The 228,489-nt window shown below is 33.2% G+C and overlaps 8 protein-coding genes across 17 annotated transcripts; 5 read left to right on the forward strand and 3 right to left on the reverse strand.

Moving 5' to 3' along the window:
* The first annotated feature begins 7,891 nt into the window (after positions 1-7,891).
* Positions 7,892-129,685, forward strand: Rgk3 (Rad, Gem/Kir family member 3). Of its 6 annotated transcripts, none has more exons than XR_011395838.1 (11): positions 7,892-8,591; positions 47,791-48,412; positions 71,959-72,115; positions 92,035-92,145; positions 108,126-108,407; positions 110,534-110,622; positions 118,222-118,402; positions 119,547-119,680; positions 121,341-121,496; positions 123,243-127,016; positions 127,077-129,685. XR_011395838.1 is itself a non-coding variant. In XM_070107700.1 (11 exons), exons 3-11 carry the CDS (start codon positions 48,191-48,193, stop codon positions 123,390-123,392), a joined length of 1,482 nt encoding a protein of 493 aa, XP_069963801.1. In that variant the 5' UTR covers positions 7,892-8,591; positions 8,666-8,808; positions 47,791-48,190; the 3' UTR covers positions 123,393-129,685. The 6 variants fall into 6 exon arrangements, 5 of the variants coding, with proteins under 5 accessions (XP_069963801.1, XP_069963802.1, XP_069963800.1 ...); XM_070107700.1 differs by adding an exon at positions 8,666-8,808 and having other exon boundaries at positions 123,243-129,685; XM_070107701.1 differs by adding an exon at positions 25,412-25,449 and having other exon boundaries at positions 123,243-129,685.
* Positions 129,686-133,513: 3,828 nt separating this feature from the next.
* On the forward strand, positions 133,514-134,283 carry LOC106619369 (uncharacterized). The gene is made up of 2 exons (XM_014237426.3): positions 133,514-133,689; positions 133,795-134,283. Exons 1-2 carry the CDS (start codon positions 133,675-133,677, stop codon positions 134,185-134,187), a joined length of 408 nt encoding a protein of 135 aa, XP_014092901.3. The 5' UTR covers positions 133,514-133,674; the 3' UTR covers positions 134,188-134,283.
* Positions 134,284-135,989: 1,706 nt separating this feature from the next.
* Positions 135,990-138,635, forward strand: key (NF-kappa-B essential modulator kenny). Of its 4 annotated transcripts, none has more exons than XM_014237436.3 (8): positions 135,990-136,095; positions 136,396-136,889; positions 137,040-137,127; positions 137,191-137,309; positions 137,376-137,552; positions 137,619-137,771; positions 137,882-138,268; positions 138,322-138,635. In XM_014237436.3, exons 2-8 carry the CDS (start codon positions 136,413-136,415, stop codon positions 138,469-138,471), a joined length of 1,551 nt encoding a protein of 516 aa, XP_014092911.2. In that variant the 5' UTR covers positions 135,990-136,095; positions 136,396-136,412; the 3' UTR covers positions 138,472-138,635. The 4 variants fall into 4 exon arrangements, with proteins under 4 accessions (XP_014092911.2, XP_036228392.2, XP_069963786.1 ...); XM_036372499.2 differs by having other exon boundaries at positions 138,337-138,635; XM_070107685.1 differs by having other exon boundaries at positions 136,019-136,095; positions 136,405-136,889.
* Positions 138,636-138,675: 40 nt separating this feature from the next.
* LOC106619375 (uncharacterized) lies at positions 138,676-141,255 on the reverse strand. The gene is made up of 6 exons (XM_014237435.3): positions 141,007-141,255; positions 140,180-140,918; positions 139,959-140,122; positions 139,790-139,899; positions 139,001-139,460; positions 138,676-138,940 (listed from the first exon to the last, which is right to left on the reverse strand). Exons 1-6 carry the CDS (start codon positions 141,026-141,028, stop codon positions 138,852-138,854), a joined length of 1,584 nt encoding a protein of 527 aa, XP_014092910.3. The 5' UTR covers positions 141,029-141,255; the 3' UTR covers positions 138,676-138,851.
* A 1,444-nt stretch (positions 141,256-142,699) lies between these two features.
* LOC106619372 (kelch-like protein 17) lies at positions 142,700-197,026 on the forward strand. The gene is given in 8 exon segments (XM_070107633.1): positions 142,700-143,120; positions 174,922-175,466; positions 181,726-181,918; positions 191,320-191,416; positions 191,744-191,980; positions 193,455-193,561; positions 193,658-194,646; positions 194,721-197,026. Coding segments are annotated over 7 exon segments (2,337 nt in total). The 5' UTR covers positions 142,700-143,120; positions 174,922-175,440; the 3' UTR covers positions 195,409-197,026.
* A 1,402-nt stretch (positions 197,027-198,428) lies between these two features.
* Positions 198,429-201,248, reverse strand: Phb2 (prohibitin 2). 2 transcript variants are annotated; one of them, XM_014237428.3, is made up of 6 exons: positions 201,101-201,248; positions 200,886-201,032; positions 200,171-200,517; positions 199,791-200,102; positions 199,621-199,720; positions 198,429-198,780 (listed from the first exon to the last, which is right to left on the reverse strand). In XM_014237428.3, exons 2-6 carry the CDS (start codon positions 201,016-201,018, stop codon positions 198,683-198,685), a joined length of 990 nt encoding a protein of 329 aa, XP_014092903.1. In that variant the 5' UTR covers positions 201,019-201,032; positions 201,101-201,248; the 3' UTR covers positions 198,429-198,682. The 2 variants fall into 2 exon arrangements, with proteins under 2 accessions (XP_014092903.1, XP_036228394.1); XM_036372501.2 differs by lacking the exon at positions 198,429-198,780 and adding an exon at positions 199,002-199,099.
* A 367-nt stretch (positions 201,249-201,615) lies between these two features.
* Positions 201,616-204,851, forward strand: LOC106619374 (zinc finger and SCAN domain-containing protein 12). The gene is made up of 3 exons (XM_014237432.3): positions 201,616-201,886; positions 201,978-202,842; positions 203,382-204,851. The coding sequence occupies exons 1-3, from the start codon at positions 201,775-201,777 to the stop codon at positions 204,013-204,015; spliced, it is 1,611 nt and encodes a 536-aa protein (XP_014092907.2). The 5' UTR covers positions 201,616-201,774; the 3' UTR covers positions 204,016-204,851.
* On the reverse strand, positions 204,669-216,294 carry LOC106619373 (spatacsin). Its single transcript, XM_014237431.3, has 8 exons — positions 214,980-216,294; positions 213,874-214,911; positions 213,324-213,812; positions 211,528-212,728; positions 210,932-211,254; positions 209,613-210,781; positions 207,704-207,865; positions 204,669-205,217 (listed from the first exon to the last, which is right to left on the reverse strand). Exons 1-8 carry the CDS (start codon positions 216,021-216,023, stop codon positions 204,998-205,000), a joined length of 5,646 nt encoding a protein of 1,881 aa, XP_014092906.3. The 5' UTR covers positions 216,024-216,294; the 3' UTR covers positions 204,669-204,997.
* Positions 216,295-228,489: the final 12,195 nt, after the last annotated feature.

A 228,489-nucleotide genomic window follows, 5' to 3' on the forward strand; every position in this document is an offset into this window, starting at 1 on the left:
ATTAGTAGAATCGTGTCAATGCCAGACTCGTACCAAAAGAACTGAACCGTTTGCAAAAACGACGTCGAGAAGAGATTGAAAAAAATGCTTGACAACGTCGCTGAGAACTCTTCATTCATCAAACGTTTCATTATTGGTGACGAGTCTTGGGTTTATGAATATGTCATCGAAATTGTTCTACATTCAAGCGAATGGCGCTTCAAAAATGTGTCGAAACCGAAAAAACTAAAATTCACAGAAGGCACGGAAGGCGCGGAAGTCCAACCCAGCGGAGATTTAGATGAAAAGTATGAAAAATTGTATTAAACTTTGGCATACTCAAAATAAGCCTATTTTGAAGGCGGTATAGAGATTTGTAATAAATTACTTCAAAATGTAATTTTTTTTTTGTCAGTGCGGCTTAAATTTCACGAAATGATGTAAATTGTTTTAATTGCGTATTCGTTACAAGAGAACCAATATCAAACATAGCGAGTAAGCAAGTTGCGAATCGAGGGTGCTCATGCTTATTATCTTTTAGTATTAAAAAAAACGCATGTTTCACGACAATTTATTTTGCTCTCTATTTCTTCTTTGGTTTAACGAAACAAAACTTTAACCGAGTAACAGCGTTCGTTTGTTGCGACTTAACGAAATAAATCGTAGAATATTATTTTTTCATTCAACACTTAAAAAAGCATCAATCACTGCTAGTTGCGAAGCTATTTGTGTATCGAAATGTGTTTCACACATTTTATGACTTATTTAAAATATATACATAAACAAAGCTAAGCGGTCACATGCCAACCACATAGCCGAAGCTGAAAATGGGTCAGTTATTTTTACATGAATTATTCATATGATTAAGACGCAAATAAAGAGTGACCGGGAAAGCCACCCTGACCATATGCCGCTTATAGAAAGTAGTGTACGTATGTATGTATATATATATAGATATATATAAATATATAATATATGGCGCCTAGTGAGCATTTTTTCACTTTTCGCCGAACATTTTTCCAGTTCATTTCCAAAACGTGCGCCTCTACGTGACAACAATGAATCATTATGAGGTAAATTTAGGGCAAGTTGATCAAGTAGCACATCGTAGCGGTTTTGTTTTGTTTTAGTGTAGGGCGAGACAACAACAAAATGTGGTAATAATAATAATAACAATAAATTTGGCAAAAGGGGTTGGAAAAAAGGAAAAATATTGTACTACTATGAAAATGGAGAAAATGTGAGGAAAATTATGAAAGCTGAGAATATCTCAACTTTTTGTTTTTGTTTCTTTTTTTCGTATTACATATTGTTTACATTAGAATATGCAAGTATGTGTTTGGGCATATAAAGACCTACATATTTTGTCAACTTGTTGTACTGACTCGGCACACGTCAGTCGACAGGCAATCAATGACTGATGTTTTGGGAGCGAAAAGAATAATGAATAATTATGTGTAAACAATGCGAAAAATTAGACAAACAATATTCATACTTACAAAAGTGTGTGTGTGTGTGTATCAGTTTTTGGATTATTTCCGCAATTCATTAATTTTTACGCACACCTACAGCCATATATTTGCATGTGTGTGTGTGCGTGTGTGTATGTCACTCAGCTCATTCACGCGCAGCTTGTTTTGGTTCACAGCGGTTCAAACGCCTAAATGTTGGGGAAACATTTTATTTATGTGCTAAATGTGAACGTACGCTGCTCTGTATATAAATCGGCTGTTAACCTCGTGCTTTTTGTTGCTGCTTTTTGAGGTGGTTTGAAAAATGTAATGCAGGAGTAACACGCTTTTCGGCAATTTTGCTGTTATTGCTGTAATTTTATTTATTAAAAAAAATTTTTTTGTAGTAGCACTTTATATAAAGCGAACCTATCAGATATGATAGTATATATATGTACGTATATATGTATGCAAATTGCTGAGTGATAATAGAAACGCCTTTTAAATAGAAGTTAGCCGCCTGATTGTGACATTTACCACAATCGCATGTTAACAACAAATAATCATGTAGGTGAAGAATAAATGTGTTACTATGTTATGAACTTCAAGCAAGGGTGAACTAAATGCATAATTATGGTATTATTATGAATAAACAAGAAAAACTTTAACTTTGTTTGCAGCGAAGCCACCAAAGACACCATTAAAAAAAAAAAATTTTCAAACAAGAACACGATTTTGGTCGTTCAGTTTGTATGGCAGCTATATGTTATAGTGGACCGATCTACACAATCTCTTCGAAGATTGTATCATTGTCTTGGAAAAATTTTAAAAAGATATATGGTATCAAAGTTATCCCTTCAAGGACTTGATTTTAATCGGCCAATTTGGATCGCAGGTACATGCTATTGTCCTCCGATTTGAAAGAGATTTGTAGGAGATTGCAACATTGCTTTGGACAATAATCCATGCCAAATATCATGAAGATAATTTGTCAAGTAAAAATGGTTTCCTTACAAAGCCTTGATTTTGAGCAATCAGTTTTAATGGAAGCTATATGACATAGTGGTCCGATATGGGCAGTCACTTGAGGAGGGTATGATGTGTGTAAAATTTTAGCGTAATATCTCAAACACTGAGGGACTGTATATACAAATTTACTATACACTGTTCAGAGTATACAAATAAAAAAATATAAAACTAATCAAAATTAAATTATTAAAAAAAAAAAAAATTAAAACCAAAAGAAAATTTGAATTAGCTATAGAAAAAATTTTCATTTCAGCTAAAGTTATTGCATTTAGCGCGTAGACGAACACGTTGCCTGTTGCTATTTTTGTTAGCAACTCAACGATGCCGTCAGCAGTCACACCCATTTAGGCAGCTCAAAATATATACGTGTATAAAAATATAAAATAAAAATAAAAATAAAAACCAAAAATAAAAATAGGAAGGTATTAGAGATGAAACGAAAGATTTTGAAATCAGAAAAAATAAAAGCAATATATTCGTACACATAAATTTATATTTACACACAGGCACTATATATTTATATGTATGTTAATATGGGCATATATAAAAAAATGTATCTGTGAAATCTTTTCAGAAAAAAAAAGAATATCTAATAAATAGCGCAACAAAATTTTTCCGAATTATGAAAATTTCGAAATGTTTTCGAAATACGCTCGTAGCGTTACATGAGGTCAAGCAAACGAAGCATGTGATTGGGAATTGCGAAAAACAGAGAAGCAGAAAAACGAAGATGTGCAACTATATACAAGTATATACATACATATACTCGTTATATATATAAAGATGGTATAAAAAATATATACTTAGGCAATATTTTCAATTTGATTTAAAACAATAGAATTCGCGCTAATTTTAATACTAAAGAAGGGCACCGCTGATACTTGCGAGTTATTAGAAACGAAAATCATTAAATTATTTTAATTTTGGCTAAATTTTAAATTGCTTATTTATTGGCAAGAAAAAGTTTCTAGGAAATATTGCATCAAATCCGAACTAACAAAACTTTTCATCTGCTGGCATCGATTCGACAAAACGCGAAGCGCGACGAAACGAACAAACCACTGGTATAAATCAAACTTATAGCCTTATCTAAATGACATTTTTTGGCAATGTATGTGGATAAGTAGGTAACCTACAATTTTTACAAATCAGCATTCAGTTTTGGAAAAAATAAACTATAAATTTAAATTTTTAAAAACTCATTCGCAACACGACCTTATGGAAATAAAAACACTCAGTTTTAAAACAAATCTGGTCGTCTGCAACATTTAGAAATGTTAAAAATCGCCAATAATCATATTCAGTTGAACTGCGCCCAAAACTAATAAACTGTAAATGTTTAGAATGCTACTTTTCCAAATACAAATTTCCGATAGATGTCACTCCGATTTTTAGTAATAACCTGCCGCTACCTATTGCTTTTAAGCTTAACGGCGACAATCTTCGGATTTACGACACGCATTCAGCCTGAGCCATTCGCAATAAGATTGAGTAATTTTCATGACAAAATTGTATTTTTAATTTCAAACTATCGGTATTATTAAAGTTGGTAAGCTTCCAGTTTGACATACTAATTAACTTTTTTAAAAAGGTGGTAACTCTTTTATAGAAAATTTTCAGCGCTAAAATTTCTAAAATACCTTTTGATTGGTACATACCACATATTGAAATATTTAGTGTATATTATATACTTTTTTGTTTAATTTTTTTAGAGTAGCAGCTCTGGTTTGTTGATTTTTTGTATTGTTATATATATTTTCAAATAACTCTCAATCAATATCAGACAAGCTACTCTTTTAAAACCTCGCCAAATTTTACAAATGCACTCTCTTAGATACATACATTTATGATTGGCAAAATCTGTGTTATTTTGCCACACACGACTTTTTACACAGTATGATCTCTGTTTGGTTTTAATCTCGAATATATCAGCCAAAAAGTGCGATATCGTAATAAAATATGAACTTTTTTTTAAAATAAACAATATATATGTATTTTATATACTATATTTAACAAAGATATCGAATATAAATTAATAAGCTACTTTGGAATCTTTCCCACCACGATTTAAATTCAAAACCGCGATTAACCAAAAATCCACGAAAACCCACCAATGTGTTCATCACCATAAATTTAATTGCTTTTTTATCTAAAGCAACTTCTTTTTTCATTTCTTGGATTCGTAAACCTTGAGTGCCTTGTCCTTAAAGATTTGCACGAACTTCAAATCAAGCAAACATTATAAAATTCAATGAAAAACAAAAAAAAAATGCTGAAGTAAGGATTCACATTGTGGTTAGAGACAAGGCAATAACCACATACATTCGCATATATAAAAGAAACACACACACTGTAACAGCGAAAAGCAGTTGCATGTGCAAAACTGACAAAACGCCTTCAACCGCGAAAACGTCACTGACTCGATGCCGTCGGCAAGCGCCAATGCCAGGCGAGAGCGCGACGGAACGACAACAAAATGACAAGGGCTAGGACATAGAAATATGCACACACACATACTTAGATAATGTATATGCACATATGTATGTACCATATATGTGAGGGCAAAAACACGATGCTAGTTGAAATAAAGCCGGTAATAAAAAAGTCGATCGAACAGAAGTAATGACGTCATTATTTTATGAAATACATACATATAAATATGGACATATGTTTATAGCAACATTGAAAGGTTGCACAAGCGAGCAGCGGGAATTTTTCAAATCAGCGCCAACAAATACAACAACGTGAAAGAAGAACAAAGCGAAATTGTGCAAACATAAAAGAACCTTCAACTACCGCCACACATCCATACATAAACAATCATACGGTGTTTAGTAGTGGCAAAATATGTGATAGTGCCTTTGAAATGTAATAATACATACATGTATGTATAAAAATATACATTTATGTGTCTATAAAAGAGCAAGTTATATATGTAAGGCATATATTAGATATCTGTATACATACATAAATATAATATACAAGTACAAGCCCTTCAGCAATTCAACGGAGCTTATTTGTGACGTCACTTCAAAAAGTGCAGTGAGTGCTTGTAGGTGAGAGCGCGGCAACTTCAAACTTACTACGAAGAGCAGTTATCTTACTTACTACCATTTGTATGACCTGATTTCAGAGAGAGTTGTGTAGAAATTCGGAAAGTACGAATGTATTAAATGTAAATATTGAACAATAGAGAGAGAGAGAGAGAGAAGGAGCACAATTATAGCACATGGCCGGTTCTAGGCGAATCTAACGACTAACGAGGTGTGTAAGCTGTTTAGAATTGCATTTAATAATATATACATTTTTTTTTAAAGATAATGATTGACAAACATTTATAATAAAATGGTGCTTAACAGTTTTTTTTCACATTGTACTATATATGTACATATGTCAATCAGTTGAGGGCCCGTTGAAAGCATGAAAATTAAGAAAACAAACTATTTAAAAAAAATATTATTTTTTTAACTTTCAATGCCGAAAATTAAAAAAATAAGGGGGCAACCCTGCTTAAATATAGTTCATTGCTCTATGTATTAAAAACCCGCTTGAAAGCATAATAATTGAGAAACTAAATTATTTTTAAAAAATATTATGTTTAAAACTTTTAATGACAAAATTTTTTAAAAATAAGGTGGCAACCCTGCTGGAACATTTTTAATTAGTGTTTATAATTATACCAAAGCGTTCAAGCAAATTGTTTCTTACATTAAAATTACTATAAATTGGGAAAACTTCGTTTTTTTCCATAATAAGGTGGCAACTATATTTGCTGATTTTAAAACTTTTTCTGCAGTTATTGTATCATATAACCATAGAATACAATATTAGCAAAATTCTTTTAAAATTAAAAATTAATATTATTCGAAAATTATATTTTAAGATATGGTTAGGAAAATATTTCTATTAACATAAAAGCTTCCTTTAAAGCTTTCAACTAATAGCCAAAATAAAAATAAAATCTTTACTTCATTAAATTATTTAAAAAAAGTTTAACGTGGGGCAATATTGTCAAAAAAAACTTTAACAGAAATCTTTCTGCAAATTATTTGATTTGATACCATTGATCTTGCATTTCAACTTCATACAAAATTCAACAAATTATTATTTTTTAAAAAAGGTGGTAACTTCAAAAGTTCATAATTGCACGATTTTAACAGCCTTTTATCCTTTTAAATTTGTTGAAGTAAAAATTTTAGATAGGTGGTAACTCTATAAAAATACTTTTTAACGTAAACCTTCGTGAACCTTCCTGACACCCATATTTTGCGATAATTTTATATTATAATTTTATTACATAAAAATCTCAGTTATTCCTACGAATTTCTTTTTTATTTTACTTATGATTTCTATTTCTTACAATCCTATTATAAGTTTATATTTCATAACGCGAGGCCATCCATAATTCCAGTTTATAAGCATACTTTCTCTGTGGTCCTATTATCTTTCGATTCTAAACTAAATTTTGCTACACCATGGCTTTATATTTTATGCCCTATTGTATTATCTTGACCTTAACTTCCTTACACTTTCCTTGTTAACTTCATATTGCTATCTTAGTTAACCCCTTTTTCTATTTTTCTATTATTTCAATTCCATTTTCTTTTAACCTAACTATTCAGACAATATTTAAATCAATATACTTTGGAATTTTACTGTAATATTTTGAGTGAGTAATAAAAGAGGATATCCCAAACGATATTAACTTTTTTCTAACTTTATTTCTTGTATCAATTCCGCGCCTCAAAATATTAACTACAACACTTGGGCCCAATATTTATAACGCCCGAGAGCGAATATACGCTTTGAAAAGCTCACGCTGAGAGTCGGCAAATAAGTATATTGGCACGTCGCACAAGAAAGTTGCTGACGAAGCTATGAGTACACGATATGTTTACGAGAAGGAGCTCGTATCGTGCGGGCATTGGCCTCGTGAGCGTGCTGCCAACGTCGCTGTCGCTGCGAAACGCAAATGCAGTCTACAAATGCTTACAAAGTGCAGTGAAAAAGGAAAACAAACAAAAAAAAAATAAAAAAAAAAAACAGTTGGTAGAGAAATAGGGAAAAGGGGAGATGCATTATGAATATAAAGATTGCGGAGAGAGAGAGAGAGCGGTGGAGGAAATTAAATACAACCGCGAAAAGCACAGTCGACTGGCCACGCAGGAAGCATACCTCCAACGGGAATGCATTTGCGGGATTTAATTTTTGATGCCATCTTTCGCATTGCAGTCGAGTGCACAAATTCCGAAGTATTTAAATACAGAAGCGCGAGCCAAAATACACACACACACGCATACACAACCAAAATGCCGGCTATGCGACGCAGCTGCTTGGCACAAAGCCCACTGCGGCAGCGACTGCGGCAGCGCGTCGACGACAGACAGCGGGAGGCAAAGACCACAAGTAGCTGCTTTCGACTAACGGAACATTCATTTCGGAAAATTCAGTTCATAGCCGACACACAACGCGTGCAGACGACAAACGAAGCTAACGGGAAATATAAAGAATATATTTATTTTTTTGGCGAAAAGGCAAATTGTCGCTGTGTTGAGACCAGAGTGTCGAAATACATGAGTGTGTGTGTACAAGTATAGGTGTTATTCTAATTATAATATGTGAATATTGAGCAAAGGAAAGTGTGGAAAAAATACAACAGCAACAAAATAGTAGAGCACCGGTGTCTATTTTCGTAGTAATAATTTTTTCAAATTTACGCAAAAAGAAAAGAGAAGCAAAAAATTTTCGACTAACGCAGTAGAAAAGCAACAACAATAAGCACACCAGCACGCAAAAACGATTATTGAAACATTGTAACGGTAAGCGGAAATTGCACGGCACTCAACGGACGTTTGTTTTGGCCGTTAACGGTTTATATTTTGCGAACGTGAGTTTAGTCGTTAGAAAGCGCATTCGCCGGCGCCCAATTGTGGTTGATGTGCAGTGAATTTAGCAGCACCAGCACACACACATTCACCGTTAAATAGTTGCAAAAAATTTTAAAGCGCGGCAGCAAATGCTCCAAAACTACGACAAACACAAAGTTGTTGTTGCTAAAGGTGGCAAACGCTTTATTTATTTTTTTATCAATTTTGCGCGTAAAAGTGTAAGCAGTCGTACGTGAGCCGAAAAGTAAGTGTTTGTTGCAGCATAAACAAAAATGTGGCAGCCATAAAATTGAAATTGTTTTTTTTTTTTTTTTGTAGAGATTCTATAAAAAATTGCAAAAATACGTCTGTGGCATCAAAAATAGCATGCTAATGGCACGCTGTTGAACACAATAAACAATTAAGTGCCGCTACTAAACCGTAATAAATTGCAGCAATGAAAAGCGCTTTGTAAAATTGCTGTAAGAAAATCATAAAAGTTTAGTCATTTGAAATTTTAAGAATCGATATTAATGAAATGCATTTTTCAACTCGGTTTTGACAAATATATGTATGTAAAGCTGTTGAGTTGAGAAATAATAAGGTATAATATTTTTTTTATTATTCAAATAATATAAATTCAAACCTTTTAAAAAGTTTTTATTATTTATTTTTAAATCGAAAATAAATTATCAGAAAGCAAGACTATGGATTTTAGAATTAAAAATAAGTAATATTAATTGGCATTTCATTGCAACCAAGTTCATGAGTATATTGCCGTTAACTTTAGGTTTCAAAATCGAGATAACGAAAAATTCATAATCATAAAAAATATGTTTTCCCGCAGGTATCTTCTGTTGGTAGGCAATATTAAATTTAAAAGTTTATTTTTGACTTTAGAAAGTATTGACAGTTATCTTCCAAATGGAACGTCTCGAAAAGAAACGATAAAACTGTATTTCTAATTATTAGAAATCCAAGTATCTGCTAAATTTTTTGTTAAATTTTCACAAACGCAATAAGTTGTTTAGTTTCGAAACTCCTATGCAAAAGCACGAAATTTGACTCACTTTTCGAAATTTAGACTAATTTTCAAATATTTTTATAAAATTTGGTTTCAAAGTCGATGACGTTCCTTTTGATTTTCATTTTAAACAAACATTTCTATAAACCAACCACTCAATGAATAAAATATTTTTCTTCTCTTGGAAAATATGTACTCGTAGGTTCTAAGGTTAGCTATCTTCTGCCTTTTGGTATATCTAAATTTTTCGCAATTAGATAGTATATCGAAACTCTTGTTTCTAAATCTAAGCAATATTGAGTTTGTAATCAACAATTTTTGGTCGTTCTGACTCTTTCTTGTCTGGAGCACTTTTAAAAGACTTTTCTCAGCTCAGCGTTCATTGTTTGAGTTAGAAACTAAAAATGTATATATGTAAATATATAAAAAATATGTATATGTAAATATATGGTGCAACTAGACAGCTAACTGTTAGAAGTCTAAATACACACGGCTATTTAAAAAAACAAAAAATAAAACTCAAAAATACATATATCTATACAAGTATATATGTAACTCTTATAGAGCATAGAAACAAAATCTGGATAAATCGAGAACAAATAAAATCTTGTTGGATAAATGCTGGTTTTTGAGAAGTTCGGATTTTTAAAGTAACTCAAAATCGTTTCTTTTACAAACGTGTAAATTTGGAGGTTAGATAAGCTTTAGCACAGCCATTTAAAACAGAAACTGAAAGATATATGGTGGAAATAATGTAAACAGATGGAAACAGGTTTTGCACATGAGTGTATGATACATATATGTATATGATTACTTTCCTTAATAAGTAGTATTAGAACATGTAAAACAAAGCCCATTTTTATGATTATTTTTTTATAAAACAGTGGAAATCTATGTTTAAAATCTAATGGTACATTATAGTGTGACATTTTCAGAGTACTCTGTTAATTTGTATAGAGAAATATTAAAAAAATACGGCAATGGCAGCAATTACTTTGGAGCGTCTCGGAAAAAAATTGAATTGCGATGCCCCTCATAGTTCCGTACTGGATCAGCTGAAAGAAAAAACCAAATAGTTTTGAGGTTTAAACCCTTACTTCCCTCTTAAAATAATCACTGTTTTTGATCAAATTAGTTTATAAAATAGCTTAAATATAAATACACATTTCAGTAATTTCCGTGTAAGCAATGATTTGATCACTGATTTATTTGTGAAATTATAATTTCCTAATTATAAAGACTGACTATTGTATGCTTAGTTTCAACCAAAAAATGTGTTGCCACATCAAGTGTATTATTTTGAATTACGGGACTCTCATATAATCCATACCAAATGTGTTAAATATTTTTAAATAATTATAATAATAAGTTATATGAAAATAAGGTCAAAAGGGAATCAAGTGGAATTAGTCAAAACCTTTCAAAAACAAATGAGCATTAAAACGAAAAATTTTGTTTACATTTGTGGCTTTTCAGAACAAATTAAAATATCGTTATTTTTTGCTTCTTTTTACTTAAAATAAAAATATATTACGAATCCGTTGCATGTTAAAGTATTTGGCAAGTTCTAATAATTTTAATGATTTATGTATTTCTGGAGTTAACAATAAATTATATCAGAAAAATTTGTGGTTTCCCAAATGTTTATGAAATATTTGATGTATTTCACTCATAACAAAATTTAATACATTATTAAACAGCTGTTTTGTTTGAGGCCGCCATACACGAGCGTTATGTTTATGTGTATTACAGTATTTAGTATATGATTTACTACATTGGAATTATAAGCACTGAGAGTACAGTTTAATTATTACCACAAAATACTCCAAAGTGATTCCAAACAGCATTCAATCAATAATAAATGGAGAATTTCAATGCAGAAGTTGCAGTTTAAAATTGGCATTGTTGTGTTTGGTTATAAACAAGTAAATTTGAATATACATGCAAAGCTTCACCACAAATACATATGTATGTACATATGCATATGGTACATATGTGAGTTGAACAAATTGAACTGAAAATTTAAGTGCATGCAACAATTGGTTTCCACGCACACACTACCATACATCTTTCTACACACACACACACTTCTACACAAAATCTCTTCTACCATACAACGTACAGAGTAGCGCTCAAACGCAGACTACATAAAACAAAGTCATATAAAACACGCATTACGTATACGCAGCGTACAACGGCATAAACCATATATTACGAGTATGTACTACAACTATTATTAGTATTGCAAAAGTTTCATTGTTTTATTATTTTTTATTCATTTTTGTGTTTCCTTCGAAAAGTTCATTGCGCCAGAGCCACAAGTCGGCGCTCGAAACATAAATGTGGTTGAACCGCAAGCCATTTGCACGCACATATGAAAATAAACAAGCAAGCAAAACACAATTAAAGGGTGTCACACGAGCTCTATAAACTAGAATGTTTAACATAACTCAGTGGCTTTCGTGCGCCCGGATAATTATGTTGTTAGTCAACATCTTTTTGTGGCTTTGGCAGACTCTAAGAGCCACAATAATAACAAATATAATAAAAAACAATAACTTTGTGTGGCAACACAAACTAGCAAAAACAATAAAAAAAACAACAACAAAAAAGGGCGTTTATTGTAGCAGCAAAGGCGTGCTTGGTGGCTTAATAAAAGGTTTGTGGCCTCACATATACATTTTATGTGTGTGCCTGTATATGTGTTAATGAAGCACACACATACGCGCCAGCGTTCCAGTTCATTAAGCATGTTAATTGCAATATTCGCTTTTATCTTCATGGCGTACGGCCACTTCGCTTTTAGTTCGCCTTTCTTTTGTTTGCGTTCAGTGACTTCTCGGGCTGCTGCGGTGGCGTTTTTGGTGAATGGTGCGGCATTCAATTGTTGTCTGTCGCATTACCTTGGCGTCGATGAAGTGGAAGGAAAGCATTGTGCTCACTTGTGGCTGCAGCAGAGATTTTTATTGCTGTTATCAACTTCTAAGTGAAATGCAAAGAATTCACTAATTTCCGAAAACATTAGTTTTGCTCAATTTCCACTCGATTGCATCTTAACTATCTCCACGAACAATTAAATACAACGAGACGTCTCTGGGGCGAGAAATGACTGTAACGGTTTAAAATTAGTATTGATGTTTACAAGCGAGAGGCATAAGTATAAGCAAAAGTCGTCTCGAAGAATTATACTTTTGGTAGACAACACAAGAAAAGACATTACTGTGAGGCTGCTACAAGTATATGCTATAGTTGTCAAATCTGTAAAATATTTTCAGATATTATACCGTTGTCTTGGGCAATAATCTATGCTAAATTTCGAGTGGATATCTGGTGAAATGAAAAAGTTTTCCATACAAAAACTAGATTTTGATTGATCAGTTTGTATGGCAGCTATAGGCTATAGTAAACCGATCTGAACAATTTCTTCAAAAATTATACCCATGCTTAAGACAATAATCCATTCTTAGTTTCGGTAAGATATCTTGTCAAGTAAAAAAGTTTTCCATACAAGGACTTAATTCTGATCGTTCAGTTTGTATGGCAGCTATATGCTATATTACTTCGATATTCGCGATTACGACAAATGAATAGCTTCATCCGGAGAAAAGGAGGCGGGCAAAATTTCAGTTCAATATCTCAAAAACTGAGGGACTAGTTCATGTATTATATATACAAACAGACGGACAGATGGATATGGTATATACTTATACATACCTTTTTAAGGCTATAAAAGGCATCTCAATGGATATTAGAAGATGATGGTGGAAAATATTTTAATACCTACCAAAACTTAGAGTACCGTTAATATTCACCAGATCTCTCTTTTAAGGAAACTATCTTTGCCCTGAAAATAAGGGTCAAGACTTTTTTTTTCGCTGGTTGCGCCTATCAAGTCCTGTCTCCTTAAAACGACTTCGGACATTCCGAGTGCTAATTTCGACTTCTTCGTGCTGCACAATCTCGCTCTTATACATTTGGCAGTTTGAAATTGATCTGAATTTCTTAACCGTTTCACTCATTCTTCTTCTTCCTACCAGTTCGAGCATTTACTTAGGAATCATAAATTTTTAAAAATTTTTAAATATACTTATAGATAGAAATTTTACTAAAGCCACCTTTAGCGCTTAATTCACAGAGGTTTAAATAAATGAAAATGTTACTCATACGCCAGGGCACACAAATAGCTTTGTTGAAGTGTTTACTAATAAAAGCTATTCATCTTCGTTTGTTTCAGTCATTTTCGACAGGTTTCACTTTGTAAACAAATCTTTTGGAATACATTAAAACAAAAAAGAACCAAACTTATTTCAAAGTTTGCATATGAAGCCATTAGTGTTTATTTCTACGTCTTGTGTCTAAACATTTTTTTTTTCTGTTTGTCAGCTTCAGACATTTAAAAACAAATTATTAACAACTTTATAAAAACCGAATTTTAAATAGTTCTAAAAATATTTTTTAACATTGAAAACAATTTCCATTCAAAAAAAATATCTACATCATAAATCACTTGAAATGCCACAAGTTTTATTTGACTTATAAACAAATTTTCTTTTCTGCCAAATATGCTAACTTGGCCTCTAACACAGCAGCGCCCCACAGCTAATTCCATGAGAGTGCACATATCTGAACGTTGTAGTTGTTGTTCTTTGTGCAATCGCATTATTACTCATAACACTACTCATAGTTATCTATGCAGCATAGTGGAATGCCTTGGCTTTCAAGAATATTTGTGATAAATGGACGAAACCGCCTACACACCATGCAACAATATGCCATTCTAGCTTATGATTCATAGTTGCAACCACTCGTACATACGCTGCGGCAAAGTAGGCCATTTCTGAGGCATAGATTTATTTATAAACACACAAAAAATAGATAGGTGTGTTTATAGCTACGTATATATGTGCGTGTGTTGAGAGAAAGTGAAAGTGTTGTCTATTATATTTATATGAATGACACATCTTGGGATGTGGGTATGAGGTAGGTGCAGGGGAAAATTAATTTTCGAGTTATATCAAAGAATGTGACCCGAAGAGTTCATTTATCATTCATTGAACATAATAATTTTTAGTAGGCTATAATTTATTTTTTTTTATATTTTTTATTAGCAGCGATGAAGCAGGCTTTCACATCAAAGAATATTTTTTTAAGTGAAGTATGACTATAGAAAACTTTTATACATACCATATATAAAAAATATAATATAATAAATTAAAAATATTTTTAATTTTTCACATAAATTTCCTTCACTCTCCAATTTTTGTAACTGTTTATTGAAATGCGTATGAAGGCCATAGTTGCACCCAAAATTTCAAAAAATATTTCATTTAAGAGCGCCTGTTCACTCAACCACTACTCCAAGGCACTCTCTTTCCACATTTTTTGGCAAATATTTTGTGAAAATAACTGTTAGTAAGTTTTGGAAAATTCCACTGCCAACTGCAATGCTGCAATGCGAAGAATGGTGCGCTGGTAGCTACTTGGCACCGAACGCTCAAGAATGTGCAACAAAATGTCAATGACCAGCTACAAGATAAACGTATACAACACCAAAATGGACGAAATGTGCGAAAAAATAAGATTTAAGCTGAGTTAAATGTGCAGCCATACACACGAAATAATACATATCTAAGTATGTATATATGTGTTTGCAACACAAGCGCTTACTTTATTCTCTAATCCAATAACTCTACAAAAGAGCAGCAGTTTATTGCATAGAATATGCGATTTATTGTACTGACGGTCATTGACGGTAATAAAACGAAAATATTTGTCAAGCGTAATGCGAAATTTTGAAATTATGAGACCGCAACGCAGTAGTGGAATGAAAAATTGTTAAATATTAATAATAATTGTTATAGCAGTACATTTTTCTTAACTCAAAGGTACATTTTTGCGTAAAATAAGTGAGATTAAATAAAAAACTAAGTTAAATTAAGAAAAAACTCTATTATAATAAATCATACATAATGTTTCGAAAAAAAAACTTTATGAAAATAAAAAACGAAAAAATTAAACATATATTTTTAGATAAAATAACATAAAATTAAATTTAATTAATTAAAATTATATGTGAAAAATTAAAAAAAAAAAACAATAACTAAATAAATATTAGTTTAACTGATAATAGTATTAAAAAATAAAATAAAAGAAAACTGAATAAATTTAATTTAAAAGGAAAAAATATATAAAAATAATTAATAGGACAGTAATAAATTAAAACTAAAATTAAAAATATTAGATTGAATTAAAAAATAATAATTAAAAAGAAAAAAATTATATTAAATTAAATAAACTAAAATTATATATGAAAAATTTTAAAAAGTCAATAATTAAAATATGTTTAATTTACCTAAATAGAGTATAATAAAATAAAATAAAAGAAAACTGAATAAATTAAAACTAAAATTAAAAAATTAGATTGAATTAAAAAAAAAATTATTAAAAAGAAAAAAATTAAATTGAAAATATTACTAAATAATCAAATAAAAAATAATACAATTTAATTAATGGAAATAACGTAAAATAAAATATATTAACATAAAAATACCGATAAACGAAAAATTTAAATCTGAAAATAACTAATTTACAAATAAAAACTAAAAAAAAAGTTTAATATGGAATAAAACAAAAGAAAACTGAATAAATTAAATTTAAAAATAAAAAAATAAGAAAAACTAATTTGACTGTATAATTGTAATAAATTTAAAATAAAAATAAAAAAGTTGATTGAATTAAAAAAAAATCCAATATAATAAAAAAAAATTTTTAAATTATTAAAAACTTGAAAAAAATTATAAAATTTAATTACTGGAAATAACGTTAAATAAATTATATTAATACAAAATCCAAAATATAATCATAAAACTAAAAAAAAATTAAAAACCTGAAAAATACCGAAAAAAAAGTAATTTAAAAATAACAAGTAAGGAAGGGCTAAGTTCGGGTGTAACCGAACATTTTATACTCTCGCAAAGTCAAATGGTATACTCTACTTTGAAGGTCAACTATAGGCACTGGGTTTTATACGGGAAATAAATGTAAATTATGTACCGAATTTGGTTGAAATCGGTTAAGCAGATCCCAAGATATGGGTTTTCACCTAAATGTAGGCGGTGCCACGCCCACTGACTAATTTTGAACGCGGTTCCTATAAAATCATCTTATACTATCCTAGAGATAAAATTTAATGTCTCAGGCGTGTTTAGTGCTTGTTTCGCGCTTTTAGTATTTTTTATTAGTACCGTTATATGGAAAGTGAGGTTTTCACTCATTTTCACACTGTGGGTAGAGGTGTTAAAAACATTTGCTTCTAGTGAATTTTGTTATTATAGCTTTAGCGTTTTATGAGATATGCACAATAAACCTATTAGGGGGCGGGATCACGCCCACTTTAAAAAATAATTTTAAATGCAGATGCCCCTCTGACTTTTGCGGCTGAGAGATGTTTCTGGTTCAAAGTTAAACTACTTGCTCTTAGCAAATTTTATCTCGCCGCTATGGTAGGCATTTTGACTGGGCACTGTTTCATAAACCTATTTTGTGGAACCTAAATTGCCAAGGCTGTATGGAAAATGGTGAGGTGAAAAAATCTGTTTCGCCAGCTTTTGCCAGACTGCGGTTGAAAAATCTCGATAGGCATAATTTTGGCGAACCTGGCGATGTTGCTGGAAGCGATATTAGCTGCCTTAACAAATTTGTGGCTGAAAGCGCTTCGTCGATCTATAAGGGTCTGGTGATTCATATCTAGCAGTTTTGGGAATCACAAAGCACCAGCGTTTAAAGCTTTTCAAGTAGAATGCTGAATCAGCTTTGGTGCCAAGATCAACTCTACAACCCAACCTATCCTAATACTTTAGCGTTCTAAAAATTATATCTAATTCGTTGAGTTTTGAAAATTTTTTTTTAATTTTTTAAAAAAATGTGTATACAAAATAATCAATATACTCAAATAGGTGTTTAATAAAGCGTAAAAAAGATAAATTCAAATTTTTTTCCTAGAACAAATTGTCAAAGTTAGACTATTTTTGAGGGCGCCAGACTGTTCTAACTTTCTAAGCACACAAAATTCAACTAAAATGTACTTAAGTACGAACACGATATACTTTTTCGCTTAGGTAAATCATAACTAAATTTAGCAGATGCATAGTATTAACGAGAATTTTCATTTTATTGAAAATTCAGTTAATATCGAAACTAAATATGAAAATTCCAAAAACTTTAAAAAATCAGTTTTAACCTCGTATCGTATTCACCCTGTGCAGCTTCATTAAGTTGCATAGCAAATTATTTTGCACATCAAAGAACGCTCACATGCGTCACCTGGCCACATGCAACTAATGCAAAATATAAATTGAATTAATTAACCGTTAAATTTTGTCGAAAAACGTTCAATTAATGCAAAATTTCAAAACTCAGCACAGCAGCTACCTTATGTTAAGAGCAAATTAGACTTGCAAACTAGATTAGGAGCAGTCAAATGTGTGCAACAACAAAAACATTTAGACGGCTATTGCATACCGTTACGCATGCGCCAACAACGCTGCAACTGACTGGCTCGAAAATTTTAATTGAATTATGATTAAAAATGCTTCTACGTCAGTGGAGCACGGACGAGTGACTATGCAAATCAGCAGCAGTAGCAGCAGCAGCAGTAGCAGCAGCAGCAGTAGCAGCAGCAGCTGAGTACAATAACAACAATAACAGCAAACGCTGTAGCAATAGCCAAAGCATAGCCATATTTGGCCAGCAGTGAGTGCGTGCATTTTGTTGCTGTTGTTGGCTTCGAATGACAGCGCCAGTCTGGCACCTGGCATGCGAGTATGAATACACACACACACACATATGCGCTCAGTTACATGCACACGCTCTGTCAATGGCAAGGACGCTTGTCGCTGCAACGCTGTGACAATAACAGTAAAACTATACTCCTGCAAGTGCATATGGTTTTTGTTGTTTGTTGTACTTTTGTTATTATTGTTGTCTCTGTTACCGTTATTATTGCTTGTAGCGAGTTTGTGTCGTGTTTTTCGAAAAGACATGCATGCCTTGCCCTTTTTGGCACCTAAACAAATGCCACGTACGACATGCTCACGCAAAGCAATTTCATATAACGGCACTTGTAGTGCATTTGTATATACCATATGTATACGTATGTTCCACAGCATATACAAAAGCATGCACAAGTTTCCAAAAGTTGTTGTAGAGTTTTTTGAATTTTTTTTCTTTTTTTTTTTTGTATTTTTTCTTCTCAGTCGAAAAGTTATGCTTCGCATCTTCCGTACTTTCCCTGTGTGTCGTCATTATTTTCATACTCTCGCCATTGTGTGGCATAATTCACTTCACCAACACCAGCTGAGGCGGTCCTTTGTCTCTGATGTGCGCTTATTTTGCATACAGCCATGAAAATGTTGCACGTTACTGCATGCGAAGTGGCTTTCAGGCGAACTTTTGTATGCACCAAGAATAACAACAGCAAGTAATAACATGTGTTCATATGCATCCATATTTACATATATTATACACCTGACTTAGGCCTGTTAAGCATTTGTTTCAGCGCTGCTACAGCATTTGTGCTCAGAAGTTATGAATGGACGTTTGAAACATCGCTCAGATTATTTGAACACGTAAAAATTCTATGCATATTTTTTAGTATACAAATGTATGTATTTATGTATGCATGTCGATAAAAGTCAACAGTTAGAAGCTGCATTCTGAGCACTTGAATGGGCGAAACTTTGTTAATTTCCTGTCATATTTGTTGAGTGCTTCTTCCTTTTCGGAATTTTTTTTTTTAATTTTTCGAACAAAGTAGTTTTTGTATTTGTCTAATCGAAGATTGATAGAAATGCGCATAACTTTTTTTTTTTTAACAAACTTTTATTGTTTTTAAGGATGGCACTCATCTAATTTGTGGAGCTTTATTGCGGAACAAGGTGTTGCTTAACATTGTTTTGGACATCTGAGCCCTTAGCTCCAAATGTTGTTCCCGTGGAAATGAAATGGTCATTTTCCAACAACAAAATAAATATGTAGATTTTAAAACAGCTAACAAGCAGAAAATATTTTGGAATAGGGTTGCCATTTGTAGAAGTAGAGGAGAGAAAAATAAGACAGTTAAAAAATTGTCAATTTAGACCCATGCCCTATGTCATCTAGTGGCAGATTTGTCTTTTATCTTTCTAAAATATTCACCATTATTTTTCGTATTATAATTCTAATAGAATTCAAGTAATTAAACGGCTATTGGATTTTATGACGCTTTAAAAAAAATATCTTTGATATATCTGATCTTCTTAAGCCACTTTAGTATTTTCGTTACTAAAAATCAAATACACGTGATATTTACTAGAAGATAGTGTCCATAAAATTAGTAACAGTCGAAAAGAAATTGTAAACTGAAAAAAATAACGAAAGTCAAAAAAAAACCCCGGATTAAAAATTTAATCCCAACTACCTGAATGAAAAAAAAATTTTTAATCTCAAGCATATAATAAATAATTTAAAAAAAATTTTGTTTTAGAACTAAAATTTTTTCACATTCATTCAAATCAAAAAATAATATTTCATAATCCCAAGCATCTTGAATTCAAAAATGTTAATGCAATTTTTGACCGCCATCGGCATTTCAAAATGAAAATGTAATTTTTTATCCCGACATTGAATTAAAAAATTCGCAACTCCGGGTGCAGGTGATCATTCAAGCAAATGCGAAAAATACTGTTTAAAGACAAACTCATAGAGCTGTTTTAGGTGAGCGGATACACTTTAGAAGGCCGTATCTCAAAAACTAGTGGAAATATCGATTTGAAATTTTAGTATATTATTTCTAGAGGTATTACATAACCTATGATGATTATTTCAAATCCGTACTAAGTGTGCCCTTAAGAAAGTAATACAGAAGACACTAAAAATATAGAAACTTGAACATGAATCGATCTAAACAATTTTTTCGGAGATTGCTCCATTTCCACAGACAATAAAACCATGCCAAATTTAATGAAGATACATCCTCAAATTAAAAAGTTATCCATACAAGCGCTTGATTCTGATCATTAAGTTTGCATGGCAGCTTTATTTTATAGTGATCCGACCTGAATAGTTTCTTTGAACATTGCACCTTTGCTTTAAGCAATAACCGATGCCAAATTTCGTGAAGATATCTCTGTCATTTCAATATTTCTTTAGTATGTTCTCTTCAAAATAACATCCATAATATTTCTAACGCTTTTGAATTGTTATTAGTTTTTTCTTTTGATCTTATGTATAACTAACAGTACTATGCAAAGGCAGTAACTTTACTAAGACACGCCCAGTGGGGTCACAGCGTATTAAATAAAAAAAAGCTTCTTAAATTTTAGAATTTATTATAATCTGGTTGATGGCAACTAAAAATAGCTTATTATTAACACCTCATTAAATAAATAATCATTCATATGCAAATACTTGCCTCAAACAAAGTTGTTGTTTATTTTCTACGACTTAGCGCATAAGCGCTTTGCATATTTAATCAGCCAAATATAAATTAAATAATACTTCCTTATGAAAAGTTAAGCAGTAAGCTGAAACACAAAGCGAGCTATTCCCTCCCCCACTCCTTACTTTTTAGTTATTATTTATCAGCAGCCTTCTTAAAATAAGCTCTTCATTGTTAACTAAAAATTTCGTACATTTTAATTTCACTTTCATTTCGTGCACCCTTTTCTATGTTTTCCAAGCATTGACGTTCAGCCTAATTTGGCTACCGTTATGCTGACGACGTCTGTCTTACTTCACAAACTCAGTTTTCCTTTGAAATCACCCTTCCAATTTGGCTTTGTTTGCGTAATTCGCGTTCACTTTTTGTCACAATTCCTTCAATTTCTGTTATTTACACACCACGCTGCGCTGCCCCACCTCGTAACTCCCGCTATGCGTGTTTGGTATGTCTACTAAGTCGGTCGGTGCTAATATGCTAAGTTTTACTATGCCACGCGCTAATGGCCACTTCAAAAACCTCTGCTAATATTCTTGTTAGTGACTAAATTAAAGTCATATCAGTGCAACATTTACTGTCAACAACAAAGCTCTCATATATACATACATACATACACACATATATGCATATACAATACATATATGAAGTAATTTCCCCCAATTGCCATTCAATTTGCTTTTTACCTTGCCTTTAGGGAAACTCTCAAACTTTTGTGTTACAAATTTATTTTATTTTTTTCTCTCCTTCATGTGGTTGTGCTATCGTTAGTCTCTTTTAAGTAAATGTACTTGACAAAGTCTTCCACATTCATAATGCACCCAAATTAACAAATTATCTTTTATTACATGCATTCATTTACTTGTATGTTTCCATAGGTATGGGAGTGGAATGCTCGCTTGGTATTTTCAAGCGACTAGTCTATTTCGATGGGGTACAAGTCCAATTGATAAATTTTAGAAATAAATGAAGATATAATACAAACGCTTAAATCTACGCTTATACATGAATCCAAGGGTTCAAAATGTGCAAAAAAAATCTACAAAACATAGTAATATAAAATAAAATTGTGTCTATTTATTCAGTTTAATGGTCAAAATAGTGACAAATGCAGTTATTTTACGAAATATATAAGATAATCGGATGTAAAGTTTATAAAATGCTCTTTTGAGTGTTTATTGAAAGAAGAAACATAAAAATAATCAAATGAAAAAAAATTTAAAAACTGTAAATCCTAAAAAAACAAAAATTAAAAATAAAAACTGAAAAAAACTTATAATTATCAAACAAATCACTTACAATGTACTACACAATGTTTAACGATTGGATAAATATGTCAAAAACCGCAGAAGAATACGGTAAAAAAGTTTCATCATAACTAGATCTTTTCTGAATAGAGTTACCACACATGGCTATTAATGATACCATTTAAATTCTTAATTTTCATTTAATTTTTAAAATTATTATTCACCATATTTTTATACAAAATGTGGTGTACATAAAATAAAAAGCTCTTAACTGAAATTTCGAAAAGGGTTACCATCGTTGATAGAACAAAACTAAATTTTGTTTAAGCGGTTATATCCACTTAAGAATTAAAAAATTCTTTTTTTTTTTTTGTTGGTTCATATATCTATTGAATATATATTTGAAAATATTTTCCGAAAACTTGAATTTTATCCAGCAAATGTTTCAATGATATGTTTTTAAAATTTAAAATTTTTTTAACTTAAGTTAATCGGCTTCCAAAGACGTGGGCGGTTTTCAGAGACGTTGCAAAACATTTCTCCGAAACTATTGCACTGATCGACTCGAAATTTTCACAGGCTGATCTTCCTAAATCGAGGTAATGATCGAAGTCGTAAGATTTTTTGATAATAGTTTCGATCTTCTGAGTCAGTTTGAAATATCAATTTTTTTATAAGAAACAAGTTTTTTGTTGGGAGCTGCCTTTTGTCAAAAAATAAAATTTTCACTATTTCTTCGTTCATTGCTTATATTCAGCTAAAGTGATAATGAAATTTGTTACATTTGAGATTTGAGATCGGGGTTTACACAAAGCTGGATTCATGAAGTTCAGCGAAAGACTCGTCAAAGAGCTGCTTTTCCATCAGAAGACCTTGCACCGCTTAAAAGACTTACCTAGATTTTTTACCTATCAGCAGAGGCTTAAAAAAGAATTAAAAAATGCGCTTTTGAAAAAAAGCTACTTAAACATTTTAAATTTAGTTAAACTAATAAAGCCAAAAAAAATCAGGACAGCATATGTAAACTTAATAAACTCTCAATTGTGCAGTGAAAAGCAAGCAAATATGCTGAAGTGTTCTACTTACTTATGAATATTAAAATACAGAGGCATTTACCCACCCAACGTTGCGCGAAAATGCGCTAAAGCTCTCAAGCATTTTATTTGCTTCTCCCTGTGAGAAGAGTAACATTTGTTTACGTATTTTTATGGCAAATAAAAATGAAGAAAGGAATGAATTAAAAATACATGCCAAGTAAGGAAGTGGTCGAGAGCGCAGTGGCAATTTATAGAAGGTAGAAGAGGCATAGGAATGAAAGCCATAAAAAAGCATAGACTAAAAATGCACGCAAGTGTATATTTTATTTAAGTAAGGGGTGATATTTTGAGTGTATAAATTCAATAAGGAAAAATTTTTGAAGATAAAATACATTAATGAAATATAATAAGTTCAAGGCCTCAGAGCCTTCGGTTTTGTTTTTTATCTAAACTTTATTTTTAAGACACCCTAATATCAAATTTAAAATCCAATTTCTTAAGTTTTTTTTTATTTATTATAATACTACCATCGATGGGCCTTCATACATGCCCAAACAGAGTTTGATTCAAATTCGAAGTAAAAAAGTGTGAAAATCATAAAAAATAGTTGTATGTATGAATGTATTTACTTCAATTCAAAAATTTTAAAAATTATTATTTTTCAACTCTTACGCTCGTAACTTCACAATGGCCCACCTAAAGACCTAGGTGCGTCGTTAGACAGCCACTCTATCTACCTACCCGCTTAACTGTTTCTATTTGATGTACAAATCCTCACCCACCAAACTTAAACCCAAAGCTATAAGATTTTTTTTTTTGAAGCAACCTAATGGTTGAATCATATATCAAATAATAAATGACTATGGTTTGGGATTTCCACGCGCCAGCTACATACACATACACATATTTAAACAAGATTCAATAAATTTTACTAATTTGCCTTGATTGAAATACTTATTCATTAACTAATGATGGCACTTGTTCGATATATGTAAGTGTTTTCGCCACATTCCTTTAATTTTCTATTTTTTTTTTTTTTTTTTTTGTAATAATTATTGCAAATATTTTTTTCTCAAACTTATTTCATATACTTTCGACGTGAGTAATCAAAGAATTTGTTGTTGGTGTTTTTTCGATGATAAAATTTTCTTTTCGAAATTTTCTTTAAACTTATTTCATTTATATTTTTAAACATTTAATGTCTGCTTTTGTTTTTCATAATTTTTTCGCTCATTTTATATTACTTCATTAAATTTTTTGCGAGCTTATATTTTTTTCGGTCGTCAAGTTCGCGGTTTGTTTTCCCCATGTTGTTATTTCAGCAGACATCAAGGCAAATTTACGCAGCAAAAAATGGAAAAATTCTATTTTTTTTGACATGGCATAAAGTGACAGAAAAATGTCGGGAACTAGCTGTAGTTGGGTATATGTGCGTATGTATGTATTTGTAAATTTATTTGCAACTCAGACAACAGGTCGTTGAAAGAGCTCATTACTTAATTTCTTTTTTATTTCTATTTTCTTTTGCAATTGAATGACAAGCAAATATACTGACTGAGTAGTATGGTGTCAGCATATATAGGACAAGGAGATATATATATATTTAAAATCTTAAAAAAAAGTTGGCATTTAATTTTGAAAGACTCTGTCTTGTAGAAGTGATAAAAATCAGTAAATGAATCTTGTGTCGAGGCGTAATGAAATTTGCGTTTTAATAATTTATATAAATCTAAAATATTGCTGGGTTAATATTGTAATGTACAACAAATCATTAAAAAATGTAAGATTCAGTGACACAAATATATTATAAAGATATAATCATAAGGAAATAAAATAAAAATACGTTTGAACTTCTTTTTAATAATAATTTTCGCTTACAACATATATTAAAATTTTTTTTCTTTCGAAAACTTTCTGTAACAAGTTAATCTCTTAATAAATATTATCCAAATATTTTTTTTTTGCTTTTGTTTTTGCTATATCAACAGTTTTTCAATGCCTGCCATTACTAATAAAATTTTCACCAAACAAGTAAATTAATAAACTTTTATGTGAAAATTTATTTGTGTTTGAGAAATATTTATTTGTAAATTTATATTCAATACTCCCCAAATAATTTTCCTTCAATTTGTGCTTTATTGATATTTTTTCAATGTCAGCTATGCATTTCTTGTATGAACGACAGTTAAACAGCTCACACAGTCAAATAAATTGTATTTATTTTGATTAAATTAAAATATGAATGTCTTGTATACAGCTATAAATAATATATCTGATCTTATAATATTATATTATTTTTTGCAGTAAAATTATAGCACTTGGTAGCTTTGTGTTGATTTCTTGTGAGTAAAATGCTTTTGTATATATTGTTGACATATTCATAAAAATATATATATTATATTTACTCATATGCATTATATTATTATATAATATTACCATTAAATTTGTACGCTAAATTGTATGTAACTTCAAAGGTACATTTCTTATTGAAAATTGGTATTTTAGCATCAATAATACAACTTCAAAACCTTTAGTTCAAAATTGGTATTATGAGCCGCGGCGTATACGTAACCTTAAGTTAACTACTGTTTTTGCATTGAAGAGTAGCCTACATTGAATATAAAAGTTTTAAGCGGTAGACACGATTCAATTTTATAAGTTTGTTTTACTAGAATGCGCATTCCTTCTTCTCTCTTCAAAAGTATTTTTTGATTTTGAATGTCGAATAGACATTTTTATTTGTTTTTCAGGAATTTCTTGTTTACATTTTTATGAGTTTGAGTTTTATACAATCCATTCGTATTCACTTACGTTTCAAAACACATATTTTTATTGACTGCAATGTTTGCAAAATAAATTCTTGGATCATCAAAACAAAGCAAAACAGCTGATTTTGACAAGCTGAGTGAAAGCACTTATGACAAATTGTTGTTTTTGTGGTAACAACATAACTTTATAAAGGGTTTTTTTTAGAGGTATAGAATTTTAAATTGCAATAAAACAACGATGGATTATTCGACTGACATGAATCGTACTTATCCGAAAGATAATCTTGTGGCATTACATTTAAAATATGATTTCTGGCATATGATCGCCACGGCTGGCTGGGATGTAGTTCAATCTGGACGTTTAATTTTTGAAGACTTTTTTCCAACATTTGTGGCCGTATATCGGCAATAATACGGCGAATGTTGTCTTCAAAATGGTGAGGCGTTTGTGGCTTGTGCGCATAGACCACTGACTTTACATAATCTCACAGAAAGTAGTCTAGCGGTGTTAAATCACAAGATCTTGGAGACCAATTCACAGGTCCACAACGTGAAATTAGGCGGTCACCAAACATGTCTTTCAATAAATCGATTGTGGCACGAGCTGTGTGACATGTTCCGCCGTCTTGTTGGACAGCTTCACTTCACTTCACAGCTCCTGGACATCATGGTTGTTGAATTCAGGAATGAAAAAGTTAATAATCATGGCTCTATACCGATCACCATTGACTGTAACGTTTTGGCCATCATCGTTTTTGAAGAAGTACGGGCCAATGATTCCACCAGCCCATAAAGCGCACCAAACAGTCAGTTTTTCTGGATGTTACGGCCATTCAACCAGAAGTGCGCTTCATCGTATCATACAATACGATAAAATGAACGTAGTGCGCGATACGTATTCCGCACAGAACCATTATTTTCGAAATAAAATTGCACTATTTGCAAGCGTTGTTCAGGCGTGAGTCTATTCATGATGCATTGCCAAACCAAACTGAGAATAAATCACTTGACAGCTGTTTAATCGGTCGCCAACTTAAAATTCTATACCTCGAAAAAAAACACCCGATATAATTGAATCATGGTTATAGACAATTGAGTGAAAATTTCACGCTATTCTTAGGAATTAAAAAATAGTTCTTTTTTAGTAATACTAAAAAGTTCATTTAGTGATTTTTTTTAGTTATTTTTTTCTTTAATTCTAACGCCTAAAAAAATCGAAAATTACGTATTTTGTTAGCCTCCAATGAAAGAAAAAATAAGAAGGAAAAAAAACGCATGGTATTAAACTGTTAAATATGCGAAAATTAATTGTTTTTGGTTAAAGCCAATAAATTTGCATTTTTATTACAATAACGTGCAAATAAAATGGTTATTTATGGTTTGCATAATTTATTTGCAGAGAAAACAGGCAACAAATGAACAAGGTATAATTTTATAATAGATATTGGCTAATTTAATATTCACACTGATGCATACGAGTAGATGCGCATTCGAAGTATAATATCCGTGACACAATGGATAAAGAAAAAATAATTTTATTGCCTGTAAATTTCAAGAACTCTTTCAAAGACACTTGATTTTTTATGATTTTAAAATAACTAACGCAAAAGAGCGAGGCAATAATAATATTTAAACAAATACTTATTTTATATTTATTACTTTTATCACAATTTGGGCACCGTATTGCTTTCTCACATCTATTTTAACCCACCCAAATGACGCTTTGGCCTTAAATTGTTTTTGATTTGGAATTTTTTATAATGATTGATTTCCCTTTAAATTTTTTCTGAAATTGTTATTATTTTTATGGCCAGTGCACTGAAGAACCTAAAGTACGGACCACAAGTGATATTGGGCAGAGTTGCCAATGTTTAGAATATTCCACTTATTAGTATTATAACCTGGACAGGGTGTATTAAGTTTGCCACGAAGTTTGTAACACCAAGATGGAAACATCGGAGATGACGACCTGAGTTGATTCAGTCATATCCATTTGTCCGTCCGTCCGTCCGTCTGTATATACGCGAACTAGTCCCTCAGTTTTTAAGCTATCGATCTGAAATTACCTATCCTTTCCTCACTAAAAAGCTGCTCATATGTCGGAACGGCCGATATTGGACCACTATAGCAAATAGCTGCCATACAAACTGAACAATCGGAATCAAATGTTTGTATATATAAATTTTTTTATTTGACGTAATATCTTCCCGAAATTTTGCATGAGTTATTTCCTAAGGCAACAATGTAATCTCCGAGGAAATTGTTCAGATCAGATTACTAGATCATATAGCTGTCATAGGTAAAGTGCTTGCCGGGAAAACTTTTTTATTTGACGAGGTATCCTCACAAAGTTAGATCAGAATCACGTTATTGTAAGGAACCTTTGTATCTGTGAAGGGTATTATAGCTTCGGTTCAACCGAAGTTACGGTTTTTTTTTTGTTTTTTTGTTATTTTACCAATTTTATTTTTCCGAATATTTTTATCGCCACTTCTTTAAGTCTAAATTTCACAGTGTTTGCACTTTTTCATTTATTTATTACCAAAAAAAAAAATATTCAGGCAGTTAAAAAGTAGTTCGTAGTTCATCATCATAACTTTTCTGTGCTCTCAGCAATTCACCGAATGCCAGCAGTTGCGTTCATTTCTATACTCACGCCACAAACAACAATAAATAATAATTTCTTTAAAACTACACTCAAAAATTTTACCTTCTGCAGCTGCAAGGAGGACAAACTTTCCGAGATATAATCAGACGTACTTATCAGCTGCACATGTAGTATACTTACAGGCGCATATGCTCGTTCGCAAGCAGACTCTATCCGAAAAGCACAATAAAAATAAGCAGCTTACAAACGCACACATTTTTAAAGCTTTCAATGCAATCTCAAATGCGGATTAACTAATTTATTATTTATCTCATAACTGTTTCATTGGCAATTATGTTGCATCTTTTTATAAGTCGAGCTTTTCTTCTTTTTTTTCAAAAATACTCGGATATTTTACTTTATTCTTATTATTATTATTTTTTGCTCATTTCTATATATCTCTCGCTGGCATAATATCAATTACAACAACTGACAGCTGCGCAAATTAACACTTTCATTGTATGAGTGTCGAGTGGCATGAAATACTGCAATAACTAAGTGGAAAGTGATTAAGTGGCAGTTGGCAATTTTTGTAATTAGTAAAAAAAAAGTAATGAATTTGATTTATGATGTGCGTTAAGCGCCTAACAGGATACTTCGTACATTTTATTCAATTTATAATAAGGAAGTATAAATAATTAAAAACCATGACTGGAAATTAAAAACCAAGATTGCAGGAAGCTATAAAAATGTGTACAAACATAAAAAGTTCAAAAAAGTTTTTTAAATTTTTTTAATAAAACTTTTTTTTATTGAAAATAAATTGCTTATAAAGGCTATAATAATAAAAAATTACAACATATTAACTGCCTAAAAGATAAGATTTATTGTAAATTTTTTAATTTATTTATAACAAAGACAAAATAGGCGGTTTTATGACTATTTTTTTAATACCTTTGCTACAAAGTTTATCAAACTAAAGAGTAATATGAATTTCACGTTTTCAAAACATAAAATACTTTTTATATTGTCTTATAAAATTCCATAACATCAAGTTGATCCGAAATTTTGGAGATACAGCCTTGAAAAGTTGTGCGCTCACCGATCAATCGATCTTTACAAAACTTTACACAGATCTTCGAGATATAATTTACAAGGTCGAAGAATATTTTTTTATTTATAAACAACTACTTATAAAAAAAAAGTCGAGATATTTTCACCAAAATTTGCATTTTTTTATAAAAAACGTGTGCCAAAAACGACTTTTTTAACATTTTTTTATTTTTCCCTTGTCCAATACCTAGTTTATGGTGTTAATTAAAAAAGGTTTTTTGATACCCTGAACAGGTAATATAGTGCTTGTATGAAAAACTTTTTTATGTGACCAGATATTATAACGAAATTTTTATTTCCCAAAGCAACGGTACAATATTCGAAAGAATTATTCAGATCGAATCACTATAGCATATAGCTTCCATATAAACTATATAAAACTTAGCACAAATAGTTCCTCTAATGTTAAATACATATCGATTCTCTTCTAGAAATCGTCAAAATCGGACATTACCTTCTCTGTACCTAATATGAGGACCTCAATGCGTATAGCTGTCAAAATTTGCTATCAAATTTGCTTCTTTTTTTCTCAAAATTTTTTCAGGTTCAGGTTCTATGCACAGAATGCTGCATTCTTCTCAATGAGTTGGTCGACATTTTTTCGTTCCTTTATTATGTGAAAAATTGAAGAGTCTTACAAGGTGGCATGAAGCCTGTATATTGTATAGTCATATAACGAGGCAACATTTGCATCGAAGAAAGAAAATGCTATTAATTAGATATCAGATATCTTAATGAAAGTCAGAAAGAGTATTTGACTGATTATAATGTGCTTGGTACCAAAAATAGTACCAATAATTCTAATATAAGATCATTTCAGACATTCAAATCTAACATTTTTCATATATCCTATAGTCACAAAACTACCACGACTTTAATACAAAGCTTAGCAATATACAGATCTACAATATATAACGTCTATAAATTCCTGCAAAGATGTGTGCGAGATATAAAACTGTCTCTTTTTACAATCCCGGAAACATGTGTTCACAATTTACTTCAATTATATACACGCAACGGCAAAAAGAAAAATAATACTAAACAAAAAAGTGTTATTCAACTTCTTTTCACCCAGTACTAAGCGACAAAAGAATTAATTGTTTAGAAGCCGTGTGCTAGCCGAAGGCAACTATTCATTTTGCGCTATTTTTTGAAGTGGTCAGGAAGTTAACGAATAACAAACGACACGAAGAGCAAAACTGATGAGCAAAAATAAAGAAATGCTAAAGAAAGAGAACAAGCAAGTTTAATTAACACTACTTTGAGAAAATATATTGTTAAGATGCTTGTCTCGTGAGCGAAAAACGCGCTTTAAGGCTCAACAACATTTTTTTTATACCCTGAACAGGGTATACTAAGTTTGCCACGAAGTTTGTAACACCCAGAAGGAAACGTTGGGGACCCTATAAAATATATACATAAATGATTAGCATGAAGAGCTGAATTGGTTTACCCATGTCCATCTGTCTGTCTGTATATATACAAACTAGTCGCTCAGTTTTTAAGTTATCGATGAAATTTCGCACCTGTCCTTTTCTCACAAAGAGGCTGCTCATTTGTCGGAACGGTCGATATCGGACCACTGTAGCATATAACTGCCATACAAACTGAACAATCGGAATCAAGTTTTTGTATGGAAAACTATTTGAATTGACGAGGTATCTTCACGAAATTAGGCACGAGTTATCGCTTAAGGCAACAAATTATTCTCCGCAGAAATTGGTGAAATCAGATCACTATATCATATAGCTGCCATACAAATTGAACGTTTGGAATCAAGTTCTTGTAAGGGGCATTTGTATTTGTGAATGGTATTATAGCTTCGGTGCAACCGAAGTTAACGTTTTTTCTTGTTTTTTTAATTCAAACGACAAGTTTAATGCTTCTGTTATTAAATAAAGAGGAGTTATAATATTTTTGGGCATATCAACACACACGCATTTAAATATATATATTATCGGAAAATAGCACTTTAACTTCAAAAGCAAACTTCGAAGGAAAGAGTGTAAGAGTGTAAAAGTCTCTCAAGATCAGAATAGATGACCGCATCACCACTAATTCTCTACAACGTTTTTAAAACAAATTACAATCAATGATTACATATGCAATATTACATACAAAGTGCATTAGAACTATATCAAGGAGCACTCATACAAAAAATGTTACGTATTCGCCATGTCGACCACGTCATACACGTTATAAAAATAATAATAGAAAATATTACTGGTAAATCAGCTAAGCTATTGCTTGCATAATAAACAGCGGACTTGCCAACAACAACAACTTAAAATTACAACAACAAACCACTTATCGTACACATGCAAATGATTATAAATACAATGGAGAGGATGTTGTGAACTGATTATAACAAGATCGCGCAACTTGTAATTGAATTTTTAATTTTATTTTGCAAATGTAATTGGATGCACAATAGCTGCCAAGAGCGCATCAAACACGATTTGGCTGCTGTGGAGTATGGTATAAATTGTAGAAGAAAAAATAATGCAAATACACAGGAGAAAGGATTAAGCGAAAAATTAAATGTTCGATGTGAAAAATATGAATTTTCTAGTGACGAGAAACATGGGAATTAAAATTGTGATGACTAAATGATTGCAAATTTGCATTATACTTAACTGTATAAACACTGCTTGTTAAATGCGGAAAATAAGGAACTTAAAAATGAGATGACTAAATGATTGCAAATTTTTATAAGCACTGCGCTTGTTAAATGCGATTTCACATTTTATTAAAAAAATGTTTTGATGTGATATGTATACAGTGACTACAAAATATTCCAAAAGACCATACTAAAAATTTAAACGAATATTTCGAATCGTTTTTGAGTCACAGCCTTTTAAAGTGTTGCTTTTCAGGTCAATCAGCTCAAACAGTTTAACTTTAAACACAACTACATTAATCAAAACTGCTAAGGTGAATATTCGGAATTAACGATGTGATCACTTTGAAATTTTGTCTGCATATTCTGTATGCGGTTCTCGAGGCAATGATCTAACAGTTTTTGATCTGATCAAAAATCTAATTTGGCAGGTCCAAAACGACCAGAATTTTTAGGTGAAATTCAAATTTATTTTGGCAATTTCTGGATGTTTTTGACTGTAGGCCTTTGTACGCACAATAGCTTCCGGCAGATAATACTTTTAAGCTTTATCCACGGTGAAGACCGGAGTCCCTGCAGAAGTAAAGGATATTTTTGCTATCGCTGTTGGAGATCGCATGTAACTCGAAAAATATTTAATTACGTTCGTACAAAATTTTATTATATATACAGTAGTTTTCGCCCTCTCAGACTGTCATACTAGATAAATTCTGGTGAATATGGAAGAGCACAAGAGCTGTCAACATCAAGCTTAACTTTTAATACTACCTTAATATTTACCTATACTCTCACTTTAAAGTCAAAGGAGTCTATTTCTCACGAAAGCCAGAAAATGTATAGCCCTAAGTATAAATCTTCTTCTGTACTCTTTAAAACAATACAAAGGCTACAACCATAAAATACTATCGTCATCGCAAATTATTGTTCTTCCATTTTAATAGCCGTTAACATATTGTCAAATTCAATGACAAAATCGTTAAACCACACTGACAATCCAGTGAGGAAAACCAAACTAATAATTTTTTTTTTTTTTGAAATATTACGCATTAAGAATATACTTTATATCCAAGGGCTAGAGCCTTCCTATTTTCAACGAATATTAATCTTACTCTTAAATTATGCGAAGTTTTCATATTGTCAAATTTAATGACAAAATTGTTGAGCTAAATTCATAATCTAGTGAAAAAAATCAAACTTGTTGTAAAATATCGCAAAATTAAAATTGGCAGTTTCATCTCGTTGGAATCAATTTCACTGAAATTAATATACTGTTATTTGGCGTCACTTAATTTGACATAATGTTAACACCGCATTAGTCTGTAAGTCTTCCACTATTAAGTTATATATGTATATGATATCAGTATTTGAAATATCTATAAAAATATGATTAGAGAAATATTTCGTCTACCGAAAATATTTATAATCGGACTTTTCTCCTAATAGGAAGCAAAGTGGTAATGTAAAGTCCGATATTTCATATTAAACAAAAAAATAAATCTTCTTTATCAAAATTTTAGCAAAATCGCTTAAGCCGTTTTTAAGTAGTTCTGTTGCATGCACTTCTGCAACATTTATATATACATACATATTTCAAATATTCTTCTCTCAGAATACTTTTAATTACACGAGAACCATGTAAAAACATGCTACACTCCATATCTTCCAGTTTTAAGCTTGCTGGAAATTTATGAAAATTAATTTTTAATTTTTAATATGAAGAGTTGCGAAATTTACCTCCAAATGCGGGCACAAACGCCCACACATGCATTTACAAGTATGTTTCAACAACACATAGGCAGCGTTAGGTCGGCAAAAGGTGTTTAAGACTGTGTTAAAATTCAAAGTACAGGCCAAACCACTAGAGAACATGCTGCACCGGCACTTGACAGCCTTTCCACCTAAGGGGAATTCTAAAATAATTTCTATTTGTTTGTTGGCTTATGTTCAAAGCCCCAAAGAAGGTAGAGCGCACTTAAAACAATTTTTAAATGCAGCAATTCGTTGGCATTGTTGTTGATAAAATATTTTCGTTTATTAAAAATAAGAAATTGAATAGTAAAATGTTGCCAAATGAGATTTCAAATGAGTAGAAAGCTTCCAAAAAGTATAAAGGAAGAAATTTCTGCAAACTCTATTATTCGATATAAAAAAAATTCTCGCTTGACCATTCTTGATGAATACTTACTTAGGTACTGCGAGTAATCTCGTATAACTAAACTTGACGGACTTGATGACAAAGAAAGCTTACGTCAGTACATTTTATAGAGATTTTTATACAAAAGAAGCGGTCTAACTTATAATATGCTGAACCGCTAAATGCTAAACAAAAAGGTTACATTTAACAACACTGAGGAGAAAGCAACAGAAATACTTGTAGACTGGTTTTATATGGAATACTTCGCAACTAGTTATTATAGGATGTATCAGGGGGAATCAAGCAAGTTTTATATATTCTTGAGCAGCATAAATTGTTTAAGGAATGTTGGTTTAATGTTAGGTTATGCCATTATGCATACCGTTAACGGTAATTTTCATTTTTACAATAAAAAAACCATGATGTTTTGGGGAATTTACTACACTGAATATAGTAATCTTGCAACTTTTCAATATAATTTTTGTAGAATGATTTATCTTTCACTTTTTTTCGACGATTACCTCTTCACTGTTTCTTAATTTCATTCCAGCGAGCATTCTTTTGAGATCGAGTAACAGGAAAATATCACTGGAAGCCAGTTGTGATAATGAAGAGAGATTTTAAAGCAATTCGAAGCCGAATTCATGCACTATTACTTAAGGAAAACATAGATAGATAGAAGAAAACTTTAAATATTAGGCTAAACAAGAAACAGAAATCATTTCGGCAAAGCCCCGCGTAGGTGCATGACTTATAACATAAGAGGGTATAAAAAGATCTTTATTTTGATTTTGATCAATATGTTAGCTATATGTGGTTCAATCTGAACAATTTCTTCGGAGATTGTACCGTTGTAGATCGATATCAAAAAAATTGCGGGAATAGTTCGCGTATATGTATATACTCTATAAGTTCTGCAACGTTTCCTTCTAGGTGTCGCAAAACTCGGGGCAAATTTGCAATACCCTGTAAAGGGTATAAAAATGCTCTCCCTCTTGGCAAAAGAACCCGACTCTCCACAAACAGCACTAAAAAGTACTGAAATTGGCACTTCTAAGTACCGCAACAAATATTCCAACAAATATAAACTAAAATTTTGATAGCATGCAAAAATAAAACAGTTTTAAAAGCTTAATAAACAAATATCCGTTGCGAAATGAAAATTGCCTGAGTATCCCTTCAATTTCACCAGCATTTCATTATCCAGATAAAGAAGAAATTTACGGCTCAGCCGAAATGGCGCTTAAAAGCTTTAAAAACAACGACCATATATAGCCCACAGCAACGAAATGAGGAAACGGCAGCAACAAGTGGTGGCGCCTACACACACAGGACACACACACGCAAAGACACACACTTTAAAACCATTGTGTCACAAATGAACAGATTTTCAAAAAACACAAAGCCGAATCAAACGAAAGCATTCAGGCAAACCAAACAAAATCAAAAACAACAAAAAAAAAACCAAAACACAAACAAGACTGTAGCGGCAGAAGGAGGCGTAGCCTTGCCAGTGAAAGGAGTGCTAAAAAGGAGGAAAGCAAACAAAATCACAACGAAAACAAAAAAGTTTACATGCCGACAGGCGACCATAAAAATGAATAACATCCGCCCAAAGACAGTGTGCGCGAAAAATCAACAAACAAACAAACAAACGTACAAACAGGCAGGCATAGAAACACTGATAAAACATGAAAGCAAACACGAAAACAGTGGCAACACCACACCCATATGAATACACGCACACAAACAGAGACCGTAGACAGCCACAAGTACATATTATGTAATAAGAAAGAAATGAAATTAAAAGAAAAAGAAAGCAAAGAAATCAGAATAATAAAGAAAGGACAAAGTGTGCGCGCCCATTCGAGGCAAATAATGAAATCAAAATGCTTGAAAGGTGGCATTTGTGCGTCGTAAAAGTTTCGAAGAAACTGTCAGCGTCCACAATGCTGTGAAAAACTGACGGACAACTAGCAAACAGATGTCCTGCCTTTGTCACGTTGTCTAACAAACAGCTAAAAGATAACGGCGCATACCAAGCGAAGGCGTGAGAGACGCCACGCACCTGCTGTGACAATGCTGCGAGTAAAGAGTGAAAGCTGTGGGAAATTGTAAGGCTAATGCGTTTGTGGTCTAAAAATTATAAAAACTAAGACTACATGTCAGCAATGTGGTGAACTAGAATTTCTTACAATATCCACTGAAATTTATGCCTCATCAGCATTTGTGTTAATGTTATTCCTTTAAATTATTTAACAGCGTATGACAAAAAGTATTTCCAAACTAGAAAAATGTAAACTAGTCTACAACTAGTTATTTTTAGGTAGGTCCGGAAGTGAAGAATTTACTGCTTTAAAAATTTCTTTGAACATTTTAAGACAAAATTACTCTTAAACTAGTTAAATTTAAACTAGACAACAACTAGCTATTTCGTGAGAGTCCGGGATATGGAAGTAGTTGAAAAATTCAGCAACTAATAGTAATGTGAACAATAAATAATTGCTTTCCATAATTATGTAATGCAATATTTTGTAAATATTTCACCTTGTCAGCTCGAACTTAATCAAAATTCGAACAGACACCTAAATAATTACCTGTCAAAGTTTTCAACAGTAAAAATAGTTCAATTAGAAAAGAAGGTCAATTAAGAACTATTTAGACATAACTATCTCTTTCTTAAAAGAAATTTCTACAAATTCAATATCAAACAACTCACCTTACTCGAAGTTGTACTGCTGCCTTTCTCCAATCTTCGATCTCCCCTTCCATTTCCGCAAATTCGTTATTTGTTTCCCTTACTTCTACGCTTTGGCAGGCGAATTTTTTGTTGTGGTATGGAAAGGCGAATCATTTAGGCGGACTATGACGCCTCTTTTCGCGGAGTTTCACAGTTGGTTGCGTTAAACTGTAATTTTGGAGAAAAAAATCGCATTTGAATAAAAAGGTGCGGATTTAGAAGAAAACATGTTGAGATGAGGGTGTAATAAGAGGAAATAAAATAAAAAACTGGAAAATGCAAGCATTAAAGAAAATAAGCAAATTTAGGAGACTTAGGAGAGAAGTAAAAAATCGTAACCAAAATATGTGCCACTTGAATAAAAGAATGAGCACAGTGAGACTTAATAGTTCGGGATATAGAATATCCACATAAATATAGTGGATTATGTAATAAACAAGGACATTTTCATAAATTAATAAATATTAAATTTTACAGATAACTAGAATAAATTTTTTCATTTAAGCAAATTTTCTTTAAAAAGGAAGTGTTGCCAACTATAAAAATTTACGAACAAAAACTCAGATAAAATCATGAATGAAGTGTGATTAGTTTACAGTGAATTAATACTAATCATCTTTGACGCGGAGAAGTTCCAAAATTGATAAATTTACTTATTTTTTATATAAGGCAAAAAATAGGGTTGCCACCTGTTACGCGATCTGAGCCGATTTTTTCTATTGTTTAGTCAAATTGTATGTCAAATTAAATTTATATGTGACTTGCAGCCTAATTTGTATAAAAAAATGGTGTTGCCAGCTTTTCTATAAAAGTAAATATATTAGAGATTTTCATGATTATTTTGTACATTTACCTTACATATTTTAATTTAATTATATATCATTTAATTTCTAATTATATGTATTTTGTTCAAACTGTTAGACTAAATTTATTTTCAGCAGGGCTGTCACATATTTTGCAAAAAAATTTAGTTAGTTTGAATATATTTTAAGATATATTTTTTTTAGCTTATTCAAAGCATATTGCATAAATAAAAAATAATCCAAAAGAAAATATTATTTGTAACAAGGTTGCCCACTTTTGGAAAATCAATTGGGTCCTTAAATGTCATCATCAATTCAAAATTGAAAAAGTTGTCATCTATTCTAAAGATTAATTAGTTTTGCTACAAAATTAAGTAGTATGGTGTTAATTTTTTTCAATAATAAAATTTGAGTTGCCACCTAGTTTTTTTTTTGTTTTTTTTTTTGGAGGAAATTGTAAAGAAACCGAAAACTTTATATTTCTTTTCAAAATATCACTGTATAAGTCTGGAGAGAGTTGCCACTTTTTTATTCAATTAGTTAAATATGTTTAATTAAGCTGTAAGTTCACTAGCTTCATTTAAAAATTATAGGTATTTCTTAATACTTTAACTATAATATATTTCAAACCGTTAAAAATTTATTTTTGAAAATAATAAATTTATATGAGAGTTACTTAAATATATGATTATTAAAATGATGTCACGCTTAAAACAAAATTACAAAAACATATTCTTTTCGGAAAAAAAATTTAATTCCGCCCAAGGGATTTTAGAAGGTGGAACCAGCTGAACTTGCCAACTCAATGTTCGGTATATTTTTCAGAATTTAAAAAAATATTTATGCAAAACTTTACAAGAGACGCACAATCAAAACAAACAAACTTTATTCAAGTATCTATGTCACACACTCGTTAAGTGTCGGTGAATTTAACACACCGATCGCAATGTCATACATGCGCCCACAGGACGACAAAAATGACAAGGAAAATGTTTCCGCCTCAAATACACCCATCGATTGAAGTGCACTCACGAAGTCATTTTGTTGTGTTGTGACGTGTTATTTAACGCTCAAATGACTTACACACCAAGCGAGCTGATTGACGAACAGACCGATGGATGGAAGGATGGACGGACGGACTAGTGAACCAATAGCCGGCAGTGTTGGCTGTCAATATTGCACAAGCATCGATGAGCGACAGGTGCTGCTGTTGTCACTGTCGTCGGGTGTTTATTTTACGGTAACAACACAGCTGTTTTCACTACCAGCCGCTTGTTCCTGCCAGCGGCCATACGATTGGCACTGTTACTGTGTACATATGCTGCCGTAGGCCTCAAAGACCATTACAGTTATCGGTGAATGTTTGCTTTACATACAAATATGCACAAATATTTGTACAGATTTTGACGTGCTCAATATAAATGCTCCAGCTTGTCGGAATAGAGTTGTTTTCACTCATTTTGCTGACAGGAATGCATCGATACAGAGTCCAAAGATTATCCTTGCTTGTTTGTTAAGTAAAGAAAACTTAGTTACTAGCAACTAAGCAATTCTGGGAATAGTTTTCTTGTACTCTTAGTGGAAAACTTTATTGGTTTTATCAGAGCTGTCTGCCATATAGATTTTCAGAAACGTTGCTAGCTTCTTACATCACGTACCTATGATCGGTTTTCTCATCACATTTGACTAAAAAACCTGTCAGGTCTAAATAGAATCTATGTGTGTACAAAAATTTGGCCTAAGTATTTTATTTATTTTATTTATCCAATGGCACTATTCGTAATTTCAACCGTAGCTCTTCATCAGATCTGCTCTTTATATAACTGATCAGCTGATCGTCAGTATGTCGCAAATTTAATTTTAAAAATCTATGTGAAGAAAAATCATCATATCAAAACGAAATTCAAACCCGCTTCAACATTTTATATATATATTTCCAAATTTTTCGCTAGGGCTTTAGCAAAAAGCAAAGTCATCAGTGCGTTAAAGGGTTATCTTATCATTAACAGTTCACTTCATGAATAATTTTGTTTGAGCAAGTTATGCCAACACAACTGCTTATTATTTTATGACATTTTTGTTATTTTTATCCTTATCGCTTGGAAAGCCAGTATGGCTCATACTCACCCACACATACAAGTATAATATACAGAAATTCATACATTTCAAGTGTACCCAGCAATACAAAATTATAACCTAATTTATAATAAAACCTATTGGCAATCTCTGTGTAAAGAAAACAACTTTTGAAAAAAAAAGATGAATTAATAAGCTTTGGTTTAGAAACGATGGCAACTGTGATACAAAAAAATTTCAAAAAAAAATTTCAATACTCTATATTACTTTGCTATTCTTTACTACTTAAGTTTTTCAATTGGAGATTAATTAAAAAAGATTAAGAACTAAGTGGCCAGTCTTACAAAAACATAAAAAAAAATTATTTGACCTGTATATACATACATATTTGCATTTTTGTGTATATAAAACCGATTTTCTAACATTTTTCTTTACTAGCAAAGCTGCCATACTTATAAATTTTCTCAATGAAAGAATTATTAATAACAAAATAATAATAATTCTAGATTTATTATTTATACCCTAAAACAATTAAATAATAAAAAACTTAATTAATTTGGAATTTAGGTGGCAACTCTGAACAAAAAATTAATTTGATAATTACTTTAATAATAACACTTTCGTAAAAATAACTCATTCGCTAATTTTTTAATAATTGAAAAAAAATCAGCGTTGCCATATTGTGGATTTTTAATTTTTACAATATTCCAAAATAGTAAAAAAGTGTTCGAAATCAAAACGAACATTGGAAAAATTAAAAAAAAAAAGTATACAAAATATGTGGCAACGCTGAGAAAAAAAGTTATGTTTAATTAATGCGATAATATTTACATTTTCCAACAAAGAACCTTAAATCAAATTTTTTTTTTAATTTCAAATTTATGTATCAAATATTCAAAAACACAACAAAACAATCTAATTTAAAAAAATCATTTAAGAAGTAATTTATCATTAAACACTAAAAATCTTAAAAATGAGTTCAACGCTTTTTGCCTATTGGGTAGAGATATATTTAGACTTTGCCGTATGTTGATTACTGAATTTCAGACATCTGTCATTAATCACACGATATTTTATCGCCTCAGTGAGATATTAATCGGTTTTGTTATATCAACTTTAACTAAAGGGGATTCACAAAATACAGCTTCAAATTATTCCGTTATATAAACCGTCTCTTGATAACAGTGTTGTCATAATATATGACACTGTTCACAAATGCGTTGTAATCTTCTGACATGCTCATAAAGAGATAAGAAATGCAATAAAATGTGAAAGTTTAACTAGGTTCAATAGAACAGCTCATAACAATGCTAATAGCAATATTATTATAATTAATATTATTTCAGTTCTCAATGCTTGAGAGTATTTCTACGTTTCCTCTTTCTAAACATACACTTTCGATTTAAACTCCCGTAACCATAAGACAAATCACAGCTCAGATTTTCAATCCGCATAAATTTGTGCGCCTACAAATTGGGCAATTACCATGATATTCAAATTTATTCGCTTGGAAAATTACACTTTGTCGCTGTCATACATCGTCGTCGCTTATGAGGGACACACATAAATCCTCAAATCAAGCAGATAATCAGAAGCGTAAGAAAACACAACAAATTGTCTATAAATAAGTATCAAGTACTCGAGAAAGAGTATATACCATAAAGTTCGCACCCAAATAGACGCGTCTTCATTTATAATATATGTAAAAATGTCTATCGATATTGAAAATGTATATTTGATTCGTGTGAATCTCAATCAGTGCTTGATTGTACAACATTTGCAGGCGCAATAAAAAACGTGCATACATTTAGGCGCGCTTAGTAGGCACCTATGTGTGCTTGCCCTGTGGTAAATCGTTGCTGATATATGCGAGACCTTATGCTAAAGGCTAGAGAGTACAGAGGCAGGGTAGTGGATTTTATTCGAAAGTGCATAGATATAAAGTGACAGAAGGCGAAAGTGACATTTGCAGAAAAACTTGGCAACGGTGTAATGTTGTTATCTCAGAATTGTTTGAAATCACAGCAAAAAGGTTTTGCTAGCCTATACCTTATATTATTTCTTCCGATCGTGTTTCGTTTTCGTTTAGTTTAAAATCTCTGATAACCGACCCAGTAAAGTAGTAAATAAGTGGCTAAGGCATTTCTAGGTATTAAACATGTTGTTTTTATAAACGCTTTGGTTACCCTAAACTTCACCATATAGTCTTCAGAAGCTTCCATGAACATTGTAAGAAATAAACTCGTCTAATGGAAGTCGAAATAAAAATTGTATAAAAAGTGTGTTTGATGCGCCTAAATGTATGCTTACAAGGCAAATATACACTACTTTTCGTTTTACAGGAAACTGAAATTATTTTCGTATTATTCGCGTTTATATTCCTAAAGGGTATGTACCAGTTCGCCAAGCTGCAAACCAGATATCAATCCAAACACTTCTCAGCCAACACACTTTGCTATTGCTTTCGGCATAGCTTTCGGCAACTAAACTAAAGTGTCTGATTTAATCAGGAAGTAAATTACCAGTCAAATACCATGACGAGGCAGTGGAACTGAAATAAAGTGTTACCAAACAAAGATTTCAACATGGAACTTGGCAAATAGCATAAGTGTGCTAAAATCGAGCGACCAAGCCCACAAAAAAAAATTAGTGAGAGGCAAAAACTAGTGTGACTGACAGAAGAGGAGGAGGCCTGTCACTATACTCGTATTTCCAGTTTATGTAGAATATAGGTATGACATGAAAATATGGAAGAGGAGGGGCATGCACGCAATCATGCCGGCAACTGCTGTCAATCAAAGTTGGCACAATACGGTAAGCCAACAATTTCGGCTGGCAGCCAAATAGAACGGCAAACGTCTGTTAACGCAGAAGCGCGAGGGAGCAGCAGCTTGAGCCTCGATGAGCTGATGATCCTTCAGGGGAAAATCAAATGCGATTCTCGTGAATGTATGCAAGTGAATTGAGGAAATAGAACCCAACAAACACAAATTCAAGCTCAGTTCGCAGTTCAGCACTTTTTACAGTTATTTAGTCGTTAGGCGTCTCAGAAAAATTGAAGATCACGACTAAACTTCCTAATATAGAAGATATTTATTTAAAGATTCAAATTTAAATTTTCATGTAATATAATAAAAATTAAAAAAAAAAGTAAACTTCGATTGCACTGAAGTTATAACGGCCTTCACAAATAAAAAAATTTCCATACAAGAACTTGATGCCAAAATTCGTGAAGATATCCTATTAACAAGAACTTTATTGTGATCGGTCAGTTTCTATGACAGCTATAAGCTATAGTGATCCAATATTGGCAGTTTCGACAAAATAACAACCTCGAGATCTCAAAAACTTAGGAACTAGTTCACGTATATACAGACTGACAAAGAGAAAAGCATAGCTAAATCGATTCAGTTCGTCACGGTCATCATTTATGTATATATTTTATAGGATCGCCGATGTTTCCTTCTAGGTATTAAAAACTTCGTGCCGAACTTAAAATACCCTGTTCAGGGTCGAGCTATTTCACATACCTTTCCTCCGCTGGGTATAAGTAACGACAGACTAGCCGAGCGCGCTGCTATAAAGGAGTGTCAGAAAAAATCAATTAATCGCAAGGAAGAAAGCAAAAGAAAGCAGTGCAAAAAGAAATGCCTAAATGAAGGCGACGAACCGTTAAAGTAATGGCTGTTGGGGGCTGGCACCAGCTTGCCAATGCCAAGAGTTCATTGAGTTATCAGATAACGGTGCACATATGCAAACAAACACTTTCGTATATACTCGTTTATATATAATTATGTTTGTGATGAATTTTTTGTTTATATATAAGCGCATGTGTATATAGGCGAATTTATGTGCTGCAAAAATGTGTCTAAATAAACGACCAGCGGTGCCCTGCCATCGTCGGAATATCTGCAACTTTTCTGCCACACTTGTGGCCGCAAACGGATGTCGTGATGATGTTTGTTGTTGAACAGCAGCAATAAATTTGATGTCATCAATTTATTAGTTAGTGAAAAATTTAGGAGTGGGTGTTTGCGAAAGAAGTGGTGAAAAGCCGATTTCGAGGAAAAAAATACAAATTTATTTGTGGAGAATTGGGAAACGGATAATGGACTAGGTAAACGGTAAATTCGATATTTTGTTGCAAGTATCATAAATTACTTTGTTGTAGAATTTGCTGCTTTGATTTGAGCTGATTTTTGAGTAGCAAAGTAAAAGTAAGAGGGGACATTAGTACTGCGTGTTATAATTTTTATATGAGCGCGAACATTGAAATAAATGGAATAGGATATTTATAATATTTTCGACAAAATATGGGTTTGGTAGTGACAAAAAAGCCCTTTTTACTATATACATACAAATAAAGTATAGGTATAAACATGCCTGGATATATGAGTGCATTGAAGTTCATTATCAGCAAAACTTGTATTGGAAATTTTATCACCCCCAACAAAATAATGAAATATGGTTTGACAGATATACTAAACTTCTGAGCAACTTCCTTGAAAAGTCGTATGCGATGCTACTTGTAGTCATGTAACAGCATATGCTTTCACAATTCGCAGAATAGCAACTTTGACCACTTAAGTAATTTGCCATGAGCTTAACTCCACTCCACCATTCTTATGTGAGCGGCTACAAATACAATACTGTAGTAGCGGCAAGCATGTGAGTCCTGTTATTTACACTTGTTAAGTAAGCACATGAAACTGCAAGTCAAATAAATACTCCAGCCCAGTTCTAAGCAATGACAGCAAGCCACTGGAGTGGAGGCATTTCTCAGTTGAACAACAAACATAAATGTAGAAAACTGCTAACAACTAGTGCCAAGAGACTGTGCAAGAAACTTGCTAGGCTAACAGTATATGTGGATTCCAGTGCCGCTGAAAGGCACGTATACCTTTTCACGTTTCGGTTCCAAAGCTCATACATGCACCTTCCGAATAGAGCCAACCAAACACACGCACTTATACAGAGGCTAGTTGGTGGCTTGCTTAAAGGCGGAGTTGGATTTAACGCCTCAATGGCCTGCACTAAAATGTGCTTCTGCTCCACTACGCCACACGAGTGCATAGAAATATGTAAAGGTGCATATATATGTGTACATATACGTATGTATGGCAGTGTAAACATACATACGCATATGTTTTTTGTCAAGCGCATACATCAATAAAACTACAATTAACATGTACAAAGGTAACCCCAGTTGACCCTAGGTAAATATCGCATGTTAATCTGTAGAAACGTACTTAAGTTAAATTAATGATATTTTTTATAACTTGTTCCAGATTTCAGGGAACGGGTTTAAGAATGATGAAGAAAGCGGGAAAAATGTTGTCTTTCAGTTTTAATGAATTTGATTTGCGAGGAAGAAAAAAATTATGTAAAAATACAAAATGATCAGTTTTTTAAATTAAGTAAAAATTATTTAAATAAAGTAAAACAAACTGTCATAAAAGCCACGTAATTTCCAAACGTAGTCCTTTGATTATTACTTTCTCACTGCCAAACAAGTTTTTTTGCGGAGGTCCGCCTCGAGATCGGATACGTGCAATTTTCCAAACATATTCACCGATTACTAAAAAAGCATTAAATTCTGTAAATATACAAATTTTTATTTATTTTTATATTAAATAAACTGCCTCTTTAAACACATTCAATTCACAAAAAACGCATTCACAACCGACTTGCAAATGTATATAAACTCGATAAGTACTTTTACCATATAGTTATTTAGAATATAAGGTTTTTCTATAATATCTTGGATATGAGAAATATAACAAAAATTATGAGTATAATAACTTACACCAACTTTTCGTCATTAAAGTGTGGCAAAAATTACCCCCCAACTAGTTACTAACTAACTTACTTTAACGACGCACCAAAACACCTGCCACACTATATTGGCTGCGCCAAAAATATGCCACACTTACAAGCCTTATCGATTTTTCGGCTAATCGATATTAATGTCATCAGCATGAAATATGAGTTGCAGACCTTAACAAATTTCATACGAAGTACATAAGGATATATGTACATACTTATACATATACTGCATTAAATATTGAATATACAAGAAATGATATGACTATTTTTAGTGTGAAATTTATAACAGAACTAACGGCCACAACTATGCTAACTACAAACCAAACTATATATGTCAGTATATTTATGTATATATCGAAGTTGATTTTCAAACGAAAATTTAGTTGATCCAACCAGCAGACAGTGGCCAGCCATATTGATTATGTATACTTGCGCATAATTTGCGATTTGTGCTTACACACACATATTTGTACTTAAATGAAAGTATGTTTCTAGATATTTGACTAAGTATATTGACATTTGCTAATACAGCTTTATGCATACATTAGTTGGAGGATTTAAGGCTTGTGATGATTGATATACCGGCTAAGTAGATTTATGTTTATTCAACCGCTCTTTTAGTTTTTTTGTATGGATTTATATATTTACATCAATAAATAATCTTATAAATACAAAGTGGAATATTTTTCTTTATTAATTACTTAAAAAATTAATGGTTATTATTCACAGAAATAGTATCTAGGTGAAATTGAAATGTAATAACTCTCTAACAAATAAAAGAAGATACACCAGATTCTTATGTGAATATGTCCTAAAAATTGACAATAGCCTAGCTCTAATACATTTAATATCACGACTTTCACCATTCCGTTTGAGTTTATATCATACCATCATGTACGATAGTTTGAAGATAAAGCATAAAGTAAATCTTTCTAAAAACCCAAGTAGAACGAAGTCTGTCATCTAAGAGACATCTTGTGGCATCTTCTTAAAAACCATGACGAACCAAGTCTGGGATTCAAGAGAGTTCGTTACTCATGGTTTTCAAGAAGATTTTGTCGGAAAGTATTCCCAGTGATATTTGAGGTTGAGTATTTTTTTTTTTAAATACATTACTTAAAAATATTTGTATACACTTTTTCAAGAAACAGTTTTAACAAACTTTCGATTCCAAATGTTCTAAAACTTATTCTACATGTGATTTTACTATACATAATCTAAACAAAATATGTCTCTCTGATGTGGTTTTATATATAACTTTGCTTACTTGCTTCAAACACATTCAAGCAGAACAATTTTAGCTGAGAACATCAAAACTATTTTATGATTTTGTTGTTTGAGGCCGACATGATTTGTCATTCCACGAAAAATATAGCTCTCGGACAATTAGTAAACCTTTTCAAATAAGTCAATTAGCTGAGACAATTGAAAGCTTAATTGACTTAATCGGCAAACAAATGTACTCAATTTAGCTTAAAAATTTTGTTTAAGAGCTGTCTTCAAAATAATATACAACAAAAATACAATTAAATTATGTTAATTTTATTTTGACCGAAATAAAGATACAGGACAAGAAAACAGCAACACAAAAAAACGAGACTCAAATATCCTTGTAAAAAAAGTAAGGAGAATATACATATAAAATTACAATCGGGCTACACCAACTTTTTTCGAGAAATTTAGTCATAAGTAAAAAAGTAATTTTTCCGTTTTTCGAAGTTAGGCTCCAAAGTTGAGAAATTTGCGATTCGTTTTCGAAATTAACTGCGAAAAGCTGAGCTACTTTCTTTACTTATGCTACGCCCGATAAATCCTTTAATATTCCTCTCATATATTCCAAGTTGTACATCAAATTATTGTCAATTAAATACTAACTGAGTAATTAGCTAATTGATCATTATACAAGTATACTATATTAAGAACAATTAGTTAAATTATTTTAATTATAGCTCAATTAGTGTCGTTTTATGAAAATAAAGGCAACTAAATCACAACAATTTTCTTTTCTCTTTTTAGGATAATTGGTGGTTTTGAAACTAATTACTGTTCCAAATTAACCAACAATAATAATTACTAAAATCAAAATAATCACAACCACAACACAATACAAACAACTAAAGCGAAATCAAAGTGATTGCAATCAAAAATCAAAAAAAAAAAGTGAAAGCTCAATAAAAATTTCGAAACCACAAAGTAAAACAGCGATACTGCAAAACAACAACAAACAACAATAAATTCGACAAAAAACACATTACATTGTAACCAAAAATAAACACAGCGCTGCGCACACCGACAAACAAACAAAGAAACGCACAGGCTAACATCAAAGAAACAGAGAAACAGGCGCACACGGTGCGGAAAATCGCAAATCACAAAAGCGTGCAAATCCAAAGTGCAGTGAAAATTCAGTCTCAAAATGGTCGACGACTTTTCACCGATGCGCATGCAGAAGAAGACGCGCAGCGCCTCCATTTGCGCAACGAGCGGCGGCAGCATCGAAACGGCCATACATAATATGCCGTCGTATGGTGCGGCATCGGGCAGTGCCACACCCGAGAGCGGCGGCACACCCAGCTATCGGCGTCGACGACCGGCCACACGGTCGCAAAGTGCGCGCATCACGACCGGCGCCAAATCGGTAAGTTGACGAAAATGCCGCTCATGCATACACTCAGTGGTATATGTATGCACTTATATAAATGCGAGATTATATACTGTTTATTTATATACTTGTACTTTGCTATGATATTTACTTGTCGCTTCGCTTTGCTACAAATTCGAAATCATTGCGCCCCAAGAAATTCGTTTTCTCGATTTTGTATTGCAATTCGTTTTCTTGTTTTTATTTTTTGGTCATTTAATTTAATGCTTTTGAATTGCACATACGTTGCCACATGCCACAACCGCCACAGATTTTGCATCTTGCTCCCTTTCAGATGCTTCGCATATGCGTAGGAAGTCATAAAAGTAAAATTTCTGTGCAAGTTCGATGTGATTTTAAATGAGAAATATTTTGCTGAGTTGTGGTTGTTTTATACGCAGAAGATATGTTGGTTTTTGTGATTGCATAAGAATGTCGCACATACCTTAGGTGCAATGTACGCAATTAGATTGTTATACCTTGCACTCCCATCAGGTTTTGTAGTTTTGACTAAGGCTTAAAATAACTACTCTAGTGAAATTGTGCTACAATTATCCTATTTCAACTCTTTAGATCTACTAAGGAAGCTATATAGTATAGAAAAACTTAAAACTTATAGTATATTGTTATATCTAAAGTACGTGAAGTTTTTCTTACACACACTCTAAGAGCAGCTGTTAGTTTTTTCATACTTCACTTCAGTCGGTTACTATAGCACACCTACAGCTTGAAGTCGAATATAATAAGTCTAATCATGTAATTCCAAATCCAAACTATAACGTGGATGCATAAGGACCTCCTAACCAACTCTCGCAACTTCTTGCTAGTCACTATAGAGGTATGTGGCTTGGCGTAGACCTGATGGAATATAAATTACTATGAGTCAAAGCCGACTACTATTCGACGATTGCTTACTTCAGACTGTCCAATTGTTTACAGTACAGGTCTCAATTAAGACTTTGGCCGTAGATGAGCAGCGCATAGTAGAAGGTTCCATTCCCACAAACCATCTATCCTGGCTTGGCCATTGTTTGCGCCAGCTCACCGTGATTCGACTTCGACCATTTTTTCAGAAATGTATTGATTTTGTTGGCGATTAGAAGAAAGAAATTCGGTCCATTTTTTCCTGTTAACTTGTGTGGTATCTAAACATCGAGCTTCTTTTTATATCCAGACTTATTTAAATGGTTCCAAAAGGTTTTTTGTGCAATGATTAGCTCTTAGGCAAATCAAAACATTAATAAAATGTAATTCGATCTCATGTATACAATGCGAGATGTAGATTATTAAAGTCATTATATTAGATTAACTTATTGCTTTTTCGATGATATTTTACGCATGAAACTAGACACCGTTGCGCACTCCTTCAGTTTTTTGAATAAAAAAGACAAGCAAAAGTTAAAAAGTATTCCACTCGTTAACGATCATGGGCGATTAAAATTATCATGAAAGAAGATTCGTTTGCAGGAGTACAGTAGTCAACAAATCTGAAGGAACTCAACAATTGTGAAAGAAATAGTAATATTTATAGTGAAGACTGAACCGGTTTAAGCATACTCAAACAGCTCGCGAACAGGCGAAAAAGTTGCCACCTGATTGAAATTTGTAATTAAACATTTATAGTAATGAAAAATCACACACTGAAGAGTCTACAGATAGCAAGTATACGAAAATATTTTTGTTGAAGGTTGACACCTATTTAACTTTTTTATAGTTTTTGAAATATTGATATGAAATTTTTCTTTTATAAAAATTACCGATATCGGACCACAACAGCATAAAACTGCCAACTAACCGATCAAAATCAAGTGAATTATCTTTTTATACCCTTTTCAGCTATTAGAAATGGTTCTTTGTAGCCAAAGTTAACGTTTTTTGGTTTTTTTTTTTTTTTGTTGTAATAGATGTTGCCATCTAATTAGAAAATAATAGTGAATAAGTTAAGGTTTGTTAACCAAAATCAAAAACATTTTTGAGATATAAGCATAGCGGCAAAAAGTAAAAGTTTTTTAATTCTGCTAGTAAACAATCCCAGAGAATAACAGAATTTTGCTAAAGTGCCTTAATAACAACCAATCAAAATTAAAGCCAAACGCTGAGAGATCGTTCCACTTATTGCCTCTCCCATTATCAATATCAAACTGTCAATAACAGTAAAAACTGCCTATTTAACTGTTAAACGATCAAAACTGAAAGACACAAACGAAATATGAATTTAAAAACTCCCAAAAGGCAAATGCAGAAAAACATCAGCAACACCAAAGAGAGACGTCTTTCTGTTTTTGCTTGAAACCATTGGCGGAAAACAATTTCCCTTTATAGCACTGACACCGCAAGCGCTGGCAAAAACATCAAACCAAACGGAAATATGAGAGCGGAACACTGGCACAACACCACGGGAAATAGGAAATTGAAGTGAACACACAAACACTCACAACAAAAACACTAGTCGATGGTGACTTTTGGTTAAAATATCGAAATGGGAGCTATCAAACGCGCATAAATATTTACATGACTGCATTTGTATATGTAACGGTATGTATGTACGAGTATACCTATATTGAGGCATGCAAACCTCGAAAATGCAAATATTTTTGTATCTCTGTGTTGAAAGTGAACTTCGATTACAATTTGATTTTGTGTAACAATTGCAAAAGATGATTGTGAATAAATATTTTCGTTAAATTGGAAAACATTTTCGCGGAAAATTATGAAATATCGATTGAGAAAAAGAAAAGAAAATATTTTTATTACAAATTAAGGAAATTTTTTTGAATTACAATGGACAAAAAGAGTAAAAGAAGCATTTGTGAAATCATTGTATGAGAAATAATACTCGTGTAAAAGATATCTATAGAGATTCTGATGTTGGATAATTCATTAATAAACAAGAAAAATTATTAACTTCGGCTGCACGGCAAGTATAATATCCTTCTCTGGTGTATTTCTTCTAGCATATCAAGGTATAAAAGATCTTTATCTTGATTTTAATCAGTTTAAATGGCAGCTATATATGCTATGTTGGTCCGATTTGAACAATTTGTTCAAAGACTGAAGCGCTGTCTTAGATAATTGTATATGCCGAATTTCGTGGAGATATTTTGTCAAAAAAGAAAAGCTTGCTTAAGAGCTATTAGCTATAGTGGTCCGATCCTAACAATATTTTTTAAGAGTTTTGCGCTGCCGAGGGCAATAATCCGTGCCAAATTTGGTGAAGAAATCTTGTCAAATGAAAAAGTTTACCATACAAAGACTTGATTTTGATCGGTCAGTTTCTCGGACAGCTACAGCTCATAGTTTTCCGATATTTGCGGTTCAAAAAATTGAGCAGCTTCGTAGAGAAAAAAAAAATTTGAAATTTCAGATCGATATCTCAAAAATTGATGGATTAGTTTGCGTATATACGGAACGACAGATACGCTGTTCAGGGTATAAAGATGTATATAAAACATACAAATTATAGCAAAAATTATATAAATGTTATTAGGCTAGTTTCTTTGAAAAATAAATTGTTTTGATTTTCGGTGTCAACCTATCGAACCTATCGAACCTAACTCAAACAATTATTACTTGACAGCTGTCAAAGAATTGAAAAAACATACGATATAACATGATGACTTGTATATCAATTGATTGAGAATTAAATACTAATTGGGCAATTAATTAATTGTGCCATTATTTAATCAATTAAGAAAAAGTAACGTTTAAACTGGTTAAATCCTTCATTCGGAGTATGATATTATGTATGTATATAGTACAAGACAATTGACAAAGATTTTGCTACCCGACTTACTAATCGAGTTCAACCCGCCTCCCATCTCATTACCTTCTATGCATGTATGATAAAGTCATGGACAATATGTTTACGCATTTAGATCGTATTTATTGAAACTGGGCAATCTACTTAAAAGAACTTGATGAAAGTCGCCAACAATGAAGCATACTTCACAGTATTAAGATTTGAAATACTGCCTCCTACCTATAGAGGATGTATATACCCGACGGTGTTTCAAAACGACTGGACTTTGGCTCAGATAAGTTGGTAAACTTTTATTGAATGGCGTATAATATAATATCTTAGTTCCTGTTTTTGAAGCCAGTTACATAAAATGCACACAGCATAATTGGGTTATTCCATGTATTAGTTATTTTCATTGTGGCGGAGACTTCTAACAAATTTGTATACTGCTGTGTGCCATTTTTAGGAATTAAGGAACTATTAGAGGAAAAGAAGGCCTCTAGAAGTTTCAAAAGGCTTAACAAGACCGAAACAAAAATTATGAAGATACATGTATATTAAATATATGCCATCCACAAAAATAAAATATACAAACTTGCATATATAATACATATAGAATATACATATTATATATAACATTTTATTTTGAAGCCACTTCATCGAATATGATCAAAATATTAAAATAATATATATAAAAATAATACATATGTAACTTAACACATTATTCTGTTTATATGTATATTGAATTTTTTCGATAATTTGCGCCAAAAGTTAGGTATTAATTTACACATTTGTGTGCGCTTTGGTTTCATCATACAATTAAAAGTTCAGAAAACGAAGAAACAATTGCGCCATACTGATATTGATTGATAAACCGAAGCACTCGAGTGCAGACGTTTTTAATGAAAAAGAAGAGAAGAATAGAGAAATTCTCAAATTACTCGTAAGTGTTCGCAAACACTCAAAAACCTGCCAAACAGCTGCATTCCAGAGAGCGATGCCTCATATTACAGAACAGTTTTTTGAGCAACGACATGTACTTTAATTAAGAAAAATATTAAATAAAGAAAGATAATATAAAAACCAAAAATAATAATAATAAACAAGTAAGGAAGGGCTAAATTCAGATGTAACCGAACATTTCATACTTTTGTAACATGCAAGAATCAAAGCTGGGAAACTACTGGAACACGCTCTTTCAATTTCATTAAGATAACTTACATATTGACCGATATATGCGGTATACAGTCAACCGGAAGTTCAAAAATCATTCTATTGGGTACATGGGGGCTACGAGAATTATTGATCTGATTCAACCTATTTTTGACGTACAAACAAACTATTACCTGACAAGAATTATTTTCGAATTTCTATAATATATCTCACAGATTGGTTCTTGATATGTATACTGGAAAGTAAACGAATCAGATGGAATTTAGAATTGTGTTATATGAAAAGTAGGCATGGTTTTTGTGTGATTTCACTTATTTTCGCCTCGTTATGTAGAAATATCAAAATAATATCACCTACCAAATTTGGTTGAAATCGGTTGAGTAGGTTCAGAGGAGTGGGTTTTCACCTTAATATAGGCGGTGCCACGCCCACCAATTCCAACAAAATTTTGTATGTGAGGTTACCTTAATATTTCTGCCACACACTGTGAAAACGGGCGTATGACAACTACGTCTATTTCTCATACAACAAACTTTTAAATTTCATGGGAACCTTTGACTTTAAAATCTACAAGTCAAACATCAATGAACTTATCTGAATGAAACTTAGCGCAAATAGTACCGTCAAGGTATTTCATCGGTCAATATGTAAGAAATCTTAATGATATTTAGAATGAACCTCTTTCTAATAACAGTACATACTCTTGCCAAAAATGGATGAAAGCAAGTAAATAATTCCCCTAGTTCAATATAAAGTTTTAGCAACAGCTGACGCTCCGGCTTTGTTGCTTGTAATTTGCGACAGTATACAAATTTCGGTTACACCCGAATTTAGCCTTCCCTTTCTTCTTATTGTTTTTTAATAACTTTTTATGAAAATCATTATGTTAGCTCAGACATATGATTACATATATTCACCCAAAGATGCACCTAAGTGTTATAAAAATGTAGTTAAGGCGCGAAGACGCCGGGGAAACCAGAAAACCGCACACTCACTCACATAATCACCTCTACACATCGCACACACACATACTAAGTATTTTAGAACCCTCATCTCAGAGTAGCGAAAAATCAAGCTCACCATGGGTGCTTAGTGTTGATAAATTATGCGACGTTTAGCAACTGATGAACACATGTAGCTTGAATAAGTAGTTGCAAATGTATTGGTGCATGTGTGTGCTATCGCACTTCAGTTTTGCTGAGCGTGACAACGCGACTTACTGACTGATTGACTTAAATATATGCGACGTCAACTTCTTGGCTGAGGGGTAATTGAGTATTTGATTGTTTGAACTCAAGGCGGAGGTTCCTGTCATTTTTTACGGTTTCCTACCGCAAGCACACACACATACACTTCTTTATATACACTTACGTATATATGTGTAACTACTAATGTACAAAGCAATTGAACTTTGTCTTTTAGCCAAGCTGATTGACTTTGAAAGTGTCAACATTTGTTGTCTAAGCAAATACTTGATGGCAAATTGAGTGTGCTTACTAATCACCACATATCCCATGCACACATACTATATATTTAGATGAATATGTATTTGTACAATTGACATGTACGTGACATATACACGAGCATAAAGATAATCGCGTATTAAAATGTCATCAGTTTTAATGTACGTCTATATAAATGTTCACTAATGATGAGCGCTTGAGTGTTGATGAGGCATAATTAATGAATTTTTCGAAAGCATAAATTTTGATATAACTTTTTATGATTTTTTTTACGTCTTTGAAAATGTAGGTATACCATAAAATTTTTCGGAGTTTATGGCCAGATGTATGAGTAGGAAATTAATTACGCGCATGTAAAAATGCAATTATAAACTTTTTGGTATTAAAAAATAAATTTAAAGACAATTTTTTTAAAGATTGATAAGTAAGTTTTCAATTTCTAAATTATTGGGAATGACAAATCATTTGATTTTTGGTGAAATTTTAAGAATGCTTATTAAATTATATGCATTGTGTAATGAGTGCTTTTCAGAATAAGGTGGCAATATATTTCACCAAATTATGCAATTTTGATTAAAAACGGATTTCTAATTTTCAAATAAGCTAAAATATATGAGGGCATTGGCTCTTTGCTTATAATTTCGAAACTCACTGTAGGCATGTTGCATCGGAGAGTATTTGAAATCCCCTTAATCTCAATCTTTATCAGAAATATATCCGACATTACAACTTTAAATATCTTCAGCTGCATTACCACCACAATAATATTATCCATTTGTTTAACGTAAAAATTTTGAATAGGTGACAAGCCTGCTATATATTATATATGTTCAACATTAATTCTTCTCAAATAACTTTTGTTTTATTTTCATGTCAATTATACAAATATACATATAATTATTATTCAATATTTTAATTTTTTGATTTGGTGGCAACCCTATTCCAAAATATTTCTAACGATAAGTCTTTTCAATTTAGTTTGTTAAACATTTTGTATTAAACCGTCTACTTTATTATTTTTAATGAATATAATTTTTAAACAGGTGGCAAGCCTCCTCAAAAAATGTATATCATACCCAGAGTCTGCTCTGTTTATTTAATTTAATACTCATATGGTAATAATTTTTATATGTTGTTATTTTTATTGACTACGATTTTTGTTTGTCAAAACAAAATTTTAGGTATGTGGCAACATCAAAAAAAATAATATTTAACAACAAGTCCTCTTAAGCCTCTGCAGGTTGATGCGCATATCGTACTAACCCGTTTATTAAATTAATTTTACTTACTACCATTTTTAAATAGGTGGCAAACCTTCTCAAAAAATATTTTGCACCATAAGTGTCCTTCTGTATATTTAATTTGATGCTATATATTTTAATAAATAATATATTTAATAAAATTTGCTAAAATATAATTCTAGACATGTGGCAATCTTAAATTCTTAAATCTCTTGAATTTGATACTTATGAAGTAATAATTATTTTATTTTATAAATATTATTGAATATGATTTATAAAATAAAATTTTATGTTGCAAATGTCTGAAATTTTTATAAAAATAACGTTCCACAATAAGCCTTCCTAAATCTCTTGGGTTTTATACCTATATGGTAGTAAGTTATTTATTTTATTGAATATTATTTTCGAACAGGTGGCAAGCACCGAAAAAAAATTTTAGACATTAAGCTCCCTTGAACTTGTTGAGTCTGTAGCGTTTCTCTAGTACTAAATTTTAAATTATTTAAAATTTTAAATAGATGGCAACCTTTTGATCTTTAAAATAGTGAAACTCCGTTTACTACAGTAGATCGATTTTACTAACTAGCCTAAAGATGTCTCACTTAAAAAAATTTTTTTACGCGAATACTATCGAGTAACGGTTATCTCGATCCACTGCAGTGAAAACTTTCCTATCTTTGAAACAAACGAAATAGAAATAAAATATCATTGAATCAACCTATAAAGCAATGGAATTAGGTTATGAAGATGAGTTCCATCATGAGTTCGCGCACTTACCACTTGCAGAGATATCGAAAATCCAGAAGTGTAAGAAAGTTTGTAACTATTAACTAAAATTCTAAATTTTACCTGAATGCGGTCGAGCAAGCTAAATATACCCAGCAATCTTTATTTCGCATTTCTCTCAAAAATTCACATATACACCTGTACCTCTGCATTTTCAATTTAACAGTTATTTTTCGATTTCGACAGCCACTCACTTGCCAGGTGGAGACAGCAAAGCTAACAAGAATTTATGCCACAAGAAATCTACCTGTTTGTTTGCCCAATTGATGCCTCGCACGCGGTAGCCATCAAGTGCCAGAGGAAAATAGTGCGTGCTCAACAATAACAGTACTACCCGGATGCAGGTGGAGGCCCGAGGCACGATGGAGGAGGCAGTGCATGAAAATCAGGTTTTAAGCGCAAATGTCATTAAAGGCAGGCAACGAGAGTCGAAAAATAGGGAACTAAAATGCGAAAATCTGGCACACGCATGCTCTTGCAGACATTATTACCGTTCACTGTTGTTGTTATAATCTTGCAACGTCTAACTTTTGGCTCATGGCATGCATGCACCTTCACTTACCGCACTTTCAAATCATTCTAATCACGATTTGCACGCCTTCTTCCGTTCGGTATCTCCACACGTCTCGCTCTCCCTTGCGATGTCACTTGCATATCGGTTGATTTGCATATCGCACTTGTTCCGATTTCCAGCGATTTCCTTTTCCGGACTAATATTTCGTGAGGTTGCCACACTTGTCAACTTCACATATGCAACAATACACACACACACACAGACACATGCATGTGATTGATCATACCTTCGACTGTAATCTCCCAGGCAGCCTTATATGGTGCGTGTACTTCGGTTGCATATTGCCCAACATTTGCCTGCAAATGAAAGTGGTACCTTGCATGCTTTCTTTCTTCGCCTGCCATTTCTTGCAACGCATTCGTGCCACATGGCGTTAATTCAGTGAAAATTCTCCTGTTTGTGGATTTGGTGCAAAGTTCAACGCTTGTTGACAAATACTAGGCAGGTGTGCAGGTGTGCTTGTCTGTGTGTTGCATTGCGTGTGGACTTGGCTGCGGTTGCGTTCGCATGTGGATTTGTGGCAGTTGTTGTAACACAGTTTTAAGTGACTTCGAAAGGCTGCATTTGAAATCTGCAATGAAAGAAATGTTAAATGCAAATGCTCGGATAATTGAAAGAGGTAGAAAATTGAAATCGTGTATAAAATTGCATGCTTTTGCAAAGTGGAATAAAATTTATTCTTAGAATACATTTGTTTTTAGCAAAATAAGATAAAACTAAATGTTTAAAATAAATTGAAAATAGAAGAAAAAAACTTTGACTTTGGTTGTACCATAGCTATAATACTCTTCACAGGTGCATTTCTTATGATATAAAAAGTTATATAACAAGATATTAATCTTGATTTTGGTCGCTAAGTTTGCATGGTAGCTTTCATATATTTTATAGTAATTTTACCTGAACTCATTTATTCGCAGATTGTAGCGCTGTCTTGAATAATCTAGGCCAAAAAGACATTCAAGAATCCACGAAGCACTTTGAGCCCATCACAAATTTGCTTAAGCGACCACTATCAATTCTAGCCAATAAGATCTGGCTGATCCATCTGATATGTTTCAGTCATGATGAGATAGACAGTCAAGATTTTTTACATCACCACATGTATGTATGCTTATTGGACAGTTTCAACGTATGTATACTTATTGGACAGTTAGAACTCCTACAACTGTGCCTAGCTGAACCATCTAAGATCAAGTAGTTCAATTGGTCTTGCAGTCTCGCAAGATCAGTAGTGCTCTCAGAGAATAATAGTAACACTTTTTTTCCTTATTTGGGCCAATATTCTAATAGAAATCGAAAAATATTAAGATCTTTGTCCTATACGTAAGATAGTCGGTCGGACATAAGCTGATAAGAACAGCTGTGAGCTATCACTGCAGGAACATTAAAACAACAACAAAAATTTTCAATTAACGGAGGTTTGAATGTGGTTGCTAAAATTTTTCAATCTAAGATTCTCAGATCCTTCGTGTCCAGATTGGTATTGAACCAAACAAGCTCCAACCAAAATGTTCTCTATATTAGTCCATTATTAAAATAGTCCTAAGGCAGGCTGGCTTTTATGACCGTGAGATCCAGGATTTTGCTTTTTCCCTGTCATTAAAATGAAAACTCCTCATCTGAACTTCACTAGCAGCAGAACTCGCCATGTCAAATTGTGTTCTTGGATTGATCCCTAGTCTCTTAACAAGTTTACTAGTATGTCAACTAAAATTCTATCGAATACATATTAAGAGGTGTTCACTGTCATACAAAAAAAATTAAACGGTATTTTTTTATAGCCGTCTTTTCCATGACTCCGAATTCTCCAGAATGGGCTAAGTCTTATATTTAGCCAAGCTCTGTCAATGCGTTAGCGTCCTTAAAAATTATTGAGGCATTGTTTTCTATGTTCTATGTATTAGCACCTATTAGCCTGAAGTTTAATACAGTGAAAGCAGAAATCAATAAAAGAGGAGAATAAGCTCCTGAATTTACTAGAATATTGCTTCAGGGAATTTTAAAACAATATATTGTGGCATTAAATTTTACACACGACAATTAGCAACTAATTGATTGATCTAAAATGCTTGGTTACTAAAACAGCGATTAATAAGTGACACAAAGGCATGACCAAGACCACACAAACACAAGCACACACACACATAAATTTGCATATGTCTTGCATATGTGTGTGTTTAGTGGCGGAAGTGTATGTATGTTTGTTGTAAATTAGTTTTAGGTCATAAAATAAACAAATTTACAATAGAACATCGTAATTACATGGTTCCATTACACTTCCCCAGAGGCTGATTGTAATCGCTATGCGCAATTCAATGGAGGACAGTCTGCAGGGAAATTAACGTAATTTCAACAGATTTTATGGATTTGTGTGCGATTTGCAGGAATTGGCAAAATTAGCAATAACGACAGGTTTAATTTATTGCTTTCATTTAACTGGTGTTAAACTAGTTTGACGTCGGTCCAATTGTAACTAGCTGTATTTGGGCTAGTAATATAATAAAATATAATTTAAAGAATTTTTAGTATTATATTTATATACCTACACATATTTACTCGTATGTATTCGGTTACTTATATGTAAATAACCAAAAACAAGTCATCATTCACTTTGACTTTCCTATAATGAGCGTCGATTTTATGGCAGTGATTAACGGTGTATTTAATGCTTCGGTAATTTTCTTTTATTTAATATTATTATGAGGTAATAGTTGCATTCAAACCCCGTAAAAGCAATAAAGCTTCTTGTTGACCTATCAAAACCTACCCTGTAGAGAGAAAGATTTAACGAAAAAATTTACATTTTATAAAAAAATATTCCAACTTACTAAATGTATGTTAAGTTCTAGAGCTGCTAAGAAGTTAGTTTTCCAGCAAAGCAAAGAAAAAGTACATATACATATGTATATGGGTGTTAAAAAGAAAGTATTCTTGAATTATGCTACTTACATCAATATTTTTGAATACGATGGCCACCTGTTAAGACAAGTAAAACTGAAAATATCACGAAATGGATGCGACACATAAAGGGTTTAAGAAATATATTCCTAGTGCATTCAGGCAGAATGAAGTTTAGGTTGTTTTGAAATAGAGTTGCCTTCATTCCGCAAAAGTAAAACACACCCGTATATTACAGATTCCATTATCAAATGCAACTTTGGCTTCAAATCGACTACAGAATAAAAGAGTTAAGACTTTAAGAAGTGTGCTTTAGGCACACAAGAAGTATATCCTTTACTGTCTTAGCGCTGACTGCCGAGTTATGAGCGGATATTTACAATAGTTCAATACAAAAAAAAGCGGCAACCAGGTTTGAATAAGAATTTTATTGCAGGTTTCTAGGCACCTTGTTCAATAATGTCTTATAGTTTTGGTATAGTATTTGGAATTCTCAGATATTCAAATATGGTGGTAACTCTAATGTGTCAAAAATATTAGCTTCGTATGCTTAGTAGACGAGATATACACAAATCGGTACTCTTACTAAATATTTCATTATAGTACCTAGGACCATGTACATATATACATATATACATATATATATATATATATATATATATATCTTGAGGAGAAAAGTACATATGCGAAAATTCCGATATATATGTATATATATATATATACAATAGATTGTCTACTTTTACAAATAAGCGCATTAAACGAGACCAAATAATGGTTAGATTGTATTGTCTGAGCTGAATCGAGCCAAATTTTCCGTCTGGCTATATATGTGCCACCTAGTTCCTCTGTTTGTTAGATATGCATCGGAAATTTCGCATATGTACTTTTCTTTTCAAGAGCCTATTGGGATCACTATAGAATAAAGTTTTTGTGTGGAAAAATTTGTTGTTACATATAAGATATTTTCACTAAAGTTGGCAACTACTATTGTATAAGACATCGCTTCAATATCGAAAACAAATTTGTCAAATCGGCCCACTATAACATCAAGCTGAAGATTGATTTCTATACACTTTTATGCTATAAGAATTGCATCAATGAAGGATATAAAAGCTTCGGTGCAGTCGACGTTAAGGTTTTTTTTGTGTTTTACGTAAACTGATAACGCTACCTACTCGATATTTGGTATTTCTGAAACCTTATCTTTCACACCCATATAATCGATTTTACTTTTGCAAATCAGTTAGAGGCAGCGCTTGCTCCGTGCTTGTTAAAGGAAAATATTATTCTAAAGCAATGGCAACCCAACCCAGTGAGACAACAATAAAATATACACATTCATTATTGGCAAAAACGACATACTATTTACTGATGACTTAATGACAATGCTTTTTAAAAAATGTAAACAACATTTTAAAAAAATATACTGTTAGTTTAGGTAAAATATGAATCGTTTACACATTGTAGCACTATGTTCAATGCCAAAGGCATTTTTGCTCATATTTGTAATCACGAATGAAAACAACAACAAAGCAATTGCTATACATTGTCATACTCTATGTAATAACGGTAGCATCTGCCTCATGTCAGTTCAAAGCTTATGAGCGGTGTGTGCAACAATTCAAGTAAAATTGCTTTGGTGTGTTGCCGCGCAGCTCTCGGTCATTAACCAAATGCCAATGCTCAGCCCACTTCCTGCCCGTGGCATCCACAACACGCCAGTGCCAGCATTGTGCACACGTCACACCGCGGTTACGGTTGCCACAGATGCTCTAGCCTGGCAGACAGCCGTTACACGCCAACAGCCTGGTGGGGGTGGGGAAGAACTCATTCGCCCACAAAGTCATAATTTCGCCGCTAAGTAATATGCTGGCAGTAAATACTCATATGAAGGTAGCACGAATATACAATATGTCGCTAATGAAGGGCCTCTCCTTGCGCCACGTTTCGGTGATGGTGGACTGCTTATCATTGGCTGACAGCACGAGGTGAGCGTTGAACGAGTTCGGCATGATAGCTTATTGTGGCGTTTTTGGTTAATGAGGTCGGCTGTTTATTCACCTCACTGAAATCAATGACAGCGAATTTACGTGAAATTTTGAAACAATAGGTTGGTATTTTCAAAGGGTCATTTTTCATACTAATTTTTTTATATAAAAAAATCGTGAATTCATTTTTCATAAACGTTGACTGTGAATGTCGATATTGTCTGCACTTTGAGGTTATGTGAGCCAAACCTGGAATACTTTGAGTGAAGGATGGTCTTGATTCTCCTTGATTATCACGAGCAGACCGATTCGTGCCGATTAATGGAATCATATGATAAGGAGACACCTTTTAAGGAACTTCAACCGGGAAAGAGAAGTTCTTTACGTGTAACATGGTAACAGTACCAGAGGTGTTCTTTTAAGAATGTCGGGTAAATTATAAGGTATATTCCTAATGTCAGCTGCAGCTGATAGCAACTCGTGAACCCAGAGAAAAATATACCTAACATTGAATTCTAGAAGAATACAATTTCTAAGATGACAAGTTTATATCAAAAAGTAAACTTTTACATTTTTTTTAAATTTGGATTATACGCATATGCGACTATGTTACAGTGACTTTTACATCGTACATTACCTGCAGACTCTTTGATAAATTTGTACAACATTATTGCAGTGTGGTGTCTGCACGATCACAGATCGCAAAACATGTTTTTCAATTACGAAATTCTAACGGTAGTCGCCCTACATCTGTTCACGTGTGAAATGTAAATTATCAGTGTTTATTCAGCGATCTCCAACTGCATTAAAAGCAAATGGAAGAGAGGGAATTTGAAACAGATCATGACTATACAGTGCATTGTTCTTCCTCTTTTTTTATCACTTAACTTTAAGGAGCTATATTCATTTGTGAATTTCAAAAATTCGATTTTTTAAATATATATATCGGATATAAATATATTTGAGAATTTTCTCCGAAAATTTGAGGTTGATCAAGAAAATGTTTTCGAAGATATGAGCAGATTTGTATAAATTCTGTCACGTTATTATTGTTGCTGTTGTAGCGGTTATCTAATCCTTGCTTTGGTGGTAAAGTTAAAGTTGGTTCTCATCGAATCCATTTAACGGCAGGCCTAGGCAACGTGCAACGTTGGACGAATTTGGACCATAAGGAGAGGGGTGTTAGATGAGAGGAATTCATTGGACATGCAAAGAGGGGGTTAGAGTCATTCGGAGACTCATTGCACGCAAGACATATATATGGTAAATTGAGGCCACTTCAGGTTTTTTGTAGGTCCTCCTGGAGATTGGCTACGTGATCAGAACATTCCGATTATTAAAGTTCATTGAATTCTATACATGTTCATTTTTTGTTTATAGATTAAATAATATGTATTAAAAAAAATCAAAACAAAAAACACGTTTATTCTAACTTAAAAGTAGAAATAACCCTTTAAGGCATAAAAAAAATCTAAAAAATCCTTCATCTCCGAAAGCTATACGCGGAACAAATTTCTCTATAGAATAACTGGAAAACACTTTTTCTTAAAATGAAAATCAAATTTTTATAAATTCCCGCAATTATACTTATCTTCTCTGCAAAACGATTCCGAGCACTCTTGTTAATTTTCATTGCATAAAAAAGAGCTACTTATATCAAAAACAGCCTCTAGCAACATAATTATTTTGCGTTGCCTACATTATGGCGCCTGAGTGGAACAATACAAATTCTGAAGCGACTTTTAATGAAAAAGGTTTATATAATTATTGCCCGGAAGTTCAATTTTCATAAGCTTTTGTATAATTTTATTAAGAAACCCAGAAGTAAAGGTCAATTTATGCGCTTAACTGATGCAATCCTAAGGGTATGCTTCTTTCATTATGGTTTCATGTACATCTTCCCAAACTACCCTAGTAAAATGTCAAAAAGTGTTAATAAATAAGTTTACAAACATGACGCTTTGACTTACATAAATACTTTTAGATATATTTATATAACTATATAGGCCCAAACAGCAATCAATTTTGTTAATAGTAAAGTGTCAAATATAATAGCTGTCTACTATAGTGTAAACAAATTATTTAAGTATATATATATATAGTAATGTTGTTGGTTTACGCAAGAATGCCACAATATGTTGCATTGAGGAAAGCTGTTGTGGCTTAATTTCAACACTTCAAAGCTTTAGCATTTTCTCATACATATTTACCTATATATATTTAGAGAAGCTGTCTGCGGTTTCACATTTCAATTAGTTGTATATATCTGTATCGCTTGCATAAGAAAGTAGCGAAAGTGGTGAGCGCTTAAAGTCTATCGCATTTCCAATTAATCTGCCGCTAGGCAAATGTGATTTTCTGTTTTAATTTTCAATTATTCAACAAGAATGCGAACAGACGAACGAATGTGCATGGCAGACGAGTGATGAATAGCTGTAACGGGACCAACAGCTGCACGTCGAGGGATAAATAGTGAGTTAAAGTGCTGATTCCTATTGCCAACGTTACTCCCTGCAAAACTGCGAAATAGTAACAGCAACAGCGAGAGAACGCCCTCAACAACGATTGCGTACAATTCAAATTTAATTATATGGAATTACTATGCAAATTGGTTGCCGACAGCACACACATGCATACATATAGCTAGGTGTGTGTGCATGTAAAGTATGCCGGTCACAAAACTAACGATTTGTTGGCAGGGAATTCCAATTGCTAGTAACAGCTCTTTTTCGCCCAACCCTCTAAAATCCTATTATAGCAGTAGCTTATATTCACATATATGTACATAAATATGTACGAGTATGTAGTTGTAGACTTTAGCAGTCGCCTGTTGCATGCATACATCGATTGGTTTAAAGCGCCTCTAGGTAGACTGTTTACTTTGATATTTTAAAATTAGAGAAAACATGAGTTGCTTCAAAAATACTTATCATGTCTGTATAAGACACTAACTTTGATATAAATTTCTATTCTACAATTTAATGAAGAACTTCACCAGCATAAATATACATTATCTACTAAGGCTAAGCATAAAGTGGAACGTGAGGAAAAACATTAAGCAAAGTAAAGAGAAAAACAAGAAAAACTGTTAACATTGATTATACCCTTCACAAATAATAAAAGCGGACGGTCAGATAAACGAACATAGCTAAATCGACTCAACACGTCATGCTGATCATTTATATACAAGTATATATATATTTTAAAAACTCTCCGACATTTCCTCTGGGCGTTACAAGCTTCGTCGCAAACTTAATATACTCTGTTCAGGCTATAAAATATATTAGAAGTGAAGTGCAAAACTGACTGTTTTTATACGCTCGCAACATGTTGCAACCGAGTATAATAGTTTTGTTCAAACGAGTTATATATCGAGTCATATATGTATAGCATATATAAATGATTAGGATAACGAGACAAGTTGAAAGCCGTGGGACTGATCAATTTCAACCAAAGTTGGTGTGAGCATGACAACCACGCCTACTTCCCATATAACAATATTTTTCATTCCATCTCATTCTTTCACTTTGCAGCATACAAACCAAGCTTTAATGAAATGATCAGAATAAAGCTTTGCAAAAATAATGCCCTCATAGCATTTCAATTTACGGTCAAAAGACATTTTTAGGATTCAGACACCGAATATGTGGACCTCAGTGCATATGCCTACTTTTTTACCACACATATCGGTCAATCTGTGAGGTCTAGTATTAAGATTTGGTTAAATTATTTTTGTGATGACAGCACACCCTTGTGCCTAAAATGGGTAAAATCGGGTCAATACTTCCCTCTACACACATATAACCAATATAAATATTTTTAAACTTTATATAGGATCTGTCGGTTAATATGTAAGAAAACTTCATGAAATTTAGAAGGAATCTCTTTCACAGAAATTAAGACAAAATTTTGGTGACACACGCTGATATTTCCCCAGCTTCGATCTTTGCGTATAAATTTTCTCATAGTGCCAAGGAGGAAACTAGGGCCCCAAATCATGCTTAAAACCGAAAAATTGTAGTTATTAATTCGGCACGATTCTGAGCTAATCTGTGATAAAATATGTCCAATTTCTCAATGAGCTACAAAAATGATTTGCAACGACAAAAAAAAGTTTTATTAAATTTGTAAAAAAAATATTTTTTCCTTCTAGTTTTTTACACAATATGTCTTACGACGAGATTGCTGCCCTTAAGCTGTCTTATTACATTGTCGAATAAACGACATACAAATGCGTTTTTCGATATTCATAAATCAGCTGCAACAAAAATTGCTCTACTGCGTCATTCACTTAATTGCATGTCCCTCTGGGCGTTGAATTAATAGCCATTATTTACTCGCTACTATTTTTTTATAAATACACAAACTTACATCTGTATGAATTAGCGCCAAGAATGTGCACAAACTAAATTTAAATCTAATAAATTATGGCAAAGAATGACAATACTCGTGGCGTTTTCGAACAATTCGCAAATAATCGGAAGAAGACAAGTGTAAGAAAAAGCTTTTGGCACTTGGCACTACGCGGATAATCTGTTTAGAATACGCCATATATTACGCTTATAAATATATATGTATATATATGTATATATATGTAATATTGTTTTTGTTGTAACTATTTTTATTATTTTTTGCAAGCAACAACAATGGCTGCACTACTGAACCATATGATTTCATACAGATATAGTATACTTTTATTTTTGTATATATACATAGATATATCTTTTACAATAAATTTCCGCGAGTAAGTCACCGCGAGCTAAACTCGTTATATGAAGCACGTGTAAGAGCGAAAAGCGATTTGGCAGCCAAGTATGCACAGCCAACGCTTGACCCTGACATTTACCACAGTTTTAACCTGAAACCTTGCTGTTAGAAAGCAATTTGTTCACTCATACAACCATTGTAGGTGGTTGCTGATCGATGGTAAAACTGTTTTGGCTGCTCACATATACACTCACTTGCTGGTTGCCTTGCAGCAGCTTTAAGTGCCATCGATTGTGTAGTTAAAATAATTTACTGTTTGCTGCATAAAAACAGCGGCAGTGTTCATTGATCATTTTAAATAAATTATGTGCCTATTATAATGCACTGAGATATATAGTTTTTTTAATGCGAGAATTCCTTGAAAAAATTATTATTTTCTTTGGAATATTATGAGGATATATTATACTTAATAATATTTTTCTATCTGGCGGCTACTATTTATCTAGTTGTATTAAAAATTCCTTATAAAATATTTTAACAATTTAACATTTCTTTCAAAAGCTGAACAATGGAGGAGAGAGTGCTTGGATGTTTCAACCTCAGCTTATTCCATACAATACGACTTTGACAATTTGCGCACAATAAAATATGTGGCCTTACCGCATGGTTACGGCATGGACAATGTTCAGTAATAACTCCTAAGATTGTGGCAAGATGAACCTTGCTGAGAGCAAGTAGTTCAGTGGATTTCCCGCATTCGACTGTTGGCGAAGGATCTCGCAACCGCACAGGAGCAGGTTATTGACCTATACCTGCTAAGTTCTCGCGAGGTCCATAGGTTCAGCGCTGGAACGCAAGAGGACAACGGAGAACCAGCTTGTTCCCACTCCGATGCAAGTGGAACGAGGATGCCGCCTCTTACCAGCTTATCAGCTTACCTTTTCTAGTGATTCCGATAAGTATAGGCACATAAACGAGTCTGATAATAAAGTAGCTTTATGGTATTGACAGTGAAATTAAATACTCTTTGACCAACTTTAAGCGCACAGTGAACAAGCTCAAAGCTGATATTGCCGCTCTGCTGTCGGAGTGACTGTTCAATTTCCTGAAAGAGGCTGCAATTCGGAGTAATACGTTTACTGCTGCCTTAATAGTAGCCCCTTCGGCCTCACAAGCGCATTCAGTATTATTTGTAGACTCACGACTTATTGCACTCAATAGTCAAATAAAAGAAATATTAACTTGCATATCTTTTATACCTCAAAGCCTTTTGCAATTTCAAATAGTCTAAATTCTCCCGATATGCTCGAGAAACATACTTCAGTCTGTTTAAAGACTTTAAACAATTTTTAGAGCCTAATTGGCTTGGTACATGTTAGTTGAGTGCAAATCAAATCCTAATCATTCATCAAAGTAGACAAAACAAGAGTTTACCAATAAATATCAAATAAGGAGATCAAAAGCTAAAGCAAAAGTGCACAAATGGAATGAAATGGAATGAAAGTGATAAAAATCACTGCAAAATAAATGTCGCCAATGACAGCTGAGTGATTGGTATTAAAGAGTTGCCAAAGAGCGCAAAAAAAATAACGGGTGATATCACAGCTTTATTACGAAATAAGCAACACATAAACTTCGAAGGAAACAAAGTGCTGCCACCCATGAGCTGTGCCACAACTTCAGTCACACTTTAGTATCCCCCACTCCACACACGTCTGGTTAGAGCAATATATCACTCACGAAGTTTCGCAGCAAAATGTTTCAAGGTTTTTTTGTTGCTATTTGTTTTTAGCTTTTCAAGAACCTCACCTCTAATGCCACTCATCTATGTCGTGTTGTTGTAGCAGGTGTGTGCGTGTGACATATCGTCAGCGGCAAATGAAGCGGTAAACCAATGCGTAACGTGCGCACTTTGCCAACGAATCGAATGTCTGGTTTTGTGTGTTGCATACAAATTAATTTGCTTGAGTTGCCTGGGCGTACGGGGAGAGCATTGGGGAAAATGCGCAGTCAACCACAACTATACACGGAGATTACTCATTATTGTTTGTGGGATTTAGAAGCTTGCGTTATTTATTTTTGTTTCTGCTCAGGTAGCTTTTGCTATTGTTGTGTTTGAACATTTTTGTGCACAAAAACTGTAGTCAATTTAGAAGAAAGGATTTTGCATTTAAAATGAAATGTTTCAGGATAAGATGTTTGAGTCCTCAAGGCATGTGTGTCATATATAGTTGCTTTGATTTTATTTATTTGTCTAAATCTGAGAATTTGAAAGTTAATTCAAAGCCTTTTTGTGATTAAGAAACAAGGACAGGTTGATGTATAGAATAATTTTGTACCTTCAACCAATTACAGCAATAAAATATAGTAGAATTTCTTCACCCTTTTGCTGTAATGCGATGCTGAGTTGCCTCACCCTTTGTATATGTCAATTTATACAAGTGTTTTTTGAAAAAAAAGCGGAGATATATAAAGATGAAAAAAGGGAGTATAAAACATAAGTATAAAAATTTAATAAAAATATATTTTTCGAATATATTTTTTTTCATTATTTTTTTTTAACTGAACATAGTAAACTACTTGATTCATTTACTTTAACAATAAGTCCACTCAGTATTTTTTGACTTTAGCTGCTCTTATGATATGTCATTTCACATAAAGGTGTGTGTCTACGCTAAACTTTAAGTTTAACGTTTGTTTCGATAATTTTGCCTACAAATAGGCGCATAATTAATATTTTAGCATAGGAGCACACTTATTTCTAAGTCATAGTCAATATTGATCTTAATATATGGTAGTAGTATAAATAATGGTCTAGAAAATAAAGTAATTTTTTTCGTTAAATTAAATGTTTTGTTTAGGACAGTTAGAATCATTTCGTTTAGTCAAATATGCACAGCGTTATTTGTTAATGTGCCTTTTTGTAGCTTATTTCATAATGGCACGATACACAATCACTTGGTGCCGGTCCGGATTAGTCACTATAGATGTGTGTAGCCTGACGCTGTCCTGAGGAAACACAATTCCCCTCCTATTGACCAAAGCTGACTGCTTCAGTGCAATTGCTTCTTTCAGGCGGTCCAATTGTTGACAGTACACCTCCCAATTAAGAGTTTGACCGTCAGCGAGCAGCTCATAGTAAATACGTCCCTACCAATCCCTTTAAACATACAACAGACCTTCCTAAACGTCAATCCCGCCGGCTCATCGCGACTACGATCCTTTTCATTTGACATTGTCATAAGTGACCCACTTTGCAGCACCAGTAGTCAATCTGCTTCGGAAATCGATCGGTTTTGTTGCGATTCACTAACGACTCATAGTTGAAAATTGGGGTTTGGGATATTCGTTTTTGCCGTTGATTTGGCAGGTATCGTACTCGTATATGTATTTTTTTTGGCGATAAGAGCTGTCGTAATGGATTCATTCTTCATCTGCAATCACAAGCCGATGCAAAATCGTCTCTCAATGTCTCTTGATTTCAATTCATATAACACACGAATAATTTTAAACGCTTTGAGACGATGACTTTCGGCTTAGCTTTTCTTCATATTAATCTAATAAACAAGAACTCCCCGCAAAAACACTTTCCATGCACAAAGTTTGACATATTTGCGTGAAAATAAGTATTGTTGTTTACGATTCGATGAAGGGAGTTCCTGATTATTCCATTTATATGAAGAAAAGCTAAGCCGAAAGTCATCGTTTCAAAGCGTCTAATAGCATAGACTGAAAAAAACGCACAAGGAAAGTAACTTTCCAAAGCATATTCGGAATATTGGTACAATGGAATCATAATCTCTTGGAAAACCATACGAACATATTTATAGACTCAATAGTACTCCTGATATGTGACAAATGCAGGCAGAAAATAATGTACATATCGATTATGATACAACAATGTGCAACTACTTTAAATATTGAGTCACTAATAACATTTTGTACAATGAAAATTATTTAAAAACATTTAAATTTCGAGATCAAGAATATAATTATATTACACATTGTATCCAGGCCATTTTGTATAAAACTGCGATATTCTTTGATTATTTAATCAATTTTAAAATAATTTCATTTAAATAGCAGCCGACCCCATATGATTCAATTCAATTGCCGGCTATTACGTTTATTAGATAAAATTCAGAATATGCACAAAGTGATAAACACATAAGCATATACATATATATGCCAATATATATAACATATATAAGATTTACACTCAATTGTTAAGCCGACCATTGAAGCGAAAAAACGTTTTGTGGTAAAACTAATTTAATTTGATTTCATGTTGCGTATACGCCATGGACTACTGAAACACTGGCTATATACAAGAGTGCAAAAAAACCATAACAAACAAAACGCAACAACAAATATAAAGTCTAGCATACTAACAAAAATAAAACGTGTACAAAAACAAAAATAAAACCTGACACCACACCAACAACTAAACTTTGCAAAACAGCAAAAACAATACCTGACACAAAAACAAAACCACTGCTAAAACTACTGCAAGCACAAACACTTGAAAATATTGTTTGCCACACAGTTCATGCAACAAGTGTTGCGCAAGAGCATATACACTCACTTAACACAGCGCGAGGCAAGCATTGCATTGCGCACAACAACAAACAAACAACAAAATGGCAACGAAATAACTTTCAAAGAGCGCTAGAAAAACTTTGCGCCTCGGCTAAAAGTTTTAGCTTACAACGACAACACTTTACAACAACAAAATAATCCAACAAACTATAGATATTTGCGTGTTTATACGCATAACGGTAGTTATTGGCGGAGTCTACTAAATAGATGTAGCACTTTAAGCAATAAGGAAATCAACTTGCGAGTTTTCCCCTGAACTTATATATAACTTATATAACCTTGTTTAAGATTTTTCTCATAAATTTCTCTACTTAGTTTGCAGCTTTCCACAAATCATATTTAACACATATTCACATCTGTTCTTCCCTCCTGCAGGTACGACGACGCGCGCAAGCACAGGCACAACAGCAGCAACAACAGCAGTATAATCTGGAAAATGCACGCTCTTACTGCACGAGCGAACCGCGTCTCAGCGAAACGGAAACGCCGCCGCAAAGACGCAAATTATCGCAACGAAGACCACAACAGCATGGTAAGTGCGCGCCATAACGCTACTTTTCGAACAGGTGTATAACATATGTCAATGCGTGTGTGTATGTGTATGTGAATTTATGTGTATCTATTTGTTTGCGTGTGTCTGTGTGCGCAGGTGTAGCTATGCCGCTCGCATGCCGACGGCTGGAATTTGTATTAGCTGGCATTAACGCTAGGTAAATGCCACAAAATGTTTTATTAAACAAATAGAAATGCCAGATTTTTCCTTTGCCGTATGTGCAAACATCCGACAAACTATTTTCCATAGCTACTAAACCGCGAAAATTACTTTTAGTCAGTGAGGTTATTAGCAAGCTAATGCAAGGCAACTGAAATGTTTAGTGAGGCAGGCAACCAAAAGCGAAAAATTGCAGTGGTATTTCTGTAAAACTCTGGATTGAGAAATTTTAAAGTGAAAGTTGTGATTAACTTGTCTTTTTTATTACTAACACCCCTACTCTGTGCACCTGACAAATTCAACATCTTGCCAATTTGTCAAAATTGACAATTTATCAAGATTTTTGAATTGTGTGTCGTAACTAAAAAGCTCTTGTCTTGAACAATTTTCACTATGCCACATATCATGACTGGTGTTTTACAAATAAAACATCTGCGCACAGTCAAATTATCAAAATCAATTTACTACAATGGAAATGATTTTACTTACTAAGAATGGCATCCGAGAGGTGTTATATAAATTTTTCACGAAGAAATATTTAAATGCCCCTCATAACTTGGTGCTGAATCATCCGAAATCAAAAAAGCAATGTTCATTCGTGAGAATAAAAATTTACTACAGATAACGCCGAGAAACTTTGAAGGAAAAAACCGACCGACTTTTGCGAAATAATTGGCGAATTAATTATTGTAAAATAAAAATTATAAACAACACTCAAGCATTAATTTTAAATTATGTACAAAGAAGAATTAAAAATTAATATCTGAAAAATTGGTCGAAAATAGTTGAAAACGTTAATGAAGTCTGAACTTGTTAAATGATCTGTCGATTTCAGATATTTCTGAAACAGAAGTGCACTTGGTGATTATTAATATTTAAGATTACATTAGTCCGCCGTTTCTCTCTCTCTCTGGTTCTTTGGCTTTTCTTCAGCTATCAAATGATTTTCTGGGTATAGCGAAAAAGTATTCATACCACAGCCACTTCATTATCATATACTAATATCTAGCATATTTAACTGTACAACACTCAACGTCACTCTTAAACCTAAAGGGCTCACAAATCTACTAACAGCCGAAACCTCAACAAACAACAACTAAGACTAAGCAGCAGTACAACTTACTTTTGTAGTTGACACAAATACTCAGAAAGTGAATATTTGCACCAATTTATTCATCGCCTCTTATACACATTTGCGAATAGGCTTCAAAACCCGCTGCTATTTAGCAAGTAGCTAACCTCAGTTCAACTAAGCGCTAAAGCCGATCATTTTCAACTTTTACTTTACTTTCATTTTCTTTGCACTTTCTTTTGAAGTTAATTACAAAACTTTCTGTCCTTAATTAACTGCAACATTTTACTTACATACAAGTATTAATGGCTGAGTTTTGAGCACAGCAGCGCGCAGTGTGTTTAAGGTTTGTATGTTTGTAAGGCAGCCGTTACTTTCTCACGGTAATACCGAACTTTTAGAAAAGGCTGCTGGGTTAAAACAGCATCGCTTTCTACATCATTAGTTAAATTATATGAAAAAAAAAACCGAAAACAAGTTGTTACAACAATTCGCGTTCATTTCCAAAAGCAAAAATTTTAATTTAACAGGTTGAAGCAAGCCTTGAAAAAGAGCGCCTTTCAAGTCTAGCGCTCTCGTCTGCGTCTACGCTTTTGTTTGCTGATTAGCAAGCTGTTTAACAAAGTATCGATTATACATAAATTGTAAGCACTTTAATTCCAACAGACTTAAGTAAATTCCGCTAACTGCAACAAACAGTGAATGTTGCCTCTCAGCAGAAAGTTACGTATACGCCGTAGAGCTCTACAAGTGCATGAGAAACGTGCACAAATTGAGTATGTGTTCTGCTGTAAATTGTTAGTTGCAATTTCTTTTATAAAAGACTGCAACAAAAATGCTCTTAAAAAGCAAATAACTGCGCTTTTACTATCGCTTTTAAAGTTTATCGCTCACAAGTCATTGGCGTCAAGTCACAACGCGCTACTTTATCGTCTCATTTCACAGCGCGTTTAGTAAAATTTTAATTTGCCAACGCAGCATTAAATTTTCCAGCAACAGTTTCAGCTTAGTCACTTCTGCTACACCTACACGCTACTCAGCGTATTCTCTTGCTTATAATTTGCTGTTAAATTATGCGCTTTTAAACAGTGTCGTATCAACAAGTCACTCGAGATTATGACATACGCTGTCGATGTGCCAAAACAACTTAACCATTTGCCGTAAACATGCAGGGGAAGTGTAACGTCTGGCGCCAAGATACAATTTATGTTAAACGCAGCATGTGCTTGCTCGCAACAATCTTCATTAGTTGTTTTTATATTAAAAGCAAATGGTGCACAGTGGGATCAATGAAAGCAGTATTTTAATTTTTAGGAGAATATAATTTTTTTGTGTTTGGTGGCTACAAGTAGGCGTGAAAAAGTTGCTCTCTGAGTTTCATTAGGTTACCTCACATATCATCACCAATATCTAGGGAGTAAAGTCAACTGGATGTTTGAAATTCCCGATATTAGTTATATGGGCGCTAGGGCAAGTTTTCACGCGAGCTTATCCCACTCCAGCTCACTCAATTTTGTTAAGATAAGTTACATATTGACCGATATATGCGGTATAATGTCAGCCGGAAGCTCGAAAATATTTCTATTAGGTACATGGGGGCTAAAAGAAGTATTGATCCGATTTCACCTAATTTCTACATACAGACATATCGCTATCAGATAAGGATTCTCTCCGAATTTCATTTCAGACATTGACCGATATTTTCGGTAAAAAGTCAGCCATAGGCACTGCGGTTCACATTTTCGGTATGTGCGTGGCTTGAACAGTTATGGCCCAATTTTGACAATTTTTAGACCTGAAATAAGAGCTGTATTCCTTAGTACTTGATTTATATACTAATCACACTTTTGTAAAAGCTATTAAAAGCACTTCCTGTTCAAATTTTGGTAATATAGCCTGAATAAATATAAGAAGAAGATATACAAATTAAACCTATTAGAGTGCAATGCCACGCCCACATTTTCAATATTTTCAAACCACAGATGGCTCTCCTTAATGATTTGCGGCATACTTATAGCATTTTATAGGTTTTCGATTAATGTATTGTAGTTGATTGGTGATGATTTTTGAAATTCGCTTGTAGATATAACCCCACAAACTAATGTCTGATCTTTATACTTGTATAAGGAATAATTGCATCCAAACTATGCAATTATAAATTTCTATATAAAATATTTGAATAGTAAATGTATATATACCTTCATAATTAGTAAGAAAAAAGTATTTTAATTCAAGGCTATATTTCTGAAACCTAAAAGCCAATTTATATTTTTACCGTCGCATGGGTCAACTCAACCCACTATGTCAGCACAGCAATTAAACGGATGCTTGTTAAACCTAACTAACTGAGAAGATTAAAAACTTAAGCGGCAGCACGAGGTCACTTGTATAAATTACTAACTAACTTGCCATTTCACAACGGGCCGACCTTTGGGAAAAAAACTACGTAAAATTAAATTTCACAGGTCCTTAACCGGAGTAAAAATTGTTAGGTTTCAAGGGCCAAAAAAATTGTTTGGAAAGTTAAAAAAAATTGACATAAAATTTTTATAATATTTCTAAATAAATATAAATATTTTTTTCTTTCTTTCTTGTACTAATTCACAACAACAATACTATATATTGAACACCTAAATGAATCACTAATTTAAGTTTCTTTAAACGCAAACAATTTAAAGCATTGGAAAAACGGAAAACCTCAGCTTAATCGGTTTACCACTAGCTGAGTCAATATAGCAAAGGAATTGCCAACAAATAAGTGTGTGCCAAGCATTTTATTACAACTATAACGGCGAATTTGCGAAATAAAAATATGACAAATGAAGGAAAAAGAAAAACAAACAAAAAAAAAAATCATGTAACACAGTAGGAGCATAAAAATTGTTGATTTGCGGGGTATATCAAGTGGACTAAATGGTGCGTAAACAGTAAACGAGCAGTGAAACTAAATCGACGGGAGGTTATGACCGAGTCAACAGCGGGCCAGTGTCATGCTGATATAAAATGTCACATTTATTGACCTAATTATTGAGGCAGGCCATTGAACTTGGCTATTGAAATACGCAAGTAGCACACAAGCGATTATAATTGGCGATTTATATAGAAATGTGAGTGTATTAGTTATTAATGAATATTTGACATGTAACAAAGCGGTTGATGCTACGAATTTACATATGGCGAAATTTTTATCACTCTTGCTTGTGACTGACTTGAAATAGCGACTGTCAGCTTATTCTCATAAAGAAACAGCAGCAGAGCAGTAACAAAAATATACTTAATATTGCCGCCTACTGTCGGTATTTATATATTTTAAATTATTTAGAAGTAAAACTATTCATATTTCTTGCAGTAAATAGCTGTTATTCTGAAGTACCTGCAACTATTTTTTTTTCATTTTTATAGATATAATATTAAACTAGACTGAGGTATTTATTTAGCCTGAACTTAAAGTTTGATCATAAAAACACAAAAGACTTTTTTTGAAAAACGTCTTCGAAGTTAGATATATAATATATAATTTACTGGAAAGATAGCTGACAAACCAACTGTTAAAGAAAGCATATGTTTGCCTTGTTCAATATGCTTGAAGAAATGTTCACATATTTTTTTTTTAATTATTTAGAAGTAAAACTAGATTTACGAATTACTCACCTAGGTCATGTGATTTGAAGAAGTGAATTTTTCGAAAATTTCCGCCGTACTATTGGGTCATGCAAATGGTTCCTTATGGCCAATCAGATATTCTTAACAATAATTTGAACACAACAAGAACAAGTCATAATTCAGAGGGAGAAACACAAAAGTCAAAATTTGTTGTGATAATAAGGTGTCAATTAATATCATGAAATTGTTGATTTATCTACGATTTTTCAGGCACAAAGTGCGACTATTTGCGTGAAAAAACTTACTGTTGTTTATGCTTGAAATGACTCGCATATACTGAAATCTGGATCCGCCACTGGATGAGAATATAATATAATGAACCAACGCTGGAGGTTTTCTCAACGAAAATGATAAGGAATGTTGGGAAAGGCTTCTAATTTGTTTAGAAAATGTTTAAGTGCAATATCTAGAAGCTTTTGGCTCAGTTTTTCTAACCTAAACTGCTCTCATTAATATATTGGGTCGTTCACTAAGTAACTTCGTTTGATGACAACAGCTGATCTTACTGAATTTTTGCAGCCAACTTCACACTTAACCGCTTTACCGTTATATATTTGAAAGTTTCATAAATTTTTTTGAATAGTTTTTGTTTGGTGCCCTATCGAAGATGTATGAGCGAAAACAGCATTTTCGACATATTTTACTGTTTTACAATCAAAAGTGTTAAGCTGCAATTCAAGCGAGGCGAAAATTCTGTGATGTGTATGGAGAAGATGCCCGAACATCAACGCCAAAATTTATGCGAAATTTCGGCAATTTCGATTTTGATGGATGCAAATCGTCGAATAACAACTCGTGAGATCGCTGAGAGATTAAATTTGTCTAACTAGGCCTTTCACAAGCACTTGAAACGTTTTATGGGTTCCTCATGTTTTTACACAATAAAATTTGCTTCGTCGCATTAACAAATGTGATTTTCTTATCAAACGTCAAAGTAGTGAAATATTTTTAAAGCGAATTGTTACTATCGAGGAAAATTGGGTTATTTACAAGAATGTATATCGCAAGGGATCATGATCTAAAAAGGATGAACCAGCTCAAACCACTTCGAAGGCCGATAAACATTAAAAAAAATGTTATGTTGTCTGTTTGGTGGGATTTCAAAGGTATCGTTTATATTGAACTTTTGTCCGTCAATACTACGATTAATTCTGAAGTGTATTGTGATCAGCTGGACCAATGGAATTATGCACACAAAGAGAAAATTAAGTGTTCCATCAGGATAATGCGAGACCTAATACAAGTTTGATGACTCGAAAAAAGCTTTTGCAGCTTGAATGGGATGTGCTACCACACCCACCATATTCTCCAAATTTGGCACCTTCGGATTATTACTTGTTCTGGTCTCTGCAAAATTTTTAGGATAAGAGCACTCTCACCTCGAGTCATGACGTCAAAAGCCACTTGGACGGGTTTTTTGCATGCAAGGATCAAAAATTTTATGAGCGTGGAATCAATTTCTTGCTCGAAAATAAAGATATTTTGTTGATTTTCAGAAACGAATGGTACGGTTTTTTTTGTTGTTGTAAAGTTAGAAATAAAGTGTAGCTAAAGAAATGAGCAATGGTTTAAACTTATAGACAGCAAATTAGAAAAGTTACAACGCGCCTTTGCTTTTTGTTAATCAGTGCTTCAGCGTAGCATACTTACAGCTTTAAAACCTAATTACAAAACTTTCCACTTTCACTTTCACTAGCAACAAAATCAAATGCAAGTAGTCGTTATATACATACATATGTGTGTATGAATGTGTATGTGTAACATATGCTTCTCTACGAACATATGTAACGCTTTGCAGTTGGTGTTCGAAAGCTTTGACGCAACACGGAGCATACAGTGGGTGGCGATGATCAAACCAAATACTAATTTAAATCATAGGAAAAACCAGCACACATACTAGGGTGCAAAAAAAACCAGATCTTTGAAAAAGTGATATTCGCAAAAAAATGTTGCGTCTTACGAAAAAGATTTCAATCATTTTTTTTTTCTTTTTTTTTTTCTAAAAAAAAATTATTTTAAAAGTAATACGTAAAGTAATTAAGTAAAGTTAAGCATTGAATGTATTAAATTCTTATAGAACACCATGTCGTATGCGCAACACAGAATGTATGAATCACTTGTATGAGTGCCCAGGTCATTTGATGTATAATTTTAACCGCGTATAACTTTGAAAGGCATGTTTTTATGAAAAAAATCATTAAGGCATTTTTTATAGGGCGGAAAATTTTGTATTAAAATATCACTTTTTCAAAGTTTTAGATTTACTTCCTTAATGCAAAATATCTAAAACTCAGATATTATATACAAGTACATACATGGGAAAAAGATATGATTTAGGCATGGTTTAAAATGAAAATAAAGCGCTTGTTTATGTTATACTCTTGTTTTTAGAGTAACAACTGAAACTTTGGAGAGCGTTTGCAAAAAAAAAAAATTTAATTTGTGAAATATAACTCACCCTAATACAGACATACATACATGTTCACTTTACACTCATTAAAACTTCGCGCACAGCTCCACTTTTACTTTTTACCCCCAAAACAGCTGGGCGTAACTGAATTTCATTAAAATGGGCGGCTAATGAGCTGTTCAAGCGGAACGAGCACATATATATGTATGTATATGTATGAATTCATACAAAATTTTATGTGTGAGTGTGTGCTCATATATGCTTGTATATGTGAATTAGTAGAACTGGATTGTCGAGGTTTTGCGCGCTTTTGATGTCAATATTGATTGGATTTTCTTTAGCTGACAACAACGGAAATTAAAACTGTAATTCCCCAGAATGTGCTTGATGTTACAAATGCGTAGATGTAAGTATGTTATGAGTATTATTAAACATTTGTTCGTTGGTGTTTACAGGAAAGTTTCAATTTTCTTTCATTCCTTTTTCTTCAGTTTCAGCAATTTCTTTATATAAACTACAAAAGTTGCTAGCGTTAACCGATTCCCGAACTCAAGATGCTTGCGCCAAATTAATTGCATTTTATGGCCGCTAATTTGTAAATGTCTCACTGTGAAGCGAGTAAAATGAGGCAATGCATTTATTTCCCACTTAGAATCGAGCTTTTGTTTGTGTAAACTAATTTGAACCAGTTTGCTTGAACCCTCTTCAAGTGATTACAACCGAAAATATGTCGAAAGCTTTGCTGCCTCTGAGCCAACGTCACAAGGGTCAGCGTTATACATTTCAACCATTATCACTCACTCACTCATTAAACTGTGAACTTGCTGGGCATTTAATTTAAACTTAGTTTCTACAAATTAATTTGCTTTTTAAATTGTGGAAATTTTCAGAATGGCTTTCCATGCAATTTATGGTATTTGAGGCAAATATTTTGCTGTGCAACCTCTTCAGAAACCTAATATCAAGAAGAGAGCTTGTTTATACAAGTATTCATATCTTGTGGTATCACTCACCAAAAGTTGTTCTCTGACTATATGAAAACCGGGTTTTTATAGTGCAGGGCAGGTAAGAGTTCACTAAGCGGCACTCATCAGCATATATTCAGCGAACCATACCAACTACAGTACTATATATTATATATAGCATATATGTGCATATAGCATTGCTTAACATAACCGGTAAGTACAAGGTAGGTAGGTGATGGTCAATCGAAACTACGTTTCGGTTCGTATCCAAGTGGTATTTCTCTGCGACCATGCTGGTATGAGATGCGTTTTTGGTAAGGGTCTCGCACAGAAGAGGGGCAACTATCTTTTTTACGGATTGATCATGGATTCTATTGTCGAAAACAATCAATTAATTATAGTTTCAGACTTTCTAATAATTTCAGCGTTTTTTAGGCAGAGATAGCTGCCATTAAGGTGCAGTATATTAACTGCTTCGATATTATTTACTTCTTGATAAGACAAGTATGGCTAGTTCAAAAGCTTTGGCCTCTTACCTTCAGCTATTCAAGTGAACAAGCTGGTACAAAAAAATGTAAGCAAAATTGTGATAGATCTAAGCGCTTTATCAACACATGAGATTGAAGTACATGAGTTTTCTGGCTTCACATAGGAAAGTTTTACATATTAAAGTCCTATATATGAATTGAATTAAAGGCATGAAGTGATATAAAAAAATACAACTATAGCTTACTAATCTTCTATTAAAAGTTCACAGAATATTTTGCTTTATTGTGGGTGGCTGCTCTACTAAAATTCCATAAAATTTTCAAATTTATTCCACTTGTATTGCCATTCCAGAGCATGGTAAGCAAAAGTAAAATCCATCAATATATCAACAGCGAATATAAATGCCAAACACACACATACATAGAAAATAAAATAATGCAAGCCGTGAATAATTCAATTATATGTATGGCTCATTCGCAGAAGGAAGTATTTTTATACCGTTATTATACTATTTACACAGTATTTTCCGGCATTTTTGTTATTATTTACCAAGCACAATGTTATTGTTGGCATTTTCATTGGCTTTGCAGCCATTGATTGTGCAATTAAGTAATCTTTTACCGCTGTGCACCGTTATATTAAGCACACATATATATATATATATCTCACACCGCACTCGATTGCAAACTATGGTTGTTAGGTGCTTCATTTTACTTTTTACTTTCCGTGTGGACACACACACATATGTATGCATGTAAAAAAAAAAAAAAACATTCCCACATGTATATATTAATGTATGCGTGTGTTGTTGTTGCAGCACATAAGCTTTCGTTTCAGAAGAAATGTTATATTATATTCTCTCTACAATTCAATATACCACATAAACATTGATATGAGATACTAAAAGAAAAAGCATAAATAAACAAATGGAATAAAAATAGAAACAAAAGGTGACACTCAAAGCGCCCGGTGGGCTGACAATACCATATGCCATATTTGAGGTTAAATGCTTGTGCCGTTAAGTGCCAACTAACACACTATCATTATGCCAACCGGCGGTGAAATGGGAGCCTGCAAGCGCCAGCAGCATAAATGAATAAATACAAATACATGTGAGTGTGAGTGGTATATGTGTGGCTGCGCCGATGTATGTCAGTCATAAAAATGGGTCAGGCATGTTTTTATTAATAATTTTTCAATATGTCGCCTGCACTTCATTCAATTAACTTGGACACTGGCACTCTGTTTTTCAAGCGGCTCACTAGAAACAACCGAGTGTGTGTCTCTATTTACCTAGCGCTACTCTGCTGTATGTAGTATTGATGTGTGTGTGTATGTGTTTCCATTACTTCCGTGTGATGAACTGCCGATGGTTTGAGTAGTTCTTTCAATGTTGAATCATCGCTTGAACAAATAAACTCTAGTGGACAAAACAAAACGAATGGTTTCATATATATGGATGTGTATGCGGATTGATGCAGTAAATGTGTATGTGATATCTAGGCGTAAAAGCACCTATCACCCATAAATATCAATATTGCACTATTTATTTTCATATTAACAGCACACTCATGCATAAGTCATATTTTAATGCTGTTGTTGTGTTGTCAAAACTGCAGTCCCTGGATTATGAGTTCATTCGGGGACTGAAAATGTATTGCCAAATTTGGTTCAATTATTGTTAAATTATTGCTGAGGAAATAACTTTGTTTACTATTTATCGTTTTTAGTTATTGGAACTCCCATAATTTTTATTTTTATAATTTATTTTTTTATAAAGTCAACTTTAAATGTTCATATGACTGCTAAGAGAACTACAAGTATTGAACTTATTTTCTTCATTTACTACAATATCATATTCTCTGAAAACGGTGCTCAATGAATTTCATCTAGATAATCTTACATATTAATCAATATATACGTTAGAAAGTCAACCTAAAGTTCGAAAATATTTACATTGGGCATATGGGTTAGGCGAAGTATTGACCCACTCATTTTGGCACAAATCTTTAAATTACAATAATACGTTACATACATCTCACAGATTAACCAATAATTTCAGTATAAACTTAGCCATAGATACTGAGCTCCACATATTAGCTATCTTGGGGCTTTGAAAAGTTATTATCTGATTTCAACTATACTTAGCAGAGAGATGCCAGACCATGAAGATACTATTTGTGAAAAGTTTATTCCGATAAATTTCTTGATGGAAGATGAATGGAACAACGAGTTTGCTTGAAATTTTATGTTGCCAATGGAATCACGTTTACGAAAACGTTGAAAATGTTGCAAAAGTGTTCCTACTTACTTTGTCACAAATATAATACAAGTATTTAAGTCGCACAAGCCATCGGAAACTTGCTTCGTCCATACACCTCTATTAAGGACGCAATATCGAAAAAGTAAAAGTAACAGTGCTTCAAAATCGTCGTGTTGGCATCAGAGAGATAGCAAAGGATCTTAATATCTCTTATACATTTCGGTTAAAGTTTTGGTTATGAAGCGTGTCACTCGTACCGAAAGACCTGAATCTTTTGCAAAGGCAAAGTCGAGTAGAGGTCACACAAGAGATGCTTGACAACGTAGCTGAGGACCCTACATTCGTTAAGAGCATCATTACTGGTGACAAAGCATGGGTTTACGAATAAGAAGTCGAGACTGTCCAACAATGTAGCCGAAAATGTGCCGAAACCAAAAAAATCACTTCAAACTCGGTCGTTTTCTTTGATAACCGTAATGTCATACACATAAACTCGTTCCACAGGGTCAAACAGTCATCAAGTAATACTATTTAAAGCAATTCTTCGTAAACTACAAACTAAAAATTCATGAATTTTTCACCACGATAATGACCGTCACATTCTAGCATGATTGTGACTGGCTTTTTGGTCAAACACGAAACGAGAGTCAACACTCAGCTCCCATATTCGCCAGATTTGGCTCCCTGTGATTTTTTCTGTTTTCGAAACTGAAAAATCTGCTTCAGAACGCGCCATGAGTTTAATGAATGCACTGAATGCTATATAAATCTTATAAACAAATAATACAAGTGTTATGATTTTGGAACGAAAATAGAATACCAACGACCATAAAGCTCAAATTTCTATTATTAGTTATATTAAAAAAAAATTAGCTTCAATCGTTATCCATTTACTTGTAGTTATCTTTAAGCTAAACATTTTATCGAAGTCATTTGAAGTCTCCTATGTGTTTCGCTCTAAAAATAGAAAAGTAATGGAAATGTTTAATGCAGCGACCATTAAAATCACCTTTGTCATCCAGACTTGTAGGGCAAAATTTTTATGGATGCAACACACGTCATTAATTTATATACGCTCGCTCAAACGCAGACACCATCACACTACTGCCACATATTTTTTTCTTTCTCTTACTTTAAAAATTTCACAACTCTCTTCTTTCTTTACTTTTCAAGAAAAAATATTTATTTTTTTGTTTTTGTGTCGCAATAAATATATACATCATTGGCGGTGTAGTAAATACACTTTAAATACCATTACACTTGTTGTCTTCGTCAAGCATTTGTGTAGCGAAAATATATATGTATAAGTGTATATATAAATATTCACAAACACACTCACATTCACACATTGTGTGTTGAAAACTTCCATATAAATATGCCAGTTGTTCACATGCTTCTACTAGTCATTACATACGACTTACAACTAGCAATCATCCACGCCAAGATGTCACCAAGTATACTTGCTTCGTCACGCCTTGTCATGCCAGCGCATTCCTGTCGCTTTGGCAAGCATTTTAAGCTCTTGAAGCAAGATTTTATTACACAACGGCACACACACATGTGCTTGTGCAATCCTGTGGTCTTGTTGGTGATAAGATATACTCATTCATACAAAATATATGTATGTGTGTGTGTGCGTGTGGATATAAGTGAGTGTATCTAAGTGACTGCCGCATTTAATTCGAGAAATTTATTTAATAATTCTACAGGATGGATAAACTTAAGTGCTTTAAAGTTACGAATACAGAAATGAGTAAGAATGTTTATATGTATGTATAGATGTATGTGTAAATGACATTTCGTAGATTTTTAAAGTTAATTATATTTGTTTGTAGGAATGCGCACACAAACATAGAGTTCATTTGTATAGTAGTATATACTAGTTCTCTTTGATAGTTAGGAGAGAGTGAATAAGATGATGTAAGGATTCTAATCTCACAGTCGAAACAGCAAATAAGTTAATTAAATGATGCTATTAAGATTGAAAACGAAATAATTTGAAAATGGTATAAATCTGTATTAAAAGCTTGACATCTAAATTGTTAGCAAGACACAATTTTAATTACCACCAAATGGGAAGTATGTATATGTATATATGTATATATTAGGGTGTCCTTCACAAGTTGATTGTGTTTTTGCAAACACCCCTTAAAATTTCAGTTAATGCCCTAAAAATATAGATCAAACATAAACAAGCTCTTTCTTTTCAAATTAAGCCGTGCTTAAATGATATTTATGTTCCAATGTATATAATAAGAATTTTTTTTTGATATTTTACGTTAAGCAACTAAATCTACAATTTCGAAAAAGTGATATTCTAACACGAAATTTTCCGCTCTATAAAAGCATTCCCTTCAAAGTTATTCGCAGTTAAAGTTATACATCAAATGACCTGAGCATTCATACAAGTGATTTATACATTCTATGTTACTCATACGACATGGTGTACTCCATGAATGCAGTGCATTTGATACAGAACTTTAACTGCATATAACTTTTGAAGGAATGTTTTATGGAAAAAATTATTCGGATCTCTTTTGTAGAGAGAAACAAAAAGAGTATCACCTTTTCAAAGTTGTAGATTTTTTTGCTTTGGATATAAAAGAAATTTTATAGAGGATCAAAAAATAACATATAAAATATTTATATGAAAAAATATTATAAGTTTAGCACAGTTTAAGCTGAAAACAATTTGTTTACGTTGAATCCTTTTTTTAGAGCAAAAACAGGAACTTGGGTCATAACGGACTAATGTATATGCAATAATTATATAACAATATTATTGAGGGAAGACATGCTCGAAATCAGGGTGGGTTGGGAAAGCTAGTATTTATCATTGAATTATCCTCGCTCTACCCTCTTGTTTACATATAAGGGCAATTGTTTGAAGGAAAAAAATTAGTTGTGATCACTTAATGAGTGCTACGTTCAAAAATGGTCTTATGTTACACATTTTTGTATCGGCTCTTCAAAACTTCATCAGCGTTATCTACAAGCTCCGGTTCCTTCTGGAATTGAGCTTCTACGCCAGGTTTAGTCTATAGAGATGTTTCCACTACAGCCTATACTATATATATCGTAAATTCCCGGATTTTTAATCGCCCAAGAATAACACTTTCGGTGCTCTAGCGTTGCTGCGATCGATAACTAGACTAGGTTTTACTCTGAGGCTAACCCCTAAGCGGATAATACAATTGAGCAGTAAAAAAGTTGCTTTAGTGAAGTTAACTCATACTTGAAGGTGAACTAAATCCTAATATATCTACGGAAGGGCTTGAACATATAACAAATCTGCTAAGTGGATTAATTTTATTCCACATAGTTCGCCGAGATTGCTATTGGAAAAAGGTGGTCGGTTATGCTGAACCGATAATGGTTCAAAATCTGGACAGAGCAGCTTATGAGTTTGAGACAAATTGGTACATGCGTATAACCAAAATAAATATTATTTCATACAGAAAAGCTTTACAATTGATCAATGCTAACATAAAACTCTAAAACCCTCAAAATGTCGGACTTTAAGTGAATATTCTACCATTCTAAGTCTACATATCTCTTACAACGTACTCAATAATCCTCTGACAATTCGAAAACGCATTTCAAGTAACAAAAAAAAAGCGATGACCGATAAATATTTGCATTGAATAATCAACGATTTAGGCTCAGCAGGTGCAAGCAGCTGGAAAAGTCTTTAAAATCAAATCATAAACTTTAAGTCAAACATATAATGTTATAAGAGCCAAAAAATATCACCTCACAAAATTGACATTTATCAGAAACAAGCGGTTGATTCATGACTTTCACGAAAAAGATCTTAAAGATTGAAGACAACCATTAAACTATCACAGCGCTGAGGAGTAATAAAAAAGCCAGAACAAATATAGTCGCAACTCATAAACTCATATGAGCATAAACGACGACATATGAAAATCAACTGGAAAGTAATGCAGCATAATAAAGCCACCTTTAAACCCAAAAGCCACCCTTAAACTCTAAAAAAAAATGAAAATATTCAAGTTAAAAATTCGTATCGTAAGAAACTTGAAGACATAAATTCACAACCGAGATTCCCGCTGAACTCAAGTAAATCTGGCAACTTTTTACTGTCACTTCGCTTTCACAACTTGCTGTCGCACACTGCATTGACGGGTGCCAAGTTCAGGTTTCTACCGTTAGATGCGTTCAAGTTTGTGCTATTATTAAGTGTAAGTGAGATGACGGGCGCGCATGATTTCTTTTTATTAAGTTTTCTGCGCCAAACAGTTTTAAGTATTTACTTTTGTGCTTCCCATGAAATACAGACAAGTTGCCCGAAAATGTTTGTGACACACTCACTTGGTAGTTGAAGATAGGATGAAAGCATACACGTGGCTTTAAAGTGGTTTAAAATGCTCTTTTAAGGATTCCAGGCAAGGCATGCTACATATTTATGTCAGTATTAATAAATATAAATAGAACTAGTAAGGAAGGGCTAAGTTCGGATGTAACCGAACATTTTATACTCTCGCAAAATCAAATGGTATACTCTTTTAAGATTTCTTTCTGGATCTTCACTTGGGTCCACATATTCAGTACCTAAGGGCTTGAACAGTTTTGGTTCAGTTTAGGTCACAAGGCGGCAAACTTTAAACGTATTATTCACGCAAAGTTTTACGCCGAATTAATCATTTATAATGATGTTATATGGGAAATAGGCGTGGTTGTAATCCGATTTCTACTATAACATAGAAATATGAAAAGAATATTATGTACCGAATTTTGTTGAAATCGGTTAAGCAGATCCCAAGATATGTGTTTTCACCTAAAAGTGGGCGGTGCCACGTCCACTGACTAATTTTGAACGCGGTTCCTATAAAATCACCTTATACCATCCCAGAGATAAAATTTAATGTCTCTGGCGTGTTTAGTGCTTGATTTATCGCGCTTTTAGTAGTTTTTAATAGTACCGTTATATGGGGAATGGGCGGGGTTGTCACCCGATTTCACCCATTTTCACACTGTAGGTAGAGGTTCTAAAAACATTTGCTTCCAGTGAATTTTGTTATTATAGCATTGGCGGTTTAGGAGATATGCACATACAACTCATTAGGGGGCGGGACCACGCCCATTTAAAAAAAAATTTAAACTGCAGATGCTCTCCCTAATGTGATCCTGTATACCAAATAAGAGTCTTGTATCTTATTGCGGAGCTTAGTTATGGCAATTTATTTGTTTTTGATTAATAGCGTTTTGTGGGCGTAGCAGTGGTCCAATTACGCCCATCTGCAATACCAACCGTCTCACGGTACCAAAAAACATGTCTACACAGTTTCATAAAGATATCTCAATTTTTACTGGAGTTACAGCTTGCAAATACGGATGGACGGACGGACAGACAGTCATCCGGATTTCAACTCGTCTCTTCATCCTGATCATTTATATATATACATAACCCTATATCTAACTCGATTAGTTATAGGTGATACAAACAACTCTTAGGTGAACAAAACTATTATATTCAGTAGCAACAAGTTGCGAGAGTATAAAAACGGTTGAAAAATTACCTTCGAGGAACATTTCGTCTACGAAAATGCAATGGTCTCAGTGGAACATTTAAACTATTTTACAAATGAAAATATGCGTTCATCAAAATTCTTTAGTTAGGAACAGTTTCAAAATACAAGATTTTTTTATTATTTTCATTTATTATTTAGTGTATCATTTTTAATTATATCCTGTTTCAGTTCTTAAAATTTTCCGTATATTCTGCCTTATAAAAAAGCTATTCTTACTAACTGGAAACAGTTTCTGACGACGTCGTATTTGATATATTGGTACAATAATTTGGATATGGGGAAATAGTTTAAAGTTGTTGTAAGCTCAAGTTAAAGCATTGCTATAAAGACAGTTTTTAAGGGAACAATTTTATTTTGGTAAAATCCAATTGTTCTTTGTAATTAATATTTGTATATAAATAGGAACAATTTTTAGGTGCAAATAGTTTTTCTTCTTCACAAAATTTGTTTACGTTAGTTTAATTTTACATTATTCTTACCAAAATCTATGAAATGTGATTATTTGAGAGGCTATCAAGCGAATGTATTAATACATGTATGATAAGGTAAAAAATTTTTAAGGAAGAAAAGTATAATTTGTTACAAATTTTATTATGAATTGCATAACAAGAATACAAATACACACAAATAAAAGCATAAAAAACGTACCTGAAAGTATAAAAGTTCATAAATGGATAAACAATACATATACAAAAGTATAGATATTTGCCTTCTGACGGAATAATGATGCCTAAAGGTTTATTAAAAAAATATTTACATTATCTACTGCGCAAAACAAGCATAGAAAAACACTTTAGCTGAGCTTCATCGCAAAGTATACAAATACAAATGCAAAAAATATGCACAACAGGCAACAGCCATTACATCAGCAGCACCACATGTGACGAAATTATGAATTAATTCTGCTAATACCCCACAAAGACAAAATTATACACACAAGAGTGAAAGCACATGCTCATACGTAAGTACTTTCGCTAAGTAAACACAAAAAGACCCAATACGTCCACATAAAATTTTGTATGTTCAGAAAGTCTACGTGTATTGGAAATCAAAAATATGCTGGCGCACACATACAAACATACGCACGCACATTAGCAACCGCGCTGTTTGTCTCAATTTATGTTGAGGTTAATGTGGTGCCAACATTTAATTAAACTCGCAGCTAATTACAATCGTTTCATTGCTTCATACACATGCATGAGTACACTTATACTTATGCATATATGTTAGTGTGTGTGTCAACATGCCGTTATTTGACACTGTATGGCGTGTTGATTGCAGCATTAACATTTGCCTCGGCAGCGTACGTTTTATGACAGACAAAGCGTTGTTAGCGCAAAAGTTGATTAAAAGCCAAATAATTGTATGGTACGTGGCGTATGAGTAATGTCCGCATAGTGGCATGTAATCACGAAAATCGATGCGAAATTGTTATGTTCATGCAGATGGTTTGCCTTTTTTTCATTTAGCACTGAATTTACTAGCAATTTGTGTAATTTTTATAGTTTCATGATCAACAGCTTACTTTAATGATTATTGCAAATGGATGACACGGGGCGTATACGTAACATTAATGACGGTAAATTGAGTTGCAAAATTTATTTGCATTAATTTTTCATTTAAGGCTAAATAAAAATATAAATAAAAAGTGGCATTGATTTTTCATAGAATTATTGTTATGCATGTTTATAGGTGCTGGAAAAATATTGAATGAAGGTTGTGGTTATCATTAATCTGCATACGTCCATATGTATATTTGAGTGTTTTTTTATTCAGAAAAAAAATGTATTCTGTCCCCACTGCAACGCTTGGGAATAGAAAATTACATATTTTTGATTTTTTCCTTACCAACATTAGTAGGAAAGGAATTATATGCAGAGTTGCCAAATTTTTTTCATTACCAAATTATGTATATTTACATACTTGTACAAGCATAAGTATATAGTTGACCTAATTACCATAAATGCAAAAATGATTATTCTGCACATATTTCGCAAGAATTATTTAAGAGTATTGCCATCTTTTGAAAATAATTCATCAAGAAACACATAACTAATTAAAGTTACTAAAAAGCAGCACTTTTGGTATTTATATAATAATATTGTATATTAAATAATTGAGCCAGGGTTGCCAACCATACTTATGTTTAAATTTTTATTCAATCAAGTTTAGCTTATCTTCAAAAATTGAACTTCAAACGATAACTCTTGAGACCTATAGCGAATTGTCATAAAAAACTACAAAAAAAATTATCGTTGCCACCTATCAAACTTTAAACGCGAATAAGCAACTATAATTTATAGAATTTCACCTTATATTATAACTGAAATATTTTTGAAAAACTTACTGTTTATTACATATACATACATATGCATTTTGTCAGAGTTGCCAAGTACTTATATTCATAAAGAATATTTCAATTAGTTTATTAAATAAATTACTTATGAAAATATTATTATTTTGCTTGCATGTGTAAAAACAAATAAATTTCTGCTAAGATTGCCAACTTGTTAAATTATTTAAATATAATTTTGTAGCATTAAGATAAATATTTTTTTGGTTAGGGTTGCCAACTATTATGTATTGGTATAATTGAATTAATAAAGTACCCATCACCACAGTAAATGTAAGCCATAGCTCGGAAACTTTTATGGACGTAAAATTTATCCATGATTGTAAGTCAGACATATACGACGGATATATTCTCAAATAACTTAATAGTTGATTCTACAAAACTCAAAAAAAGACTATGAAAATATTAATAAATTTATAAGCTAGCCAAAAAGCATATGTAGGTGTATTAGTATGGATTTTTAAAAATTGAACATTCTCAGTTATTCAGAAAAAAAATATCAAAAAAATTGAACATTCTCAGGTACTCAGAAAAAATATTTTTTTTTCTACCCACCCTAATGTGCATATTATATAACAGCGAAAAAATTGGCATTAACGCATTAAGGCACATTAACGGAATATTAGTTTTTCAAAAATAATGCACTTTTAAGCAAAATAATTCATTCATCTAAGAAATTATTCTGTTTTTATTTTGCTAAATATTCATAACACGTACTTAATGAATTGAGTCAAAATATATGCACCCCATCAAACTACGAAAATTTTACTGCAAAACACAATTCATCATCTCTTGGTTGCCATGGCGTATGCGCAACCCAACTTTGTATGCATAACTCTTAAATAAACATAAAATATTAATAACATATTTTGCTGTAGCAAGTAATCAATCATACATATAAATGTAAATACTGCGCACAGCTTCTTTTAACGTGCACTAACAGTATTTTCTGTTTTGTTACACTTTCAGCACAGCGAAAATCAAATGCGTTCCTCGATGTGCCCGCAATGCATCATTTGCGTGTCAGTGACGATGATGAAGATCTGGATCGTTTGCGCACATTCAGCGCTTCCAAGGGCGGTGAGTAAAATAAAACAAAAACGAAAATACTACAAATAAATGTGACTTATCTTACACATTCATATACATATAAATAAGAGGCCGCAAGTTTGTGCTGATATAAAAATGGCACTAATGATGTCGCCATGTTTAACATGGCTCATGGCTGGCTGCAACTATTTCTCACACAAACAAAAAACTATTTGTGCAAATTGATTTACGACAGTTAGAAACTGCCACTGCAGCCACCACCACACGCCAGCCGTCAAGCAAGTAACTAAAATGTAAATTGCTAGCAAATATTAAGTAAATAAAGATTGCTCGACAAGCTTGTGGCCTAACTTGTAAAATACAACAAGAAGAAGAGCAACAAAAACACCAAAAATAAGAATAAATACTGAAAATACTTTAGCGTACGTATAAAATATCGCATTGAAGCTTTGAAGTGCCATTTACGTAATCTAATTGTGGACCAAGAGTCATTTATAAATTTGCACTCACTACTAAAGAAAGCTTACCTAACGGTGAACGCGACTCTAAATTGCTTGCTAAGTACGCATATAAAATTTCACTTAAACATTGAATAAGTGTTTGATTGATGATAGCGCACGCCGAAGGGAAGCGCCACAAGCGCTGCACAAAGTTTGCACAAAAGATTTGACGCCAAGCCCTTTGATAGCGCCGTGAGAACATTACGATTTTATAGTGATTGATAAGAATTCGAAATCAGCAAATATGATAAAGCAATGATACACTTTTACTGCTTTGCTCTTTGACATGCTACACATTGAAGTATGAATGGCATAAAGAATAAAGAATGCAGGTAAGAAAGATACTCTATGAATGGAAGCATAGTTCGTTTGTGTCGTGGGAAGTAGAGCAGCGGAAAAGTTGTAGTAAATTTTATCAATAAATTTTTTTTATGTGAAAATCATAAACGTCAATGAATAGATAGAGTATAGAATGAAAATAAATAAAATTGAGACATGTTATGATACCAATGAGGTTTCAATATAACTATTATATAAAAGTATACACATATGTATATATGGTTCAAGTCTCAGTAGCAGCGGTACTTTCAAGAACAAGACATTCGAAGATTGTAATGCTACCTTGGACAATAATCTTTGCCGATCATGAAGATATCTTTCCAGATAAAAAAGTTTGTATGGCAGCTATATGCTATAGTAGGCCGATATCGGCGGTTCCGACAAATGTGCAGCTTCTTGAAGAGAAAGATCATGAATTCTCCTTTAGACTTTTGTACTGTTTCATACCTTATATTTAATATCTGAATCAGACTGCTGGATTTTGAACCAAACCGCTGGTTTTTCGAGCGTCTGGATCATAAGTAATAAAGAAATTTTTTCTGTTTTTCGAAGTTAGCCTCTATAATCGAAATATTTGCCTTCCAAGTTCAAGAGTGTATAAGCCTAACTGAAAAAATTAGAAAACAAAAGCGACTAGTTGAAATCGTTACAGAATTTTTGACTGATTTTTTCATATAAGTTTAACCGAAAAATAGTGTGACGGATATTTAATTGTTGTTTTTTGTATATAAGTACTAAAATACATTATAATATTTTTAATAAGCCAAATTTCGAACTTTGAAGGCAAATATTACAACTTTGCAAGCTAGCTTCGAAACATGGAGACACTCCTTTTTTGCTGATGACTAATAAAAATATTGGTTTGATGGCATACCTAAAGGAAAGTCGCTTTTACCATATATTGATTACTGATTATTGGATTTGTCAGGATAAATCTGTGTTCTTTTCTATTTTTACACCATAATTCATTCAGTATATAACTTTTAAGACCAACAGACAGACACTTGAACGTAACCATGTGGTGTGAAAGTACCTGAAGTATACCATGCAGTTTTCTATATGACAAGATTCAAGCAAAACCAAGATCGCTTTAAAGGGCTTTCGACAAAAAAAAAAACATTCTGCTGGATTACAAAAATTCAAACGCGCCTTCAGTGACTGCTCTTCAATCTTCCAACGCCAACATATTCACTACGAAGGTACCCATATGTTTAGTGACAAATCACATGTGTATATGAAAATAAAAACAAGAAACAAAAAAAAAAACATAAATAACACTAATAAAAATAAAATCAAAAATCAATAGAGTAATGATAATAAGCAACAACAACACACTATTGTGCTACCGCTACTACTGTTACAACAACACCAACGAACAATCACAAACATATTGTATAAATATCGAGAACCCGCAAAAGTTGGCTTAAACTGTGCCAAGTGCGCCTCAGAAGGATATTCACGTATACGCAACCAATCCGATACCCTGCATGCTTTGACCGCTCCCATCAATTCAATACAGCTGACAGACAGACATAGTACAACACAAACGAGTCACAAAATGAGCACAATAAGTCTATAAACCGATATGGTATATATGTAAATGTAAACCCACCGCCGCTAACATAGCGGTAATGACAGCCCCATACACAACACACCGCGTGACAGTGGCGTTGGCAGTCAGACAACCGGAACATCTTAACCTTCTTCAGCCTACTAGATAATATGTGTATGTGTGTGTAGTGTGCAAACTTATTCAGGGTCTGCAGTCGCTTCAGCTGAGTTGTCGGCATTTCAATTTGCTCTTTTTTTTCTTCACCACTTTTAGCTGTTTTTTTTTCGTATTCAACACAAAAGTTCTTCGGCGTATACATGATGTATGCAAGCACTTTGTTGTTGTTGTTGTGTTATTGTTTGTTGATATTCTTGCTCAGTTGCCTCAAGCTGTGATTGGGACTTAACCTTACCGGGAGGTTATCAGTTAGGTGGATTTTTCAATGCACAAGTGGCTTTACATATGTAAGTATATATTGGTTTGTATGCGTGTGTATTGATATTCATGCAAAAGTTCCATTTAAGGCACTATTTGCTTAGTCTGTAGTGAATTGTATTTGCATTTGAGAAAACATATGGTTCAGAGCCATGAAAGCTTAAGCTGTTCTAGAGCAGAATATTGTCTAATATTTCGGTCTGGAGCATATATATACCGTCCAGACTGTTTAATGACAATCTGATATTGATACTCACACAAAAGAAGTATAATTTATATGTATTCATTAGCAATTTGGATCACATGAAGAACTTGCCTATGCAACAAAAGAATACCCTCAATACTCTAATAAATGGATATACACGTACCTTAAAGGACTCAGAGGCAATGCAAAGCAAATGTAATAAGCCGAGACGATCTTTGGGACAAACGTTTTTCCTTTACTTATTTATGTTTTTTAGCAGACCAAGTGGAGTAAATACGTGAGAGCAGACAAATGTGCGTAGAATTACAAGAGATATTTAAATAAAGGTAGACAGTTGTTCACGCGTGTCGAAAAGTCTCACAGAAATTGCTTTTTTTTGAAGTACACTTTTCATCTTTCGATTGTGTGGATTACTGGATTTAAAATTAATAGGATGGACGAGAGGAGAGGCGCGTAAGAATATACTAATTTTTCTTTTCTGCTCTACTTTTTCTGAATATACAAGACAATTTTATATTAAATTGTGCTGAAAGCTAACAAGCTTGCCTATTATAATTGCTCCCAAATGTATGCTTAGAAATTTTTAAATTTCTAAATAAGGCAAAGTGCACATTTAATACCTACAAGTTTAGCGCTGAATTTGGCGAGCAGAATTCACTCAAAATATGGCGATAAAGGAATTTGTTCATAAAAATTTATATTTTATGCGAAAAAAAAAATGTCTGCCTGTTTATTTTCACTAAATTTGCCGTAAAAAGCGCTTTTCTAGCCTCTTGTACATTACAAAACGATTACTTGAAGTGATTTATACATTCAAAGCCAAAGAATGGTCGTAAAATTCCACGAAACGCAAGCGCGATAACTTTTTCAAGTCATATCTTTCTAGCAAGCAAGCAAACTTTTATGTCAATTCTTAAAAAAGAAATAACACAAAATAGTTTTAAGCAAAAATGTGAAAACTTCCACGTGCGAAAAATTTCACAAAACTTAGATATGCGCATACTGAGTGAGTATAGGAAAAAGAATGAGAGAAGCGTGTAGTTGCCGCTTCAATTAATTTGGGATATCGGAAATGAATGGAAAACACATATACATAAATTACCAAAAAGAATGCCATTGGACATAGATTTTGATTGTTAGTAATATTTAGTGGATAGAAAAAACAGCTAAAGAAGGTTTTTGGTGCAAAGCAATGTACTTCTAGTTATCAGAAATTTTATGGAGTGTGACAACAATGTATACTCTGATTTTCTCTTAAGTTTAAGTTTGCCAAAGTGGAAATCAGTCATAGCTTAAAACAGCCGAGCATGTTTTGAACTTAATTTGACTGATATTTCTTGCCTTTTTAATTATTTAAGATTTGGCCACATCTAAAATTTTATTCAAAAATCCAACAGTTAGTAGTAGCACACTCAACTGCCGGTCATTAAATATACTATTATCGCGAATATATAAAGAGCGCGGCTTTGTATAGTTTTGCCTGTAGGTCGGAGCACTCAAATATCATTGATTCCTAAGAAATTTGTTTAAAAAGTGCCTCGAGTTTTCTTATGCATCATGAAAATACTGCAGAAGTGTTCAAGGGAATCTACTTTATTGCGAACATAAGTATTTGAGTGGCACAGAATATTTAGAAAAGGTCTTGAAGTCATCGAAAACTTACCACAAACGAGATAGTATGGAATCTCAACATTGCTTATGGATCGACTCAACAATTTTGATTATTGTTTTGGGTATGAAGCGTGTCAATGCTAAACTTGTACCAAAGATCTTCAATGATTGTGACTGGCTTTTTGAGCAAATACTCTGTGATTTTTTCTGTCTTTCGAAGCTGAAAAAACTGCTTTGAGAAACACACCTTAATTCCATTGATCCAGTATATAAAAATCGTCAGACAAACTTTTCACATCATAAACAAACAGCGGCAAAACACACACTAATTAATGTATGAAGATCGAACTTCGCACGAACATTAAAAAAATTGTACCAATCTACGGTTTCTACGCTTTCCATGTTTATATGAACTAGTCCGTGTCATATTTGATCTGCAGTGTAAAGTACACATTTCAATCAGTTGAAATGTCGAAGTTTTATTTTGAAGAAGAGGCGGCAAGAACTCCCAACGTTGTTAGACGTTTCACAGCAAGCTGGACTAGTGTAAAATTAATCATTATTGTAAAAAATGTCACATTGGATCAAATGTTAGGTAATTTTTCATAAAATTATTCAACTCCAGAACCATTTATGGATTTAAGTTAGAAAAAACCTTTACTACAATACATGTCCGATCATTTACAAATATCTAATAAAAATTTCATATGGCATACCTAACCTTACTTTCACGATCACTGTGAAATCTCGGTACTAAAAACAATTGAATCTCTACATGAGTAAATACCATAAGCTTAAGTGTTGCTATCGCATCCATCTATCATCACTATCAGAACAGGTAACGGTATTTCTTAAACAGTAGAGGACAGTTGAAAAGTTAAATCAGTTACATTACACTCTTAAACCGTTTTTCGTATAAGCAAAGTCTCTGAATTGGGCGAAAGTAGTCCATCTATCCGTCTGCATATAAGAAAATTAGTTCCTCAGTTTTTGAGATGCCGGTCTGAAATGTTGCATGCGTCTTTTTCTCTTCAAGAAGCTACTCATTTGTCGGGATCACCATTATTGGACCATTATAGCATATAGCTGCAATACAAACTGATCGCTCAAAATCAGATCCTTGTATGGAAAATATTTTTATTTGACAATACTTATATTTTCACAAAATTTAGCATTGGAATATTGTTCAATCTTACGCTATAATTTCGAAGATATTGGTCGGATCGGATCACTATAGCATATAGCTGACATTCAAACTCATCGTTCAAAATCAAGATCATTTTATACTCTTATATGCAATTAGAAATGCACCTGTGAAAAGTATTATAGATTCGGTGGAGCCGAAGTTAACAATTTTTCTTGTTTTGAATTTCTAAAAAAGCAAGATTTTATATTTTTTTAACTTAAAGTAAACATTTATGCAAAAAATTGCCTGTTGAAAAACCATTCTCGCATGCATGAGTAACAAAATCACTAACTTTATTTTTAAACCAACAACTACAATTAAAAGAAGAGCACCAGCATTACTTCTGTTGAAAAGAAGAGTATTATTTTCCTATATAAATAAATATCCACATGGCCCACGCTATTTAGGTAAATAGAAAATAATCCAGCTGGCAAGCATAAAAATTGCTTTGAAGTGCATTAAGGTAACGTAGAGCAATAAAAAATACAAAAACAAATACAATTTTTATAAATTTTTTTTTCCAAATTTTCAACGCGTGTACGGCGCGCAATAAAATCAAATTCTTCATATGTGAATTGATTTTGTGCTGATTTGCCTTGGCAAGACGTTTCGCATTCGCATTCCTGCCCAAGGCGCAGAATTATGGAAAAAGTCGAAAATTTCTTTGCACCAGCTGGTTTGCGTTGCTGCACACTTTTGTGTGGCTGCGTGTCTATAGGGAAATCACGTACAAATAATATTAATAATTTAGTTAGAGGAGAATAATTGAAATTTCAAAATAACTTAAACGCATGAACAATATGTAATATATAATATGTGTATGTATATACTGGATATATTTGTAAACAATTTTATTATGACTTCATTATTGAATAATTGAAAACGCATATTTTGTGCCAAAAATATTTGTAATCAATATGCAGCAAACTCATTAGCTCTTATTATTATGAGAAAATTATAAAATTCATTGCAAAATCATCACTAAAATGGATTTAGCGACTATTTTGGTCCAGTTATCATAGCTTTTCAGCTATATGTTTGCATTTAAAGGTATACTATGTGCTTGTTTATTCGCCACGAATGTCAGTTATCGTTTTATCTCATCTTTACAGTTATTCTGTTTACTCGATACACGTCCACTTGCTAATCAAATTATTCCCTGAACGCATCAATCAATCAAATAATTAATGTATAACTACGAAATTGCACTCTCCAAAATGAAAAGCTTTTGAACTATTATAATTTAAAGTGAAAGCTTGAAGTGTAAGCTGAAAATTAATTTCTAAAAATATTTCTATTTCTAAAATTGAAACTGTTATTTGAAAGAAAAGGTAATTCAAAACGTGAATTTTTGAACTTATTTCCTACGAAAACTTGTATAGTAATGAAAATATTATTCACTCTGTATATGGTGAAAGCTAATAAGTATTAAAATATTTAATATACTTTAAGGTTATTTACCAAGAAAATCTATCCATTTAGAAAAACTTCAAAAATTGCATTAAATGCTGGATATACATCATAACAGAACCGTTACAATTAGTAGTGAACTTCACATTCGAAAGCTTACAGGAAACCGAGCTTTCATGAAAAAAACAATAATTCAGTGTAAACAAGTGTGTAATTGTATTGAGGCAGCTTCACAAACTTAACTCGTTAATGAAACAGGTTATTATACAAAAGTCAAAACTTTTCATTTAAAGATTAATTATTAATATTGATAAGATTATGATTAAGATTGACATTTAAAAAACAGTTTTCTGCTAATCACTTTTTAAACTTAACTAAGATTGTTTTTAACTATTTCATTTAATATCTGTTAGTTCGCAACCAATGACTTATTATGACGTGAAAACACAAAAGATTTTGCTGCTAGTATGTGAAAGCTTATTACATGTCTCTAGACACCTGAATAGTTTGCAAAAATGTATAAGTTTTTGTATTCCTCTAGAATAATGATATAATTCCATTAAGTGTTAATATTTAAACTCCAATACATAATTCTCTGACAACTCTGTCCTCAACAGACAGCTGCCAAACACACACTAAGAAGCTAATGGAGATCATTGTATCGAAAAATATGCATAGATTTGGTTTCCGCATGGAATTTAAATAGACCAACCCAGTTTAATTTGATAAGATATTTTACAAAAAACTTCTACAAACTTTTTGAATGTCACACATTGATCTCAGTCCAATATAGTTTTCGTGAGTTTTTAATAGAAATGATCTCATTAATTAATTTTATTGCAAACAATTTATTTTTTTAGTACCAAAATTTTACTTCATTTTCCATTTAATATAAACAACAGCAACATTTATTCGGCTGTGTTTATAGTCTTGTTTGAAGGCAATAAATTTCTACGTGTTTCACTTATTTATCACTTTGTTTATTCTACACAAGTCGCTCAAATTCAGTCATATCAATCATAGGTTCAATAAAAACACAGAATTTGCGAGCTTTTAAACGAAAAGTAGATTTTTATTTCGCTGTGTGCTCTTTGAATGAAACCTGTTACTTTTAAAAATTGCTGTTCATGTTGTTTGAGGATAATAAAATTTCGAATATGCAAGCTGTAAAAGTATATTTTTGGTTAAGTTAAATATCTGTTTAGTTTAGAATAAAGAAAAAGCAATTGTGAAAAATATACGAAAACATTTTTGGAATGACAAAAGTAAAAAGTAGTCAGATTAAATCTGACAAACGGATAAGAACACACAGCTGTCAAAATTGCTAAAAGGCAACTGTTAAACGAATGTCAAATATATATCTGATAGCTGTCAAATGATAACTGTCACACAGATGTCAAATAGCAGGTGTCAAATGAATGTCAGACATATGTCAAATATCAGCTGTTAAATAAGTGCCAGATTGCAGTAGCCAAGAGGACGTTAAATGCTAACTGTAGAAGGGATATATTTTTCAAACTTGCTTGAGTGATTACTCGGAGACAAATGATCCGATCACTACAAAATTGAATTTTGGCAGGCAAAAAGCGACCGAAATTTTATGTAAAATTCAAGTTTTTTTTTTTTTTGAAAAACGCTGTCATTTTGTCAGTATTTAATTGTCGACCGAAGGTTATTGTAGAGGCAGTATCTTTTTTTAGGTTTTATTCACGAAGAAGACTGGAAGCACTGCAGTAGTAGTGAATCTTTATTTTTAGATTCGTCGAAGCTCGCGTGTAACTCCAAAAATAATTAATTTCTTATTCAAAAACTTTCGTGTGTATTTTCTAAATATCTTAAAATTTTGAAATACACAGTATTTCTTTTAAACCTCAAACATCTGTTTTTAGGCTGTCACACTAGGTTTGCAGCTTAAGAAGCTTATCACATTTATGATAAGTCGAGTCAAGTCAATAAAAACTAATTTTCATTATGAAATTGATTTTATAATAAGCTGCTTTCAATCTATTCTTGTACCTATAATAATAATAATTGCAAGAAACAAAATATTGGAAACCTTTATCTAACCGCTACTGTATTTTGTCTACTACTCCACATTTTAAATGTTCACTTTTGAATTATACACCAAGCACAACGATTTTGCTCCCTTGCCACTTGCCTCTATTTCAGTCTATTCGGCAGCACATATCATATTTTTGTTTAGTTTTGTATTACTTGTTTTTGTTTCTACTAAAGCCGCAGGGAACGTTGAATAAATATTCGGCAATAGTACCGAATATGAGAGATAGCCAACTATGAGTGCAGCAGAGACAGCAGTAAATGCTCCGCGTTTCACCAATTTGGCTATTTACCGTTGGCTCGTTGTTGGGTAATTGTGTTCCAAATATTGCACCCAAGAGAAATTCCCGTTATTTTTTATATATACACATACATACATATGTGCATGCAAAGCCCAATGATTGTATGGATAAATGGCTGCAATTTAAATATTTTCTTTTATTTCGTACATTTTCGCTGCATACGCGGAACTTTTCCATATTTATTACGCTTATTATTTGTATTGCTATTTTAGTTTGCATGGAGATTTTTAGGTCTGACAGCATCAGGAATTAGGCCATGGTGTTGTTAATTATAATTAGTGTAACATAATAAATGCATAACTGAAGTTGCACATATTTTAGTGAAGTTATTTTAGGTTATATTGCATAAGGTTCGGTTATTTGAGATTAAATTGGTTAGCAGTAAAACATAATTAGAAGGTAGTTATAGGTTAGTCCAAAATATTCGGTAAATACAAAGTAAAGTTTGGTTAAGTGTTATTATTCTACAAAACGTTGAGGTAGAACAAGCTCAAAAAACAATCTATGACTATGACGTTAAGTGATATTATATTAGGTTAGAATGTGATATACACTAATATGTATCTAGATTATATCAAGTAAGCATTATTAAGGTCATTTCCTTCTAATCGAATAAGTCTATAAGAAGTTGGCTTAATTGTTTTATATTCGCTTAAATTAAGTTGAAATACTGTTACAATTTCTAATACGTTATTTTGTTAGCTTCAATTCAACCATATTTTTTGCGAATAGCTTAAGTTAGTTATACTTTTAGTGGGTTATGTTATATATAAGTATATTTGTAGGGCATAAATCAGATTAAATCATGTTAGATTAAATTGAAATACATTTTTCTAAAATACCATCTGATCAAAATTGACTCAAACCGACAACAATAACGTATTTTAATATAAATCTTTATTATCGCCTAACAATAGGCTCCTGATTCAACGCTTAAGCCATACGCTTGCTATATGATCCATCTAGAATGGCTGTCAGCACCTTCAGCGAATGACTTTTGATGGCTAAATGGATTCTTCAGTTTCAAAAATAGACACAACGATGACTCTTGTTTCGTGTTTGGTCGAAAGACAGTCAAATTATGCTAGCATATAACGGCACATTATCATGGTGAAAAATTCATAAATTTTCAGCCCGCCAATCCGATCATTTATGACGAATTACTTTACGTAGATGCCTCAAGACAGCAAAGCAATATTACTTATTCAGCGCTTGCCTTTGTAAGACGAATTCATGCTAAACCACATTAGTCAACAAAAACGATATGCATCCTCTTAATTTTTAACCCACTTTGACGTGCTTCTTTTCGTTTCCTTCTTACGCTTGAAACTAATTACAACTAGAGCACATCCAAAACCACCTTATCATTAAATTTCGATATGCGCTAGTTTTTGAAGCCTAAAGCTGTGAAATTGCGATCATTTTACACTTGGTGCGGGCGGGTAATTCACCGGACCTCTTGCGGTCCGAGTAAGTAATGAGTTTAACTGAAGAAAATCTGTCATATTGTTTTGGCTTGACCATTTATTTCTAATATTTTTCTTAGTGCCACAAATCAAATGAAGAATGCAATCTATCAGCAACGTTTGAAAAAGCGCTGAAATTACACGTTTTGAAGTTAACTGTTAGTTAGATTTTATATAACAAATATAGGAACTTACAACTTTTAAGCCTACTCTATATATTATTAAATATTATTATGAAAAACTGCAATTAGAAATATGAAAATTAAAAAAATTGCAGAAAGACGTGCTCTTTATATCAAAACAAACTAAATATGATTTTCAACATATTCGGAACATCTAACTCACAGACATTACTGGTGATGAAGTGCTTAACAATTGTAGCAACAGTCAGACAACTGCACAACGTCATTTTCTACTTTCTTGAACACAGTCGTAACCCAAACATTTTTTGGTTCTTCCTGTAATCTCGAAAATGTTAAAGGGGTCAACATGTGTGCCAAAACCACAAAAATAAATAATATATTTTATTTGCTGTGCACATTTTGTTCCTTTTTTCGAACAAATTAATTAACCATTTGTGTTAATTAAGTCATCAGCTACCATACAACCGTACTTCATTATATTCCAATTATTAAAGCAATTACATTATTTAACGGACAATACGTACGCAAATATTTACAACATACAACGCATGTATACATAAGCAGAATATACGTGTGCAACAGCCATAATGGAGTAAACACACATGCGCTCAATAAAAAGTAAATATGTGAATGGAAATATATATATATATAAGATAAATATAAATAAAAGCGTAATTGAATAATAATAAATGTATGGCAGCACACACAAACATCAATATACAGACAGTAATGCGCATATTCTTACAAGTATTATGATACTTTTGTGGCAAGTTTCTTTTACTGAAAAGTTTTCTTGTATTTGCTTAAATTCTTTTTATTTTATTTTAAAAAGCTTCACAGAAAACATATTTTTATTTAATTACTAGTTATGTAATGTAAAAACATTTCTTTGGTGCTCCATCTCTCCAGCTGCTTTCGTATATTCGCATTTGTTTATACCGTAGCCTCAACAAATTGTGAATTGTCAGTTTGTCGATTGGTTGTTTTTGGCAATTGAGAATTTGGTGTGAAAGTTTGGTTTTTCCAAATTTTTTGTTTTTGTGTACAATATTTTTGGCGTTTTTATTTCTACTTGCTTATTTCGCCAAATTTTTATGGCACTTATTTATGCGAACTCTTATTTATTAGCCGCAAGGCATGAACATCTTGATTTATTTATGCGCACAGAATTGCAGTTTTATTTTTATTTGTGCCTTTAATTCTTAACAAATTTCAATTTTCGAAATTTATTAGTTTTCTGCGAATGTTTGCAAACTTTATTTGAATAATTCGCTGATCTTGTGATTTTTTCTTCACATTTATTTTGCATTAAGAGCAGAGATGGTTCTTGATTGTTTTAAATAAAACAAAAAATAATATTTTCAATGTTATATAAGAAAGCGGTAATATTTGCTCTATTTTAGGATAATCTTGATATTGACAGATGTGTTTGATAGTTAGATTCAGTATGCAATGCAAATTATATATGGTAGCAACGTTGGAAAATGCTAGATATTTATAACTTAAACGGGATATCATATATGTAAATTTCTTCTAGTTTTAGGGTTCTCGAACGCCTATCGAAAAATTAACGTCTTGGGCCACATCCTTGATAGAAAGCTGTCATGGAGCCCCAAAACTGAGGAGAGATTGAAGAGGTTGCCTTATATTGCTATTAAGGAGCGATTGAGAAGCATTGAATGTTGTTTTACGGTATATTTGTCTATTGGAAAGCGGTCTGTATAACCACACTAGCTAAACAGCTTGAACGTGTCCAACGAACGGATTTCATTGACCGCTGGAAAGGTGGAGTGAAATTTTTCACAGATGGTTCGAGGTTCAAGAAAAAGTCTGTCGTCGATAACTCTCAATGAACTTTGGCTTCAGACTGCCACATCACTTTAATGCCTTTTTTAGCAAAAATGGCTGCTATAAGGGTAGCAACAGATGTACTTCTCCGATGTGCAGCTACTTTCAGGAAATAGCTGAGTCGCAATACAGGCGTTGAGCTCGTTGATAATACACTAAAAACTTATGTAGAAGTGTATGAATCATTGACAGCGGCATCAAGCTACTTTCATATTAGACTTGGTTAGGTGCCGGATGATAGCGGAATCGCTGGAAACTGTAAGGCCGATGAGCTTGCAAGAGAGGGCGCCGATATTTAAAAACCAACAGTTTGGTAAATAGCCGGTGTTCTCTTGTCCTCTTGAATTCTGGCGGTGGATCTATGAACCTTACGCGAGCTTAGCAAATGTTAGTCAGCAAATGGCACATGTTCGGTTGCGAAATCTTTTTTGATCAAAGTGGAACGTAAGAGGTCTGTTAAATTACTTGCTCCTAGCAAGGTTCATCTTGTCGTAATTATGGGAAACACCCATAAAAAAAGATGAGATGGAAAACACCAGACATTTTTAAGTTTTCGCCAGACTAAGGTTGCAGCATCTGGGTTGTCATGCCTTCTACGAACCAGGCAAACTAGCTGGAATTGATATTAAATTTATCAGTAAATTTGTGACAGGCTCAGGACGTATTGTCGATATGCGATGGTCTTTTTGATCCATACTACATACATTGAGTTCTAGGCATGACAACGGACACATGTCACTAGCTTTCCAAGTGGGTTTATTCGTGGCAACACGAGTATCAGCCTAACATATCATTCTCTGATCGCAGCATTTTTACCCCCAAATTATAAGCACTTCGGACACATGATTAACGACATTTTGACTATATTTCACTAAAAAACAGAAAAAATTAAGAGTTCAGCAGTAAAATTGGTAAATCAACAAATATATGTATATGTTCCAAATTTTAGCTATGGACGTAAAACCTTGGGAATTATTGCTGAATTCTCATAGCTCACAAATTACTGGAATATTCTGAGACAACGTACATAATATAAATCGAGCATCAATTCATAAATCCAAAGGTATCTCAACAGGATATAATAAAATTCGTCCCTTCCATTAATATACCCGAGCATATATTGATCGCAATGTGAGATTTCTTAACAGAATGAGCTGAGAAATTTGCATGTATGCCATTAGTTCACACCGTCCACAAGTTCTCGTATAGAGTACTCCTATGACTTACTGCGATCTGCACAGTTAACTTTGGATTGGACGTCTCATATCTTAGTAATTCCTTCCTCTTTTATGACATTGTTTCTATAATATATAAGACCTTAAAAAAATAAATATTTAAGCAAATTTTTTAAAGTTCCAATTTCACAAAAAAAATTAAATAATGGCGCAAGTAAAAGTATTTACACCAGAAAAATGTAAACAAGCAAACGCTTTTGGTGCGCAAAGATCTGCATACAAGTATGTATATGCGAGCACGCAAATGCCACCAATAACGATACAAATTATGCATTCACATGCTTTTGAGCTGCTTATGGTTCTTTTCTCTTTAGAAGCGGCTTTTATACAAATTAAAAGCTGACCATGCAACAATTTTTTTTTATTGCGATTTTTGCGTTTTTTCGATCCTTCCATGCGAACTAAGGATTTCATATTTTCGCTTGTTTTGTTTGCATTCGCACTTGAGTTCACCAAAAAAACACACAGCATGTTTTACAACAACAATAAAGATTGGGGGTTTTACAAGCTTTTGTCTCGCGTCATAAAAAATCAATAGTTAAAAATATGAATTATTTGTGGAGTTCAAGGACACATCGCAAGGCTTAGTTGGTTTTTGGCATAAATCCTTCGGAACCGAATGCCAGGCATTTTTAATATTTGGCAGAGCTTTGTGGCACAAATTATTTTCGTAAATCATTTAATTTCACAGAAATGCCGAAATTTGCGGCTGTTTTTGCTGTTGGTTAATAATGTACGCGTTGGGTTTGAACATGTTACTCATACGGCATGGCGAATGGCGAAATAAGAATTTTGATAGAGAAAGTTTCAGTTTTTTTAAAACAAATTTTCGTTTTCGGTGAAACATTGTTTTAATACATAATTTAATCTAACAAACAACAACTAAACAAAACAAAACTACAATAAAAACAATGAAAGGGTATTACTATACCAAATCAAATGTTACTCATACGCCATGGTGGATGGAGAATAATATTTTTATGAAGCAACTTTTTGTTTTCGGAAAAGCCAGTCATTTTCAAATTATTTATGCAATAAAAAATTGTTATTAGGGACCTTAAAATTATATAACGGTTTTAGTGAAACAAAGCGAACTCAAAGTATAAACAGTAGGATATATTTCAGTTATAACAGACTTTCACTAAAGTTAATTTTATACAAAAACAAGAAAGAGCTTTAACACCGACTGTACCGAAGCTATAAGACCCTTCACATGTTCATTTCTTATAACTTAAAATCGTATAAAAAGCTCTTTATTTTGATTTTGATCGATCTGTTTGTATGGCAGCTATATGCTATAGTAGTCCGATCTGAACCATTTTTTCGGAGATTGTAGCGTTGCCTTAAGCAATATTATTTGTCAAATTTAATGAAAATATCTTGTCAAAAAATGCAAAAATGTAACAGAAATGCCAAAAGTTAAGAAAATGTTGAGAAAATGTTGCTCTTACGCTATGGTGGGAGAGAAATTAATATATTTTTAACACAATTTCCTATTTCTAATACCTTGGGGGGCATATTTCGACGGATGCAACGATAAAAAAAAACATTAACTTAATTTGTGAAACCATATAGAAAACCAATTGAATGAAACACTCACCTTAAAAATTCGGCATATATGGACTTGAACATAATTTGCATCAAACTTTTTAAACCCAAGCTATAACTTGACTTTCCACTTCTCTTCTTACTTTCATATTCCATACAAATACAAATAAAGGTGTCATCAACCGCGGCGATTCGTTTCGGCGTCGACGTTCGCGCAGCAACAGTTTGGCACCGGTGAGCCCCATACACCCGCGCCTGGGTGGCGGTGGTGGCATTGGCGGCAGTGTTGGTGGTGGCATTAATGGCGATTACACGGGTGCACAGGATGAGCCGCAACAACAACAGCCTGTCGAGGTGTTTCGCGTAGAAATGCTCGGCGCGTCTGGTGTTGGCAAACAGGCGTTGATCCAGCAATTTCGGACGTCCGACTGCATTAATGCATACGATGGACCAGGTGAGTGCAAGCTGATTAAAAAAAATAATGTAAATTAAGAAATTTATATTGGATTTAAGTAAATAGTTTAAAAAATAAAGAGTTTTAGTGGTTTCAAAAATCTCAGATAATAAAGCCTGATAAGGGTATATAGGACAACTTCGTTGACAAAAAATAAGTAAGCGCTTAAAAGTTCTTTAAATGGTAGAAAGAATATCTACTGAGTCTAATACAAGTAACAATATGAAAAAGCGACAACTTCGACTGAGCCCACACTGTAATACCCTTGACAGGTGCAATTCTTATAGCATAAAAATGTATGTAAGCGTTTTTGCTCAATTCGGATCGATCAGTTTGTATCGTAGCTATATGCTACAATGACCCGACCTGAACAATTTTGTATGCTAAATTTTGTGAAGATAGCTTGTCATATAAAATACTTTTGTCAGTAGCTATATGCTAGGGGGGGCCCACCTACACGATATATTTGGAGATCGTAGCATTGCCTTTCACAATAACACTTTCAAAATTTTGTGTAGATATCTTGTCAAATAAAAAAAATTTTCCATACAAGAACTTGATTTTGATCCATCAGTTTGTGTAACAGCTACATACGGCGGGTGTGTTCAAAGGAAAAGGTGAATTTTGAATTTTTTTGAAAAGTACTTAATTATTCATCAATATATATTTTGTCCCCCTCAAAGTAATCCCCTTCGGATATAATACAACCAATGCTTTTTCAAATCCTCTAATATAGCCATCAGCTATTTCTTCGATTCTGAGACTTGATCTCATCAATTGTGGCAAACTGCTTTATTTCATTGGTTTCTTCAGTTTTGGGAATAGGAAAAAGGAGGTAGAGTAAACTTATAGCTTAAAATATCAATAATCTTCGAAATAGTATTATATAAGCATTTTTTCACAATATTTAATAAGTAAACAACAAGAACAAAAATACATAAACCGCAATTGAAATTTCATTCCAGCTGGATTTTATTAAAACTAAACAAAATTTTTATTGCACTAAATGCTAATACCACACGCAATACCGTTTTGTGGCTGCGAATTCGTGAGCCAATATAAATCAAAAATAATTTCAATTAACACCTGACGCAACCGCATATTAGTGAATGTATCGTATATAACGTTATGAAATGGTGAACAGCTGCGACAGCTAATGCCGCTTAAACACCCCACCTACAAGCCGCATAATGCACGCCGCACATAATTGCCGCACACAGTGTGCAGAGGATATTCTCACTGCAACTGGAAATTGAATCACAAATGTGTCACACACACACACATATATATATATATGTAGGCGCGTCCGAATGCTGGCAATGAAAAATAATTTGATTAAATTGTCACTCATACGCCCGGGTGTGGCTGACTGCCGCTGGTTGTGGTCATTGCATTATCAACGCACCGCTGTTAAGCATATTTGATTTTCATACAATATAATATGGGGCGTATGTGGATGGGTATGCATGTGTGTGTGTGTGTGGATTTTTTTTTTTCTTGCTGAGGCAGTGACGCGTTGACCACACATATGTTGCAGTGGTTTATGGACGAACTCCTCTTTTGCAACTTCATAGATTGACTGTCATGCACTTACAAACACACATATATTCACCTACACATACTTTTATACTAATACAAGTATATATGGCATATAAAATGCATCTGCTTTTATTTTCATGCAAATTACCTACCACAGCAATCAATTTATCAATTACTCAACCGCAGGATTCATGCGTACAAATTGGCATGCTGCTGCCAAGACATACATATGTACATAGAAGTATATATAGCATATACTGCAAAAGAAGGGTGTCCGTCTGAGCAACTAATTTTCAGGCACATTACTCATTTATTTCACATCGTACAGCTGTTTTTGCTTGTTATTGTTGTTGTATGTGTTGCAGTAAATATAACATTACTTCTGGCTATGCAATCAAATCAGCGCATATCAATCACTACTTTCACGGTCATTCGACTTATTTACACCTTTTGCCAACTTTGCACTTCATAGCGTTTTGGTTTTTTTTTTTTTTTTGGTCTAACAAAATTATCTCCTCTGTTTTCTTTTGTTTAGTAATTTGCCTAATTTTTTAATACAAAATTTTTCTTTTATTTTCACTTTGCAGAATGCGACGTTGCGGAGCAGAATATTTCAATAATTCTAAATGGCATCGAATCGGAATTGAACTTCTCCACGGGCCAACAGGATAACAAGGTGAGTGTAATGGCGCAGGATGCCATTGTAAGAAGCTAATTGAGTGTAATATGAGCGATGAAAGCGCTTGTATAAAGAAATGGTGCAGAAACTGCAAGAACAAGCAGATGCTTGATTGCTTTTCATTTGACTGTCGAATGAGTTCAGTGTTTTGCTGAATTGACGCTAATTGATTGCGATTCGATGAATTCGACAGTGATTGGAAAGCGACTGCAATGAGAAGGTGGACACAATTGAGGGTGAGCAATAAGAGAGTGTGTATATAAAATAAACACCTGGAGGAACCTGGTGCAACCATAATATTATTTTCTTAAAGGGAATTCATTTAAAGGGTTATATACATTTGCAAGTCAGACAAAACGCCTCCTTTCTTGTTGACTTTTTTTTTTTTTTTTTTTTTTTTGAAGAGGCATTATATTTAATAAATTATTAAAAAAGTCACCTTTGCACAATTAAATGTAACTTGTTTAATAATCGGCGATTCATTTTAAAACATTTTGCATTCCCTTCACCCCGTAGTCGATCTCCAGGAGAATCTCTGTAAAAAATGTGTCTGGGGGTGAGGAACATTCTATATTTTTGCAACATGTTGCAAGCTATAAATTGAGTCAAACTTAAGATATCTTAATGAAACATCGTACACATGTTCCTTGGCATTATATGGAGTTCGCCAATAATCGAAAACTTATAAATTGTCATAACTTAAACTTAACTGAAGGTATAATAGCGGATATGCTATAGTTCTATGCCGAAAATATGTGAAATTAGTCTACGTAACACGTTAGAGACGTTATAAAATATATATCTTAATGATCAGCGTTATGAGATGAGTCGATTTAGTCATATTTGTCTATTTGTTTATGCAAACTAGTCCCTCAATTTTGAGATATCGATCCGAAATTTTGAACACATGCCTTTCTCCTTATTTGTCGGAACCGCCGATATCGGACCACAATAGCATATAGCTGTCATACAAAATGACCCACCAAAACCAAGTGCATTTGTATTTAGTGAGATATATTTAAGAAACTTGCCATAAATTAGTCTTCGAAAAAATTGTTTAGATCGGACCAGTATAGCAAATAACTGTCACGAAAACTAACCAATAAATGTAAAAAAAGGTGTCATTGACCTCGGTAAAATGTAAACAGAAGGATCATTGACCTCATAATGTAAACAAAAGTTGTTGAATTGGCTAAACGTAAATAAAGGTTGTGGACTTAGCTAAATGTAAACCAACCAATAACTTCATAAAATTTAAACAAAGGAGTCACTGACCTCTGAAAAATGTAAAGAAATAAGTTGCTGACCTCATAATGTAAACAAAGGGGTCACTGATCGCATAAAATGGAAATAAAAGGATAATTGACCTCTTAAAGTGTAAACAAAGTCTCACATGTTCCTATTTTCCAAGAAACTGCTCACTACTCTGGACCGCCGATATCAGATATAGCTGCCATAAAAAGTGATATTTAAGTCTTTGTATGTACTTTTTATTATTATTTAAATCCAAATTAATAGCAAACAAATTATTCCTTCAATCATTACCTATACAAAAGAAGGTCTTGTGAAGATTTCGTTCAAGCAAAACGAGTTTTAAGTTTTCGAAAGTGATTACATTAATAGATTTTTAAAAATACACACATACCCCCCAAACTCCAATTTTCGGAGAATATTTTCAAATATATGTACATTTTATATATATTTTATGGAAAAAATTCGATTTTTTTTTAATTCACAAGGCGGTAAAACCCTTATATTTTACTTATATATTCTGCTACAGCCTTCAACTAAGAGCTCTTGGCAACAATGGCTGTCAGTTAAATAGTAATGCAACCGAGTTCCCTAAGATATGCAGGTAAAACTGCGAAAATATTTTCTTATAGTTACATAAGGTTATGAAATTGATCTATTCCTCATTACCACCCAAAAGTCAGAAGTAACCTTGACCACCCCTGAAAGCAAAAACAAGTTCATACTTGTTTCTTCACAGATGTATTGTTTTTAAAAAGCTCTCATTCAAATTTGATCGACAGCTACTTCCAAAAATCGCTGATAGATCTCGCTTCCATGAACAACTTTAGTAGTCACATGGCTATCAGAGCAGATGTCGAAAACAAAAGAAAATATTCCAATAGTATCACTTTCAAATAAGCAACGAGTCTAAAACAGAGGTTGATTGAGGGCTCCAAGGTTTTAGAGGTACCCTGGGATTCTCAAATGAATTATTTCTTATTGTACTGTCACCATTAAAGTCAAGCTCTCACGAAAAATTATACAAAAGCCAGTCATATTATAAACGAGTATGTCGACAAACTTTTCAGTTAGGTTCTATTAGTCTGAATATTTTAAAAATAGTGGTACTATTGTTCAGCTGGAAATGCAAGTACTTTTCCGTTGAAAACTTCAACTTGTAGCGTGTTGAATAATTCATTTGCCTTTTGAAATTGACCAGAAACCTTTTTAATTTTGCAAAACGAGAAAAGTGCGTCACCATTTAAGCATTCAGACTTCATTTGCTCTACAATTCGTTACAGAAAGTTCAAAATATGCATAATTTGTCTCTATCAAATTAATCTTCCACAACAACTACGGGCAATCCATATCTGAAACCACATTGAAAAATGAAAGAAATCTCACACAGATATGAAATGCACAACTACAAGCAATCTGTTGAACGATTTTGCCAGTTTATCATTTTCAAATGATTTTGCACTTGTACCCCAAAAATGGCACACCTGTCAAAATTGTTGGTCCTTCAAACCAAATTTCCGTTTACCGTTTATCGCAATGTGTCCACTCGCTTTTCACTTGAGGGCATACAAAAGCACATATGCTAATCACAAAAGCCAAGGCAAACAACAAGCGACAACAAAAACAACAAGGGCCACCAAAGCACAAACAACACACATCAACTTTGACAGTCGAGGATTAGCAAATGTATGTGTGTGTGTGTGTGTGTGTCAAAGTGCATACATCTGCGCATATTGTTAAACCAGCGAGACAAAGTAGCAAAGCCTGCAGCGATTTGGTGGTCGCAAATATTTGGCAAAATGCGTTTGGAAACTGACGGTGAATGCATTTGATGGGAGTTGCGGGGAGCATAAGTTTTGACGCTTTGTACTGTTAGCAGACGTGGTTTATCATACTTGTGTGTCCAGTTATATGCGAAGCTTATGAGTTGAGTATCGCTTGCACATTTACTGTCAGTTATCAGTGCAAAATGAGTACCTTTGTTATATACACACCATGAATAAATATGTTACGAGGTATGATAAATAAGTTTTGAGACTATCACATATTTTATTTTGATTACATACAATTTTGAATCTACTTATTTGCCTATAGATTGTACCTATATAAACACTGAATCTCGAGATCTCAAAACTCTACACTCAAAAGAAGGGTATGGAACAAAGTTTTCGGCTACGGATGCTCCAAATACTGTTGAATTCTAAAAGTTAAAAATAAAACAGCACCATCACAAGCGAGGAGCATTTTATTGGCTGCGTGGTAAATCACGCAATCTCTTTAGCTGTTTCGAAAACTCCCTATCATATTATATGTATTTTAGAACAGTCGAACTCTTAAAATTATGCTCTAAGATAAAGTTTTACTATACTATCTGATCCAAAATGAACCGGACTGAGAAAAAAAAACTACATACAAGTATTTACATATATTAATACAAATCTTTTATAAATCGACCTCTACTCGATGTCGTTTTGCAAAAGATTCAGATCTTTTGGTACGAGTCTAGCATTGATACGCTTCATACCCAAAACATTAACTAAAATATATTGAGTCGATCCATAAGTGATGCAGAGATCCTCTGACTTCACCACCTTCCCTGTATGCTCTCTGCTATTCAATGATTTTTTTTGCGATAAAAGGGACTCCCAAAAACAGTTCTGCAGCATTTTCAACAAATCCATAGCCGTAATTTTATTGGAAACACAAATTTCTAGCAAACTTGTTGTTAAATTTTTTTCATGGTAAAAATCGCCATATAAACTCTTCGCGTCATAAACAAACGGCTGTCAAATACACACTTATTGACATATTGATCTTCATATCTTCATAACATAGCATAAAAAAGGGTTTTATCAATCTAGGAAAATATTTTTTGTTGATTCGGTGCACGCGCAGTTTAAATAGACAAGTCCGGGTCAAATTTGATCCGTTGGTATACGTAACTTATTATAGCTCAAAGCCTCTCTATATACAGAGCATCACTTTCCGACCGATTTAAAACCTAAGGCACAATTAAATATCCAGGTAAACTTCTGACAATTATATCCGTCAGTTAATCGGAGGCTCGAAAACATAATTTATAGAATAACAATACCAAATGAATAAAATGAGGCTCAAAATACTTCAGAAACGTTTATTTATTTGTGGTCAAACTTATAGTTAGTGACAAATAAGATTCTTCTTTTCTATTTGAATTTTTCTCTCTTTTCAAGATCTATTTAAGATCAAATAAAAAAATTTCTATACGTTGACGGCGAATCCCACAAATGAGCAAATTCTTGAAGAGAAAAGTATGTGTGCAAAATTTCACATCAATATATCAAATGTCCAGTCTAGTCTGCGTATATACAGACAATATATAGAAAGATAGACAGACGGACAAGGCTAAATCGGCGCAGCTCATCATGCTGATCATTTATGTATACAAGTATATATATTTAATAGGGCCTCCGACATTTCCTTCTAGATGATGCAAAGTTCGTGGCAAACTTGGGCGCTTGGCGTAAAAAAATTTTACGTAAAAATGTTACCTACAATTAGACGCATTAATTTATGAGCTCTAGCGAATTAAGACACCTAAAACGTTCCAAATAATAGAAGGTATTCAAAGTTCCAACGTGTTCCACGTAACTCGAACGCACCTGAATTTTCATGCGGTTAAAAACTGAAGTGTCGCTTCAAATATTTGAATTTTCAGAATTTTCTAGCAGATACTGCAAAATTATTACAACAACAATAATATCCAAAAAAAATATTTATCGAGAAAATTGTATGAATTTTATAAAATTTCTAATTATGCAATAAATAACGCGTTTATCAATTTGAAATGCATTAAATACCAAAATGGCATCAATAAAATCACATTAATAGCAAACAATTCCACATAAAAGCACTTCAGATTACTCAAACCATTGCTCAAATGGGGAAAAAGCGAAAATCACAGCAAACAGAAATCAATTGAATATAACCCCAGAAGGCAGACGATATATCGTCGTACTTATACCGTTATTTGCCTCAGACATGGCCGCAGACACATCAAATTGATTGCGCTGAAACTGCAAATCACATTTACCTCTGATCGGCCAATGGGGGCATTAATAATGCAGACGGAAAGTTGAGTGCGACCGCGTTGGACCAATGCCAATTGTGAAAATACGACGTAGGAGACTATGCTGTATACTTCTATATAATCATAGATCAACCGCAGAGGCGACGAAACAGACGAAAAGTGACGTAAGCAGAAATATTTTTGATATATATTGACAATAAGTGCAGTGACGCTGCAGAAAATGCAAAACAATGACAAAGAACAAATTTCGACAATGTCACAATCGGAAAATAAAGATGTTCAGCGAAATAGGCAGCGAAATGTGAAAACACAGAACAGCACAGAGGTACGATTCGTTAGCATTTTAGCAACGCAGCTTGCAACACGTTGCCGCGGAGGGGCAGTCAAATGTTAGACGTTAGCAAAATAAAGCAATATTTTATATTTTTCAACAAAAGCAAACGTGAGTTGAAAATTTAAGCAGCACACACACAAATACACAGAAATAAATATTTATTATACAATTTTGGAAGGGCATGACAAAAGGTCTGCGTACGCCTACAAATAAGCCGCGTACAGCTGGCAACGTTGGAAATGCGTTGCGTTTTTGCCATTCAAGGTTCACTTGGTCATAAATTACGAATGCCATGCCATATTTTTTGTTTCCAACTTCAAAAAGGCGCATTTTTTACGCATTCGTTCACTTCTTTACTTTTTTTGGGAGTAAATTTTTTATACCTTCCAAAACTTTTAGGTCGAACATGACTTTAAAAATTTGCAGGGCTATTTTCTTAATATAAACAGAGTGTGTTCTAAAAAAGATGAGTGTCAATGCCTTAAAAGAATATTTTATTCAAATCCTCTCACGCGCCTCACCATGATACTTAATCGAAATTGGAATAGTAATATTCAGGAAGATATTGAAATTTCTGATCTTTATAAGTCAATTTAATATAAGTATTGAAGATTATACCTACATACTCGAAAATGCTAAGAAAGGTGCATGTCTTTGATAGAATAAACAATTTGCACCTGGATGTAGGCAACGTTTCAAAATTTAACCAAATTTGACACGATTTGGTCTATTTAATGACGCACGCGTACACCGAATATATAAAACTTTATTTTCCTGGACATGTGCGACCTTTTTTATGTTCGCGTGAAGCTTTTATTTTATCTGGTCTGTTGATGTTTGGCAGCTGTTTGATTACGACGCGAAGGGTTTTTCTGTCAATTTTTACCATAAAAACAATGTACAAAAGGTTTGCTTGAAATTTTGTGTTTCCAATGGACTCCCGGCAAAGAAATCATTAAAAATGTTGCATAAGTATTTTGAAGAGTCTACGTTTTCATAAACACAAGTATCTGGGTGACACAATGATCGGTAAGTCATCGAAACTTGCCGCATGCGAGTTGTTCATCCACCTCTCTTCCTGTTAGTTAAAAATAACAACGAGAGTGTTGAAGAAATAGTGCTGAAGATCGTCGCGTTGGCATCAGAGAGATAACTGGATCTCTACATCACTTATGGATTGACTCAACATATTTTAATTAATGTTTTGTAACTGTAGAACAATCTAGAGAATGGCGCTCCAAAAATACTGGATACTATTCTATTAGGCAATTATTTTTTAAAATTGCTGAAAATTTTAAGTTTACTTCTAACTTGTGTGTATTGAATATGCAGTTGTCTTATATGTATATCGCTCAAGAAGTGCTAACATGCTCATGATATATATATTAGGGTGGAGCGAAAAAAAAATTATTTTTTTTGCTTAGCCTGAGTATAAAATTTGTAGATTATAAAAAAAAGGAAATTTATGGAAAAAATATTTTTTTTTAACATCTAGACGCGGCACTTTTAAAGTAAATGTTTGAGTTAACATTTTTATTTCGTAAAAAAATTTTGATTAGTGTTTTAAAAGTTGTGGAGAGCTATCTTTCTGGCCAATTATCAACTTAAAAAAAATTTTTGTGGTCATTATTGGAGTTTTAAAAAAAGTCTTAAACGACAACATGCTGTCCTTAAGCGTTAAAATAAATTTTAAGTCAAAACCCGTCAAATTCGGTAGTTTTTATAGAAATGTGAAGAGTTTTAACCAAAAAAAAATTTTTTTGTCCTTAAAAAATTTTAACTCGAAATTTATTTTTTTTTCCAAAATGTTCCCTTTTTTATAATCTACAAATTTTACCCTCAGGCTAAGCAAAACAAAAAATTTTTTTTCAGTTCACCCTAATATATATCTATATATGCATATCGACTTCAATGTATTTATTTATATCTAACTCTATTTCAGGATGAATTGGAAAAGGCTGATGCTTTTCTCGTCATCTACTCTTGCATTGACAAGGAGTCATTCACACGCGCCAAACATATACTTTCACGACTGCAGGATATGGATTTGATACGCACACGTCCGATCATTTTGGTGGCAAATAAAATTGATTTGGCACGTTCTCGTGCGGTTTCCTCACAAGGTAAGCGAAAATGAAAGTCGAAAAGTTGTATGCAGAATGCAATTGCACTAGAGAACGCAGAGCAAACAAAGCTTTAAGAATTTAATGAATAAAGGTTTTATGGGAAAAAAGCGTGACTTAAATGGTAACATTTAGTAACTCGAAACTCTTAGCTTATTGTTTTCGGGAATAAATTTAAAGGTTTTTGAAATTTTAATAAAAATTTTCCAATTAAATATAGCACAAAAAATATTCATATTATAATTTATAACTGCTTCCTCAGCTACAAAAGTATTTTTGAAAAAAAGAAACGCGCTCTTTAAGTATTAGCAATAATTTTCCACGCGTTGTGAAATTTTCGCAAATTAACGGTAATTCGTTGCGTGCTTCAATAAGCTTTCCATTGCACAGTAGCATACTTTGAAGCGTTGCAAAAATATATATATATATAAGTACATGTATATGGGTAAGGGTTAGGCTAATTGGTTGGCTTTACGCGCACTTGAAAGCGCGTTAATTAGAAGACTTGCGCCGTAACGGTACATTTGAGTTGAGTGTTTAATCAAAGCAAAAGCTTACGAAATCAAGTGAGGCTTTAAGAATCGCTGATGTGATGAGAAATTTGTATTCTCTAATACAAGTCTGGCACTAAAGCACTTTGCTATTGAAGCTTTCCTTGCGCTTTTTAAGTAAGTTTTCTAAAAAGAATTTCTAAGAAACCAAACATGCAAAAGCAAATTTAAAGCAAAACTTTGCTATAAAAAATTTTTAGAAAGCAAAATTGCTTTGGACCACCCATACATAGATTTATTTGCTTTAATGGCACTTACCTCTACCACTCAAGTTCACATTGAATCACAAAGTTTGACTGCCAACTACATAAAACTACTACAAAAATCTGTTGAACATGACAAACTTCTGGCATACCGTCTTATCGAAATAACTGCAGTAGTGCAAGGAATGTCAAAATGGAAAACGAAAGTAGATAGGCAAGGGAATAGCGAAAGAGATTTCGCTTTGGGAGAATGCGTGTAAAGCAAAGTTTTTCAATTTGTTCTTTTTTTTTATGATGCCTCTAACAATGTTGATACAAATGCCTGTGTACTCACTTATTGCTTTTCTCTTTAATTTTATTTCACTTTCCGCTTTCTATTACAATTCGCAGATGGCAAATGCGTCGCCTGCACTTTTGGCGCCAAATTCATTGAAGTCTCGGCGGGCATCAATCATAATTGCGACGACTTACTAGCTGGCACTTTAACACAAATTCGTCTCAAAAAGGATCAAAATTTATTGCATGTAAGTGTGGCATTAAAGTGTCGAATTTGTGTTGTCTCTCGTCTATAGGCACTGAAGAGTAGTAGTATTAGTGCGTGTATGTGTGTGTGCTTTAGATAAATTAGCAAAAAAAAAAACAATATTGAAAATATGTTACTACTACTGCCGCAAAGTGTCGCAGGTGTACATATAAGAAAATATTTAAAATTTTATTTCCCATGGTAATTTTATTTTAACTGTCTGTCAGGTGTGGCAAGCAGTTAAGTCCAACGAATAATTGGCGTTCACAACTCTACAACTTAATACATGACCACACACATAACCAAAACTGCTTCATAATATCATATAATATACTCCATATTCGAAATAATTAATGCTTCTTATTCTTCTTGTTCTTCTACTTTATTCATGCCGTCGATAACTACTATTAATACGATCATCATTTCATACATGATTGCTGAAATCATTTCATAAATTTTCTGAAACCTGATATTGTCTTTGCACACACTTTCATTACTTGTATTATTTTAATGACCATTACTTTAACAACTACCTTTTCCATTACCATTACAAATAACAATTAAAAACACCACCACTATTTACTTTTATCAATTATACAATGAATAACAATACGATTACAAATACAAAAATTATTGCAAGTTGCTATATCAATATGTTTACAAATGCAAATACCATTACAATTACAACATCAATACAATTACTGTTACTTTCATTATTTATAATCATAATAATTATTAATAATATAAATTACATTATCATTACCAATACGATTACAAATGCAAATACCATTACAATTACAATATCAACATGATTACTGTCATCAATTATAAAAAATAAACGACTTTTTTTTAACTGTAAATTCAATTACTTAAAATTACAATTATTAATATGATTATCAACGTCATTTCCAATTGTAAAACTTAATAATATAAAAAAATTGTACTGTTACGGTCATTAATTAATAATTTAAATTTATTAAATTATTTTAATTTTTGACAATTTATGACATTATCTACCATCCCGTTTGATTTTACCTTTTCCATTACTACTTTGGTATTTATTATCATCAATAACATAATCATATCTGCTATTTATGTCTACTACCTTAATAATCACACTACTAATTGAATTCTTCTGTTACTGCAAAAAATAACGTATGTAATTGTACTAAAATAACAATTACTTTTACAATTAACATATCAATTTCAAATACATTTCTGGTAATCATTACAATTATAAACATATTTTATGCATATCTAATTTTTGGCAACCAATATATAACATTTACTATAATCATTACCAAACCAACACCATTACAATTATCACTACCATAACTATAAATATTACTATTTTCTTTTTTATTTTCATTTATCTTATGACTGAAATACTATCACCATTATATATACAATTACCATTACATTGACCGTTATCATTACCCATACTATTCTTTACAATTATCACCCACATATTTGTGATTTAAAAAAATTCTGCCTCCCCGACTTTACTCCGGATGTAACAACCATTATAACCACTACTGTTCCAAATTACCCCTAATAACTTGATTGGCTTATTGTTGTTGCTCAACTCTTGAAAACAAAAATTCTCGCCCTACCCTCAAAACTATTATTTTATAATAAAAACCTACGTCACCCTTGAACAGAATCCAGATGGTACTTCACGTACTGGTTCTAAGAAATCCAAAGACAAGCATAAAGATAAAGACAATAATAAAATAAAAGAAAAAGAAAAGGTTATAGACAAGGCTTTAGAACACAATGGCGCTGATTGTGTAAATGAAAAAAACTCTGAAAATTTGGTGAGTAAATAAAAATCAATTTACCCTTTCCTCCGGTCCAATTGTAAATACTTACTATACTCTATAACCTCTCGTTGTAAGAAAAATTTTTCTACGAGAGATTTTTTTGCTTAGAAAGCCATGTATATTTAAAAACAGAGGTGTTTTCATATCAGTTTAGAAAAAAAATATAGAAACAGTAGATATTTAGATTAAATGTACACTCTATATGTATTTATTTAATAGTAAAAACTTATGCATGTTTATAATTTAATAAATCGATACTTGTTTAAATTTTTGATAAAACTTTTTCCTAGAATAGTGATTTCAATAGGAATATGTCTCACAAAAAAATGGAATATGCTCATATTTTTTCTATATATAAGTCGGACTAGCTGGTCCGATTTAGGACTGACAAACGAAAGATAAACATAACAAGTGAACAATGCATAATTCACATGTTTCAGTAACTCTTGAGAATCTTTAAAAAATGGTCACCAAGAATAAGATCGTCAGAATTTTTGCTAAGTGGGATCGTCAATTAAAGCTATTCACTGATATTGAATGATCCGAGAGTTAAAGAAAAGGGAAATTAGCAGTACTAGAAATTCGAAAAATCGTGACACGATAAAATTTTGTCTAAAAATATGTTTTTCTTACAAACGATATGAACTCCTTCTGGTAAAAATTTAAATTGACAAGCTCCGAAATAGCAATACTTGAAAACCAATACCACAAAACAGAGACAGAAATATGCTAGATAGATTTATAAGGAAACACAGTATTAGGTCTAGTATGAAGAAATCCATAACTTTTTTTTAAAGATGGTTTTAGTGATATGTATCTGGCGTTATATAAGAGTATATGGTCCACTTTCGGCATTATCGGAATTGTGTTCAACCAGGTCACACACATCGATTGTGACTCGCCAGAAGCTCTGGAAGTTTTGTTGGGATATTTTTATGCTATATGCCTTATTTGGAATTGGATCCAGCGATTACTACTTGTTCCTGTCAGCGGCGAATAATTTTGCTGGCGGAAAATCTTATGAAAATCGATTGTCACAGTTTCTTGCCAGTAGGGACAACAGTTTCTATGAAAGTGGCTTTCAGAACTTACCTTCAAAATGACAACAAGCTATCGAACAAAACGGTGCAGATTGACTTAAATTAGAACATTCTAACTGTGCTAAATAAAAACTTCAATTTAATGCAAAAATAATATATTTCTTTTCAATCAACCTTATATATTATATAATATTTAGAGACCCACAACGGCAAACACTTTGTGGTACTTCGAATTATAAGCTTTAAATAATGCAATAATTTTTTTTTTCTTTTGATAAAGTAAAGTAAGCTTTGAGTAGAGTAAATAATTACGAAGTTGTTAGATTTTTGAAATAACTTTATATAAATATTGTTTGAACTCTTAATATAAGTAGTATTTTAATAAACTTTTTTTAGATATCTGTGGTGCATAATCTGGAGATTTATAACTTAACTTAAACAACTATACTTTTTTGTTCCAAATGTTCATAAATTATAAATATTTATATAACAAATGTATATGTAATTATTACTAAGTCTATAACTCTCAATTTTACATACAGAAATCCAATTTTCACCTCCTTAACTATAATTACAACCTACTACAGTCATCTTTTATATAATCTAACTATTCTTATAACTGTTTTTTGCACATACTTAATGTTGATACTGTAATTATAAATTTAAATATAAAATTTCTAATCTCAAAACGCACTTTCAGGGCAATCGAGATGGCGCTTCCTCGCCGGCGCACTGGTATAAGAGCCGCAGCGTTGTATTGGCCAGCATGAAGGCACGCCAAATGCTCACCTGGATACTGGGTAAAGAGGATTCGAAATTTAAAAATTGCGAGAATTTGCAAGTGCTCTAAAAAGCAATGCAACTGAACGGTTGAGAAGGGCAAATAGAGATAAAAATGAGAAGAAACAAAAAAGAGTAAACTAAATCAAAAAATGGACTGTCTGAACAAAGTGAAGAATATAGTTACTATAACGGGACACTTGTGTGTATATAAAAAAAAATTACATGAAATATATATATGTATATATATGTAACTAGCTAGATGTATTGAACTTATCTATATATGTACAATATATTTATAGATGTGTATATAAAAATATATATTTACTCCGACTTTGTGAGTTTAGGTTAGGTGTGACATGAATCAATATTCTTATACCGAGATATATAGTTGTAGGTACATGTATTTGCTCCATAAATTTAAATACTGTTTTTTTTTCTTAATAAATAACAGCAAATAATCATTAAATGGCAAAACTTTAACAGTAGCTTTACGATCCAAAGCAAAAAGCTGGCCAAAAGCTTGCGAGCATGCGCATTTGCGTTCAAACCAATACCCACAAAATGAAACGTAGCACTTTCAGAAATACCGGTTTCGTTTTAAATTTAACTCAACAATAGTTAATAGCAATGTCTAATGTGTATTTATAAAATGTAATAAAAAAATTGTTATGAATATTAAAGTAATTAAATATTTGTATAATTATTAACAACAAACTATATGTACTTGTAGAATGAAAAATTATATATATTTATGTAAAAAAAAATGTTCAAAAAATTATAGTCTTGACTTTAAAACTCTTTGGAGAATTTATTTCAAGCATGCAGCTAAAGCTATTCGAAATTTTTGTATAAAAACAAACTCTTGGCAGCACTGCCGCTAAGCCGTTATCAAGGAATTTGACAGCATCAGCTGATTTGCTGACGTCAGAATAGCAACTAGGCTCAAGAAGTTTGTTGTAGACCTTTCCTCGTTATAAAAAACTTTAGCAACTTGAAAATATACAAATTTTGGAAAGCAAATCTCGTCTGGAATTCAAAATGTTTACTCAATAGCTAACTTTTTTAGTACTTTTTCACTCTAGATAACTTCCTTATGTCAAAAATACATTTACTTATTGACACTTCTTCTAGAATTCAAAATATCAAACTTTTTCGCTGAAATCTCTTCTGGAATTCAAAATACCTCTTCATTTCTATTAGTTCCAAAAATATATATACTATAATATAATATTAATACGAAATCAAAAGTAAATAAGTAATTTAGGCATTAAGTGAAATAACTGTACATAATAGCACGAAATCATGAGCTCAGTAAAGCTTTACAAAAGGGAAGAAGTTTGAGTAATAATTAAAAGTATAATAATTTGACAATGCAATTTTCTACAAAGTGTACTTTGATTAGAAATGTATGTATTTAATTTTTGATTTTGTATATTATATATTCATCAAAGCATTCTTCCCTTGCTTAGTTTTTAAGAATACTATTTTATAAATCAGATAACTAATGTGCTAACTATAAGCAACTATATACCTACTATATACAGATATATTTCTGCCAAAGTGCCCATTTCTTAAATGAAAAAAATTCGTATTAATTACAATTATTGAAAAAATATATATGTGAATGTATAGACTATACCCAATGTTTTTCTAAAAGTAAACTGTTAACAAAACTCTATTATATTTAGCTAAGTTACTCACCAAAAACAATTTAATATCGACAACTACATATATAGAAGTTCATTAGTTTTGAAAAGGTTTTTTTATGCCTATGTAGACTATAGAAACTATTTTGTTATTATTATTTTTATTATTACATACCGTATAAAGAGTAAGTAGAATTTTGAACAGAAAAAGCAACGCACTGAAGAAACGTGAAATAGTTCAGTCTTTTGGCAACACTATTAACTCGCTTGCATCAATAAAAATGACTTCCAACAATATGCAACAAAATCATAATATATCCCGACTACTTTTCAGATTAATTTAACGATTTAAAACATATATAGAACAAGCATTAAAAGAGAAGTTTTCAGTTGCTTAAGAGGCACCTCTAGTGTGGCAGCCTAAAAAAAGGCGATTTTTGGGAATTTGAGAATACGGTAACAATTGCTTTAACATTTTAAGTGAACATTTATACATATTTTGAGAATACGCAATAAAAATTTGGAAGAAAAAAATTGAATATTTTTCGAGTTACACGCGAACTCTGACGGCGCTAACAAAATGGCCTCCACTGCTGCACCAATTTTATCTTTTGCATAGCTGAAACCTAAAACACAAGATTTTCTACTTGAAGATATGATCCTTACAATGACCTGCGATCGAAAAGCAAAATTTAAAAATTGACAAAATGGTGACGTATTAAAAAAACCTTAAATTTTGGCTTTTTTGGTAGGGTGGAGCGAAAAAAAATTTTTTTTTTGCTTAGCATGAGGGCATTTGTAGAATATAAGAAATGAAAATTTTTGGAAGAAAAATTTTTTTTTAACATCTTGAGGACAAAAAAAATTTTGATAAGTGTTCTAGAAGCTGTGGAGAGTCCACTTTTTGGCCAATTAAAAGTTATCAACTTAAAAAAATATTTTGTCCAAAAAAATTTTAAAATTTACCGAAATTTACTTTAAAAGCCTCATGTTAAAAACAAATTGTTTTCCAAAATTTTCCTTTTTTATAATCTACAAATTTTACTCTCAGGCTAAGCAAAAAAACAAATTTTTTCGTTCCACCCTACTGTTTTGGCCAAGCTTGACTATGAATAACTCTGATCTACAGTGGTTTTATTGCCCTATATATTATATAAGATCGTATATGGATATATTTGCGCTAGTTTATTTTTAAATGTTTATTTTCATTTTACATTACAAAAATTAAAAAACATGAAACAAATTAACAGATATATTTATAATATCTGTTTTTTTGAAAAATAAGGATTCATCTAAGTAAACAGAGAGAAAATTGTCGAAAACATATGTTATATCTTAATTAAATGCGTTTTATAAGCTTTTCCTTTATAATTTTCCAGTTGACAATCTTTTTTTAAGGATCAGCCGGAACGAACCCATTAACCTTGATAGCTTTCTTTCATTATTTTTAGATCTTAGTGGAACCGCTTTCTCTCTCTGTTTCTCACTATTATTTCCTAAATTATTCAAAAATGTATCCAGATAATTGCAGATATAATCTAACTGGATATTCATATTTTCACTTAAAACCTTGAAGTTTGTCGGCATATTTTGGACAATTTATTCATAATTTGGGTATTTATGGTTACTTAGAAAAATTTCGACTACTAACAAACAACCTTTCCAAGCTTCAATTTCTGGAACAGTCATAACCTTGATAAAATTTGTATTTTTCAAGAATCGCTGTATTTGAGGACCAAAACTAACTTTCGACTCCTCCATAGCCAGTTTCGGAATTTTCTACAAATGTAATTAAAACAATATTCTTCGAAGTCCAAAGCTTTGAAAAATTGCTTTATCATTCCTAACTTTATCACGTATTAAATCACTGAGTTCTTTTTTTAAAAAATAAAATAACTTTGGCGTAGATATTTCACCCTCGCTTTGCCACTGGAGGAATATACTGATTTCCGCGAATTTGACGCCATCATTGTTTCTGAAGGAATGCAAACTACTTTTGAAACGCAAAAGGAGTTCATTGAATAAAACCAGGCATTTACTAAACGGTAGGTGTTTATATCTTATATAAGATATTCTGAGCAATAAAAAATATATATTTTTTATAGAGCTATGTAATCTACATTCAGAACAAAAAACTGATAGGTCATTAAATGGAGAACTATGTACAGAACATGCAGAAAATTGATAGTGTTCGGATAATTTGTCTTCGAGTAATCACACAAATAAATTTGAAGGACATTGTTTTGAGAAAAGCGCGTTTAAAAATAAACCGATGGATCTGTTTGAACTGAGGACTAAACTTTAGAAGGCCGTAACTCAAAAACTCTTTGAAATATCGATTTAAGAACGAAATATAAAAAAAGTCGATTCTTTTTTTAATTTCACGCTAGGTGTGCCTCTTAATAATACATAAGTATACGAAAATATATGCTGAAAAATAAACTACTATTGAATTTTCAATACGATGCGTAATGAAATTTATTACTTTTTGCACAAACTGTACACTTCTATACGAGCTGTGTTCAAAGGAAAAGTTGAATTTTGAATTTTTTTGAAATGCTTTTTTACTCATTAATATTTGTTTTTTCCCCTTCAAAGTAATCCCCTTCGGATATAATACACTTGTGTCAACGCTTATTCCTATCCTCGAAGCACTTCTAAATTGCACTTTTCGGTATGGCCATCAACCCTTTCTTCGATTCTGACTTGATCTCATTGATTGTGGCAAAACGCTTTATTTCATTGGTTTCTTCAGCTTTGGGAATAAGAAAAAGTCGCGGGGAACCAAGTCTAGTGATTACGGTGGTTGAGGTATGATTACGATTTTTTTCTAGCCAAAAAATCGATATTAATGCGACATTGCTTTTGCTTAAAATTTAGCAATTTCGGAACACAAGCTTAGCTGCCATTCCAAAAAATTTAATGTCATGAGTCGATTGATATGGCAACATCCTCTGCAACTTCCCTAATAGTGATTCGACAATTTTCAAGAACAATTTTTTTCACTGTTTCTATGTTTTGTTCGCTTGTTCACGTGGTCGCACCACCAGGATCCTCATTGTCATCAACATCTTCTCGGCCTTCTGTTAAGCGCTTGTACCACTTATAAACACTTTTCTGAGACAAAGTGGACTCACCGAATGCTACAGTCAATACTTCAAGTGCCTTGAAGCACTTTATCCAATTTTTAACGCAAAATTTAATATATATAGGTATATTATCATATTCTTTGATCCATTCATTTCAAAAGTCAAAAATCGAAGAGCACACAAAAACATGACCAACCTTTTTTATTGTGAAAAACAAACTACTAATCGAAATTGGCTCCTAATGCAAGCACATGATAAACATATGTGTTCGATTATAACAAAAACCAAATATCGATAATCAAATGTACACAGCCCGCGAAAAATCAAAATTCACCTTTTCTTTTTAACACACCTTGTATATTATTTTTATTATTGGTTTGAGTCTGTTACAAAAAAAAATATTTTTGAATTAATAAATAAATATTTTTTAATTAATAAACACTTTTTAGGTTAATTTGTATTTAGTTATGTTAAAAAAGCCTTAAAGTGTATTAGGTTTACTAACTTGTGTATTTTAAAATTTTGCTGATGTTGAGTTTTTCTTTTTATTTCATTTTATTTCTACCATGTGAGAGTTTGAGATTTCTATTAACACTTCAGTTAGAATAAAAGCTATAAATAACTATAAGAATAAATACAAAAAATAAATAAATTTGTGCAATGAAAAATAATAAATTAAATTAATTTGTTTTGCTTACTTATATAAAAAATATTATTTAATGCTAATCAGTACTACACACTTATATGTATAACAGTATTTAATTACATACAATATTTGCGTAAAAATCACTTCAAGAATTCTTCCAACTCCGCCAAATGATGTTTTTGTATTTCAGCTTTTATATTAACAATTTATATTCATTTTTTTGTAAAAAAAAATATTTTTCCTGATTTCATAATAGCTAACTGCACCAAAACCTTCAAAAACATCAAAAATACTTTTTATGCAAAACTAATTATGCTGGATTTCTGCAATTTTTTCTACTCAATCATCCACTAGTCACTACCACATTCGAAATTTGGTTTGTTAACAACAAAAATTTATATATCACATATATGTATGTACATATTTGTCTTCCGTACAAGTATTTATAAATTAACTGAAATTTTTTTCATATTGACATATGTGCGTATGTAATTAAAAATCGCAACTAAATGCAGATACAAACGCTGAAAAAGTTGGAAAATAATGATTTTATAGCATTAAGTCAATAAGTACAACTTTTCGAAATGAATTTATTGATGGAAAATGAAATAAAATATCAAGGGAAATTTCAAAAGGAAAAATGGCTGACATGTTTTGTGAGCAACCAACTAGCCATGCAGAACATTTATAAATATTAACTGCTGTACAGATATATGTACACATTTGAAAGTAAAGCATGAGTATACATAAATATTTTGCAACACAAAAGGAACGCGCAAAATCAACAATAAATCAAGTGGAAGCAACAATAAACAAGTATTAATAGTATTTCTCTTGAATTGATGTGTGTATGTATGTATGCATGTATAATATTAATAAAAAACACCAATACAAATCAATAGCTATTACTTAACAGTAAAATGTTTACTCTTTTAAGTTGTATTGTGTATTAAAAAGTATAAATAAAAATAAAAAATAATTATGACTTCAAAAAAATTAAAAAAATAAACAAATTAAATATTATATAAAATAAAGCGAAGAAAATAAATGTTTCAATTAAATTGTTGGATTAGCACTTTTATATAGAGTTTTTTAAACATCTAAAAATTCTAAAATAATCGTAAGTATACCAGAAACGCACAAATAACGGTAAAAAATTAATAAATAAACTACATGTTGGTTGAAAAGTTTCTGCGCTCAAAATTAAAAAATACTGTTTTTGGTACGAAATATATATTTTTAATTCAATACAATCTCCTTTAACTTTAATACATTTATTTTAATGAGCCTCCAATAATTTTATGCCATCCCTATTATGACTTTCCGGAAGCTCTACAAAATACCCGCCTGTACCTGGCGTTCGTTCGACGAAAAACGATTTCCACGAAGGAATTGTTTCAGGTTTCTGAAGAGTAAGTAGTCGCTGAGAGCCGAATATGGTGAATACGGTGGATGCTCAAGCAATTCGTACTTTAATTCGTTGAATTTTGTCATTGTTAAGACACCTTTGTGAGCAGGTGAATTTTCTTGATGAAAAATGGTTTTTGCAAACCTGGCCTTTTCTGACGAATATTTTCATCCGGCTGATTTAAAAGGCTGCATTAAATATTACTCAGAGCTTTTTTTTAACCTTTCTGCGGATAATCAATCGAAAAAATTGATTTTGCATTCCAAAAAACTGATGCCTTCACCTGCTTTGGAGCTGAACAACCAGCTTCAGTCCACTATAAGCGTTCTTCTTTCAATTTAGGATTATGGTGGTAGATCTAAGTCTCATCCATAGTTATAAATCGATGCAAGAAATCGGTTTTATTCTGCTTAAAACGCCCCAAATTATGCTGAGAAATTTGTTTTCGATCCAGTTTTTGTTAAGTTGTTAACGTGTGCGGCACTAACTTTCCAAACAGCTTTTACATATGTACATAATTCTCCATGTAAAATATAAAGCACTCGTTCGTCTGAGATGCCTATGGCATTAGCAATTTTACGCTTAGTCTAACTTGGATCTTCACTAACAATATTATAAATGAATTATGAATCATTGAGCAATTTCCGGTGTGGTTGCGGTTTTTTACCGTCCTTCGCGTGGGTTGTTTTCAAGCCTAGTACGACCACGTTCAAATTTACCAGCCCAAAATTTAACGGTGCGTTTGGAAGGTGAGGACTCTTTATATACTTCTAACAATTGTTCATAAATTGCCTTTGCTTTTAAACCATTCAAAACAAAGAATCTAATCACTGCGCGATTGCGTCAGTGTTAATTACCGAATGGGTACTCGTTTTTTGATTGCAAAATTATATCCAAACTTTTCAGTTTGAGGCACATACCTAGATATGTATATATGTAAGCAAAAAGCTGAAACAACTTTTTTTCAAATTATTTTTCTTTACATATGTAGATATTACTTTTTTTTCGAACAGTTTACTGAATTTTTTTTGAGTATGATGTACGAGTAAGAATTGAATTCAATGAAGAATTAGTTTTATTCCTATTGCGTTTTCTAAGGCGAATATGACTCCTTTTTCATAACTTAAATGCACTAAATAAACTTAGTGAAAATAGTTTTATGCACTTCAAATATTTTTTCAAAAACCTTTGTTCTTATTTATTTACTTATTTTGTTGAAGTATTTAATTTTTCAAACAGTTGCAATACTTCTCAAAAATATCTCTGAGAGGATTTTTCCATAAACTTTGCCAAAAAGTTTGTAATTAAAAAAAGGAAACGTCGGCGACTCTATAAAGGCTCAGCAGGACGAGTTGCGTCAATTTGAGTATGTACGTCTGTATGTACACAGAGTAGTCCCTCAAAGTTTGAGATATCAATCGGAAATTTTGCATACGTCCTTTTGTCCTCAAGAAGCTGCTACGTCGATATCGGAACACTATAGAATACAGCTGCCATATAAACTAACCGATCAAAATTAAGTTCTTTTAAGGAAAAATTTTTCATTTGCCAATATATCTTCACAAAATTTGGCATAGATTATTGCGCTGCAGTCTTAGAATAAAGTATTTAGATCATGTTTTAAGAAATGCAACTTTGAAGGGTATTATAGCTTCGGTGCAGTCGAAGTTAGCGCCTTTTTTGTTGTTTAAATTTATATTGTTAATTAATCTAATTAAAAATAGTTCGTATAAAAAAAAAACATAAATTTTGAAGTGAGAACTTTCAATAGAAAAGTAGGGTGATTTTCCAATATTAAGTCAATATGAGGAGAAAAAATAACTATTACAAATCAAAAATAAAGTTCAGTATATTTTGGAAATTGAAGGATTCGTTTGCTTCAACTTGGTAAATAAACAACATTTTTGTAAAAGATAAAAATAAGAACCCAAAAACTTGATTATTTGAATTTTTAATAAAAATTTTGGGGTTATGTGAAAAAAGTGTAACACAAATTTATACTATACTATAACTATCATTGCAAATCACAACTTAAACTGTACTAAATTACTCACGCATATTACTTGCATCTATTACTAATAAACGGCATGAATCACTTAGCAATACGTGATATTATGCATATAACCCATATTTATCAAATATCTACAAAAAAAAATGGGTCGCAAGCTGCTTAGTGACGTTTTTGACAGTTGTGTGCTACTTGCACATGCTTATTACATTCACAAAACTCATATGTATACATACAAACATATTTTTATCAAGTGATTGAAAACGAACTCAGTGCGTAAAGGAAACGAGAGAATCACGGAGGCTACACCAGCTCAGTAATGTATGCACGAGTATGCAACACATATGTACAAGTATATCTAGGTACACAAGCTGCAAGCACTTCCACTCACCTTCACGAGCATGTTACGAAGCTGCGCGCTGGGCTTGCTGCTGCTGCACTAAATTTTCGGCAATTTGTTTGTTGCATTTGCCGGCAAAAGAAACTCACTAAAAAACAATTTCCCTTGCAAGATTTAGTCATTTTACACGCGTGTACTTGAATAGAATAATATTATGCACTATTTTATAAAACAATGTTTAACACAAATAGATATTATATTTGCAAAACGCTTAATTGCTGTGTCAACTGTTAATTGCGTCGAAAAGTGCGAAACCTGAAAGCTCAATGCCCGTTAATTGGACTAATTAATTTCGAAGAAAACAAAGAGTTGGTTTGGCCGCAATAATGAATGTGGACGGCGCTGAAAAATAATCTTACGTGCCGGATGTTCAACTTAGGAAGCGGAAGGGGTTTTTTTGTGGGAAATAGATTGCGAATTGATGTAGATATTAATAAATTGTTTTAAAATTATTATGAATAAGTTATAAATCTTAAATAATATTTTATAGTATGTGTATAGTATTAAAAATGTGATTTTGACATAAGAATTTTCGAATAAAATAAGATAAAATATAAATATTTTGAATCAAAAAAATTCTAGTTTGCTTAGGACATAATAAGCTAAGTGTAAACCATATTAAAAAAAAAATTGTAAAAGCTAAAAATACAAAACGAAAAACTTGGCTATAATAATTTATCACAAAAATGTTTAGGTTATGTGAAATTTGTAGATTTTTTTATTATCTAGAACATAGGATTTGTAGTTTTGGCAGAAATCAAAATAAATAATTTCTAATCCTTAAAATTAAACAAAATAAAAAAAATAATTTTATTGAAACTTGACTAAACTACGAAAATAATTTCCAGAAATTAATTTAATATTTGCGACGGCGTAAATTATTGAAAGCAGCTGGAGCTACGCAGTGTGTGGTAAAAAAATATGTATGTATGTACCATACTTAGATATGCAAAATGCACTCGCTTTTGATTTCTATTTCTTTTTTTTTGCGAAAAAGCTTAGAAAATTTCACAAGTTTTCTAACTATAAAAGACTGTGCAACTTTCGTATTTCAACAAAACATTGTTAATTGGCCAGAGTGCAATACGAACGCCTGCAGAGAATATCAACTTTAAAGTCATAAAACAACGATACAGCAGCAAAAACACTAGTATGCAGAATCTTAATGTAAGTTGCTTAGAAAATTTGCTTTTCTCCTTAATTTACAACTAGTATTTAAACATTTAAGCAGACTCTAATTAGGCTTGTTATCGATTACATTATTATTTACAGTGCCAAAACATCTGCTATATGATTTTGTGCGCTCTTATCGGACTTGCACATGCACGCCCTCTTTCCGATGACAACAGCGTTGAGAATCTCCGACCTACCACAACTGCTACTGCAGTAGACCCCGACACGCTCGACACAAAACTACGGGAAATGCAACAACAAAGCTTATTAAAAGACTTGAATGCTTTTCTAGTTCTGCAACCCATTCTCGAAGAGCCAATTCCATATGAGATTAATGAGCGTGCGCGTCGTGCTTTGTCCGAAGCACAACTCAATGAGCCTGTCGATGTGGATTTCGATATGGAACTAGCTGAAGTGAATGTATTCCGTCCACTCTTTCGTTATCGCGCCGAAGTGGCACGTAATGTGGGGCAAACGCGGAGAGTCGGCTAATCTCAAACATTTTTAACGGTTTATTAATAATTAAGTGAAATGACTTTTGTACCTCATTACATTTTAGAGAAATAAAAAATATATTTAATTAAGGAACATGTAACTGTTTTCATGTATTGACCTAGAGATGTTTTATTTAGCAACTGTAAAAGGCAATATTAAAAAATATAAAAAAGTAAGAAATAAAACATGTTAACTTCGGCTATAATACCCTTAAAAGCTGAATTTCTTATAGCAAAAAATGGTATAAAAAGATCTTTATCTTGATTTTATATTCAATATCCGATATTTAATATGTCCGATCTGAACAATTTGTTCGGAGGTTGTACCGTTTACTTGGAAAATAATATGTGCTAAATTTCGTGAAGATATCTCGTCAAATAAAAAAGTTTTCCACAGAGACTTGACTTTGATCGGCCAGTTTGTATGGCAGCTATAAGCTACAGTTATCTTTAACTGTAGTGCTCTCTTGAAATATAATCTGTGCCAAATTTTGTGAAACTACCTTGTCAATTAAAAACGTTTTTCATGCAGGAACTTAATATACCCTGTTCAGAGTATAATTATTAAGTACAAAAATCAGTTTACGTTATCCTTTGTAAATTATAATTAGCGCGGAAACTATTTTCAGTATAAGTCACCTTTAAAATAATAAGTCAAAACCGGTTTTTAGCAGAACATTATAGGAATTGACGAAAGTTCATTGGAAAATGCAATATGCTACCTTGCCGGGTTAATGTTTTTTTTTGTGAATCAAATTGTGTTTCATTTACTCAAAAAATCAAAGTACCGAGTGCGCCACACTTAATATGTATACGCAATTAATTACTAAAACGTTTTTTAAATATTTTAAAAATAATTCAAATTTATATACAATACAAAAACTAAAGCACGGCATTTTTAGCACTTGAGCACTAAAAATATTACTGTTCGAAATTCCGTAAGCAACACTGCAATCAGCTGTATACAAACCGGTTCGCTCGAGTTCGAATTCGGATTAGGAATGGAAACATTTTATAAAGAATCGATTCTTAATTTCGATATCGACTTTATATTTTTCGATCGTAAAAATCAATTGGTCGAGCACAATAATCGGTTATTTCGATTTGAACCGCTTCTATATCAGAAGATCAATAATTTTTATTGTTAATAAGTTTATTTATATAATCGCTATGCCATAAAATTTATTAAGTAGTACTTAAAAGAACCAATTGATTAGAAGCTTCTGATAAACAGCGCTGTAAACAAATGATGATAGAATATAAAAGGAGTATAAATTTTATCATTAAATTGATAAAATTAGTAATATGGAAACGCAAATAAAAAAAACTCAATATAAATATAAATATATTATTTAATTGTTTAGGTGTGGAACTGATAATGTTTCATCGTAACTGTCTTTCGCACTCGTTGTTCTAGTGCCATTATATTATATTTGGTAACAGTTAAATAAATTTTGTGTATTTAATTTAGATGTTTAATCAAATTTGTCGTACTGTTATAATATTTCAGCTGCTTCGCACATTTATTACACCTGAAATTAGATCCATTATTTACATTTTTTAAATATATCCACACGTTGCTAGGCGCCATATTAATACATATATTGAAATAATATTATTATTTAGTTGTAAGTATATTTGCATGATCTTCTATCAGACGGTTTGTTATGATATTATAATCGTACGTAGTACTTGAAACTAGTCATCTAACCATAAAATCGAATGTTAAGAATTGATTCTTAATCGATTTCGAAACGTAGAGATCGACTCCGAAAAATTGATTATTTTAAAAATAAAATCGATTCGCGAGTTGAATCGGCATTTAATTTGCCATCCCTTATTCGGAAAGCGCATCGGCTGCAAGTTATTTATTTTGTAGTGCATTCTTTCCCAGAAAAACTGCAGCGTAAGTAAATAAATCACAATTTTCTTACAGAATTGATCAATTGACAAAAGCAAAATAGATATTTACATTGCAAATATAAATATTTTGTGAAAATTTACAATATTTCATCACTGCGCATTAGTGGGTGAGTGTAAAAACACATACCTATATTTATAGATATGCTTCTATTTCTTTGTGAGGTGATTCATTATTATTACGAAAATCGTAAAATAGAATGTGATAATATTGTGATTATAAGGGGAATCCCTTATTAATATATGGGTCAAAATAATTATGTGTTTGAGCTGCTTTTCATTTAAGGAACTTCAGTGTGGATAATGTCAGATCTCGACTCTTTTGAAGTTTTGAAGGATTGGTCAGAACCAAATTCTCTAATTTCAATGTATGAGAATGCAACAGCACAAGCCGATAAAAAAGATACGACTCCAACACAAGTCAACCAACCAATATTAAATGATGAAAAATTTAACTCCATAACCACAGCAATAGCATCGGCCAGCAAACCTACACAGGCGCCCGATAGCAACTCTGGACAGTTTATTGGACATGGAGTTTGGAAAAGAAGCGTTGACTCGGCAAAAGCAATGGAAGCGTCCGCTCATCAAAGCATAGTTCCGAAAGATACCGGTGATCTTCAGCATGACGATACAAGCGTAAAAGAAAGTGCTAAAACTGGGGCCATACCGAAAACAAGTGCTGTAGAGCAAAAAAGTGAAACTAATACAAAGGAAAGTTTAACAAACTCCATGGCTGTGAGTTATATAATGGGTCAGGTGCCAGCGGATGCACTAAAGGTAATTTATTTCACAGTCATTTTTAGAATGTTTCAAAGTGTAAAACTTGTCTATGAGAACGCAAGTGAGGTGAAGGATATATGAAATTAACAATAATTAATTGGTATACTTTTTATACATAGTAATAATTTGAACATTTGTGTATTCCAGGCCAGTATCCATTCACAATTTCCAAGTGTGTCTTTAGAAGCTTGCGAGGAGCTCACAACAGTTATGAGTGATTATCTCAAAATGAAAGGTATGCAAGACTATGTCACGTAAAATTAAAAAAAAAAATTCTATAACAACAAATATGTTTTAGATCTGCTCATGCAAGTTAACAGCAAAATGAGTTCATGGCTAGAAATGAAAAAGCAAATGCAAACTAACGATATGGAAAACCGTCAGAAGTTGCAACAATGTCAAGAACAAATAGCTGCAGTGAGTACTTGAAGCATTCATTCATATATGTATGTATATGAGTTAATTGCGATTTAATTTTTACAGTTACGTAATGAAAACATAAATTTAAAAAGTGAATTGGAATCAAAAATTGAGCAAATTCAGGCCTATGAAGCTGTACGAAAACTGGAGCACGAGGAACTTGTAAAAAATATATCCGAAAAATCCGCATTAATCGCCAACATGCGCACACAAATTGAAAATTTGGAAACACAACAACTTGTTAGTATAAATCTTCATAAACATTCAGCTTTTAACTTACTGTATACTGTACACTTAATTTTGCAGTCGTCATTTGAGGTCATTTCAAAAATAGGAAAGAACGACGAAAATTCAGAGAAGTCTGAATATGTTACACGACTCGAACATGAACGTGTAATTAAAAATTTTGAACGCAATATGTCACAATTACTGGCAGAGAAGCTGGAAATCAACGATATGGTATGCATTTTAACTAATATATAAAATGTGTAACTAAAATGCATAGTATCCCAAATCTTTTAATTCTCATACATATATCATATACACAATTAAATTTTATTTCACTACAGCAAAAACAATATGTCGATGAAATAAATTGTCTCAAAGTAAATCTAACCGTTTCTGAGGAATTAGTTAATCAACTAAAAACCGATATAGCTTTGTTGAAAGCTAATGACAAAGAGAAAACTGAACTATTTGAGATTTACGCCTCACAACGCGCTGAAATGCGTGAAGAACTCGATGTGCTGCGCCAGCAAGTGGATGTCTACAGTCGTGACTTTCAATTAGAGCGCACTGCACGCGAAGAGATGGCTGGCGAGAAGGTACAACTGATAGACGACTTGCGTGAACTCCAACGCAAAAATCATGAATTAAGCGAACTAGTTAGTAAGTTGGAGGAACGTCAAACTTCTTTAACAAGGCAACAAGTCACTCCACCAAAAACTGCTTCAAGAGTAAGTAGTTGCCAATATTTATGTGCAATTTAGTTTTACAAAAAAAAAATTAGAAATATTATTTACAGGACATCACTACTCTGACACCACCAGCTTCAACTAAACCCCAACACATATGTCCAATATGCTCAATTACCTGTTCGTCTCTAACTACTTTGCAAGAGCATGTCAATCAGTGCATAGACCGCAATGTGCATACATAAATATATCTATTATATATTATTATTTCTGCTTCTGATAAATCGTATCGAAGAAATGTAGATGTAAAAATATCTACAACTATATATTTATATATATATGTGTATTAATTTAAATATAAATTGAAGAAATATATAATTACAATGTTCTTTGAAACTTACCAAAACAATTTTCGTATGTTTGTGTAAATAGAGCGAACTAAATTTCGATTTTGTTTTGATTGAAGTTTGTATTTTATACTTTTCAAAGTGTGGCTAGCACGCGATTTTTGCTTTATAAACAAATATATATTTACATAGCGCAGTTTAATAGTAATTAAGTCCATATGAGCTAGTATCCGATTTTCATACAATAAAAATTGTACATTGTAACGTTATCGTTACGGCTACAATTTACTAAGTATTGGAAACGATTCCAACGCCCATATGCGCTGCATTTCCTTATTGGCTACCAAATTACTAAGCACTTTTATATCTGCAAAAACAATTACATACGAATTAAGGCATAACATCACATTAAATAGAACCTGGTTACCATTTGTACGCGCATACTGCTCCAACCATGTGCGTATCTGGCAAATAGGCACGGCGGTGTTTAAATTAGGGTAGACCACATTTCCAACTTTTATATTTGACACACAGATACCCAGAATACACCCTTGTTCATCAAACATCGGACCACCGCTCTGGCCAGCCTGTACGCAACCATCAGACATAATAGCGCCCGGTGAACATTTAATTATGCGCCCTTGAAATATTGCTGGGTTGAAATCGTATTTTAAATTAAAGTTGACGAAATAAGGAAAGCCAGCATTATAAACTGTCTGACCCAGTGTTGGTTTGGCACCGGATAAACGTACACAGTAGCGCTCGGGAATATTATCCGGTGCAGCTAACAAAGCGACATCAAAGGGTTGATCGTATTGCGGATTACGCCATAGCACTGCCGACTCAAACTCACCGTCCACGCTGCGACAAACTGCCTTCGAATTTAACTTGTGGTTGGAGAAATATTTTCCACAAAATATAATTAATGGCGCAAAGTTTATGACGTAAATGCATGCAAAAAATGTGTGAAATTAGAAATGGCGTTAGTGGTGCAAATAATGTCAAAATTTAAATGGCGTCCGTTCAAGCAAATAAAATAGGCGATCAAACGGAAACTATTTGACAGTTGTTAACATTGTATAAGTAGATTTATACAATGATTGTTAATGAGCGAGTAATTACAAGCGTTTTTAGTGCTAGTGTCTTAATTTCTTATTTAAAAGTTAACATTGTAGTATTTTTATTATAATATATACATATACTTATACATATTTACCTTGAATACAACGTGTGTGCAAGTAAGTATAAACTTTTTGTTCAACACTTTAATAAATGTGCCAGTACCTTGGCTCCCCGCTGCTTCAATTACAACCATAGCACGCTCCCCTGCAAAGTACAACTTTAATAGCACTAAGTTCAAAATACGCATTATTAGATTCAATTACATGGAAAATTTGATGAATCTCTTGGTACTCGCACTGAAGTAATATTTAAACCTAGTTGCTGCATGAAATCGCGCAGCAAATACGCAAAGTTGGCCGCCAAGGTCAAATTGACATTTTCTTGCTGTCGCTGAAAGGAAGTGCACATTATCATACCTATTAAACGCCTGAAAATGCAAAATTTTACATTATTACATTGCCCGTAAATTGAATATAACGCTTACAATTTGTTATTGAAGACTGCCGCACCCTCACAACCCAGCGCCAAAGCATTAGACAGCACAAAGAGACAACCATCGCGGCCCATAACATTTGACACTTTGCCAATGCTGATAGTCTTATAAAAGTTTTCTAGACCGAATGGTGTGCACATCACCAGCACATCGTCCAGTGTGTGTATTGGCTGCAAATAGCGAAGATAGTGTGCAATATGTCGTAGAAAACGTTCGAAATTCTCTTTTACACCGTCACAACGCATACTCAACACAAGAAAACTCGAAAGCAGTACAGCATTATGCGTTTCGGATGAGCTATCCGTACGATCGTTGTTCAGGAAGCGCAATACATGTCGTGAAATCTCCGCTGAATTGAAGAGATATAACAACTTGGCGCAATATCGTGTGAGAATATGTGGTTGTTTTCGTCGTGCATTCGACATGGGTAATTTACGTCTATCGAATGTCACCTGATAGTTCAGCGCACTTAAATGCTTCGCCTCATCGCTACTACCTTCCTGCACATTAATTAACTTGCATTGATGTAATTTATATATGATTTTTGTGCTGGGACAGACATCCTCTCTATCGGTCTGCGTTTGAAAAGGTGCCACTGGACGCACATATGGCTGCAGTATGCATCCTGAAGTTATGATGATCTCATTATTGATAATGATAGCGGATTGCTTTGTCACTGGATGATTGGTGATCTCCAGTAGTGCATGCCTGATCTTTAACAGCATTTTCACTATGTATTTATATTCCAAGCATTAGACATTAAACCGGTTTAGTGAATTCGTCAGGGTATTTCTTATGAACTCTCATTCCTGTTTTACCTGTTCGCTTGTCTCTAACCATCCATTTATGTGCGTATAAATTCCAAGCTAACGCACAAAATATTGTGTTTATAAGCTTTTGCAGCTGTGCAGTGTATTTACCTTTGCCGTCGCAAGGTGTGCAAATATTTACTGTGCCAGTTCAACCAATATCAGCGTGGAAAGTTTTCGAAATACTAATTTGTTGAACTAAATCGCTTAGCTGCGTTATCGTACGGAGTTACTGCAGATTGTCGAGATCAGAGTCCTATTTTTTGTTTATTTCTTTGTTTTGCTATGATTTTCTTTTGTTCATATGTAATGAGGGATTTTTTCTACAACTGAGGAATTTTTGAGATAGTGATTTGGAAAGCAAAAACCGATTACTTTTCGGAAAGTCATCGAATATATTTCTTTGACTAGTTTATTACTTTTGGGAAAAGGAGTATTTTTCACATATAAATTGGAAAATAATCATTAATAAATCATTATATAGAAATACAAGAAAAAACGTTCACTTCGGTTAAACCTGACGCTATAATATAAACAAAAAAGGTTTCATACAGGAACTTGATTTTGATCGTTTAGTTTGTAGGGCAGCTATATGCTATTGTGGTCCGTGCTGAACAATTTGTTGGGAGATTGTAGTGCTGCCTTAGGGATGGCCATAAAATGTGTGACATAAAAAGGTAACATAAAAAAGTTTTCCCTACAAGAACTAGATTTGGATCAGTTAGTTTGTGCAGCAGCTATATGCTATCGGTCTAAATAATTTGTTCGAAGATTGTACCGTTATTTGGATAATAATCCTTTCCAAATTCGAAAAGATATTTTGTCAAAAAAAATACATTTTTCTACAAGAGCTTGATTTTGAGCAGTTTGTATGGCAATAGAGATCCGACCGGATATTGGCGGTTCCGACAAATGAGCAGCTTCTGCAAATTTTCAGATGGATATCTCAAAAACTGAGGACTAATCCGCGTATATACAGACAGACAGACGGACATTGCTAAATCGACTCAGCTCATCACCTTGATCCTTTTTATATAAATTTTATAGGGTCTCCCACATATCCTTCGTGGCAAACTTAAGAGTATAATTTAAGGACTTCTACCCATAGCTAAAAATTGACAGCCACCTCAAGGACCATTCGGACGCCTCTTCTAGGACTGGTCTGAACTGAAAACAAGCTCGGGTAAGTATTTAGTAAAAAGTGTGAAAATCAAATGTTTTACTTCAAATTTTACCATAATATTGGGAAAATTAGAATAAATACCCACATTATTTATCAAATATTTCTTCACTTAGCGAAATTCCATTTCATTAAGCTGCTGTAGTTGACAGTGAAAAATGAAACCCGACTAAATTCTGCAGAAGCTTTGCTTGATTTACCAAAATCGCTTTCAAAAAGCTCAATATTCATTCATAAATGTAGTGCAAGCACACTTCCTACAAAAATTTAACACCCGCTTGTCTTAAGAGGCAATGTATTTGCAACTATTCGAGATGGGGATACCACAAATTTGGCAAAAGAGAGAGTAAGTAACGCTCTCACGCAACCATTTGTGCCGCTCCGAAAGTTGGCCAATTGCTAAGTGGATGTATGAAAGTCGCTAAGAGTACTTCATCTCATTATGTTGGAGTTGTTGCTGCTGGCCGAAGCTCCGGTGTTGTGCTCCAACTCTGCTATCACTAATGGCAAGAGCCCACATAACTGGTTCAGTCATTTACGTGACGGCATTCAAGTCAGTCGTTTTTAAGCTTTCGCGTTGTGCAGTCGAGTTGGACGCAGCGAGCGCTAGCCAGTTGAATGCATTGAGTTGATTGTGCGGTGTAAATGAATAAGCTGCAATTGTAGCTTGTGCCGGAGTCGGAAATTGCAAATTGCAAATTTAAATCGCAATAAAAGTGCAAGCGTATTTGAAATATTTTTATATAAAATTTACAAGTGAAAAATTTTCATAGTGTAAAAAACGAATAAACGGTATGCTGTCTTTGAGCTTGTGAAAAAAGGTGCGCCACACACATAAACGCACGCAAGAGTCGTCTACTCCTTGCAGCGGCTCTACAAGAATATTCTGGTGTCTTCACAAAGCAAAAATTAAACAACAGGCATTTAAATATATCGCAAGCAGGTTAGATTCTATTTTAATTTATTTGCACACTTTTCTAACTATGATATATAAAACAAGGGCACGTAAAAATATTACTTGCGTCTAAAACGTCGATGATAGCATATTTTATCCTTTAGGATATGCGAAAAAGTTGCTTTGAGTTCTGTGCAACCTGCTCCACCACATAGGCGCTCTCTAGCGCGCTCTTCGTAACATTTCCGCTTTTCTATGCGCACTCACTTGCTCTCTTTTGTGCTTCCGGTATGTCGGTTGGGACAGCGCTCGCTACACTATGGTGTAGAACCCCTCCCATATGAACTTTGTGTCGTGTGGGGTACCACATGCGGCCTATTATCACTTTTTCCCGCTCAAAATTTTCATAAGCTACAAACAACAACAAGCAGGTTGACGACCGAAAACGTAAATAAATGCAACAAACGTTGTTGCAATGCTCTCCGCCCCCTCTCTTTCTACTTTTGCTTGTGTTGCGTTTGTATTGTTGTTTTTGGTTTCGTTACTTTTTTACCGTAATATAATAGTGATAGTACGCGAACGCAAGAGCCGGCTCGTGGATAATAAAGACACCGCGCTTGTTGCCCTTTTTTAATGTGGTTGCAGTTCTTTTTGCGTGTGGAGGGTGTCAAGAGTGCGCTACATCATGAAAGTTGCATAATTTTGTTCGTAAGCTGTGTTGAGTGATTTAAATTGAGGTTTTTCGGTGAATAATAATTTATAAAAAAATTAGAAAAAAATGAAGTGTAATAATTTAAAATATAATAGTGATATCAATAAATAAAAATATTTAAAATCCGAAATAAAACATTTTTTATAAAAAATATTGAATTAAAGATAATTAATATCATCTTCAATTCATAAATTGTATTTTAATTTTATATGACATACTCAAAAATAGTAGTTCGATATAAATTCTGTTTCTGTCTTTTATTGTTTTTCAACATCTTTCTCACTCTTAATTAAAAAAAAAACAATTGTGAAACTCATTTTTATGAATATTAAACTCAACTTTTACACTCTAATGTTTTTACAACACATATGTATGTTTAATAATATGTCAAAAATTTAATTATAAAGCTTGAAAGTTTACAATTGGTACTCAAGTTTCTCCAATTTTTTATTTAATATTTTGGTGTAGTGTATTTCAACAGCACTGTAACTGGTTCTTTCAAATATTTTTGTGCAAAGTTTGTAAATTTTAATATACCCCTTTATGCTGTAAAAAATACATTTGTAAAGGGTATTTTGGGGTTAGGTGTAGTCAGAGACATTAAAAACAAAAATTTTATATACTTTTTTTTATTAAAAATTAATTAATTAAATTATTTTGTTTTATAAAATTAAAAACATGGCATCAGTTTTAAGGTTTCGACTTAATTTTCCAAAAGTTAAAAAAAAAAATTAATAATTTTAAAAGTAATAACTCCTTGCATTGAACATCACTAATCCGCGGAGATGCATCTAAAAGCAGTCGTACAAAAAAAATTACATTCATTAATAAATAATATATTGTCTGATCGAAGCTTGTGTTTTTTTAGTTAACAAAATGACAATCTCCAAAAAAATTATTTGCCACATTTTCGGGAAAAAACTAACAGCGAATTGTTTATAAAATATCGGAATTAAAAAAAAAAATCTCTGGAACAGGCACTAGTTTTTCATGTGTTTGAAAGGCTATATAAATTTCATTGAAATCTAGCAAACCGCTTTTACGCTACTGTGGCCACCAGTTCAAAACACATAGTTTTAAGATAAATGCATTTGAAGCTTTACACTCAGTTTACTCATTTACGACTATTGTGTGCTCAGTGCAACTGCCAAAAATATACCGAATGTTGCAAAGCGCCCGAGAACCGTTTGCTAGTTATCAAATAACTCGAAAAGTATTTGTCGGACTTACTTAAAGTTTTCGGAGAATATTTCTAAAATATGGTATTATATTTAAAAAATTCAAAAATATCGATTTTTCTAAAATACGGACTACCCCTAACCTCTTATAGCTGAAGTTAATGTGTTTTTCTCATTTTTTCTTTTATTAAACCTCTTTTGAATTTTTTTTATTATTTTATAAAGTATATTTAATATAAGTCTATTATATATTTACGTATATTACGATCTCATGTTTATGAAGTCAGCAGACATGTTAAAATAAGCTGTTTGAATTGCAAGTTAAACAAAACTCTTTATGTACATACATACATACATTTGTGCGAGTACAATAAATTAATATATATATATATATATATATATGTACGTAGATGCTTGCAAAAAAGCACAAACTCATAACATTACATACATTACACTTTTATTTACCCAACTGTTCTAATGAAAATATATTTATTTCTATTTTTTATTTAATATAATATTTGTCGCGTCTTGGATTTCATTGCCTGTCTGCCGGCTCTAGATATTATACCTATGCATACACATAAGCGCATACATATATACATTTGTGCATAAATATATATGCCTGCAAACGGCCTAGAGTGCGTGTGCATGCTTTGTTGTTGTTATTCTTCATTTTTGTAGCCAACCGCAACTCTAGTTACGTATACGCACTGTAAGCAAAAAATTAAGGTCGAATGCAGCGAGGAAATTTAATGCCGCAGAAAATGTTTACACAATTTTCATTTTACTCACTTCAGTTAAGACTGCATTCGAACTGAGGTTTTTCTATATGCTTAGAACTAATTTTACAAAAGCAGAATGTGACAATTACTGTTACCTATGTATTTATATTTATTTAGCACAAATTTGCTTGTGATTTGGGTGAGTGAACCGTTTTGGAGGCAAATATTTAAAGCCATATGGTTCTAAGCATTTATTATAATAGAAATATATATATATTTTTTTTATATATTCATATATATAAATAAATGTACAAACATATGTAGTTTGTGTACGTATGATTTTTCTGCGAACCTATTTACCTAGCCACTCCGGTAATTAGTTTCATACACAGTTTCAAAAGTAAATAAAGTCAATGTTTGTTACATATATGGGTGACTATGCTTAGGAACATATGTACATATATAAGTATTCACACAAATAGGCATATAGATACATATATATTCTTATCGTCAATTCGACAACCTACAATGCGTATTAAGTACTCTTGCAAATAGTGGAGTTGGAAGTACTTCAATGAACTTTTTTTTCAAATTTTTTACGTAATAGAGTTACGTAATAAGTAATGTTACGTAATAATATAAGTAATACCATTAGAAGAGTAAGCCAACACTGCAGCTTATTCCGATTTGTATTAAATATATTAGTTTTTATTTTATATTTTTTAAAAAATCTGAATATTAAAAAAAAAATATATAATATTATATACAGACTATATTTAATTTGCCACGAAGTCTTTAACACGCAGAAGAAAACGCCGGTTGGAACACCGTCGTATAGTATACGGTATGTCTGTCATAGAAACTATCAAAATCAAGTTCTTGCATAGAAAACTTTTTATTATTATGGTTATTCCAGCTTCAAACGAAGTTAATGTTTATTTTTGTTTTACTAGAATTGAGTCTAAATAGATCGTAATTTTATCAAAGACTTAAAATTGTTTTCCATTAACTCAGCTTTTGAACAATTAATAAGTTTTTTCCAAACACCCGATCAGCTAGTTTTTATGATAAATTATCTCCATAATTGTTTTCTGTTTCGTCATTTTCTTTATAACTGATTCTGTTTAGCGAAAAGTTAGCCCACAAAGTATTAAATATATTATAAATAAAAAATTGCATAATCAAACTAAGAGCGACTGACCCAGTTAGAATTAATAAATTTGAGCTGAAGAAACCTTTATCAGGCTCAATAGGTAGATAGCGCGAATTTAAACGGAATACTTTCACACCTATGACCTATAAGTTTTGACAAAAAAATTTGACCAACATTTTTTTTTAAATTTAATTTTCTTTAATTCCCAAAAATCGCCTTTTTTAAGCTGTCAAACTTTTTTTTTAGAAAAGGCACTTTTATTAAATATTGCTGCATGACAACTCTGTAATGTTTACGTTTATAACAGTTGTTTGTGGCTTGAAGCTGCACTGAATGACCCAAAATTATTCAAGAGTTTTGTTTTTTTTCTTTTTTGAACAAAAAAATTAATAAATATTTCCCTTACCTTCTTAATATCTGCGGCGGACTTACGAGTTCACCAGCAACCAAATAGTAGTGGCACATCAACCCACTCAACTTCGGCAGAAATCTTTAAGAGTATTGAAATAAAAAATAAATTAAAATTAGCTTAAAATGCCTTTTATATATTTTCCAATTCCATGCCATATTTACTGGTTTCCTTTTGTTTTCATTTGCATTCGAGTTCTATGTAAACCAAGAATTCGCCAGACGAGTTTTTATTTGGAGTTTCGGCTTTTTAGACCACTTCAGTCGGTTATTTCATTGCAAGTCAAGTACTGTAATTTTATTTTTGTGGCTGTGTGTTGGTTTTACGTTACAGTTACTCTCTTGTCACAAAACTTACTGCTGAATGCAACAACAAGCTTGTCCAGTAGAATTCAATGCAGAAAAATAGGAAATTAACGCAGTAAAATCGATTTGTCACTCTCTAAAACTCGACGAATTGAAAGCAGCTATTAGTTTATAATATATAGAGACTTTAAATATAATACAAGTATATATATAATTATAATACGAGAATATGTACAATATAATATATAGAGATTTCTCATATTTAAATAATATTGTAACGCTGCAAAACAGTTGTTTTAAATGAGCGTGGCAAAGTGTTTGGTTATAGCTGAAGTTTTCCACTCTCAGGCTTCTATAAAAGTTTCACATAATAGATTAAAAAATACATGTAAATAAAATATGAAAATAAGCATTTAAATGCTAAGTACAAGCGACCAACCGTAACTAAGTGGCATGAATACTGAGCGGTATATAATTTATTATTGAATAAAAAAATGGATTTTCAATGCTTTTCTTCATATATTTACATATTTTTCATTTTGCATAATACGTAAACAAATTTCTCATAATTTGTTGCATACTTTTTGATAAAACAATAGACTTGTTAAGATTACGATGACTGACAATTGAGCGTTAAAATTTGTAAGCTATTACATTCTTGCCATAAAGGTATGCTTGTTAATCTTCTATGGTATAATACTTCAGCGAAATTTTAAATACAAACCGAACTAGGGTGGAACAATTTTTTTTTTTAAGAACAAATTTGTTTTTTTCATCATCTCCGTGCTACTAAACCTTGAATACATTGTATGAAAGCCTAAAAAAGAAAGTTTTAAATACTTTCTAAATTATTGTAAAGTTTTAACAGTGCATTTCTACATACTTAGTTTAAAAATACACAGTAATATTTTAAAATTTTAAGAAGAAGAAAATAAAATATTTTTCGAGCTACACACGAACTTCGACGGCGCTGAAAAAGATGGCTGTACTGGCTTGAAAAAATATATTGGAAGAAATGGTAACTTTTTTAAAAAAACAAAAGTAAAATTTTGTTCAAAATTTTGTTTGTTTTTGACCTGCCAAATTATAGTTTTGATTAGAACAAAAAACTGTTAGATATACAATATAGACAACTATATACAGAACATGTGGAAGAGATAGTGTTCAGATCATTTATAATTGCCATTATTCAAGCAATTTTGAAAAATTGAGTTTAAAAAAAAAAGCGTTTTAAAAAGTACTGATGGACCTGATTCAACTGAGCACTTTAGAAGACTGTAACTCAAAAAATATTTGAGATGTCGATTTGAACTTTTAGTATGATATTTTTAAAGGTATAACCTATTGAAATATTAATTCGTTTTTGTTTTCACACTGGGTGTGCCCTTTAAACTCTTTATAGTTTATTGGAACTTGCGCTCATATATATATACATATAATAACTCGACGAGTTAATGAAAAAATGTGAAAAATGCAAATACTATATTCTACTCTACTATGTACATATGTAATGAAAAAATGTGAAAAATGCAAATACTATATTCTACTCTACTATGTACATATACATATAATATATATATTCTTATTCTTAAATATTTAAAGTTTAAACTCGACGAGTTAATGAAAAAATGTGTAAATATATATGTACATAGTAGAGTAGAATATAGTATTTGCATTTTTCACATTTTTTCATTAACTCGTCGAGTTTAAACTTTAAATATTTAAGAATAAGCACCTTTTATTAATAAAATTTTCCAACTTTAAATACTCTTTGTTTAATATTTGCAATATCTATTATATAAATATTATTATTAAACTCGGTATATGAAGAATTATACGAAAATTTACATTAATAAAGACACTTCAAGAAATTTTTTCTAAGATGTGAATTTGATGTAAAAATAAGAACCACCCTAATACTCACATAAAATATGCTGACTATTATTTAATGTAAACTTTACTAAATATTGGAAAACTTTGAAAATAAATATGCAAAATAATTTAAAATAATAATAAAAAACTTCATAAGCTTAGTACCATCCTAATACATACAATTTTTTTTTTATAAAACTTAGGAACAAGATAAGTAAAAAATATTTTTTGTTAAATTTTTTTTTTTTTGCAAAATGTACAAATTGCACTAACAACCACTATTGTATTTCCCAATAAGGCAAAATTCGCACTCTACGAAATTGTGTATGAGAAGAAACGCATAAAAATGATCAATAAATGCGATGTTAATGAAAAGTTTATTGTTATTTTTTATTATTATTCTTTGTAATCATTTTATAATTGTTTTCTTTCACTTTTTCCGCAACTAAACAATCGCCACAAATTGCGATTGTGCAAATAATTGCAGGTGTACACAACTTTTCCGCGCACTCGCACAACAATGCAAAACGAACTTTCAATAAAGTGTGAAAACAACACTAAAAGCGACAAGAAATTAAATTTATAACAATAAAAGCGACAAGAAATTAAATTTATTGACACAAGTCATAATAAACCTGCTTAAATCAGCGGCACTTGTCATCAAAAGCCAATGAATCGCGTTTATTTCCGCCAAAGTGGCAAAATATCTTTAAATGCAAGTGTCAATTTGTATATGTGTATGCGAAATTTGGCAAAAATTGCATTAAATCTTTGATAACTTTTTTGAATTCAAGCAAAAAAATTCTGCTCCGCACACTTCGCCTTTACAGCCTTGATCGTGACGAATACGCTGAAATGACGCCCGGCGCATGCGCAACCCAAATGCATTGACTAATGCTACTATTCATCATTGTTCTGCGCTTTTAATAGCTGTTGCGCACTGGCCAAGGTCATTTGGTATTGGCTAATTATTCGCTTGATCGCAGCGCAATTATTTTGCACAGGAAATACTCGCTTAGTTACGGTCGCAAGTAGTTTTGCAGCAACTTGAGTATAATTTATATATGGTATACAAGTGTGATTCAGTGCACGAGCCACTGCGCGCATTCGTTCTTGGCTCTAATGTCCGATAGCAGTGAATGGCAATTAACTTTTTTGCTTCATTGGTGATTTTTGTATTTATTTCTTTTTCAACACTTTCAATCCTCGTGAGTGCGACAAGCGCATTTTGTGATTGCTGATAGCTTTTTGACTGTCATGTTTATACCTATATACAGATTATATATATTTGGGTCTTACAACTGCTTTGAGGTGTATAAAATGACTAAATTTTATTATATAATTAGGATGCAATTAAAGTTGGCTTATTAAAATATAAATTAAATATAAAATATTTTTTCCGGATTTGTATGCTTCCAATTGATTTTAGTCGCAAAATTCCACTTTTCTTTACTTATAAACTTCTCAGCTGTCGGGCATTTTGTTCGTGAGATATAGCAAATCAAAATCATAGCCATGATTTAGCGTTTTTGGAAGATTTAGGGTCTCTGAATAAGAAGACAGTGCGGTTTTACCAAGATTGTGTGTTACAAATAGATGTAAGAGATGGTAAATAAAATTCATGAATTGGACTACGAATTTCTTTCGGATGCACCGGAAGTTCCGGATTTGTTTCCCAGAGAATGATTGGTGTGCTTAATCGTTTCTTGAAGTAAAGACAAATCGCACTACAAAAGTCGTATCGAAAAGTGAGAAGAGCGCTCTAATCACGGTATCGCCCTTGTTGGATAGTTTAAAATAATATATATGTATATATATAAGGAAGTGGGAGTGTATATAACTGATACAGATAACAGAGATATTCCCAATCAGAGTTGTCACCTGTTTAAAAATTTTAATTAAAAAATTAATTGAAAGAAACATTACATTATTAAACCAAAGAATTTTAAAGAGACTTATAGTTGAAAATATTTCAGAAAAGCGTTGTCAGTTGTTCCTTTTTTTAAATTAAATTGGTATAATAAGCAAAAAATATTTTTTGGATACAAAAGTAAGCAGATTTAAAAAGATTTCTGTCGCAAATATTCAAGAGGTCAACACTGTCTAATTTATAACAAAATATTATTCGGATCTTAAGTCGGTATTCTAGTCTAGAGACATGAATTTAAGGTAATTCTTAAAGTGTCGTAAAAAAAAGCCATCAATATTTTTACGGTTATCGATTTTTTTATCAGTTATTTATCAAGAGTTACAAGAGTACAGAAAAAAATTAAATAAAAAAGTTGAAAATTAAAAAAACTGGGCACCTCTCAAAAAATTGGCACATGAGCATATCCATGATTCCAGCCCTCCTAGTCACATAAAATGAAAAAATAAAAGATTATCAACCTGCAATGATGTCGCAACTGTATGAACTAGCGATAAGTAAAAAAAAATTTTTTTTGACACAATGGCGACTGTTTGAAAAAAAAACGATTTTTTTTACTATTTTTTCTTACTTGCTCGTATTTTTTAAAAATAAAAAATTTTAATTTGAGGATGAGGCTAGTTCATACTCGAGAGAGGTCTATACAGAAGATTATCTGAAAATCAAGTAAATCGGTCCAGTAGAACTCGAGAAATCGTGGGTATCGTATTGAAAAAGTTTAAGTAGGGTATCAACATTTATATATAACATAACATATATTGTTCATTCGTTTTATTAACTTTTTAATAATTCCACGAACATTGCGCACAGTTTTGCGAATCATCCACATGATCACGAATTTATGCAAATTACGAATATCATCAATGATTCATGCAATCAGTAAAACAACTAACGTGCTCTGTTATCACAGTTATCTTAAAAAATCGGAAATATGTAAATATACTCGTATATGAATACGAACGTATGGTTGAAAGTGTTGTGTGCAATTCTCAGTAGGCTGTAAATTTGTTTTATAATTCACACGTCGCACAAATTTGGCAATTTTCATATTCACGGCCGCAGTCGAAATATTGTATATACAGTGATCGGCATTTCAAAGCACAATTTAGTCTGAATAGTCAATATGTATGAATTCTCCCTATGTACTAACTTTTCCTACTTTATTTACAGAATAACTATTGGTAGTAGAAATGATGTTCAATTTATTGGTATGATAAAAAGGTACATCTCTAATGGCGCTCGAAAATTAAAAAATGAAATTATTGATAAATAAGTTCTGCTTAATTTAAGCGAATATGCACCAGTTTTACGTTTCATCTTACGATTTCTGGTTAGCCCAGATAACCGGTCTTGCTGTTATTCTGAGTTTTCTTCGTTGAATTTTATAGGAAGTATAATATAATATATGAGTTTTGACAATACCGCTCCCAAGCCTAAGTTTGTTAGGTACATGAGGGCTAGGTCCACATTTTTAACATTTTACTACAATATTTGGCGTCGTGAAACTATATAATCTGATTTCAATAATTTTTGGATAAAAATTGACACATATTAGCTTAGCTAATTTTTAGCAAGTTCAAGGAACTCTCAGGTCAAACTTCTTTAATACCTTTAGCAAAGTCAACCACCCACCTTGAGGACAATGACCCTTCTGTTTAACTTTACCGAAATCAAGAACACACCCTGAGGTAAATGACCTTTGGTAAAGTTATTGACCCTTTTGTTAATATTTAGCGAGGTTGACAACCCACCCTGAGGTCAATGGGGTTAGTTTTTAGAAGACTAAATACTGTCAAATACTGAGACTGAAAACTCAACCAAAGGCATGGTATGAAAACATATAAGGTTGTAATTTGTTTAAAAATAGAAACCAGAACCATTACTGAAGGGGTGTTAAGAGATTTGAGAATGTTTATGGCTAAATTATTTTTTCAGCAACGTTTCCACATGTGTAAAATTTTTAACTTAATAGAAGTATTATTATTTAATTTTATTTTTAATTCGAAACTTATCGAACTATTTTTAATATTATAATTTATGTAACTTTTTTTAATAATAATAAATTTATGAAAATAATATACATGCGCTTAAAATGACTGCTCTATGGTCTGGACATGAAAGCATAAGCATTTCCTATAAGGTTTCAGTTGAGAAATTCCAATTTATGCGGTACACTCCCCCAATATTGAGTGATGTGATGGTATTCATTCAGAAATATGTTTGTATGTACATAGATATAATATTCAGCTCGTGCGTGTTGCGTTAAAATATATTAAAAATTATTTTGTGTTCATGCATACCTAAATATTGAGTGCATACTCTGCAAATCCAACAGTACTTTGTAGACTAGCATATTTTCGTGTGTTTCACATGTTCATTAAAATAAAAATTATTTCATGGTTTTTTGGCTCTCTTTATTGTTTCTTTTATTTCCTTTTAAGTTCTTTGTTTCTCAACCGCATGTCAATTATGACACACACACATTTTTTGAATATACCCAACAAGCCACAAATCAACAATTGTCAGGCAGCATTGTAAAAATGTTTAATAAATATTTTATTTCATTTAGTATATTAATATATATTTATATAAAATTTTAGTGAATTATTATAAAGGGAATTTATTGAAATTCTTAAACAAATTAAAAGTATTATTTTAAAATTTTTATTTTGACATTTTTTGATAGTTAGCAATTATAATTCACCAAATTTATATGTTTTTAAAATAAATGTAGAAACTTTCTAAAAAAATGTCTTCTAATACATTCTTTTTGGTACTTGAATTGTATTGTTTGATGGAAGTGATTAATTTTCCTTTTATAAAAGTGGCAGCACTAAAAATATTTTTTGTGCAATGCGCTTGGAAAAAATGTAGCATGTTTATTTTTGAAAACTGTGGCAACTTCATTAAAAATTGTAGAATAGTAGGAATACTCAGATATATAATTTCGATTAAAGTATGAAATTTTATCAAAATCGGTTTATTGATTCAAAGCCTTTAAGAAGCATATAAGCATAAGTATATGTACAAGCATAAGTATAGTACATATGCATATGTAGGTATGTCCCACTTCTCTCGCCATCATTGAGTTCTAGTTTCTTATCGAAAAATGTATACTTAATCTTATTTAACCAGGTATATTGCTCTTTAAATTAAGGCAAAAAAATTATCAATTTAGATACAATTTCGTTAAATGTCTGATAGTATCTTCAAACATATGCTCCATGCTGTTTATTTTTAAGGTTTTGAGAGATGTCTACGTGTAAAAACTAGAACTAGTAAAGTAGAGTATTTTTTTTAGACTGCAGACAAAGTCAAGTTTTTTATCAAAGTATTATTTTTTTCTGGCCACTTTCACGAAGCTTATGTAGATTGAGTATGCATACATATATACATATGCATTACCTCAGCTTCAGCTCATCGAACTCCGAGCTAAATGTTTATTGGACATTAACAAATATTTATCCATATGTATTACTAAATATGTATGTATGTATGTAAGTATGTTCTGTAAGTATCGGCATGCTCCGGCCGGCAGACTTTGCATTCGTTATTACTTTTATTTTGTTGCGAACACAGAACTTTGCGTTATTATTAGCTCGTTAACGAGATATTTGCTTATAAAACCACGTGCTTACCGCTATCTCAGGTACAAATGTACATATGCACATACATATTTTGCTATGCTGATATGCTAATAAGCGAATATACATGAATTCCTAGACTGAATTTCGTAGTCAAAATCCGGTTTTATCAAAAAAGTTACGAAACAATGCTGCCTTTTTATTATAGCATAAATTTGCAATAGTTTGGAACTTTTTTTCGCTTTGCTTAAAAATTCTTCGAATTTTATGGCAGTTTTTGGAGATTTTGAAAACTTGTTTATTTGATATAATTAAAAATTTATTTATTATAAAATTCATTACAACTTTTTTATTAACTTTTATTTACTTAATTTTTTGTGTTATGTACTTTTTTTACAATTTTGAGTTTTTACCTCATCGCCAAGAATTTTAATGTGGAAAACAATTACGAAAAAGTCTATGTAAAATATTTACCGAGAATAGTGATTCATCATTCTTATTGAGAAAATCTGTAACCGCAAATTCTTCTTTAATAGAAGCAATGCAGATTTGTCATAAAATATAATATAATATATGCGTATACATATATGTTTATAGTATCTACAAAATATATTTATCGCAAAAGTAAATACTTAAATATAATTTGGAACAGATTTCGGCCATCCAAAATAGTGTACTATGAATTATACTACATACATATGCTACTTTACAAGCATAAATATTCGATATAATTGCATTAGATCGAAAATATTATATTGTTCCTTTTATATAAGTTTAATATTATATTGTTCCTTTTATATAAATATTTTCAAATAGAGTTGCCAGCTTTTAGTACAAAATTTTACTTATAGTCAGTAAGAAAAAGCAAAATGGCTAAATCGACTAAGCTCCTCATGCTAATCATTTATGTATGTATGTATGTGTTGTATATACTTTATAGCGTATCCGACGTTTTATTCAGTGCGTTAGAAAGTTTGTGACCAACTTAATATACGCTATTCAGGGTATAATTAACTTCCAAACGAACTATCATTAATTTAAATAAAAAATATTGCTTTCGTTATCTACAAAGACATTTATCTTAAATATTTTTACTACATTCTACCACTTCAGTATTAACTTAATATGCTGTAACAATACACTAACAGTACAAAACCGTTATTATAGCACATTGAACGAAACCATTTAAGTTCTAAGCCTTGTTTAAGTCTTCCGATCGTAATGTATACACATTCACACCCACACTCTCGCTTCTATTCTTGACTTCTAAGTATCAAATATGATTAAACATTTAAAAGTAATTACACCGAGGCGTCTGAACCACCAGAAAGGGTGGACATTGAGCCTAAAGTATACAAATTACAAAAGCAGGCGCTTAATTGCCTTTATCGTGTGCAACCAACCTTAACAAAAACTACACCTCAGCGTGTGTATGCGTAAATGCGAGTGCTCGGCCAACCCTTTACCGAAGAGCGACAGGTGAAAATATATTGTACAAAACGACGAGTACACTATTCTACTCGCCGGTTGAGGGTGAATCGCTTCGGAGTGAGTAACTGTATAAATGAATATTTGAAGGTGAAGGCAAATGAAAACTAATGAAACATGTCGCAGTGCCACGCACATCAAATAATTTTCAAGGCGACGACGGCATATTTCGGCAGTCGCACCAAACCACCGAAACCACAAGCGCTAGTAAGCAAGGGAATAACGAGGAAAGCAGTCGTCGAATGCGTTTTTGAAGGCAAAACAAATAAAATTACTTGTCATGAAGCTCAAAAAATATTGTCGCACAAATGATATGCGACGGAAATGAAAGAAAGCAAAGCGAATGGGCGGAAACAGGATGTGGTTTCGGGTAGCGTTGCCTGCGAGGTCGTGTCAGGTGGGTGTTAGCCTGAAGCTAGAAGCTAGTTATTTGCTTGACAGTGCCTGGTAACATAATTCACAGTTATTTTCAGACGAAATTAGTTTAAGTGCTTTTCACATTGTGCGAGTTAACAGTACATATGTATATATGTATTTAGCTATGTACAGAGCGTTAAGAAAAAAAATTGAAAGGGGGTGGGTGTTGAAAGTTATGTATACAGTGTACCAAAATGAGCTTCTAAGGCTGACTTAATTGTCACAATGTAATTGCACATTTATATGCACTTATTTATTTGTTAATTTTTGTTACTTCTATGTAGTGTAATTATCCTCATGTAGTTTGCTTCGAATTGTCACGAAAAAGTGTTGAAAAACATGGAGTTCTGTTGTTGTTTACTGCAGTGCATTAAGTTTTTTTATAAAATTATGTCATGAAACGTGCTCAAATACATTATGATCAGTGCAGGAAACTATATGTTTTTATGTGGAACTTCACATGTTGTGGCATTTGCTAATGTGTCATGTAAAAACTATATTAATACTAATCAGTGGCGTTGGAAAAGTTGAATTAGGGGAGTATTTATGACGTTAATTTTATGTATGTTACAGTCAGTGGCAATTGGGTAGTAGAGACGTAAAGATCTGGGACAATATTTTTTCTCCAATTTGCAGAAGGAATACCTATATAAATCTAAACCGGAATCAGATCTAGTGTCATTATAAATATAATGGAGATATTTTTTGGTTTGTTTTCGATCGGTAAACTCTCATATGGTTCAAGGTTGGAAGAACTTATAGCACACCAAGCTGCAGAAGGTGAAACAATTAAGCATTGTCTATGATTTTCACAATTCTAAGAGTAAGCCGAAAAACTTTTGTCAGAACTACATATATTTGAGAATATTATCTGAAAATTAAAGGTGGATCCGTTAATAATTTTTAGATTTATCACAGTATTTGTAAAAAATTTGTAACTTAATATAACCGGCTCACAAATTTTAAACTCATTTTTCTCAATATGTTGTATTCAGAGTCGGTAAGATGAATTTCTCCGAAAAGGTAGCAGCGTTCCATTTGAAATTTATGCATCCACTTCTTAGATACATATATTTGTCAGGTAATGAGAAATAAGATTATGAATAATAATTTCGATTTTTTAAATCACTTTGCCACCATTTTGTCAAAATTCAAAGTTTTGGCTAGTCCTTCGTTACCTCTAATCATTTATAATATTAATAATTTTGTTGATTTATAGATTTGAGATAATTTAAGGCAGAAAAATTATCCTCGCCGCTAGACACGGCGGATGTCCTCTTGGAGGTCGCCTACGGAATCTAAAGAAATAAAAAGTTTTCAAAATTAATCCCCCATTATTAAGGTACATTTAATTCACAAAAAAACACTTATTTTTGACTTGCAAAGAGATAAATCTCCTCAATGCTTTCTGCCTTCATCGGTTTCAAATATATTGTACATCGCATTTCTAATGGTAGTCATACATTCTAGCAACCCTAAACGACTCCTGTAGAGCAAATAAGAATAGAACAAATAATTTTTAAACTCATTGAGAATTGCAGACATTTAAAAGCATTTCAACGAAATACATAAATAAGACTGCATATTTATAGTAAATCTGCATGCAAAGTAAATTCTTGACAATTTTGGAGCTTTTAAAAGGGCTTGGAGTACATTGTTCACTATCTAATCTGTAATGTTAGGCAATATAATAATGTTAGGCCCTCCTAGATTTCTAGAATCTGCTATTAAAACGATTGTCCAAATTGCTTGAAGTAATTTCCAAATATCGGAGTGATGATCCTTGCTTGAATACACTGCCTTTACAAGATTTCGTAGTAAAACTGAAAACACTATCAGCTTATGTAAATTTTCTTTTTAACTCTGAATTCCTAAAATACTGAGGGTATACTCCCAAAGTCAAATACTGCCCAAAGTGGTACAGCAATAAAAAGGAGCTACAACATAGTTGCCAGTTTGAAGTTGCATGAAGTCATAAAAAATGAATTCAAGTCGAAATTGCATGTCAAGTTGAATGAACTCCCTGAGTTCAAACTTTTTTATGCTTCATATATACAAGTACACATAAACGGATATTATATATATACACTTATGATATTATAATGTGCCCACAAACTATTATCCTTTGTCCAAGTTCATTTTTTGTTGTATGTCCTTTGTGAACTTATGCTTTTTATATGAAAATGTGCTTGTGGTATCATTAGGCATTCATGTCTTTGACCAAATTGTCGTGTTAAATTGACCATCGAATCAATTTGATTGGTTTTTCAAACTTTGCGGAATACAAATAAATATGACTGACAAATAAACGAATCAAACAATTCACAAGTTATGTGTGTTATTTTAGTACATTATATATTTATTTGTATCTGTTTTTGGCTAGGCTGGCCATTGATTGCCAGAAAATCAATAAAAAGTCGATTTGCTGGCTCAGCGGGCATACTGAATTTAATACCTATACTACACATAGCCTAAGCAGTATGTATAAAATGTGGCTCGTTCGTTGTCGACACTTTTTTATTGCTTGAAAAATGTTGTCATCCGAAAAATTCAAAAAATATATTTCCTGCAGCTTTTCCGTAAATACAAGTGAGGAGTGTGTAACCCCCAGGCGACAAGCAATCACTCACATTCATTTTCAGTCTAGCGTATTTTGAAAATTTAAACAACCGCTATTGATCAAGTTAATGTGCCCATATACTTCCAACATCGTAAAAATGTGTTGCGTTTGCTTTTGTCAGTATAAAAATAACCTGAACCTAATTTATTTCAAGTTTTAAAAACTAAAAATAATAAAATTTATGGAACACTTTCAGTAGGTGCAAACAAGGTTAGAGAAATATTCGATTTATTATCTAAAGTTATTAAATAGTAGACACAGTTTTCATTTTCCTTTAATGTCTTTCATTCCCTAACCTTCCATGTTATAGCTTCAGTAGTAGCTCAAGGGATAGCTATTCCTTCTTGAGCGACGATCGTCATTAAAAACAATAATAATACCCTTTACATATGCATTTTTTATAGCATAAAAAATTATAAAAATATCTTTATCTTGATTCCGAACGTTTAGTTTGTATGACAGCCATATGCTATAGTGATCATTTTTTTGGAGGTTGCATTATTGCCTTAGATCAACAGATCCAAAAATGCATGTGATAAGCTTGCAACGTTTCCACTACTTAAATGTTAAGGCTTTCATATTGAAGTCAGTATCCGATTACAGCTAAAACAGTATTATTATAAAACCCATGCAAAAAGTTGTAGGGACAGTCTTAAAAAAGAGAAAACGTTAAGTTTGACTGCACTGAACCTGGGGTATAAAATGATATTTTTCTTGATTTTGATCGGTCAGTTTGTATAGCACATATATGCTAATTGGCAGTATATGCAATTTGTTTGAAGACTGTAGCGTTGCTTTGGAAATAAGTCCATGTCAATTTTCGTGTAGATATTTTATTATATAAAAAAGTTGTCTATACAAGAACTTAATTTCGATCGGTAATTTTGTATGGCAGCTATAGGCAGCGAAATATTTTTCCCATCCATAATACTGCGATTCAATGTTCTAATTTGTCTTCTAACGATAATAAAGTGATGACAGAGAAGCTTCTCAATAACGCAGTTCTCAATAAAACAACGAAGGACAAGGCCGTTGCTTATAATTTTCCTCTCAATCCTTTCTCTTTTCCTTCTCCTTATTTCCTCAAAGCACAAATTTGCACACCACTAGTCAAAGCGTTTTGTTTTTTGCCTAAAAGACCTTCAAAATTTCGCAAAATGCTCACATCATCATCGCAACTGACTAAAACTTTTGTTGCTATTGTTGCTAATCATGAACCCATTTTAATGTTTGTTTAGCTGTTTTTGGTTTTTGTTGCTGCTTTAACACGCGCTTGCTAGTGACACCAGCAACTAAAATAGTTGCCACCCTCCCAAATGATGCGTTGCTCAACAAAGAGAGGCGTTAATGTGACAGTGACAATGACACTTTGTCCGCTTGACATCAATTAAAATATCAAATCACTGAGAAGAAGAGGGCAAAGCGAACGCAGGCGAGTGGCTATGCTAATTCGAGGCGCTCGTCTACATTTTCGCATGTAACTCGCTTGCTTGCAACAATTTCAACAGAACCTAATAAAAATTATGTGTTTTAAATGGAATTAACAAAATCTTTGACCCGCAAATTAGATGCTTGAAGAAACATACATATGTAGCTTCAAATATGTATGTGTGTTATAAAGAGACAAGGGAACTCAGTTCCATAGAGTTAGGCTTGTTTCGCAGAGTGACATAGTTTGTATAAAGCATACAAATTGCTATAATTTCTTAATTAATTCTTGTTGAAATTCACTCTAATGCATATATACTCGTATATACACTATTATTATCTCAGTGCAATTTATTTTTAGCTTACTTTATAGCTTCTGTTACTTGAGCGATTTTCGCAAGAATCTGGTTACTGATACACCCTTTAATGTTTATGATTCTGTCATTGTTGCTTTTGCAATTTTTATGTTGTAATTCGACCGCATGTTGACATTTATTGTCATGTTTGTAGATATGTAACCTCTGTACTGACATATGTACGTGATTTGATGGGGATCACATTTGACAAACGAACGAACGATCATCTGGTTGTCTGTTTACCCAATGAAATTAAGAAGACCACATATTAAGAAGTGTGTTTGGAAACCTTCTAGAGTGGTAGCAAATTTCAATTCAAATAAACTATAATTTTGTTGTTTTGATAGCGTTAAATAGATATTCTGAAGCCACTTGGAGTAAACCTGGAAATGTTAGATTTACTATATTTATTATTTAAAAATCGTAATATAACGATTTTGTTTTTGGTTCCATTTATTTTTGATCAGAAATACAAGTACTAATACTGTTTTTAATTTATATCGATTAAGTTTTAAAATTTATATAATCTTTCAACTTTTGGTTGGATTAATTTAGATTCTTAGATTCTTCTTTTTCTATTTTTATCCGATTCGATAGTAGAAGTAACAATTTGTCAATATTCAAAAAAATGCATAGTCGATAAACAACTATAGACGCAATCGATAATGACATCAATAGTTTGGCAAATATTAGTGAACAGATGACTTTTAAATTATTGTTTTACCAGAATATTTTTTTAGAATGATGATGATAGTTGACAGTTCTCGGGCGAATAAAAATCCGTGTCGGTACCAACTTTTTTTCTCAATAGTGACCATGTACATAGTTAGCCCAAAAACTATGATGGCAAATAGTAGCTTTAACCCTGATTACCTAGACTCCACGTATATACGTTTTACACCCGTTCCGCCTGAATTTAAGAACGTTTTGATCAAAGGTTTTTTTACGAGCCCTTTCTTATCATAAAAAGGGGACAGATAAGAAATTTTTTACCATAAGCTGAGAAATGTTCAGAACCTAACATTGATGCGTATCGTATAAGCTGTAATGTACACGAATTGAGAGATTGTATTCGTTTCTCGATTTTTCTCCTACTCTCTGAGAGTACTTTACCACAATTCGTCATACGAAAGCAGCGAGATGATATTTCTTAATCTTAATAATTAATAATAAAAATAATAGATTTCAACGTACTTTAACAAATATCTGGTACTACTAGAAGTATGGTACGGTATTACAAAGAGCTCTCAAAATCAGTTTATTCTACAATAGATGAGGGTTCGAAGGCGCGAAACTCTGTCTATTATAATGCAATATTAGAGAAAAGAAAAGAAAAGAAAGACATAATCATTTTCTAAAACAAAATTCCGTAGAATTTTCTTGGAATATATATATATGGAACCATACCGCGGTCTCGTGATGTAAAAAATGTAAATAAAGTGTATGTAGATACAGAAAACTATTTGAGTAAATACCGGTTATTGGAAAGCGGAACGGACCAGATCAGACTGTTATCTCACCTGATGATGGAATTTGGAGAATAATGAATAAGTCCAATGTCATTGAAAAATAGCTAAAAGGCTTTCTAATCTAAAAAGAAAAGAAAATTTATCAGCGCCTTCTTTCTTTTCTCAAACACATTCCGTCTCAAATTCATCTCGAATCTTCAAATATTTTTTCGACCTAAGTACACATATAAAACTAAGGTTTATTACCACTTGAAGAACAATACCGTGAATTTGTGTCAACACATTTTTCATTCCGTTTTTGTGTGAGCGCATGCATAAACACCCGTGAAATATTCGTTTAAATTCTCTGTTGCCATTGTTGCGTGATGTCATGCCACATTTTGCAATTCCATTGTATTCTGAAGCACCAATACCACTTAACAAATTTGTCAACAACAGAAAACAACAAAAAAACAAAAAAAAAAAACGACCTCGAGAACGCATTTACAATGTCCTTGCAGCGACTTGCACTTCCTGTTGCTGCCACAACACGACTGCTGTTGCTAATATCAAGCGATTCTTTAGTGGCACAATGTTGCAAAGCAAATAGAAAACTATGTTTGAGGCTTAGCAGCTACACAATTTAATGTTTGCACGATAATAATACTCACATATGTAAGTAGGTAGCGGGGATTTACATAAAGCGTATCGTGCACTTTTTAGTGCCTTCCTATAAACGGGATATTGCACCAGTTTCATTACTGCAAGGTTCGTGCAACACTAATGCATGCCGCTTGTCTTGAAATTCGCACGTAAAAAGTGCATTATTCGATCGTAAAATCTTAGTGAATGTCTTCGTTCGTTCACGCTGCAGCGTTTGCTCTTAAAAACTCATTTCAGCCGCCTATAAGTATGCTATGTCTGTTATGTGATGAGTTTTAAAATGAAAATGCGAAATTTTTTATTACGAGGCGAGCTTGCTGTTTCAACTTAATGATATTCGCATTTAATTTCAGATGCCGTGAAAATTTTACTTATTGTTGGTAAATATTGTGAAATGGTTCGCAGTAGAGAATTCGAATTTATCTAAAACTATTATTTTATGTACATATATGTATAGTGAGAATAGTCGAATAGACAGCGAGCTTTGCACGAGACCACAGTTGCATTATTAATTCATTTATTTTTTGGGCTTTCGCCCGGTAAGTCGTGAGTTAAATATTATCTCTGTCAAATTTTGAAATTGAAAGAAAAGCATTTTTAGAGATTTATTTTTTTATTAGCTCTGATATATAATATATTTTTTGTTAAAAATAAACTTTTTCCTATAGGCAACAAATGTAGAGTTCTATTTGCCTGTTATCTTAATTTTCACTCAAAGAAAATTAAAACAAAAAATATATTTTTATCGAGTATTTATATAACGAGATCGCGAACGTTTTCCGCAAGTTGGTATATCTTCTTACAAAGGAGTAATGAATAGCGATATAACGCATTTTTCAAGAAATGGAATTTTCATGTTTTTATTTCTGTTGCAAATAACCCTCTGAAAATCTTGCGTTAAATTTTTCTTTAAATCAATTTAAAATTTCCACCAAGAAACTTTCAACTTCCCTCAGCAAATATCTTTCTATGGCCTCAGTTGATTCAGCGTGTTCCACAGTGCGATTATTTGAGTTCGGGGAGTGGCAACAAGTCATAGTGAGTTAAATTTTGCAACTAAGAGAGGTGAAAATAATAATTATATATCTCTCGCTGGGAAGTGTCTCTTTTACGATCTTGGATCAAATTATATAATATCTTTGACTATCCGCCTGATGGTAAGACACGTCAGAAACACGTTTAAAGCAAGGATGATCAGCAAATTCAAATTTCAGAGCCCCATGACAACAATATTTCCACTAAGATATCGGAGTAATTTTAGTATATCTTAATGCGAATTAAATATAATTTTTTTACCCTTAGGAAGCGCTAATTCAAATAAATGGTTTTTTGCCTGGACAAACTCTATGTATTTTGCCACGAAGTTTGTAACACCCAGAAAGGCCAGAGACCCTATAAAAAATATACATACGAGTATATATGCATGATCAGCGTGACGAGCTGAGTCGACTTACCCATGTCCGTCAGTCGGTATATACGCAAACTAGAGCTTCCGTTTTTAAGTTAGCGATCTGAAATTTTGGCCACATTTTTTTAAAGCTGTTCATTTGTCGGAACTGCCGATATCGGACCACTATGTGATGTTTATTGTCAACCAAGCAGAATCATGGAAATATTAGTGTTTGTCAATTCGGTTATAGTTTGAGGACCCATGTTTTCATAACGAAGAGAGAGACATTGACTTACCGAAGTAAAAACTGAATTTAATTTAATTTGCCTTAGCGGAAATGTTTCCAAACCTGGATTTACTCGACGAATACATATACATATGTATAACTATAAATACATATTTACGTACGTATATATTTTTAAAGAAACACATATTTCTTATATATATTTTCCATCTTTTATTTGACAATCTCTTTTTCACTGCTGCAAATTTAGTTTATTTCCAAGCAGTAAAAAGGTAAAAGAGAAGTAAAACTATGAAAATAAAAAGAAAATAAACTTCACAACACGGCATAAATGCACTGTTGACCTATTTGCTTATGCCACATGCGACGTGTAGTAGCGGCATGCAATTGTCCTCCTTTTAGCCGAGTGTTTTGCCATCCAGCGAAGTGCACTCGCATGCGTCAAATGCATTTGGAACGCAACGGTATATACCAATACACTTACATACATACATAATTTTATTCACTATCCGAACAAATACGCAGTTGGCTTACAAACGAAACATCACACAAATAGAGAGAGTAAAATGCGGCGGAATAATGCGCTATGGTGGGCCTGTAACAATGAAATAGGTCAAGCAGATAAATGCTTGGAGGTCGCCAATGAAGAATGAAAGGCTCGCATTTTTGTGTGGAGAGGAAGCGCTGTTTGCTAAACTAGTTGCTTGTATTGTTGTTATTGTTAGTTGCAATGTAATTATGTTCCATTCATGAGATACCGTTATTGTAGATGAGAGCGTCACAAAGTGTATGAATGCAATAACAATGACTTGTTGACTGAAGAGATAAGGATTATTATGGCGTTATTAAAAATGAAATTATATTTGCTAAGATAAAATTACAATTAAAAGCAACTACATATATATATATATACGTACATACATTTAATAAATAAAAAAGCAAAAAATTCGTATACACCAAACGGGTTTTTACACAGGCAGCAAACAATAAATATCTGAATTTATACAACTCATAGAAAACTCTCGAGTACATGTAATTCAAAACAAAATGGTTTTCAAAAAAAAAAAAAAATTTTTTTTTGTTAATATAGCCTAATACAAGTCATACTCTTAATATATGTATTATTATTTAATATGTATATTTCAACTCACGGTCAACGAATTTAAAAGTGTCTTTTAATACATTTTCGTAATCTGAGTACATATTTCACATAAAAATTGTACATAAAATCAATCAGTGGTTAATGAAGACGAAGCCGGCCTGAAATATGTCTTCTCCGACGGCACCAAGTAGCATCAACTCCGAAATTTGTGCTAAAACCAACTAAGTGATTTTTCACTCTTACAATACAGTATTCGTGTCTTTATTGATTTTTGACTTGGTCTTTCCCACTTCCTTTACGACCGTTAATATTCGTACCCACGGCATTTGGCTCTACCTGAACGAATGAAACAATGACCGTCACCTAGCGGCATTACACAAAATAATCAAATCTCCAGCATCCATTCCGATAATTTGTTCAACGTAACCGATGATGATATTGTACATTCCCATGGCAGTCGAAACTACGTAATTGGAACGGATCCGGATTCTTATGTGGCCAAGGACTGTCAAATCGGCAGCATTCCTCCAAATTACTTCAGGAATGTTTTCTGTCGCTGCAACAACAACAACAACGTAATTTTGAATCTGTAAATCCACCGAAAAATTTCTATAGATCTTGTCAACTTCATATACGATATTCACTATTACCAACACTTAAAGGTCGGGATCACATAAATCTGTTTACTTTTATTTTATACATGTTCACAGTTTTAGATCATAAAATAGAGCAATTATAAGGAAGGTCTTATGAAATATGATTTTTGCTGTGGTTTTCAGTATTTATGCTGGTTTTAAGAAAGTTCTCGTCGTCTACAAGTTCGAAGTAATAATAAGCAATGGAATATCCGACGGAATGCGAAAGTATCGTTTGTTTATTTGATAGGGAATATTTTTTTTCTCCTCGATAGCTGGAACATCGGCAAAATTCATTAAGCTTCAAATACCTTAACGAGCCTTTCGATTCCTGATCCACATCTCTTTGCTTACAATAGTCCCCGTTTTAAATAGACAAACCATTCATATTTTTCTACATAGATGTTAATTCATGACCTTAAATATCGAGTTGCTCACCGCAATAAGCGAATAGCTCATTATTTAAATAAATGATCAGCGTGACGAGATATTGATCTGAAATTTTGCATACCAACTTTTCTTCTGCTGCTCATTTGACGGAATAGTCGATATCGAACCGCTATATCATATAACTGACATACAAACTGACCGATCAAAATCAAGTTCTTATATAGAAAATTTTTTTATTTGATCAGATATCTTCACGAATTCGGCATGGAAGGCAACGCTACAATCTCCGTACATATTGTTCAGATCGGGCAACTATAGCATATAACTGTAATTCAATTAAAATCAAGTTCTTATATAGAAAGTTATTTTATTTGATCAGATATCTTCACGAATTCGGCATGGAAGGCAACGCTACAATCTCCGTACATATTGTTCAGATCGGGCAACTATAGCATATAACTGTAATTCAAATCGATCGATCAAAATCAAGATACACACCTTTTTATACACTTTTAGGCTATTAAAAAATGCATGTGTGAATTATAGCTTCTTAGCAGGCGAAGTTAACGTTTTATTGTTCGATCTTAATTTATACTAATTTATGCAAACAACAAAACGTGGTTTTCCAATTTTCACCGAATTTTACAACTTAACTACTTTTGATTACATTTATTTATGTAGGTATGTATGTATTTACTTTAAAAATAAAATTTCAGCCCAATTATTCGTCTACTACTTGTCCGCTAGCCATTTAAGTTGTGCTCTTTGCGCACCAGGCTGCCAACAAATCACTTCACTGCTACTGTTAACCAAATTTGTAACAGTCAACGAGTTCAATACACCACGAGCCAGCAACAACACGCCAGTAACAACAACAACCACAATTTACAATGTATATCATGTCCATTGCTGTCTCTAACAGTCGTGACGTTGCTGGCCAGCAACCATATTTTGTATGCCCCAAGCGTAGGCGCCGCAGCCAGCACAACCACGATGAATATTTTAGATTTGCCACCAACAACTATACGCAAATGTGTGCAACAACTAGAAAATAGCAAAAATATAAAAATACAGTAAATTTGTCAGAAAGCGAAAACTAGGTATTGTAAAATAGTCGAGTGAAAACAAAAGCGTGTTAAATCGTCGAAAAAGTGCTGGTCAAATAACTGCTTTTGCTGACTGCCAGTTCTATTTGGCCACGCTTTAATTTGCTTTGCGTGTATATACTTACATTAACCGTTGAATTAAAAGCCAGCCGAGCGACAAGAACAAAAGCAATAAAAAAGCTGGCGAGTACTTACAAATAAATATAAATGAGAGTAGGTAAAATGGGCATATGCAAAATAAAGAAAAGCAAAAAAATATATATGCATATGCAAAACATACATATGTATATGTATCTGCATATACTATATAAGTACAAGCACAACCAAACGCAGTTCATCGCCACACAGCACTTGCTGGCTTACTTGTCTATACTAGTTGGGACGACCAACCTACATACCAGCAGATCTGTAAACCTGCAGACATATTAACAGGCTGTCAGCCAGCCAAGCATGGAGAAATACAACCGCTGCCCCCATATCCGCTATGTTTGGATAGTGCTTGCAAACCTTTTGCACTAATTCATAGTGGAGCAGCCGAAATGGGTGTTGCTGGCGGGGTATTGGTGGTTTTTGTTGTGTTTCGCTGACTTGTCCGGCTTTATACCTGTTGCCGGCTAATATGCGAGTACCTACTGGTGTTTTTGCTTTGCAGCACTTATTGGCAGCAAATTGAATTCTGTGCATTTTGTTGTTCTTTTGATATTTGATGCTATCTTCGCAGGGCTTCGCACAGTAATGCTGGAATTAGTAAGGTTTAAAAGGTAGAACAAGTATAGAAATGTGTAAGTGAGGGTTGGGAAAGTGAGCAGGAAATTAGAAACACATGTTTTCCATTGTTCTCATTTCCGATCAATAGTTAGAAGTTCTTGATTTCGATTGTAATATATACTTAAAGCTTTTCGGAGTGTATGAATTGAACAGGCTTGAAATTCAACTGAATTGGAAGTTGGAAAAGTAAAAAAAACGTTGTTTTAATTTTTATACCCTGAACAGGGTATATTAAGTTTGCCTCCGGAATCTCCGAAGAAATTGTTCAGATCGAATCACTATAGCATATTGCTGTCATACAAGCTGAACGATCGGCATCAAATTCTTTAGGAACCTTTTGTATTTGTGAAGGGTATAATAAATGAACAAATTTATATGCACCGAAATTTAGAGCAAGCTCGGTTTTTTAATGTAAAAAATTTTGCTGTCAAATATTCGTAAGCAAATTCTTCTTAAAATATTGATCGATTTTTATCAATATAATTTTTTTTTTGAAAAGTGGGCGTGACTCCGAATCTTGAAAAGTTAAATGTACATAGTTCTCAAAGTACAATTTTTGGAAAAAATTTCTTCCTGCATTTTTCGGCATTGTTAAAAATGGAAGAAATCGTATAATAATCACGCCCACCCCGCTTCCAAAGACTATTTCGAAAATTACTAAACTACTTTCTGAAGTTTCAGAAGCCCTAAACCCTGTATTTGCACTGATTAATCGGTATAACAATTGGAGTGTAGGCGTGGCACCACCCACTTTTAAGTAAAATCTAATATTTTATGCACTACCCGACCAATTTAAACTATACACGGTGTATGAAATTTCACTTTCAAAATGGTGGAGATCGGACTAGAACCCCACCTACTTCGCATATAACACAGTATTAAACTGCATCATGTTTTTTGACTTTATAGTATAAAAAAACAAGCACTATGTGCCTCCAGGGTGTGGTGCGTCTCATTCACAATGGTCGTAATCGGAGTATAACCTTTAAAAGCTCCCAGATACCGAATTACCAGCTGACTAAGATCTCTAAGATCCCAAAGATATCAAAACGAAACCAAGTGTGTATCTTTTCCTGATAATATCGTCGCCTAAGTTATAAAATTCGCTCAGTATATACCCAAGCTCTCTTATGAATAAAACAAGAATTTTCGAACTTCCGTTAGATTTTATGACCTATATATCGGTCAATACGTAATATGTCTTAACAAAATTAAGTGAACATATTATTTTAGATAAATGTATTGTAGTTTGGTGCTGAAAATGGATGAAATCGGTCCATGAATTTTCCAAGACTCATAGACTACATATAATGATTTCCGTTATTCCAGCAGAATTTCTGCCGCATATATCGATCGAGTTGAAAGTAATCATAATTAAATTGGGTAGATATATTTTCTGAAGCATATTTTCGTTTATAGCCAAATGTAAATGAAATCAGTCTAGATCTTTGCCTAACCTCTTTAGACACAGTATATAGGATTCCTATAACATTTTTTTATTTTATTAGAATTGCGAGAATGTGAATTGTTCGGTTTCAAGCAATCTTCCTTTCTTGTTTAATTTTTTCTGAATTTGTTTATTGTATATGTTTATTATATATATTGAAGCTTTCCCGAAAACTTTGCAGACGGCTAGTATACACACAAGATCAAACTTGACGCGGACTGGTCCTTTTTAACAGCCACCGAATTCGCTATGACCTTTGGAGAACGCGAGATGAGTCAACTGACTCTTGCTTTAAAAATTGTGAGACGAACTAATCGCGTGGTAAACAAACAGCTGCAATACACACTAATTCACATAAGACATTAAAAATGGTTGTAGCAATCTGGAAGAAATTTTTTTTTATTCGGTAGGCGAACGCAGTTCAATTTAATCAGTCCGAGTCATATTTGATCCTGAGTGTATAGCATACAATTTGTGAAACTTTCAGTTTTAGTTCGATAGTTGGCAGCTCTATTTTAAAATTGGTGCAAGTATAAGATTTCAGAGAATATATATAATTCAATAAATACATATTTCAATATTACTTTGCTGTTTAAGCAAATTGGCTTCATTATTATTATTTGTTTTTTTTTTTTGCATTTTCTTACGGTCAATTCCATCAATAAAAATTCAATGGAAATGAGTGGAAATAAACTTTCGCCACTTTCGTTACAACTCCCGTCAATCATAACCAAAAATTAACGGTAGACGCGTCAGCTGCAAAAACATATTAGACAATTTATCAAGGCCACGTGCCAAAACCGACGATAACGGCATAGCAAGCAAACAAAGTCAAAGTGCAGTTACGTGCAATAAGCAAACAAATACATTTTAGAAACCACACACGCATAAACATATATTTGCAGACATGCAATTGACTTGGAAAGCATGAGCATGAGGCCTACTGCTACAATATAAATATGCATGTATTTGTGCGTGTGTGTATGTGTATAATACATATTTATGTCTGCCATAGCCGCCTATTTGTCTAGCGGCAAGACATTCACTTCAAGCGCATGCGGACACACATGTGTAAGAGCAAGAGTACATACAAATGCATGCGTCTGGCCACTTTGCAAAGTAAGCAAAAAAGCAACAATAACAACGACAACACAAAGTGCTCTGACGCGATTTTTTTAATTTTCTTGCATTTTTTTTAATTTTTCCATTTAATTGCAGTTGTAAATTTTTGCTGCGTTTTCACTTTGCATGTGTGTGTGTATGTTTGTATATAAATATTTATTTACCAGTGCACGCATGCATTGAATGCAAAAAAACATCCAACCACAACAAAAAGTAGTATACTTGTATGTTTATTGCAATCACACGACACACTGTGCCACATTTGGCGGCACAAAGCTAGCAGCAAATTGCAATAACAGCCTAGCTACAAATAACCAAACCTTGTGTACATATATATGTATATAACTGTATAAATATGCATTTAGTGCCGTTCTGGTTATACAAAAGGTGCGTTGTGTGTTGTTGTAAGCGCTTTTGATGTCGCAGCACATTTGTTGCACCTCGACGCAACTTAAATATTTACAAAGCGCTTGTAAAAGTGTAGTTATGTACATATGCGCCTATGTTTGTTGTTGCATGTGTGTCAACACGCATTAAACGCACCAATAATGCTTTAATTAAGCTGCAGAAATTTAATTAACTCGCAAACTCAGCATTTAATCGCTTGCATGAAGCATTTGCGCACTTGTGTGTGTGTGTGTGTGTGTGAGTGTGCTGAAGCACGCATAATTTATTCAGCTATGGAAATGTCAACGTCAACTCTGGCAGTGATGTGACAATCATTTTATCGAATGCGCTTTTATGAAATATTTGAGCAAATTTTTAATCCAATTTAAATTATGTATAACAATCTCCCAAGCTCTCTCTCTTTTTAGTGTGGTTTTAACAAAATCTTATATGCGTAAAATGATTAAGCTAATTAGATCAGAGAACGTAAAATGAAGAATCCCGAATCCACTAAGTGTGAGCTAGTCCTTTTTCATATAATTTAAAATTCGTGAAAAAAAAATGTTCTCAGTTTTGAGTACTAGAGACTTTAGAGAGAAAAAAATTACAGTTTCCGATAGTCTCTGGAACTTAATCGAAAATAAGCATTTTGAGTCATAAATGATATACATAACTGTTTCTTTCCTTTTAGTACTGGCTTCAAAAGTCCATTGAAATTTGGAATACAGCATTTAAGGCGTACACCTAGTTAGAAATTTTGAAACAAATATTTTTTTTTTAATTTTTTTTTTTGCATTTTCGATAGTAGATGATTTTAAAAATACCATGCTTAAATGAATGTTTCCAATATTTTTAATTATTTCTAAGTGTAGTTGCTCAGTTCAATCAGCTCCATCAGTTCATCTTTAAACGCTACAATTTTCAAAAACTACATTTTTCAAATTCCCATGGGTTATTAAACGAAGACATATGATCCGAACATTATCAAGTATTTTCTGTATTTTCTGTACGAGCATATAGTTTTCGTAAATAGTTTTCAATACAATACCTACCAATTTTTGATTTGAACTAAAATCGACCAATTTTAGCTTATTTTTTTTCTAAAACACCGCTATTTTGTAAATTTTTTAAATTATTTTCAGCAGTATTGTCTATAGACAATATCATCTAGTAGACAGCTTTTGTTATGGTTTCATCCACGGTGAAGGCCGAGATAACTGCAGCTGTGGAGGGAAATTTTTTAGCGCCGTCGGAGATCGCGTGTAACTCGAAATATATTCAGTTTTTTTTTCTTAAAAACTTTACTCTCTTAAAATATGTATAAACATACTCTTACGGCTCAATAAGGACAGTAGTCTTTATTTTTAAGATTCGCAAAAATTGCTCCTTAAAAATATATTATTAAAATAGCTAGCAACAATGATCTATTAGTTGTATTGAAAAAAAATGAATACTTTATCAAAAAAATGTGAAAAATTTCATTAAAAAAACGTGCTTCTTTAATAACGTGCTTGTACGCCTAAAAGTATATCATAAGCTGTAAGATAAAACTTTATTTGACGCCAGCGATAATTTGCTACACAATTTCAAATTTCACACTCGATCAAGCAGAAGTGATTTTCTGAACTTCAAATGAAAAATATGACTACCAAAGCAACACAAAAAGCATGTAACTAAAAGTATAGTATACACACAGGCGCTTAACAATTATCTTGCTGTTCTACCACATATGCGTGAATTTGTGAGTCATTTATATGTATAGACAGTCAACAAAATCTACGGAATTCCAAAATAAACCTGCGCACACTGAGCTACATCGATTTTGACACTTCATCAGACAAGCCAAAGCATGGAGACCACGAATCGGTGGTATGACGAAGTAGATGGCTCCACTTCAAGCGTCTCACAATTGTTGTCTTTTACGTTATTTATGTGAGTTTATGTGTTTTCATGGAAAACCAATGCCAAAGCAGACAGAGAAAATGGTTTTGCGTGTATTCATTTATCTTTTGCTATCTAAATGTATGTAGACGCAATTAATGTGTATGTACATACATATGTACATAAGTGTAAGTGTAGGTACACCGAAGCTATAATACTCTTCACAAATAAAAAGTTTTTCATACAATAATTTGATTCTGATGAGTTAGTGTGTATGGCAGCTATATGATATAGAGGTTCAATCTAAACAATTTGCCTTTAAAAAAAGCTTTGACAAATTTCTTAAAGCTATCTCGTTAAATAAAAAAGTTTTCCATACGCTAACTTGATTTTGAGCGATTAGTTTGTATAGCAACGATACGTTATAGTGCTCCGATATCGACGGATCCAACAAATACGGGTCGTATTGAGGAGAAAACGACATGTGCGAAATTTCAGATCGACATCTCAAAAATGAGGAACTATTTCCCGTATATACAGACGGACATGGCTAAATCGACTCAGCTTATCAGTAATTTATTTATATATATGCATGTATAATTTCAATTTCCATCCACTTTTTTTTTAATAGGGCGTTCAGAGTATAATAAGTCTCAGAAATCTTTGTACATGTTTATATTAGATTTGTATGTGTGTTTGTATATGTGTGTGTTTGAATTCTTTATTGGCGAATTGACCCAAATATTTTGCGTGCTTTTGTACAATCACGAGAGTGAGCAGCTTTTTATGTGCTGGTATTTCGTACATTTGACTCACTTGCTTGTATGAGGGTGGTTTTAATCGCCTAAAAGTATGCCATTCACTCCGAGTTAGTGTTTGACTTTCATTGAGAAATTTTGGGTTTTAGGCGGCTTTTGCGGTTTAACTGAATGCAAAGATGCTTTTCCTTGGATTTACATATACTTGTACATACATACATTTATTATATTGTACATATATCTATATTATATTTATCATACATACAACCCTAAGTAAACCTCAATACCCAAAGAAATCTATATTTCTAACAACTCTTAATTATTCTTCTACTTGCAGATAAAAACGACACGTTCACAGAATAAACAATTATTGCTTCCAAAACGTCTCATTACTGCCAGGCTTCAACTAAATTGAGCACTAACTTCAGATCAGCTGCCCAGAAGTGCGTGTGATCCAAAGCAGCTGTGTCTGTGGAAGTTTTCGTGACTGAAGTGCATGTCACAGGAATCAAATACATTAACCACAAAAAGAAATTCTAAGCATTTATTCTACATAAATCGGTGCATAAGTGTGCGTGGTTTGTCTGAAGTGCCAGCAAGCTCGAATATCAAGTAGATTTGTAATCAAGAAATAAAACAAAAGAACGGTAAAATAATAGGCAATTTGTGTAAAATAAAGAACGGAAATGTGTGACGGAAGACGCGCTACAGAAATGGATCACTAAGTATTAGAAAAGATAGAGAGAAAAAGAGAGTGAGAGTGCTGCGAAGACACATATACTGCCATTAGTAAATTCTAGCTCACTCATAGCAGAAGGAATTTTTAGAACCACACGCAAAGCAAACAAAAACTAACATGTTTCTGCCAGTTAAATCGAATATGTAAGTAAATATGATTTATATTTTTAAACAAAATTATTTTCATACGCGGCAAACATTAAAATTTTTATTTAACTTCCAAAACTCACCCTCAAAGTATACCGTTTGGAATTGGGTGTATCGGCTTGTCGCCTAAATCACGGATTTTTCATGTTACCAGCGCCGCGTGGTCATTACTGTCGCACCACAAAGCACTGCACCCTCAATAATGATTTCACACATTACCCTACATATGAGCACAAAAGTATTAAGTACTTACTTTTGCGTGAAGACATAAAAGTGTAACAGCGCCAACACAGTTAATGTGGCTGTTGTAGCGAGTTAATAATGTTCAAGCATGCACATTACGGTTTATTTCGATGTAAAGTGGTGACTGCAGTTGTCAAGCAGTAAGGCTCCTAACAACTTTGGTTGCCCAGTAGGAAAACTGGTTGATTGAAGTTTCTAAGTTAAGTACAGCTGACACTGGATATATGGCTTACAGTTTGTTCGTGTTGGCAAATTTATGCCAGGTGGATTTCTTATTTAACGGACCTTAGCATTTAAAAAATGTTCTAAAAAATTGGTCACATTCGAGTTTTACTTAAGGAAAGTCTTATTCACCTAGCGTGACAGCCTTAAAAGTGCGATTTTTAGGAAATAAAAAAACAAAAAAAAGTACATGAATTATTTTAAAATTGTGTACTACTACTATATAATAGGTAATTCTTTTGAAAAAATAATTAAATATTTTTGGCATTACACGCGATCTCCGACGAAGCTAAAAAAAGGTTCTCCACAACTGCAGTGATTCCGGGCTTCTTCGAAACATCCCAAAAAAAAAAATTAGCTTCTAGAAGATGTTGTCTGTTCTACGACTTATAGTCCAAAAAAAAATTCGGAGTTTTTAAAAAAGAAGTTAAATTTTACCTAAAATTTTGGACTGCCAAAATTATACTTTTTATCCGATCAAAAACCTGGTAATTAATTGTATGGAGAGAGTATAGAAATACAAAAAAATATGAAAGTGATCGCACCATTAGTCTCTAAGTAATCACACAAGCAAATTTGAAAAATGCAGCTTTGAGAAAAAAGCGTTCAAAGATAAACTGACAGAGCTGATTGAACTAAGCGGCTACAGTTTCGAAGTCTGTAACTCAAAAACTATCCGAGCTATTGATTTACAGTTTTAGTATGTTATTTCTAGAGGTGTAACCTGTCGAAATATGAAAAATTTTATTCTTTTTACATTAGAAAAAATGTTTTTTTGCGCTTCCATTGACTAATATACAATACTGTCAAATGATGGAAAATTGGACCCCTGCCTTTTGAGTTCAAAGAGAAATAATTTTATATCAAAATTTTGAAAAATTTTGCTTATATTATATAAAAAATTTCCATTACTTTTTCAACCATCGTAGCGTTAATTTGGCACGAATTTTTGCTTTGACAGACAGTCAGAGCACTTTAAGCTTAACTTTGTTTTCTTTGAGACAGACCACTCTCAGCAGTAATACTTTCCAACTTTTCACGTAAACAATTGTCCACTGGAAACTCATAGCATAAGAGTTCCGCGTACTAAATAATTACGATATTCCACTTGAATTAGAGTAAAGTATTTTTAACGCGAAAATGACGCCATCCGAAACTTTTATTCAACTTTGCTCTTTTCCACCCTTCGAATAGAATTCAGGAAAGCAAACATTGTCAACACAATAACCAAAACATTAATGTCCGTTGCTATGCGCATTGGTCACACACACACCCTCTTCTTTTGTCAATGCTTTTATTGTTGTTGTTTGTTTTTGCCTTATGTTGCATTGTTCTACGATTTATTGTCAATTTTTCTGTCGCCCAGTTGTCTCGCAGTTACTACTATTTGTCTGGCTTGTGGTCTGTTGATATATAAATAAGTTTGCTTTTAGGCGCAAACGATTGCTGACAATGATTTGAAAAATTTAACTTGTCTTGTATATGTGTTAAATTTGCTCAAAAGAATTTCGAATTTTAAAGGAAACGTTTACTTGAACTTCTTTATTTTTATAAATGAATTGAGTTAATTTAATCTTCAAACGTTTTTAAACAGATGAGTTATGAAGCTTTCTGAGATTATTTATGCTAAGGTTTAGTATTAGCAACGAACCATTTATTGATCACAACCCTAGTAAAAGATAAACTTCCACAAAAAAATCCCAGAATCGCTACTATACACCGACTACCCGCCCAGCGTCTAACTAGAGCTTAGTTGCTATATGTCCAAATAAGATTCCAATTGAGCAATTAAGAAAATATTTACAATTCAATCTCTAATTATTCTTATTCTGGCATATTATTTAGCAATTCAATTAAAGTTAGTTTATTAGTACTTAATTCAGTATAAATTGTTTCAAAAAATTTTTTTTTAACCCTGTGAAATATTTTTAATATTTCTGCTTTTCCAAAATAATTGTAAAAGATAAATTGAGTTGGTTTGAATACCATCAGTCAATTAACCGATTAATTGGCTCAGCTAATTTGCCTGTTTAAATATTGTATTAGCTTTTCTTGAGGACCACCATAAGTTCAATCAGGGTTTTTTATCCACCTTGCCTATTAAATTATCGTTCTTATAATACGATTATCCACAATATTACTGATTGAACTTATATTTGTTTGTATAGTTAATTTAAGAACAATCAGCTAGATATCTTAACGAAGTTATAATCTTTTCGTAGGCAACCGAACTTGTTTTAAAATGGGATTCGGCACTATCAATCGATTCAGTTCTTTATATCGGAAAACCAGCTTTTTTTACTATATTAAGTTATTAGAAGCTTCTTCGTTCGTTTATTAAGTTAGGTACGAAATTTTTAACACCCCGTAGGAAACGTCGGATACCCTATAACATATATATATATATATATAAACAGCGTGACCAGCTGAGTCGATTAAGCCGTGTCCGTCGGTCTGTCTGTATATAAGCAAGCAGTTTTTGAGATATCTATCTGAAATTTTGCAGACGTCATTTTCTCCCACAGAAGCTGCTCATTTGTCGAAACAGTCAATATCGGTCTACTATAGCTTATAGCTATCATACAAACTAAACGATCAACATCAACTTCTTGTAAAGAAAAATTCTTTATTTTATAAGATATCTTCATGAAATTTAACACAGATTATTGTCCAGGATAACGCTACAATCACCGAATAAATTGTTCAGATCGGATCACTATAGCGTATAGCTGCCATACAAAGTGAACGATCAAAATCAGGTTCTTATATATATTTATTAAACTTTTTTATTTATGAAGTGTATTATAGGTTCGGTGCAGTTGAAGCTACCGTTTTTTCTTGGTATGGTATTGAACTATAATAACAGCGCCTACCTAAATAGTATCGCTTAAATATAGAGAGTCAATAAAAACTATTACTATAACCCATCAACTAGTTATATTGCATTCCACTCAATATAAATCTGCAATGCTTTTCAAAAATAGAAAAACAAGCTCACTTTATCACTTGTCAATTCCAAATGGAAATGCGGCATTCAAAAATATCATCATGTCCAAATTGCCACTTAGTGGACCCGAAAGCACAAAATGAGCAACCAAATTACATTTGAAATGTGCTCTAAGCTACTCGACAGCGTCAGAATCAATCATGCAAAGCCGCAAAATGTTGTCACTGAATAAATCCTACAAAATGGTAGGCGTGACACGCGAAGGGGAAAGGAAGAGCCAGCAGAGACGAACAAGTCACTGTGTCCGTGGCAATCTCTGCCAATTCACTGGCAATTTTCTGGATTTCTACATATTTACACACACATTTGTACGCTTGTACCGTTATAAGCGGTGTGGGGACTATTAATGCAGTGACACGGCAGTAAACCAATACAGAAAATGGCCTAAAATCCTATGTATGCTAATGGGAGGGCAACAGACACTCCAACGCCGCAGCGCAGACGAGCTGCGCGCACACACACAACCCCGGGTACTTATACACACATAAATCATGGAGACTAAGCCGAACGAATTTTTCAAGTTGATTTGGCAATTTGTTTTGACTGCAAAGTGGAAGTTTGCCGCATTTTGTTTTCTCTTTTTATTTTATTTCTTGTTTTATTGAGCAAAAACGAGTTGAATTTTTATTTGCCAACACTTGGTGCTGTTAGATTGTTGTGATAAGAATATTCTCACTGACTGTTAAAAATTGCTCATGTTGGAATAGTTGGCGATTTAAAGTAAACGACTCCGACGGACAAGCAGCCAAAGAGGTCGACTATGGTCATGTGAGTTCAGCTCAGTTCAGGTCAAGTACACCCATAATTGGTTTAATGCAGAGGAGTACGCTTGGCGTATACGCAACCTTAATATTTCTTTCTTTTTTTTTTGTTATAAAAGATAATTTTAGCAATCTTTAATAAAACAACTTTTAACTGTATAGGTAAGCAGGGTTGAAATTTGGTTAGCAAGTAATGAGCTCGTCAACTCCTTAGTCCAGAACTAATAACATCGCGCTCTTGCTCTGCATTCTGTGAATAACGTTCAGATTACTTCCCTGTCTACTTTGAGAGCGCTCTTTTCCGTTCCCACAATAGTCAGGTTTACGTAACTGAAACGTACCCTGATTTTGATCCTGCCAAACACTGACGAACACGGCAAGATTCCTCAAAATTATGAAAAAAAATATTTTCTGCTGCTAAAACAACAACAAAGAACGCTAAAAATCTACTTTGTTCAAGATTAGTACACGAGATTGTTGACCTTTCAATTTTCAAGCATAATTTCAATACTATAAAAGGACTTTCCACCACAGGTCTGCCTTTTGGGGTTATGTGTTCTATTGTAAATGGAATAAACACAAAAAATAATTCCTGCCTCTGTTAGAGCTATGCTTTGAAGAATATCAAATTCTAAATCAACCATCAACTGTAGCAAACTTTTTAGAGCCAAAAAATACAGCTCAGATGAGTACAAGTATATACATTTTTTTAAATCGAATTAAGAACCGAAATTTAACGACGCTGATTGAAAAATTAAAGCCTTCTTTAAATTCAGCATCTAACTAAAGCTATCATATATATCATTCAATGCAATAATTAATTGCCTTATTAGGTTTTAATTGGCAATAAACTGATTTAAAAGTCGCTAAGCAACTCTGTGAAATGTGTTCAATGACAAAAGAAGATAGTGCTAAGGTTAATCTGAAGAAAAATTTTGAAAATATTCTTCAAAGAGAAAATACGCCATATTTTACAGCTTTTCCTCGATAAAGGTTAAAAGGCAAGCCAGGTGGCTGAAAATGTGAACAGTGTTTATGGAAAGTCAATTGTCAAAAACATCGTTAAAATAATGGAAATTGTCGAGTCCAACCGTCATTTAAGCGCTGTTTCACTATATAACATTTATGAAGCGGTTGCTTACTGGTTATGAAAATAGGCTCACTTACTACAACGTCAATCGAAAAAGATCATAGTCGAATTGCGGAAAGTTGCTGTAAATAGTGGTCAATCCAGAATATCGCCTTAATACTGAAGGTTTTGCTACGGTTGAACCGTCTGAAGAAATCAATCGCTCAAAAGCGACCAGACCACTCATCGATACTCGCCAGAAGCTCCGGGAGCTAGGTTGGAATGTTCTTATGCATCAACCTTATAGTCCGGACCAGGCACCTAGAGATTACCACTACCATTTCCTGTCTACGGAGAATGATTTTAATGGAGAAAAATTGGTCCCAATAGAAGCTTATGAAAATCGACTGTCCCTAGCTTTTTGCCAATAAGCATTAGTGACATTGGGAAATTACCTTCAAATTGGTAAAAAGTTATGGAATAATACGTCGCATATTTCATCTAAATCTAAATATGCTAAAATAACTTTGATGGAAAAATAATGAATTTTTCTTCACTCGACCTTATATTTTAACAAATTTTGAGCAGCGTTTTATTATAATAATACAAGGAGTAATGCTCAAATTCAAATTTCCCCTCAAAAGTTCTTAACTCGATTGTCTCAATATGAAAAATTAAATATTTCTGTTTTTTTTTTAATTTTATCCTTTTAATTATATAAAAATTATCAAGTACACAATTAGAACTTAAAAAAAAATTTAATCCACGTTGATCTATAAACTAATTAACAGTTAAGCTATAATTTTATAGCAAAAAATCCCAGTCCTATCGTAAATACATTATTTGATACCTAAGAGATCACCTTCATCATCTCTTTATAGCCTACGCTTTACTACTTCTGGCATAAATTTTTGCATAAAATTTCTATGTGCTTTTTCATTGCTCTCGTTGCAGCTCAACGGAGAATAATTCCGCGGGTGGCAATAATGAGGACGTCACCACCACCAGCAACAATTCCACACAAACACCAAGCGACTTAAGCCCACCGGGTCCGAATGAGGAGGTCTTGCCGCAGGCGCATCATCAAAATCCCGGCCACTGCATCGCCTCCTTTGCGGCCATCAATCAAATGCGCAACAACACGCAGGTGTGTACTAACAACAACTCAATACTATACATAACGGTTTACAGAAGTTTTTAATTAATGCGCCGCTAACTGTTAAAAGTTAGCCATTAGCATACGTGTAGAATCAAGAGGCGCTGGAGCGAGTGAGTGACGTGGACAAACGAAGTAATTAATCAAAAACAACTAAACAAAAAATGTTTGCTTGTGATAGACAATTTTTTTTTACTATTTGTTTTTTTTTGTTATTTATTTTCCCCACCGTTTAATTAATTAAGTTGTGTTGTTAACCGATGTCCGCGCGCTGGTGGTTCGGCGATGGGGAAGTCATTGCACCCGCACATTTGAATTTTCCGCCACGAATTTGTTGGTTTTGTTGGAATCATTGAAGCGCACACAAGTGTCACGCACTCGCTCGCTGATTTTCGCGCTCTGCAGAGCTCATTGAAGTTTCGCATAGAAATGTGAAATTAGAAATTTTTCGCGGCTCAAGCATCAATTGTTGTAATTGTTGTATGATATATTGTCGTATTTATTTATTTTTTAATATCATCTTGATAATTCGTTTAATTTGTGACAGCCCAGTTAATTGCGTATACATAACTGTGTAGTATGGTCTGAGCAGAGCAGCGTAACGCTTAGCAACACTTTAGAGGTAAAGCGTTTTGCTGGCGCACGCTTAGGTCAATGAAACGTTTTAGTGTCGTGCAAATAAAATTTAATAGTTTAATGAGTGAATGCGAGGCTGAAAACAGTTGCTGAGGGAAATTACAGTTATTAATAAGATGAGAGAGAATAAATTATGAATTTTTGGCTGTGTGACTTATACCCTTAACATTTCGCTTAAAACTATTATAAGTTTGTTCAGCTAACTTGTGTATAACGGCAAGATTCAAACGGTATAGCTCATGGATTAGTAAAGTTATTGAAATTCGAGTTGGGTTTTTTAAGGGGTTACATAGGTTTCGTCGAGCAAAAAACGCCCTATTTTCTGTAATTTTTTTTCATATAAAAAATTAAATATTTTATGAAAATTATTATTATTCCGAAAATACATACTTGATAAAGATTTTGTGAAAATTTCAAAGGAAAATATTCAAAACTCGGTCATAACGTAGTCATTTCCGGCAGTCCCCCGGAAAAGAGGTGCTTCCGCGTTGACAGCAGAACTTCTGACAGGATCATCAAAAGTAAAAAGAAAAACATACGTGTTTGAATTAAGACCATTAACTGGGTATTAGAAAGAAAATAAATAAATAAACTAAAACTACTAATTGTATTTTTGACAGCTGTTTTTACGCAAACAAAAACATGCGAATTTTGGTTAAAATTTTCTCGACGTTTTTTGTTTTTTAAATTGTTGTAATTGAACAAAAAAAGATCGGTTGATTAGTTCGTGAGAAATCTTGACAACCGACTTTGAAAACACAGTTTCGAGAAAAACGCGTTTAAAAGTTAAAGTGAATATATACCTGGCCTCGAGCGCGCAACTTTTCAAAGCTTTATCTCCAAAACTATTACTGGTATCAACTTGAGAATTTTAGACAATATTCTAGAGATATTATAAAATTAAATAAAAGAAAAAGAAGATATTCTAATAATATAATATTTAGAACAAATTTTCTAAGATCGCTGGCTGAATTTGATCATCGCCACGTCCACATATATAATATATCACGAAGTCTGCTAGAAAACTAACTATTGGCACAGGAAGTCAAACAGTGGAAGACAATATTTCGTGGAAAAATTTTATAAGTGGTCCATAGGCTGGATTTGGTACTCTGAAAAATTGGTTGATAGACAACTCTAATAAAGGCTCTCCAAGTATGAGCTCTTAATTGCACTAATAGAAAAATTCATATCTCGTTCCCAACTACTTGAAAACATATTTCGTTTACAGGACTTTGTAGGAAATTGAGTGCTTTACAACATGGTCTCTTACGGTCTTTTCGTTAACCTAACCGTTTAATAGATATTAACGGTTAAAGTTTGACTATTTAAGGCAAATTTGTTTTTTTCTTTTGAATTTTATAACTCAATTTTATAACGAACTTTAATATTAATATTAATTTTTTTTTAAATTCATAAGAAAAAGTGATAAATCTCAAAGCTGGGACCACGATGAGATATCGTTTATAAGACAAAGTTTGACAAAAATAAATCAGAAAAGTTGAACCGATTTTGATGATGTTTACTTTATTCCATTCTCCTTCGTTCCGAATAGCATAGCAATTAAAATTACATTCACTAAAAAAAATTATGCAGGAATATGTTTTGAACATTTGGTTAAATTTTTGCTGAAATTATGCTAGAAGGAACCATGTGACTTTGAAATTTCAAGAACAGGCATACAGTTAATCGATTATAAAAAGTCCAAAGTAATGTAAAATATCGCTTTGTTATGGGTATAAATTCTCAAAACTATATTTATTGGTGATTTTAGTTTATTTACTAACAACAATTTATATTCACTCAAATGTCAAGTGTCGCTCGCGCTGTCTTTGCACGATAAGTGTCGATCCCCTTACGTTCTTAGCTCCGTGGGTAAGACAATCAAAAGTACTTGACCATTGCGTGTGTAGAAAGGAGGACACTGAACACATAGATCTTTAGCTTTAATTAATTAGGTAAGTTGTCAAGCACTAAGCGTTTTACTTGTACTAAATGTAAGCATTTACCTACATGCTATGCGCATATTTACGTATTTATTTTTCGATACTGCCTATGTCATGCTTATGTATTTATTAAAACGTATGCTGATTGCTAAAATAGAAGCAACAAGCAAGCTTACTATTACACAGTGGGTGGAATTCATTAAAATTGTGATAAAAGAAAAGCTGAAATTTAACGGGTTTTCAAAATAGTTAAATTTTTATTTGAAGTTTTGACACCGAATCGATAATTTCGGCAAATTATGTGGAGCAGGCAAAAAGCCGCGCATATATAGTAATCCCACTTAAGCTTTCATTTATCTTCCAAATATCTGAATCTGATGTGTTGAAATGGAGGAAGCGACCGATCGAGATGTATTCACAATGAATCTGGCTCGGTCCGGGGGCCTAAAGTAGTATAGCAAATAACATAACATACTACTGCTATGGCTATGGAATTCTGAAGCTTCTTGGATTCCGATCGGTATTTCGAAAACCATCTAACGGTTCCTCTGACTTTTGACAATAAAATCACAGCTTCAATATTTGCACAAAAACTGAAATGACGTCACCTCTATAGTTTTCAAAGCAACTAAAAGAATTTTCCTTATACATTTTCTTTCCCTGATATCCACTAACAAAATATAGCTCACATACTTGTGTATAGTTTGAGGAAATATAGTAAATTGGCAGGTAATACTTATGTCATCCATGTTACCATACATCCATCATTTATGAATATTATTTTGGGCCCAAATTTATTAAATGGTTTATGGTCCTTTTTTACAGTACTCAAAAAATTACTTTAAAAAATAAATAAAAAATATAGAATCTTCATAAAGATGTTGGGCTGAGATTATCTTTTTTTTGTGATGTACCGTTCGATTTATTTAATAAATTGACATATACACGTCTTGGGCTGACTCCGAGTGACTAGCGCAATTTTTAGTGAAGCTTTTTCGTAATAAAAATCGACTACGAGGGATAATTGTCGGCAAATTGCATGGAACCTAATTGCTGTATTTGTCAAAAAACATTCGCCTAATACAATAATTTTCAAAAATGCGCCCCGTTTGACCGTTCTTGGCTGTAAAAATACAGGATCATTCCGATTATGAATAAGGGGCTGTCATGGGGATATATAAAACCCAGATTATCCATAGTGGTGTTACACATTTCTAACCACTACACATAGGGCACACAAGAATTCTCTCTCTCTCTCCCTCTATCGCTCGCTAGTAAAGTATTAGCAAGTCAACGCTACTCTCACAATAAATGTATACTCATTTAATTATATTTTCAACACACTGTGTCATTACTATGCGTGCGCTACCCACAAGCGCCAGCCTCCTTTCGAGCCCATAATTATCTCGAATCAAAAACCAATTAGGGACAATTTAATTGTAATTTTTTTGCTGTTTATTTTCTTACTTAAATATATTTTGACACGCAGCTGCCTTTTATGCTTACTCGAGTAGGCAGTACACACAAACAAGAATCTGTGGTATGAAATTCTTGAGCGCAATCATCGTTACCGCCTATAAATAATAATCATCATTGCTGTCGAGCTTTGATTGACATCTTTACGCAAACTTCAGCTGCACGTGGTCTCCAACACTGACATAATAAAACACACTCATTCTTGTTACATGCATACACACATACATTATACATACAATTATGACCAGCTCAAACTTTGCTGGCAGCAATTTGAACATGCTTTTGGCCAGCGGGGGCGTATGAGTGTTCTTTTCACTTTAATCAACTTTTTTCATGAGAATACTTTATATATAGGGGCTTTGATTGTTCATGTTGTATAGCTAATTGTGACAATTCGCCAGTAGCTACAGGCAATTGTAGGTTTGTTTATTCGTTCATACATCGTTCGATGGTAACTTGACAACTATAATATTTTTATGGTATATATAAATATACAAATATGGTATGTACATATATGTTTATGTATATCCATAATAAATTTTTTGCTCTGCTCGTTGTAAATTGAAGTCCGGCCTACATCTTATAAGACCGTGTTTACATTATTCTTCACATTTTTTTGCCTATATTGCTATTGATTGGCGCGTGTGTTTATGGTGGGCGTAATGATGCTTGTCAATAAGCAAATTACAAGCATGTTTTGTTAAGTTTATTTAATTAGAACTAAGAATGACGGCTGTAAATTAAAGAATTTTAAACGGAATTTTAATTCATGATTTTCGAGGCATAAATTTATATAAAAAGTAAATGTACTAATTAAGGAAAAATTATAAAGAGTTCACAAAGGGCAATCTAACAGTCATTCTTTCACAAAAAAAAACAAAAACATTATCATACCGAGAACTAACTAGCTAATATCTATGTTATTTTCCGAGAATTTTTCATAGACAAAAAATTTGTATATACTTAGGAGTCTGAATATAAGGAAATCTGTAAATGCTAATCTCTGCATAATATTTGCTATAATGTTTATTTTCTTTTCTAAACTAACAACGTCAAAGGCCTCTTATATTAATTTTAAAATCTAAGAAAGTGCTTTCTTCGTTTTTACGAATTTGCCGGATTTGCAGAAGATTGCCGTTAAGATTGGTGGGGGAGTGCATTGTCTGGAACCATCGTTCAACTCTCCGTTAACTGCCACTTAAGCACAGGAGACTGTCATTAACTGGAACCCTTTCTTTCCAAATCAGTTCAAAGGGAAAAATTCGGGATTTCGCGGGCACAAGGTCCTTCTAATTAAGCGCAAGAGGAGCTCCTCGCTCCCAGTGGGTCTCAAGATGGGTGATGGTGTTGCGAATAGTACGCTCAGTAGGCCGATTTTGTTGACCATAAATTGAGCGAATCGCGCGAGAAACCATACTTTACCGAACGTGAATTTTCGTAATAAAGTTGAACGATTTGGAAACGTTATTCACGCGTAAGTCTTTCCACTATGAAAAGCCAAGCAATACTGAATAAAAATAACATGATAGCTTGACACGACTTACGCGTGATCTGCCAAAAAAAAGCTTTTGAAAAAAGTACCTCTACTTGGATCACCCCTTATAAACGAGTGGTCTATGATATATTTGTACATTTTCTGCCGGCAAATTTGCACCAAGTTACATTTAAACCTCTCCACCGTTCTAAGTGTGTTATTAGTAAATTTACTGCAGAAGAACGAAGTGTTCGACGGTTGCTCGCCGCAGCAGTCGTCGTTCGTCACCATGAAAATAACTTAAACGTTCGACGCCCTGCAGGCAAAATTTCATGCAACTTGTATGAGCACTTGATCCTTTGAGTATAACAACTGGCATGCATCGCTAAGCATAACTGCTCTTATATTTCCGTTGCCGCATGATAGGCAAGGCAGACAGACTTATGTAATTGTTGTGTATTCATAGACACGTATGTTTTTTGTAGCCTTTTTGAATTGGCGGATTACGTACTAGCAGTAATACAAGGTTTAATTTAACTTTGTTGTTATTTATACGTCTGAAGCAACATAATCGTTGACAGAGCTCAGTATAATTAGACAATTTTTCCCTTACTGATATTAAAATCTTTACTCTTTAGCAAGTTAAACATTGCCGCTCGCTGTCTAAGCAATTTGTAAATTCCTTTGGGCTGCTTTAGTGCCCCATGACGCACATACTCACTGACGGTAGGCGCAAGAAGAGGCAGAAAACTGTCTACAGCTCTAAGCACCACTGAAGATTGAAGTTGTTAAAGCTCATAGAATATTTAATGGAAGGAGTAACGAACGTTAGTATTACCATGAAAATAATATTATATAATAGGAATAGAAAAGGAGTGTATTGGCAGAAGTGGACATTTGCGGTCCAAGTGTGATACAGCATGTATGCAAGTGAGGAAAGCTTTCAGTGCTTTACCTGTCAATCATGGCTTAGTCTGCAACAGAGTTGTAGATACCGTGTGAGGTTTAAAATCGTCAAATGACATTCGTGTGCATCCTGCTTTGGATCGTCCGTTGCCAAATTTATTAAATCGTTTCTGGTAGCCAGGCTTTAAAGTCGGATCAGAATTTTTGAAATATAAATTTTGTAAATTTTTTCTTTTGGAATATACGACTTTGAAACCTTATATCATCTGTCATCTAAGCTTGACCAAAAAATGTTATACACCATTGAAATTAGGAAACACAAAAGAGTTTCGGTTAGAATTGTTGATTGGGATTTAAAAAACTCATAGCTACCTTAACAGAAATATCTGGTAGCGCTGTTGGGTAAGTAACCGATGACTTAACCAATAGGTGTAATGTCATGCGAAAGATCTATTAAAAAATTAAGTTCCTTTTCAAAGTAAAATATGCAAAGCTGAAGCGAATGAATCCGAATTAATGCTGTCACTGGTTTCTCCATTCATATGTTCTTGACAAACTTTTTTATCGAATATGTAAATTTTGAGGTTAAGAACCTTAAAAAAATCTTAAGTTGAGTCGCCACACAACGCTAAACTGCACAAGCAAAGTCATTTCATGTCTTTACAACATAACCTAACTACTTTATTTACTTCCACCAACATATTGCATTGCTTGCAACGCCATTGTAAATGATGTAATTTGCAAGCAAATGTTATTGCTGCCACAAACTTCGTCAACTTCAAACGGCGTCCACTCAAACCAAAAGCATAACAAGATAATACTCACACATATGGATTTACACAACCCATACGATTTGCAAGACAGCCCGAGGAGGTCATTGCGAAAAGCAAATATGTGCACCAAAGTATGTGTATGTGTGTGTGTGGCTGGAGTTATAAGGCGTAAGGTGTCATGTATCGCACGTTGCATACCACCACACAGCACACCACGACTAGAATTCTATTAAATTTTTTTTAAAAACATATTTCTTCATATAATCACATATTGCATATGCTTACACATTTAAATAGATATATTCGTACTTGTGTGTGTTTATGCATGAGTGCACGCTGGCACATGAAGTTTCGTATTGAATGTCAATCCGAATGCGACCACTTGAGAATCCTCCCGACGTGACGGAGCATTTGACGGCCTTGCTGCACTACAGCGCTACACTAGCTGCTTGACTTATTGTTGTTGCTGTTGTTGAAGTTTTTGTTGTTGCTTCCCTGTGTGTCTGGTCTGGGCTGCCACAGGGGATTTGAATGCGACAAACGAGTCAGTGTCAATAACATCTAAGTGCCAGTGGCGTTGAGTGCGCAAATGGCTTAAGAAGCAGCCAGAGGACAGGAAAAAATTACCGAGTCTAGTATTTCGGAAGAAGAGGCTTTAAGTAAAACAAAACAATTGATGGTTGTAGGTGTAGATTGAGAGGAGTGCTCTTATTTATTTCTTTTAGCTTGATTTTCTTTTTTTGTATATTTTCCATCATTTCACATTGGGATAGGTTAGGAGATGTTAGGTTTTGTTGATGAGCTGGATGACTTCTACATAGATAATCTAGTTTCAGCTTATTTTTCAGTTCTTGCTTTCAAAGCTCATTCGATAGATTTTCTCAGTATTTTTAAACACGAAAAAAAGAACATGAAAAGCTCTTTCAGGGTTTAGGAAATAGTTTAAAATTTTCAAAAGACTGCAGTTGAATCTCCACCAGCCAACTCCATACTTCATAGTTAAGCGGGCAAATATTATATTTGTCTGCTCAAATACTCGTATAACTCAATCCGAACAGTAAAATGCTTCTAATAGAACTTCCCTAATGTTTTCTACAACCCTTCCTGTCAATTACAACAGTCCGATTTTATCATTTTATACCATGTAGGGTATTATAGCTTCGGTGCTACCGAATTTAAGGTTTTTTCGTGTTATTGTTGAACTTTTGCCTTACCCATTACCCCCCTCCGTTACACTTTTAAACCTTATCTACGATAAACACATAGAATCCGGCTTAATAGACATTGACGCTATATTCTCAATTAAAATTAGTTAGAAATGCGGTCATTAATGACTGTCGCAGTCGAATCCGAATATTTCTTTATTGAACCATGGGTTCAAGTATAATCTCCGGAAAGTCTGTGAAGCTCGATCGAACATTAGCAGAGATACAAGCGCGTTCAGCTCTAACACGGCTATTACAGCTACACGAATTTCTTCACAGTTGAGGTCAAAGCTTTGAAAACTTCACACATCGATCGCAAAATATTCCGCCTCATCAATTAAATTGCGCAATATTAATATATATTATTCTAAGTCCAAGTTTACTCTTGTAATTTCTATTTGGAAATCATGTCATTCGTTATCAGTTTTTTGCTATTATTGCAATGTAATCGCAAAAATATGATTACAAAGTGATCGCTCTTCACCTTTTACATTTTCTAGAGCAAGAGAGTAGACAAGCCGGTGTCAGCATAGGTTGATAAATATTTGCTGACTCAGAAATTTCATAAATAAGTGAACTCGCGTCATCCTTGTAAACAGTTAACCATAAACTCAAATTCTGTATACATATTATATATGCAATGTTAAGCAATGACAATCAGTATATGTTCAATATGTCCGTCCGATTCTATGATGATCGGTGCTTTGTTACCAATTTTTATACGACTGTAAACTTGCCAACGTCCATCCTATACAATAACAATAATATAGGACACTCTTTTTGTAACACTGAGTCATCTACAAATTACCGTTCAATTTTAATCCACAAAATCTACTCTTATCTTTTGTTTTTTTTTTTTTTTGTTTTTCTGACCTATTGAAACTTATAGAAAGAATAGAGTAAATATAACATGCCACTTGGAACCCGTTTTCATTATTTGTGTTTCTAATGTTATTTTTATTTCTTACCTTTTCAGCTTTGCGATGTGTCTTTGGAAGTGGGCGGCGAAACTATACAAGCTCACAAAGTGGTACTTGCCTCTGTCTCACCATATTTCTATGCCATGTTTAACGGTAAGAGTCGCTTAATAATGCAAAACCTAATAGCTGTCTTCGTTTCGCTAAACCTTGAAAAGTGGCGAATCGAACGAGCAACTCGCTTGAGTCAGGTAGAAGCGCATAATCTAATAGTGTTGCTTTTATACTTTTATACAGAAGTCAACTAGAAAAAATTGTTATACTTTTATGTCTCGAGACAAGAGCATAGAGCTTAAATCTAGCGAGTTGCGAAGCCGCAAATCGAAGACAGCTAATACTAAATTCAAACATTATTTCTATATTGAGCCGTTTCTTATATAACACACTTATGTTTCATATTCTTTCTCCCCTTACCCTCACTAGATGATATGCTGGAGCGCAATCAGGGCGCGGTGCGTTTACACGATGTCGATGTGACAGCGCTGCGTCAACTCATCGATTACACATACACCGGTGAGATTACCATAACCGAGGAAAACGTGCAGGTGCTCTTGCCCGCCTCCAGTTTGTTGCAAATTCATTCAGTACGCGAGGCATGCTGCAAATTCTTGCTGCGGCAGCTACATCCATCCAACTGCCTGGGCATACGCAGTTTTGCGGGTGAGTAAAAATACTTTGCTCTTTATACGTGGGACCTATAAAATGTAGTATGCAAAGTTAAAGTTTTTGGTTTATAAGTTAAACTCTTTATGGGTTGAAGGGTTTGCGGTTTTGCGGTGATAAGTTTTGATTGATTAAGAGTTGATTTCATGCATAAGTAAATGACTTGTGCTTTTTCTTGTTTAGAGAAGAAAATACGTGATTGCAGTCTTTAATGTGTAAGGCATGGAGGTTCTTTTCGTGAAATATTGAGTTAGGTTAGGTTGTAACATAATGTAAATTAAGTGAGTTCTTTCAGTTAGAAAACTTTGGGTGCAATGGAATAACTATTTCACGGTTTTTAGTCGTCTTGTGTCAAGGATTTAAACTCAATACAAAAATTTTTCGCAACCCGAAACCCCGGAGACCCTACAAAATGCTACAAAAATGATCAACGTGACGAGCCGAGTCGAACTATTCCTAATATTAATTCACAAACCTATTTATATTGAAGACCGTACAGGTCATCGTTCCATTATCAAATCGCGCAGCTTCATAAGAATTTTCTCTAAAAGAAACAACATATATGGATATGTGATATTCGGAAGTTGTTTTCTAAGTCACGTTCGGGCCACATGATCACCGAAGACGTTGCAGTCAATGGACATCCAAAATTGGTTATTCCTTCGGAAACATTCAAAGTCAAAACATCACGAAACTGAAGAATAATCATAATTTGAATGCTGCTAAAATGAGCTTGATCTGAATAGTTGACAATATAAACATATCAGATCGAACGTTTTAGATATACAAGTATCGTTATCATAAATATTTGGGTTTGTGAAAGCTCTCCGCAGAGTTGGTACCGTACGAGCTCATAACCTAGACGATATGCTTCCGCATCCAGTGCCCTCAACACTTTTTTTCTGTTCTCAGAGCTGAAGAATATGATACTCCAAACGCCTACTACTTAAGTCTGAGATTATAAGTCCGAGAGAGGACTTCAATTCTAATTTACCTTCTTGAACTAAAAAAGTACTCGTTTTCTAGAGAGTGTTATCATGTTGTCTTTCATGACCAAAATTATTATTTATCAAAGAATTGGATCAAAGTGGATGAAAAACGTCCCTGTTGAGCCCAATGCGCCTAGCTATTTTCGGGGTCATTAACATATGGGTGCTACACTACTTTTAAATTACATCTATTAAAGATCTGTGTTTATTCAGCTAGCGAATTCAGTTACGGAGAACTCGTATCTTCTTAAAATATATAATATTAAAAATTCTACTAGCAGTATATGTAGATTCGCTTTTCTTCCTAAAAAGTCCAAGGATGAAAGTAATCATTAACCCTACCGAACATTCCAGTTAATTGTTTTAAGTAATTGATTACCACTCTCGAAGCCAGAAAATATATAATTGCTATTTGTATTCCAAATAGCTTTGCTTTGCTTAGGCACTCTAAATATATATTCTATCATTATATTATCTTACAGATGCTCATTCTTGCAAGGAGCTGCATACTCGATCACATAAATATGCGCTACAAAACTTTCAGCAAGTCGTTGGAACCGAGGAGTTTTTACTTTTGCCATTCGATGAGGTAAAAAGATCTACCAAACAGTATCTCCAGAACTTTCCAGCTTAATTTCATATATTTTAACTTCATTCTTCCCTCACACTTCTTCACTTTTCTCAGGTCAAAGATCTGATATCAAATAATCAACTGAACATTTGCTCCGAAGAGAAAGTATTCATTGCAGTCCTGAATTGGGTCAAGCACGATCTGGCCGAACGTCAATGTCACATAGCCGAATTGATGAGCCACGTACGCTTGCCTTTAGTGGGGCGTGACTTCCTCATGACTTGCGTTGAAACAGAGGCGCTCATACGTGAGGATGGTCAATGCAAGGAGCTCTTGCTCGAAGCCATGAAATACCATTTACTGCCAGAACAGCGCAGCTTGATGAGCAGCCAACGCACACAAGAGCGCCGACCGGAAGGCATGAAGCCGTATGTGTTCGCTGTGGGTGGCGGCAGTCTCTTCGCCATACACAACGAGTGCGAGGTGTACAATCCGCGCACCAATGCTTGGACGCCCATCGCACCGATGCTGTGGCGTCGTTCACGTTCCGGTGTAACGGCGCTACACAAACAACTCTACGTCGTCGGCGGTTATGATGGCGTAAGCGACCTCAGCACTGCCGAATACTATAATCCGCTGATTAATAAGTGGACTAACATCACGCCGATGGGCACGAAACGCTCGTGTCTCGGTATTTGCGCTTACGATGGACTGCTCTACGTTTGCGGTGGTTACGATGGCGCCTCGTGTCTGAGCAGCATGGAACGTTACGATCCGTTGACAAGCATTTGGAGTTCATGTCCTGCAATGAATACGCGCAGACGCTACTGCCGTTTAGCGGTGTTGGACAATTGCATTTACTCTTTAGGTGGCTTCGATTCCACCAACTATCAGTCGAGTGTGGAGCGTTTTGATCCACGTGCGGGACGTTGGTTCCCCGTGCAGAGCATGACAGCGCGACGCAGTAGCTGCGGTGTGGCTTCCTCCGATGGCTATTTGTACTGCATCGGCGGCAATGATGGCACGATGTGCATGTCGAGCGGAGAGCGTTTCAATTTGCGCCGCAGCGCATGGGAACCAATCGCCGCCATGCATTCGCGAAGGTAAGTGGCCAGCAAGCAAAGTGCTAACATACAAAGTTTGAGTACTAAATCACTATTCTATCTTAATTGCACAGGTCGACACACGAGGTGGTCGAGGTGGACGGTGCGCTATACGCGCTCGGCGGCAACGACGGCTCCTCCTCGCTGAATTCCGTAGAACGTTACGATACGCGCCTCAACAAATGGACCGTAGTCAATTCGATGGTAGCACGTCGCAGCTCAGTCGGCGCTGCGGTGCTGGAGTGCTTTCATCTCGAACGCGGACTGGTACAGACAACGAACTTATGACCTTTGTCGACAATAGCCGAAACATTTGCGGCGGCGGCAGCAGCAGCCGTAGTAGTTGGAAATGGTAGTGGCGGCAGCGCGGCAACGTCGACGAATGGCAGCAGCAATAACCATCAAGCAACGACAACAAACGGCGTCACATCGACGCTGACGAACAATCTCATCGTGCCAGGACGTGCAGTTAGTGGACGCAGCATGCTGGGCGCGGCCGAAGTGAGTGGCAGCGTCGGCAGTCTGATGAGCAGTAGCACGAATGCGCTCAGCACCTCGGCGCCAACGACAACGTCCACATTGCGACGTTTACGCGAACGCGAGAGGGAACGTGAAAGAGAGCGTGACAGCAGCAGCGCAGAGAATCGTGTAAATGGCGTTGTGGTAGCCGGAAGCGGAAGTAGTAGCGGCGCAGCTGCGGCCGGCGTAAGCGTTAATGGCACTGGCGGCGCTACGACTGGCAAACCACCGTCAACTGCTTGATGTCTGCGCTTCAAGTGATGCGAACGGGGGGAGTAAATCTAATAAGTGCAGACTTATTAAGCGAATATGAAGGAATTGAGAGTTTGTGGGTGAGATAAAAAGATAATGAGGAAACATAAGAAAGTAGCGGCTGGAGAAAGTGGTTATATGCAGCTATAGTCTGCGATGTTGAGACGCGCGTAAAGTTAGTGGCAAGCTAAGCAGTATTTCTAGTCAAACAAGACAAAATATGTGTGTAAATTGATTGAGTTGGTTTTTAAGAATGTTTGAGACTGTGTCGGAAATTGTGCGTGTAACGGTAATGTAAATGGCTAGAACTCTCTTAAAAGTATATAATTAATTAATGTATTAGCACGAAAAGGCGTTGATGCAATTTTCCATAGGTGTTTTTATGTAAGAATAGAATATTTTTTACCAGCCTTCGCCCGCCACAACCCTACTAATGCACACACATTCATTAGCACGTACATATTTACATATATATATATATATAAATACTTATATAACTAAAATCACATCAACAAAATATTTTCTATGTACATACATACACACATACATATGTACATACGCATTTATACAATGAAATATAATAAATTTTGAGCTCATTTAGGGCGAAACTAATTATGCAATGCAAACAAATTTAAAAATTAAAACCTAACCTAAAATAAATAAAACTGTACTGCCCCCAATTAGCTAGTTTTACACGAAAAGAAAACTTCTGAACTGCAACAAAAAGTTGGTTCATGATTATTTAGGGAATGCGTTATAAAAGATTTTGCATTTACGCAAAACAAAAAAAAAATACAAAACAAATAATAAGAACTAAAAAATTTTGGTGCGCAAGTAAGCAAGCAAATGGAATCGAATAGCGAAAAATCTACAAATATTTATAACCCACATGCATACATATGTTAAGTATGCATTGAATTATGGAGTTTTTTATAAATTTATTTAATGTTTTAGCAATAATTAATTAAGCGCATACACACATACATAAATCGAAAATAAGCGGAAAATGTCAAAGAATAAATTATCAACAAAACTGCGTACACATATATAAACAAATAAAAATATATATAAATAAATAAAAATATATATAAATAAAGCTAATTTTAGATATAATAGATTTTAGCATTAAAGAAAGACAACTTCTAACCACCTACCCACAAACTACGATTTACCTAATAAGTGTACTACAAACCAACAAACAAGAATCAATTTATATATATTACATACTTACATACATACACACATACATACATACTTATGTGTTAGCAGAAGAAGCAGAAAGTAAAAATTTGCATATTACAACAATAATAGGGTTATGCATATGCCTATGTATATGTATTTCGAATATTCAACCACACATGCATTCACGCACTCATATATACATGCATACAATACAACACATACATACATAGAATACAACACAATACAAAACATACATATGTACATACATGTGTAGCAAAATAATACGGCAAACTTTAAGGACTATTTATATGTGTGTCTAAAGGCCTGCATTCGAGAAGTCCACTTATTTGGCGCTCTCCGGCCGCAACAAACCGAATTCTTATGCAATTACTAACAATTCAAATACATACAAACAATTATGGTAGAACCGCATATGTTTTTTAATGAAAGTCAAGATTTGAAGCTATTTCAGAATACTTCGGCGAGCAGTTTTTGATAGGAAAGTAAGTACTGTTACTTCGGCCAAAAAAAAGTTGTTGTTGTAACGTCATAAAACATCCCTGGATTAATAATAAGATAAATTGTTTTACTTACCGATCCAAGCAGGGTTAGATCCTCCAGCACTTGGCTGAACAAAATCCAAGTCAATACCGTGAAGGTAGAAGCGACTGTTGTGGTTTACATTATTCTAAGTCCCTGAAGTATTTTTGAGGAATATTGCCGAGTTCACAGTCTTTAATTGGTTAAAAATCTTTCTCCGTTTCGGTTACGACTTGGCTGCAGTGGGACCTCTGCTGCTCAGCTGTCAAGCAATATGGTGCTCTTTAATCAGATCTCTCAACGTAATCGACGAAAGCCTGTATTTAAAATGAGATGAATCCATTCATTGCTATTATGCAAGAACTTTAACCCCACTAGTTATCCTTCGTAGCATACTTAATAACTATTTCCAGTTTGCTGAGCGGAGTTTAAATAAAATGAGACGTCGTGGTTTGCTATATTATTCTTTTCTTAAGCAAAATATTTGATTATTCCTAATTAGCTAATAAAATTCGATCTAAACGGTGATTGATTTGTTTCCGATGTTCTTCGAATACCAAAGTGGGTGCCACTCCGGATTTGTCTATTTAGAATATTTAATAACATCTAAGTCTAGTAGACTAGGTAGTTCCTTCATGCCATATCCAGAATTGAGCCCGACGTACTAAAACTATGAAGGTGCATTGCAGGCGAAATCGGAAACTGGGTTTATGAAGTGGTCCAAACACTGAAATTGTCTACACCTTCAATTGCATTCCTGGGTTTACCATCCTTGGACCACTGCGTCGCAGAAGCTAACCCTGGTAGCAGTTACTCTGCTCACATACCGACGAAAGATTTGTTGACGAGGAGAAGTCGCTGAAGAACCCGCGTAGTAAGCTTTTTCTCAGATGGGTTGAAGCTGGGGGGGAAGGTTGGAGGGGGAGTCTTCTCTACTAATGTAATGTTTTTCAGGCAGAGCTCAGCAGTAGACATACTGCTCCGAAGTGCAGCATTCTTGACATTGTCCAATAGGCATTATTGCTGTAAGGTTAAACATCCATTCGGAGGCAAATTCTCAAAGTTGTATGGAAAAAGGTGAGGTGGAAACATCCAAGCACTTTCTTCTCCATTGTCTAGTCCCTGCCTCAGTTGCCCTGTTAGGGTAGAGTATTTAACCTAACCTAACCTACTGAATCTGTGTGTTCCATTCACCCCTCTCACTATTTAACAACTCGTTTTTTGTTTCTAGTTTTCATTCAGACTTTCATATATACTCCATACTGACACTAAGCGTTGCTAAAACCCAATTTTGTATTTCCAACAACAACAATCTCGTGAATTTTTCGTTGAATGCCTTTATTATTTTCAAAATAATTTCAAGCTGAGGCACACGCAGTCATATTATAAAAAACAATTCAAATTCGCTATTTAACGCTAGCGAAACACAAGTAATTATTATAAACAAAAAATATTTAAGGAAACATTTCAATAAATGCTCGAATATAGGTACTATGAGTAGTCAATGCGTCAATTTAGACAAAAATATCTGCACATTTTTGTTTTAAAGCAAACGATCCGCCGTATGTCGGGCGACAGTGCCAACGCTTGTTGCCGATTTATCACTTCGCTGCTTAGCTCCATCAAACCAACCCGATTCGACTGCAAAAATTGAAAACAAAAAGAACAAATTGGAATTATTAGCAAAGAAAAAGACGTTACTTTTTTGCAAGTGCTTTCTTTTGCTAATTTTTCACAATTTTTTGCAGCGGTATGGAATGAGGAGAATGGGAGAGGCATGAAGGCGCGTTGAATTGAGAAAATGCTGAATGAGTTTGCAACTAAACAAAATACATTTTATGCGAAAATTGAAACACAATTAATTTATTGAAGCGATTTTTATTATTTGTTGTTTTTTGCTAAGGCAGTTTTATTGAGCTCAATTAATTTTGCGCTTCTTTACTACTCAATTCATAAACTCCTTTGGGTTGAACGTTGAAGAAATTAAGAAAAGAGAAAGTCATATAAAAAAAATTTAATTAATTAAAACAACAACTAACATTCCAGTCCGTATACTTTGTATTGGTGAAAAACTAACAAAAAAAAATAATGCTTGCCAATAAAATTTTGTAACGAAAGTAATCATATATTTTGTTCTGGAATAAGAACTCAAAAACATACATTGCCGGAGACTTTTGAAGCTTAAGAACTAACTAATATAGTAAGTGTGCAATTGTAACATGAATTCAGATTTTTATGAAAAATTAGAATTAACAAAAAAAAAAAAGTTCGAATTTCTTCTGAGCACGAAGGTTTCAGTTCCTCTTCAAATTCATACAAACATTTGGCAAGGTAAAACAAATTTGCCAATTTATTTGTACAAAAGTAACAATAAAAAAATTTTAAAGCATGATTTCAACGTTTTTTTCTTTTGTTAATTCTTACATGTTACTTTTTGCCATAATTATATTTCAGTTTTTAGAAGGAAACAAATTTATTTACTTTTGTAAACTTTCTCAGTCATATCATCGAAGCCAGAATCCTGAATGTTCAACATCAAGCTATCGGCTGAGAGGTAGACCTTGTTTTGTGAGCTTGCAATCTAAAGAAAAATTTTTGGCGCATTAATATTATGCATAAACTTCAATTTTCTGATTTATTAGATAACTTACAGTTCTTGCTATGCTTTGAGCAGCACGTATTTTACGCAACTTCAAGTAGGCGGGGTTCTGTTTCACAGCAAGACCCAACATTTTTGCGGCTTCAGCTTCACCCTCAGCTTGTACGATTTTTTGTTGTTTCTCTTGTTTGGCGCGCTCAACGAAGAAGACAGCGCGTTGTGCTTCCTGCTGTGCCACCTGTTTGGCTTCAACGGCTGCGGTATATTCCTTGCCGAAACTCAGTTCAGTGAGTGAAACATCATCCAAAATAATGTTGAAGTCACGTGCACGCTCTACCAATTCTCTGCGGATCAGCAAAGAAACCTTCCGAAAACAAAATGGTTGTTTTTATTAGAACATGTATTTCACAATAAACTACAATTACATTGTACCTGTTGACGTTGTGTGATCAATTGTGAGGCATTGAATTTAGCTACGACACTTTTTAGCACTTCATTGCAAATTGATGGCAATACTTTCTCATCGTAATCGACACCAAGTTGACGGTGCAAAGTTGGAAGACGCACAGAGTCGGGACGTGAGAGCACACGTAACGAAATATTGATCATCTGTAAATCTTTTGAGCCAGTGGGTGATGAGATTTTACGGGGACGCGAGCGAATGTCATAGACGATTGGGTATTGGAACCAGGGAATGCGGAAGTGTAAACCTTCTGAGTATATGTCGTTTTGTATGCCACCAATACGACTGAAAATGATAGCACGATGACCACCATCAACTGAAAATGTCAATAAAATATCAGTACATAAAACTTTTTACGCTAAACGTTGCATTCGAATGTTGATGAAATCTATATTGTGGTTATGCAACCGGCGGATATCAAACACAGCCGGCACATGTACATAGTAGCGTTTCACGTCAATTAACATGTAAATTTATATTATATTATTATATACTTCAAAAACTACTAAAATTTGCGAAACAATGGCTTCTCGTTGCATGCAATGTTGCAGTTTCATTATGAAATTTTTTACGGCCCGCAACGGGCTTCGCTGATAATACACACTTTGAGGTTATGTCATCAACATGTTTTATCTGATTTTGCTTGCTAATTTTACCTTTAACTACTAAAAAAAAGCACTTTACCTGTATATAAGGATTGATTGATGCCATAAGCAGCAGCTCCAACAGCAGCCAACAACTTAATGCCCGTTGTTAATCCTGGTGGACCACCTTTGCCCAATTTTCCAGCCAAATCATTTAGTTTACTCTGTGCCATTGTCAATCAGTCGTCTGTTGTTAAGAATAAAGCATAAATATTAGAGCAAACGTTAACCAATTTTATTATCGCTTTTACTAACATTTAAATGCAATAAATTTACTCGAGAAAAACACAAATTAATAGAAGAGAAACTGATTGCAAAATATACCGCACTGTTGGTCAAATTCCTTGTAATAAGTGACCAGTGTTGTATAGCAGTGCAAGTTTCATACAATGAAAAATTATTACGTATAGTAGGGTATTTTTATTTATTAATATTGCTGTTAAATGCGATAATTTATTTTTATTATATTTATTGTGTCATTCAACTAAAAAATTTAAATATAAATACTATTATCTCTTTTAAAAACGTATACTTCTATAAATGGTAATCAGAAATGCAGAGTTTTATACATAATATTATAATTTTGATACTTGAATTTTATATATTACTTATATTAATAATTAAAATAAGTTGTATTAAAGTTCCAACCAATTTCTCTGAGAACTCTATTCAGAATGTATGAATAGCTGAAATTTAATAAAAATATGGCATTTTGGTGTCGAATTTAAATGCAACTCTGTATTTTCGGAGTGTACATAAGTCAAAATGATTTATTTTTTTATAGCTAAAAGTATTGTGATTATTTTATTGTCTTGGGATAAGAATTGTTTAATAGTTTAGTGATTATTATAATATTTTTTTAAATATTAAGCCTTGTATATATTATCGAGCAATTAGTAATAGTGTTTGATATCTTAACCACTTAACCAATGGATGCAGCAGCGATGGCGCCTGCATCTAAAGCTGTTCCCAACAATGCAGCTGCCTCAGATGTATCTTTGCGCTTTTATTCGTTCTTGCCTTGTACACAACCAAAAAAAAGTATGTAGTATATTATTTAATTAGGATGTGTATTTGAAAACATTTCATATATATGTTTTTTTTTTTATTTTGTTTGTATCTGTTGTTTTAGCTTTGACTAGCAGTTCAAAAACAAGTGGTTACAGTACGGATACAAGTGGTGTGCTTGTTATCTACGATAGCGACGATGAAGGCTCATCGACTATATCTGCCGCTTCAGAGCCACAATTTGAGTTTCTATGCGAAATTGATTTTGATAAAAGTGTTGCGCTTCCACGACCTATAGAGCTCAAAGTGGATTGTAAAAAGGAGCCTGACCATGATCACATCAATCAACAACAGCAAAAGGATAAAGCAAGTAATGAAAAAAATCAAACATCAATTCATACAGCAGCGACAACGGATTATAGTGATTGTGAAGATGAGCTTTTAGCATTGTGTAAAATCGAGCCAGTTTGTGATCTGAATGAAGTCTTGCCACATGCAACGAACGCCGAACATGAAAATAATCACTATATTTACTTTACCTGTCCGCAATGTGGTGAACGCTACGATGCACATCCACATTGGCGGCGCCACATAGAAATGGCGCATCAGTTGGGCGATCAAAAGAATTGGAATTTCAAACGACGACCGAACAACGAGTTCGAATGTGCCAAATGTCACGAAACGTTTACACGTTGTACGCTAAAAACATTACAACAGCATCACTTTACACACTTGCCACACAAAGTGTACCATTGCAAATTGTGTCCGTATCAGGAGCATAGTATGTTTTTGATGATTTCGCATATTATGTTGCACAAGGAGAAAGATGCCAGCTGCAGTGGTAGCGTCAAAAGTAGCAATGGCGCGCCGACAGCGCGTGAAATAGCGCTATGGGAGCACGAGAGTCGCGCTTTGATTTCATACATTTGTCCGGCTTGTGGTTTAACTTTTGAGGCCGAAGATGCTTGGCAGGCGCACATAAATTTTAGGTGAATTTCAATATACTGGAAAATAATTTGAACTATTTTTTGTTTGTTCTTACAATTAACGAACTTCTGTGTATGACATTTCAAGTGAGATTTCGTTTGATTTCAAGTGAAGTGAAAAATTAAGTGAACTGTGTTTTAAAGTGAATTATAAACAAACAATAAACGCGTGCAAAAGCTCACATCAATATCTCAGAAACTGAGTGACAATTTGCGTATATACAGACGGACATGAATAAATCGACTTAGCTCATGTGTATGTATATGATTGGTAGGGTCTGCGACGTTTCGTTCTGCGTGTTACAAAGTTCGTCGCCAATTTAATATATCTTCTTATATATAAATAGCTGTCGTCTTAGAACAAAAAACAAAAATTATATTAATTATATTATAAAATTATATTCTGCTATAGTCAATAATGCAATTAATTTTTAATACAATACATATTATTTATACATATAATTTAATACATACAATTAATTTACATATTGTTTAATTTTTATTAATATATATATATACATATATATATATCTTCCTCACAGTCACAACTTCCTAGAAAAGACGGCGGAAAATCGTTTTGGTGATCATTTCAAATGCTCCGAATGCACGGTCGAAATCTTCTCGCAGCATATTGCCGATCTGCAGCAACACCTATTCACACATTTGCCCTACAAATCGTATTTCAAATGCAAAGTATGCAGTTTCACTATATCGCGACGAAATTTCATGCTCTCCCACTTATTTAACTTACACAAAGTACATTTAACACCCGGCGCCATTGCGAATGGTGACGCCATTTTAACACCGGCCACATCAACAACAACATCAGTTACCGGTGTATCGCCTGCAGTCGTAACAACAACAACAATGATCACCACACCACCTGGCGAAAGCGTAAATGACAGTCATATATCATCTGGTAGTTTGCTGGAATCCGAAGATATAAATGCCAATTCCATAAATGTTTATAACGATGAAAGAAGCTCGCGCAGATTTTCAGTGCCATCCCAGCCCATGGACATCACATATGCCAACAGCGTTCCGCAAAGATTGCCGGCAAAATATATTAAGACCAAAGGCTCTTTTACATGTAAGAAATGCACCAAACACTATTTGTATCGAAAGAGTTTCGATAAGCATATCCGTTTCTGCAGCATTATGAATTCAACGTTTTAAGTGATAAACAAGCAATATCGAAATTGCTTAGGAGACACACATTCATATTTAGGCATATACATATGTGTGTATGCATATGTCTAACGTGGGTGTGCCAGGCATCACTAACAACAAAAGTCATAAATAAAAAAGAGTAATGTATAATTTTTTTTTTCGCTCACATTCCATTTTTAAGTATCTACATTTCATTTATGTACGTGTGTGCATGTGCTTGCGTGTGTGTGTAGTTTGGTGTATGGCAAGGCGACTTTTTCACATACACATACGCGTGTGTACAGTTATATCTTCACTTAGCATTGTTTTAAATGATAAGCTTTTTAAATAGTTAGCACTACGCTGCAGTTGAAATCGCACACCCGCACACACACACACACACACAAATAAGTATATATATATTTATTAAACTGTAAGCTATTCTTTAAACATTGTTTCCTGTTTCGACTATAATGTAAGTGAAAATTACTTTTATTATATACATATTTTGTTACATAGATTTTAGTTATAATGACACATATTCATTATTTACAATTTTTGTTCGCTCAACAGACATTATCCTAACTCGTGTTAAGCTGTGTTAAGTACAAAAATAGAAAATGTGTATTTCATTATTTTTTTTTTTCAAATCAGATAACAATGAAATAAAAACAACACAATTGAATTTTTGCGTAAAAAAGTATTTCTATTTCCATACACTTTATTCTTATACTAAAATATATGTATGTATGGTTGTATATATGTTTAGATGTGTATATGTAATTCGAGCATAAATCTTTTTAAAATTGCAATATTTGCATAACACATTCGTATACATTTGCATACATTTTACATAGAATATTTTTAAAAGCAAAAAGCAACGCTTAATCACACCGTAAAAGTTTTGAAAAGAGCGTAACCGCAACAAAAACTTAAAACACACATACACAGCGAGAGTGACATCACATTGCATACGCTTAGTATTCGCCACAAACAGTTTACAATGACGTCACATATCGTTTAAATTGCGATTTTCATTTCGTCCGAAATTCGTGTCGCGTAAATAGTGTGCGGTCTGCTCGTTTATCAGCGACATCACAATCGTTTTAAGGCTTAGCACCGAGGCTAACTTGTACTTGAGCGCCACCGACTTGACCAAAGCCACCAATTGCGCCAAATGCTCATCCATGCGCGCGCTGATGCGATGATGCTGCGCGTACAGTTGAAAGCTAGTTTGGAAAAACATAAATTTACACTAGTATTACATGATTTTCGAAATGAACTTATAAAGTTATGTGTAAATAATATTAAAATACGCATGCGCTTAATAATAAACAAATATATATAATTGTAATAACCAAAATAGCTTAAAATAAGTAGCCATTTGTAGCATTCTATAAATGGCGCCTAAATGTATGCTAAGAGGTGGTGTTAGATAACGCGCTGTTATCAGTGGCGTATCGTTCTATTTACTATTATTTGAAATTTATTTTATTGCTACATTGAAATCTGCATTTTATGGCATTTTTTTTAAATAAATATTAGTTAGTTTATACATATTTTTAAAAATAATTTTATGCTTTTAATTTTGAAAATAAAAAATGGGACTGCTAAAAAATGTTGTGTCATGCATTTATATGACAAGCAGGGTTGCGAATTTTTAGTTAAAAATATGTTGGAATTGAAAATTAAATTTTAAGTTTCTTATTCTAATGTTGCCATTAATAATTTTAGGTTTTATTATTAAAAACTGAAAATTTAATTTAATAAAAATTGCAAATTTATTAAAAAAGATTGCAAATTTAACTAAAAAAAAATGCAAATATAATTTAAAAAAAGTTTGCAAATTTAATTTTAAAAAAAATGCAAATATAATTTTAAAAAAAGTTTGCAAATTTAATTTAAAAAAAAAATGCAAATATAATTTTAAAAAAATTTTGCAAATTTAATTTTAAGAAAAGTTTGCAAATTTAATTTTTAGTCTCAAAATCTTGGATTTTTAATCCTAAAATCAAAATTAAAAATTTTAAACTTAATTTTTAATACCAACAACTTGTGCTAATTCCGATTTGGATTTGATTTTTAATTTCAATTCCCAACGATTTTGAATTAAAAAAAAAATTATTTAAAAGTTGGAGTAAAAGTAAAAAATTTATTTTTCAAATTAAAATCATGAATCAAAAAGTTTAAAAAAGGAAAGATTTACATATTTCTAACTGAAACACTATAATTAAAAGCAATTAAATAAGAATACGATTAAAAAAAACTAAACTATGTTGATATTTTATACGCAAATTCGAAAAAATGTAAATGCTGAAACGATTTCTCTTTTTTTTTAATTTTTAATAATCCCAAAATGGTTTCTTTCAATCCGGTATTTGGGATTAAATATTAATTTTTAATTTTTAGAATTAATTTTTTTCTTACTTTTTATTCCGATATTTGGGGTTTAAAAATTAATTTGAATTAATAAAAATAAAAAATTATATAAAAAAATTTTTTTTCTTTCTATTCGGGTATTTGGGATTAAACTTTTACTTCTAATTTATTAATTACATTTTTGGAAATACAATTATTATTTTTAGTTTTTATGCCGGTATTTGTGGTTAGACTTATTTTTTTCTTATTTTTTATTTTATTATTTATTTATTACTAAACATTGATTTTTAATTTTCGGGACTAATTTTTTTATTTTTATTCTGGTATTTGGGTTTAAAAATTAATTTTAAATTTTATAATTAAATTTTTGAAAATAAAACTATTTTTTTTTTAGTTTTTATTCCGGTATTTGGGGTTAAACTTATTTTTTTATTCAAGTAATTGGGATTAAAAACATGATAAAAAAAATATTTTCAAACTTTTTTTTAGTATTTTATTTTGGTATTTGGGATCAAAATTAGTTCTTTTATTTTTTATTCCGGTATTTGGGATTAAAAATTTAAAAATGATTTTCGAAAATCTAGATTACAGTATAAAAAAAATATTTTTAATTTAGAAATTCCCAAATACTTAATTTAGTTTTTTAAAGTAGTAGTTAAAGTAGTTTGAAAAATTGCTTTGAATTAAGATTTTCGAGATTATAAAATAAAAAGGTTTTTTTTTATTTTTTTTAAATTCAGATATTAATTCAATTATTTTTTTAAAACATTATTTGCAACCCTGCTGACAGCATACATGCAAATTAGTGGCTTTTCGACAAAACAACTTAAATCGACTGAGTGTTTTTAACAACTTCAACTGTAGATCTAATCAATTTTATACAATTTTCATGTTATCAATAATGTAGAACCGCGGAAAATAACGTCCAAAAAGTCAATGGCTAAGAAAGTTGCAAGCGTGTGTAATCAAATAAAAAGCAGCTAAAGTCACATAAGTTGTTTTATAAATTAACCAAATATATTTATGTACATGTATGTATGTAATATTTTGTTATGCATATTATTTGCAATGCATTCCATTTATTATGATTATATTTTTATAAAAATTACACAAAAAAATTAATAAATTAAAAAATACTTCTTATATAAAATGTTTACAAATTTCGGTGAAAATAAAAAACAAAATTATTTAAGTGTACTTCACAAATTTTTTAACTCGCAAAATGTTCATAAAAACAAAAAATTAAAAAATAAAAAAAAAATTGCTTTTGTAAAACGTAAAATAAAAGACACTTTTCTATATACAAGTATTGCTATAAATAAGTAACAGTACCCACCCTTTAACAGTATTCTCAATGATATTATCGTTGATCTGTAAATGTTGCAAGTATTCCTGCAGATAATGCGCATGTCCGAGTACAACATATTGCGAGAGCAGCACTTCAGCCCAGCTTATGTCGAAGCCGCAAGCGCGACTTAGTATAAGCGTCTGCGGCACGCTGAAATATAATATAATATATTATATAATAAAAATAGTATTATTAAATATAATAAATATGAAAAATAATATATAGCAAGAAATATATAAATACAAAAAATAAGTAAATTCAAAAATATATAAAATATAGACATACACATTTACATATATTTATTACAACAAAAAATATGAATTTAAAATAAAATTGTCATAAATATGCATAAGTACATAGTGTGAATTTTTCTACAAAAACAGTGTCAATTTTCAAATTAGTAGTTCTAGTATTAACGTTTTTAAGCGAATAAAATTACAAAATATTGAATTAAAAATATTTGAAAGCAAAATAGTTTAGGTGAAAAAGTGGCATACAAGCTGAATTGAAAAAAATGTATTAATTAATAAGCATGACTTAAATATATATATGTATGTATGTATTTGTATGTGGAATTTTTAGGTTTTGGTGAAAAATGTTTAGGCTAGCGAACGAAAAAGAATGTCTTAGTATTTATTTACTGAAATCATTTGTACAAACAATTTCAACGAAATAAAAAATAAATATAGAAACAACTTTTAGTAACGTTATATCAGCAGTGTTTTAAATTATTTATATATATACGCTGAATTGGGTTCATTAAGTTCGCCAAGAAGTTTATAACACCCAGAAGGAATACGTCAGAGATTCTATAATACCTATGTATATGTAGATATGTATATAAAAGATCAGCAGGACGAGCTGAGTCGATTTAGACATGTCCGTTATGACTGTCAGTTTTTGAGAAATTTTGCATACATCCTTTTCTCCTCAAGAAGCTGTTCATTTGTCGGAATCGTCGATAACGGACCATTATAGCATATAGCTGCCATACAAACTGACCGGTAAAAATCTAGTTTTTGTATGACAAACTTTTTTATTTGACGAGATATCGTCATAAAATCTGACATAGATTATTTTCCAAGTCAACGCAATCATCTCCGAATATATTGTTTGGATCTGACTACTATAGCATATAGCTGTCATACAAACTGACCGATGAAAATCTAGTTTTTGTATGGCAAACTTTTTTATTTGACGAGATATCGTCATAAAATTTGACATAGATTATTTTCCAAGTCAACGCAATCATCTCCGAATATATTGTTTGGATCTGACTACTATAGCATATAGCTGCCATACAAACTGACCGATGAAAATCTAGTTTTTGTATGGCAAACTTTTTTATTTGACGAGATATCGTCATAAAATTTGACATAGATTATTTTCCAAGTCAACGCAATCATCTCCGAATATATTGTTTGGATCTGACTACTATAGCATATAGCTGCCATACAAACTGACCGATGAAAATCTAGTTTTTGTATGGCAAACTTTTTTATTTGACGAGATATCGTCATAAAATTTGACATAGATTATTTTCCAAGTCAACGCAATCATCTCCGAATATATTGTTTGGATCTGACTACTATAGCATATAGCTGCCATACAAACTGACCGATGAAAATCTAGTTTTTGTATAACAAACTTTTTTATTTGACGAGATGCCGTCATAAAATCTAACATAGATTATTTTCCAAGTCAACGCAATCATCTCCGAATATATTGTACAGATCGAACCACTTTCAACATATACAAGTAGCTGCCATGCAAACTGACTCAAAATCGAAATAATTTTTCCCCACTTATTAAGTAACTTTAAATCGACTTGAATGTTTGTTTTTTATCAAACAGCGAGGCTTAGTTGTTATAAGAAATAGTTGCGATAACCACTCACCTCAGCTCCGCATTGATCAGTTCACGAAATTCGTCACGCGTCTGCACATTCACCACACACACACATAGATGCGTCTCCATGGCATTGCGATCCAAGGCTTTGCTGGCCAAATCAATTTGCATTGCTACCATTTCGGCCAACGAGGCGACACGCTGCGCCAGCAACAATTTATTATCGAGCAAATAATTTTCCGTTGCATGCGTGTAATATTCCATAGCTTGCTGCAACAGCACAAGCAATTCGGGCGTGCAACGTAGCTTGGGTATGCATGTTTTCGTCGGATTTGCCATTGTCAAATTGGCCATTGACATCTTCTCCGGCAATTGTGCGGTGTTGACAGCCGCTTGATTGATAACCTTGGCCAGCACGGCCTGTGCATCCTGCTCCCACATTTCGGCCAGCTCCTGATACATGAGAAAGTGTAGCGCAGTTAATTTTAAATATTCTCTGCCATTATTTGGACAATATTCGCGTAAATATGTGATTATCGCCTGACGCAGACCGATTGTCTTCTCCTCGTCGAACTGACCCAGCAGCGATTCGAACTGTTCGTTCTTGAGCAGCGAATCGAAACAGTAGAACATTTCGCGGTAGCGTCCGATGCCGCTGAGCATGCGCACAATTAACGACCAGGACTTGGCTTGCGTGAGCACGGCGTTTAGCGCCTTGGCGCGATTCAGTACGTTCGCTATGCCTTCCATGGAGCATTCGTGCACATAGCATTGATGCGCCTTGATCAACAGCTCCACATAGATGATATTCTGTTTCTTGTGTGAGAGCACCTGCGCTGGCGGCAGCATCGGTCCGGCATTTGTGGCGGTGGTAATCGGTGGTATGACGGTCGAGATATGACCGCTATTACTATTTGTCGGTAGGCCGTAACGTCGTATGATTTCGGCGAGTCGCTCAAATACCGTATTGTGCTCGTACGGTTTATTATCTTGAAATTTACGATATGCTTTCAATGCATCACAGTATTCTAGCAGGCAATTGCCCAGTTTTGTCGTGTTGGGTACCAATTCCAGAAATAAATGCAGATCACGATCGATATTGTAGCCCCAGACGGGCGTGTTTTTGATAGTGTTTTTCGCTTGTTGATCGGCAGTGAAAATGTAGAAACGTGGACGGACAATGGCTGTGGCAAGTTCGGTGGCCAGCAGTTCAGCGATCTGTGGATCGAGTGATATATAAAAATTTTAATTGCATTTGCGAGCTTAAAAAGTAAGGGAGCTCTGATTTCGGGCGGAAACGAAAATATTTTACATTTTATCAGAGAGAAAGACGGATGAAAAATGTATGAAAAATTATAGTTTCCTTACCTCTTGCGTTGTCATATGCGTTGATGTTATAATATCACTCACAACCAGCAGACGATGCAAACAACCTTCTTCGGAAACGCTTTGCAACAACACAGTTGTATCCTTCGTGCGCAACACATCTAAATACTCTTTATCTAAATACATAGCAGCGCGGTAAACCATAACAATGCGCCGTCCGATATTGACGCCGTACGTGAGTTTTGAAGCGATGCCTTGTATGGTCTCCAAAGTCTCGCGTTTCTCCTTGGAAGGTATCTCTTCAAACTCGAGAGTCGAGCAACTGTCTGAGAGATCGCTGCTCGCTTTTGAAGGCGAATTACGGCCTGAAAGGTAAAGTATTTGATACAATAAAATAACAGTTACATAAAAAATAAATTTTACAAAAAAAATTTTCGAAAAAAATATAAAAAAAAAAATTTTCGAAAATATTAAAAAAAAAATGTTCGAAAATATTTAAAAAAAAATTTTCGAAAAAAATATTTAAAAACAAAAAATTCGGAAAAAATATAAAAAAAAATAATTTTTGAAAAAAATATTTGAAACAAAAATTTTCGAAAAAAATATTTAAAAAAAGTTTTGGCAAAACACAAACAAACCTTCGCGCGTCAGCAGCCCACTATCCAGCGTGCGTTTGTGGAATTTGGCAAACGAACTTATTTCAATGTCGCGCAGCATTTGCCGCTCCTCCGAAGACATGCTGAAAATGGTGGTCACGCCCTCGGCTAGCGCCATGCAAAATACTACAAAACGCAAATCGATTGGACGGCATTCGAAGAGCTCTTGCAGACGCAGTGCCTCCACAATATCACCTTTGTCCAGCAGTAAATTGAGTTGAGCTTCCAGACGCGCTTCCATTTGCTTGGTCATCGGATGTTTTATACTGACATTGAGATCTTCAACACCGGCGAGCTCCTTCAATTCGAGAAAAGACTTATACAACACACAACGTTCGTTCAACATGATCTGCTCGTAGTATTCCGAGTGATAAACACCCATTGTAGCTGCGATATCATCATCCAATTGTAGGTAGCATATGAACATTTCGTACTCGATTTGATCACGATCGAACGATTCATTTGGAAAGAGATGATGTTGCTTGATAACGGTAAGCGCACGCTTAAGCAGTTGATACTTGCGCGCGCATGGCTTTGTAAGGCGTCCAGCAGCGTAGAGATAAAAATTCACCAGTAACTCCGGCGGCAGTGAATGTTCCGTAATTTCATTTTCGTACAGTTGAAATGTGTTAACTGCATACGGCTCCTCACCATCAACCGACTCAGCTGACTCCAGCTTAGTGACCCATTTGCTATAGACAATATCACTGATGGGTTGCTGTAGCAGCGTGGCCAAGCGCACGGCGACATCGTATTCGCCTTTCGCACGCAAATCGTCCAAAAGCTGTTCATACACCTGATTATTTTCTACGGCAAGTTGCTCGAAGTCGATCGTGTAGCATTCGGACCAGCCAGGACGTGTTTGCAGCGCTTCAAAAACGGCATGCAAACGACAAAAGTCCATTTTGACGCTAATGTCGCTCATGTCCGAACGGCACATACAGCTAATGAGTTTCTGTTGCTCCAGGGTCGATTCGAAATTGTGCTGCAAATGCACAAGGAGCAGGCGGATGCTGTGCTGCATGAGCTCATGGCGCTCTAGTGTGGCGCAGAAGGGCATTGCAACGGCATCATTGCTCCACGCAAGTAGAAATAGACGCAGCGTGTGGACATCTTCCTCATCGAAGTGGCGTTTGTGTTGAGTGCGCTGTAGAAAGTGGCACAAATGTGTAAAGGCGCTATGCTGTGGGGAAAGGAAGAGAAAAAAAAAAAAACTTAACGTTAACATCGGCTGTATCGTTGCATTTCTTATGGCATAAAAGAGTATTAAAAGATCTGTGTCTAGATTTTGATGGGACAGTTTGTATGGCAGCTATATGCTATAGTCATCCGATCTGAACAATTTGTAACGGGGATAGTAGCGTTGCTTTAAACAGTAATCAATGCCAAATTTCGTGAAGATATCTTGTCAAATATAAAAGTTTTCAGTACAAGGGCTTGATTTTGATGGTTTAGTTTGTATGTGTGGCAGCTAAATGCTATATTGGTCCGATATCATCGATTCCGACAGATGTGCAGCTCCTTGGGGAGAAAAGGACGAGTGCAAAATTTCTGGTCGATATCTCAAAAACTAAGAGACTAGTTCGCTTATATATACACAGACAGACAGGCAAGTCTGAATCGGCACGTCACGCTGATCTTTCTCTATGTACTTTATACGGGCTCTGATGCTTCCTTCTGGGTGTTACAAACTACGTAAAAAACTTAATACACCCGGTTAAGGGTATAATAATATAGAAGATAACAAAAATTTAAAGAATTAATTCTATTAATCATACCTTAAAGAAAATGCGAAAGCTGCGTAGCAGCAAACCCGTATCTCCGTGACGTACTGCCGACTCCACCAACAACCAGGTCACTTGCTGTATATTCAATGTGCACAATTTAAGCACTTCAGTCCATTGATTTGTGGCCACAGCCAGCCAAACCAGCCACTGCCACTCGATATTGGCATGATGCACCGTGGCGGCTAGCACCGCTAATACTGGCAGTCTATATTTTACGCAGTTTCGGAGTAAATTCCATGAAGTCGCATGTGTGTGCTGATCCTGCATGAATTCGAGAAATTTGCTAGCGCTGCTCACCTGTTCCTCATTGATGGGCGTACTGCTGAGCAGCACAATTGCGAAGAGATCTAAACGCCCGCAAGCGTCCGGTAAGAAATGCAAGCGCTGCTGACTGGGCGCAGTGCGGAATAGCGCATTATTGGGATCATTGCAAGCTGAACTAATGGAGGAGGTGAGCGTCTCAGCGGAGGTAGTTAGTGGCTGCAAAGGCAAATACATTTTTAAAATTGAACCAATTATAAAAAATAAAAATCATACACACATTTGCTTCCGTTTTACGCGCGGGTTTCTTATGTTGACGTGAAAAGCTGGCATGACGCTTCGCCTGCGCTGGCAATTCACATAAAAAGGCACGCAGCATATGTTCGCCCATGGCGCGCGTTTCGAAATGCCCCACCAGCACTTGCAGTTGTGATAGTGGCACATCAAAATATTGCATGAGCACCAACAGTCGCCACCAATCGTCTTCTTTCGCATAATTTTGCATTACTTTCATGGGCCACTGGCGTTGGCCGCTGCAGGCGACTAAACGCATTAGCGCCTGGTAATCTTTCAATGGAAATTTGGCTGGTTCTTTGATAATTTGCTGCACCAATAGGTTTTCGACGCGTGCAAATAACTTTGTGTAATTTTTGGCTACCACATTTGTTTCGCCTTCTTCATACTCCAGCAAGCGACACAATTTCAGATAATTACGCAAATACTGTGAATCATAGCCGAGCATTTCAATGAAGGCGACACAGTGTGTTACCAGCTCAAAGTTGTTGGCGTGTTGTAATGCCAATTCGGTAACAGTTTCGCAGGCGGTAAAGAGATGACCTTTGGTCAGTTGTCCGTATTGTTGCAGATGGTCCATGATAAGGTAGTAGACGGCATAGCTACTGCGTTGCTGTTTTAAATAATGCAGAAAGTTGAGTTTATACTTTCGCGCATATTTTGCGCACAGCTTTTCATTGGAGAAAGAAGCTAACGTATCTGTTTGCAGTTCTTTGGATATTTCTTTTATATCAATGTGCTTGAATTTGCGTAGAAAATCGTAAGGGGTGGGCAGATTTTTACTTTGCCCGTTATTGCAAGTGTCTACACTCGTGGAAATATTTGATTCACTATTATGATTTGGATTTCTAATGGGTAATGTTTTCAAGTATGGAATGTTTTGTAAACCAGTTGTATGTAAGAAACAAATCAAAGTCTCCACACTCGGCTCATTGCTGAGAAAATCGAACAATGTGACTAATGGTTGTTCAGCGTTAAAATCAATACCTTGATGCTCCAGATACGATTTGGTCGACTGGAAAACCTTAAATTAAAAAATTAATTAATAAATTGCCGTTACAAATAGATTGCACTAAATTAAGAATAACTAACTTTTCCAAACTCCTCCAATTCATCGGTTTTGTTTTCCTTTAATGCTACCAGAAACTGGAGCAGTTCTTCATCTTCCGAAAATTCCGCTAACATTTCTTCTAATTCACGTGTTTTCACAAAATTCCGTAACAATAACATGTGAAGCCCACGCTCGAGTAAAAAGTGTCCTATCGGCAGTTTATCTAATACTTCACGGTTAAGTTCCAAACTTTCCGTAGTGCAAAGCCGGCGCACAACCACAGACACTTTATCTCTTTCATCGGCAAATAAGTATCCGGCCGCCGCAAAGCAATTACGTATCGTTTCATTTGGTGTTTCTAATGTTTTCAATGCATACTCATACATTTCCGTTTCCAGTTCCCATTCACAATATAATACTTCCAATTCTGTGTACTCCACTTGTGGCGTTTGCCCTACTAATGTACACCAACGCACTAATTGTGCCAATTGAGCTTCGTCTACCAAATAATTCCACAAACTGTACTTATCTAAACGTTCTAAAAGCAACGGATTGTTATTAAAAAAATACAACTCCGCTAACAATTTATTGAGGTATGATTCATCGCAATGCACCAGTGTTTCAATATTAACGCGTCGAAGTTGCACTTTGCACTTCGCCAACAATTCAGGACATGTTTGTAGTTGCTGCAGCAAATCCCAATAGAATTGCAATTGTAGCATATCAGTCTCGTAATTTTGTGGATCTTTCTTTTGCAGATGTTCTATCACAAGTTCGCGTAGTTCCTCATCATCACACTCACAGGCGAATTGATAGTAGAAACTCTTTACATCCCGCTTTACATTGATTAATACCATTTCCGCTTTGCAAACCAGTCGTTCAGTAAGCAGTCGCTGCACATACGTTTGTACAACATCCTGAAAGAATTGTTCATATTCCGGTATTGGCAATTTCCGCTTACGTGCCCAATACTCAATGCAGAGATCAATGTTTTCACCTTTTGTAGCCACCTCTTTAATAAGCGCCACTTCACTAATACCAGTCCAGGATTTGAAGAGTTTATCACGTTTATACGTGGCACTCATGTTGTCACTTGGAAAATGGCTTTTCAAGATAGTCAAATTGTGCAATAGGTTATTACATTTCCTTTCACCCACTTAAGTGGCTTCCTTTGTTTTCGGAGTGTAAATGTTTCACTGATGGAAATTTTCATACACTTTACATATTCTATTTCTGTTGATAAGCTTACAAAATTTGTTTATTTGCTTATTTTCCTATAATCGTCACCGTAACTCGCTGTAATTAAATAACAAAAGCAGTAAAACTGTTAAGCAATAAAGGAATGTAAAATTTTGTTTTGTTGTTATCAGCGATGCACCAGAATTACTATGGCGTTTTGAAAACAAAACAACGGCGTTACGTGAAGAAATGTTTTTTATAACGCTGGATTGCAAAGAAAGAACTCCCAAAATCTACATTAAATTAATAAATTAATAAAACAATTAATGTAAAATAATTTAATAAAACAATTAATGTAAATATAGCAAAGTATGCATGTTAATAAAGTCTATGTTCCTTTAATTAATTTTATTCTTCGACGTTGATTTTCTTCAGAACAGCGCCGTACTTCTGGCACATATGTTGTTATTCAACAGCTGATTCTAATCTTTTCCTTAGAGTTGCCAATACATCATATACTCGGAAATAAATATTTCATGTAGAAGATCGTATAAATAGTCAGATATGAACCGATTTCGCCTATCTTGTTATCTATCAAGAGCATTATGAGTAGAAAGTTTCGATATCACTCTTTGAGCTAATCGAAAGTTAAAAAAGATCCTATTCCTTTAGTTTACCTGTAGGGTATAATGTAAGAATAATACGTTTTACCCTAAATATTTCTATTTTAATTTTATCTGAAATTAATGGGCCTTATAATCAACCTTGATGTTGATGTCCACTGTAAAATCTGTCGGAGCTGCGGCGGACTTCGTGGCAGAGACAACGGAACTGAGAGGATATAACCTGAAAAGTTTCAGAAGTTATAAGCCTACTCAGAAACAAGCTGTCACATACACATACATGTGAATTTTGCTGAGGAAAACTTGATTGTTTCGCGACTTCGTGGCGGCGACACCGAGGCTACTACTTCTTGAATGCCAAACAATTGCAAGTAGAAGGAGCCAAGTAATCGAAACGATGTATCTACACGGAATTACATCACCTCTATTAGACGAAGTGCTTCGTTAGGCTTCCTTAATATGCTTGAGTTGGCTTAGCTGATGTAAGAGAGGGAACGGCACAATAGATCAAAGGTCGCTATATTTACTTCTGATCTAATCTAATCTAAGGTCCACACTGCAGACAGAGCAGAAGCTGGAACGAGAAAAGATATAAATGTTTACTCTTTGGCTCCTAAATACATTGACTCAGTATTACTGATCTCAAATTGAACAATCCGTTATTCTAGTGAGATGCTCATAATCTTCACTAATCAAATTATATTGGCTTGTACTTTACTGACTTGTGCTTTCTGACTTCCATAAGTATTCATATCCATGTCCGTATGCAAAGTGAGCACCTGAGCAAGCTCAGCTCAGTTCTTTGTTATTGAACTTCTGATTGCTTCCAAGGAATTTCACAACCATCTGTTGTTATTTTATTTGCTACAACAGTTTTTGATCATTGTTTTTGTTTAGGTTTAAACTTTTTCAACAGCCGTTCATTTTTCGTACCATATCAGGTTTCAACACGAACTACTGTTACTCTACTAAATACTTCTGGCAATTCGGCTACTAGTGTGGCTGTGTAACTGTATCCGCGTGCAACGGTGCAAACGTCCTTCACAAAATGTCACATACCCTGGCAAGTCAGCAACGTGGAAATTAACGAACATTCAGTTTTTCCCTTCACATAAGTTTTTAACGACAGAGCTTGAACGTTGACCTCACGAGTGGAATGTGGTACATATTTCCAGGTAGGTGATGTAGGTATGTATGCAAAATGTTGATCAAGAATTGTGCTTATAGCAACAATGTATAGTTATATGACTAATATAGGTTTTTTTTAATTCCAGTTAGTGCTATTATCTTCTCCATTAAATACTTCTATTTTAGAGAATGGTATCAATTATTTTTTCCCTTCACATTACGTAATATAGTTCTTTTTTATGGTATATAATATTCAAGCCGTTATCACAAGAAACTATTGCTTGATAAGATTTTACGGCTTTAGAAAGCTTTAGGTATAGTTCCCCAAAATCAGTCTACGTCTTATATAGAAAACATCAAGTTTTTGCTTTCATAAAGGTTAAAACAAAATGAATTTTTTCAGTAGGTCATCTGCTAAAAGAGCTTGTGCCGGCATTTTCATTGACAAATTAGTGATCTGAAAATTTCGAGCTGACAATAAACCGCAAATGGATTTTATGAAACAACTTAAAAACCGATTCGATATTAGTCGGAATGTAGAGGCTTAGTGAAGGAGGTAGTCATAATCGAACTCAGGCCCTTCGTAGGGGTAGTGCATTTTTCAAAACTCTACACTACGGTATTTAACCCTAGAATTATGGGTTAAAAAGTTGTATAAGTAGGGGCAACTGACTTCCCTAGACTCAAGAAATCATAAGTACGAAATGTAGTTTATTACAGAGAAAAAGTATTTTTTCACCTTTAGTTTTATCAGAATTTTTCTAGAACACACAAAAAGATAAAAACACTACGGGAATATGACAGATGACGGAAAAAACATTAACTTCGGCTGCACCGAAGTTAAATATTATATAATACTCACCACAGGTAAATTATTTATAGCATAAAAGGCTATAAAAAGATCGTTATCTTTATTTTTGATCGGTCAGTTTGTATAGCAGCTATATACTATATTGGTCCGATCTGAACAAGATCGGCGACTGTAGTAATGCCTTTAGCAAAAATCCGCGCCAAATTCCATTCAAAAACTTGAGTTTGATTGAACAGTTTGCATGGCAGCTATATAGAGTAGTTGTACGATATCGGCGGTTCTAACAGCGACTCAGCTCGTCACGCTAATCTTTTATATATGTATATACGTTATATGGTCTCCGACGTGTCCTTTTGGGTGTTACAAACATTGTTGCAAACTTAATATGTATGTATATGCTGTTCAGGGTATAATAATAAAATTTGTTCGTCTACATAATGTCCCTTCTTCTCGGTTCGAATACTTGCTAAAACTTTGGAAGACGTAGACAATTATTTACTGCAAAAAGTCAGTGACTGAGTTGGCTTAGTCCAGTTCACCAAGTGATGATATATGTAAGGCCCAACTGTATAGGTAATGCAATATTACAAATAAGGGTTTCTTATTCCTCCACAACTTTGTATATATTAGTACAATATGAAGTTTTTTCCGAGTAAAAACAAAAACTTCTGTTATTGTGAAGCTTGAGATAAACAAAAAACATGAATTCGAATAAAAAATATTTCCGAAAACGTCCGTTGTAATAACTTTCCCTTAAAACTAATCGATACCACTTGGTATCACTCTCATCTTTAACTCCTGATTTAATTTTGAAGTAAACAAGCTTATAACTACAAAAAATATCCATGTTTACATGACAGATTTGAGAACTGATAGCACCAAACGGACCTCAAAACCACATTTTCTCACACAACTACTCATTACGAGTGTCCATTTTTCAGTTAAACACCAAAGAGCTTAACAGACCGATTGCGTAAGCTCTAAGCACCAGGTTCGCCCGTATTTAAGACGGTCGGTAGGAAGTTAAATTATACACACATTAAAGGTGGTCGAAATCATTCACACTTTGCTCGGTGGCATTAACAAGTTTTCGCTATTTTTGCGTTTGTAAGCCGGTGACGCTCAACCACCGGTCCATTACAAGACAGGTAGATTACTTTTATGGCAACTGGCGACAATAAATCACGAAATCCGACGAAAGCAGCTGAGCGACCACAACGGCCGGTGTTGGTCGCGCCACAAAATTACGACAAGCTGCTGTTAACAAAAGGTACAATAAAAGCGGTTACAACAACAAGGTAAAAAATTTTTAAGAATGATTTCCAAGAATGGTTAAAATTAGGGATTAGATAATTTCACTGATTTGTTTTCGTGTCTCTCATTGCTCCTCTTTACAACAGTTGTGTTTCGCAGTTGTTATTGTTATTGTTTGGTTGTTGCTGCTGTGAGCTGTTGTTGCAGTCAGTTGTAGTACTTGTGAACGTCACACGTAACTTAAATGGCATATGAGCTCAGTTTAAAACAAGCTTAGGTCAATGGCGATAAGTCCGCGAGTTGATCTGCGCTGACAGTGAATTTGTGTGTGTATGTGTGCATATAATTTATATGGTGCGTGTAGTGAGGTCTACCCTGGTTAAGCACGTAGCTGACAAATGAAAATAATATGACAAGTGAAAATTAATTTTCACACGCCAGGCATTAATTAAAAAAATTATATAGTCAAAAAAATAAAAATAGCAACAACAACACAGTTACTTATAAAAAGTTGTTTTTTGCTGTTGTTTGTCTTATAACGTATTCATATATGCTTTTATGTGGCGTGAAGTGACGCACCTTTTTTTGCGATTATTTTTTAAGTCTTACGTATACTTTGAAGTCAAGTATTTGTAACTATACAATAATGTATAGGGTGGTTATACCAATACGTTAGCCAAAAAAAAATAATATTTTTTCGATCTATTTTTTGCACTAACAGCACATTTTCGGTAACCGGGTTTCAGCACGAAACCACTTTGGCCATGGTGCTGCTCTTTGGAATCTGAATAGAATCAACAAGTGACCAAGAAAAGCAGACTTTATGTATATACTTTCCCTGTCAAAAAAGTAAAGAATATTGAGCTGAAGACTCGTATCTAGATTCTTTGCACGTGACTAAATGAAAAGTACCATCTGAACCACCCCTTATTTACTACATAATAATTATAAATAAATGGAGTCACTGTTTGTAACAAATATGTGGTCAAAACAAAGTTGAAAAAAAAGCAAACAAGTTATAATGCGAAACGAAAAGCTTAAAATAAATAAAAAGAAAAGAAATACAATATATATATCTACATACCTGAGTAAATACAGGCATATACTAACCACATTTGCGCATACCAGCAACTAAAATAGATGAATGAAAAGAAGTAGCAAAAAGTACAAGAACAAGTGTTGTGAAAAAAAAACCAGGAATCATAAATAGCAAGTGAAAGGGTCCAGAGAGTTCCAGTGTTGGGTATTATCTGTGCGTGTTATCTATAAATAAATTATTATTAAATTAAATTAAGTATGAAAAAAATAGCGAACTAACTAATGTGTATTAATGACTATAAAGGCCAAGAGCTTAAAACGACGCGATGAATGGGAAGTGAAATAATTTAATTGAAGTTGAACCGCAAAGACCGGTTCTGCTCTCGTACGTGTGCGCATGCGTGACTGCTGCCGGCAAATGGGCGCAAAAATTCTTTTCTGCCTCGAATTCATGAGAAGTAGTTGGGCAAAGCAGTGAGGTAACAACAACGCTTAGAAGCAAGTAAGTAAATAACTAAGATAGGTTAAATTTTTAATTATATTTTGAAAGTTTAATTGTATTCACTTCTATTGACGCATTGAGGTACATTTGCCTTTAGTTTGATTGGTTAAAACTTTTGAAATTTATAGCTAAGGTTTGTGTGATAGAATGGTCGCAGTAGCCTTCCATCGAAGCTGGAACTTAGAGGTCTTAACTAGTAAACCGAGTTGGGTATATGAGTATTGCTCTGAAACTAACGCTTTATTATTTTATTTTGAAAATCCCAGATCCATTTATGTTTGTCCGCTTTGGTCTAGTAATAGCTATGCGAATATGTTTTATGAACTAAATCATGATCTTTTCACCAAAGCGATCATTACTTGTTCTCAAAGGCTTTAAAAAATAATTAAGGATATGAGTAAAGCGTCGGAATGAATGGTTCCAATTCCCGAACTGTTTCGTCAGAAATTTATACATATAGCATCCGTCTAATAGATCGTTTTGAGACTTTCGGTAAAAATAATATTCCAAAGTTATACGCGAAAGTTAGTTATACTAGAAAGCAAGGTTTAACAATATTTATTTATGAGCCGATGATTACGTTAAAAAAAATTTTTTTTTGGTTAGCCTGAGGGTAAAATTTGTAGATTCTAAAAAATAAAATAATGGAAAAATTTTTTTTTTAACATTTACACGCGGCACACTCACATTTAAAGTAAATTACGAGTTACAATTTTTATTTCGTAAAAAATTTTTGATAAGTGTTCTAGAAGCTGTGGAGAGCCCTCTTTCTAGCCAATTAAAAATTATCAACTTAAAAAAAATTTTTTTTGGTCATTATTGGAGTTTTAAAAAAAGTCTTAGATGAAAACGTGCTTTCCTTAAGCGTTAAAATATATTTTGATTCAAAAACCGTCAAATTCGGTAATTTTTATATAAATGTAATGAGTTTAAACTAAAAAAATTTTTAATTTCAAAGATGTCTACAAATTTTACCTACAGCTGAACAAAAAACGAATTTTTTTTCGCTCCACCCCAGTGTATATGTAAATGATCGTGCTGCGTTGATTTAGCCATGTCCGCCTGTCCGTTTGTATACGCGTGAATTAGTACCTCAGTTTTTGAGATGTCAATCTGAAATTTTGCAAACGTCTTACTCTCCTCAAGGAGTTCTTTTATAAAAAACTTTTTTATTTGGCAAGATATTTTACGAAACTTGGCATGGATTGTTTTTCAAGCGGTACATTCCCCGAATATATTTTTGAGATCGGACTACTATAGTGTATAACTGTCACACAAAGTGACAAAATCGAGTTCTTGTTTGGAAAACTTTTTTTTCGTTTACGTTTCCCGTTTCAGTTATACATTTAGTTGCTGTAAGAAATGCAGCTGTGAAGGGTTTTATAGCTTCGGTGCAACCGAAGTTAACGTTGTTTCTTGTTTTTATTTTTTTTTTACAAGACTGCAGAACATGGCGAGCAGATGACACATACATATATTTCGGGGGATATTTTTCTATCGACTCATTTACCACAAAATAAACATATTGGCATTATTTTAGAAAGCTTTTATGTCAGCTCCGCTCTCCAAGTTTGTTTACATGCTCATCAAACACGCCAGCAGCCATTTCGATAGTGAGTAATATGGTGCATGTAAATGCAACATGTGTTTGCTACTACTTGCAGGGCGCAGGTGGCAATAAGGGGGAGAGAGTGCGCCTGCTGCCAGACGATCGCTGGGGGTTGCGCGCACCCAAAATAGCGCATCTTCTATGAAATGTGTGTCATATGAAAGTAAAATATATCTAAATGAAAATTTACATGCAAATTCAATATGCTTGTGCATATGTGTGTATTTGTTGCTGTGGCATATGTAAGTTGCACGCAATTGCAATTTATTTCATTTCATTTAATTTTAGTTTTTATTCCCGCGGCGGCTGCAGATGCACAGATAAGCAGCCAGACTAGCTAGCGGCGCTCCAAATGTGCGCGACTGTGCATGTGTGTGTGTTGTTATGGTGTTATAAGCATTGTAGGTGCACGAATTGGGTCGCTTGTTAATATTGCAAAATCATATGGTATTAATACATTTAAGTTGTGCCGCTGCTCATATTAAAATGCATTTACATGCACGTGCACACACACACATACACATGCATAATCCAACTTGTTTACTCTTTCCATTTTTGTACTAGTTAATTCTTCTTTTTTATGGAGCGGTACAATATTATTTTTATGACTAGTTCGCCTTTATGCTTTTGGTAAACATGCAAAGCAAAGAATGGCACAGCACAATTAAAAAAAAAAACAACAACAGCGCATACGGTTTTATGTCATAAAATAAAAGTATGAAAAAAATGAGACTTGAATGTTTCGACTTCATTACTTGAGCGCTACATGTGGGCAAATTGAAATTGGGCGCACGTAGTTGAATGCCGTACGCAATTCCGCACTGTGCGGAATTTTCAAGTGTTTCCCAGCGACCAGACAGCGGCGATCAGCCGATTATTTATATAAAAATATAGCAGCTAAAACTGGGACGAGCGTTGAGGGGTGCGCTTTGAACCTATATAGGCCGGCATTTCGGCTCAGAAGACAGTTTTAGTCAACTTGTGTAAAACCTTAGGCAGTTTAGATTGCTGAAATAACTACTTAGACTACTGTTAGCTTTGGAGAGAGAGAGAGCGCGAGTTTTAAACCTTTTCTGCCTCTCTATTGTAAATGCGTTCTGTGAGCAGTAATTCTGATATAATACTTCACGAACAGGGATCAACTATATATATACTTTGTAATTCAACTACCGTCTCCTTTCTATAGCTATAAGCAATGCCATTCTTATAGATTATAGCTGAAGCTCAATAGTTTTGACAAGGTCGCAATGGTCGTTTGGCTCTAAGAAGCAGAGAATCTGAAGGTATCCTATAAACCTTTTTAGTGGTAATACTTCGGATTAAGCTACATTTTATGCCTCCTTGATAAGATTAATAGTATAGCAAAATACAGTTTTATGTTAAGACCGATTTGACCATTTATTTGTCGCCAAAAGCTCATCAATGTGACCGAAGCTTTAACGTAATATTTTAAGAATTTGAGATCATACATGAAAAAACGGCCTTATAACCAGACTTATAGGGTTCTACAAGGAATCTGACTAAAACGTCAAACGCCAAGTGATAAGTGGGAAATCTCTCCTTGGTGGAGACGTCAAGCGCCTTCGATCTTACTTAACAAACACTAAAAAGTAGAAGCATTTAATTTGAGTAAAACAATGTAGAAGTTCAGTTCGTAATTAATACATAGGACCAGACTTTTAAGTGGTAATGAGATAAGTGAAGCTTCAGTAGAAAAGAGATAAAGAGGAAGTGAAGTACAATAATTGTTTAACCGCATTTTAAATCTTTAGGTTACGTATTTCTCTATACTTCATTTCAGAAACGGTCATACCTGTTGTCTATAATCTGCGAACTAAGGTTTCCCAAATGGCCTCCACCGGTTCAATCACTCATATTCTGGTGGCGGCACCGTTGACGGAATGGGTGGAGTTTCCGCCAGAAGTACTGCGGTCCCTGTTAGTTTAAAGTCTTAAAAATGGTATATACCTCCAGCAGGAAGATCAAGACACACCTACCAAAGCGGGTCTTTAATAAAAATATAATGCACATAAGAGAGTGGACCAATAAATAGGAGGATTTTTCGTAACATAGGGTCCATTTAGCTCGATAAACTTGTCCGACCCATGCTACAACTTATTTAATCCGTCGGAAAAATACGTTTTCCGAAGGTGTGCAAATTTGACCAGGATAAATCAGTGAAGTTGAAGTAAGACCAATTTGGTCGTAGTGACGACGGAGTTGTGAGCCATTCCGTTGTCGTGGTGGGGGAGCTCTTATTTGTTCACTAAACAGTACCGTGTTTTCCGCAATCCGGCGGCGAATGGGTACAATAATTCGTCGTAGTAGAGTCCTCTAACCGTTTTGCCGTCTTCAGGTAGTCGATGTTGACACATTGTGAATTCCTGAAAACGATGGTCATCCTCATGTGGCCGATAGCATAGTCTTTGCCCACTTCGGAGCAGGTTCGTTTGTAAACGTTACGGAATTGATTTGAATATAACTATCAGTCACAGACGAAGACATCGTTTGAAATTAGATAAGCAATTATACCAATAAGTACTTCATAACAAATCAAACCTTTCTACATGCTTGCATAATCATTCTATGTATGTAGGTATATATGTATGTATATCACCAGAATTGGCTACAATTTGTCGCCATACAAATGTACACCCGCATATATGTATGTATGTACTTATATAAATCTAGGTTACTAGGCATGAAGTGAGCTTAATTATTCTATACACAATAATTACGGTACTCTGAAAATCCCCATGCTATAGTCAATAGATCAAGACAACGCGATAAAAGCACAGCGCACACACCTCCAATGCAGAGCAGAGCAAAGAGTTGGAAAAAGTAAAAAATGTAATCAATAAAAAATATTTAAGAAACTATCAACCACAATCGACAACGCAGAACGTAAATGGTGTTACGGAATGTCGGGCCGGCGATCGCACGACGCACGTCGTTCCGCCCAACGGAACACTGTAGGAGCGCAACACTTTTGCACCGGTAACGCCGCATACACACATACATATGTATGTATATGCAATATTGGTAGAGCTAATACTTGGCTTTCGGTGCTAGCAGCTAGCAGCTGGCAACTTGTAATATAAGTGTGCATGCGTATGTGTGTGTGTACTTCCTTTTCGCTCTTATCGTTGGCTCATTTACATCGCTGTCACGTCCACGTGCCCGCAACATGCCACAATTTGACTGACATCATTTGGACGCATGTTTAATTGGTTGTGTTGGTGGCGTTGTTGTTGTTTTTGCTGTTGCTATTGTTATTAGTTTATCAGCATTGATTTAAGCAGCACCTGTTGTTGTTGCTATTTGTAAAATAAGATTGGCTATTTTTATTTTGCTTGATGCTGTCGACGCATTAATAATCCGAAACCGAACGAGCCGACAGAGTCCAAGAAGAGTTTGGTGTCGTTCGTTGGATAATTGTGTTGCGTAGTGTTGGAGCAAATGAACTGATAATGAAAATGGTTGTTCGAGCATTCATATATTTATATACGCATATATATTCTTTAAAAAAAAACGTTTCGGAATGATATGTAATCTGGAAATTTAGGTCTGTATTCTTCTTTAGTGTTGGTTCGAAGGTGCTACCGAGCTGAAATGTTGAAGATTCTATACCAATGTCGAAATTCGGAAAGGAAATGTCTTAAAAAGTAGTGGTATTAAGGAGGAGTTTTTTTGCCGTAGGAAAAACTTGAGGTTTTTGCTATCAACTGGAACTTTACACTAAAAAATAGGGTCTAGAGAATTTGGTCGATCGGTGGGTCAAACAAAGTACATGCCAATTGCGTAAGCCTAATGACGGAGGCTTAGAAGGGAAATGAGTTATACATCGCGACCTAGGATCTATTGTGCTCTTGAACTTGGCAGACGTAGACTTGGGCAGAAGTGATCATTACCGCTGGCAAAGAAATCACAGCATACCGTTCTACTGTTGGTTTCGTCCGCATAAATTGTAAGGCTTAAACTTAACCAGTTTGAGAAATCTTAATATTTTATGTTTAATATTTATTAAGAATTGTCCTCATGTTCACCCATTCTCCTACTTGATTAATTTTTTGTTGGCGTTAGAAGGAATCAACAAGAAATGATTCGCCGTTTTAACTTAACCTCACTAATTCTCATATTTGCAACTAAATGTAATTTTAAGTGGAAGAAGTAAACAATTAGAAGTATTAAATTTAGTCATTTCCAATAAGAATAATTTATTTTTAATACGCTTTTATTAGCTTGTTTGATATTTATTTCAAATTCAAGATAAATCAGAGTCCACGCGGCGTATGAGTAATTTTGTAATTAAAAACAACACAAACAAGAATTAAGTCTTTGATCAGGATTTGAACCTGAGCAACGTCAACGTGTACTTTTGTCGTCCCTTTTTGGTAATTGACAACAACATATGAATTATAATTTTTTGTATTATTACTTTTTTTACTGGGTTAAACTTAGCTGATCATTCGTCGCAGTTTAGCCGGGACAGTCCGGATTCCGAGTTAAGCGTCCCGACCATTCCGGGCTTAGAAATAAAAAAAAAAGAATGAATTGAATAAAATTGTGTTGCTCTCTCACCTATAATATGTCGCGATATTCATTGAATTACAATTTGGAAAAAAACGATGACTAAAAAAAACCGTCCCGGATTTAGCCGGGGCAAATGTGGTCACCTAAATCTAAAAATTACCACCTAATTTGAATGAGTCCCACGAGTTTATCGGTATGTACAGAATTAAATTAATAAGTGGGACAACAACTAATTTATTTGAAATATGAGTGTTTAGAGACGGCCAAAAACCGAGTTCATATATATTTGGTACCAAGTAGTAAATTTTGAACATTCTCAAATAATTTTATTGGTGAAATGGGAGCTGAGGAAAACTATAGACCGATTTCAATTAGTTGTGATTACACCACGGTAATCTAATTTTCTCCAAACCTTATTGAAATATCATATATTATTAATATATTGATTAATGCATGCGATATAAAGTTAACCGGAAGCATGGTAATCCACTTACTTGGCATATAAATACTTTTAGAAGGAGCAATATATATTAGGCAATTCTGAAACTTCCTAAATGTAGTACTAAAGCATGATGGGAATGTTATCCGTCTAATTTAACTTGAATCAAGCAAATATTCCTAGCCGGTTTGTATTATCTGGTTCTTCAACGTTGCTCTCAACTTTTTTATTTCTAGCGTTTTTAAAGTAGAGGATGACTATTATTATGTATTATAATAATAAAAAAGGCCTGAAGGCTTTGCAATTTGCCATGAATAAAAAGTGCAATATTTTTTTAAAATCATTTACATTGAAAAAATTGTGTATTTTTACTTTACAACAACAAATACACAAAACATATGACTGCGCAAACTGGAAGCTTAGCAAAGTAAGGCG

Source organism: Bactrocera oleae, chromosome 4, assembly GCF_042242935.1.
Source record: "Bactrocera oleae isolate idBacOlea1 chromosome 4, idBacOlea1, whole genome shotgun sequence".
NCBI classification, from domain to species: domain Eukaryota; kingdom Metazoa; phylum Arthropoda; class Insecta; order Diptera; family Tephritidae; genus Bactrocera; species Bactrocera oleae.

Coding starts and splice junctions, on each gene's coding strand:
- LOC106619373 (XM_014237431.3), bottom strand. CDS start 216,023: ATGAGTGCCACGTATAAACGTGATAAACTCTTCAAATCCTGGACTGGT. Junction 213,813..213,873: donor CGCGTAAAACGGAAGCAAAT/GTGTGTATGATT, acceptor TTGCCTTTGCAG/CCACTAACTACCTCCGCTGA. Junction 210,782..210,931: donor CGCATATGACAACGCAAGAG/GTAAGGAAACTA, acceptor CTCGATCCACAG/ATCGCTGAACTGCTGGCCAC.
- Rgk3 (XM_070107700.1), top strand. CDS start 48,191: ATGGTCGACGACTTTTCACCGATGCGCATGCAGAAGAAGACGCGCAGC. Junction 110,623..118,221: donor CGGGCCAACAGGATAACAAG/GTGAGTGTAATG, acceptor ACTCTATTTCAG/GATGAATTGGAAAAGGCTGA. Junction 119,681..121,340: donor AGGATCAAAATTTATTGCAT/GTAAGTGTGGCA, acceptor ACCCTTGAACAG/AATCCAGATGGTACTTCACG.
- LOC106619375 (XM_014237435.3), bottom strand. CDS start 141,028: ATGGTTAGAGACAAGCGAACAG. Junction 140,123..140,179: donor GCAGTCTTCAATAACAAATT/GTAAGCGTTATA, acceptor TTGCATTTTCAG/GCGTTTAATAGGTATGATAA. Junction 139,900..139,958: donor AGATTCATCAAATTTTCCAT/GTAATTGAATCT, acceptor TGTACTTTGCAG/GGGAGCGTGCTATGGTTGTA.
- Phb2 (XM_014237428.3), bottom strand. CDS start 201,018: ATGGCACAGAGTAAACTAAATGATTTGGCTGGAAAATTGGGCAAAGGT. Junction 200,518..200,885: donor CAATCAATCCTTATATACAG/GTAAAGTGCTTT, acceptor TGACATTTTCAG/TTGATGGTGGTCATCGTGCT. Junction 199,721..199,790: donor CTCAAAGCATAGCAAGAACT/GTAAGTTATCTA, acceptor ATTTTTCTTTAG/ATTGCAAGCTCACAAAACAA.
- key (XM_014237436.3), top strand. CDS start 136,413: ATGTCAGATCTCGACTCTTTTGAAGTTTTGAAGGATTGGTCAGAACCA. Junction 136,890..137,039: donor TGCCAGCGGATGCACTAAAG/GTAATTTATTTC, acceptor TGTGTATTCCAG/GCCAGTATCCATTCACAATT. Junction 137,128..137,190: donor TGATTATCTCAAAATGAAAG/GTATGCAAGACT, acceptor AATATGTTTTAG/ATCTGCTCATGCAAGTTAAC.
- LOC106619374 (XM_014237432.3), top strand. CDS start 201,775: ATGGATGCAGCAGCGATGGCGCCTGCATCTAAAGCTGTTCCCAACAAT. Junction 201,887..201,977: donor TTGTACACAACCAAAAAAAA/GTATGTAGTATA, acceptor CTGTTGTTTTAG/CTTTGACTAGCAGTTCAAAA. Junction 202,843..203,381: donor CAGGCGCACATAAATTTTAG/GTGAATTTCAAT, acceptor TCTTCCTCACAG/TCACAACTTCCTAGAAAAGA.